The 211,637-nt window shown below is 40.6% G+C and overlaps 11 protein-coding genes and 1 non-coding gene across 14 annotated transcripts; 8 read left to right on the top strand and 4 right to left on the bottom strand.

Annotated features, from left to right (window-relative positions):
- Nucleotides 1–8,919: 8,919 nt before the first annotated feature.
- On the bottom strand, nucleotides 8,920–85,426 carry ahrra (aryl-hydrocarbon receptor repressor a). The gene is made up of 9 exons (XM_049565735.1): nucleotides 84,860–85,426; nucleotides 84,354–84,446; nucleotides 82,022–82,203; nucleotides 27,994–28,112; nucleotides 21,651–21,740; nucleotides 16,646–16,784; nucleotides 16,184–16,317; nucleotides 14,631–14,839; nucleotides 8,920–12,129 (listed from the first exon to the last, which is right to left on the bottom strand). Exons 2-9 carry the CDS (start codon nucleotides 84,413–84,415, stop codon nucleotides 10,986–10,988), a joined length of 2,079 nt encoding a protein of 692 aa, XP_049421692.1. The 5' UTR covers nucleotides 84,416–84,446; nucleotides 84,860–85,426; the 3' UTR covers nucleotides 8,920–10,985.
- A 9,594-nt stretch (nucleotides 85,427–95,020) lies between these two features.
- On the bottom strand, nucleotides 95,021–105,554 carry LOC125881929 (ankyrin repeat and SAM domain-containing protein 6-like). The gene is given in 19 exon segments (XM_049565392.1): nucleotides 95,021–96,316; nucleotides 96,437–96,533; nucleotides 96,849–96,965; nucleotides 97,193–97,260; nucleotides 97,810–98,002; nucleotides 98,117–98,337; nucleotides 98,420–98,582; nucleotides 98,668–98,862; nucleotides 99,134–99,183; nucleotides 99,612–99,849; nucleotides 100,074–100,225; nucleotides 100,829–100,935; nucleotides 101,721–101,925; nucleotides 102,063–102,107; nucleotides 103,143–103,293; nucleotides 103,549–103,747; nucleotides 103,891–104,109; nucleotides 104,931–105,278; nucleotides 105,280–105,554. Coding segments are annotated over 19 exon segments (2,901 nt in total). The 5' UTR covers nucleotides 105,363–105,554; the 3' UTR covers nucleotides 95,021–96,266.
- Nucleotides 105,555–107,038: 1,484 nt separating this feature from the next.
- rps20 (ribosomal protein S20) lies at nucleotides 107,039–109,812 on the top strand. Its single transcript, XM_049565726.1, has 4 exons — nucleotides 107,039–107,197; nucleotides 108,273–108,372; nucleotides 108,556–108,629; nucleotides 109,592–109,812. Exons 1-4 carry the CDS (start codon nucleotides 107,195–107,197, stop codon nucleotides 109,772–109,774), a joined length of 360 nt encoding a protein of 119 aa, XP_049421683.1. The 5' UTR covers nucleotides 107,039–107,194; the 3' UTR covers nucleotides 109,775–109,812.
- On the top strand, nucleotides 108,418–108,486 carry LOC125882310 (small nucleolar RNA U54). The gene has a single exon (XR_007448327.1). It is a non-coding gene; the product is annotated as a small nucleolar RNA U54 (small nucleolar RNA).
- A 1,602-nt stretch (nucleotides 109,813–111,414) lies between the features above and the next one.
- Nucleotides 111,415–120,780, top strand: zgc:56231 (uncharacterized protein LOC406257 homolog). The gene is made up of 18 exons (XM_049565077.1): nucleotides 111,415–111,783; nucleotides 111,970–112,065; nucleotides 112,153–112,272; nucleotides 112,405–112,543; nucleotides 112,625–112,809; nucleotides 112,919–113,012; nucleotides 113,253–113,429; nucleotides 113,550–113,661; nucleotides 113,754–113,816; nucleotides 114,790–114,936; nucleotides 115,027–115,192; nucleotides 115,279–115,458; nucleotides 116,265–116,404; nucleotides 116,566–116,731; nucleotides 119,730–119,850; nucleotides 120,052–120,122; nucleotides 120,221–120,340; nucleotides 120,459–120,780. The coding sequence occupies exons 1-18, from the start codon at nucleotides 111,676–111,678 to the stop codon at nucleotides 120,693–120,695; spliced, it is 2,442 nt and encodes an 813-aa protein (XP_049421034.1). The 5' UTR covers nucleotides 111,415–111,675; the 3' UTR covers nucleotides 120,696–120,780.
- Nucleotides 120,781–121,749: 969 nt separating this feature from the next.
- On the top strand, nucleotides 121,750–125,451 carry LOC125881826 (regulator of G protein signaling 9 binding protein). The gene is made up of 3 exons (XM_049565195.1): nucleotides 121,750–121,914; nucleotides 122,909–123,215; nucleotides 125,040–125,451. The coding sequence occupies exons 1-3, from the start codon at nucleotides 121,819–121,821 to the stop codon at nucleotides 125,414–125,416; spliced, it is 780 nt and encodes a 259-aa protein (XP_049421152.1). The 5' UTR covers nucleotides 121,750–121,818; the 3' UTR covers nucleotides 125,417–125,451.
- A 1,700-nt stretch (nucleotides 125,452–127,151) lies between these two features.
- Nucleotides 127,152–133,365, top strand: mcur1 (mitochondrial calcium uniporter regulator 1). Its single transcript, XM_049565014.1, has 9 exons — nucleotides 127,152–127,496; nucleotides 129,864–129,977; nucleotides 130,088–130,191; nucleotides 130,919–131,020; nucleotides 131,349–131,390; nucleotides 131,552–131,623; nucleotides 131,872–131,925; nucleotides 132,244–132,358; nucleotides 132,716–133,365. The coding sequence occupies exons 1-9, from the start codon at nucleotides 127,247–127,249 to the stop codon at nucleotides 132,769–132,771; spliced, it is 909 nt and encodes a 302-aa protein (XP_049420971.1). The 5' UTR covers nucleotides 127,152–127,246; the 3' UTR covers nucleotides 132,772–133,365.
- Nucleotides 133,366–133,602: 237 nt separating this feature from the next.
- Nucleotides 133,603–139,436, top strand: dph2 (diphthamide biosynthesis 2). The gene is made up of 7 exons (XM_049565336.1): nucleotides 133,603–133,713; nucleotides 134,144–134,320; nucleotides 136,973–137,085; nucleotides 137,316–137,536; nucleotides 137,685–138,368; nucleotides 138,917–139,096; nucleotides 139,298–139,436. Exons 2-7 carry the CDS (start codon nucleotides 134,171–134,173, stop codon nucleotides 139,423–139,425), a joined length of 1,476 nt encoding a protein of 491 aa, XP_049421293.1. The 5' UTR covers nucleotides 133,603–133,713; nucleotides 134,144–134,170; the 3' UTR covers nucleotides 139,426–139,436.
- Nucleotides 139,437–139,655: 219 nt separating this feature from the next.
- ncf2 (neutrophil cytosolic factor 2) lies at nucleotides 139,656–146,589 on the bottom strand. The gene is made up of 15 exons (XM_049565335.1): nucleotides 146,380–146,589; nucleotides 146,058–146,140; nucleotides 145,760–145,868; nucleotides 145,130–145,264; nucleotides 144,447–144,554; nucleotides 144,229–144,288; nucleotides 143,133–143,176; nucleotides 142,618–142,759; nucleotides 142,397–142,462; nucleotides 141,334–141,394; nucleotides 141,108–141,151; nucleotides 140,806–140,954; nucleotides 140,602–140,713; nucleotides 140,012–140,129; nucleotides 139,656–139,910 (listed from the first exon to the last, which is right to left on the bottom strand). Exons 1-15 carry the CDS (start codon nucleotides 146,551–146,553, stop codon nucleotides 139,819–139,821), a joined length of 1,497 nt encoding a protein of 498 aa, XP_049421292.1. The 5' UTR covers nucleotides 146,554–146,589; the 3' UTR covers nucleotides 139,656–139,818.
- Nucleotides 146,590–148,505: 1,916 nt separating this feature from the next.
- On the top strand, nucleotides 148,506–160,193 carry garem (GRB2 associated, regulator of MAPK1). 2 transcript variants are annotated; one of them, XM_049565214.1, is made up of 6 exons: nucleotides 148,506–148,873; nucleotides 150,983–151,123; nucleotides 151,802–151,932; nucleotides 152,322–153,521; nucleotides 154,416–154,570; nucleotides 155,026–160,193. In XM_049565214.1, exons 1-6 carry the CDS (start codon nucleotides 148,738–148,740, stop codon nucleotides 155,876–155,878), a joined length of 2,616 nt encoding a protein of 871 aa, XP_049421171.1. In that variant the 5' UTR covers nucleotides 148,506–148,737; the 3' UTR covers nucleotides 155,879–160,193. The 2 variants fall into 2 exon arrangements, with proteins under 2 accessions (XP_049421171.1, XP_049421169.1); XM_049565212.1 differs by having other exon boundaries at nucleotides 155,023–160,193.
- Nucleotides 160,194–162,816: 2,623 nt separating this feature from the next.
- On the top strand, nucleotides 162,817–166,707 carry LOC125881765 (uncharacterized). The gene is made up of 2 exons (XM_049565079.1): nucleotides 162,817–162,955; nucleotides 164,310–166,707. The coding sequence occupies exon 2, from the start codon at nucleotides 164,312–164,314 to the stop codon at nucleotides 165,959–165,961; it is 1,650 nt and encodes a 549-aa protein (XP_049421036.1). The 5' UTR covers nucleotides 162,817–162,955; nucleotides 164,310–164,311; the 3' UTR covers nucleotides 165,962–166,707.
- Nucleotides 166,708–167,022: 315 nt separating this feature from the next.
- prkdc (protein kinase, DNA-activated, catalytic subunit) lies at nucleotides 167,023–208,577 on the bottom strand. Of its 2 annotated transcripts, XM_049565032.1 has the most exons (86): nucleotides 208,269–208,577; nucleotides 207,150–207,226; nucleotides 206,967–207,071; nucleotides 206,525–206,599; nucleotides 206,249–206,357; nucleotides 206,049–206,161; nucleotides 205,607–205,706; nucleotides 205,428–205,483; nucleotides 205,179–205,209; nucleotides 204,945–205,102; nucleotides 202,786–202,932; nucleotides 202,381–202,545; nucleotides 202,109–202,277; nucleotides 201,551–201,600; nucleotides 199,671–199,781; nucleotides 199,241–199,390; nucleotides 198,875–198,984; nucleotides 198,565–198,724; nucleotides 198,142–198,228; nucleotides 197,917–198,036; nucleotides 197,354–197,513; nucleotides 197,116–197,225; nucleotides 196,678–196,765; nucleotides 196,354–196,517; nucleotides 196,069–196,221; nucleotides 195,720–195,827; nucleotides 195,325–195,551; nucleotides 195,109–195,203; nucleotides 194,781–194,883; nucleotides 194,422–194,555; nucleotides 194,088–194,318; nucleotides 193,540–193,766; nucleotides 193,251–193,459; nucleotides 193,003–193,135; nucleotides 192,278–192,436; nucleotides 191,915–192,118; nucleotides 191,588–191,776; nucleotides 191,285–191,389; nucleotides 191,022–191,189; nucleotides 190,730–190,857; nucleotides 189,691–189,898; nucleotides 189,309–189,487; nucleotides 189,032–189,200; nucleotides 188,789–188,854; nucleotides 188,640–188,703; nucleotides 187,441–187,589; nucleotides 187,115–187,255; nucleotides 186,831–186,950; nucleotides 186,563–186,706; nucleotides 186,186–186,337; nucleotides 185,684–185,815; nucleotides 184,900–185,008; nucleotides 184,538–184,662; nucleotides 184,215–184,364; nucleotides 183,693–183,866; nucleotides 183,306–183,404; nucleotides 182,990–183,200; nucleotides 182,705–182,879; nucleotides 182,381–182,581; nucleotides 181,729–181,844; nucleotides 181,428–181,559; nucleotides 181,152–181,331; nucleotides 180,494–180,702; nucleotides 179,987–180,125; nucleotides 179,667–179,855; nucleotides 178,991–179,215; nucleotides 178,662–178,770; nucleotides 178,386–178,488; nucleotides 178,137–178,299; nucleotides 177,874–178,048; nucleotides 176,169–176,362; nucleotides 175,843–176,026; nucleotides 174,682–174,842; nucleotides 173,872–174,083; nucleotides 173,687–173,774; nucleotides 173,452–173,595; nucleotides 173,145–173,352; nucleotides 171,736–171,803; nucleotides 171,105–171,325; nucleotides 169,787–169,879; nucleotides 169,589–169,669; nucleotides 169,342–169,413; nucleotides 169,046–169,247; nucleotides 168,736–168,924; nucleotides 168,406–168,545; nucleotides 167,023–167,669 (listed from the first exon to the last, which is right to left on the bottom strand). In XM_049565032.1, the coding sequence occupies exons 1-86, from the start codon at nucleotides 208,429–208,431 to the stop codon at nucleotides 167,465–167,467; spliced, it is 12,321 nt and encodes a 4,106-aa protein (XP_049420989.1). In that variant the 5' UTR covers nucleotides 208,432–208,577; the 3' UTR covers nucleotides 167,023–167,464. The 2 variants fall into 2 exon arrangements, with proteins under 2 accessions (XP_049420989.1, XP_049420988.1); XM_049565031.1 differs by having other exon boundaries at nucleotides 206,967–207,226.
- Nucleotides 208,578–211,637: the final 3,060 nt, after the last annotated feature.

Raw genomic sequence — 211,637 nt, 5'->3', positions numbered from 1 at the left:
ATAAATAAAAATAAAAAAGATGGTTAAAAGTAATTGATAACTAACTATAAAAGTACTTGAGAAATGACTGAAACAGCTTAGTCATAGAGTTATGAATTTTCAGAACAAAGCCCAGAGTAAATGGTTGAAACATCCAGCTTTAATGTGATTATTTAATAACATCCAGTTTAAAATAATTTTAAATGAATCTGGAACATGATGGTTGGTTTGAAGGGCTACTTGAGTTTATCTGACAGAGCTGTGGCGATAGATCAGAAAAAAAGTTTGGAAACCATTGCTCAAGAAGCATCGACAGAGGTAAAGAAAGCAAAGCAAGGTGCTGTTCATTGTTCATTAGCTTGTAGTAAGGAAGCAAGAAGTGGCGGGGTTGTGTTATGGGTGGGGGATTGCGTGACTGTCTTCCATATGCTTAGCAGGGTGTGTGTATATGTGCATGCTAATGTGCATGCATAAGTGTATGTACATGCGTGTCTGTGGTATACCCTCAAGGATTCTCCTCATTGTCACCGGGGGATATGAGAAGAGGAGATGCGGATATTGTTGTGTCTATGTATGCATTGGTGCATCTGCCTATATGACTGTGTATTAGTGTGTGTGAGAGAGTGGGTGTGACCAATTAGGGCAAATGGTGTGCGGAACAGCAAAGAGTGGGGTATGAACGGTCACGCAACCTTGCATGGTATAGGATTATAGGTCTTGGTCTGCACACACACACACACACACACACACACACACACGTACACGCACACGCACTTTCTCCCCCTCACAGATACAGCTGTCAACAAGCATCAAACACTTTGCTTACTACAGTTGCCCTAAGCGCTCACTCCTCTCTCCTGATTGGATGTGCTCTTTTCATTGTTTTCACCCCTTTCCCAGGCTAACTTCTCTTTTCTCACCTCTACGTTTTGTCTCTCCACCTCTCTGTCTCCTTCTTTGTCATTCTCACCCCTTCCTCTCTCTGTACAGAACATGTGTCATATGGCGTGATGGCGTGATGGAAGATTGCGTGCATGCTGACGAATATTAAACATTTAAAGTCAGCCTCATCCCCCTCCCCTCCCCCTCATTGTCACATCATCAGTCATGAAACTACAGTGAGACAAAAACAAAGTACTCCTTTGGGGGAAAGTGTGAGAGAGATACTACACACTGTTTCGCATGAGTTAACCGTTACTCACTTATGAACAGAACTCTGTGTGTATATGTAAGAGACACAATTGCATATGTAATTCATATTATAGAGCTTGATCCCTGTAAGGCCGCAGAAACACACCAGGCTTCTTCCTGTAAAAAAAACAGCAGCTGCTTTACAAAAAAGTTCTTGTTAAGAGTGTTTTCAAGGTATTAAACTGTCTGTGGATCATTCATTGCTTATTACTGTGTGAATCAGAATGAGTTATGAGCATCATTTAGCTTTCTCTATTCCTCTTGTACTATATTTCCCCAATCCTTGCCAGCTCCCAAGTAATGAATGCCATTAATTTTCTGGTAGTTATCCCTAACCTGCTACTACCAGCCCTGCATGCAAAGGGAAATACTTAGAAACTCCCTGTTAAGATGAAATACATATTCAGTCTCTGTTTACAAGAAGGCCCAAAAAACAGAACGCAGTAGTTCATCTCCTGCACCTGGACGAGGAAGTAGGATTTTGTTTGGATTGTGCATGTTTTAAGCCAAGAGGAAGAGAACAGTTCTTCTGTACTGTACTGTACTGTACTGCCTCTACCTGGGTGTACAAAACACCAATGCTGACACGCATGAGGCCATTGTAAAACTTGTTGCATTGTGAATCAACAAAATACAGTTCACAAAGAGGCACCATAACGGAAATGAACATTTATAGAAAGTGTAGTGTAGTTTAAAATGGAGAAATACTAGCTTTAACAATGATATATTGATTTACACTTAAATACCCTGACACATACAGTACATTAGACCAACTGGACATCCATTATTAATAATGTGCACATGACTGACTTCTGTGGTTTTTGATGCAGGATGATGTGAGCCTTCAGCTATTGTATCAACTCTAATGTTGTTGTAAATTTTAACCACAGGAGTTCTATTCTATACATATATATATATTTATATGTTTTAACTCTTTATTGACAACACGTTTCAAGTGGAAAATGCGTTAAAATGACATGAAATTAACTTTTTGAGATATCTTTTTCTCAGGTTTAGTTTGTTCTGTTCATTCCATTTATATTATGTGATAACTCGAGTCAAGAAGCCTGAGGCCCCGATCACACAAAAAGCATTTCAGCAGCTGGAGGTGCCTTTTTATAATTGTTTCTAATGAGAATGAAGCTTTTTGCTTGCTGTTTTTTCGTGGTGATGCGCCTCACGTTTCTGCACTCCAGGCGCCTGGTGTTTTTGGCAGAGCGCTCTGAACTCCTTACACTGAAAAATAACTCAGACCGCCCCACGTCATCTGTCTTTTAGTCATCTTTTTTCCCATTGTCCAATCAGATGATTTGAGAGGCAGGCCTTCTGTGGTGGTCACGACAACAAGTTTACAGTTAGTGAACAATGGTGGAGAGACTGGTGGTAGCAGTTGCTGGATACCCAGAGCTGTACGGCCTGACAATAGACAGCAGGTTGTCAAACTGCCCCAGAGTCATCCTAAAATATGCCTGGAAACATCATCATCAAGGCAAAGCTCCTGGACCAACTGGTGGTACTTCCCGTGATCCACTCTCTTTTGTAGGGTCTCATGTACCCACACAGATCTGCGTATCCCTGCGCCCAACAAACTATTTGCTGACAGCCTCTCACCCTCAACCAGAGCTACAGCAAGTACCCTTTGCCTGTTCATTTTAGGAACTAGATAATAGTAGATTAATTACATGGGAAGGTTAGGGTAAGGAAGTGTAGGGTAACAACAATGAAAAGGCGCAACAACATTTCTTTTTTTTTTTTGCTGGTGAAATTTAATCGAATAAAAAGGCCTCACCTATGGTCATGAGCTCTGGGTAATGACCAAAAAAAATTAGATCGTGGATACAAGCAGCCAAAATTAGTTTCCTCCATGGGGTGACTGGGCTCAGCCTTAGAGATAGGGGGAGGAGCTCGGACATCCGGAGGGAGCTCGGAGTAGAGCCGCTGCTCCTTCATGTCGAAAGGGGTCAGTTGAGGTGGTTCAGGCATCTGATTAAAATGCCCCCTGGGTGCCTCTCGTTAGAGGTATTCCAGGTATGTTCCACTGGTAGGAGGTCCCAGGGCAGACCCAGAACACACTGGAGGGATAATATATCTCATCTGGCCTGGGAACGCCTTAGGGTCCCCAAGGAGGAGCTGGAAAGTGTCACTGGGGAGAAGGATGTCTGGGGTACTTTGCTTAGCCTGCTGTCCCCGCAACACGGCTTTGGATAAGCGGCTGAAAATAAATGAATAAATGGATATGCCAAATGAGTGTGAGCACGAGCATGTTCTATACATGTATGTTTCTCCTGGAACCAGTGGCACCCCCAGAAATTTTTCACAGAGAAGGCCAGATGGGGACCTGAAGTGGCACACCAAAATTAAAAGCCATAACTGAATTGTACGAGTTTGATTATGCTACTGAATTTTAAAGGTTGGTTGAAAACTACAGCCAGCATTCACGTGCCGATGACTGTTCCATCGGCATGTGAATGGTCACTCAGTAGCAGGTGACGTGTGTGTAAATGGGTGAAGTGACTCATAGTGTAAAAAGACTACAAAAGCACTTTACAAGTGCAGACCATTTATAGTGTGTATATCTGATTATCTGATGCTCACAGATAAATATGGGGAGAGGCAGCAATTGTATCAGGGGGCACTACTTCCAGGAGCTTACATTTTTAATTACACAGTGGACATTTTTTATATAATATCGTTAAAGATGTGAAGATCATAACAGGATTTCCTGTCATTTCATTCGTATCCTGTTCGCAAACAAATGTAAGATGTGGCTATCTGGTACTTACTCACTATACAAGCATGCAAATGCACACATTTGTACACATGCACACACTCACAATCATCCCAATAAGTAAAATGCCCACACTAACTGATCCTTGTGTATCCTGTAATTCCCTATAAGCTATTCTCTGACTGCGGTGAAACAAACACAAGCTTCTGCGAGGGATTAGAGAGAGGAATGACGATAGCTGTGGAATCAGCGGGAGACGTTTATACGAGACGAGTACAATTATACAAAATCTAAATTCTGTTTTCTTGTCAGGAACTGTTTGGCAGGAGGAAAATGGCAAGTGAAACGTGCTAAAGTGTTCAAGCAAGACTCTGAGGTACAAACTCCACTGGCACTATGTTCTTCTAATGTCTATAGAGGTCAGAGGTCAACTCAAGATACATGGCTGGGTTAACTTCTCTCATTTCCAGTCATGCGTATCATCGTCTTTCTTTGGCTCTACTTGGCAAAGCGCCCAAGCAATGTAATGACAATAATATTATATTACTGTTGCTATTTATACTGGACCTGGGAGTGAATTGTAATAAATCAAAGAGCAATTATTTAATGTGTGTGTTTCTCAGTGTTACAGTTGCATTAAAGCACTGAGTCCCAGGGTGTCACATAACCTGCGGTTTTCAGTATGGCCATGATGCCAAATAGTTCTGCACAATACAGCACCACTCCTCCAGTAGCTACTCCCATGGTGTGATTTCAGTTAATTTTCTTGTTTTAACACATAGTTTCCATGTTCCAGTCTCGTAATTGTTAGTCGCCCACAATTTGCTCTGTTCCTAAACCTATATTTTGTGCCCTATTATCTGCAACCACATGACTCTAGAAGTTTCCTTTGACCTAATTTACATATAATATGAGCAAATTAGATGGCTTTCTGATGGCCAGCTCGACTTTAGAAATGGAAAATATTTGTATATCAAGCTGAAATGGTATAGAAGAAGAAGAAGATACACTTTATTAATCCCTGAGGGGAAACTCAATTTTTTTCACTCTGTTGTCATATACACACAGGCTCAGACACAGGCACAGACTTTCCATGTTCACATAGGATGTGCAGGGTACCCTGGGTGAATTGGTTGTTGGCGTTCTGGGACACCGTGTCAAGTTCTGCCTGTTACATGCATTGTCTTCTTCCAAAAGACACTTCCATTTTCACAGGAAATTTAAAGTTTACATACAGTCTCTTCCAAAATAAACGCACTACGTCTGTACCACACTGTGAACTGACACCTTTTTTTCTTCAACAACAAACACGCATGGGACACAAACACTGCTCTCTCGGGTGAAAGTTGGTGTTTGTTGGACACATCACCACCCCTCCCGCTCGCTCCAGTTGGACTTTTGCAGCCTTAACTTTTGTCCTTCTCCCACCACGTTTCCCCCTGACACTGCGGGGCACCATTAAACTATAACAGCAACTGGCCACGTATCATGCCGATGTTAAAGGAAGCCTTTTTTCATTGGTTTCTGATGCTGCAAGTCACTGCCCAAGCGCTGGATTTCAACAACTTTGGAGTGAGACCGGGCTCCAAATACACACTCATGCACAAACAGGACCTACATGCATTAAATGAAGAGATGTCAGAGCGAGGGGGCTGTCTTGGACAGGCGGCCCAAGCAGGAGGCGGTGCGGTGCCTTGCTCAAGGGAACCTTGGCAGCGCCCAGGAGGTGAACTGGCACCTCTCCAGCTACCAGTCCACACTCCATGTTGTCTCAAGTCCCCATCTGGATGGGGACTTGAGACCTCCAGTTCCCAACCCAAGTCCCTAACAACTGAGCTACTGCCGCCCCAATAAACTGATCTATTCACTGTTAAGGTCTTTAACACCTCCACAAAGGGCGAAAAGTCATTTGTAAGTGAGGCTGCATAGACTTATTATTCATCACTGTGTCAAAAAATTACCATTCTGGACTCTTTATTTGGCCTCTAATATAATCTAGCAATGTTTCATGATCAAAAAGCTGATTCTCTCTCTTATAATACAACATTCAAACAAGGGAACCAGAAAAATGCTGCACACTATTCCACTGATTACAGTGAATTTGAAGTGGCTTCTCTGTTCAGAGGGAGGAATACTGGATAAAGAACATAGTGAATGTTCAAGGACTATTTTAAGGCCGATGTGCCAAGTGAATACAATTAACTACCTAGTAGGATAGAGTCTGGCTCTACTGGGAATCTGAAGACCAGGGCTTAACCATAGCTTTAAGGTTACATCTCTGTCTCTCCTTGTTCCCTGCTTCTGTTCTTGCCCTATACCTCTCCGTGGATGCCAACATTCCCCCTGGCTCTAACCCTTGTCCTAGACAGTGGTGAGAGACTGGTGTTGAGTTTCCCAGATCGTGTGAAGGAGCTGTCATGCCAACTTTACAGCACATTAATCATACAGGCAATGTGGCTAGAGATACTCTGTATCCTGTTCTGCTGAGTATTTATTATTAATAGAGACACAAATCTGAAGGATGAGACCACATTTGGTGTACGTGAAAAATTCAGAAGCTACTAAAGAGACAAGGACGTTAACTGAAGAGTAGAATATGGCAATTTTTCATTTTGGAAAGTGTTCATGAGAGCAGGAAACCATTAGATAAGCACAGTGACCGTGTTGTTCTCTACTTTGTACTTTCATATTATTTAATTTTAGCTCTACGATACTGATTTGACATTGCTAAAAAAAAAAAACTTAGCTCTGGTGTAAGTATATTTATCCTGTGACAAAGCCCTTTGCACATTGTACCAAGCTTTTGCAGAGGACTGCAACAGTTGTTTTGGTCAGGTGGTTTGTACAATTCTTTCACAAAGTTACACTCTACATGGTGCTGTTTGCTTTCACTCACCTATGGCAAATAGGAATGATTAACACAAATTCTTGTCATTTACAGCTGTATAATATTCATATTCTTTTGAGCGGTGGACCCTTACAGACTAAAGGAATATAAATTACTCACCGGGTAATCAATGAATGAACACATATTCTGACTCTGACAGCTTCACAGGGACAGAGACACCACTTGTTTTTTACTCATGCCGGTAAATCTGAATTAATAACGGTTTTCTCTGGTGCTCATAGTTTCAGTAAAATTAACTGAACCCAGCTAACAATGTGTAGCATCTCCATATTGACAAAAGTTTAAACATTTATACTTATATCCGCGATCTAAGCACCTAACTAATGTTAGCTCAAGTGGGTAATCGACAGTCCGGTTTTATACATCCGAAAGAACCTCTATAAAAATGAACTGCTTGGTAGCTGGGTGTCTAATTGAGGCAGGCATTTATTTGTCAAGATATGTTGCTACACCTGGCCAGTAAAAGAGACCGGGTGTTTAATTGGGAACAGGCTTTTAATTTATTTTTTGTACTTAACTAGTAAATAAGATGTCAAAGCACATAAAAAGGCCAGGGGAGGAGCCCCTAATTATTTATTTATATATATATATATATATATATATATATATATATATATATATATATATGTATATTAATGTTTGCTTATTAACTGGCCCATGGCTTCCCATCATTTTGCAAAAGTGGCCCCTGAGCAAACCATGCTGAGTATCCCTGCTTTAGGGTGTCAACCAAAATAACCCAGTAGTAAGTAGTATTGAAACTCCTCCACTCAGATGATACCTGCATTCGATCTTTTTTATACTGAAATCTAGAAAGTAATTACTGTTTTTATGATTTTGCCCACAGCCAACAAGTGTTCTTAGATTTGTTGCGACATGTGATTGGTCCACTATTGCAGCAACTTCAACCCATACAGTCTGTGATGTGGTGAAGTCGAGCACGGCATTTTTGATGGAGTTGGCAGGCCAGTGTTGTGCGATGTCACCAAAATGTTTTAAAGTGGCTATACTACACTCCTGTGACATCTTACAGATTTTTTTTTTCAACTCAATGGTTTCATTTACATGACGGATTTTAAAAGAAGTACAAAAAAAGGTATCAAATCAAATACTCTATTGGTATCGATTTCACTTTAAGGGTGTAAATGCTGGTACTAGTATCATCATTTTTTAAACGATAGCTAGCCCTATTACCAGTGGTGGAAGACTTGAGTCACATGACTTGACTTGAGTCGGACTGGAGTTGCAATTTGAGGACTTGAGACTTTTTTGACTAACTTAGATAAAAGACTCGACTTGACTTTGACTACGTATTCATGACTTGGGACTTGACTTGGACGTGAAACAGATGACACAGAGGGACTTTACTTTTTAGAAATCAAATATTTGTTGTGATTTGTTTTTGAAACATGATCTAGTGTCTCACTTATAAACACTGTGTACACACAAAACAAGGCTTGAAAAAGGTGTATACCATTTGTGATGTATAAAAACAGACTTGATGTAGAAAATACTGAGTGCTTTTGGCAAACACCATTTTTGGCTTTGGTCCATATGTATATTTTAAGTATGAATGCTATGCATTGTTTTTTAAATGAGACCCCTGATGATTTCTAGAGGAACAAGCAAAAACCTGGCAACTTATAAAGATGCTGCAGACCAACAGAGGCCAGCCAAGAGGCAGCTATCATGGAGAGGACTCATCCAAAAATAATAAAATTTGGATTCAAGCATTATGTTGTCAATGATGGCAGTAAGAAAAGAACAGTGGTGGGAAAGATCTGTAGCCCAAAAATCAGTGACACAACCACTACAACACATTCATCAGTCACTATAAGTCCCACAGAGAAAGGTACAGGAATGTGTCCTTTTAGCTAATTTATTAGTTTATTGGCTCATTTAATGACTTGACTTGTGATTTGGCACCTGCTTCAGATTTGAAGGTTGAGATTCGTGACCTGCACATGTGTAACTTACTCCCACATCTGCCTGTTACTTGTCCAACAAGCTGGCAGTATTTTGTTGCCATGTTTATTATCTGCCTAATGCCAAAAGAACAACACTTCACCCAGTGTTTCCATATAAAGAAAAGTCTTTTAATAGATAAGTCCCGTTTGCAAAAACACGTAGAAACATTGGAAGACACTGCATATGTACACTGTGTTCGCTACCTTGCAGCTACCTCCTCCATGAGACAAGTATGACATTTATCAAAAAGATCGCAAGAAAAAAAAAGCCATATTTATTTACCTTAGTGAAACAGAAAAGCCTTCAAAACTGTAGTTTTTTTTTTTAAATTATACACTTTTGCCTCTTACAATAAATACCAATCATCAAACATTTATTGAAATGAACACACACAAAGAGAAAAAGACAAATTCAAAACAGTGACACCATGTACAGTTGTGCGTGTCGACTCAAAAACTCGTCTGGGTAGGCTGAACTTCGACTGAACTACTCCCAGTAGTGCAATTTAGAAACTACAACAGTAGCTTCACAGAACTGAGACTCTGACATTGAATCAATTTGGTGCTTTTAATTTATTTGTGCAAAAATATTGATTGTGAAGACAACGTCTGATGTTTTCGGACTCAAAAGACAACATGAAAAGTGTATATTCATTTCAAAGGAAATGTGTCTTATCTGCAGTGAGATATTCTGCTTTTAGTTTGAAATGTTAATCAAAACTGTACAACATTAGCTTTGACATAAAATCACATAAATAATTTTTATGTTCGACAGGTGTTGCATGACTTAAAATGATAAAATTATTGTGTGCATTTAAAGAAGAATCAACACTGAACCTTTTAACAACAGACTGCCTTCTTTTCCTTCAATTTAAACAAACACTTCTACCTTGTCCAAGCAAACCTTCAATTGATAATTAATATAGTCGTTCAACTGGCGCAGACCATCTTTCTTAGGTCCATGTTCATCTTAGGTCCTGTTATTTAAGGGCAATTCTAGTGTGATCATTCATCTGTTACACAAGGAGGTCAAGGAGCACATGCTTGAACCACAGGTGGTGGCTGAGTGTTTGTTATCCTACATCCTGTGCCCCCTCATGTATGCCTTTATATGATTTATCAGTTACTAGTTTAGGTTGTTTTTTTTTTTTTAAATGATGTAATGAAAATATTTAAAGCTTTGGCCAATAGTTTTACATGTTTTGGTCCAGTAACTTCAAGTTGCATAATTTTTCCAAAGAATTCTGCATTTGCAAGAACTTTTTAACTGTCCAAGCATTGCATTGTATGCTATGCTCTTGGAATATCAAATTCACAACACAGATTTTGAGTAAACAAAGCTGTTTTGAAAAAGATCATATGAATTTGGTTGTGCCAAGCATTAAAAATGCTCAGTATTTGATATCAGAGTCCTTGAATGCAGGAATGAGGAGTGTTTTCTAAACAGACCCTGGTTGCAAAAGCATTTTCATGCAACATATATGTAACTGTGACCAAACATTATTTTTACTGCAACTGATTAAGTTTCAAGTCTTGGGAGTTGATTTTAACACAAGTCTAAAATGCATAGAAACTAGTAGATTTCATTCACACATCACTGGGGGCAGTAATGAAATAGGTAGGTGTTTTATAGTTAAAGCACTAAAACATGCAAAACTACCATCAAGGCAGATTATCCTTTAAGTTTTTATGACCACCTTGGAAGTGTGCTCTCATAATCAGCCATCTCCATTGATAAAACCAGCAGTAGGTCTAAATCATCTCTTGTGTACAACGTAAAAACAAAAAAGTCTCTTTTTACAACAAAATCTTTGTTCCTCCCACAAAAGCCAGGTGTACACAACACATAAAACAAAATGAAATGGTGTTTCTAGACATCATTTGTCTCATTGTCACTGAATTCAAAAGTGCTAGGAACCAACTACAAAATGTATTTCTTAAAAACAAAAATCATCTATCCATAAACTGGATTCAAAGTATTTACGTTTGATTGTCACAACACTAACACTAGAACCTGAGCCTTATTTATGACATCTTCATCAAACAGAAGAAGTCTTTTACATGTTGACATCCTGGGAATCCTTTTGTAATGCTGGTGCATGTGGCGCAATGCAAAGTACTTTAAAGCACACTGATTGCTTGAGTGTGTGTATGTGTTTGTGTCTGTGTCAGTGTGTGAAATTATCTGATGACGTTTTTGCACCAATCACTCTTATGGCATATAAATGTAGGGACTAGATTTGTGGTGCCCTGTGCTCATGACACATGGCATAATGTTCCTTGGACCAACCATCATGGACTGGTTTATGTCGTGAGCGCTCTCAGACCATGGTGGGGAGTCCATGGGCTCCTGCTTGATCGAATGGACCAGGCCGTGACCTTTGAACTCGTAAGTGCCGTGCTTGTTGTAGTCCGGGTGCATGTAGGCCTTGTGTGGGTCCTGTGGGTAGATGTGTGAGTCCATGAGGTTGACTGATTGGTTGCTGCATAGAGAGTCTGAGTGAGAGAGTCTCTGAGGACTAAACTGGCTGTTGTCATTGTTATTGCCCAAGTCTTTGTCACATTTTAACAGCCGTCCGGTTGTGTTCCCGCTGTTGTTGACTGCATAGTTCTGATAGTTGCCGTTGTTGTACGGTGGGCTGATTCCTGCTTTCCCTCGTTGACAGGGCGAGTACTGCGGATCATAATAATCTGCCTCTGATTTGAGATGGAGGCTTGAGCTCTGGTCATATACCCCGTTACCATAGCGACGTTCGATGGCCTCTGGGTCACGGCAAGCCCAGGGTCGCCCATAGGCATCGCAGCCATTCTCAGAGTCCGAGTCGTGCTCTACCTTGATTGGCATCTCGGACATCAGGTGGCCTTCATAGCACTCCCCATAGCCGTTCTCATTCTTCACCAGGTCCACGCAGTATGCATCTGGGTCTGTGGGAATCTGGACGTTTCCGTAGAGTTTAGAGACAAAAACCTCAGCTCCTCTGCTGCTCTGGCAGCTGGGGGAAAGGCGGTATGGCTTCCCGTACTGGCCGGCCTTGTTCATACGGTTAGAGGTGATGTAGCCAACACCCTGGCCCGTTCTGAGGGGGCCTGAGTTTGGCCGCAGAGGCCAACCACCGCCCAGGCCTGGGCTGACACCTTTATGGGAAGCCATGGTGGATTTGCAGAAGTTGAGGGGCTCCTCCTGGTTGTAGTAACCCTCAGGGCGGTACTTGAGGTTGTCTTTGGAGAGGGGGGTCCAGGGAGTGTGGTGACCCCGCTGGGTAGCGCCAGGAGTGGGACAGGACAGGAGGAGAGGGTCTGCAATGTCACCCATTCCCCCACTGAAGGAGTGCCTCCGGAGGTGCTCCCCTCGCTCACTGTGAGGGAGAGGGATGGCATGGAAAGTGGGGCAGGGAGGAGAGGAGGATCAAGAAGAGGAGAATGAGATCATTAGTCACAAAACAAAAAGTCAAATAAATCAGTGTAGATTATACAAAGTTTCTGTAGTCCTTGAGGACATTGAAGAAGAGGTGGTCTCTTGAAATTTCATTGGTCCGCCTAGATATCCATATGGGAATATCTACAAACAATGTTTTTTCTACTGATTGATGAATGACTCAAAGCCCAAATATCTTGGTTTGGTTCACTTTAGTTCATGAGGGAATCATTCCAAAAGTGACTCATCTTTTCCAAAATCTGTCTCATCTGAAAACTGAGAACAGAGTCAACATCCATAACCCAAAGATCCAAAGATCAATGATGGCCCACACTTCAAGATTACAGACAGAACAGTGCTGTTTATCTTCATTCACGCTTAGAGTATTCAGTGATCAAGACCCCAAAACATATTAGATTTCTAACTATAAAGTATATATGCTGATAAATATGAAAGTGGAGGCTGTCAATAAGACTAACATGAAACCACAGTGTACTTTGCACACTTACACATACAAATACAATATGGATTGAGTTAAATTTCACCGACGGAGTTCAATTCAGTGGCTTTCTATTACACGTGGGCATATTTCATCGTTGTTAGTGATGAGAAATCCATCACTGGTGTCAGCTAATTTTGGCCATTTTTCATGCTTTCATTATTTTAGAAGAAGGTCGATGTAGCAAATCCATATTCTTCAGAAATGTGACTGAACTTTTTGCTGAGCTCATCAAGATGATCTTATTTCTCATTATGAAAAAATTCCATTTCAACCTCCTGGTTAAAATGACAAATGTTGCTCAACACCCAAAATGCCCATTTGTGTAACATTTACTCCTATGTTACGCTAAATTTGCCAACAACATGTTATTTCGCATGCCTCATAGGTGTACAAGAAAATTACTGATGGATTGGAGTACATGGAGTCCGCGTTTAACAACAGCAAGACTATATGAAAACATCTTTTCACAAACTCTCACACAGCTCGCACAGTTTAATCCAAGTCTCATTTATCCAGTCCTATGATCAGTACTTCCCAAAAAACCCTACTATTTAAAACACTTCAACATAAAAATTCTGATGCACAGACAATTAGCAGGCTGGAACAAGTGTGTGCGTTTAAACTCTCCTTGTGCATTCCATTGAAATCCTGCCTCCAGGGTCATTCATTGGCCAGGAATTCTGCTGTCACTCTCCCACGCCTGTCACTTCCAAATTTTGTCAGTTTTTGGATTCCTTATTCATTGTGGAAGCATAGAGAAACACTTCACAAAGTCAAGGTAACATGTTGGTCAGTAACTGATGTATAAACGATCCTTTTGGGGTTGTAGTATTCCCTTAAAACATGTTTTTTTTACTTCTCTTGTTTCACCAGTTTTGCTTCTCTCTGCTTCCTCAAATGACTCATTAAACACTGACCCCACTGTGTTATGTGAGAAGATGCTTTTCATATTAGCTAACCTGAAGTAATTTTCCTTGTGCCATGTGTATATATTATATAAATATATATTCTCATACTGGAGACTCAGCCCTATAAGCTTCATGGCCTCCCAACCAGCCAACATGCTGTCCTCTTATAAGTAATTGGCATTTTTCTACAGGAACCTGGATGATGCTGAGAGGGAATGAACAGCAGAGGGGGTGGTAGGGCTCTGCTCCCTGACTACAGCTCAACACTTGGCCTCTCAGCCTCCCGAAGTTGTTAATGATGCATGAAGCACAGAGGGCCTTATCCAAGCTGAGGCATGTATTTGCTCCTAATTGGCCACAGGTAAGGCGTCCAGCACTTGTTTGGTTTGGTGTCAGAGTCCGCTGGGTGAGGACAGGGCTTATGTTTGTGTTGGTAACTGGGCCCCAGGGTAAATGCTTGGGTGTTCATGAAACTGTTGCTGGGTAATAAGCTGCTATCTCTGGGAAATAAACTAAAAAATGATTAAACAGATCAGGAGCGTTGATGCACATGCAGGTTTTCATCACTCTGACTCTGTTTTGAATATGTTTTTGCGTCACCCTGTCTCACCGAGCTTAGGCAAGGCAGTGACTAAGTATGTTTTTACATGATAACTCTTACAAATTACGAGGGGAACTCTGTGCTGACCGGTGACAATGTGCATCATAACTAAACTGATGATGTAGTGACTGTGGCCTTTCAAGGTTTAAAATTTTGACCTTTACTTCTAGCTCCCCCATCAGGCAAATCTGGCAATCTTTAGAGGATATAACAAGCTGCCAAAATGCATCAAACCTCAAGTTTGAACCAGTGGTGTCTGAGGCATCAAGTTTGTGTTAAAAAGCTTGACCTTTAATTACAGTATAGCACCCCAATTAAAACGAGTGGATACAGTGTGAACAGTGTGAATATACATCACCCCTCCAACTCCAACTTTAGTTAAAGTTGCAAGCATTTTGCTCATGTATGATGGTGTGATGATGGTCTCTTACCCATGCTCCAGTGCAGAGATAATCCCTCCACCTCCTCCCTTGGTCTTCCCTCGCATTAACATGTTCTTCATTTTCATCTCTGTGATGGAGGGCAGTAGGAGGGGGACACCTATGCAGAACAGAGCCAGCTGGGGAGGCATCGGAGCCCCGGAGGCTGACTTCTTTTTCTGACCGTGGAGGAACTTCAACCGACCCTGAAACTGCATAGTCTGTGGCAGAAGAGAAAAAGAATTTACAGGTTTGAACATATCCAATGGTTTATATGTATATATCCAGTGCTCTTTGAAAAGTCTGGCATGTTTTTTTCTCTGCATGTCTACACAGATTAATATAGAACAGAATTAGCAGTAATATTTTTTCATGTCCCTTGAAAGTTATAATATCACATTGCATGCATTAGTATTCAAACCGTACTAAGAGTCTACAGGTAGCAGTCCTTTGAGACTGCGGATGCACAGTGGTGCTTTGAGCTAAATGCTAACATCAGTATGCTAACAAACTTGCATGCCGCGTTCCAGTGAGGTCGTGTTTAACGTGTTCATGAAAAGAGACCATATGAACTCCCTGCCCCTCCATTGTGGTGTGTAGGATCTTGCAATTGTACATTTTCTGAGAGTCCTGAGTTCACAGGTTTGTCTTCAGGAATACCCATGTCGTAAATATAAACTCACAAGTTTCACCTGAACACAGCAACAGTTACAATGCTTACATGCTGATATTTAGCAGGTAATTTGAGGTAGATACCAGGTGCACTATCTTAGTTTAGCCTGTTAGCATGTTAACATTTGCTAATTAGCACTAAAAACAAAGGACAGTTGATGGTGTTGGGAATTTTATTAGTATTGAGGTTTTTTTTCTGTCTGGACCAGCAGGTGGCTAAGCAGCAGGTTCAATAAAGCTAATTAAATTTTATTCCTTTAATGGGGAAGGATGAATTTCTGGCCTTTTTACTGCTCGCAGAATGATTACTCTGCATTACTTCACAATTATTGTGTCGTTACTGCAATTACGTTGACTGGTCAGGAAAGCATCTCACCAGTATTTGCTCACTACTTGGCTACAAGTGCTTCCAGTATAAAACTGCCATCTAGAATTTCTGTTGTGCAGCCAACCTCGGTGCAACCAGAGCGGACTTGGTGACAGTAAACTCCAGTGACCCTGATGAAATGGTCCAAACCCATACTCTTATTGCTCTGTCATCAGGGCCTCTAGCTTTTCCACTGCTGTTCTCCAAACCACTCCAGTCACAGCCATGAGGGATGAACCAAGCTCCTATTCTGCCGCTGTGTCCAGGCACCCAATTACCTCATAATGCCTTGCAGTACAACTATAAATAACGGTACGCACTACAATTAAAAATAAAGTGTTGCTGTACCAAAGGGGTCGTAACACTTTTATAGGCCTGGGTCTTCTCCCAGAGAGTGGGCAACAATTACTCCATGTTTAATTTTCACTGCATATTCTCAAACACTTTTCTGTTTGCATAAACTTTAATGCATTTGAAACTTAAGTTACTGTGCAGTTCAGCCGGCAGTTTGGTTCAGACCACTCACCAAGAATCCAGAGGTGCTGTCCAAGAGGCATCGGACTCTGGCAATGAAACATCTGTTGAGAAAGCAGGAGAGCTCAGGAGAAATTCCCCCTGCTTCCGGAGAATGGAACAGGCTGCTCACTACAAAGTCCTCACCTGAAATGTAAGAAAGATGAATGAGCGGAAAAATGTATTTAATTTTTTGTGTGGCAAACCTACCATGTGCCTCAGTTATGCAAAATGGGTAAAAGAACATGTAGAGCAATCAATAAAACATAAAATATAGGTGCATTTCCTTGTGAGGATTTCTGGCAACGTGTCAGTCGCTATACTGATGACATAGTCTAGATGTGCCTCAAAAGTGACCACCAGAACTTCACAATCAAATTGTAATTAAAATATTCAATATGATGTCACCATATGCACATTTTAGCAGAACATTATGCCCATGGGAACTTTCATCCCCTCTCAGTAAGCTACCCACCAGTCCCTGCAGCTAGCTGGTGGTCCTGGTGTGTCGGCGTCCCCTGTGGAGGACACATGGCCCAGTGGAGCTGGCGTCTGAACTCCTGACGGTCGTCTATGTGGATGTAGTCGAACACATTCTGGTGCATCACGTCAGTCTGTGTGGAAAATTCAGTTGAGTTTAGTATGTTTGTCAAGGAAATCTGTAAGTTTGTATTGTCATGACTGTCAGAGACATTTCTAGTTTAAGACTTTTTTTGTTTTCAATATCATCTCCTGAAAGTCTTAGGGCCCTGAAACACCAAGCCAATGGTTGGCTGTCGGTGAGTGTCTGTCGCCTCAGTTTTGGCGGTAAGTCCTGCACAGTTAGAACTAGTTGGTCCTTGATGGCTTTTTTTCTGCCAAATCAGTGTGTTGAATAGGCGTGGGAGACAATGGTGCCTGTTGTTGAAAGAAATCACATTGATTGGCAGTTCAGCTCAGTGCACAAGAACAGGGAAGTAAGGAAAGCAAAAAACCTTCTAAAGCCAAGAGGGAGCGAGATCAAGACAAACTTGTTATATGAGGTAAGATCATGTTTGTAGCCATTGAGCTCATTAGCAGAAATGTTTCATAGTTGTGTTATTGTTTGCTGCAGCCCAGTAAATATGCTTTGTTCTTTTAACATCCGGTTTTGTTGTTAATATGCTAACTGGCTAACTAGTGTCTTGAATCCGTCCAGTTGGTCTTCTGGTTTCCCTTTTTTAATGACAAATACATGCTGGTGTGGGGAGTTATTTCCTCTCACGCAGGTGCAGAATGTGCGTGCTAGTTGGCTGTTGGTTGTAGTCTTTGCAGTGTGTTCAAGTGCGACTTTTTGGCACAGGCGACGTGAAGTGACGCATCAGTTGACCTTCGTTGCCACTGGTGTGTCTGTGCTTTTAAGGAACATGAGATTGCGTGTTCACAGCATTGTCCGCAGACTGACTTTGGACCGCTGTGTTTGCTGCCATCCTTGCAGCTGGTAGCTGCAGTTTTGAGGGGGGGGGATTCCTGTTGCTGCTCTGATACACTCAGTCTGCCTCAGGATTCCCAGGAAGCATGCTAACTTGCCCCATCACACACACAAGGAAAGTACTGTACTTACAGACTCATACCCGCACACTTGTATGTGCACATATTCACATGCAGGAGCATTTTACTCAGTACAGTAACAGTCTAAGGGCAGCTGTAGGGCCAGTGAGGGCAGCTGTGTTTGTCAAACATCGCGTGACACCAGCTCCCGAACAGCAGTCCAGCCCAGCTTGCCCTCCCCATCCACACACACACACACATACACAGAGTGAGTCGGGTTCCAGCCCACTCTCGTCATGCCTCTCTCTCTTTTCCAGCAATAGCTTTGCTTTCTGTCATTCCATGACAGATTCCTCACTAAAATGTTCAACCTTCTCCTCTTCCCTCACTCCCTCCTCCCTGTGCTCTCTCCATAATTTCCACACTGGTGGCACGCGAGGGTTTTTGATCGCCTGCCTCTGAAAACACAATCTGTTCCCACCGTCTTCGGCGGGCGCTTCGTCCTGTGGTTTGGTTCCCTACCGGCAGTCAGGCAGACAGACGGATCGAGTGACTATTGTTTATGTTTCTCGTAAAAAACGCAGAGAGGAAAAGAAGAGGGGAAAAAAATGGAGAATAAGTGATATTTTCGCTGACCTTCAAAGGCTAACTGCCCCAGTAACAAATGGGATCAAAGGCCAGTGGAGGTTTTCTGCTCTTCTCCGGGGCTTTCTTGTGGTGCTACTTAGTGAAGCCTTCTCCTTTCTTTTTTTCCTGTGGTATATTAGGGATAAGTGTCCTTCTGACTACAATTGTGGGCTCAAAATTATGTGACATGTTGTCAAGGCCTTAGAGGCAAACTATGTGACTTAAAAACAACCAATAGCTCCTTTGCAAGAACTGAACATGTGGGAAAAGCTAAGAAAATGTTTTGGTGACAGTCCCTGAATACAACATGATGATCTGTGAGTCAGAAAGATTTTCATCTTTTTATATACTACAAGAACAGACTGTTGACTGTCAACAACACATTCAGTCTATGAGGTTTCTTATATAGTATGTTTTCAAAGTCAGCTGCATTTTGATCCTTTGTTCTCAGCATTGACAACATTGAGCAGAGATTTGATTTACAGGGTTCCTACAGATCAAGGCACGTTACATTTAAGACTTTTTAATGCCACTCAGAGTGAAATTTATGACCAATTTTACAATAACCAAAATTGAAGAGAAAGAAAAACACAAACCAACATAAATAACTTAGGGTTGAGAGAATTTCGCCGAAATGAACAGAGCTGGTAAAAATACCTGACATTTGTTGGTGGGTTTTCTTGGCGATACTGTACTCAGCATGTGGGATTCCACCGCCTTAATTCCAGTCGTATTGAGTTTTAGAGCCTCTTTGCATACAATGTCTCACTATGACTTATATGTTCTGAATACTAAAATGACCCATTGTAGTTATATTGGCAATAATAGGTGAATTTGATTGTTTGTTGGTTCACTACTTTGGTACTGGATGGATAGACATGAATTTTCTACAGAAATGCATAGTCCTCCGAGGATTAATCTTGCAGACTGGCGATCCCCTGATTTTTCTTCTGGCACCATCATCAGCCCAAAATATCACTTTGTCCGGTACTTTGAGTAATGACCATACCAGACGCATGACATTCCCATCAGCCTCAGCTGCTCCTTGATTTTAACATTCTCCTGTTTGTTTACAAAGCCCTTAATGGTCTGGCCCCATCCTACACTGCAGCCCTCCTAACCCCTTATTCTACCCCCAGGTCCCTCAGGTCAGCTGACCAGGGGCTCCTGGCTGTCCCATGCTCCAGATTCAAGCTCAGAGATGATCATGTCTTTGCTGTGTCTGCCCCCAAACTGTAGAACAGCATCTCCCTCCCAATCAGATCTGTCCCCTTCTATTGACTCTTTTAAGTCCAGGCTCTAAACCTACTTTTATTCATTAGTGTTTGAGTCCCCATGATGTGGCTTTCTCTGGTGCGTGCTCGTGTGTGTTGTGTCTCTGAATGTTTGAGCTGTGTGCCTGACAGTTATGTTGCCTCTTGTGCGTGGGTTTTTAGCGTCTTATTCCTTTTGTACAGCACCATGGTCAGTGTGAGTTGTTTTTAAATGTGCTCTGTGAATAAATTTGAGTTGAGCTGCACCTTATATTTAGTGCTATTAGCAAATGTCTGCATGCTAACATGCTAAACTAAGTTGGTAAACATTGGAAACATTATATCTTTTTTATCCTCATCAAGTTAGCATCGTCCCTGGGAGTATTTTAGCATGCTGTCGTTAGCATTCAGCTCAGAGCCTGTGTGCAGTCGTAGCCAGGGACTCTTACGCATATCTAGATATACCAAACAGGCTTCTCTCTCTGTTTGCATATTCACATTTTATGCACCTTACAGTTTTTATTTCTTTTGTTTGTCACTACTGATTCCGATATCACCCTGCACACACGCACACGCACTCATGTGCATACAGACACACTCTGTGGCAGGATGTTTCAGACCGCTTTGGTTTTCATGTCGATTTCATGGCACTGGGTTACTGCCCCTGTCTGCTTGTAAGCCAAGTGGGAGCGCTGTAGCAGAAAAATTTCTACCCCAAAGTGTCAGTGTGCTGTGTGTATGCGGGTGTATGTGTGTGCATGTGTGTGTGTGTGTGTGTGTGTGTGTGTGTGTGTGTGTGTGTAAGCAGACATGAGGGCAAAGGAGGGATTTTAACAGTGAAAAGCACTTTATTCATGGTTTTGAAGGAGGGAGATGATTTCAGCATCGCAGGACAGGCATGCCCGTGTTGATATCATCCATAATTAATGACTGGCTGGGTATAACCGCCGGAGAGGAAGGAAGCTAAACCGTTGGTGACTTATCAGTGCCGGCACACACACAGACACAGACACACACACACACACACATCCACAGAGTGTATTTCAGGGTGAAACAGAGGTCTTCACCTTCCTGTGGCCTCTTAGCTGTGACTTAGTGGGTTCACTCTGCCCTCTAGATAGAGTTATCAAGCAGACTGAAAGAGAGTCTTTTACGCCGGCTCATTAGCCCAAGGATGAAAAGGAAAGAAAGTAGAAAGGGATGGATGAAAGAAAACAGATTGGCTGAGGGGGGAAAGGGGAAATGCTGAACTTGTTGAATAATAGCAGAGACCTCTGACACTTGTTGAGTGCAAACTCTGAGAAGAGCCATGTAAGAGGCTACCAGGGTGGATTTATCAGCTTATCAACAGGAGCTGCTCACCTCCAGCATGATGGAAATGGTAACATCTGTTTGTTTACACGTTTCTTTCATAATTGATCCAAGCTGTTAGATACAAAGTTCAACATTTTGGTAAATTGGCTTATTTGCTTTCTTGCTGAGCATTAGATGAGAAAATCTGTACCACTTTCACATCTCTTCTGTAAACAGGCTGTTCTCATCCACTGTTTGTACGCATACCTACAACAAGTAATGCAATATAATTCATATATAACCCACATAATCATGTGCCAGGAATTCATGTATAACCCATGTACTCGGGAAGGCTGTGAACACTTAATCAATCCACTGCAGGGGTTTTAAATGGAAGAATTATAAAGACCGAAAGTCTGTGTAAAGAGGAAGGTTTGGGTGAAGAATGGGTCAAACAACACAGGACGTTGCCCAGGGAGACCTGTGATTGGAACCACGTGAAACCAAGTGAACTTCCAGATATTTTAAGCTACGTTGTCACCGTGTTTCTTTTCTTGAAACCAACCCACATAAGTTTGGCAGGAGTCCATTGGAGGATTGACAGTTTGTCAGAAACATGATAAGTTGGGCCAGTGATGGGAAAGAGGGAGGAACAAACAACTCCTTTTTCCACAGAAATGTTGCATATTGTGGCTTGGAAGATGACACTGCCTACTAGTCTGGATGTAGTAGAGTATTACATACAGAAAACTATTATACAGCATGTTGCTTATAGTACTGTTGAGATGTTTAGCTCACCTGATGAAATCCCAGATAGTCCACTATGGTTGAAGAGGCATAAAAGACCATCCCATCACTGCTCACCACCAAGGCAAAGCCTGTAAGAGACTACACACACACACACACACAGAAATAAGCAATGACTCAGCGCAACTCATGCAGCAAATAAACTCAAGTGCAACAAATACATAATTGAGAAACACAAACAACTGTATTTAATCGGTGCCATCTTTGCAAAGCTAACTTTAGATGTCATGATTGGAGCGATACAGTCAAACGGTTTTATTTACAACCAAACTGTGGTTACAGTCATTACTGTACATTCAGTTTTTCTAAGCAAAACGCAGCCAGAATCAGACTCTAGCCAGACTTTTTATAGCACAACATTCAATTTATATCATTCTTTCCATAATTCTTCTCAGAACAGCAAATAACAGTAAAAATGGAACAAAAGATCGGATAATACTGGACACTGGAGAAGGAATGAAAGACAGATGGTTATGGAACTGAGTGGGCCAAATAAAACTTGCTGATTTGTAAAGCAAAATATTGCTTTTGAAAGACTCTTTAGAACATTCTCTGGTGGTATTTAGATTCATGGTATTTTTAAAGCAGTTTGCTTGAGGGTGACATACACGCCAATTAGCTCCCCTTTAAAATTATGTATTTCATAAGTTAGAAACTTTGATAATTGAGTCTGTTTGACTGGTTACACGCTGTGATTTGTGATACCAAACACGTTGATTAAAAGCAGAAAAACTCCAGACACAAACACAGTCTTGTTCCTGCTTTCCCTCTTTACACACACCCTTGTGCACACATGGGGGAATAATGTGTTTGGCCGGCACAGCTTACAGAAACAAGTGTTGATTAAAAAGAAAATTTAAATAAATACATAACTGGCTTCAGTCAGATGAGGAGGGATGGACAGATGGAGATGGAAGCAAGACTGTGAGAGAAAAAACGAAAACAAGGGAAGGAGACGTGGAGAAGTCTTTCAGTGTGTGCCTGTGTGTATGTGCACAGCTGTGATAGCGTGACAACTGCAAGGCTACTTGACTTGCGTGACTGCTGCTGCCAGAGTCTGTCATCTCTATTTTACTGCGAGACTGTGCAGGTCTTCCCTTGTGAGTGTGTGTGTGTGAGTGTGTGTGTGTGTGTGTATTCTACATATCCCTCTGGCCTCTAAATTCTCACTCACCTTCTCCTAACATTGATCTGATTGCCTTAGCAAGCAGTGTAACGCTCTGCTCACTGCACATGCTCCATCCCAACCCCATAACAGACTCTGATACCTGTCTGTGAATAGAGCAATTTGTCCCTGAGGTATTTGAGTCATGTTCTGACGAAGCAACGCTGCGACAGAAAAATATCTGGACTATGATATAACAGTAATGTGGAGAACATATATGACGGAGAGGGAAGCAGAGATGGGAGGATGACTCAGGTTCTTGGTGGTGTAGATGCAGATGTTGTTTGACAAGTTCAACTGGCACATGTTCATGACATCCAGGGGGAGACCGACCCCCCGCAGACTCAAACACACAAACGCAGACTTGCAGTGCTCTACAGCAAACACTCAAAAATAAATGATGCTACTGTACCACATTGGTGCGATCTAACACATACACAAATACATCACTTTTTTAACCCTTACCAGCACTTACTTAGCAGGATTTGGCTATCAAAGATGTGTGTGTGTGTTTGAAACGAGAGTAGGGTGATGTGGGATCAAGTCCCTCCAAGAGGTTGTGCTGTCACAATTGCAAGCAGTCCTCAGGAATTCTGCATGACCTTGCAGTTTTGTCCAGTCACCAAACTTTTCCACATATGACCAATCATCGAGGTTTTCCATGAGTCACCAGACATTGTGGTGGAACACAAACATCTTTCTACAGCAAAACACACCCGGAGAAGGGCGGATACAAACGGACAAGGCGAGGGATGCACAATAATATTGGCATCTCAGTCATATCAGCCGATATTGGCTTTAAAATGATCAGAATCAGCTAACATGCTTTTTCTTATTGTGCACAACAGCAACAGTCCCCAAAAAACCCTGGGAAATCCTGGAGGGACTGTGTAGTTTCCAATATACTTCAAGGTATATATACTTCAAGGTATACTGTGCAGGAATTATTGGTTACTGTTTGTAAACAGTATCGCCAGCCAAAGTAAAAGCAACCCCAGATTCACCCTGTGGAACGTTTTGCCTCCATTTACATGCATTCTTTTCTGCGCTGTGTGCTGATTTTCGTAGCTTCCTCTTGGATGCATGCACAGCAAAATAAGAAGAATATAAGAAAACACAGGCAGAAGGCAGACAAATACAACCCCACTCACTTCTTGTGGGTCGTAAGTGATGATTGAGAGGCATCACTTCTGCATGACTTTATACATTGTTTTTATAAAAACCCTGCATATTATATCTTTAATATATTGGTCACTCGGGGCTGTATAAACATCTGGTAACAGCATGTCAAGGCCAAATGGAATATATTTATGAAAACAGTGCATTTGGAGCGCCTTGGTAGCGGAGTAGCGCATGCCACATTACCGCACCGTTCTGGGTTTGATTCCAGCCATGGGACCTTTGTTGTGTGTCATACCCCTCTCTCTCCCCCTGTTTCCAGTTTACTCTGTCATCTGTCAATAAAGACAAAAATGCCAGAGAAAAGAAAACTGCTTTTTGTCCAAATCCAACACGTCAACGTTGAAAATATGAGAATGTCTGGTTCTAAGACCAAGAATTTGACTATCTTGGATCTTTACTGTATCGAAACCATGTGTCTAGGCAGAGATAAGGTGTTAAGGCAGTGAGACTTTTTGCTCAGCAATGAAATCTGAAATGAAAAGCTGTAATATTTCTTGTCCAACTAAGGTATCTTATTTAATTATTTCATACATAGTATAGAGTACCAAAAATGTATGTCCAGTACAGAGCTCGTCTTCAATGAGCAGTTGAATAATGTAAGGTTCTTGTGTGCAAAGCTCTTATTAATGACTCAGTGATCTAGGGTTGGAAAACCGGTCCAAACAATGGACATGAAAACAGCCTGAATACACATGAATGTGATGTTGCCTTTGGGAGGTCCAGCACAGCGATAAAAAGGCCAACATTTACATGTTGGGTTCATTTAGGTTTTTTTAGCCAGTTCACCTTTCTCCATTCCTCTTCCAAGTCATTGAAATGCCACAGTAAATTTCTGCAACCCATTTTCTTTTTAAGGGACTTTGACATTTTTACCCTTCTGGAACAAATAGGCCTTAGACTTGGGACCTGAGAGAGTATGTGCGGGAAAAAACACTATACTTTGTGGGTTGATTACTGTAATTGGCTTCCCAATGTGGAATGCTTGGCAAATATACCATAGATGAATACAGTGCAATTATTTTTCACATGTCCTCAACTATTATGGGAACACCCATCATTTGCTTCGGAATAGGACAGCCAATTTACAATGCATTTCACAGATACAGAGCTGGAGAAAAAACAGCAGAATGACAAAACAGCTATAGCGATTGTTATTCTATTTTCTTTATAAAAACAACCAAACTAAAGACCAGAGAAAAATATTTATATCTCTAGTATAAAATAAAGAAAAAGAGAGAAAGAAATATTGTATTAATACCGCATGCGGTTTTTGTGTTTTTCCTCCATTCACATTTCCCTCAGTTCCTTGCATACTAAAGCATTTAGGTAATGGAAACAGGCACCTGCTGCTGGCCTGCGCCGCCACATATCTGCAACTACGACGCCCCCGGCTCCCATAACCGCCCCTGGGAGACTAAAAGCTTTGACTTACAAATCTTAAGAGGTGCTTTGCACGCAGAGCCCAAAATAAAATATTGGTTCACTGGATTTGGAAGCAAAGGAGAGGAGGGGAAGAGGTGGGAGGTGGTGGTGGTGGGGCAGCCTTGTCTCATTGTTTCAACAGAGTTTCTTTGGTTTGCCTTCTGTCTAGCTGTCAGAGTGAGATGAAAGCAGTGATGATGAGGTCATGACAAACATGGAGACCTTCTGCCATCAGGAGCACACCCACAACCTATACACACACACACACACACACACACACACACACACACACACTAAGGTTAGAATAATATAGGATTGTGTTATACTAAATGATGATTTGTGATGTTGGATATCAGCCAATGAGTAAAACCACAGTCACACATAAGAAACAAATTACAGCTGGATGTGTGGTGCTAGGGATGGCAATGTCTCCACCACTTTGGCCCAGGAATATCTCAGCTACACTACATCAGGTCACTCTGCTATGACCAAATACCTGCAAAACTATTGACTTAAGCCTCAGCTGTACTTTGTGTAAAGTGCTAACAAGCATATGTTAACATGCTAACATGCTAAACTAAGATGGTCAATATGGTAAACAACAATAACAACATCATCATGTTGTCATTTCCCTTTTTCATCTAAATGCAGCGCAAATTCTAATACAAATTAATTATCGTTTTGGGCCCCTAGGAACAACACACGGCTTTGGAGACAAATCCACATAGTGGCCAAAACATGGAATTACAATTTCTGGATCCATCATGTGATGCCACTAGGCCCAAAAAGACTTTTTCTCATAGACGTCTGTAAATCAGAGTAACATTTTTTTAAACGTCACGACCCCAATTAAATTTATCTATCAGAATTTGATCCATTCAGTCCGATTACAAAAGTCTAGAAGAGCCTTACTATTAAATAATTTTATTCCCATTCAAGTCAGTGGAGGGTGAAACCAGAAGATGCAGGCTTGGCCAGCGAAGTGTCTGGTGTGCTTGCTCAGTGGGCCCACCAGTGTGGAAGATCTGGGTTATTTTATACCCAGGAAGACAAACTTTTCTGGCATAAGAACTCAACTTTTTTGGCTATTTTTCTTGTTTTCCAAACACTACCTTTTCCACTTAAGCCAAGAAAAAAACCACTTTTTATAACATTTCAACTTTGTCTTAAAATTGCTGGCGTTTCTGCTGAGTTTTTCTTTTAAAAAATCAAAAATGTGCATAAAAAACAGGTGGATGGAAACACACTAACTGTCGTTGTGAGCATGTTAGTAAGCCCATATTGTAAATACAATATATAAAATATAGAATAAATGGTCTCCAAAAATCTATATTAGTCAACCCTTGTATACACAGACACACAAAATGCATCAACAAATACACAAACATGCACAAGCTTGTAAAATTTACCTGTCAGACAACAACATATACCTATCCACATGTACTGCACCTCACACATAAAAGGACATGAAATCCCACCAAACACACACAAACACACACGCACAAACACATCCGTCTCTTCTCTCTCTTGGGAGCCCATCACCATAACAACTAATGCACAGTTTGCTGTGAGGCCCTGCTGCAGGTTGAGTCACGCAACGGGAGGCAGCACATCACTACGGTCAATCTATCCTTTTGTTTACCGCCCCATTGAGACAACCTAACACGTTAACAGAAGCATCACTGCATCGGCTCCGCTGTGTGTGTGTATGTGTTAGTGAGTGCCCACAGTTGTTGGACGATGATCAGTGTCATTTGTTGTCCGACCATTAGGATATTGAGTGTGTAGCAATGATCTGATACGAAAGTAATTCCCTCGTAGCGTGCTGCTATATGTGTGACATTCTGTCTGCTCTGATGCCTCCAACAGAAACATTTGCCTTTCTAGGAAATGTTTTCACAAGTTTTACATAACATTTATTCAAGCCACATACATCTGGGTGTCCTAATATTATATCAGAAAGACAAGAAATCAAGAGTCGTAGCCTGAAATATATGCACGTTATTATTCTGTGGTTAAAATCTGATTAAAGGTCTGAGGTCAACTGACAAAAAACAACTCTCCCCTTTGTTCTGATTGCTGTTGACAGGCTTGGTGTGTTCTTCTCACTCTCTTCTGCTCACTTTCACACACGACCACATGCATTCAGACAGAGATGCACTCATACAGACACAAACACACACACACACACACTTGACTGGCTGCTCAAGCTGCCAGCGTGTGTGAGTCCCCACCTCCTTCATCAGCTCTGACACTCCCATCTCACCCTGATGTCACGCAACACCACAGCTCTGCAAAGGAGGTCAGGGCAAAGGGCGAAGGGCACACACGCACACATACACACGACCCCCCACTCCCTCTTCCCAATTCACACAAAAACGGTCTCCTGAGTGGCATGTATGTGAGCTCATGTGCGTTTTATCAATGGCACAACCAAAAGACAAAACTATATGACCGTAGCACAATAAAAAATTATATCATTCATCCATCCATACTCGTACACGTGAATCTGTCTGTTCACTGAATTATTCCACACATACAAACAACAGACGTGTTCTTTCTTACTTCCAGGAGGAGGCTGCTTTCATTGACGGTGGTGCCCATTGGAAGGCTCTCTTTCCTGGGTTCAGGGTTAGAGGATGCTGTGCTGATGTTGTGCTTCCTGGAGGGCTTCTCATGGCTCGCTATGACAAAAGAAAAAGACGAAAGGGTAAATTGGCTGGTTCACCACAAACAAAAGAAAAAATCATACATAATTAATTAATATATTTATTAACCTTATACAAGCAGGGATATGTGCTCACGTGCTACATTCAAGGTCTGGAAAGTAAAATCGAGCACACATATAGAGCCCTGTCAACTCACGAGAAGTTGATAACGATTAAATTTGCTTGCCAGTTCTCCCACCTCTATCATATGGCAGTGAGAGAGGCTCAGACATGTGGCCGACACATTCACTGTATCAGTCTCCTTTTGCACCGCACTAACACCAGGTATTAGTCAGTGTGGTGGGGCCATCTAACAAGGCAAAACAGTGGAGGATTTCATGACTTTACAGGATTCTTCTCACACGATAGAGCCACACGCACATGCAAAGCTCACTGGTACACACAGAGTGAGGTAGGTAACACAGCTTTCAGTTAAATTGAACGTGAAACAAGGGTCTGCAATGTTATTCATTGTTTAATTCTGTGAAGACTAGCTTGCTGAAATGAGAAGGCTGGGAAAGATTTCTAGTTTTGGCACTGCTGTTCTCTCACTGAGCATGACCTCTGACCTCTTTGTGTGGGGGGGGGGGGTCTGAAGAGTCCTTAAGGGTCCAAAGCTGAATAGAGAGAACTAATATTTGCTGTATTTCAGTCCAATAAAAATGAACTCAACTGGACAATGTAAAGAATTCTAATCTTAGTTTTCAGTGTACTGTCATCCATAACACTGCCAGTCTGTCTCTTCATCACTCCCCTGCTCCTTTGTGTCATCTAATATTCAATCAAGTGGAAATATCTGCCAAAGTTATAAAAATATCATCAGAAAGTCACACTCCATCAGCCACATATGCCATGCTCTCCCTGCCACACAGTAGAGTAGGGCCTACGTACTACCATGCCAGAGTGTGTATACATGCAATTAGCCTACACGACTGTGGCGTGCAGAACTGTCACATGTGCATTGGTGACGTGTGTGTTGCGTGTTGGAGGCATGTTTGCGTGTTTCTCTTATGGGTGTGCTGTCAGGGGGCATGTGGCTCACTCCAAGAGATCAGCCCTTCGCTCCGTCACTCATTGTAGCAGGCACAGATTAGTCACGCAACACACGCACACACACAGACACACACACAACCATAGCCTCATTACAAAAACTATCTCAGTATATATGTATGTATTTTTCGATGCTATAGTCCCCACCCCCACTGAATAACCCCATTACGGTTTTCGTTCCTCCCCCTTTAACCTTCTACTATCTCTTGTCCTCTGTCCGTCCCTCCCCCATCATCAGCCCTTCTTCTACCCTCCTCCTCTTCTTCATCTCTCCACCCTTTCTTTGTTCAACTCAGCATCGCAGGCGATCGACAACCGATTTCGTGACGCTGGAAGAGTTCCTCTTCTTTTAATTCCACTCTAAAGCACGCAAAGCTAATGCAGCCATATTTTTTTAATCCATACATTTTGTCTGGATCTACTTTTTCATGTTTCAGCATTTACCCCCTCCCCCAGCTCCAACAGCAGTTTTATTCAAGCTATGAGTGAAAATAAAGGCCGCAATGTGTGCCTCCCTCCGCTGCTGAAAATCAGGCTAAGCGCTGATGACTGCAGTGACAGGCAGCTCAGTAAACTCATAAATGCCAGTAATAATGTTAAGTATTTTGTCACCACCTCCGCTAGGTGCAAACACACACAAACAAACAGACTCAGACAGCCACACACACACACACAAAACCATTCTCTTCAATCACCGCAATATCATCCAACCAGTGGAAACTGGTGCAGAGGGAAATGAATCTAATAAGCCTCTTTATTTTCCTCCTTCAACGCCTCATGTATTTTTGTTTTCTCTCTTACGGCAGCTTTTGGAGAGGATGCGGCGTCAGGAAAGACAAACATACGGGATGATTAATTATCGGCACAGGCACTTCCTCTGCCAACAATGCCGGCTTTATTCATCACCGCTCGTGTCTTCGAGTTTGCTTTTCTTTGCCTCTATTTTCTCCCTCTCTGGTCTATAAAGGAAAACAGAGTAGGTAATGGTGAGGCGTTTATGTGCTCTGTGTGAGGACGGGGTGTTAAGTAAAAAGTGACAAGTAGCGGGATGTAGAAGCTGCCAAAGGGTGAGGCTGAAAGTGTCTAGCTCCTTAAGTCAGCCAGGTCTGTCTTTCCACTTCCACTGAGTACACAAAATGTTCGGACCACCCGCCAAATATCAAGCTACAGTACAGTATGATTCAATTTACACAATTTCAGTCACAATTGTCTCAGGATCTTCGATTGGCTCAGAGGACACCTCGGATGAGAGACTGTGAAGCGTATAATGACATCAGATTAGTTTGAGTTGTTCAAATGAAAATATAATCTGATATTACAAAAGGGACTGTGATGAAAGAGATACTAGAAGCAAAAAAAGATCTGTAAAGACTGCTTGTAAGATTTGATATGGTTTAGCAGTGATTGCCTTAGATTGCTGTGTGCCAAAAGAATGACCTCTGTAGCTACTGTTAGGGTGAAAAAGCAGCAAAATGTGTCCCTCATCAACCAAACTTTCAGAGACAAGAAATGAGCACATGAGAGAAAAACAACGTGCGTAAGTGTATGTATGTGTGAGTTTAGGACACAGTCGATCACCAGTCAGGTATTCATTTCTGCAGCCTCTAGGGGGTGAGGTGAGTTTGGCCATGTAGCATATGGATGTGTACAGCACAGTCTGGGTGTGTCCTGTACTCAACACCATCTCCTTCAAAGCCACTTCCTCCCACACTACCAATAACACCCGAAAAGGAGAAATATGAAGAGAAAACAGAGAAGAGAAAGAAGAAACCTTCACGAGGAGAGAGAGAGACAGAGATGTCCCTGTGGATAGTGTCACTGACATGCTTTTATTCAAGGGATAATGGAGATAAAACACAAAGAAATGTCTCACAAAATGATGAGAAACGCAGAGATGAATATTTCAACAGAGTCATGTACATTAGAGCACTAGATTCAAAGATGGCATGGCATGACAATATGTTGGAGAGCACTGCTGAGGAGTGTTGCATGACCTGAAGCACTTTATAAATCGTGAGTACACGAGTAGCATGCGTTTTGAGCTGAATGGTGGGTAATACTCCAGGTCCATTCTTTTAGCTCATGCTCCTCTGCAGCGAGGAGCAGGTAAGCGTTCATACATGGCTGCTCATAGACACAACACCAGCTGCTGCACAGCTTTAACCTGGGACCAACCCGCCCGCGTGCATGCTACTCCAAATCCAATCAAACAGGTGGTTTTTTTCACTATATCAACACATTTCATCACTTTATACTCTGCCAGTCATTTATAGCTGAAATTAAATTAAAGTCTATTTGAGGACATAAATTTATAATTCTAATAAGTAATAAGCAGTGGTGGAAGGTGGATTTTACACACAAGTCATAGACTAAACTACCCAACAGTATATAAAACAGTTAAATTCTACTTACACATGCATTTGTCATAATAAGCCAATACTGTAACACAGTGGCGTAAAGAAGTTATGATGGGCCCCATTGCATGCTACTATGACAGGCCCCAATAACAGGCCCTGTAATTGTTCTTACAGATGTTGCTCTGTTTTATATTTCTGTATATGTTATATTGCTGTATATTTGTGTGTCATTCTTTTATTTGTACAACACTTTGGTCAGCTGCAGTTGTTTTTAAATGTGCTATATAAATAAACTTGATTTGATTTATAGCCAAGGTGGCAATCTGAATCACTCAGAAGGGCCCGCTCCCTCCATGGGCCCCTTCACCCCAGGGGCTCCAGTGCAACTGCACTGCCTGCACTGTGTATATTTACGCCCCTGCTATAACATATACATAAACTTACAGTACAAGGGGCAATTTTCTGCATTATGACTCTTTGTACTTTTGATACTTTAAGTACATTTTGCTTACGATAATTCCATAGTGACACTGTAATTAAAGGACTACACTCTCACATTAAAACAGGAATGCTTCACCCACAAAATTATCATTTGTATATGAGTTACTGATTGCGTGTTACCTTGAATTCATGAAGAAAATGTCTTATTTATCCGGACGTATCTTCAGTACTTTCCAAACACATGCATTTTCAATAAAACCGTACAATTTAAAACATGCCAGTACAAATAGTACAAGTAAAATCCATGTGTTTGGAAAGTACTGAGCATTCAACTAGGTACAACTAGGTACAACTTGGATTATACTGCAAGAATTATGTGACTTAGTTTTGCTTTGTTAAAAGATGTCCCTCTTCACTTAAATTCATGAAGAATGTTCACCTTTTTTGGATTCTTTGTTCGCTGTGGAAGCGTGCAAGAAAAAACATTTTCTACACAAATTCAAGGTAAGATTCACTGAGTAACTGATGTATGCATTTTATGGGTAAAGAATACCTTTAATGGAGTATTTTCAAAGACTGTACTCACCCAGGATAGAATCTGTTTGACTTGATGCCCTCTGAAAGCAATAAGGTCTTTGAATTACTTCAAATACACAGGATAACTCCTTTTTTTATGGGTATAATTATTACACAATTATTCCATGTGCAATATTCACAAACATACTATGTGTAGTTTTGACCTATTACACTAATTTATTATTTATTATTTATTTGTGCGTAGACTGATGGTTGAATGGACAGAGAATGTGTCAGCACCTTACAGGAGCAGCACCCCCATTTCGTTATGTAATTAATAATACAATAACAATAAAAGACATTCTGATTCTGGCTCTTTATATTGCTACTTATACCTAAGCAAGTGATCTTAATACTATCTCCACCACTGGTAAGAAGTAATTTGTCCAAACTTAGGAGTAATATATGTTTGTTTTCATGTTTTGGTTGATGTTTTTCAAATGTCTCAAAAATATGACACTTAAACACATCCGTGCTCTTGATCTGTGTTCAGGCTCTCTGTCTCTCTGATTCCAGCAGCGTGGGTGCCATCTTTTGGCAGCTGATCCTCTGTTGTGTGTTTAGCTTGTAAAGAGGAGCTCTGGACCTGAACATGCGAGCGCTGTGCAGCGCAACAGTCCCTCCCCTCCCACAAGGCTTGCGTGAGTAGAGAAAACTGTGTGTGTGTGCATATGTGTGTGTTGAGGTTGGGTTGGCTTACAGCCACTTCCTTTGCCTATTCCCGCCCCCTTCCCTCAGCGCTCTTCTTCTCTCTCTGTCTCTCTCTCTGTCTCTCTCTCTCCGCAGGCACAGGAAATCCACAGCAGAGAGAGCAACACCAACACAGAGAGAGAGAGGGAGAGAGAGAAGCTGGCTGATCAAGGGCTGGTTGTCACGCGAGCGAGCCGTCTGTCAATCTCCCCCCCTTCCTCCTGACAGGGTGCTGGCGGCTGGCCAAGGCCTTGCGTGCAAGCCGGCAAGCCACATTAGCCCATAAAGAATTTCATAATAGCAACAGCTGTTAAATATTGATGACTGCTGGCAAGCGCTCAATGGTGCTCCGCAAAAAGGTTAAGCCTGCACTGTAATGGAAGCTAATACTTCATTATGCCACAGATCAAATGTCCGGATCTCACCCTGTCCAAATCCAACCCTTCAACTTTTTTTCTTGTTTTTGCAATGTGGCAAAGAGAAGGAAAAAAAGATTGACTGAAAGAAAGTTTTTGGCATTTTCATATTTTTCAGAAGACAGGGAGCTTTTTCCACTTCTTTCATACTGTTCCAGTTGATGGATACACAGAGTACGCATTAAACTACAATGATTCGATCTTCAATCATCCTCTGATATTAACATTAGATTGAGGTCTATAGTCTTTCCAATATTGTTTTGGATGACAATGTTTTCCACTGTGAAATATAGGATTATATTTGAAGGGATAGACTCAGGATTTAGAGCAATGCTCTTTGTGTGTTAACAAAACAACATCTACAGAAAGTAGTTTTCTTGGAGGCAGGGCAGGAATCACAAATATTCATCTTTCAGAGGAGATTATAACGTGAGTGAATGATTTTTGAGGGGAATGTGGAGCTGTGAGGGGAAGTCTATCTCTGAAGAGAAGAGAAAAAAAAATCGATTCCTGGACAGGAAATAAACAATAGCCTTGGTTGTGCGCCTAGATACTGAAGTGAAGGGGAAGTGATATTATGACAAAGCAAATGGGATCACACAGATTGGAGGTTAGGATGTAAACGCAATTGTTTCCACTTCTCTGTTTTGGTTGGCAAGCAGGCGTACTAATCACCATGTTGTACAGGAGTGATACGTCTCCACACATGAGCCCGTGGGCAAAACAGACTTGTATGGCAACCGCTCTGCAGCGTGTATACTGCTACTGTATGTGGCTTGACTACATGGCGTATCATAAAAGTGGCGCCATGCACTCTCCACATACACACACACTGGAGGACTATTATAGCGCTCATAATATGAAAGTCATTTAATTGCTTCTATAAATAGAGAACATGACTGATTGCGGCGCACATGTTTTATGTGAGCACCATGTTTGTCGGCTGAGAAAATTGGTTTTTCGGATGAACCCGTTAAAAGAGCGACACACACGTGGAGCCGGCTAAGAGGCTGTCTAAACACTCCTAAATTTGCCTTGTCAAGCCTTGGGAAAATTAACCACAACATAAGGCCAACGTGGTGCAATATTTATACAGACAATTAGAGAAACTAACAGAATGCAAATGGATGGAGGCCCAAGGAGAATGTGCTTCAGCATGAAATGATGTGCTCTCTGCTTACACACACACACACACACACGCACAGGCTGCATTCAGGCATGTGTTGCGTGAGATGAGCCAGTTATGCAGGAAAGCTTTTAATTTGACTGTACCCAAATGAATGCAACAGTGTATTTCCTAATTGAAGACAACAAGACGCTGCAGTTTTCCTGGCGTTGCCGGGGATCTGACATGTTCCACCAGCACAAATGCTGACCCCGGCCCTCTCAGCGGGGGTGAAGTCAGGATACAAACTCCCTCATGAGTCACATATATCTCAGCAATAATCCAGCCTGGAGGCAGAATGACAACACATGTGTGCACACATGTACAGTTCGCAGTTGCAGAAACAAACATACCTAGTGGAAGTATATTTGGTGGGAGTCGAGGGGAAACTTCATTGTTAGGCCTGTTCTCTCTGCAGCTTGTCTCCTTTGCTTCTATATTTATCTCAGACTTCCTCCAATAGGCTCATTCAGATAGAGACATCATTCATTTCCTTTAGAGGGACGTCAGACATATTTGACTTATGTAGGAAAAGGGTAGACTTTCTACCCCGCTCAAGCACAAAACAATCGGGGTTTAGTACAAGTAAGTGACTTCATTCTGATCAGTCAAGTGTAAAATTTTTTAGCAAGAACTGCTGAATTTCTAATGCAAAAATTTCAGTGCAACATCTGAGATACACTGCATCACTGTGAGAGACATCAGCTCCTGCCTGCATGTATGTGTCTGCGTGGTTACTCTATAAATAGCTTTCTCTTGGATTCCTGTTTTGATGAGGATGGCTGTGGCTTGTTGCTCTCTCAAGGAGCTGGCGGTTAATAAAAGTTGCATTCAGGAACCCCACCTGGCCACAATAAAGCGCAAGCCGTCTATTTCTGCACTCGCACAATCTCCATTTTCACAAGCAGTCTGAGAGATTCAAGGGCACGAAATTAACGTACAGCGTGTCCTTCTTAAGCTGTAAAGTTTATGTGCAGCATTTGCCAGTTGCTGTAAAGCCCATCTCACTGATTTGGAGTTTAATTAGAGATAAATTTGAAAGGAAAACCTCTCGTGCTTTATAAACAAACAAGAAGCTTGGAAACAGATGTGCCATGAGAGGTGAATTTGAGTTTTAAATTAGTTAAATATGATTGGAATTGCAGGGGGAAAAAGGGGGAGAGGAGGAATGAAAGACTGAAAAGGCATAAATTATTTTTTGGTTTCTCATAAATGGAGTTATTTAGGACCAGGCTTTGGTCCAAAAAAGTAAATTCAGTAGAATAAATGTACCGCAGAGCACAGCACCGTTGGCTCACAATGTATAGAATAAACAGTCATAAAGTGTTTATTATATAGCTCGCTCATTTCACTCAGACGTCCTGCACTATTCACCACCACGGCTGAGTTTTTCTCTTCAAAAGGCACCAGTGCTTTGAGCCTCCTGCTTATTCATACTGAAAAAGGAAATTCTTAACAGCAACTCAGGGGATAATTATTAGTTTTCTACCCCTGTATTTTCGTCTCACTGCATTCCTGCATGTGAGGAGGGCAAAACAAAGATGGAGAGGAGAGTGGAGGTTATGGTCTGCAGCACCTCCACTTTAGCTGCTTCCTTGTATTGCATGCCAACTGGTGTCACTCACATTATTCAAAATAACAGGGAGAAAGAAGCACAACAAGCCTAAGATTATCCCTCTTCTATTTTCCTTCCTGCTGGGCAGTCAGAGGCAATCATCGCTTGTTTTGTGGTCAAAACAGAACGTTCAACAGGTTTTCTGGGAAAGAACCACACCTTTCACGATAAAGTTGATTCCACCTATGATCCTGTTAGCCTTTTTTTTTTTTCAAAATCTATGCAGCCTCTCCATAACGAGAGGGTAATCTGTTAAAAAGATTATGGTGTCGTTTCGGCCCATTGAGGCAAATAATAATGGGCAGATGGTCCCTCAGGCTGAATCCATATGGGAGTGAAACTACACTAATGCTGCTGCAGCACGCGATGCTAAACGAATGCTAACCGCGGAGTACTTTACGACATCAACAAGTTGGGTTCATTGGCTGAGCTCTGACTCAAGAAGGCATTGTTTAGTGGGGGAAATGTGAGTACAAAGTGGCTGACATGATGTGCTAATGAGAAAAACTGCACCGAAGGAAGAAAGAAAAGAGTGTACAAGTACTTTTGGAGTACTTTGCTGAGACTTTGCTGGGGCAAAATGTCCCTGTCCTGTGAAAACCATGCATCTCCTGAACATCAACTTTTCATGAGCTAAGATAACACAGCTTTGTGACAATGCATTTTAGCTAATCCAATGGGGTTTGGATTTTTTATTTAGCCTGACAAGTAACAGAATTTTCTCAGCCCATAAAGCAACAACAACAACAAAAAAAAAAATCTAAATTACCAAATATGGCAATACACGGTTTTCTTTCAACAGAAAAGTGAAAGAAAACAAAAAAAAAGAAAACAAGTGAAATAATGTATTAAAATAACATATATTTGTGTACAATATCCCCTTTGCAGAATTCACACCATAACACCGCATGCACACACATGCACACACACGCAGAAAGGCCCACCAATGTGTAATTAAATTGGTGTGAGGTGGTTAATGTGTCCAAGGTTGAGGAGGATCAAGTGATAGTCATGATGCTGATCATGCCTTATGCATGAAGGCCATTAACCTGTCAGGCAGTTGACACTATCAGAGGTGTTACGTATCACCTGTACAGTGTGTGTGTGTCTGTGTGTGACAAAGACCAATCTGTGACGCAGGTCATCTGGAGCAATAGCATAATGCAGTATTTAGGGTCTCTCTCCCTCTCAACATGCAAGCAGCCGCAGTTCAACGGGAAGTTGTTGCCCCACCGCAGACCTTCATCATGGGGAAATTAAGAATTCCAATATGTTATTTTCATGGCCTGGGAAAGAAGTTCAGTAAACATCTGTGAACATGAGCTTGTTAAAGATACTGTGTATCACAGCAAGGAAAGAGATAACAAGAAACTGGCTTCAAAAATCATGCTCCTAGATAGACAAGAGGAGAGACACGGTTCAGCAAATATATCAGATGGAGTACTTAACTTATAAAGTGAGGGGGAATCTGAAACTGTTTGAGAAAAGATGGTCTGGTGGTCAAATCAGTATCATATGGTCATATGGGAATAGATTAATGAATGCTGGAATGTTGTTTCTTTGTATCAGGTCTGACAGTAATTGAGGGGAGCACTTTTTTTTGTATTTGTACTTCATGTATTTATCTTCCCATATTGTTTTTTTTTTTGTTTGTTTATATTCTTAGCCTTATGTTCCTGTACAGGAAGGTTAAAATACTAAAAGAAGAAAAGCTGATCATGAACCATGAAATATAGTAGGCAGAACCTTGAGTATGAAATGGAATCAAAAATATTTTTCTATGACTCCAAAATTACGATGACATACTTTAAAATTCAAACCTGTACCCTAACTGTTGTTGTTATCTTTCTTTATTAATCAATAGTTTGTTATTCTGATGTATCACCCACTTATTCATGTAATTTCTCACTTAAAAAATAAATAAATAAATGTCATCAGTACACAAGCTTTGTAATGAGAATGATACATGAAATGATATGATGAATCCAGATAAGTCTCAAGGTTGTGATGTCATCAGGTGTAAAGTCTGGGGCTGCTCCATAGACAGTGAATGGGAGCCTGATTTTGTGGACCTACATACTGTTTGTTTTTCTATTTTATTCAGTTGCAGTGTTCTCAGTTCTGACACAGAAAATGTACCCATTTACTCAGAATATTCCCCTGGGTGCTCTCTGTGTCATCGTAGTTCCCAATTCATCGTCAGTTGAGCAGCTCCAGACCTTATACTGTACTCTATGACATCGCAAACTTGAGTTTTAGCACTCCAACTTTTAGTTTTATGAGACTAATATTTTCTTAGACCATAGGAATAACATTCATGAAAAACAAAAATGGGCGAGTTCCCCTTTAAAAACATCTTTTTCATTAAAAAAAATCTAAGCTAAACACAAACCCTGTTTGCGGTGTGAGGCCTCACAGTTTCAGCCTGATTTGATCTTACTTCGCATCACCTGTCAGCTTCACTTTAACGCGAGTGACCCACCTCCTGCGTTTCTCACCAACAATATCACACAACAATTTGGCCTCTGACAGAGCTAATTCATTAAGCGACACGCTAACCCAACAGTAATCTGATTATCCCTCACCTAACACCTCGTCCCTGTGTTGTGGGGTATTAGAGCAGCAGGCAAACACTAGAGGCTCGCAGAAACATGATGTTGTCTGTGAAATCAAGTTTGTAATACAAACCATCTTTAGAAAATAGGCAAAAATGATGTGAAAGTGAGAACAGATTCTGAACCATCTTAATAAGTGTGTGAGTTTTGATACTCTGTGTATAAGTGTTGAACACTGACACACAGTATTAGCTCCTGGCAGCTTTAATCCAACCACAATAGTATCAGCTTTCCAAAAACCTGAGTATTTGCTCAAGGTGTGAGGTCTGGGAGTTGAAAATAATGAGTGAGGTGAGTACAGGGAGATATCCTTTGTCAGGTCTGGACATATCGTGACTGTCCACTTCACATTCTCCCATCTGTGCCCCTTGCATGTCATCACAACACTCTAATCCAAGCCTGTTTATACTAACAGTGTTTGCTCCGATCACTTCATTTGGCTCAGGGAGGGAGGACATACACCCCCAGTGCTATCACCCAGCAGGCGATACGTGCGTTTGTGTATATGTGTGTGTGTGAGGGAAGGATATAGGGAGGGGGCGGAGGGCTTGATGGGGAGTGATGGTGGGATCACGCAAGCTTGCTAAAAGAGGCAAAGTCAGGAGAGAGTCACGCATGGTAGGGCTTTGCTGTGGATGCCACTCAGTCGCCACTGTACTTCCTGGCATCTGGTGTTGCCGTGATGCTAGGAGTGTATATATGTATGTGTGTGTTATGTTTAATTCCCAACCAACTGAAGAGATTTTCAGAGTGTAAACAAACACCGACTTGTCTGCCCTCTCCAAACAGGCTGTCGCTCTGAATAGGAAGACTATTTTTCTCACTCTACATGCAAAGCTGCCAACTGCGGCGCACTCCGTCATGTTCCCTCTCGAGGGAATATTGAAGACACTGCTCAGCCTGGAAAACAGTTGTTAAATTACTTCTGAGGCTCTGCAGGAGCTTTGTCCAGTCTGAGAGGATAACCCCAATGATGCCATAGTGATTTCATCAGGGTTATCTAAGCTTAAGCTTGATGACTACAATTCTATAACAAAAAGCTGGCGTTACAAACTGGATGTATGGATTTGGACTGATGCGGTCCTACAGCATGGATGTATAAAGAGAACTGGATACAACGTTTCAGGCAAGGCCCATTCATTCCAATAAAAGTTGCTTGGTGGCTCATGAAGCCAAAAAAGTTTGACTTCCTGGATATAAAACTAATCATATCTAGTACAACATTGGGCCCATAGAGCAAGCACACTAGACGATGCTAACGCTGCAAACAGTGCTAACTGGAAAGGGAGTATGGAGGGACTGGAGAGTTGGCGCCATGCTTTTGTCCCAATCCATGTTTGTGGCATGGCGTTATCAGCAGAAACCGCTGTATGAGCACGTGCAGAGTGGCGGTGAATAGCTAGCCAAAGAACAGAGAAGCTCTGATTACAATGCACACAGACATAGCGTGACTTCATTCCCGGCTCAGGACGCCATTACTCAACTATATCTCTACATAGCAAATAGTTGTTTGCTGCTATAGGCTATTTATGGTCTGAATGTTGTATAGAGCTCCTTTAACTTTGTCTCTCCAGAGTGCCTGAAGTATCCCTTTAATCAAAAAGGTTAGTTTTTGTGGTTTTGTGAGTCTATATTTGTGTCAATGGGTAGGTTGGCCTTTATTTTTTGCCGTTTGTGTGTGAGCGTGCTTATGACACAGTAATTGTTTGTGTGTTTCACCCTGGTGATGATCTCATCAACATGTGCTTAAGTCCTCTTGTCCCCTAAGACGAGACTCTGCTTCTCACGGAAGCAAAGTTGGCAGCAGTGGTCAGCGAGTGTATGTGTGTGTGCTTATGTGTGTTTTTAGATCAAAGAAACAGAGGGCTTGTTTTGGACAACTAGGCAGAGTACAGTAGTGCACAGCAGGGTCAGCAGACAGAATCGAGTGTCTCCTGCCACTGACCCAAAAGCTTCTGTGTCCCTGAATCAAACAAACAGACGCAAAAACTGACCTGTGAGTTTCGCTGCTTTGAACTTACCATATGGCTTTAAGTCTAAAATGAATTCACTAGGACATGCATCTTAGCCAAATTAGCAGAAAACAGTTTAGGTTTGAGAATTTCACATGGATAGCTGGGATAGAACTGATCTATAGATCTCTTAGATGTTAAAACATGCCTTCATGCTTCTGTACTTCTGTACTTCTGCAGATGGTGAGGAGCAACCCTGCAACGCTGAGGCAAGGGATAAATGTGGAAAAAGTTTCAGGGGAAATATCGTAGGGTAATTTGATTTATGTAAATAGTAGGTATCATCCAGTCATTATATAATTTGATTTGTTAGGATTTATGTTACTTATAAAGACAGCTGCTTACAAAAAATCCTGGATGAAATGCAAGATGAGATCATGTGCATCTGATATTTGTTTTCAAGCTGGAGATAGAAATATAATCAAACAGAAGTGCATGCATGTATCTGTCAGCTCTTCAAAACCAACAATGGTTAGGGCACAGAGTGCTGACATGATTTCTGCAAGTTTTGCACTTCAAAATATTCCGTTTACAAAGCAAAGAAGTCCAAAGGTCGAGGTTCAGAGAGGCTAAAGGAGAGATTCTTACAAATGCCGCATGCATCCGAAGCTAATGGGCGGCACGCTTCTCAAACTACCCTTGCAATTATCGTCTCCGCACTAATGATCCTCACATTACACCGTGTGTCAGTAAACCACCATTTGGGCTCAGCAGCATATAAACTTCTACTTTGGCTCTTTGGTGTTGCCCTACAGCTGAGACCTGCGGGCAACACCGCTGGACCAGAGCCCATGCCCGCCTTTCTAAACCTCCAGTTCTGGCTATTTTTCCATGCTGTCACTTAATTTGAAGGGATACTGTGCATGTAAGAAATTCTCTCTTACATCCTGGGCTGACAACTACATCTTGTTTACTATATAAATATATATATATATATAGTAAACATAAACGTAAAGTAGCTTTACAACATGTGTGCCTAACAAAGTGGCATCTACTGCACATTTGCAAATGTATTTTACTTATCTATTTTATTCTCTGACCTTACACCAACCAAATTTCAATCGTCACCTAATCAAATCGAACTGCAGCACTGAGTGAGATATGAGTATGCGGCTTTTATAAGTCTTGTGGTTTCAAACCCAGACTCAGAAACATAAGTAGCTGCTTTGTCCATTGACAGCTCCAAAGTCAACTTCAGCACCACGGCTCAGTTTAACTGAACATTTAACTCAGCTCACATCTTCATAAATCACACATTACAACCCTCCATTCTTGCTGAGACAAATCCTTAAATAAATGGAAGATTTCAACTGATTTGAGGACTGATAGTATTTTTTTCCTTCATACATACAGCATGTGATTTCCAGGCAGAGGAACTGAGACACCTCAAACCAAACGTGTCTGAGGTAGAAGTGCAGAACATGTGTTTCTAACGCAGTTTATGTGGAGCTGCATTGCACTGTGCTGTATGTCACTACGCAGGCCTGTCCTCCTGTATTTTCTGCTTGCCGCTGAAGTCTGATTTATGAGCAGGGCCACATAAATTCCTCTGCAATAGCTTCAGGATGTCTCCAGAATAACAGTAATATCTCTGATTTGGGAAAGTATTAGCAGCTCAAAACACTGCTGTGTCACTGTGACCAACTCACGCAAGGCAAAGCATGCCTCTTTTTCTCTGCATTGCATAAGGATGTCGTAAACTGTGGCTTGTTTTCAGTTCTTTTAGTCATCAGTTTTGTTGTGTACTCTGATGGGATGACTTTCCAGCTGGATAGACAAGAGAATAACCAGTATTTGGTTGATATATCAATTCTTAAATTTGTGATTAACACATAACTTGAATTACTTTAATAATGCATATAACTTAAGAGGGATTTTTATAGATCTCAAGTGAGACTTTTAGTGTCCTGTGATCATAATGCTGAGCACAGGACACAGAGACAGAAAAAGTAAGTGAGAGTTACAGTTTGGAGAAATTGTCACACATCGTTCCAGATCCTGATTTACATACAGTTACGAATGCACACACACACACACACATACACACACACACCCAAAAGACAATACAAACATGAGCACACTTACAATTTAGTCATTTAGGGATGTGGTATCTTGCTCAAGGATACTTTAACAGGACACACAGCTGCTGCTGCTGCTGGGTTTGGACCGTCCATTCGTGGGCCAGTCTCCCATTACATGTACTCAGCATACACACACACACACACACACACACACACACACACACACACACACAAAATAAACACACCAAATACCCACATCCTCCTCACCCGACAACAGTGCTGCAACTGTTTCTCATGTGACAGAAGGGGGGTGAGCTGTTGAGCCAAGGGAGTGGCGGGGAATAGCGTGCGAAGACCTAATACAATGTTTCAACCCCAGATGGGTCACATCAGTAGCCCGCAATCAACAAATTTGGCCCTGCCAAGTTTACACGCTTTACATGTCAAAAGGGACGGCACGGGGGAAAAGAGAGAAACCTGTTTCTTCTTCTCCCCTGCCATGCTTCTTTTTATCGCTTGCCACAGCTTATAATTATTAATTATTGTGACTGTTTTTTCCATTGTGGAAGAGAAGAGAAGAGAAGAGAAGAGTGGTGAGGAGAAGGGATGAGATGATCGGAGAAAAGAGGGGAAGAAAAGATAGGAGAAAAGAAGAAAAGATAGGAGAAAAGAAAAGAAGAGAGGAAGGTATAGGAGCAAGAAGATGAGAGAATGGAATAAAGAAGAGAAGAGACGATAGGAGACAAGAAGAGAAGAGAGGAGGGGACAAGCAGAGAAGAAGAGATAGGAGACAAGAAGAGGAGATAGGGGACAAGAAGAGAAGAGGAGATTGGAGACAATAAGAGATGAGAAGAGAAGAGAAGAGAAGAGAAGAGAAGAGAAGAGAAGAGAAGAGAAGGATGTTAAGGACTTCAGGGGCAGGAACCTAATAGAATGAATGCAGAAAATAACAGAGCTGGTTCTTGACATCAGGCCATTTCATGGAAACTTAGTAGGAACAGGTTAACTGCAAAAGATGTTAGGGGGTCACCCTCAAGCTTTGTCTACCCTCCCAATCCACATTTCAGTACAGCGGGAAAAGCTCTGTGGTCAGCCGATCCATTTCCTCACTGACACCAGTGATTATTACCAGCACCACAGAGCCATTTAGGGCTGGCAAAACACCTTTGTCTCTGTCCAAAGCAGTTAGGATGAGCCGAGAGGACACCTGGTGTGCAATTTTAGACGGAGAGCTCTCTAATGCCATCACAGTAGGGGTGTGTAAATGAGGCCGATGGTATCACTGTCTCCGGAGAAATAAAGCTGGTGATAACAAACGTTTCAGCATCCTGCACCAAATTATCAGTGACAAATCACACAGATGCATGCTTGCATTTGCACAAACACACACAGTACTGGCATACCATCGTATAAGAGATATCTGTCACACACACACACACACACACACACACACACACACACACACACACACACACACACACACACACACACACACACACACACACACAGCGCTTTACCGTTCTCTTCCCATGACAGTGTGTGGTCTTGTCATTCAGGCTTTGTTTCCACTGTGGCCTCTCATCTTTAAATAGCCTGCTATAATCTGTCCATTCAAGCACAGACGAATCTGGCTTCAGACCGAATTTTATAGTGCACTATGCATTTTGAAACCAGAGCAGACTGGAAGATCTGAGCCCAGATATGCTGCAGGGTTACACACGTGATGATGGAAGCTCAACATTTGTGGAAAAGGAACTAACTAGTGTGAAAAGTGAATTTATACAGCACACTGCTCCCTGGAAGATCAACTGCAAATGAATGAATGATGCTAAAACGCTGATGTCGGAATGATAAACAACAAGTGCCTGGCAGCTTTCCGCTTAGTTTTGTGTGTTCTTGCACCGAACAAAAAGCTTTTAATTGATGTTCCTCGGGGATAATGACTTGACAAACTGTTTGGGCGTGGGCTAATAATCATCATGAACTTGTTTATAGAAGAACACTTGAGGGTGGCTCTATATGGTGTCTCGCATTTCAAGCACCAATTCCCATGCTATTGTCTAAAAGTCTGACTAACAAAGAAGAGGTGGGTGGAAAAAAGGAATGGAATCCTTTGCACAATGAAAAAAGAAATGCAGAAAGGGAGGAAAAGATAAAAAGAAGCCAGGGTGGGAACTGTCATAAAATGAACAGAGAATGAGATTCAAAGTCTTTTTCCCACCGGACAATAAAACATGAAAAAGTATGTGTTAGAAGGAAGGAGAAATCCTTTGTGGCTCCGCTGTACTGTGAAGGAGAGTCTGAGAGAGCTCCAGATGTGTCTCAAACATGCTTCAAGTTTCATTGTGATACTTAGTGGGTCTTAGTGAAGCGGACCCGGGGCTTGTATTAAACCCACCGAGTCTGGCCCGTGTTCACGCAGGGCCAGATGGTTAGCACATGAGAGATGGATAGCAACTGCTTTGACCTTAATTGTACAGTTATCTTTAACATAATTGTACATGCCATCCACCAAATTACGCAGTAGTTTTGATTTATTCCTTAGCTTCCAACAAGATGATGAACCCTGTTGCACTGCACCACCATCACTGTCTGGGGTGATCTATCTGAAATGCTTTGGGCCACGTTAGAGTCATCATTACTGCATATTTAAAAGCGATAATTACATGGAATTTATGCTATTTGTGTAAGTGGCAACCTGCAGGGCTGAAAAATGAAGTCAACACGGAAGTGCCAAAACCTGCAGTTCTTTGAATGGCCACTTGAGGCTGACTCCAGAACCCAGTCAATCCCCATAGACCCCCATGTTAAAATGCCCAACTTTACAACAGAAATAAGCATCTTTGCAGCCTGGTGCAAAGAAACAGTTTTGGTCTTTGTAGTTAATTTCAATATTCATGACAACTGTGCAGGGTGGTGAATTCTTATATAACTCACCCATTTACATTTTTATTAAGGCTTAAAGTTGAGTGACTGTGAGGCGTCACTATAGTCTACAGTCACCAAAAACAAACCATTTGTAAAACTCCAGGGCATAGATTTTTATAAACTCTGTTTTTATTGTTGTGTGGACAGGAGGACTTTTCAGCTTGTAATGGCAGTGTGTGGCATTATATCTTCTCTGAGTCACAGACGAGGCAACATTTTGCACAATGATGGATGCAAGCCAAAATAGTGCTGGTTTTAACCTTGCTAGCAGGACTTTTTACATGTTAACACATAAATGTACAGTTAAGGCCTTTGCACACTGCATTCGTTTTTCATCTGAAGTTATCGCACGTCTATAAATAAGTACGAGCTCAAGTTGTGTTAATCACGTTTGAACACTGAATCCGAAACTTCTAGTCTATCATTAAGATTTTTGGAACAGGTTCGATTTTCTGCATTTTTCGCACCTGTCAGAAGCTTTTAGAGACGTTTGACTAAGAATCTGTGAAAAAAATCTGGAGGCGGGACACAGCCATGACAAGACAGAGGAACGGGTTCCACAGTATTTCATGACTGAGGAACCTCTATTCAACAGGTCAGATAGTAATATTGGGGTGGATGATGATGAAGAGAAGGAGGATGTAGAACGCACACAGAATGTGGAGGACAGAATGGAGGACAGCTCTGCCCCTTCACGCAGCTGCTGTGCTAAATGCAAGACATGGGGAGAAAGAGAGAGAGTGGTGACAGATACATAAGTTCAGTGGAGAGAAGCAAAAGAGGAAATGTCTCTTTTTATTTTGTCTCGTTTTGCAAATTTACGCAATGCATAGAACAAAAATATTATCAGCCTCACTGTTTCCTCACGTTACCTTTTTTTCCGGGTGACAGATTTAAAAAACGCATAGAAAGGGAATCGGAATGTGCTACGGGGTTCAATGTTACAGCTAGCCTTCCAGTATTAGCTTTTTTCAGGCTTCTGATTGGCCATTGTTGCGTGTCTTAAGGGCTCTATCGCTGCCTATTGGTTTGACATACTCTTGACAGCGCTTCAACTGTGTTTTGCTTTTTTCATTTTTTTTACAACAGTGCTGGTGTGGACAGGGAATAACTCTGTTCTCAAAAATACCTGTGTCTGTGTGGACTACGCCTCATTCTGCACTTGTTTTCGGGTTACCTGTAGGTATAAATGCTCTTTAAAAAGAAAATCTAAAGCAGCTGTTGAGTGTATTTACCTACTATATGACTGTGTTGTTTAGGTGAGTGAGGTGCCTGAGTATTTGAGGAAAGAAAACAACAGTTCCAGCAAATGCAAAGGATATTGTAACACCTCCCTCATTTCAACACTTCCTCCGATGTGAAAGTCAGCGCCTGACATCACCTCTCCTTTCCTGTCTCTCTCTCTTCTTCCCCTTGCTCGACAGTCACAGCTTCTCCCATTCTAAACATTTACGGTCATTGTGCCAAAATATAGAAATACGCCTCCTATTACTTGTCATGAATCACAGAGGCACTGGAGAGGTCAAGTCAGCAAGGAGAGCAGTGGAAAGGAAGGGAAAATGTTAATCACTTCTGATATTAATCATCAAAATAATCCCAGAAATTCGTATGTAAATACTGAACTATAAATTCTGAATTTAAAAAACCCCCAATTCAAATACATTTTTCTCCATCACTTCAAACTGTGGTGACAATGTACGTCATGTAAAGACAGAAACTATAGTTGCTGATAATGCTAAAGAATTTCAATCATGGTTTTGGATTCAAATGAAAGACAGAAAATCCCAGCACAATTAAGACTATATTTTTCTGCTGTTCTGGAAACTAATTTATTTAGATTTATATCTAGCTAATTTTCATCTCACATGCCAAACACTGCTATAGCCTAGCTAACATGCCATAGTCGGCTTTTTTGTATCTCAAATTCATATTTACTTGAATCCAAGCCAGACAAGCTGGTTGATATGCTGCCAACTGGAACATTAACTGTTGTGCCTTTGGCTTCTTTCATGTAGTCATTTTTTTCCCTTTTACTCTTACTTAAATCACAAATGAGCTGGGAGTAAATTTTTAATCTGGCACATAATCACACAGCTTCATGGGCTCCAGTGTTTTTATGAGGTGCAGAAGAAAAGACTGTGACAAAGGAAAGGAAAAGCAGGGAAGGTTCTTCTGATCGCCCATTCCAGGTGCAGATTTGTGTGTGCATTTCTGTGGAGCGACTGTGTTTGTGTGTGATCTCATCTGATCAGTGTCAGGTATGACAGCTCTGCATCCTGAAGGTGTTTGGGAAAGTGTGTGTGCACGTGTGTGTGTGTGTGTGTGTGTGTGCATGTGCAGCATGAGAGTTGCACTGCATGTGCAACTGCACAACATCAGTGTTTTGTAACCAAGCGGTGTGTGTGTATGAGGGCCATCTTTATGAGTGACTCCACCTGATCAGTGTTAACTATGTCAGCTCTATATATCCTGAAGGTGTGTGTTTGTGTGTGTGTGTGTGTGTGTGTGTGTGGGAGGGAGAGAGCTGGGATTCCCTAAAGCGTGTTCAGTAAATCCTCAACCGGCACGGATTCCCAGGCATCGCGTGCAGCAGGGTGGGACTCCCGAGTTAAACCACACCTCCACACACATACATACACACACATATACTCACACACATATACAGTAGACAACAGCTCCTAACAGAGGCCAGTGTAATGTTAGGTGCAAGGCTTAAGCTGGTGTCGTGGGAGGGTTAATGGATTTCAACCATTTATTCACCTGTCATCCCCATTAAATCCATAGCTGGTCCTTCCGTGACCAAATGAGACCTCTTATCTCTATAACAGCCCTCATCTGGTTAACCTCAACCCCGCTTTCTCTCCACGCTGTGTGTCAGTGGAAATGCATATCCCCTGTATGCTCGCAGCAGCACTCCCAGAAACACAGAATGATACTTACCTCATGTAAAAAGGAAAACAATGATCCAATATACCTTTGGATTAATCCTCAGTGTGTTTGTGATTTTGTCGTTGCTGTAACACCTTAAGACAAATGTGGTTTTGAAGTTAAGGAGCAGGTTTTGGCTGATGAGTCTCACATGTTGAGGAGGTTTTGGTTTGCAGTGTGGGTGGTCAGTCCACAAAAGATCAGAGCGCTGACAAGAAAAACCAGTTGAACTGTTGTGTGTGTGTGTGTGTGTGTGTGTGTGTGTGTGTGTGTGTGTCTGGTTGTGGTGGTGGATGTGTGTTCGAGGGAGGGCGCAGGGTGAGAGTGCAGCCTATTATGGTCGACTGTACCCAAAACATGTCATTGCTGAGAAATGGTAGGCTCTCCACCTCCAAACTATTTTCAGTTTCATTTTGAACATTATTATTATCATGCTGTAAAATTGCAAATAAACAACGTCTGCTTCCTTTTTGGATTGTTGAAATACTTACAGGTGAAGCTGGATTTTAAATTTGGAGGAAAATCTAAATCCCAGTCAATTTTTGGGAGGACTGGCCCTGTGCAGCTACATGGGTAGATTAAAGAGCATAAAGGCGACTGACCGTATAGAAGAACCATCTTTTTATCAGGGGCAATGAAATTCTATAAGCTCCAGCTTTACTGGGAGAGAGAACTGATCAACAACTTGTTCTGCTTCTGGGACATAGAGTACAACTGCAAAGTTAGCTCACATTTTGCTTTGCTCATTGTGGTCTGGCAAGTTTCAGCACAACCATTATATCATGCAGTGCACAATAGAAAGTTGACAGTAATTTTTTTTACATTCCCACATCTAGAAGAACTCATCTCATACCAAACTAGACAAATGCACCGCTTGCCGGGCCGTCACTGCTCTTTGCTTCAGGTCGTAAATCTCAACAAACATGGCAGCTGCTCTGGAAACAAGCCTTTAAATGTCAACATATTTCTTCTGCCATGTCTGAAATTTGCGGTTGAGCATTTTTATTTTGGGATGGGTCAGTCGGATCAACTCCGGCCAGCCCTCTGAGAAATATTATGGCTGATCTGTGGTGTATAACACCTGAACAAGAGCTTCAGAACTGACGCTGATTTCAGCCCTGACGTCTTTTTTCCTTCCGTGTTAAAGTACACAATGAAACAGACTGTAAATTTATGTGAAAACCTTTAGAATAAAATCCCATCTGCTGTAAGGCAGCTGTGTTACAAACCAGAGATCTTGCAACCTGGCATTCTGTACTCTCATACAATAACAATACTGTAACAAACATCTCCATAATGTGGATGTATTATAAGGTGGACATAGGCCCAATCCCATTTGATATTTTACCCCAACCTCTAGTTTTTGAGTGGTACCTTGCCCCTCAGAACAGAGTTACAAGGGGTAGTGGTTAAAAACTTCCTCTATGAAATGAGAAAACCCTTCAAGACGCTGATACGTCATTGGTATGCTGGTGCTTACATAAATGCACACAACAAGTGTTGCCAGACTGTTGCAAGCTTCTGCTGTGCTGATTTCTCTTGCATGGGCTACAGACATCCTTTGCGGTTGTCAGGACACTTGTGAATCATTGACAACTTAATTTTCACTCTAATAAACAAGTCATCAAATAGCAAAGAACACAGTTTCATTACCAGGCAACTAGCAGTGCTCTGCAGGCTAACGTTACCAACCTGTGCTCCTACCCCGCCAGTCTGCACTGATATTAGAGGAGCGGTAACAAATGCAGCAACTTCACTGCTGGACTTAAGTTAAACTTCAGGCGTCATATCCCATCAAAGGGAGGGAATGCGACATGAAAATATATCAAAATGCAGGACGGTCATACACCGTTATTGAACAGGACAGGTTAGGAATCAACGCATGGCTGCTGCGGCAAGGACATTGTATTTGTACATGGGATGCCTGCTCTACCCACCAAGCAACTGGGCACCCCTTGAAACGACATTAAACTAAGATAGTATGATGGTTATTGTAATTTTGTAATCTTTATTAGCAAAGAAAACACATTTGTAGGTTTCTTTTGTTGTTATATACATGTTACATAGCCTACATTTTGTGTATGATTTCTCTTAACACTTGGTTTGGTATACAGTTGTTTTTCTCTGCAGTTCACAGCCAAAGAGGAACATCTCAGAACTGTTTCGTTTATCAGTGTGACTCATTTAACCTGCCTCACTTTAGTGTGTGCATACGAGTGTACAGTGCATATGCACTAATGTGTGTCCATGTGTGCAGCCTTGATGCGTAAACCTGACACCATTACAGCATGTGATGCACACCACCTGTGCAAACAGCACTACAAAGACTTCCCTGTTTTCATGGACTGGCCCTTTAATTAGCCTTTAATTGGGCCACAGCTCCCACAGTTAGGACAGTGAGACACAACCAGACAGCTGTGGAACGAAAAGGAGCAGAGACCGGAGATTAAGTGTGTGAATGGCTGGAAAATTCTTTTTGCCTACATCATCAACCGGTTGGTAATCAGTCATTTTCAAAGGTGTGATCGGTACTTATAACAACTGTATGCCTTATCACGCAGAGTCTTCTAATAAAAAAGGATGTTTACATGAAGATAAATAAGGTTAAGCTGTTAGGTAAGGTGGCTGTCAGCACACACACACACACACACACACACACACACACACACACACACACCTCAAAACCCCAAAATACTTCATGATTTACAAACCACATCTGAGAAGTTATGCAATGTTCAAACATGTGGCCAGCACTGAAAACAAACCATGGCACGCAACAGCAGCAAGGTCATTTTATACACTGGAGAGTCTTAGTGCTCCGCTCTCTCCCTCTTCTCTTTCCGAATCTCTCTCAACCTGCTCTCTCTCGCTCTCTTATTCCCAAAGGAGCACTTGTGAAGCTCACAGAGAAAGCGGTCAGACATTATTAGCTCAGCAACATGCCACTGAGTTTTTCCTGACATAAGTTAAGGCCTTAAATAGACTTAACACTGCAGCAGGGACACGCGATGTCTTCTAATGTCAGAGCTATTGATGAAAATAGGAGTGATCCGCAAGCAAGTCGGAATAAATGGCAAAGGGAACTGAAAATGACAATGCAACAAAATTAAATGGCACCAATCTTGATGATGAGGTGATGATCCACGACAACTAAACGAAAGCGTGTACTTGATGGTAGATAAGAAACATGTGACGGCATCTCTGAGGTATTGCATGCTGTGTAATTTTCATGTAATCGTTACCACACTGGAGTGGCAGTGAAGCAGACAGAGAGTTGTCTTGCAGATTTTACCAAACACCTCACTATCATCAACCAATGGTATTTCACAAAGAGACAACAATCTCGTCATCCAAAGATGCCAAAATTCAGCTTATTTAGGCACCTAGCTGATGCAAAAAGCTGTTTTTAGTTAAACTGTTCATGATTTGATTATAATAACCTAAGGAATCCAGTATCATTGTGCAATTCAGATTTTATAGGCTTGAATTTGGCAGGAATGATCACACTTAAATACCCAGAAGATGGTAGCCAGGAGAAATCAGATGTGAAGTTTGGTCCTAATTAGGGATGTGAAGGGTTGATGTAGTGTTTATCCACCTCTCTGGCTTGATATGAATATTTATTGGGTAAAATATAAAAATCACTGAATGGAGGTCATATGGAAATGCTTTAAAATTCCTATAAAGTACAGAAAGAATAAAAAATGAAGCAGATATGACCATATTCCACACATGATGGAGAAAAAAGAAGTGTGAAGACAGTTTAAAAAGCCAAGATTCCACAACTTGTTTCCCACATCCTGCTCTGTCTTTTTAGGCAGATGCAAGCTGCATTTGATGGGACATTTGAGAACTGGTTCAACAGGTGATGTGAATTTTCTTAACAAGAGGAGAGTCAGCAGTAGTAAATCAAATGAAAGCAACATATGTGGATCCATTGTTCCTGTTTCGTTTGTGTGTGTGTATTGCACATGTCTGTATATGTAGTCAGCATCCTGTGGAGAAGCAGAGGGAAACCATACCATTGTGTTAGTGTGTGTCGACACCTCCTTCCTACCCCCTGGCTCACCAACACTTCAACTGAAACGGACGTACAACAATAGAAAGTGGATTTTTCTTTTGAATCCCTGTACTACCTTTTGAAGGTCTATGCTTTGAAATACTAATAGATCTGTATCACTGCCTAAACATAAATACATACATAAACATATGAATATCTTTTTAACAGCTGTTGGGGTTTAAAATAACATTTCTCTAAAACTATAAATACGATATCATTATCCTCCCATTCCTTCTGTGATAGAACGGGACATTTCTTCCTCTTTCTTTAAATTTTTTTTTATCATTTTAAAAAACATAGGGAAAAAATACATGAGGTTTTAAGAATTTTCTTTACACTCTTAGTTGTACAATTTTTGTTTCTCGCAAGTGATTCAGCTGTAAAACCTGCGCATGTTGCAACTGGGAGTGCATACAAAGCAGCTGGCAAGCGGGCAGAGAAGTCTAGCCAATGGATAAATGGTAGAAATAGTTAGCGAAAAATACCTAATAAATGTTTTAAACAGTTAGCTAAAAGTAATAGATAAATAGTAGAGATAGTTTGCTAAAAATAGCTAATACATGTTTTAAACAGTTAGCTAAAAGTAACATATAAATAGTAGAGATAGTTAGCTAAAAATAGCTAATAAATGTTTTAAACAGCTAAAAGTAATAAATAAATAAATAGTAGAGATAGCGAAAAATAGCTAATAAATGGTTTAAATAGTTAGTTAAAGGGGTTAGATAAATGTTAGTTATATTAAGCTAAAAATAGCTAATAAATGTTTTAAACAGTTAGCTAAAAGTAATAAATAAATAGTAGAGATAGTTAGTGAAAAATAGCTAATAAATGGTTTAAATAGTTAGTTAAAGGGGTTAGATAAATGTTAGATATATTAAGCGAAAAATAGCTAATAAATCTTTTAAAAAGTTAGCTAAAAGTAACAAAATAGTGGAGATAGTTAGCTAAAATAGCTAATAAATGGTTTAAATAGTTAGGTAAAGGGGTTAGATAAATGTTAGACATATTTAGCTAAATATAGCTAATAAATCTTTTTTTTAAAATTAGCTAAAAGTAGCCTAACAAATAAATAGTAGAGATAGTTAGCAAAAAATAGCTAATACATGGTTTAAATAGCTGGCTAAAAGTAATAGTTAAATCGTAGAGATAACGTTAGTTAGCTAAAAATAGCTAAATGTTTTAAACAGTTAGCTAAAAGTAACAGAGAAATAGCAGAGATAGAGAAAAATAGCTAATAAATCTTTTAAATAGTTAGTTAAACGGGTTAGATAAATGTTAGTCATAGTTAGCTAATAAGTGGTTTAAACAGTTAAAAGTAATGGATAAATAGTTGAAATAGTAAGCTTAAAGTAATAAATGGTCGAAATACCTAATGGTCTCAATAGTTGGCTAAAAGTAATGGATAAATGTTGTAATGGAGTGATGGTTTAAAGGTCCCATATTGTGAAAAGTCAGATTTCCATGTCTTTTTAAAAATAAAGAAGGTGTAGGTACTATATAAACACTGTGAAAGTGTCAAAGTAAAACAGGAAGTAAAAATTTAGCTGTTGCCTGGTAAAGTAATTCCAGTGAAACAGCCTTTAAAAAACTCAGAGTGTTGCAGACGAGGATGATTCAGTGTATCCAGGCAGTAAGTATGAGAAAAGAAATGTGTAAGGCATGTTAAGTGTTCTAGTTGAAACCCAAAATATGTACCTGAACGTGAACCTGAATAGTTAGGTAAAAGTAAAAGGACTAAATTGCAGAAATAGCTGGACATAATGGAGAATGGTTGAAATAGTTAGCCAAAAGAAATAAAAGTTTAAATAGTTTGCTTAAAGTAATGAATAAATGGTTAAAATAACTTAAACATTAAATAAATAATTAAACAACAAAATAATCAATAGTGTGAAATAACATCCAGTTTAAAATCAGTTAAACACATTTCTAAGTAAAGTGTAGATAAAAGGGTACTTGAGATCATCAAACAGGGCAAAAAAGGATTTAGAGTGACTAATTTCGATGGTATTACTAATACTATTTATTGTTTATATTTTTAATGTGAGACTTGTTTTCTGTTGAAATCTGGATTATTTTACACCATGTTTTATTTTAGCATCCGGTCTCTGACGCTGCGGCAGTTTCACAACAACTTTGGACCCATATGCTGGGATCAAAAGCCAGGTGTTCCTAATGTTGAATGGTGGATATTTTTCTTTGGAACGAAATTTGTCTCATGTGACTCTCTCTCTGTGTATTTTCCTGCACAATCCAAGTAGAAAATCTACACAAGGTGAAACTCTATCAGGTCTGGCCACCAGATCCACTTACTGTCGTGCAAGAAATGGAACACAGGAATCCTCTTTGGAAAAGCATGAGTGGGGTATCGAACATCTTCTAGTATGCCCCAGGACAAGAGAGAAACACTTCTATATACATTACGAATGACACACCATTAAATTCACATTTACCCACATTCCAACTGGATGCAACAGCTGTGTGAAGAATGAATTACTATGTGTAGTACTAGCACGGGTGATGGAGAGATGGAGGGGAGGATACACATATGGAGGGGGAGATGGATTGGCACGAGTTGCTTGTAATGTATTGCTTCCACAGGATGCCCTGCACGCTCAAAAGAAACCATAATTGGCCTTGATCACGCTCAGCCATTGAGACATACAGTAAAAGTGACTGGCAGTGTGGAGAGAGGGAGAGAAAGAGAGGGGAAGGGAAGTGAGAGGAGGGGGAGATGCTAAGGCAGTGTGACAGGGTGATTTTGCAGAAGAGGATGAACTGTAAATATTGACCCTGGAGAGGAGGGCAATATGTATGTGCAAGATGCGTGTGTGATATTGTTTCCCTGCTGGTACAGAGAAATGATATCACGATAACAAACACGCACACAAACACACACACAGTTCAAGTTCTTCACTGGCCTGGAAAATGCTGCAGCTATGAAGCTGCTTGAGACCAGATAAACATCACGCTGGTTTTAAATTGTCAGTGTTTACAGTTTCAGAACAGATTTTAAGATTTTCCTGAGAACTTATTAAATGTGGAAAATTCTCCTGAAACGTTACAGTGCAATTTCTTTTTCTCTCATCATATATTGTTTCCAATCCAAATGCTGCTTGGTAATACAGGCCTCCGAGCTGTACATTATTTATAAAAACGCAGCAGTCTACCCGAAAGAACTGCTCAGCCCCAAATCTCCCAAACTCCACAACCTCAAATCTGATGACCTCTTGACCCATTGACTAATCCTCATGTTGTAGCAGATGGGGCCTTCAGTCCAGCTATCCCCAAGCTTTGGAATGCACTTCCCCACCATCTACCAGAACTACAAACTGTTGGGTCTTTTAAAAGAGGCCTCAAAACCTTTTAGTGAAGGCATTCGTTTTAGTCCTGGGCAATTTTTAACCCATTTGTGCCCAAAGACTATATTTAGCATGTAAGTAAAAAAATGCCACAACATTTGCTCTGATGGGTCTTAAGTCTTTAGATCTGGCACGCACATACTTTGGGGAGGTATCTCACAGTACAACTTCAATTTTTTTTAGTTCACATGAAAAATTAGACTTTTATAAGTGATCAAAGTCAGGCTTTTTGAAAATGAGGGAAAATGCTACACTGTCTTTATTAAATATTAAATGTTTTCCATATTACATTTTTTGCACCTTGTTTACAAGTGCATAACTTTGATATTCAACTTGTTAGAACTTCATAGATATCAAGTACATCATTGTGCTCCTTGTAGTTTCTGAGATATGGACATTTTGTTTATTCTTTGGGCACATGATGGGACTGATGAGACTGATTTTCAGAAACTGTAAAAAATGTGTTCAGATTTGTGTTTGGACAAGCCCAGAGAGCACTTCCTCCAAAGGAAATTCAAATTTCGGTTGTGGGTATAAATGGTTTCATACTGTCTTCCTGCTTAGTCATATTGTGCCTTTACATGTGTTACTGCTGCTCTCTATTTTAGTTTTTCAATTGTGTCACTTTGCCTTTTGATGCAAGGTATGATAAAAGTAAAATTACTATTATCATTATTACTACCAGTATGTTAGCTGTAACAACTTAATTTAAGCAGTGAGCTATTATTGGTTATTACTTTTTTACTCACAGCTGCCCAGGATTTAACAAGCGCTAAGCTACTTTTCACCAACTCTCACCTCATTACAGAGCACTTTCTACTGTAAGAAGGGTTCATAAACAGGGTTTCCAATTTTCTTAACAGATTCTGGGAGACAGTTTTCACTCTAAACAGTATGTGTAAATGTGCATATGTGTTTTTAAAATTGTTAATTTAGTCATCACTGTCCATTTGGGTGGCTCTATTGAGAACTGAAAAATAAAGGCCCTAACTTTATATTGCAGCCTCTCTTTCACACTCAACAAACTTTATAACGCTAACAAAGAAACCTGCTACGTAACAGAAAGTCTGTGCTTTCACACAGTCCGGCTCTGCTCTTATAATTAAACTTTCCTTGGTGTAAGACTGGTATGTGGAGCCACAGAGTGTGGGACAGAGCGTAAAAGCGTGCATCTCACGCCAAAAGCGTGAGAGCTGGCAACCCCGCTCATAACAAAGATCACAATTGTCATGACACAGACTCGTTCACCCTTCCTCTTGCTTCTCTCCCTCTTCCTCCATCTCTCTCCCGGCCCTTGTCCTGGTATGCCCTCCCTCCCCTCCGTCATGCCGCTGTCCCTGTTGAGCGACTCATGCATGGATACAATGTGCTCCACTGTGCTCTTTGAAGGCTAGCATTACTGTTCACACGCAATCTGTGCTGAACACCGATATGTTTCTCCCCCTTACTCTCTTTTCATTTTTTTCCTCTCCTCCATCTTTTATCCCTTCATTTTTCTTACCCCTGTCTCAAGACAGAGCTGGTAAACCTTCAGAAATATTTACAACTGTACAGCAAATTCCTACTTTTACTCAAGTATGTAAGAAATCAATCCATCCTGTAATTGTCAGTTGCTTAATGTTACAAATAAATTAGTTTGCAGTTATATTTACAGACATTTTTCCTGAAATCTTTGTTAACAAAATGTGCAGTATCTGCTGTTAGAGACAAAATGACCAGCTTACATGTTTCTTTGATTACACAGTACAGGTTTACAGCCTCTCTTGCTCACTGAGCAATGAGCAAAAACAGTCACTGGTCTCACCACAATCACATTATGGAAACTAACCTGATGTTCTTCCTCTAATTATTTCAAACGTTCCGGAAACAAAAAAATTACGTCACTCTGTATTTAGGAGAAAAACAAAACTCGAAAAGTTAATGAGCTTGATATAGGTTGAACCACAGTGACAGTATGTTACAGCAATTATATGCAGATTAATTTGTAGAAAAATGCTGACGCAAACATATGTAATTCAACAGTATGCTCTAAGTCCTTTCTACAGGATCTTCTCCAATTGTTTCCATGTGGTCGGCCTCAGGAATCTCTCCTGCATATTCAGAGCATGCCACTGCCACAGTAGGAATATGATACCTGACTGTCTTTCTTCATCTCTCTCAAATGTTTCTCCCTCTGAGTCTCAGTGACAAAAATATCCCCTCACTCTCTTCTTTTATTTCACTTTTTGTATCACTTCTGTTCAAGCACACTGTCCGCTCCCCTGTGTGAACTGGCCTTTAGTGCCGATCCCTCACGGCTCTGTTAAATTGCTTTAAGTACAGTACAAAGAAACTGTCACCACAGTATGGAGCAGACCAGAGGGCATATGTGTGAGAGTTAGCCTATGTGTGTATGCAGTTAATACCTTAAGGAATAAGTGTATGTGGCAGCTCTCAAGTGTCATCCACTGATAGTGTAGCGTAGGCAGTAAATGAACTCATTTCTGCAGGGCTGGTCTCTCTCCTTCTCTTCCTCTCCTCTCTCTCTTGCTCGCTTCCTTCATTTCTCTTTCATTCACTCACTCTCTCACTCTCTCTCTCTCTCTCCGCTCGCTTCGACAGATCGTTTTCATAACCACTTTTCTGAGGTCACAGCCTCGTCTGCAGTAGTCACGCAACCCTTCGCCTGCTCAGTCAGCTTTACATGCGCACACACACACACACACACACACACACACACACACACACTATATGTACACATGCGCGCACACACACACACACACACACACACACACACACACACACACACACACACACTACTACAGCAATACTACACTACACAAATGCCTTTCTTAAAGAGACAGTGTGCGGCTCTCTCCCAGCAGCCACAACATGTTACAGACTCCGCATTTAAAGGGTCAGCATGTCTATTTTTGGCTCTCTGTGCTCAAAGCATTCCTCCGCTGCTGGCAACACACATGCAACCTGTGGCTGAGTGGAGTGGAAATGCAATACGGGGCTGAAGCTGATCTTTAAATTAAACCTCAGACTGTTTGAAATTGTTACATTTTAACCATGTTTTGGGGTATTTACTGAGCAAAAAACATACACATTGACTTAATTACAGCGGTGATATGTCTGTTCTGGTCACGTTCTGCTTCAGGGCAATTCATAATAACGATCTCTTTCTGTGGTTGGTGCATACTTAGAAAGTAATTGCTTTTCTTAACCTCATTAACCACATGTAAATGAATGATGGCAGCTGCTAGTGCAGGTGTCAGCTCCTCAGAAACAATTTCTCTTTGTCCCTGATGGTCCCTCCATGTGTAGGATTTGTGTGTGTGTGTGTGTGTGTGTGTGTGTGTGTGTGTGTGTGTGTGTGTGTGTGTGTGTGTGTGTGTGTGTGTGTGTGTGGTCCATGTGGAATTCTTTCAGGGGACAGAACAACAAAACTTCACACTGTCCTGTCCATCTGTGTCTCTCATCCTCTCTGTCCTCTTGTTCTGTCTTGTTGCCTCTCCCAACACCTTTCTATCCTCTCATCACCTTTCCACCACCAGGATAGCCCAAGGGGGAATATACAGTAACTGGGGATGACAGGGGACTAGAGAAAAAGACAGTTCGCAGAGAGAAAGTGAGCGCCAGTGGTTTGAGCGGCTTTAGAAAGACAGCGAAACAAAGGGATCATTCACATCGCTGGCCCTCTAAAATACTTGCAGATTCCTACAAAAGTCTGGTTTGTTGAACGTCTCTTATATATGAAGGATGTGTCTGAGACCTGACACCAAAATTAATTGACAGGGATGTTGAAAGGGTGTTCACCAAAATAACATCACATCCTTTTTTGCACCTCTACTTGTTAAAACATATTTATGGTCTCAGTACACTCTTTTAACTAAATAGAGGCGTCTCCTGAAATACTCATTAAGATGGCACTTGTTTCTTCTTTCCATTGCTTAGTTTTGTTTTCTTCTTGCTCAGCCAAACCGCCTTACGTCAGCTGCATTTGTATATACATTTAGCATCTTTCATTACCTATGGTTTCTTGGGAACATATGTTGAGGTGATTAGCAAGACACAAATGGGCAGTGGTAGACTTTTAATCTATTACTCTGCTGCTAATTGATCTTCCGCTAAGCACCGCCCATCCCCCCCCCGGTTACTGTTGCTAAGCTTCTAAGCTTTCTGTTCTTGCACGGCACATGCGGTTTACAATAGCGGCCTTAGCTTTGCCGGAAAGACTCAACAATGTTCATTTGTTGCAGTGTAAATGCACGCATGTACTGTTAATATGTATGAACACACACAACCCTTGTTGGTTTCAAATATTATTACCTGCATTCTAGCTGTATAATCAAAGTTGACACTTTGACACTTACTCTACACAGAGTGGACAATAATTCTTTACAAGCCGAAATGAGATTTTCCAGCTCATCAAATCTCAGTTTGTGTTTTTTGTCATGACATCACCAGAAGGGGAGGGGGGAGGCCACAAAACAGCCTCAATATGGCCTGGAAATTGACTGAGAATTTGGCCGGGGAAAGGTTGCATGAGAAGGAGAAGGACTTGAAGTAGCAGGGAGGAGAGGCTTGCCAAGAGTAAAGGCTCAGGCCTGAAGGCTTTTGGCAGGTGTTTTGACTCTGCTATCCATCCAGCTGCTGACTAAAAACATGGGAGGTGTTACAAGAAAATCTATCAGCTGCACAGACAGGCTGTAATCTCTGTAATCCTCTGTCCTTGTGCTAATGTCTAAGAATTCTGCAAATGTTGATGTCTGACTTGTCGATAAATAGTTAACAATCAAACATATGCAATCTTTCAACAAAATGACTATGATCATTTTTCTGGAAAACATGAATCATAGTTAATTGTCTCCCACAGCAGCCTCGGCCTCATCAGTGATCATATGGCTCTGCCAATTAGGTCAAGTCAGAGTTTTCTACATGAATTGGCCCATCTGACATTTTAACAAAGATGCACATCCAAGGATGGATGGATGGAGAATTGGTATTGTGATGGCCCAATGAATTATGCAATAGGGTTTCTCTCCTTCTATTTTATGCCTCCTTTCTGCCTTTTTGCAACCCCCATCCACCTCTGCAGAACATGGTGCTGCGTTAAAATCATTCATGGCACCATCTCTCGTGACATGTTGACCTCATTGCAATAGTCCTCTTGTTTTGCAGCGGCAATGCTCATTTACATTCAATGATCATGTCTAAGTCGTGGTCAAGGGAAAAGTGAGAATGGGAGTGGGATGTCATAAAGCGAACAGGTGTGGGAAGTAAAGCGAGAAAAGTAAGAATTAGCAGCCTCAGTTGCTATTGTGAAAACAATGAAAAGTGAGTGAGTGTGTGAGAGAGAGTGGGCGGCAGGCTGAAGCCACCCCAGTAGGCAGTCAGGTTGAGGTTGTCCAGGCCTGCAGGCCAAGGCGGGGTGGCACCACAAGAGAGGAAGGATTAAATGGAAGATCAACAAGATCAGAAATGACATAGAAGCATAGAAAAAAATGCAGCTGCCTTGACATCGGAATACAATGACGATGAAAGTGATAGATCAAGAAAAACATATACCTCTGCAATGTAGTGCAGTCTGCTTCATCATTTCATTATTTATCATTATCAGTTTAAAACTCACCCTGCTGAGTTTGTAACTTCATTTTTTGTAGTCAGAGATAACCCTTTTGTTTCAGCCAACACTAAAGACAAAGGCTTAAAATATGAACAGATGGTATGGATGATCTGTTAGCCTTTAAAGAGATCCAACAGCACATCAGCTCAAGCAAGAAACACTGACAGACACAGGACAATCAGCATGCGCTGCTTCTGTGTGTGCATGAGAGCGGGTATTTATAAAACCATCACCGCATTATCATGCCCGAGACATGTGAGCGGGTGCGGCATCTTCATCCTTAACTAGTTTAGGACATATTGAGGTCATTTTCCCCGGGTTTACACAACATTGCGTGAGAAGGGAAGGGTATCCGGTGGATCCAATTGCCCTCTGTGAGGGCGGCAGCGCCTCCATGAATGTGGCCTTTGAGTGGCGAGAGGCCAGTAGACATGCAGACAGCCTGTACTTACTGTATCTGGGAAATGGGCCTGATGCGACTTCAAACAGCCACAATGATGTTATTATGGTCGCCCCCCCTCCTCCTCCCCAGCCTCTCTCTCCTTTCTGAGAACTTGTTGCTCATGAGTCACAAGGAAGGAGTCTCCAGCGATCTGTTGTTTACCCTCATATTACTCATGGTAGAACTTGGACGAATCACAGCCTCAATTTCAGTTTTAAAAAAGCTGTTTTTTGTTATTACCCCCTCTGAGAGAGAATGAGGTTTAATTATCCAAAAGTTATCATTTATCTCTATTTATCCTTCACAACATTCATTTTATTAAGCAAAAGGATGGCAAGAACACTGGAAATCATACAGTAATTGTGGGGATTTCTGAGGATAGACCACACGACAATTATCCATCTTTAAAGGTAAAAGAGGGTTATTCTGTGGGGTGTAATGACTCTTCCAATAGAGTTTTAAGCAATGGACTAATATAACTTTTGAAGTGATAACCCCACACTGACTTTGCTCCTAACTTTAGGCAAACAAGCATTTCACACTCCTTCATTCTAAACTGGGTTATCCATATCTTTAAGCCAAGATTTGCTGTTTTTCCCCTGAAAATCAAATACGGCCTCCCAGCAAACATTTGACAATATGCAAGAGGTAGAAAAGTTCAACATCATCCCAAGCAAACGCAAAGTTTTTACAATATGATGCTATAGCACAGTGAAAAATAAAAGTGAAAGCAGCTTATTTGAACTTGTATCAGACAGATATCGGAGTCGTGGTTTCACAAAATGACGCAGGTGGCAGCTATGGACGACGAGTGGATGTGACTCCGTTTTGATTTTGGTGCTATATTTACACAGGCTTTCAACATCGGTGCAGGCTGTCATATCAACATCTTTTCAGTGTCAGGATGTTTGCTGGGCCGGGCTAACTTTTGACAGTGAGAAACTGGGTTAGACTTCAGAATGACAATTTTATCACATTTAATTTGTCAAGTCACCCTGAAAAATTCTGAATAACATCCACTTTGTTTTGTGAATTTTAGTTTCTGTAAAGCAAACAGAGGTTATGATACTTATTTCTTTTCCACATTAACACTATCACAATTAAAGTGCATTTAAAGGGGACCTATTTTGCTCATTTTCAGGTTCATACTTGTATGTTGGGGTTTCTACTGGATCTCACTGGACATGTTACAGCAGGAATATGATCCCGAAATCAGGGAGAAATTAACGACGCCAGCAACCAAGTAAACATGTTTGCCTGACGTTAGAATGTAGCCTCATGTAGCAGTGTAGGTTATGTAATGTAACATGCCTGAAGCAGATGATGATATAAAGAAATCTGTCACAATCTGATGTCAGCTTGTCTCAAAAATAGAGAAAAAACAAAAATGTTGCAAACAGAGAATTCAGAACAGATGAAACCTGAGGTTTTTGCTCACAGGGATTACTTTTACATATGTTTACCTCATTATTTCACATTTAATTAAAACATCTGACATTGTAATTACACAAACACACACACACACACACACACACACACACACACACATATATATATATATATATATATATATGGAAATCTTGTTTGTTTTCAGGAAATAAAGGTTTATAAGAATTAGTCACAAAATGACTGGTTAACTGACTTTGTTTTTGTGGTAACTTGCAGTTTAAGGGCTTAAGATGTGAAAGCTTCATATTCCAAGGTGTACAGTCAATATATAAACATGCCGAGACGCCCCTCATTTCCCTCTTTAATCTCCCTGTTCTCGGGCTAATTGTTATCCCGAACTGTGAAAAGCTCTTGCATGTGTTAATCTGGAGACACAGCCAGCCAAAGTGTTGAGATCCATTACAGGTCAAGAAATGCCGCGTTGGAAATAAAATATGATTGAAAAATTATGGGAGTGGCGTATGAAAAATAAACATGGGTGGAAGCCACTTCTAGCTCTATATTTGACAGATGACACTGTATGAAAACAAGGATTAGACTGTCAATGCTCTGACTGGATAAATGTGGGTATATGTGTGTGTGTGTGTGTGTGTGTGTGTGTGTGTGTGTGTGTGTGTGTGTGTGTATGTGTATGTGTATGTGTATGTGCGTGTGTGATGCATATTTAAAACATTTGCAATTTGATGATGAAAACAAACCCTGGCACATTAGCATGGAGAATTTCCCTGCTCCGCACGCAAACCTAGAGCAGGGGAGGGCCCGAGTGTGTGTGTTGCTGTGGGTGAAGCCGGCAGCTGTTTAAATTCAGTCTAACAGTGCTCTCTCTGCAACATGCCAATTTAAACACGATCCTCAGGGACAGAAACAGAGTCTGACACTTCTCTCCACCACCTCTGTCATTTTCTCTAGTTCTTTTCTTTCTCTCTTTCTCCTTGTTGTTCTTCATGTTGTTGCAAATATCCGCTGTGTTGCCTCTGAGCTGACTTTAAATCTGAATTCAAAACTCACCACAGTGTCTCTAACTGTGGCCTGTGTTGTACTCAGGCTGCACTTATCTCGCTGCATTAGCCGTGATGAGCTCCTGCACCTGATATGATGATCTGACTTGATCCCATTGCTCTCTGTCATGTACCATCTTTAAGAGGTCGTGTCATTGTGACTGATGAATAAGTCATCAGATCAGCGCTGTGCTTGTCCCTGAAAGGTCCAGAGGCCTGGTGCCTGTAGCTCCATTTCTAATGAGGTCACAGACACAAAAGGAACCTGCGTGACAGACAACAGATCTGCCGTGATCCTTGCAGATAGAATAAAAGACATGGACATTTGTGGAGATAAAAAGGTCATATTAAACTAGAAAAGGCCAACTTTACTGAAGAAAATGAACATGAGCTTGCTGCTGAAATTAGGCAATTGAAATGTTATATTTGAAATAAGGAGTTAAAGTACAAATACTAACATAAGTTGAAATGGAACTGCTGAAACATGTTGAAGTGTGCAGATTAAGTGTAAGCACTAAATGAAGTTGAGTATTAAATTTAGGCGTAAGCGTTGAGTGAAGTTCAAGTTTTAGTCAAAGGGGAGTGCTGAAAGGAGTCGAAGACTTCGTTAAAGTTCAAGCACTGAAAGGCGCTGAAATGTCAGCTCATGTGTAGGGAGCAAATTGAGCTGGAGGTGTCAGTCAAAGTTGAAGGCTAAAATGAGATAAGTGCCATCTCAAGCATATAAAATTAAAGATGTCAGTTGAAATGTAGTCTAAAGTGTAGGCACTACACAAGAAGTGGAAGTGTAGAGGATAAATTTACTGTAGTCTGATGTATCAGATAAAGTGAAAGCAAAAGAGAATAGTGCCAGCAAAGGTCGCCCCAATTGTTTTGGCTCTGGAGCTTCAGTAGTAATAAATCGTGAACATTGGAAGTTCCGAATCTGAGACAACGCCTGAAAACAGAAGTGCAGAAACAGGATTCTAGCTCAAACAAATTTAAGAATCGAGATTTATATTTATGGCTTACATCCGACACCAAGCTGTCATAATGGTTCCAACAAACTCATACTGACATTAAAATGGCTCGACTCTAAACCTGTTAATGACTGTTAGCTGTGTGATGCCAACAGTTAGCCCATCCTATGACCAACAGTCCCTGGCACCAAGCAGAGCTCTCATACAAAATAGAGAGCGCAGAACAAGGACAGGCTGAACAAATATGTATGCAGTGCAATTAAATAAGATTTTAAAAAAATGTTGATATTAGGTTTTGGGTTTTATTTGGGTTTAGTCCTCATGCCAGCTCAATTGTATTAATAGAAATATGATGTCAGTAAAGTGTCAGCAGAGGTGTGAGCACTGAAAGCAGTTGCAGTAAATCTGCAAATGATCTGAGACCTGCAAGGGTTAAAGGTGGCAGTCAAAGTGTAAGTACTGACAGGAGTTTAAATGTCAGTACAGAGGAGAAAGAGGTGGATGCAGTCGAAATGTCAGTTGACATGTTAAGTGGTGAAAGCAGCTGAATCGCCAATTGAAGAGTAAGAGATGAAACAGAGGGGATGTGTGTCTAAGATTCAGTTAGGGCTGCAGCAGGCAAAAGAATTTTTGTTTCATTTGATCAAATTAGGTAACCTCCGAGTATATAACTGACAGTTACAATAAAATGCACCAGTTTGCTTCATCACATATGTACTATTTTTTACAAAAGGCTACTACATTGCACTTCCTGTTTTAAAAATGTTACTCAAATATTTGTTTTGAATGTGACAGTAGATTCCTAAAGTGCATCATATGAAATACTTTAATGTGTGTATGTGTGTGTGTGCTGGGTTTATTTCACCACTAGTGTCTTACATCCAAAGAAGACTGACACAATAACCACAGCTCATCTCAAGAAAGGACTGCAACATAACTTTTAAAAATAGCATTCTTCTCCTCCTCTATTATTGACTCACTACATCTTTTACTCTTTTCTCTTTTTTTCAGTTGACACTACAGTTTAAGCCACTCAGAAAGCCTCAGAGAGCTTTCACCATGAATTCCCCCAGTGGGCCTTTAGTGCTCGTGATGTTAGTGAAAACCTCCAGTGGGAGGTCAGCGATCCAGCTTGCAGACACACACACTAAAAAATGGAAAGGCTCATCTTCTAGTAAATTTATATCAGGAAAACTTTGCTGGTTTCAAGTTTTCAAGCAGAATTAACAATTTCAACTCACTTATAAATAAAGCAAACACTTATAAAATGAATGTCTTGAGTCAACAGCATCTTGGCATATGCCCTTTTTACACTGCCTCTTCAAGGCCGGAATTTCACGCCATGATGCTGCTTTACCGTTCTATATAAAAGGTACAATAAAAGGTACAATGGGGGGACAGAGTTGTCTTGCCTTTATGACAGCAGAGTTAGTAACAGCACCGAAAAGATGTCTATATCAAAGGGACTGCCGACAGGACAGAACCCATGTGACGTTTTGAAGGTGTATTTTGCATGTGTCCCACAGCTGGGAAATTTAAAACGCAGCTGATAGCAGTTAGCAGCTAACTTAAGAAGAACAGGACCAAAAATGTCAAAAAATTTGGGAAAAAATGAGGTCCAGGAGCATCTTACCCTCCAAGCAGCGGACAGTAAATGATTGTTACAACCATGTTAATGCCATTGTTATTGTTTATAAAGTGCTGCTGATGCGTATGTTAAATGTCACATTAGAGACCGATGCTGTTGTGTTAAACGTCCTGCCCATAATACCTTATTTGCTTCTGCAATGCTGACCTGCTGACTAAAATAACACAGTGGAGAGACATAACTCCATCATTGTTTGGTGCTGTATAAAAACACAAAGGCGGCATCAAGAAGTGACTTTGTAGCTGCCCTGTAGCTCAATCTCTGTGTGTTTGTAAGCACGTGTGTTATTGTGCGAAATCATCATTTCCCACTGGAGTTTTTCTCATTTGTTTTATCAGTGTGATAAAATTTCAAGTGATGCTGATGCATGAGGGGATACAAAATGAAACCCTTACCCTGCCCATCATTTTTTGCAGTGCACACATGAATACACACACACACACACACACACACACACACACACACAACTGCACACATCTCAAACAAATCCCAGTGAGCATTAGGGCTCCGTCGCGGCTCTGTTTACTGTCGAACACTTAAGATATATACCTTCCTTTCTCCTGGCTAACAAATATTGCCTGGGGGGCTGAACGGCTGAGCCAAGCACAAGTCACGCAACTGCCTCTCTCCCTCTCAGTCACCCTGTTACACACACACATTCACACACTTTGCCATCCTGACTCACTGGATACCTGGCTGCCTGGGTGAGACATTTGCCCCCGCAGAGCTGTTCCTCTTTAACAATGTGCCTGGACGCTGTCAAGTCAGAGACCATCCTGCTGCTGTTAACTGATGTTTGGCTTCACCTTGTCTTTCTTTTTTGCAGCACCTAAGTGTGTGTGTGTGTGTGTGTGTGTGTGTGTCTGTGATAAGGAAAGATTGTCTATACCCTCTCTCCCACTTGCCATACCCTCCACTTACAAATCTCTCTCTCCACCCTAAAAATATTTTGTCAGGCTCACTCATTCGATCATAATTCGGCAGAGAGCAGCAGTTCAAACAGAGTTCAGATTGCTCTGGGTGAGTGCAGCGAAGGCCTGCCAGCCAATAAAAAAATGCACAAACTGTTTTAAACATCCTCTTGCATCACATTCTCTAGTTATCTTTAATTAGCCCTTACTACAGCTCTTTCTTACTGAAATACATGTTCTGCGATGTACAACATACACAGCAATATATATCTTGGTTCAGTATCAGTTAAATTTGTATGGTGAATTTACAACACAGTCTGTCTGAGATTGAAAAAAAGAACCCATTCCCCCGCAAAGCTGCTCCAAATAACCCTAACTTCATTTGACATGATCTGAGGGACTATTTTTACTCAGGCGAGTTACGTTCTGCTGTTTTCCCATATCAAATGCTGATGAAAGGGGACCTCATCTGGCTGACGGTAGTTAGCGTATTGAGCTGTATCGGGTCAGATGCCACCTTTGGTTAGTGATCTTTCCAACCACATGGAAACATATCGATTTACATTAGGCAACAACAGCAGGGACCGGGCCTGGCCACTGTTGCACACTGAAGCATGCTTCAATTAAGATAAATGGAGGTGACAGACAAATCAAATGGTCTGGTGTACAGTGAGCCTCGGCAGCCAGTGCACAGACACAACTTGATGACATGAAGTACATGTGGAATTCATGCCACGCGAGTCTTCAGAGAATAAACACAATCCTGATTGCATTAGTAATATTGCTTATAAAAGGCCCACGCTTCAGTTCCTTTGTATTCATTCCTTCACTTGACTAAGTGTTAGTATTTAAACATACACTGAAAGTATGCAGGTAAAAAGGATGCATTCAGGTGATGCTGCAGAATTTGTTTCATACACAACAGAACAATAACATAGATTGTTAAACTGAGTCGTCACTTTCTTGTGATTTTTCCCTTTTGCTCCGATGGTTTGTCTTGGTGTGATGCTGCTCGGTATTGTGCCAGAGCAGCAGTGTCGCTGAGTTCATTCATCAGCCGCTGTGAATAGCCTCTCCATTCGCTCGGTTTAGCCATCAACAGATCGCATTACTGACACCAGTGAGCTTTTTATGCGGGTGGCCATGTTAAATTGGTTGTGCTGTAGCTAATAGGCCACGGGTGTGCACTCGGGAGGCAACAGGGGACTGAATCTATGTCATCAATCAGTTCATTGTGGGCTGTCTCTAAAGCATGCAAACAGAATAACTCAGGGACACAGACAGGCTCGACAATAACAAAATCTGATTCTTGGATTCAACTACTGATTTGGTTAATTCTGCAATGCTGAATTCCAATCAAGGCCACATGTAGGGCTTTTTCTTTGGTCATGCACATTCCAGCACTGCTGCAAAATGGATTCAGTTTTTAAATTCAGTGATCTCATAATAAACAGTCGCAAAACTTTTTCATAAACTCAAAAAGCTGATTCTGAGCAGAATTGCCCGCATGCCACAACAAATAAAAAAATGACTGTTCCGAGGCTTAATGAGTTATCAAATGGGCTTTCAACATGTGGCTTTGGGCGGTGCTGAATCTGTAAACCATATTCCATGTCTGCATGGAGATCAACAAAGTCTATTTGTTTGTTGTGTGGGGGGATGAATATAAATTGGCAATATGAAATTAGTTAATCTAAGCCAAAAGGGGTGTAGTTGGGGTTAAGCATGCTACAGTGGCATGCTTGTAAAAATAGCACAGCTACACTGCAAACCAAAAGCAGAACAAATGTTTGTAATAAGAAATACGTCTGCCAATAACATCACCATTCAATAACTGTAGATTAACTACAGTTTGCACACCCTCTGAACCTTAAATTTACTTGACTTCAGAGCAGCATGTGAGATTTCTAATTGAATGCCATGATATTATAAACTATGTAAAACAACAGCTGGGATTTGTCAGCGTGTTTGCAGCACCACTGCATGCTTAAAGTGCTTCCATAATATAATTATCAACTCAAACTCCAGGGGCTTCGGTGCGCTTGTTGCTTCCCTCCTTGTCCCTCTGAGCTTCCTTTGCTCAGGCAGAGCAGCGCGCTAGGCGGTAGCTGTGGCAGTAATTACACAAGACAGCTTCCAACAATAGTGTTGGGCCAACAAAGGCTTCTGCTCCCTCTGCATGAGTCCTGGCTGTCTATTCACACTCACTCAAACTCAAACACACACTCTACCCGTCTGTTCACACACACACACTTGCACACAAACACACCTCCCTCGCTGAGCGGCCGCCACTAGCTGTTACAGTTAGCGTCTAATGGGGCCCCCCTCAGCACTGATTTGAGTAATTCACTTATGGCCTTTTGTGATCCCAGGGGGCTCTGTTGCCCCCCCTTCCTCCCTCGGCCGACAGAGCCCAACTCCACTCAAGCGAGTTCAGTGTCTGAGGCACGAGAGGCCAGGAAGGGACAAAGACAGTGTCATGCCTTTGATTCAAGCAACTAATGAGTTAGCTGTGAGGATCCTAAATGCATAAGGCGGCTTTTCCATTCATGCTTCTCGACACATACAAGGGATTAGCGTGGCTGTCCTGTCGCGCTAGTTAACAGCTATTGTGTGGCTGATTACAGCAGAGGGGGCAAACACACATGCAAGAGGGTGGGAGAGTGAGACGACATGCAACTAATGTGCAATTTAGCATGGAACCTTTGGGTGGGTAGTATATATATACAGCATATATAGCATTTTAATTGAAATATACTATATAAAGCAACTAGTGTGATTTTTCTTGTGGTGATAGTGCAACAAAAATGATCTCATCCCACTTTAAGGAGCTGTTATCCCACCTTAAATAATTTCATTAGAGTGACTTTGACAATGATCTCAATATAATTTAAGAGGTGGTTCCTCTTGGGGAGTCTTGGGGAAACATTTATGCACACTGAAAACCAGTGGGTCAGTTTTCACTCACTGTTTTTTGGGTGCATAAATAAAGTCAAAATTTACCCACACATTTGGTTGTTATGGCAGAGACGCTATACTGGGTTAACTTTACACAGGACCCATGAGTAGAAAACCATTGGGTCCCAATCAAACCCAAGATGATGGTTGGTCCAAACTGTGCTATATTTTTGCTTGGGTAAATAATCCTGATGACAGAATGACAGAAACTGTGTGAATCTGACCCATTATCTTGTGTTTGATTGGTGTGACACATGGGTCACATGTGACACATTTTCTACCCTTGCATCCTTGGTGTGGTTAACTCCAATACTGCTTTATTGACCCAACCATTTTTAGTATAAAAGTGGTCAAATTTAAACATGTTAAAATGTTCCATAGAGAATTTTATTAAACTTAAATAAAAAAAAAATCATTAAAAGGATATGACTTTAGTGTATAAACCTATGTCTGTCTAACCCCATTCACAACAAATGGACAGGGTTTTAGCATGCCAAAATAAAGGAAAGGAATGATAAGACCCTGAGCACTGGTATTAGGTTAGTCATAACAGCGAGAACACATTAACATTTACACTAGAAATGTATTAAGCGGCCATACATCTACATTTGTATATAGAACTCGTCGCACGGAATTACAGACATCGCATGTGTAGGAAAGAGGAAGGAGAAAAGCCTGAGCACTGGCATTTAGCCTGATCACGCACTCTTCATGAAGCACATGGAGATGAGGGGTGATTTTCTTTCACAGAGGTCAGTGAAACAAACAGAAGGGCAGAACCCCATAGAGAGGGAGAAAGGGAATAAAGGGGTGAGGGGGGAAATGTTATCACGGTCATGGTCAAAGAAAAAAGAATAAGAAAGAAGGACAAAAAATTCATAAAAGACATAGATGGAAATGGGGTGACAGGATGTGAACCCCCATCTGATGATGATAATCACACATACGAGCAAATTTTCTCTGCTTCAACAGCATTCATGCACACACAGTTTGGGATGTTGTGATCCATTATCTCCCTGGATGCTCTTAATCAATACACATCACTAGGTCTTATAAGGGTTTACTGATGTGTGTTGATCACTAAAACTGATGTGAATCAGGATGAGAAGCTACATCAGATGATCTAATGAACTGTCAAAAGAAATCGTGAGAATATGACCTGCTGGCAGTTGTGCTGGTTACTCAGGGAAAAAAATGCCGCTTTGGTCCTCTTTAAGAAAACATGCCATTCATAGCATCACCTTTTATAACTCATAATGTAAGTGTTGTAATGGAACAGATCCGGGTGAACTGGAGATGTCGTGCCACCAACACCAGAATAGCGCTGGCCAGTCTGCTCATATCTGTCTTCAGGCCTGTTATGACATATGACATTTAACTGATATGATGGGCTGATGGGTTGAAGTCCTCGGATCCTTTGGGCTTTGAAGCATTGCGTGCTGGAGGACTGAAATGTGCAATCGCCCTATGCAGCTAAGGCATCAAGAAATCAGCATGCAAGCATTGATTCACAGCTCGTCAAGTTGATACTAATTACCCAAGAAGTTTAACTGATTCCCGCTGATTTCTATCTCCTAATCCCTGTAAGACCGTGATTGGGTCAAACAACAGAGGCGAATGAAAAGGTCAAAGGGTTGGACCTTGAGTGAGTTTGAGTGTTCACTTCAAAAAAGGGATAGACAGATGTAACAAATGGGTTAATGAGCTGTGCACTCAGTCCATAGACACAACCTGAGAGCCCATGATATTAGTGCCACAGGTCAACCTGAATAGGTCCCTTGAAAGAACCAAAATTAGGCTATTTGGATTCTAATAAAATAGTTAGTAAATATCTACAATCGTATGAGAATCATTATTTCTTCATTTCAAACTTTTTGGGGCAAAATAAATATGAGGGGCAGTTCTGCGTAATTGCAAGAACATGGGGATAAGTGTGAACTCTACATTCAACAAGTGCCTTTTGGAGAGTGGGTGTTAACTCTGCCCTCTGTCCAAATATGCAATGCACACAAATATTTAAACAGTGGATCTTAGATTTACAGTGAGGGACCTGTCAAAAGTATTTACCAACTCTCCACCCATGCTGGGATAGGCTATAGGCCATTATAACACTGAGCAGGCAGCCTACACACTATCAGTGAGTAAAGAAAATTAAACATATAGTTTCAAATTTTGGGAAATAAACAGAGAGTTCGATGAGAAAATTGCAACAACTCTTGTATCTGTTCAGTAAATACACTGCAGCCAAGTTGCTTAGCTTAGCAAAAAGACTGAAAACAGAGTAGCTCCGAAAGTAACACCTTTAAAGCTCACTCATTAACATGTTATATCTCAGTGGTGTAGTGGGTAGCACTGACACCTCACAGCAAGAGGGATCCTGGTTCAAACCCGGGGTGGGGGATTTGATCCCCAGGATGGGGGAGCCCCTCTGTACAGAGTATGCACGTTCCCCTCGTGTCAGTGTGGGTGCTTTAAATGAGCTGTATACAATATTTAGAATATTAATAAAACAACAAACCACTATTTGCTATGTAAAGATATAGCAGAGTAAAGGCATCCTTAGCGGAGAAAGTTCTCTCTGTGTATAATGTAATGCAAGCTGCTTGTTGTCCTGTGTTCGTATCCCACTGGCTAGCTAATCGCCACCACTTTGCACTGCTGTTACTGTTGATATCCGGACAAAGCCCACCCTTCAGTTTCCCTTGATTAACACCAGTCGCTCTGTCAGCACTGTTGCCATTATTAGCCCTGTTCATGCTGTTAGCATCGTTAGCTGCTAGCTGCCAGCTCAGCCACCTCCATGTTGAGAGCCATGTGCAGGCAACCTTCTAAATCATAGATACGCTCTGATTATTGTATAGAGCTCCTCTAAAAAGCAAAAAAAGGTGACTGGCTGAACTATTAGTTCAGGGTAATAACATGAACAGATATTGTGCTGGAATGGACTTTAGGAGTGTAATTTGAACAAGCTGCCAATACTATCTCCCCGCAACATTTAAGAATGTGAAGCGGCTGTAGTATATGATTCTCAAATTTCGAGAAGACATTTTATTTCAAACTCTGAAAACAGCAGTGAATTGACCACATGTTGACCTTTCTAATGCTAAACCTTTTCACTTCATTTAGAGTTCACGCAGCCTGCTGATTTGTCTTGGCCTCTGCCCTACAGTCTTGTCTGCCATTGGGTTGCAGAATATGGGGAAGGAAAAAGTGTGGGGTCATTGAGAGTTTAGTAAACACAAAATCCATCTACAATGTGACCTGATACATATTTTCACCCCTGAGCAAAGACTCCATTCAGAAACTGCTATCATGTTGCAATACTTCCTTCTTAGGGTAAGCAAATTGTCTGCACTTGTACTGACGCGATTTGATACAGATTTGACATGAAACAGATTAACCCCAGCAGTCTGGCACAGGGGGCTTACAACTGGGAAATTCTCTTAAAATGTGTAGATGAGAGACTAAGGATCTAGACTGATTGTTTTGCCTTGTTCCATCCTTCCTCTATTGCATGATACTTGGTTAGTTACAAAACTGTCTCCTGTCTGCTTGCTGACGTCACAAGTGTCGTATGCCTGCCGTGAGTCTGTGGGCTCTGTGGCCTTTCTCTTCCTCTTTTATAATAGCTCACCCAGCAGTTAGAGGCAGACAACACATACTGAAACTGACTGACACACGTTTGGAGATTAGCAACACAGACGCGCAGTGCAGATCTAAACACTGTTGTATGGACTTTGCGTAGTAGTGAGGCGATCGGCATGTCACGTTACCAAACCTGGCACAGATAGGCATACTTGCACTTGATCTCTCATCACATTTTGTGAGTGTCTATGTTTGTGTGTTCCCATACCCTGTCAACGCTGTGACTGGACTGACAGCTATGAGGGAAGGTGGGGCTTTAATTGAGGGCTTCCAGACACACACATTTATAAATACACCTTGCTGCAATGTGGATACGTTTACACCACAGGCATTTATATTTGGGCATGAAATTTGTTTTGGTGGTAACTTTAGGGGCTGTTATGATGTATTGCAAGACATTGATGATTTTCAGGGCGGATCATTTACTGAGAGCTAAGCAATACAGCACTGAAGACATATAGATGGTTTCCAGGCTGTTGGTGTCTCATGGAGGTCAATGTGCAGGTCTATTCTGAGATGCAAAAAGAGAAAAAAAATGCATAAGCTATGCAGGAGAGTGTACAAATGAAGGTCAGAAGCCAAAGTGTGTTGAATAATATGTGTGTATGTATTATTCTGCAATGGATAAATGGGAAGAATGTTAGATATAGTACATGCAATATTACAGTGGAAGGCACAGACTTCTCCAACCCAACTGACAGCAGTGACATATATAGCTCACTTCTGTTGAAAAGCCACTGCAAGATGATATCAAACAGAAAGCGTTAAATAATCTGCCTCAGCTTCTGCTCAGTTAACCATAGATGTGTGGTATAGAACTACAAGTGGTAAAACTGATAGTATACAGATGCCAAAAGCCAAACAGGACACAGGGGTTGTTGCATGCTGATCTAAAATGAGATACAGTCATTTCACTTCTCTGTATTGTAGTTTTACAATACAATGTTATAACATCATAAATAATATCATGAAACAAGCAACAATAAGGCAGTAAGTTACATTTACTGGCAAATACAGACAACTTATTTAAAGGAGGTTCCTGTAAGAGGTAGCAATTTGGTGATTTTAATCATCTGAGGAGTTAACTGAAACTTGATGTTGGTCATACCATTTCCCCAGAATCACAGACAACAAAAAACACCCTCTTTAAACTCATCTGAAACCCATCATTCAACTTCAGATTTCCTCTGCTCTCTAATTGGAACAGAACATGAAACATGGAAGAACAGGATAAAATGCAAATTATGCAAAAAAACCCCCACAAAGCAGTGTGGTTTGAAGGTCCGCAAAAGCATTTTCCTGTGAGTCAATACTGTGGGTGGAGAAGCTAGTGTGCTGGACGAAAGGTAGGATACACTCCTTGTGTATGTGATCCCAAGAATGACGATGAGGACAGAGCGAGATACGGGCAATGAGATATACATATGGATTAGTGCAAGTGCTACTGCTTTTTTTCCCCCAAGGGTGTGATGGGGAATCTGATCACAGTGCCATGAGGGTCAAGACCTGATATGGTGACAGACGCCGTCAAAATAAGAGTCTATCACACCTCATTGCACACACATGGAGTGAAAATAGCCACCACTGCACGTAACAGTAATGCACACATCCAACACTCTTACATTTAACACATTGTACTAGCTGTCAGGGTTTAATGTCAATGTAATGCCACGCTCTGTTCCAAAAATACGAGTGCAGTTCTTTCTCAGGGGTACTTCAACAGTAGTTGTCCAGGAGAGTGTGATTGCCAACTGAAACTTTTCCAGCTATTCTGGGGATTTGAACCGCCAATCGTCTGGTCACAAGCTCACATGCTTTACAATTACCTTTTCTCAAAGAATACTTGTTTGAAAATGTTCTGCTTCGTCAGAGAGTGTGAGAGGGAATGAAGCTGGATGTGACCACACAGTCTGTTCTCATTCCCAGGGCGCCAATACAGCAGCTTGGTCAGAGCTGTCGACATCTGATTCCGACACACAAGGCAGCCTTTAGTGTCTGAATGTGACGTACTGGGCTTTCCAATAATTCTGTGGCAATGACGTAGCATAAAGAGCGAGAAAGAACAAGTTGGGTGAGAGCGAGGGGTGGTTGATGGCTCAAATAAACACAGGACTCTCACCCAGGAGACCGGTGTTCATGTCCTATGTGAAACACTAAGTTAAATGTCATATAAGTCATGTACATCACATTAGTCAGACAACATAAAGTAGTTTTGGTGATAAAACCTACATTTCCCGTAAACACTGAAATTTATTACGAAAAGACAATAGGCATCTATCTAACGAAAACTGACATGGCGTCCCTGAGTGTCAAACCCCAGGAACAGCACCAGGCTTTGATGCCAATTTGACATAATGGACAAACTGTGTAACTACAACTTCCAAGACCATCACATGATGCCATTGGGCCCAAAAAGACTTTTTCCCATTGAAAGAAATGTCTGTAAATCAGTGGATAATTTTTTTGAGTGTCACAACCCCTGAAAAAAGATCCAACAACATTTCAGTAGTGTAGAAGAGCTATACGATTAAACAGGAAGTTAGCCATTCTGCCAACTAAAGTTTCTGGTGCAGTGGTTCCCTACTGGTGGGTTGCAGCCCAAAAGTAGGTCAAAGGTCCATTCTGAGTGACCTTCAAACGTGTTAAGTTTGTAAAAAAACACACTTCATTTTAGAGTACAGTGAATTTCCGGCACAGGGCTCATATTTTGAAGTGCTGTTCCATGCTATAGAGTGAGTGATTAACGGACAGCTACTTGACAGAGACGACAAACTAGCGCAACAACATGGCCAAAAGCAAGTATGCAACTTAACGCAACTTTAATAGGCATGAACAGGGCCTCTCCCCAAATGCTTTATCCTTTTATCCTCTTTATAAATCCATGCTGGGTGTCCAAAATTGATGCTAGAGTACCTAGAGCATCATAGTTTTAGGCGTAAGGACCATGACCATGCTGCCATATTTGATGCCAGCAGCAAACTTAAATGCATTAGCATGAATTATACCAAATAATATCAAGCCTATAGCAATGCAACACACCTTATAAACAGGTGGGAAGAGGGACAGCTGCCCTGTATTACAGTATGTGGTTTCTAGGTTCTCTGCCTTGTAACTGCCATGTGATTCTCATCTCCAGCCCTGCTGACTTCTGCTTGCTCTGTTATAGCCTGTTTTAATTTATTTTAGTCCAGTGACACAGGATAAAAGAGGAGGAACAAAAGGAAAGGTGATTCGATTCACACTCTGAATTTGCATCAGTTGCTTTACAAAACATCCTGTTTGCTTTTATGTCCCTGAAATAAACAAAAACAGCCCCCTGTCAGCATCTCAGTAATAATACCAAATAATTTTCCCTTGAAGATGTGCCTTTAGTTACCTGATCCCCTCTGAATGTATGGTCATTACCTGATTAAATGTTTGAAACAAAGCAAAATTCTAATTTCAGATAATGAGACAAAAAGCAGTGAAATACAATCGCACAAATCGGACTCCAAAAAAACACGTACACACCGGAGGAGAATTAAAAGCAATCGGGCAGAAAGACAAAGGAGGAGGGATAGTTAATCCTTAGGGTAAATATTTAACAAGCTCAGCAATTACAGTGAGGGCAGAGCCCTAACATTGAAGAGAAGGGAATTATAGCCTGCTGACTGTCAACACACACACACACACACACACACAAACACATTCACATGGACCTACTCGCTTGGGCATCTGCCTAAAAATGCTGAAAATATAGATATCCTGACCTAAAATAAAAATGAAAAAAAAAAAACAAAAAAAAAACATGGGACAAAGAGTTCCACACAGCCTGTAGGCTATGAACTGATGACTTAAAAATATTATTATTATTTTATTTCTTATTTTTCAGAGGGGCCCCTCTGGACTTGTGGCCCATTTTTGCTGGCTCGGCATGCTTAACCTGTGCCATGGTATACTGAGGTATGATTGTATGTACTTCCACTGTGCTCTTTCAACTGAGAGATAACTGGGATAGCAGCATCACTGAAACAAGTGAAGAGACAAATGTTTGTCCAGAGGGACTGTCCATCTAAAAATGAAATCAGTTTTTCAGTTTAACTTCATAATAGTCTGAATGTGGACATCTAGAAATGGTTATCAGCTGAGAGGACTATGAGATTTGGAATATGAACATATTTTTGTACATCCAATTATATTTATGTGTCAGGCATCCTTGTGAAAGATGTGTTTTTCTTATTATCTTATATCTTATATCTTATATCTTATTTTCTTATATTTTGTCATGTAATAGCACACAGAGTCATCCCAGGTCATATATCTCACTGTGCCCCTGAGCACATCGCAGCTGAAGTGAATCCCTGTCTAATGTCGCACACACACACACACACACACACACACACACACACACACTATGCCTTAGGGTATATTTGCATAAAGTACATAGGTACATACTGTTCACTTTGTTCCACCCTTTAGCAGTCACGCAACAAGAGACAACCAGTAGAATCTCAGTGTGTTTCCAAAACCACCTGCCACACGATTTTCTTCTTCTCCTCCTGTATCTCTATCCCCTCAACTGTTTTATAATGGAGTAAATTAACAGTAAATCTGTTTTAAAACAACAAAACAAAGTGCAGTCGACAAATACCGTACCCATCTAATCACAACCAAATGAAGTGGACACCAGTCATGACTAAGTGGCAACTTCACACAGTCCCCCCAGTGGACAAAAAGGAGAACTGTATCAGTATGAGTAGAAGAGTATTCTTTCCTCCTCCTCTATAGGACAGTTTATAAATGCAAATGACACTTAAGGTTGCAGGTTTCGTGGTTTCCTAGCATGTGTCTAGTGAATGACTCGGTGATTAAAGGAGAGGAGAAAAAAAAGATGATTATGACTTTTGTTCCAAACCACAGGAAGGATGTGGACATATACTTGTTGCTCGTCATCTTAAATTTATCTGGAGGAGCCATGGCCACACTCCATGTTTAAATATCAGTGGAAAAAACTGGAACTGTGACTTGGTGAGTTGACCAAAGAGAGGGAGGGCAGAGATTGCAGATGTATACAGAACCAAATCCCTCATGTTCCACTCTGATTAATCTCATTAGCGTAGCATCAAAAGCCAGCTAAGCTGGTCACAACTGCCACTGATGACAAGGCATCCAGCAGAGGTAGAGCAAACAAATAGAGGCTTTGGCATTAATGCATGTTTAAAGAGCTCATAACACCTGATGAATGCCACCTGTACTGTTGATATTAGTGCCTGAAAACTGACTGTAACTTTGGAAGGTGAGCACAGAAAGCTATTAACACTCTGACAACACATGAGCAACAACCCCACTCACTTTCAACACACCTTTCAACACTTTTAGCAGGTTTACACACATGACTGAGTCCTCTCTATTTTCCAAGAAGATTGGGCCATTTACAGCTCTCACTCGGCACCGACACTCCTCAGCATCACCCATCGTTGAGGCAGCGGTTGCGGTCTTTATCTCTGCGTGATCCCTTATCCGGGAAAGGCACCTTTGATAAGTCCAATTAGCACCTGTACTGCAACTTTGCGTGATGACTAAGCTACATGAGCATTCACGGTAAAACAAGTAAGTGTGTTGTGTAAAGTTGCATGACTCCGGCCAACAGGATGCCAGTTGTTGGGTGCCATGCCAAAACCAAGGCAGCAGATGATGGAGATTAAGGGTACTGCGAGGATCAGAAGAGCAGAAGGTGAAAGAGGAGAGGCACATGTGTCGAGGAGGGGATGGCCGCAAAACTTTCAGCTGGTCGGAACCGTACAAATCCCTCGCCAACGTCTCCAAGAAAACAGATTTCGATGAGGGCTTTCTTTCAGCCCCCAGGACTAGTGATCCTCACAGGACCTCTCCTCTGCTTCCTCTCCACAGCTCTCTTCTTTCCTTCATCCTCCCTCTTACTTTATTACAAGCATTTTCTTTGAGAATACAAAAAGGAGATGCTTATTCTTCCTTTCATTATAAAAAAAACACTACCTCTTGTCTTGGAGCTGTTGCATCCAGCTGTGCCAACAGCCTCTGAGTTGATAAGGTAGCAACCGAGGCTACCAGCAATGAAATACATGCTGAGCAGCCCATGAATATTTGAAACGGATTGTGGAGCAACACAAGGAGAGGAAGGGAGGCATTCAGTGGATGGCGGGAGGGTGGGAAAACAAGAGTGTGCCTCAATATACGTTTTAATTACATGTGACTACATGACACCGAGGGGCCATAGGGATTTGGGGTGAGTGAATAGATACACATGCCTCATATTGACACTGATGCTATCAGAGACGCCTTCTTAAAATCATCATAAATAATTCTCACTAACTAAACAAAACTTCAATTATAAAACAAACCCCAAAAGAAAGGTGGCAACACAGGGGAGTTAGACAAAATAAGAAACACATTCTCTGTTATATCGCTTAATGGGGCACGACCACAAAAAATAGTGACGGAAAAAACAAGTGTTTCCTTTAAGACAATGTGTCCAGACAACACAGAAGAGTACAACTCCTATAATGTAAACTGTGCTGTTAACTCTTTGCCAATTGCTCGACTGGATAGTATCTCTTGTCTCAGTTCATGTCACGAAGCCTCTGGGATTTCTACCCATTCAACACATGTGTTTGACTAATATTATTAAGGGGTACACAAGATTTTTTTTCAGCTTTTAAGAGGCAATATTTTTTAAATGATATATAAAATTTTTAACAAGACAATTTTTTAAAATATTGCAGAATAGTTTTCATGTTTCTTCTCCACAGAAAACAGGATATTATTATTTCTGTGGCTATTAAGAATAAAAATAAACATTACAACTGCTATTAATAATATAGATATTTACATTACATCTTATCTTAGAATCAATTCACATTTGTTAGTTGGTCAGTTTTATAATAAATGCGTATCAGAGGTGGACAACTTTGACCTATATGCCAGTTATCAACGCCGTCTACTCAGACAAAAACACCCACACTCATAAATTAGATACCCCCTCCACCTGCCACTAAAATCAATTTTCAACCTACCTTGGAAGAAACTCTTGACACGGAGGTAGGAAACTGCAAGCCGCAGCACGGACAGCTTGTCCAGCTTGGAGATGACATCCGGGGGGAACGGCAGCAGGCTGGCCAGCCGGTCCAGCTCAGCATTCAGCCTGTCTCTGTGCCGCTTGGACGGGTTGGTTTTCTCATTGGCAGAGGACGGCTTCCTGATGATGAGACAGATAGAGGGGGCGAGAGATAGACGGGGTTAAATGGGTATTGGGACGTGTGTCAGGCATTCAGCTGTAAAATAAGAGCAGTTTCTGCTAAAGGGTCTCGACTAAATCGTGTGTTTTAGTTGGGACATACTTGACTACGCCGAGAAAGTACTCAACAGGCAGTAAGTGACAGCAGCACACGGAGAAGTTGTCAGAGCCTCGCTACTGTTAATGGCAAAGTTAGTTTGAATCTCATCCACACAACATGACACAAGCTTTTTAATAAAGCGTACACTCGCCAACCCCTCATGATTTTGGTCTTAAAGATGTTAAAAGATGCTATTAATTATTATTTATATAATTTTCTAAATTCTAAACTCTGGTTAAGATCTTGTATTAAATGTATCTTACACAAAAACTCATATCAAGTCAGTCTCTGGGGAAAATGTGGAGCTTATATGATTCTCTAATTTTTTTGGATCAGTGTGAAAAATTAAAGGGTGCAATTGTTATGAATTTATTTTTTAGATAGGTCAATTCTGCTTAATATTTGTTCCTCTGTATAATAATTACACTCATGTTTTGTCTCTCGCTAGTTAAAAGTATGGCAAGAAAGTAAAACATATGACCAAATAAACCACACTCTGCACAAGTCCCTCTTTCTTTAAACTATGTTTTTTTTTTTACTCAGCCTTCCACAATACACAATGTACCACAATGACTTGGCTTTCCTCCAATGACGAGTCTCTTTATTTAGCAGTTCGATATGTTTCTTCGCAAGACAAAACAAATGAGTTTTGTTTCTCTCCCTGCAGAACCTCTCTGTACACTGACATGAAACCTGTAGGTTTACATTTAAGTGATGTATCCGTATTTACCTAAATCCACTGTGTCTGTTCTTCTCTTCTCAGAAACTCGTGATATTAATGTTATTGGTCACATTGCACTGTACTTCTCAGTGCCGCAGAGCACGTAAAATGCTCCTCGGGCACAGTTATTTGTGTATTTTAGTATGGGGTACCACAGCGTTACCAGCTGAACTAAACATGATCCGCATATGTAATGGTCAGCTCCTATTTCCACAGCTGAGAGTTTTCTGTTCATCTCCACAGAGACAAATACTTTTACATGAAAGCTTTGACTTTGACTTACTCTGATTAATGAATAATCACATGTTCTCCACTAGCTACTATTGGTACAAAAAACATCTGAACGTCACAAGATTATTCAGATAATCTCAAGTTTACTTCCCTCCTGAGCGCAACAATATTTATGAGTAACTAAAGGAAACAAAACAACATCATTATTTCAAATATTAAACAAAGAAAATCAATGGATGACTGGAGGCACTGAATTATAATTCAAAGCCCTGAAATATCCAGCGTCATAACTAGCAGAGTAGAATTTCAAAAGTATATTTCCATCCACTGCACAAACCGTATAGATTTGATGTGGCAAAGACTTCCTTTCAGATCAGCAGCAAAGGCGGTGCAAAACATGAAAACTTTATAAATGCCACAGGCCTTGTTAAATTACCACTTCCCTCTTCAAAATCTTACATAAGCTACAATTCACTATTCATGACATCAGCTGACAAGATGGCCCAAAAAACAACTGTCCTCAACACTGAAAACCACAGACACCTAAATTACTGTCAGCCAGGCACACGCTTTAACTCCTGTGCCTGCGGGTAATGACATGTACATGCAAAGTTAGAATAAAAAATGCTAAATGTCACTCCACTGCCAATTATTAGGGATCAAGAGGGAGGAAATACAGACATATATCAAACCTTAAGAGGCTTATAATCAAATATCTACTTTATATTAAGTGCTATACTCTTAATAGTATGATTATTAGACTGCTGGTTATGTGATTATGACATGTTATTTAGTGCTACAATTATATTAAAACTGGCAGTCTATACCAACTGGAGCTTATACCGTTACTTTCACACCTTCATGGTGCTGCCGCTCTCTAACTTCCTGTGATTCATTATAATTTAACTACTCCTTAATGTGACAGACCATATGTCTGAGAGTGAAGTTTCCCTTGCATGTTGGCACAGTAGGAGAGAAAAAAAAAGCATCAACATGTGCAACCATTTCTGAGCAAGCATTGATTTAACAAATGTCACAGATTGATTATCACTCCTTAACTGTTTCTGCACGGGCTTCCTCCTCTTTCTGCCCGCATACATGCAGTCTCCCGGAGGGATCATGATATTGCGCTCCGTGGAGGTAACAGGTGCGCTGCGGATGAGACAGAAAAGACGTTAACTTAAATATGGCTGGAGAGCGAAACTTAACACATGCAAGACAGTGGGCATAAAAACATGTTCAGACCGGTTGTTGCACATTATGTCATTAAAAGCTACTATTATAGTGAAATGCAGCAAATCCCTGCATCCCCAAATTAAAGCAAAATAGCTATAATTAAACTGTAGTTAAAATTTAAACAATAAAGTCTGTGTGAATTAGCAGAATATTAAGATTCATTGCACTTGAAAGCTTAATAGCCCACTAACAGTTGCCAGTAGTTACAAAATAACACACTGGTGCAACTTATCTAATCAATATTTACAAAAGCACAAGATCCATAAAAACAAACAATAAAATGATCTTTTGAAATGTAAAATCACGCAAAATTAAAAATAAGCACTGACCCAAAATCCCTGTGGGTATGAGTTAATTCCAGTATAGTGATGGTTGTGGAGTCACATTCACTCAAAGTGCAGAAAAGAGATGCGTCTCCCTGGGTGCACCGACTCGGTTATGCCAAATGATAAATCCAACGGAAATAAAATAAATCGGAGAGGTCCTGTATGAGCTCCGAGCTGATGTTTTCATCAGCTTTGCACTGCTCGGGGCAGATGTTGGCTGATGCTTTATACCCAATTGAGTCGCCTTCACTTCCTCGCGTTTCAGGTGGCGGATTCCTCTGAATGACATGTCGAGCTCTTCGCACGCAACTCTCTGCCTCACAAACAGAGCGCCAGCGCACACACATGCACATACACACACAGGGCTTAGTCTATGCCGCGTTCAGGTGCTGTCTGTTAATGTGAATTTCTACCTTTCAATCCTTTTTATATGGCTTTTAAATATATTTGAGACGAGTGCTTTTGAGTGGGAGCGTGACAACGAATAATACATGACTGTTTTTCTCATTAATTTCTGCAACCTTTGATTGGTAGGCTTCTCAGCAACATTAAGGAGATGCATATGTAGTATTTTCTCTTTACTCCGTCGCTGCAGCGTCTGTTTGCTTGCTAAAATAATATTTAAAACGCTACCAACAACAACATTATTAGAGTGTCATCTGTTTTCAATTATATATAGCCTATATTTTGATTTAACAACATTTAGTGCATGAGTTTGCATATTTACGAGGAGCACTTGAAAGCCGCTGTAGCCCAACCCGACCCGAGCCCGCAGCCGCGCGCAGCACACACACATTTTCTGAGCAGCGTGAGGGGAGGGATCACACGCGAAGGGCAGCAGAAGCACAAATCTCCAGATTCACACCGAGGCTATCCGCGGTCGACGGAGCTCACGGACCGGAGGGCTTTTTTTTTTTTTTTTTGCTACCGCGGCCCTCTAAAGAGAAACGCACATCTAACAACGAAACCCTGCCGCACGTGAATAATGTAAAACAGCGCTGGACGGGACCTCTTCTAACCGATAATGAATTCAACGGACGTAGTTTTCAGAATGAAGTTGTATCTGTGGGACAGGTTTGGGTGCAGCGCCGAGCTCGGTAAAGCGACCAAATTTCCGCCGGAAGTTAGATTATTACGCCTTCAAAACAAAAGCTTTACTGTGTCACGGATCTAACAGCCTTCACAATGTAGAGTCTCTGGAGTAAAAGTGTGACACCACTGTGAGCGCGAGAGGAATTATTTTGTAGTAATATGTGATTTAGTGTGTTGGCGGGCTAGCTAAACGTTGTCCTTGTTATCTGTATTTCTAACAAGTCTCAACGGTTCACAGTTTAATTTGGAATTTTGTAACCGGAAGTGCTCTTGCAATCTGGTTGGCTTGGAGTGTAGGATAAAGAGGCGTCTTGTAGACTTGTTATAATGAGTTAGCACACATCGTCAGCCATACTGAAATCACTATTGTGAATTTACATAGAAATATTTTATTGTTTTATCGATTTAAACTGCAACAAAAGCATTAGCAACCTAATTAATTGAATTCAACTGAAAAGCTTCAGTTGTGATGTACTGAATGTCGAGGCTCTGTTTGTTTTACTAACGTCATATCTTTATGTTTAAATTTGTTTATTACTCTAAAAGTCTCATATTTGTTTTTAATATTGCCTGCAAATGAATAGGCCTTAATGAAAAAGGAACAAAGAATACAGACTGTTTACTACTGCTCTGTTATCAGCAGCAGCTTGTGTCATGCCAAGGCTGGATCCTTTTATCACACTCACATGACTATACACTTAAGATGTATGTTCCTGTAAATAAAGAATGAATGTCAAATCAGATGCGTTTGAAATATGTGTTATAGATGAAAAATAAAGAACCTTGAATAACCACTACATACGTTTTTCTGTGTATTTTACCGTATGTTTGTAAAGGAATTATTTGTATCACTTGATTTTTAAATGTTCATTTTTGTTTCCAATGGTTGCTTGTGAAACATTAAACTAATAAAAGCATGCCATTGTAATATGTTGTGTCTTGTCATTGAAACAAACAAGAATAGTCTGAGAATAAAAGCACAGTATGTAGTTTGCATGACTGTCTGCTGCACTGCACCCTAGTGTACAAATTTATGCACTACAAACAGTCAAGTGACACCACTTTAGTACTCACTGCTTATTGTGTATTTATGCAGAGTAACTCATGCAAGTTTATGACTGAGATACACTTTTCATCTTTAAATAAAGATGAAATAGTAGAGGAAAATCCCCTTGGTGATTTTGTGCCACATGTGATCACACATACAATTGCAGAAATAGGAGAATACTCTTGAGGGCGTTGTTGGCAGGGTTGATTGTTCATATGTATATTTTTGTTTTTGTACTTTCTTGCCTGATTGCCCAACAAAATTAATCAACATTGATGGCATAATAAGTAAAAATACATTGCGGCTGTTATAGCATTTCTTTAGAATAGAGCAAATGGAAAATAAAAAAGTAATTATACCCATGATAATACTATACAGATAATATGACTGGCTGCATATGAAATTTGACTGCACTGTCAATTTCACATCAAAGAATTGCAATTCCATCTCCTATACATTAAGTAAATACAGTGCCTAAATGACTAAACATAGTCTTTCTGTCATTGCATTTATCACACACTCTGTGTATCTGTAAAAGCTAAATACTTATTGAGACATTTTACGGTGACATGGCCAAGATGTGGAGCTGTGGTCCGGTTCCACCTAAGATCATTTCTAAATATCATGGCACTGTTTCAAAGTATCCAACAGGGGTGATGTTTTATTTGTTGTGACAGGTGGAGCAGGGGATCTGAAGAGGTCCTAAGGTCGTGTTAACACTGTCAGTGGCTGCCATTAAAGCTACGGGGAGCTTTAGTATCAATGCAAATCCACTGGCAACACTATCCAAGCTGCCTTCCAGATTAGCTCAGGCTTAAAGCTGTGCTAGCGCGGCTGGGACAGACCTTTGCACGCGACCGTGTGTGTGAGTGAGTGCATGTCTGTGTCCGCTGCGTGTGTGTGCTCACAACAAGGGTGTGTGTGTGTGGTTTAATACACATTTCAGAATAATGACCACAGAGCCAAATAGGACTTACTGAAAGCCATCTGCCAGCTGGAAGTGTGGCTTTCATTGATTAAGATGTCTGTTAGCATCACCGTGGGACTTCAGGAGCCGTGCGGAGCTGTGACATGACAAGTCTGATTCTAATGGACATTCATAATTGATGGGATGGTCAATATAGGGAGACAACTTAAAACACAATTAATACATAGTACAGCCAACAATTCCAACCATGCATGCAAATAAGTGGATGTGCGTCAGTAATCTTTGGGGAAAACCTTTTGAGAAAATATGATGAAATTTACATTATTGGTCTAAATTTTGCCTGTCTCTAACAATGGGTGGGACTGACAGAGGCGATGACCTCACCCATGGATGACCCTGATCTCAGAATGCAGGAGGAGAGTTCAAAGTCTGGCAAACACTGCTGCAAAGCAGGAATGGTGTTGTCAGGATTTGCGGAGCCAGAGTATAATCCATGACAGCAGAGAATTGTTAATGGACATGACCAGCTCAAGAGGTCCTCTTAGGTCAAACAGGGCACATGTTCTGACCCTCACTGTGCATACATGTACAAATACACACGTAACATCATACAAAAAAGTGAAGTTTCAAATCTCTTTCACAGATGCAGTAAGAAACAACCACACACTGACCTTTAAGTGTTTTAAAACCAAAAGGATTGAAGGTTTTCTGGGGACAAGGAATAGATCTCCTTTGATCTTGTAAGACTATGAAATTTAAATCCGGGACACAATTAGACAACAAACTTTAAAGTCACAGAATGAAATGCCAGAGATGCACAAAATCACTTGACAAAGCATAACTATTACAAAATGTAGAAATGCACAACTTATTGACAGGGACGTAACTTAGGCGTCAGAACTCAGAATAGATCTTGTGATTGATTTAAGGGTTACACAACTGTGACATCTGGGCAAGACAACTGCCAAGCAGCAGACTGCAGCAGGCCACTGTTCAAGACCAACAAAAGAGGGTGTTTTTTAACGACAGTTCAGGACATGTCTATCTGTGCTTGTTGCAACAAAAGCAGGTGTTTTTTCGCTACAGGTATGGATATGTCCAGCCATGTTTGTAGCAACAAAAGCATTTTTTTTTAACCACAGTTCAGGGGATATCCAGCCGTGTTTGTAGTGACAAATATGGGTCTATTTAATGACCCTCGGAGACACGTCTGGCCATGTTTGTTGTGACAAATCTGGCATTTTTTAACCACTGTTCAGGGGATATCCAGCTGTGTTTGTAGTGATAGATATGGGTCTATTTAATGTCGTTTGGGACCCGTCCAGCCATGTTTGTAGCAACAAAAGCGGGTCTTTTTAACCACCATTTGGGACATGTCCAGCAGTATTTCTAGTTACAAAAGCAAGTGTTTTTTAACCACAGTTGGAGAAATGTCCAGCTGTGTTTGTAGCAACAGAAGTGGGTCTTTTTTAATGACAGTTCAGGATGTGTCCTGTTGTTTTTGTAGCGACAAAAGCAGGTGTTTTTTTAACAACAACTCGGGACATGTCCAACCGTGTTTGTAGTGACAAAAGTGGGTGTTTTTTTTTTGTTAACGACAGTTCAGGGTATATCCAGTCGTGTTTGTTGCCACAAAAGCGGGTCTTTTTTTAACCACCATTTGGGACATGTCCAGCAGTGTTTCTAGATACAAAAGCAAGTGTTTTTTAACCACAGTTTGAGAAATATCCAGCTGTGACATTTTGGGGCATATCTAGCTGTGTTTGTAGGGACAAAAGCATGTTTTTTTAACCACAGTTTGAGACATGTCCAGCCATGTTTGTAGCAACAGAAGCAGGTGTTTATTAACCAACATTTGGGAGCATGTCCAGCCATGTTTTCAGCACATAGGCGGATGTCAGTTCGAGAAATGTCCAGCAATGTTGGTAGTGACCAAACCAGTGCTTTTAAGGCCAGACTTTTTGTTTTCCAAGCCATAACCAAGTGGTTTTTGTGTCTAAGCCGAACCACATGTTATCCATAATACTGTCATAACATAAAACTGAAAACTGACATGCAAAGAAATGTTCAATTTCAACATATCCTCTACATATGAAATATAAGTACAATGCCAACATTTATGGAGTATAATCAACGACAGCAGAGCATTTTTAATGGACATGTTGTTATGTCAACATTATTTTTTCATCCCATTCAACATCCCATTCACAGTTTGAACAAATAAGTGTTTTGCTGGTTTCACACAACAAGGAAATATTACCCATTAGAGCCATATCCTACAAACTACACTTCCAATTCATGTTTTCCTGTCACATGTCTGCCAGTCCCCACATCTAGAGCTGTGTCAATCGGTTTGAGGGGGGAAATTCTGTTATGGGACACTGTGGGGATAATCTTTTGTTGACATTTGGATTTGCGTTTTTCAGAGGTCATTTTATGGTCAAAACAAGGGTCAGATGGAGGTTGTGTTCCTGCTATGCTCTCTATAATCTGCTCCATCCTGTGTCTGTGGATCCATTTCTATCTGTATGTGATTGTGAAGTACACAGAATAAGAGACGGGGGGGACAGAGAGACTGTGAAAGATCCACAGCCTTGTATTACACCCAGGATGCTGGGAAATCCTTCGCGCAAATGAGTCACTTTTGCAAGGATGAATGTTGACAGTGGAATGCTAACGTGAAGTCAGGCAGCAACTGTTTGTTTGGACAAACAATGCACGAGGCAATGATAGTTGTGCACACAGCTTAGTGGATGTAGTTGGGCTCTGATTAACAACTGTTACTTGTACAGAATGATGGATGTGTAAAAGTGCTGACAGCTCTCTGGTGAAGGAGAGCGCAAAGTGGGCAAGAGAAGTAAAGTGAGAGAAAAAGAACTCAGCACAGAAAGAAAGTGTAAAATATGAGATCCTGCTCAGAGTGAAAGCTTCAGAGGGCTAAATCCTGCAATCCCTGTTCCCCACTAAATCACAGTGTCTGAGAGACCATCACAGGACACACACACACACACACACACACACACACACACACACACACACACACACACATACACACTGTAGTAAAGCCATTGCCCTAGGTGATGCACATCTGAAAACCACACCAGTGTGTACAGCCAGAGGCCAATGGCCACAAAGTGAAATTCATGGTAATGGCACCCAAGCTTTTAGAGAAGACTCCAAATGCTGGGAAAATCCTCCATATCTGGCAAGTTACGCAGAATGTGTCATCGCCAGCAGAGAGTAAGTCACTTGCCTCACATTTCCCCCCAGTCCCACACGTCTCCACGCACACACCTGCTGGAGCACAGCACTATAACAGCTCATTAAGTTTGGTTCTTAATCGTAACATCTTGTATTTCTTTTAACAGGTGAAATACAATGGGGGGAGTTTATTGGTTTCCAAGGAAAATCAATAATGGGAGTGAATTTCCTGACTGCTGTGGAGTGATTTACCATATTCTACCTTGTACTAGGATAATGTCACTTGTTCCAGTGCTTTTAAAAACAGATGAAATGGATTTAAATTTGGCAAGTGACATTTCAAGAGTTTGCGGGACATTTGCATTAGTGGATGTTGCGAAATGTTCCTTAAGATTTGTCAGTATTGACAAAACGATATATTTTCTCATGATTATTACATTAAGACTAAATGCTCCTTGGGACATGCTCATCAAACCACCAAAGTTTGGTTTTGTTTTAGTCTGTCCTCAGTGTGTCTGTTAAGGAGAACAGTATGTACTGCTATAGGAAAGCACAGGGGATGAAGATCGGAAAACTGGCACTTAGTGAAAATTTATCTCTTCTGGGGATCTTAACGTAGTGTGCAACTCCGACAGACTCAGGTTCCTTCAGTCAGCCCGTTTTACCACAGGCAGGAGACCACTTTTAGCCGATGCAGCAGACATCTTAGCTAAGGCTGTCTGGATCTTACCAGTGGCAGTAGAGCTAGTTAAAAATACATTCAGTTTAAAATAAATTAATTTACTCATTACAGACTACATCACTGATTTAATGACCTCTATGCACCCATGATCTATTCCTTGACTACTGTATTGACAGCTAAAAACAATATTATTAAATGTTATTCAATCCAATCAAAACCGTATGTGGATGAAATCAATTGGGAGGAAATTGAATGAGTCACTCCATTTGCTGCCCACATGCCACAGTGATGTTAATATATTCCAAATGTATTTTTCTCTCCTTCAGTTTCTTACAGCTCACATGTGACTGTACATCTGAACACTCAATCTGCCACAGCCCTGGAGAGGACAGCTTTCCTACACTGAGTGATGCTTTTCATTAAACTCTACAGGAACCCTGTCGCCTGCCTGTCGGGCCAGTCTATATCCAGGTCATCAATAACCATTTCAGCAACACCAGTGTGTTGCTATTTGGTCATGTTTGGGGATGGTCTATGTTTCTGAACTTTAGTGACATGGTAACAGTAGCTTCTAAAAACAAAAATGTGGACAGCGGTGTAAGTGTTGAACGTGTATCTCTCTAAACACATGCACACACACACAGAAACCTGTTGTTACTTCACTTTTTGTGACATCATAAAGTTTGGAAGTTGTTATATAACACGGATATACAACAGATTCAGGAGGAAACATCATCTGTCCAGTGTTAAACTACTGCAATACAAAATATTTGCATATCTATAGATTCTGGAGAAGTTTTGACAATTCATAGTTGAGTTATTCAATCATTATACTATAGCTAGTTAGTTAGTACAAATTATTATTCAAATCAGAGTAGTTTTAAGGGCCTTAAACATGTCTTAAGGGGATCTTGAAGTCATTGAAAACCTCTTATGAGCCCCCACACAAGACTTTTACACCTCCTTGGCTGCTTAATGTGACTTGAACTGCTACGCCCATGGAAGTTTTAAAGGTATACTATGCAGGATTTTCCTAAAAAAAAAAAACCAACCAAAATGTATAGACTCAAAAGTAATCTCTCTAAATCATCAAGTATGGCCCACTAAAAGTGTTTGTCAGTGTATTCATCTGCAGAGACTGTTCTCTGCCTGGATTTTCTTATCTTCTTCTCATTGTGCTATGGTTGGGATGCTCCAGGGCACAGCGGGCAGGTGAGGTCGGGACTTTATAAAAAGGTAGCGACCAGGTGCCAGACCATATGCAGCACGCATCCAAGAGGAAGCTACAAAAATCAAAGAATTAAAGCACGGAAAAAAACACGCAACTGCAAAAAACCAGAGTTAATCTGGGGTTGGCTTTCACTTTCACTTGCGACATTTTCTACAAACAATGTCTGACAATTCCTGCATAGTATACCTTTAAACTGAGCCTGTGTATCATTTGCTGTGCTCTGGCCACTGTGGCTTCAAGCGAAAATTATGGCATAATGGTAAAAGCTAAAAAGTAGTGTTCCAGTGGCACGAGTGGCAAGAGTTCTCAAGTTGGCAAACTGACTCAGTAATGGCAGTTATACAGTGAAATCTATCCGAAGTTTGTATAGCTAACATTAGCCACCATAAACTCCAGGTCACACCAGGGGACTCCCTAAAAACTCGCAGGTGGAGCCTTACATCCTGCGCGTGCACACACAGCGTTGTGTGCCTGATGTGTGCTCTCATCGGTTTGTGTTTGGCTGTCTCGTCACTTTTTGGATAGGGTAGCAAAACCATAAGCTGTGTATTAACCTTATATTTGCCTTAACCCCAAGAGGAGTCCTCAGGCCTCGGGTCCTCGGGCAGCGGTCTTTTATATGTTCCAGAGGCCCGGCTGAAAACTATAGGAGACACAGCGTTTGCTGTCAGGGCCCCAAGGCTTGGGAACATTCTGCCTGAGGAAATCAGGTCGGCCAAGTCAGTGATCTCTTTTAAGTCCCTTCTTAAAACTTTTTTTTATAGGAGAGCCTTTCCTGATTTCACTTGAGCTTAAAGTTCATTTTGACTGTCTTTTATTTCCTCTGTTATATATTGAAGTCTTTTTATCAGTTCTTTTAAAAGTTTTTTTTTTGTCTTGTCTGCTTTATTCATTGTCATGTAAAGCACTTTGTAACTCTGATTATTTCTATTATTGTCATTATATATTATCAGATCTCAAGACTAACTGTAACTTCAAACAGATGATTTTCTGTTGTGATCACTGATTTACAAAGATACATTTAGATTTTTGCTCCTTGTACTGCAGGCACGGCTGCAGCTTTTTAAATGACTTTTACCTGACTGCTGATAAATTCTCAAATTGATCATCATAATATTATACTGAAAAATATTTACAACTAAATAGTGCTAAAATATGTTGATATTTAGATGGAATAAATTATGTCCAACAACAAAAATTGACTCAGGTGGAGGAGGTCTGTATTCTGATATCAACGTAGTCATATATGTGAGACCAAATATAAAAATTATAGGAAAATATGCGTAGTATATTCTGCATGCCTTCACAACTGACATGCATTAAATAAACTGATCACATACTGATCTGTATATTATTCAGTCTAGTTTTCCTAATTTCCCAAGCTTTTAGAAATAAAACTAGCCCATACTTTACCAGTCAGTCCAACTTCTCATTTTCATCAAACCAAAACAATTCAGAATATCGGAACTGCTCTCTTACAAAGGTGCACACAGGTTATATTATATGAAGTATGAACGTGCACTCACGGGTTGAGACAGTCACAGAGCTCGCTGAAGTGTGCACTGCCACGTCCTGCAAAACCACACCCATTCAGATGGAGATTTTAGGGAGTCCCGTCATACCAGGGCAGGTAAGGCTGAAGAAGCAAAAGCCCTGACTGTGCTCTAATGAGTCAGGTTGAGATTTACTTCTGATGAATTCAACTTTGCATTTATAAGAGAACATACAGTTCCTTCATTGATTAGTTACATTGCCCCGCTTTATGCCACTAAAGAGACCACAATCAAGGAGCCAAACACACACTACACAGAACAGTACATCACAGCTGGACAGTACCACTCTGTTAATTTATTGCATTAATAGAAGTTCGCTGCCATCTTGTGGGAGGAAGATGGTTCCACATCAGATTAGATTTGGTTTGCATATAGGCAAAGCTGAACCTGAAACCTGGTTTCCAACGATTAAACCCCAGCACCACTTAGGAGAGTTTATATTCAGTTTATTTCATTTGCCAGCATTTAATTTTGGACACACATTTAATTTCTGTTGAGTGACTCAGTTCATCATCCCGATTCTTTTTTAAGCATCCAGTATGTTTATTCATCTTTCCCAGACACAGTGCATGACTAGACAGGATATGACAGCAGTGTCATCTCATATTTAACTGACCCATCTGAACACTGTTACAGCCCATCCCTTGGATTTAAGACATGGACTATAAGTACCTGATATTTAGGAATGATATAGCATTCAGTCTTTCTGCATGCAGACTGACTGTTTAATGGTGCGGCCAGATGCAAAAACACAGAACAGGCTCAGTGGAAACTGTTGCTCAAAGTACCTCTTCTAATCTAAATTTATGCTGCTCATAAAAAGCTCCCAAAATGTTTTTGCCAATGTCCTCTCATCTCGAGTCCAGTAAGATCTTAAACCGTAAATAAAAAATATAATTATTGCATACGTTTTATTACGTTTACACTGTGGCCCATAAACAGAAGACATAAAAACACTTGTAAGAGCAGTCCAAGACACTGGATGACTAAAAAAATCGCTCGGCTACCATCCCTCTTTCTCTCTCCATATTCTTTCCTCATCAGTGCACCTTTTCAGTCATTTCCACTGCTTTAAAGTCTCAATCATAGTATTACTGGATAACACCTGTTTTATTATTGTATTCTTTTTAATATACACATAATCTCTTTCTTCTTTTCGCCTCACGTCCCTTGCCTTTTTTTTAACAATACATGTGCTGTATCTCTCACATTTGTTTGGATAAAATAATCTCTCTTGGCTCAAGCTCGCTCTCCCTCTGCTGTGTATTTGATCTTCTAGTCTTTCAGAACTCTCTCTGTGTAACCCATGTGCTGCGTTAACAGCAGATGTGGCAACTGTATCACTGTGGAAAAAAAAATACCATTTGCCACGCATCATGTGCTTTGTCAAAAAGCAGCAGGGCACTGGACTCAGCCAGCCCCGTCACACCTCCCCTGCTTTAGGATCCATAAGAGAAATACTTTAGTGCAGTTTGGTCCTGGAGGGTCCTACAAAGGCAGTTTATCAGGGTCAGGTTTTGCTGCAGCGTCCTCTTGCAGTAACACCGCTAGTGGTCTGGGACACCGGCGTCCAGAAGGCTCCATATTATTCATGCCCTTGCTAGAGGTTACCAGCATTTTACTCTTATTCTAAGTACCTTTGGTGTACTTCCTGGCAGGCATCAGGGCTGCTGGGTTACCTTTTGTTGGAGGAACGAACCTGGTGTCTCATCCAACCCGTTGGTGCTGAGGAAAGAAAAACAGATGAAGAGGTAGAGAGACAGATTATGATTGTGTCTTTGCGTGTACTAGTGTTCCAATTTCTCCCCCTGAGTCCATAGCTCAACTTTCATCTTTGACACTCACAGCGTGGTTCACCAGGTTGTCTTGGGTTACTGGCGCTGCTACCAAAGGAAGACTGGAAGTTATGGATGGTCTCTTGAAGGATCTGCCTCTCTCGGCCCTGTTGACAACCAACGATGGTCATTATAAACCAGTTATTTTCATGCAAAGATGATGCTCTTGATATTCTTCCACATATTACGTCACTCTGGTATCCACTTTAAGTTTTTCCCAATTTCCATCCGAGTTCAAAGTAATTCTACCTATCTCTGCTGGCTCACGCTGTTAAGAGTTTATTATGATATACTGTTGGGTTATACTGTGGAAAACTGAAAGTGGAAAAAAATACATAACCTAAGCCCAGAGAGCCCTGGAAACACACCACTGGAAGCAAAGTTTCCGCAGAGATGCAAAATATATGTTCGATCAAATGCACCTTTCCAGCATTGAGCTCTGATATGGCCGCCAAGATCTGTTGTCTGGGTCCGTCCGTTTTAATGCCCAGCTCCTTCAGGTCTCCATCTGTTAGAGTCAAGAACGCCTCCATGTCCACCTGGAAGAAGAGTAAAACTGATCAAAACACTGTATGAAACAGGTGCAATAAATTAAACATGTACCTAGAACTGCATAGTCCATGTAGTCCTCTCAGGTGCTGTGGTTTAGTGATGCATCATGTTGAGAGCTCATGATTCAAAACTTATTGAAACAAAGGTAAAAACGGACTTCATATTTGAAAGAAAAATGTTTTTGAATTCCCCTTTGACATAAAAGATAGAATACCTCTTGCTCCTCAAATATGGGCTGGTATTTCTCCAGGGACAGTTTCTTTAATATACCAGACAGCTCATCTGTAAAAGACAAAAACAACATATAGTATGATCTAAGGAAATGTGATCATACTTTGCACTTCTGCGTCAAATCAATGCCGTACATATGGCGTAGGCTCTGCTTTGACACAGAGACTACGCTGTGACTCACGCCGTAGCCTACACTGTAGCCTGATGTGCACCTTCCCTACCGCCTGTCTATTTTTTTAGGCTGAAACCATTTCCCTCAGTGGAAACAAAGTTTTTATTTACTTTAATTTCACAGATAAGAAACAATAAAGTGTGAAGACGATAAAGCCCCAATAAAAAAAGCATTTTAAGTCTTTAAGTGTAATTTATCCTGGCTTCATATGAGTAGAGGAAATCTCAGTTTGTTGCTAGGCTACGTTATACAATGTAAAATGCCATAGGCTTGTGCTAATAACATTAGCATGTTGTATTCGTGTCCAGCACAAGACAAGTGCTTTGTATGTGAATGCTGCGAGTTACAGTGAAGCCGATTTGTGTACTTGCTGTGGCAACGATTGTGTCATACAAAACAATGATTCAATTAATTCAACATGGTATCACCTTCATCAGTTATAGTTCCACTACTGGAGCCACCGCTGCTCTTGGAGCGTGGATGGGAAGAGGCTGAGGACAGTGAGTCTCCCGGCCCAGTGGGAGGTTTTGGCGTCGGGGAAGGAGACGGAGTCAGAGTGGGCGACGTGCTCTTGGAGGTGGAGGAATTCCCCGACTGAGGTCTCTTCTTCAGCTCCATCTTCTACAAAGGAATGTGTGGAGAGTAGCACCAGTTAACTGACATGACAGGAGGCACATCCTTAAGTTTGGCTTTTTTTACAAACTAATGTGACAGGTGGGAAGATGAAACACAGACCCTTCTGGAGTGAATGTCGGAAGCCACCAAGCTCGGGTGGGAGTGGATGTCAGGAAGGCTGATATCAGGCAGCGGCAGGCTGGGTGCTGAGGGTGGCAGTGAGGGTTGGCTCTGTGTCTGGCTGTGCTGTTTGTCTGGAGCCTGAGCCTTCACATCTATCAGGCCTGCTGCTCGCTTCCTTTGGGCCGCTATCTGGGAGAGAACGCTGTCTGCACTGCCCCCTGGTGGAAAAAAGAGGAGGGAGTTTATAATCCTGTTGCTAATTCTGACATTGTGTCAGAGTATGTCTGTGTTTATGCGAACCTGAGCGGTTGTGAGAGTCCCGGTTGATCCCTGCCACTCCATTGGAGCCTCCTGAGGAGTGGGGGGAGTGGTAGTGACCAGAGTTTGAAGGAGAGGAGGAGGAGGGCCCCTTGGGGATGCTGGGAAACTTTATGGACCTGCTAACCACACGACTGATAGATGTCTAATAAAAGGAGAGCAAAGGGTGTATAAATACTGGCAGATGGCACCCACCCTTAAACAAAAATTTCTCACTCACAAACACTCACAATATCTGAGTTTCCACTACTGTTCAGTTTCCTCTGGGGTGGCATGGGCAGGCGGGGCACTTCGCTCTTTCCCTCCCTAAGGAGCCGTGAACGGTCTGAGTTCCACGGTTCGAAGTTGGACGGAGGCAGGAAGGGAGGGATCACTGCTTTGAGCTTGTCATTGGGCAATCGGGTCAAAGGCGCACCACTTCTGAGCTGGAGGAGATGGACAACATATAATTACAACACTCATACTAATAACAAAAATCTTATTTATACAAGGTTTCTTAAACTGTTACAAAGTGCAAACCCCAAACCTTTAATAAATTATAACATATGTACACAAATATAAAAGATTATTACACAAACATAAATACGCAAGCACGTTAACTTTCTAACATTCCTTTCCAAAGGAAATTTATCCTAAACACAATACTGCCTGAGCTTGAAGAAATGTACAATGAAGGATCAAATCAAACACTCCTACCATTGTGGTGATAAGAAAGTCCTCCTTTTCTGAGGATGTCCTGCAAAGACCTGCAAAAGAAAAAAATAAGTCACATTTACACATTCCTCCTGATGACATACAACTGCTGTATGACATCTAACTAGAATGGAAGGAATCTCTGTCTGTCTGTATGGACTGCTTTCGCACAGGAGGCCAAGCAATCGGCCTGTTACAAACAGATTTTAAACGGGATTCAAGGATCAACATGTATATAATGCAGCGTTAGGCTCAGAACACAAGCGTTTGAACAATATTAACAATCAAAAGCAGCAGCTTCCCCTGGAGCCACAAAAACTTTTCCTCACACATGCAGTATCACTCCCCAAAACCTGCAAACCTACTTTGATGTGTTAAATCAGTGGAGCTCCCTTTAAGCTAAACATCTGTTGTGCTACCGACTACAGTAAGTGTGCTCTAAAAATGAAGAGGAGTAATTCATGAAATCAATGTGTCCCACCAGCATCTTTGCTCTTGACTGCCCAGGCAGTGCTGACGTCGTTCCCTCCCAGGGCAGGAGTTGGTGCCAGTGGCCCATTAGATACAGCGGCAGGCTTCCTATTCGCCTTCATTGTGGCGTCCAGTGAAGTTTCAGCATCGTCTGGAAATGGAGCCAGGCGGTTGGATGAAAGGCCGTGCCTCAGGGTGTGAGTCAACTTAAGTCGACGGAAACGATTGGACATCCGACTCCACCAGGACTGGAAAAGTGTGTTAAACATGCGAGCGTCATGGAGTAGAGTAATGGTGGTGGCTTATTTGTTTTCCCTTAAAATGTTTACATCATTCAGCCCATATTATTGCATTCTAATGATGTATATAAATAACTGACCAGCGCAATATGGTTCGGCTTTTTATTCATACTTACAGCATGTCTTGATATATCATTTAACAGAGTATTACAGTAACAGGACTTCTCCTTTACCTTCAGGCCTCCCTTGTCATCAGGAGGCACGGGGACGTTGTTGAGAGACTGTCGGCTCTTGGAGCGAGTCATTGAGGCTCTGCCACGGTGTTTGGACTTGTCCTTATCTACTTGCATACACACTGATGCTAACAGACGCACCAACTCAGTGTCTGTGAAAATCAGAGTAGACACAGAGAAACTAAATAAGGATTCACTGAGTAAGAGAATGAACAAACATTGTGTAAACGTCCTAGCATGGACTGCGTCAACTGCCACTGTCCATCTGCTGTTAAGGCATAAATGGCTGCGTAGTCATAACTTGATTAGAATATGAATCCAGCTTTCCCGCTGTCTTCTTTGAAGAATTATAATGTCAGCAGACATCTTTTAAAACATTGAACAAACGCTGTAGCACAAATTGGTTGTACAAAACAATTTGCTCATGTTTTTCAGTTGTCATACTGAAAACTGCGATGTGACAATTCAAGGTCACGTTATCTTATTCTAATTTTCTTGTACAACAGCTGAGGGCAGGGGGTGTGGGTGGGAGATAGTGAGCGAGATGTCTTCTTTATCTGTGAATTTGTAGTGTATGTTTGTTATGTAATGTAGTTTTATCGCTACATCTCAAGGGTCTATCCTTTCAATAAATGAAAATTCCAACAAATTGAAGATATCTTTTTTATCTTACAGTTCAGTAAGAAGGAACTGTTTGTTTTGTTGAGCACACTTTTCTAAAGGGCTATAAAAGAGAGTGATGATAGTGGGAGTACCTGGGTCGTTCAGCAACATCACCAAATCAAAGGCTGTGTATCCATTCTTAGCTCGCAGGTTGACGTCAGCCCCTTGACTCAACAGGTACTTGACAATGTCTTTATTACTACAAGAAGGAGGAGAAAGACAGGGAACAAAAGAAAGAGGACTGATGACCATGTCAGCACTTAGTTAACCCTTTTCCGCCAACATGAAACTGGTTCTGCTGCGGTTCCTGTAAATAACTTTGAAATGCTCAGTGCAGTGTTTTGTGGGTAAAAACAAACAACAAAGGTCCACAGGTAATTAATGTAATTTGCGATTTTGATACTTCTCCTGTTTGTTTCTGTTGTGCAGGGTAACACCCTTTAGCTGATCACAAATTCTTTATTACAGTGGTTCCATGCAAGACAGGTGGACACGTGGCTGGTGTGCTAGATCATTGGTTCCCAACTTGTGAGTCAAGGTCCATTCTGAGTGGACTGCAAGTGACTGGCAAACGTGTCAAGATTGTAAAAAACACACTTTATATTTAAGAACAGTGAATTTTCGGCACAGAGCTTTTATTCTGAAGTGCCATTTCCTGCTGTGGTTTGAGTGACCAACTGACAGCTACTCAACGGAGACAGCAACTAGCTCGACAGTATGGTCAAAGACAAGTATGACGCTGAATGTATTAAACTGTGTGGACCATTAACTAATGACTAAGGAGAAATCTGTACCCTGCAGCTGGACCAGTTGGGAACCACTGTGCTAGACAGCACCACAATCTCTGAATCCTGAAAAGAACCGGTTCAAGAACCAGAGCTAATTTGGTGGAAAGAGGGAGTAACAGTGTATGTGCCTTACATTATGAAATGACTTTGTATCCCCACCTAAGTTTACCATAATGAACCAGCAGCTTCTTCTTACCCATGATAGGTGGCCTGCATTAAAGCGGTCCACCCATGGACACCATCTTGTTTGTCTATGTCGGCATTCTTCTCCACCATCAGCTGCACCACTTCTAACTGACCGCTCACTGCTGCCATCATGAGAGGTGATGCTCCCTCCTGATTAGATGAATTCACCTGAGTAGGATCTTCCTCCAAGATCTCTTTGACGAGCTGGGAATTTCCTGGGTGAACATACAAACATAGATGTAGACATATAATAGACAATTGTTAAATTCAAACACCTGTTAATCTTGTGACCCAAACACAGTTTACTTGTAGTTTTGTTACAACACATCTTTAAGTATTCAATTTAACTCACCCAGCTTGAGGGCACTGAACACATCTGGTCTTCTTCTCTCGTCGTCTGTGAGGAAAAAAGCAAGACTGAGAACAGAAGAGAGTTCTGATACGCTCTGAAACAACAGTCCAACTTGGCCGGACTCCACATAGCTCAACATCATCTGTTAGTGTGTGGTGGTGGTGGTGGTGGTGGGTGGGCGGGGGGGGTATATAAATAAATACTAATCATTGCAGAGTTCACCACTCACACAAATAAAAATGTACTTAAATACAGAAAAAGAAATAAGTAACAAGTCAAACTAGACATCCATAAGAAGTATTTACGGACTGTGACTGTGATCTGAATAGGTTATGTGTCAAACAATAAAACCACCAGTGAGCTCTGATCAAGGGTCTAGGTTTGGTTTCGGAAGCGGAGGGGACACAATGAAGTAAGAAAACATACTTTAACTGTATTTTTTCACATCTAGCAAATATCTAAGTTTGATATAATGAGGTAGGTAGGTTATTTTGTATTTGCATATTTTGCCTACCACAGTACAAAGAGCTCTGAGTAGTGTCTGCCTTTATTCCCATCAGGTATGGCTGTGCAGGAAAACTGGGCTAAAACCTGAACTACTGGTCAGAGAGGCGCTAATAAACATCAAAGAGTCTGAGAGCTGCCACTGTCGTTTTCGCTCTCACATCAGTGTTAATGGCAGTGCAAGACAGCAACACAAACAGATACAGAAATAGGTTGTCATTTCTGCCAGCAGGGTAAAGACAGATTAGCACTGCTTTTAAAACTATTAAAAAAAAAAAAAAAAAAAAAAATTTAAGAAGCTGATTCTTCACTGCAACAAAACTTAACAAGAATTTAACACATTCCCACACCAGAAGTTAATTAAATATGTTCTTGGGGGAGAAACTGATGATTAAAAAGCAGCTTAGCATGTCAGACCAGATTATTCCCATTACAAATGATTGTTAAACCATATTTTATGTTATCATTTATATATTATTTCATCCTTGGACTTATTAAGAAGTTGTTTCTGTAGAGTGTGCTTTGGCAGTACTGTACTTCATCATTATGAATTTGAAACAGAGAAAGGGGTCTTACCTGTCTGGGGTCGGACGGTGGTGATGGAGTCCAGATAGGCCTTGATGTCTCTCTGTTTGAGCTGCATGGCTAGTTCAAAGGCCGTCTTGGACAGGACATTGACTCGGTCTGGGTCAGCTCCACGCTCCACCAGCTGCTGAGCCACAGCCACCTTCAAAACACACAAACTTAATTCGTCGGCTGCCCCGGTAACTTAAAACAATAGTCTGTTTTTCTACCAGTTATAGCTCTGTATGTATTTGTGCTGCAACGTTGTTTAAAATAAACTCACATGTGTCAAGGTGTGAATACTTTTAAAGTGGCACATTATAAAATACCATACCCAAATTAAACAAACAGCATCCACAGTGTGTTAGCTGTCCGTGTTGCTTATCTATCTAACCACCCATCCATCCATTGAACCCACCTTCCCACTGAGGGTGGCCACCATCAGTGGTCCCCAGCCAGTGGTCTTCTGGGAAAAGTTGACATCAGAGCCCCATTCTAGCAGCAGGCGCACCGTGGCCTCATGGCCATGCTGAGATGCCACCATCAGGGCTATGATATCCATGAATTCTCTCCCGCCGCCTCCTCCAGGACAACCTTCACCTCCAAAACCAGCCGCACTGTGGAAAAAGAGGGAGCCACACCAGTTTCCCAGACAAGGATTAAGGACAGTCAAAGACTAAAGATGTTATTCAAAGAAAATCCAGATTGAGTTTTGTTTTATTCTAGTAGGCTTAACGCCTGTCTAAAAAAGAGCCCAAACCTGCAGCTGTTGTTGTTGTTGCCGTTTGAGACTGACTCTGCAGCAAGAGCCAGATGATCATAATCATCAACATAGGCCCCACTCTCCAGGAGTAGCTTGACTACATGAGTGTGTCCCCCACGGGCTGCCATAGTCAGAACACTTGCACCCAGTCTGTTCCGTCCATTAATCTCTGCCCCATTCTCCAACAGGATGTGAGCAACAGTCAGGTGACCAAACCTGGAGGGGAAATTAGAGACATAAAGAATGATATAGAACGTAGGACTTATGGGATTTATTTTTTCCCCAGTTTAACAGCTCATTCAACGTGTTACGAATACATTAGAGTACTCTTAACAAAGCTGGACCAGCTCTGGGGGGGGGCAACCAGCCCCAGACTCGTGACCTGCCTTGCCAGAAATGCTGTTGATCACTTTGGAAGCAAAGACATGATGTTTGAATTACAATCAGTGTTAGTAGGGTTTTTTTTTTAGAATTATAAGTAGATACAACTTGTGAAATCCAAGTCAAAAGTAAAGGCCCTCTTGTTCTCCCTCTAGTTCATCTCAGTCCCAGGTTCTTTACTATATGGCATGCCCTGCTTGTGCACTTAGTAGTAGTAGTAGTAGTAGTAGTAGTGGTAGTGAAAACCAATGCCAATTTGACATTAGATACAAAGACACTAAAATGTTGAAGTTGCACTCCAGTAATAATGTCTCAAAAGCCATTTGTCAAACTTACAAACATACTTTTGCTTTAAAAAGCAAAATATACTGTATATACGTTTGTAATAGTATCACGATGTCCACTGTCAGTGTGTTATGGTAGAAAATGGTGGTGGGGAAACCAGAAAATCCAACTTTTATTTTTCACTAAAATTTGTGTAACTATTGGACGAATTGAAGAGAGGCTCTTGACAATTCCTACACTGTGATATGAAGTACTTCACCATCACCGTCATGAACTGACAAATAAATCACCAGATGTTATCATGGAGTTTGGTGTGTCCCTCTCTTGGTGCATTAGAACACCGTGCAATGAGCTCCAGCCCGCAGCCCCACCTAGCAGCCTGCATCAGCGGGGTCCAGCCGTAGTTGTTGCGGCTATCCACCGAGGCCCCCTTTCGTAACAAAAACCGGACCAGGTTCTCATGACCGCTGGCCGACGCAAACTGCAGGGCGGTGTTCCCCTCCTCGTCCGTACAGTCCACCGGTACCAGAGACAACATGTCCGCGGTACTACACTCCGACCCCGCTTCTGAGCGCAGCCTGCTGTGCCGCCCGGACTCTTTCGGGGCTCCGGGCTCCAGGATCCCCCGGGCGGTTTCATAGTCCCCCTCGTCGCAGGCACGGAAAAGCAGAAGCGAATTAGCGGGGACACCGAAATTCATCTCCTCATTTACTCCGTCTCCATTCAGCTCCAGATAGTTTCATCGACAGTAACGGTACAACTTTTCCTCTGTCACTTGGCGGCGGCCTGTGATTGGAAATCATGACGCACAGCAAAATAAAGTTTAGTCTCTTAGTCAACAACTACTCTTCTTCTTCCCAGACACTACACCCAGAGAGTTATCTTTTACCATCATTACACTTTCGTAATATCTTTACGGGTTTCGACAAAACAACTTTCTGGCAACCAGCCGGCACTGCCCCGGTTCCGTTACTTGTTTAGAAACTTCACCAGCATCAAGACATCTACAACACAACACCTGACATCCGCTTTTATCTTTCAAAATAAAAGCCTAATTATCTATGCTGAAATTATCGGTTATTCGCTCAACAGCTAATCAGACCTATCGGATGATGGGAGTACTTATTTACTGCTTTTATATTTTTCCAGTCCGTATTTCGAATATTAATCCTAATTATTGTTGCGTTTCATATGTGTATTAACAATTATGTTATCGTACTTGTTTTATTTTGAAAATAATTATCGGATGTAGCAGTATCTTGCTGTATTTCTTTTAACACCACACTGCTGGCTGGAGGGGGTAGTTGTCAAGTATTGAGTGACGCTTTACTGTCCTCTGGTGGTCACATTGAGGAACTACATATCTGAATTCTTCATCTCTATCAAAATTGATTAAATTAAATTAATACTATATTGCTTCTCTTACAATTGTCAAATGTGCTGCTAATGTTTGCAAACTCGTTATACTTTTATATATAATTCTATACTTATACATTATTTTGTAATTATATTAGTTAGACCTTAATGTTGACTATGTTTTATCGCTTACATTCGGGTACTCTTGAAATATCATTACGTGTCTTTTTAATATTATGCACCATTTGAGGATGACACATTTGCACTTTCGTTATGCTTGCATAAAGACAATAAAGTTCTTGAATCTGGTATTAAAAATCATGCTTGCACGTTATAAGTGTCATATATGAAATTATCTAATGATATGAAACTCTATACCATCTTGTTTAATCAGCGCTTTTTTTGTTTTGTTCTGTTTTATTTTTCCGTAATAGTATAGCACATGGTATGACAAAGCAGTGTTAATTCAGCAATGAGAATCACTGTTTTTTTTTTTAGTAGAAACATAATAATAGTAATATTTAAACAAAGTTTAATTGAGACACAGATTTAAAAAAGAGTGCCACTTATTATAGAACTTATCTGCTTTAACTCTGGTTGAACATTGAACCTTCTCTAGCGTTAGAAAGGACATGATGTCACTAAACCATAGAGTGCTGGTGGCAGCTTCAGAAGACTTCCAATGAGGATTGTTTCATTAATTTGAATGCATTTCAACAGTAAATGCAACATTATCTATTTTATTTGTTTAATTGCTGTTGTCGGATGTCTTAGGGTCGTAATTTGTGTGTGGCCATTTTTGATTTAATTTAATTTAATTTTATTTTATTTTATTTTTGTCTATGGTCTGCCATTGCACCAGTGGAGTGAAGTGGCAACTACGCTACAGCTCCACTTTTTCCATTGGCCAGCAGAAATACAATATTCATTTATATTTGCTATAATTTCTTTCAAAGAAAAGATATTTAAGTGTGTCAGTATAAAATTCTGGTGAAGAGTGGCAGTTCCAAAGAGATGAGCCTGCCCCTCAGTGGTCGCAGTTAACAACTACAACGCTGCATTAAATCCAACAGTCCAGCCACTAGATGCCGCTGTTGGTTATAAGTTATCTTAAAACACCCACGAAGAAGAACAGAAACCCGGATGAACAGTACATATTCAGGAAACGGCCCTCTGCTCACCCTTTTCCTCAGGAGCTAACCACGTTGGTGGCACCCGTTCCTGGCTCACCGCTGTTCGCTTGAATTTCTTCCGAATAAGTCGGTCAGGAATAATCAAAATGGTATGTGTTGTGTAAACACAACTCTTTTTTCTCATTTGCGAAATCCATTTTGTAGTTATTTTGTAATTTCATAGCTTAAGCTGGACACCGAAATTATTCGGAGTCCGTAGGCTAATGTTAGCTCCGACTGCTTATGTCGCTATACTTGCATGTCCCGCCAAGAATCGTTCACAAAATGGACTCTTTAATAATAATGAATGTATACATGAAGTAATAAGCCCATCAGTACACGAAATACCACATTCCCCAACTCGTTATGATAAACTTTATTAATCGGCATACTTACAAGTGAAACAGCAGCATTTGTTTGCTCTTGTTCCTACGAACTTGTCTTGCATAAAGTCCCCTAACGTGAGTTATTTGTAGAAGTTCAGACGGACGCGAATTTTGAATGACTTTGGAAGTTTATGGAATGTCAGGATAATTTCCTCTCAGACAGTAGTTGTCGTAATTTGCTATATTTTGAAGACGAGCACCGGGACAACGATCGTCAGTTGTCCAACATTAGCTGACGTTAGCCAGCTTACGCGCCATTTATTTGACTTCTTTGATAAATTAAGTGGAGAAATTAACTTGGGAATATATCCATATATAAATGTAGACAGTGTTAGATATGCTGAAGCACTTATTTTTGATAGAGCGTAGTTTGTCAATATTAGGCGCCCCACGTGCTAGTTAGCTGGTGCTGCGTTTACGCGCTGCATGTAAATATCCACTATCAGTGTGTGTTTTAAAGCCCTAAACTATTTGGGGGGAAAACCTATCTTCAGTTTTCAAATCTGAACGATTGGCACCAATTCCCAAAATTTAATAGTCATTGTGGTTTTACCTCTCTAAATTTCAGATAATGTTCAGTAACTGAATCTTATATGTCCAGTTTTTTTTAATGAAACTGTACATAGATGTAGGTGATGTAGGCCAATACAAAAGACAGTACTTACGCCACCAACTCTGCTGGACCCACCAATATGTCGTCCTTGCAAACGTCTGCTGCAGTCCCATGTTATCTAAAATCCTATGAACATTATCAGTGTCAGATTTAGTGCTTCTATAACTTTTGTCTCTACACATGCAGGCTTTCAAGGACACTGGCAAGGCACCCGTTGAGACTGAGGTCGCCATTCACCGCATCCGCATCACCCTCACCAGCCGCAATGTCAAATCTCTGGAGAAAGGTAACTAAACTCACAACAGGCCATGTATGGAGTGGAACATTGACTTGAGCTATGAGGATACAAATTCCATCTGACAAACAGTGAAGACTGGAAATACGCTATTCTGAGCCATGGCTTTAAAAGTATTATGAAGTGATTGCCTGTTGCTTTTGTTTTTAAAGATTTGTTTTTTATCATCCTCAGTCTGCGCAGACTTGATCCGTGGGGCTAAGGAGAAGAACCTGAAGGTGAAGGGACCTGTCCGCATGCCTACCAAGGTACTGAAGTACATGACGGCATTTTTTTTCCCTTTACCCCATTGGTATAAGACATGGATTTACTGTTGTAATGTACATTGGTGAGTGTCATCTGCCATGTGTTGGTGTCTGAGGATAGGGACAGACGGGCACTCATTATGCACGCCAATTTTAATATTTAAGTGGACTTTACTGACATTTTTCTTACTCAAACAAAACCAAAAAATCTAATTCTGGTGTGTTCAAAGACTTTTGAACAAAGCCAGCGTGGACATTCACAAAATGTTTAACACAGATTAAACTTAGTATGACTTATTTTATGTGTCTGCCATGTTTCTTACAAATGATTAACCTAACTTTTGTACCTGCTTCTCCCTCCATTTGTTCTACCAACTTAAATTCGATGCTATTTATAAATGGCAACAAATCAGATGTAGCAATCAGGCTTTGTTAGTATAACAAAAGTCAAAAGATTTATTTAAAGTAAAGTCAAAGCATATGCACACTTCTCTCCTTGTAAAACCTCAATTTCTTTTCAGAGCTTTGCCAGGCTGTATAGGAGTCACTAAACAGTCACTTCAGTCACTGAAATTTCTCTGCACTGCACTGTGTTCTGTAAAATGGTAACATGTCACCTTTCTGATGCAAGTCATAAATGCTGATCAAAGTTATCAAGCTAGAATGGTGGTGTGAATTTCAACATTTCTGACAGTGTGGCAGTGTTTTTATTGACCTTTCTCAAAGTTAAAGAAAGGAGAACTGTGACCTGTGAGTACAAAGCCGAACAGACACGCTTGAATTTGGCTCTTCATTCAGGCTATAATAGAAGTGAATGTGAGAATGAGCAAATACTACACCCTAACTTCTATACTGCACAGGGATGGTATGAATACAGTGAATTTAGAACTCCTACTTTTTTAGATGTGGTATTCTGGATTCTTATTATTTCAGTCAAGCTAAAATCATCTTTCTGCCCCCTCCAGACTCTGCGCATCACCACCAGAAAGACCCCCTGTGGTGAAGGATCCAAAACCTGGGATCGCTTCCAGATGAGGATCCACAAGCGTCTAATTGATCTGCACAGCCCATCTGAAATCGTCAAGCAGATCACCTCCATCAGCATCGAACCAGGTGTTGAGGTTGAAGTTACCATCGCAGACGCATAAACAGTGCAGATGATTCAATAAAGAAATGAATAAGGAAACTGATGTGGTGTTATTGGATGGGCTCTGAATGTCTGAAGCACAGAACATTTTTACACTGTAAAGGGAGTCGAGGAAATATCTTTTACAAATGACATACTAAAGTATGGGTTTTAATGAAGTGACAAAGATGCTACTGATCCAAACATCTTTTTCAATCACCGTTCAACATGACCCCTTGATAATTAAGCCTATAGAAAGATGAAAAGGCGTTTTCTGGGCAAAGTTAGTTCACCCAGTATTTGAGAATATATCCTGGCTGTAAGATTCATAACTAACATGTTCAACTTATGATAAATGGATAAGCAAATGCTAGTTAAGTCGGTGACTTAGTTCATTGATTTATACCAGAGACAAGTCCTTTTACTGGGAACAGCTTAATACTTGGATCTACAGTACTATTTCCAGACAGTCACAAAGTAGAGATGTTAGTGGACATCTGACAAACACAATCTCTATAGTCTTTGAATGCAGACTGCGGAGCTAAGGAAAAGTACATTACAAAAGTACATTTGTATAACGCTTTTAGAGTCTTCAGACCACTCAAAGCGCTTTTTACATTACGAGTCACATTCATACACTGATGGCTGAGGCTACTAAACAAGGTGCCACCTGCTACTCCAATGGGAGCAATCGGGTTCAGCATCTTGCTAAAGGATACTTCGACATGCAGACTGGATGAGCTGGGATTCAAACTGCTATTATTCCGATCAGTGAATGACCTGCACTACCTCCTGAGCCACAGCCGCCTGACTAGACTATTCTGAAGCTTTTCCAAAACCAGTTTACGTTTGTCTCTGTAAAATAAGTGCCCCAAACACAGCCTTACTTGCACACTTTGCTCTAACCCAAGAGGAAAGGACACATTTAATTTTGTTTGCATTTCTGTCACTCTTAATCAAACACACTGAATTAACTGACATTAAAAAGTCAGTTACAGTCACAGTGTCCCCAAGCGACAATTACAAGATAATAGTGAATGCTGAAGTAATATCACCACAAGTCAGGAAACTGAGGTAGTAATGTCAGTTTGAAAGCCATACCTCGCTGTAGCCACCATAAGGTGACATGTAAGACTGAAGCAGCAAAACACCAGCGGTCTCATTTGTAAAATACTGCATAGGATCCATACTAAAAACTGTACGTACATATAAAAGCCAATAATGGCGTCCGCCAATCAATATTCAACAGTCTACAATCAGGCTCCCACCTCGCCATCTGCTTCGCCAATATCCTGTCTACAAAATGTTAGCAGAGGTCAAAGTTTCTCCCATCAAATCTGTCTTTATAGATCACAACTTTTGCATGGGAGGTGGCGTACGCATCTTTCAGGCCTCCTTTTGTGTGTATGTCATGTCTAAAAATGAGACCTCTGATTTTATGGACTCAAACAAGGGTGCATTTTATTGCTTATACATTTAACTAAGAGGAAGGATGTGCTGTATCTATTTTTCTAGGGGTATATTAATTAATAAAACTAAGGTCTTCATTTCCTTTTTTGTAGAAAACAAATCTTTGGTCAATACTGCAGAGACTGATTCTCAGATTATCCTTTGACATATCACTATTAAGCTTCACTTAGTAAAGCCTGAGTCCTCTAAGCTGGGTGGCTGTTCCTGTTGATCTGCTTGACTTCACACCTGCTTTTAATCACAGCCGATTACAAGCTCCTTCTTGATTTGCAGTGGAGGAACATTAGCAGACCTACATGTGGATGAAATAAGTAATTTTTAAAGACAGAATTTCTTGTGAATTGTAATTCAAATAGTCAGGAGCTGTTAAGCCTTCATTTGTTCAGAGTATCGATTTTCTTAGTGTGTCTTGTGAATTAGCACACGAGTTTGTAGACATTTTGGAGTTGCCTCATGATGAGTACAGTTATCGATCTGACCAGTGAAGACAGCATCAATATGGAGCCTGTTGACATGGACTTGACATGTAATGGTCCTCGGGGCAGTAGCTCAACCCAGCAGGTAATGTTTTATTCCCTTTTTATTTTCAACAAACAGTAACAAAGTTCAGATTCTCTTTCATTTGGTACTCCCAAAATAGATTAATTGTGTCATGATTTTTAGTAATCTGGCAAAGGATACCTGTGCAGATTATCTTGAGCAAAATCTGCACTGAGGTTTAGTCTAATTGTCTTCTGTGTTTTTTAGACTGAACAAGCAGGTGGTGCAGAGCAGCAGACCATGAGAGTTTACCTCAGAGTCAGGCCCTTCTCTAAAGAAGAGCTCTCCGACAATGAGGATCAGGTACAGTACTGGATATGAAAGGTGTCATTCAGTAGCTAATAATAATCTTGACAATAAATGTGACCAGTGTTTTTTTTCCCCCCTCAGGACTGTGTAGTGATTGAAAACAGTCAGATGGTGACACTGAATGCACCAAAGGGTTCTGCCACCATGAAGAGCAGTGAGAAGGGCGTCGGCATGTCATTCCACAAATTCTCCTTCTCACAGGTCTGCTACATTTGAAATAAGTCGTATATGCTTAAACATGTAAGAAGTCCTGGTACACATTCATTCCTAAAACATTTTGAGCTTAGTGGCATTTTAGACAGGCACCAACCACTCTTTCTGTTGGCTTTTTAGATTTTCGGACCAGAAAAGACACAGTCTGAGCTGTTTGAGGACACTGTCAAAAGCCAAATGTCTGATTTCCTGGATGGGAAGAATGCGCTGATATTCAGCTACGGTGTAACCAATGCTGGGAAAACTTACACAATCCAAGGTAAAGATGGACAAACATTTGAATAAGCATTAGTCAGCGTCATTCTTCTGCAAGTCTTAAATATGTCGTGACATGTTTAAGGAACTCCAAAAGAGCCAGGAATACTTCCTCAAGTGCTGGACGCCACCTTCCACTACATCGGAGGCCGTCAGTATGAGGGGATGGACCTGAAACCCTACCTCAGGAACGATGCACAGTGTCTTGATCCTGACCAAGTCAAGCAGGAGAGAAGCATTAAAGCTGCCATTATTGCTTCAGTCAAAGAGGCGAGAGAATTCTATCCAATTTGAGAAGTTTCCTCAGGCTTTTCCAGAAAATATTGCTAAGAGTTTTAAATTAATACCATAACATGCATGTGTCTTTGCTCCCATGTAGGAGTTCGATCCCCTCAGAGCCAGTGGAGGTTCAGAGTCCCTGTCCTGTTCCACTGGCGGCCTCTCATCCTCCTCTTTGTCCTACGATCAAACCGGTAACCCTCACTGATTCTACACATTGAACACACATCATCTTGCATCTTAAAAGCAGTTTATGCTTGCAGTAATCCCTAGTGTGCGCTCATTTAGGGAAGTGATAAACTGTCACTGCAGGATTTCAGGCAAGAGGAGTGAGTGACCTGTAATGATGTCATTATACCTGATACCACTTCTTGCTCAGATGTTTCTGTTTCATTCTTTGGCTTTCACTGGCCTCTCCGTATTCTCCTTTTTAGTGTTGGCAAGCAACCCAACAGAAGCAGGCAGCAGCCAGTTTGCATTATGGGTGGCATTCTTTGAAATCTACAATGAGTGTGTGTATGATCTGCTTCAACCTTCGCTGTGCTCCAAGTCCAAGAAACGTGCTGCTCTGCGAGTGTGTGACGACGGTGCTGGAAATGCTTATGTCAAAGGTGTGAGTGTAACTTCATCATGTCTTCCTAAGCTGGTAGAAACATACCAGCAAAAGCCTTTATGTCGCTTAAAAGCTTAAAATTGATTTAAAGAACAAGGTGCGTTTTAAATAATTTCAGATCTCAGGTGGATTAACATCCAGACCCTGGGTGAGGCCTCTAAGCTACTGCAGTTCGGAAACAAAAACAGAAGTGCTGCAGCCACAAAGATGAACCAGTCATCGAGCAGAAGGTAAATGTTTCATTTCATCACATTCTTTACTTGGTGTCATTTTCTGTTTCCAAAATTCACTCCAGCTTCTGCTTCTTTTTTTTTTTTAACAGCCACAGTATATTCACTATGAAGTTACTGAAGATCGATGGCAGTACAGTTAAAAGGATCTCAGAGTAAGTATCATTAAATTATGATCTAAAAACACGAAAGAACTGAATTCATAATGTATCATATCTTTGTCTTTTGAACCTGTTGTTGCTGCTGAGTCAGTTTGACATCCTGGATATATCCTTCAAACACAGACTGTAGACCCCTCTGTCTGCTTCTCTCTGGAATCACTTTCATTTTTCAAAAAATATGATAATATTTCTTCAGGGAGTGCAGTTAGTTACAGTGTGGGCTCCATGCTTACTCTGGCAACTTGTTGGATCATCACTTATGGGAGACAGTGTCCAACAAAGTTAGAAAATGGTCCCTAACTGACACTGCTCCCAGCAAAATCTGTAGATTATTTTGAGTAACCTGGTCATGATCTCTGGAAAGAGACACTGCTGCCATCTTGTTCCATATTTTAAAGAGAGGGCATACACCTCTACAGTTCATATCTCCAACACTCAGCAATGCACACCAAAACAATTTAGATTAATAAATCACACAACAGGTAAAAGGGAAAATATGTATTTTTGATTTAGGGGTGAACTGCCCCTTTTTTTCAATCAAAAATGTAACCAAACACAAAGACAAGCAACATTTGCCAGTGAAAATATAAACTTGAGAGTATCAGCTAATCTTAAATCATGTCAATGTGTGTGCATTAGAGAAGCACATCTACAACTCCTTGTTTAAATGTCCAGGTGTGTATTTGTGCATCACTGCGAAATGCTTGAAGATGGTGCCAATATGGTGCATAATGCAGTCGTGATGATAATAACAAATGTAATTCATGCAGCATCTCTCTAACCAAGAACGGAGCTCAAAGGGTGTTCATTAGCAACTGAAAAGGAAAGCATAAATTTTAAGTTGAAAAATGCAAAGAGGAGGCCCTTACTGCTCAGAAGTTTGTGCTTGAATAACCACTCTGATAGCATCATGAAAGATGCTGTGATACAGAAAATAACTGATTCTAAATTGATTTGTGCTTCTCAGGTTTTCTCTGTGTGACCTGGCTGGCTCAGAACGATGCAACAAAACCAAGACGTTTGGAGAGAGGCTGAAGGAGGCAGGGAACATAAACAACTCCCTGCTCATTCTGGGGAAGTGCATCACTGCCCTTCGCAACAATCAGACTGACCGGTACAGTTTCTTCCAAATGTGTCAGGTGTTGATTTAAAAGGAGAGCAAGTTTGCATTGTTGAAGTCTTTTTTGTCTGTGTTGTTTGTCAGAATGAAGAGCAGCTACATTCCTTTCAGAGAGAGTAAGCTCACCAAGCTCTTTCAGGCTTTTTTCTGTGGCAAAGGACGAGCGTCGATGATTGTGAACATTAACCAGTGTGCTTCCACCTATGACGAGACTCTCCACGTTATGAAATTCTCTGCTGTTGCAAAGCAGGTTAGTCTGAATACATAATGGGGTGAGAGGCAGCGTGACAATCAGCTGCGTCTCAAACACCACTAATCTTACCGTGCTGTTTGTAGGTTGTGCAGGTGATCCCAGATAAGCCTCTGGAATCTCTGGCTCCTTGTTTGGTCGGCCATGATGGCAAACCTTTGTTGAGGAATGGGGTGATTGACAGCCAGGCCCTGGAGAGCTACCTGTCTGAGGAGGAGCTGCTTGATGAGGAAGATGAGGGAGACATGACTTTGCTGCCACAGAATGTACAACTACTGCTCCGTATCACATTCAAACACGGTTTTAATACATGGCCAACAATGTTGTTAGACAATATGTGGTAAAAATTTAGGATGTGACGTCAAAATTGGGACTGTGTCTAATGCCAACGTTAATCTGATGTAGAATACTGATGACAAATGATGTTAATATTTTGTTTATGTTGTGCTGTTAAAGTTAAATCCAACATTTTCCAAACATCCCAACATCATCTTGAAGTAGAATAACGACATTTGGTTGTGAGGTGTGGAGCCCAAAACCCAACGCCTGCAAAACATCATAATGTTAACGCTCTAATGCCATTAGACATTTAAAATATCGTAAACTAAGTTTCAGTCCAACCAAAATCTAACGTCTCTCCAACATAGAAGTCCCGATGCCAGCTTCATCTAGCTCCATTTTCAGGTCAAAATTTTAATTTGACCAAATACACAAAACTAACATTGCATCTGCACCAACTGTACTTCATGTGTAGCGATCATTAGCAAACATTAGTGAGCTAACACCCCATACTAAGATGGTGAATGTAATATTACCTGCTTGATATCAGCATGTTGGCATTGTCATTGTGAACATGTTGACATTCATTTTTTAGCATTCAGCATAGTTACGCTTAAATACAACCTCATGCTCACAGGGCTCTAGACTCCATTTATTCACTTATTCAGATTTGATAAGTGGTAGTTTTTACTAATCAAATACAATAGTTAACTTATTAACTATTTAAATATTTAACCTTCAGTCATTACAAGATACACTGTGTGGATCTCCAGTAAATGTTCTACTCTTCTAGGAGCTTGTGAGTATGATTGAAAACCTACGAACAAAACTCCTGGCTGAGCGACGAAGAAACCTGGTTCAGGAAATGGAGATCCGGAAGGAAATGGGAGATGCCATGTTACAGCAGCTCATGGAGAGTGAAGAACTCCGCAGGTAGGTTACTTTTCCTTGTCATCTGCAGAGGAAGGCTGGTAATGAATCTCTGGTATTGTATGCCAACAGATCAGCAGTCATTTCAGCAACATTCTGCTTACGTAATCTCTTGTTAAAGATGTAACCAGACTTGTTGGATGAGGTTTGCTTTAAATGTTTAGTCGACAGATAGAAGAGCTGAAGGAGAGCTACCAAGAGAAGCTGGAGAACACTTTTGAGATGTACAAGGATGCTATCAAAGAGCATGCCTACCAGAGTGCTATGAACAATCTGGAAGATGACTACGTACCTCTGGATGAGTTCATTGCCGAACAGGAGAAAGTGGAGGTATGTCATTAAATCAGCTGTTACCAGGTCAAGAAAAACTCGCCCACCTAACATTTTCAAGTGGTGTTATTGTTGGTACCCGAGGGCCCCTGGGCTAAGTTGTGCAAAAGGCATATCTCATTGTGGCAGTTTTGCCTCTTTTTTTGTTGTTGCTTTATGTTTCTCTGCAGTTCTCAGGCATCTTTTTGTGCTTTTGTATCTCTTTGAGGTAGTTTTGTGTCTTTTTTGGTCATTAAATGTTTCTTTATAGTCATTTGGTGGTTGTTTTGCCCATTTTTGTTGTTATTTTGTATCTCTTTGCAGTTGCTTTGCATCTCCTTAAAGGGATAGTGCACCCAAATTGAAAATTCAGCCATTATCTACTCACCCATATGCCGGCGGAGGCCCTGGTGAAGTTTTAGAGTCCTCACATCCCTTGGGGAGATCGGCGGGCAGAGCGGCTAGCATCCAAGCACACAAAATTGAAACCACAAATTATCTCCAACATGCTCATCCGTAGTGATCCAAGTGTCCTGAAGCTGCAACATAAAAAGTTGTTTCAAAAAACGTCATTTGAACTCTGTTTTTAGCCTCACTGTAGCCTGTAGCTCTGACTGCTTCTCTGTGCTCCGCGCTCACGTGTGCGCGCTCAGGGTGATCGGTGATCTCTGAAGAGCAGCAGTCTCGTTAGTACTGATGTCCAGATTCTCAAGTGCAGGCATCGCCAATTCCCAGTCTGAGCAGCAAAGACTTTCCTCATCCGTTGGCATTGCTTTGCATTTGAAACAACTACACCACCAGGTTTCCAGTGCTTGACTCCGGTATTCTGCGGCTGGCTGAGGGTTAGGCTCATGAGCTGCGGCGGCTGCTTCGTCCAGGAGCCTGAGTTCCGCGTCCATGTACTCGGGCTCAAACAAATATGGCTCAACAAAGAAATGCTGTTCCTCCTCAATTTCAAAGTCTTCAGACATGTTGGGCTGTCCTTTGCTAAAAGACCGTAGTGCAAATTATCTTTTAGCTCCGTGGTTACCGTTGTCTCTCCCTGCGGTGCACGTGTCACGTGATGTAAACATGGGTGAGCAAAGTTCATGCTTCGCTGGTCTCGCGCAAGCGTGCACATGGAGCACAGAGAAGCAGTCAGAGCTACAGGCTACAGTGAGGCTAAAAACAGAGTTCATATGACGTTTTTGACGTTGACGTTTTTTGTTGCAGCTTCAGGACACTTGGATCACCACGGATGAGCATGTTGGAGATATTTTGTGGCTTCAATTTTGTGTTCTTGGACGTTAGTCTGGGGCGCCGTCAGCCATTAGTTGTGCTAGCCGCTCCCCCCGCCAATCTCCGCAAGGGATGTGAGGACACTAAAACTTCACCAGAGCATTCCTCAGCATGAGGGTGAGTAGATAATGGCTGGATTGTCATTTTTGGGTGCACTATCCCTTTAAGGCCATTTTGAGTCCCTTCCTGGTTTGCACCTGTTAATTTGAGTGACATTTTGCAGGTGAAGCCCAGGGTGTCCCTGACATTTTGGGCCCCTGGGCCAGTGCCCGGCAGACCCATTTAGTAATTCATCTATGTTAGTGTCACTGTCACAAAAACAACCAGATTTTGTTTTCCTCAGAGCCTAACAACTACCACAGTTTCCACACAGTTTCAGCTTCCCTTGTTTTGCCATCTGCCATTTCTGCTACTGGGGATAGTTACTGCAAATAACTTATATTGATACTCTTTGGTCACTGAGTATACGTACCAGAAGAAAAAACAAAAAGGCTTCCTTCCTGCACTTCCTTTGTGCCATAAATCAAGCCTTCATTTCAGTTGCAATCAGAATCAAACACTGAAAGCGATGCTCATATTTAACTAATCTAAAAACCCAGATGGTGTTATTACTCTAAAGCCTTTACACTGTACAATCAACATTTACTTAAAGGAACAGTGTGTAAGATGTAGTGGCATCTAGTAGTAGGGATTGCAGATTGCAACCAGCTGAAACTTCTCTAGGTTAGAATTCCTTCAGTGTTCATTGTTTAGGAGGTTTGTACTTGGAGCCGAGTTATTCCCAGAGGTCTCTTCCTCTCTAAAACAAATGGACCAGGTGATTTAAACCAGTAAAAACACTGAATAAGCAGTTTCATGTTAAAAAGAAATCGTTTTTCTGTTGCTCATGCCACGGTGGGGCCCTGTCTAGAGCCAGTGTTTGGCTTGTCCATACTGGGCTACTGTAGAAATGGGTGATTATACACTAAACAAAAACATATGTATTGTACAATATTCCATGTCTACCAATACATTCCTCTAAATCAGGGGTCTGCAACCTTTGCCATTAAAAGAGTCATTTTTGACCAAAAATAATTTGAAAAAATCTGTGTGGAGCCGCAATACATGTTTGAGCCTTATAATCAAGGTAAATAGCCTATTAAGTCTAAATTAGCGTATACTTATGGTCTAAATAAGCATTTGTTAATATGTTTTACCACAAGGTGGCCACTGTGCAGGGCACTATTAATAATTATCTGGTACTTAAATTTTGCAGAGCTGGCACTGAGAGCAAACAAATCTGTCCACGCACTACTACATTCTCTATTTTATTCAATTTACTTTTTTGGATTTGGCATCCATAGCTAACCAGCCACTGCTATCGAGGTTCAGCAACATTTGGATTCATAGAATGAATTTCCATAGACTTCTTTTCTCAAAGGCTCAAGGAGCCACTGGACAGGGGCTAAAGAGCCACATGTGGCTCCGGAGCCACAGGTTGCCTACCCCTGCCCTAAATCCTAGACACTGGACCTATTAATAATGAGTTAAAGCACAAAACTTGTCCGTTTCAATTCTAAGTTAACAGAAATGTTATGCAGTCATACACTGTTCAAACTTCCATAGCTTTATTCAGTTGTTAAATTGCAAATAGTCACAATGGCTTCATAGTAATCAGGTTTTGTCTCGTTATGCCATCAGAAATCTCAGATTTTTGGGTCATCAATGAAACCTTACATGTTGTCTCTCACCAACTGTGTAGGTCCTGAAACGTAAAGTGTCAGAGTTGGAGACCTTAAAGTCAAGTATCAGAGGAGTGTGTGCAGCTCCAGCGGTGGACCAGTCGTGCCAGACTCAGCCATCTAAAGGGACCGAAGCAGCAGGTTAGCATACGGTCGATTCATACATATAGCTTAGCATCTTCTTTTGGCAGGAACAGCCCTTGGGGATCAATGAGTGGTTCTGTATTTATTTATTTATTTATTTATGATATAAATACGCTGTCTGTCTTTTACTGAGCTCTCCAAAGCAAATTCCCAACCATTTTTGTTGTAAGGGCATTAAATACCACTTTTTTTCCACAGGGGATGATCGATTGAAATGGCTTTACAAAGAAAAATGTGCCATCGAGAGGATGTGTGAGGATAAACAACAGGTAACAAGGAGAACATTTTTGTCATGTATCTCAATTAAATATCGTCCCAGTCTAGTCATGTGATCACTTGCTGATTTTTTTACATTTGTTTGGTTCAGCTGATTTTGTCCTTGGAGAAAAGGCTGATGGAGCTTAATAAAACACTTCAGCAGTTCAGAGATGACTTCCTGGAAAAGTCGGCTGAGTTGGAGACTCTGCAGAAGAAGACTGATGATCAGGTGAGGGGATTCAAAGTCGGGGTACATAAGTGGGCGGCACATAAATAATGAAAAACAACCTCAAATGGCACAAATAAAACAATCGTTTGAATGTCTGTTCTTTTTTGTTCCCATTAAGACAAAATCTATGGAGGCCATCCTGCGGCAGAATGTTGAGAAGGACAGGGAGATTGCTGACAAGGACAGGGAGATTTCCTCGCTAAAGACAGAACTTGCCAAGCTCTCCCAGAAGTCTCCTGTGCAGCCCAAAACCAAGCGAGGCCTGCTTGCCAACATCAGGGAGGCGGTGACGTCTCCACGGAAGGGAGCAACCAGCCGAACGCTCAGGAAAACACTTAGGAATGTACACCACTAAAAAGCCAAGCCAAGAGATTTTTAAAACGTATGGACAGTTTTAGGGTACAGGGGAAAAGAAACGGCAAGAGTGTTTCATTATTTTATTCAGGTCGAATATGTTTCTTTATATATTTGTTTGTTTTAATAAAATTAAATTGCTCAAACTTATCAGCATTAATTCCATTTATCTGCTCTTTGACATCATCACTTCCTCCAGTTATTGTGACTTCTACTCAAAGCACCACTGGTATGATGTCATGTCATGACCACAGCATACGCATGTGTGGTTTCATTTCTTATAATGTGCATTTCCACATAGAAACCGTGTTATACATGCATACATACACCGCTATAGAAACATCACGCCAGAGAGTTCATGCTTTGAACACACTGAGACATATCAACCTGGTTAAATGAGGCCATCCATTACCTACAGCCCGAGGGACGGTAAACCATAAAGGATGCTGACAGGACAAAGAACCCATGTACAATTTAAAATTCTTAAGTGCATCACTATTTCATTTGCTTATTTGTCCCTTTATCAGCAAAATCTGTTCATTCTTCCGCAATACAATATAAGACAAGTAATATTTCCTTCATGCTTATAAAGCATCTGTTTTGTAGCATTTTTACCTTTACAGTTGAGTAAATGAGGTATATCGTGTGTGGTGTGTGTGTGATGTAATAGAACACAGCCTCCTCTCAGTTAGTGAAAGGGCCATTGTAGTGGAGACAGCCAGCTGCTCTTCTCTCTCTCTGGTCTCAGTGATAGTTAATGAGATTAGCTGTTCGTCTTGACCTGCGTCAGTGCAAAGGGGTCAATCACAGGATTAGCACCTTACTTAAGACTTCTATCAATTTATTACCCTTTTCCCCCCAGACTTTCCCACTTCTGGCTCTCTGCGGGACATTTCTCAGCCTCCAAAGCATGCTTAGCACCTGTAATTGCAATTTCTTCATTGGAGTGGAATATTGCAGCGCATCATGCGGCTCTGGGACTGAGTCCATCTCAACCATCGGCCATTGAATGAAGCATCTTCCAGGGGAGGAAGAGGAGCAGGGGCAGCCAGAGAAGTGAAGGGCAGCTGGGCTGAAATCTTGCCTGCTGTGGCAGAGTCTGAGACTCTGGACAAGTCATCCTCATGCCACTTGTAAATAACAAAGTCGGCGATGATTGCACAGTTGGCACAGATAAGGCTTTGGTTGATGGAAAGGCTCAGGTGGATTCTTTGATAAAGGTAAGCTGCTGTGTGTGTTAACAGTTTTTATTGATGGTGTGACCGACATACAGAATGTAGTGGTGCAATTCTGCTGTACTGTAGTTAAACTTTGTTGTTGATTTTACAGTTGAATAAGCAGATGCAGGTTGCCATGTAATACATTTTTAAAAAATGTAATGTCATAAAACACCTTTGAGATTGATTTAAGCATTCTTACACAGTAATTTTCTCAGCAAATGTTTGTTACTTGTGAATTGTTTACAAAATGAAAGTTAAATATTGAATTAAAGTGTTACAAAAAGTTGAATATATATTGCATCAGCAATAATTACATCATTTTTTAACCCTTTTTAACCCTTGTGTTAATATTTCACAGACTAAACATACACAAGACATCTAAGCATCCTGTTTTTCTCCCCCGTGGCTAAAAAAGCACTCTCACTGAAAAGAATTTCTTGGTCCACTGCATCTTTGTAACTGGTCCAGTATCTGTGTTAGATAATGCCATGGCCATGCCTGGCATTTTGGCTGATGGGAAGCAGTTTTAACTATAGTTTACTATAAAAATGTAGCTGTAAATCTCTTTTAATTAATTTATATGATGTCATATGTTTTGCACAGTGACACAGTGGTAGTTTACAATCACATTTTGCTCAATACTGACTTAGTATTTGTTTGATATGCAGGTTTAAGTCATGTACTAACAACATATGGAAAGTTCTAAATGTCAATTAATACATACAGTACACAAGTAATATAAACAATATAGCATATGTTGTTGTCATTGTCGTGCTCCCTTCTCATCTACCCATGCTCTGTGCGGACAAGGTTGCTTTGGCTTATCTAGAAATAGATCAATGGTAATGGGATTAATTGTAATATTTTTCATTGAAACCACACCTGCTAATCCTCCAGGACTAAGCTTACGTCTATTAATAAAACATTTTTTACTCAAGGCTTGCAGTTACAATATTAGTTGATTAAATCTTTTTTATTTCTTTTCCCCATACAGGTGGTGGCATGTTATCGGCACTTGGCCTCATGTGTTGGTGGGTGCACAGACAGCTTGCAGCTCCGGGATGAGCTGCGACAAACACGAGAGAAGGCCCAAACGTTGGCCATGGCCATCTGTAGTCATCTCACCTCACATCTCCGAAACAAGAGCCTGCCTGAGGAGCAGCGCAAGGAGATGGAGCTCCTCTGGGTGGCCTTCTCCTCCAGCTTAGAGCTCCTACATGTTGATATGTGTAAAGTTTTCAACATAGGGGACATCGTCTCTCTGGCTAACACTAATACCCTGGTGCAAACTGGCCTACAAGGTAAATTATAGCCCTGCCTCTCTTTTTGTTAATGCAAATAGTAGAGGTAGATAAGTCAAGGGAAGCACATCAGGTAAATAATTAAAATGAAATCTTAGTTGAGCATCCAGTATGAAAACTTTATAGGTAATTACAACACATATTATAGTAATCCACAATATAGTTCTTTATAGTAACTCTTTTCGTGATTCATTGAGATGATAATGAGTGGCAACAAGATTATTTGTGTATCTTGCAGTGATATCCCCCCATGCACTGTAATATTTGGGGGGAAACACATACATGTAAGTAGCTGATACAAACCTCTTGAATATGTATTTGATTCTACATAAATGTGTGAACAGTCTGATATGAAAGTGTTCATCTAACATCATAATTATGCAATTCTTATATTGATTTCATGGGTGCTTTTTGAGCAGGCATTAGACTTTCCATAGAAAAACAATTAGTAACAATAGGTCAGATTTTGTCAACATATGGTTATATACACTTTGATAAATACACCTAGCTACAACTGATGCAGACTAATAACAGTCATGCAATAAATCCTACCTTTATGAAGATTATAATGTTCCAATTTTTCTTGAGACTATTTTAAAGGGATGAGTATGGTCATTTTTGAGGATGTGCTTTGTGGTGTTGTTGGACTATATTGCATTATACACTGATCTCTATTATTCAACCTCATTGATATGAATGATAGAAAATGGTAGAAACACGTGAACATCTTCATGAAGATATGATTTATAAATCCATTCGCCAAAAAAAGAAATAGGTTGATTGTATGTTTCTGCAAACCATGAATTTGTTACATTTGCATATTATTATGTACAGTAGCAGGTACGTTTCAACAACACTGTGGTTAATGTGCGGCTAGGTTTAGGCACAAAAAACATTTAATTATGGTTAGGAAAAGATCATGTTTTAGCTTGACATACCAGGTTTTGGGGGCACAATTCCCACTGTAAAAGCAGTGGTGTCTCTGTTGAAAAAACAACCACTTTTCATGCCACAATCCCTATTGGTAACACAGGGACGTGCTGCTGCATAACACCTATGTTTAGTGCCTAAAAAGCCAGTGGAAGCACAGGGACGTGCTGCTGTGTAACACCCACAGTTGGCGCCTTAATACCTGCTGGAGACACAGCAACCTGTTGCTAGATAACACCTACATTTTGTGTCTAAAAAGCCCCTGGAAACATAGTGACGTGTTGCTATTAAACACCTATACGTGGTGCCTAAAAAGCTACAGGAAGCAAAGGGACATGTTGCACCCATGTTTGATGCCTAAAAATCAGCTGGAAACATAGCAACATGTCACTACATTACACCCACATTTGGTGTCCAAAAAGCTGCTAGAAACACAACGATTGGTCACTACAAAATACCCATCCTTGGGGCCTAAAAAGCTACTGGAAACATAGGGACATGTCACTGCATAACATCCATGTTTGATGCCTAAAAAGCCACAGAAAAAACAACAATGACTAGCTAAATCACAAGTGATTTTGCCGTTTGTTGTCTGGAAGAGTGGCCTGCAGTGGTCTACAGCTTGACAGGTGTCTTGCTCAGGTGACATGCCATTCACAATCACCTCCACCTCCCAATGACAAAGCCAGTTCATACACCACGTCAGATGTAACCTATTCGTGATTTGCATAAATGTACACTGCCAACAAATGTTCTTCCTTTGACTGGACTGGATTAATTACAGGACTGTTATATTAGGTTGCATTGTTTTTTTACAGCATCAAAACCAGTCCAATCATGTTTGACTGACTGAAAAGTGAAACTATTTCACCACTTTTAATTTTGGTGATGCAGGAGGAGGCACTGAAGTTGCAGCCCGGGCACTCAGTCTACCAGACCTGAACCAAGCTCAGAGCCCAAACCTCCCTGATGGGCTGGAGAGCCAGGAGCGCTGCACCATGGAGCAGGAGATCAGCCATATTAACCACATGATCGATGACATGGAGATGAAAGTCAACGTGTTGCGCTGGATGGTGGAGCCCCATGGGCCACAGTATGCAGAGCCGCTCAGCAGCACCGACAGCGCCTCTCTGGGTCTGCTCTCAGTGGACGAGGAGCAGCCTGGACATCAGCCTCTTTGCCAGCGCAGTCAAATCTTTGTGCTCTTATTGCTGTTTGCTGTTGTTTTGGTGGGAGCCACTTTATCTGTCTGTGTTTTCTTTTTCTCGTGAGCAAAAACCTTAATACACTCAACTTATTTTTTTCTTTATAGCCTCAGTAAGGCTCCAGTAAAACTACAGTAGTTTTATCTTTACACACTATTTCCATAAGAGTTACATTTTGTAATTGCAGCTATGTTATCTACTATATGCATAGATAATTTGGATAAAGATACACTGACATGAATCTGAATGCAAACCAGTTTGCCATTTACTGCAGTGAATCCAAAGCTGCCATATACTTTAAACTATCTTTGTTGAACAAAGTGACAGTAAAGAAAAACATGGTTGCCAGTTTGAACTGGTTTAAAATAAAAATAATGATTACATTATAGGGAAGGTGGATGGTTTTACTTATCAAACTGTAAAAAGATTATATTTTAAAAGATTATTTTCCTTTTGTTCCTAAACAGTATATTATCCTTTCCTTAAAAAGTCAGAGAGGCACTTGTCATGTTTTATTCCTTGTTGCCATGAGAAGATATAGGTGATGATGCATTGTAGTTCATAACAGAATATTTGATTCCAATGACTGAAGCTATTTTGATTCAGTGTTATTTAACATGTATATAATCCATGCTGTAGAGGACTGACAGTGTATACAATGTAGTTATGCGTTATAAAAGTATCAACTTTGATATGACGCTGTGTTGTTTTCCATTCATTTTTATTGAGTAGCAACTGGGTAATGCAACAAATTGTTGTATGCAAAGCAATGGGAAATGTACAGAATTCATAAGCCATCAAACTACTTATTCTACTTTTGTCTTTAAACTTTCAAACAGGTAACAATCTTTTGAAAGTCTGTGAGGCTTATATGGCTTTTGAGACACTGTATAACTTTATTACGCCTTGTTATGATCAAACAAAACTAATGGTGAGATGACAAAATCTTTTGTGATGTTGAGAAAAAACAACCCGAAAAGAATGAGGAAATACAAACTTACATTTTTTCTTTATATTATTCTATCAATATAGACTGAACAATCTAAACACAACCATTTTGTTTTTGCTCCCAGTTTTCAAAAGTTTAAGTCAGAGATCTAAGAATTTTCTATGCACTAAATGGATATATTTCGCTCAAATTTTGGACGCAAATGTTTATTGTGACCATCCCAAGGCACACCTGTGTAGTTATAATGCTGTTTAATTGGGATCTTGATAGGTCAAGGATTATCTTGGAAATGTAGAAGTACTCACTAGCAGAACAACCACCACTCCACCCAGTTTGGTCTTGGCAAGGTGCTGGAAACATCATCAACATAAGTCCAAACTGGCAGCCACAAGCTCTGATGAAGGTCTAATAGACTGAAAGCTCAATGATAAATTGAAACACTGCATAGATGTGGAAATCTTCTCTACCAACAAATCTGTGACTGAAAATAGAGAGAAATATCTTCCATTGAGTCCATAAAAACTTAAATCTTTAATTTAAACCTGAAATAATGGAAGCATACACAAAATTGTTGTGTTTAAATTTAGTTCAGTGTATTTGGGCGGCCATTTTGAACATATTTGAATAGCCTACATACAGAAGAAGAAGAAGAAGTAGAAAAAGAAAAAGCATTTACATTAAATAAGATTTAAAAAATGCTCCAGTTTTATTTGGAAATAGTTCGATGTCTTTAAACCGGTGTGACTTCTGCTGCCACCCTACAATGAAGGTGAGGTTTGTGACATGTGAGCTTTAATTTGAAGAGTCTAACCGGAAGTGTGGGAGTTTCCTGTCATTCTGTGCCTCATTGTTTCTAACTGGGGGAAAAGTTGCAGTGCAGACAGAGATATGTTCAGGACTTTGACAGACAGAAGGTCATCTCTGCTGCTGGAACATAAGTCTCAACAATGGTCCTGAAACAGTGTCAATCGCGACTCAAACGTTTTGGTGCTAACCACCCAGAAAAGTGGTACGACCTTTCTTTACATCAAGACAAAGTTAGCAGTTATGTGCCAACGACCATTTCCCCAGCTGTCAACACATCTCCGTGTGTCCGCTGCATCATCACATCACCCTTTGGAAACTATGAGCGGAGAGGAAGAGGAGCTGGACTGAAGACAATGCACCTGTCTGCGGTTACACACATATGCACGAGAGGTAACAATAACGTTTACCACGGTGTCTTAAACCCGCTTAGGAGCTGTAATAGCCACAGTTAGAGCTTTAATTCAGTACATAATTAAGTGACACAAACTAAAGTTAATTATTTTCTTGTGTAGACAGCTACGTGCCCTTTTAATACCTCCATGCAACACTTTTTAATGGATGCTCGTCAGACATTGTCACAGCTATCATAAACCGTTAATGTCCACACGCGATTTGATTTATCCCTTTATGGAGTGTCAAAATAAAAGTCCTCTTCCGGTCTGCTTTTGTGGAGTAAAATGTTAAGATAAACCTATGGCAGGGGTCAGCAACCTTTAATTTAAAAAGAGCCATTATAGGTCTAATTTTTAAAAATCTATCTGGAGCTACAATACATATTTGTGCCTTATAGTACAGGTGACACAGGCTAAGTAGGTTTCACCACAAATTTGTTACCCTCCAGTGGGCTATTCATGATTATTTGTAACGTTTAACTTTGCAGTGTTGGCTATGAAAGCAAACAAATCTGTCCAAGCACTATTAAATTCTTGATTTTCCTCTGAGTTTTTTTCTTACTTGGATTTGTAATCAATAACCAGCCTGGCTAGGGAGACTCAAAACTAGCCCTGCTATTGAGATTCCCCCAAATCTAGGAAAAGGCACCAGGCTGTAATATGATGCACATTTCAGTTGATGAATGTTTGAAGAAAGATATCTGCACATCCAACTGTGTCAGATGCAGGTGTGTTTGAAAATATCACTTGAGTCCAATTCATAATACACGGCATAAGAGTACACACTGTTGAAAGCTGCAAGGGAGATGTGTTCATTCATTAGATCAATGTTTTTTGTAAATAATCTTGTAAAGGGACTTTATTGTGTAAGGGGCCTGAGGTTTCTCCTATGTTTTTCTTGTTCCCTGGTTCTTTTGTTTGTGGGATATGTGACACATGGTGCACAGGTTGTTGTCAATTATTGAGTAACACACCCACAGCTGATTAATTTCTCCACACTGTGCACACCTGTGAAAAGGGTGGAGCAGTTTCTATTTAAACTCAGTGTTGTCATTAATGGTGTTAAACACTCTTGCCTTTCTAGCTACAACAATAATAAATGAAAATGAAAATGTTAAAAATAATTGTTACTCATTTCCGTATTTTTTTTTTTTTTTTTTTTTTGTCAAAGCCACATAGAGCCGCTGAAGAACAGCCAAAGAGCCGCATGTGGCTCCAGGGCCACAGGTTGCCTACCCCTGACCTATGGGCCTACTTGCAACGCTACCAGAGATGAAATAAATACATTAATAGTAACTGTCCAAGGCACCAACTTCTACAGTGACAAATCTTTACAACTAACTCAGTGTTACATATTTCTAAAGCCGACCCTGAAGCGAAATCTGCAGTGTTATCAATAGAAACCTCTGCCCACATCCCACTCTGTATTTACATAATATACCCCATGGCCTCCATTTTTCCTAGTGTGTCACCACCACAGTGTTATTGTTGTGTTATTATGTGTAAATGTTTCATCAGTTAACTATCTATAGATTGTTTAGCTGACAGTTGTGAATTTGGTTCAGACTGCTCTTACCCGTCACTTACCCAATAGTCTGAGATTTTCACAGTACGTTAACTGTCTCAGAAAATATTGCGGTTTTACGGTAGCATGGTATCACAGAATTCATATTATTGTCAGTCAGAATGACCCTTAAAGGAATAAAAACAGGGGTTATTGTTGGTTGAATAAACATTTTATTACCATAATTGAAACTTAAAACCATTTTGTTAATGGAAATATGTGTAAAAAGTCTCCCATTTGGAAATAACTAAAGGTGAAATTCAACATCCAGTTACATTTTTTTTCAATATCATAGTGTGGTGACTGTCGTAAACCAAAAATTTAACAAGTACTCCAGTCCATTAAATTAAACTGTCCAGAAGAAGTTTCTCTTTTGGGTGACGTTCCCATTTAATGCAAAAAATATAAATCCAAAAGAAAAGGGTTACATACCAAATTATGTTGCTGGGTTGAAAACAAAATGCTGGCATACGGTAAGAACCGCATGCTTCCACCACCGCTCTGCTCTGACTGCTGATAATCAACAAACCCTTTAACACCTGTGAATGTGAAGCTGCCAATTACCTGTGTGATTAACTTAAAATAGTATCAGAGTGAGACCTCCCTCCTCTAGTGGTAAAAAACAAACTAAACACATACACATAAACAATTAAACTATGAAATGGCTCCTACACATAGATAAGTAAATAGTGTATATTGCAAAAACACATGAAGGGAAAAGTAATATATTCTCAACTCCAGTGTCCAGCTAATGCTTAATTTCTTTGATAATCACTTCCATGTTTTTACCATTGATTTCAGAGCTGAGTTCCTCCATCAAAACCTTCCAGTATTTGAAACCCAACGTACCAAAGTCTGAAGGCAGGAGGCTGCTTTTTGATACACATGCGGTGGTGCGACTCTTTGAGGAAAATGGTTTGGCTTCTTCTCTTACTTCAATAAATTATTTAATTAATTAAAATATTACACAGCTTTGTTAAATACAAACCGTTGACTTTCCTCATAAATGCACTTTTCATAAACAGGCTTTACGACTCAGCAAGCTGAGGTGATGGTTAATGTACTGGTGAGGACGACCAGCTCTAACATGGAGGTCATCTATAACGACATGGTAACCAAAGTGCAGCAGGTAAGGAGGAGGTGTGTTTGATGTGCGTTTACTGTAAATACAGAAGAAAGCACTGCGTCCGTGTGTTTGTTTCTCAAAGGCTGCGCCTCTAGTCCTGTAAATGTCACTGAAACAAGAGCCTTGTGCTCGTCTTCCACAGCACATTTATTACAAAAACACACAGTTAACTAAGCAGCGTAATATGTGCATGGTCATGTCCAAGTGCAAATAGTAGAAACAGCCCCTCAGAAACTTCCTGAAAAACTCAAACATTCACATTGTTTTGTGGACATATCAATAGCAGCAAATTAAAATAATAAACAATAATATGATGATGTATGTGATTGTGATGTAGTATTATTTGTGAATCTAAGGAATCTGGAGTATGAGAAGAATTATACCGCATTTATCTTTTTTTAATTCACTTTTATACTTTTTTAGTTACAAAAATAGAGAAAAAAAAGATAAAGAATAAACAATTTAGCACAGATTTGAGTGTACAGATGTTGTTGTTTGTTTTTTCATTTATTTGAGTGCCTTATTAGTTAAAAAACAACCAAACCAGTTTGTAGGACCAAAGTCTCTAGAAAGAAACTCCCACGCTGTCAGGATTCATGCAGGATATGTGTAGGATGTCTGGTTCTTCTCATATTCTTCTCAAAGGGGTCTTTTTTGTGTCCTGATGAATAATTGTCTTTGCAGTACTGAGTTTTTCTTTCTAACTTTTGGATTGTGTGATTTTTGGCAGGAGATCATGTTGCAGCAGGTGATGTCTCAAATAGCAGCTGTAAAGAAGGACATGATAATCCTCGAGAAGAGCGAGTTCACTACGTTACTGGCAGAAAATGAGGTAAGTGTGGTCATCAGCAGACTTGAGCTGTTTCCTAAAAGTTATTTAAATTATTAAACATCAAACATGAGAAACCCACACCCTCAAAGGTACAAGGAGGCTGAACAAAACCACAACATCTAGTTAAAATGCAACACAAAAACACAGTTATAATACATGAACGTACAATTTTCAATATTGGTATTGTCAAAATTCTATCAAAAGTATCAGTATAGAATTTTAAAAGTTTGTTATCGCCTATCCCTTGTATTCATGTCCTTGTGCTTCTGTCTCCTCTGATTTGGATTAATATGACTTAAGATGTCCAATATTCTAACATTTCCCCCAGAAACTGAAGATCCAGTTATTGCAGCTCAAGGTCCAACTGGCTGTAAGTGCTCATTCTAATGTAGTCAAATCACCTTATTTCCAGGTTTCATGGTAGTTTTTATTAAGAAGCATTTCATCATCTTTTTATCCATTCAAGATGTTTTATCAACCAGTAGTTTTGCTGTTATTTATTTAATGTGTACCTGAATTGCTGCCCTGCAGGATGTCATGAATAAAGTGCGCTCAGACACTATTATCGACATGAATTTGGAGAAAAGTCGTGTAAAGGAATTGGTAAGTGTTGGAGAACAAGTGTATGAAGATCAGTTGAGTGAATGTCTAATTTTCTTTTTTTTTTCATCCTGACCTAGCCATATATTATATACACTCACTGGCCACTTTATTAGGTACATCTGTTCAGCTGCCTGTCAACACGAATAGCTAATCAGCCAATCACATGGCAGCAACTCATTGTGTCAAACATTTCTGAATCCTACACCTTATATTTCTCCTCTGAACAAAATACTATGTATCATTTTCAGAAAGTGGAGCACGAGAAGATGCTTCTAGAAACACGAACTGAAATTATGGAAATGGTTTGTATACGTGCATTACACCTACATTACATGCTTACTGTCTGATTGCATCTATTTTTAATTCATGATAATCTACATGTACACAATGTACAATCACAAGTCAGACAGTGTTACAGTAGAAAGTGTCAGGCACAGCTATGACAACAGTTCTTTTCGACGAGCCTGTACAGTACTGTTCCTTACATTATTTCTTTGTTAACGTACGAATAGAAGCAAAAACACCAATAGTAAAGCTCTAATAAAAGCTTCTGAAGTGTCAGTGATACATGTCTGCTGGGGCTTTTATTTAATGCTTCCGTCTAATTGCCTTTTTTACAGACTGCAGAGCAAGATCGTCATTTAACTCAAACCAACATGAAAATAGACACTGAAGTGGCTGGTCTGAAAACCATGTTAGAGTCTCATAAACTGGATACTATAAAATACCTTGCAGGTAAGACATTGTGCATTGTTATGTAGCATCAGCAGTCATGGCTTGAGGATTTGGGCTGCCAAGTAAATACTTTTGAATACTTTGCATTTATTCTAGTCTTTATTCTAGTGGGGAAGAAACCATTTTTAAAGTGGGTCAATATGGGTCCAGCTGGAGCAATTTAAACATTAAAGTAGAACAGTACATTAAAGTGCTAATTTTGAGAGCTCCTGTTTAAACTAAGTGAAAGTAAACTGAATTTTTAACCTTTCAAAAGTAGTTATCAAACATTGTGCAGAGTAAAAATGAAGTAAGTGAGCTATCACTGTTACTAAGTGACGCAAAAAGACTAATGATTGAACTGTTTTTGTCTTTCAGGTTCAGTGTTCACCTGTCTCACTGTGGTCTTGGGTTTTTATCGTATTTGGATGTGAGCAGGACTATGATTTTCATACAACCTCTGGTGACACTTGAAACTTTCAGTGCATCCTCTCAATCAGCAGTCTGAGAACAATTCTCTTTCATTTTCAGAAAGTTTATCGGTGCAGCCTTATTCTTTTCTCAGAAGTAGGAGTTAGGAAAGAAAGGCTCTGCCACCAGATCACTGGTGAAAGTTTTTTAGATAATAAAATTTTGATTCTGAAATTCCTTTTTTTAGCTGCCTTTGATTATAGTTGATAAATATACTTATTAAAGGTTTTGTACAGTCTAATTGTATTCAAAGGGAATTTGCTGTTTCCTAAAGATATTCAAAAAATGTGTAGACAATTAAATACTGAACTGTTATTGAAATCGAAATGAAACGTTTAAATTGACAAACGTTTGTATTTATTTTTTTTATGTGTATATTAAGCTGTAGATATTGGAGAGAAATCAGTGTAAGGGTGGGTCAGTGTGACTCTTAACCATTTCACTATTATTACAGATATTTAACCTGTGTCTGTCTCTCTATAATATTATAACATGATTGATTAATGTATATTATTTGAATAAATTGAATTGTCAATAAATGTAAACGTGCCTACAAATGAAGTGTTTAGTTTATTTTTCGTTAATCATTTAGTGTATGAATAAAGTATTTTTATTTTCTTTATTTTGGCTAGCATCGTTTTTTTCTACTCAGTTTCATGCAGATCTACTTTGAGAATGTGGTGGACTTGTATTACTGTTCTATTTCTAAATTGTTTAATAAAGTTCTAAAATTTGTCTTGACATAATTAATACCAGGAAACTAAACCGCTTTTATTTTGAAAACACGTTTGAACCGGAAGTGCTTGTGGAACTGAAGTAACGTTGACTTTGGTCTGTCGACACGTGTAACTCAGCTGTTAAATAAAGCGTTTATCCGTCAACAACTACCCACATGACACTGAACTGTAAGTCTGCATGTATGTGCTATAAATGTAGGTTATAAATTACAGTTTGTAGTGATGTAATTTTAAATGCAGACCAGCTAACGGCTAAGCTAGCAGGCAGATTTAAGGTAACGTCAGGTAACTTCAGGGATGGTTAAAGTACGTTTGTGACAGTGAGTGTCGTTATCGTGTAAGAAAACATTATTACGTCCAGTTGACAGTGCGTGAAGTGGTTGTCTATATTGTTAAGCTTAATTCCTAAACATAACAATACTGCCAGCAGTCTGAGATTGTTAAGGAAAATATACTCGATATAAATTAAATCAGTTCAGTACTTTTTAACTTAAGAATAAACCATTAGGTATTTCAGAAGTTGTGGTTCTGCTTTCAACAGTTTGGCTGCTTTATCATTAACAGATATTTTAAACTTTGGTCTGTCGCATGTTTGCAGGCACTGCTGCGCGTTACCGATGAAACAATGTCTGACGCATTTAGCAGCAGCTCGGAAACCGTAATACAGCGTGTGGTGGAGGCTGCTGTGAAGACTAACACTCCTCTGGATAAACTTGAAGAGCTGTATCAGATTAAGAAGACTTGCGCCTTCATCAGTGAGCATCAGTTTGAAAAGGTGAGGATACAGTTTTTACCTTTAATCGTGTAAATAGTTAAGTTTGTATGCACACTCAATGGCCACTTTATTAGGTACACATTGCCAGTACCAGGTTGGACCCCCTTTTTAATTCTTGGTGTCATAGATTCAACAAGGTGCTGGAAACACTCCTCAGAGATTTTGGTCCGTATTGACATGATAGCATCACACAGTTGCTGCAGATTTGTCTGCTGCACATCCATGATATGAATCTCCCGTTCCACCACATCCCAAAGGTGCTCTTTTGGACTGAGATCTGGTGACTGTGGAGGCCACTGGAGTACAGTGAACTCATTGTCATGTTCAAGAAACCAGTTTGAGATGATTTGAACTTTGTGACATGGTGCGTTATCCTGCTGGAAGTAGCCATCAGAAGATGGGTACACTGTGGTCATAAAGGGATGGACACGGCCAGCAACAATACTCAGGTAGGCTGTGGTGTTTAAACCATGCTCAGTTGGTACTAAGAAAATCTCCCCACACCATTACACCACCAGCAGCAGCCTGAACCGTTGATACAAGGCAGGATGGATCCATGCTTTCATGTTGTTTACAGCAAATTCTGACCCTACCATCTGAATGTCACAGCAGAAATCCAGACTCATCAGACCAGGCAACGTTTTTCCAATCTTCTATTGTCCAGTTTTGGTGAACCTGTGTGAACTGTAGCCTCAGTTTCCTGTTGTTCGCTGACAGGAGTGGCACCTGGTGTGGTCTTCTGCTGCTGTAGCCCATTTGCTTCAAGGTTGGACATGTTGTTGGTTCAGAGATGGTCTTCTGCAGACCTTGGTTGGAACCAGTGCTTATTTGAGTTCCTGTTGCCTTTGTATCATCTTGAACCAGTCTGGCCATTCTCCTCTGACCTCTGGCATCAACAAGGCATTTTCACCCAGAGAACTGCCGCTCACTGGATATTTTCTCTTTTTGGGACCATCCTCTGTAAACCCTAGAGAGGGTTGTGTGTGAAAATCCCAGTAAATACTCAGACCAGCCTGTTTGGCACCAACAACCATGCCACGTTCAAAGTCACTTAAATCACCTTTCTTCCTCATTCTGATGCTCGGTTTGAACTTCAGCAGGTCGTCTTGACCATGTCTACATGCCTAAATGTATTGAGTTGGTGCCATGTGATTGGCTGATTAGCTATTTCAGTTAACAAGAAGTTGAACAGGTGTACCTAATAAAGTAGCCATTAAAGAAGCAACAGACAGCATCTTTGCCTATCTATATCATTATGAAAATAATGTGGGTTGCACATGGTAGTATACACAGTAAAATCAGACTATCAGTGTTTACATAGGTTACTTAATGGCTTTGCAATCTTTGCAATAATCTTCTGCCACCGGGGACGAATTTTCGTGGAAAAAATCTGCTTTACGGCAGGAAATGCATCATGTATTGCCAAACTGGTCGGTCAGCCAATCAGGGACTGGAGCTGGTCCTTATGAGGAGTTGGTCGGGGTATGAGATAGTTGAATCAGGAGCGCAATGGCAGACGGACAAAGTCTGGAGATAAGTGAAAAACGGCCTCCCAAAAGAAAACGAGCTCCTCTGAGCGCCTCTGAGGAGGCGAGAGTGATAAAAGAAGAGGAAAAACGAGTAAACCTCAGTCAGGCGTTCAAGAGATGGAGGGAGCTACATGACCAAAGAGTCTTTAACACCGGTGTCCAGCTAGCTTTCTTTCTAATGTATCACTAAGTAACACGGCTAAATGTTAGCTAGCCGAGAGAGGACTGTACTGTACTGGCTGCTAGTTCATTCCTAGCTAGCCAGCATCGCAAATCACTGTGACCAGGGACCAGGTAGCGAGTATTGGTCGGCTGACATCCTCGTTGCCATTCTACGGCAGCCCTCGGACAGTGATTACCCCCGCCCTGCCTCTCCGACCGGGAGAAGTGGAGTAAAATCCTCTCCTCCGCTCCCGGTTGAGTGGTGAACGCCTCTCCTCTGTCAATACACTCTGCCAGTTGTAACATTTGAATGTTTTAGTAGTAAGCCATGTTCTAAGCGGGATAATGTATAGTGAGCCGGTGACAGTTGAAAAATAACTCCCCTGCGCGTCGGGGTTCCATTCCCCTGTCGGGAGTTATTTTTCAACAGTCATCGGCTCACTATACATTATCCCTTACGTGTCTACTGTTGTTTAAACTGATACTGTGCATATTGGTTTCATTTACTGTGAGCTGTTTGTACTGGTGCTGTGCATTCTGGTATAATTATTTGCATTACTATTTGTTTTTTTTCTTCAGGTAAATCTGATAATTGTTGCTCGGTCTCTTTACTCATTTATTTAGTATCGTGTCCACACACCTTCTCATTCTACATATACATAGAGGTATACTGGTGGCTTTACAGCCTACATTTTATTGATTATCTCTGATCCCCACGATCAATTTGGTCTTTGCGACAGTGCGAGCAACACTGCTGACGCTAGGTGGCGCCAAGCTAAAAAAAAAACCAAATCCTATCTGTTGCCTCTTTAAGTGTATGTATACAAAAGAATGGAAGGACAGCACATTTCTTGTTAAAAAGCTATTCGATCAGTTGTTCAGTCAAGCAAGTTCAGTGAAATGATATGCAGGAATGCTAGATACACCTACACAGTTTGTCTAAAATGGGTAATGTTCACAGGTTGCTCTGCAGTTTCCTGATGAGCTGCTGGTGGATTCAGTTGCAGTAGCAGCAGAGATTGAGAGAAACAGCAATGCAAAGCCATACATTTTGGGAGATACATCCTACGGCAGGTAACATCAGATTCATTTGAGAACACACACATTTTATAGGCACCTTACACTAGATACAAAGCAATGTTCTGCTGGGAGGGTCCTAGCATTCATGTGGATTCCACTTGACACACACCACCCAACCAAACACTGTTGCAGACCAAGTACTAGTATTTTTTCACAATATAAGATCTAAGTTAAATGCTCTAAGTGTTGTTATTTTTGTGTACATGTTGAATTTTCTTGAGCAGTTGCTGTGTGGACGAGGTAGCTGCGGAACATGTTGGAGCCGACTGCATTGTGCACTATGGCAGTGCCTGCCTCAGCCCATCTAAAAGGCTGCCCTTGATGTACGTCTTTGAGAAAAGACCGGTGGATCTTGAGAAGTGTACTTCTGCCTTCAGAGAACTCTACCCCGACACACAGAGTCACATCATCGTCCTCTATGATGTCAATTATGTTCATGCAATAAGTAAGTATTCTTCAAGCCCTACTGTGTGCTCTTTTATCTGATGCACAAAAGAGGGAATATATGTGTTTATGTCATTATATTGGGTAGATATTCAGTTTTGTAAATGATTTCTGGTGTGACTGAATACAACTTTTTTTTTTCTTTTTAGGTGATCTTCTGACTCTCCTTTCGCCAGAGTATCCAAACCTTGTCGTCTCAGAACTTGTTGTCGAAGGGGAGCAGTGTTTCAGTCATGATTGGATTAAAGGAAAACACGATGACGCCACAGAGCAAGACAACAGCCAGGTTATTTGTCAGTTTGGCCGGAAGTTCTCCCTGAAGAGCGGTTTAAGCATCACAGATTACAGTGTGTTCTACGTCGGCCAAGAGGGAGCGACGCTGAGGAACTTCATGATGACTTGGAATCGCTGCTCATTTTGCTCTTTTGACCCCATTAAAATGACCGGGAGGACTGAGTCAGTCAGTATCAACCGTGCACTGATGAAGCGATATTACGCTATAGAAAGGGCCAAGGATGCCAGTGTGGTCGGCATCCTGGTCGGCACGCTTGGGGTGGCGGACTACCTCAGCATCATCCAGCAGTTGAAGGAAACCATCAAAGCAGCTGGCAAGAAGAGCTACATGTTTGCCATGGGGAAGCTGAACGTACCCAAACTAGCAAACTTTCTTGAAATTGACATTTTTGTGTTAATTGCATGTCCTGAGAACTCACTGCTGGACTCCAGTGAGTTCTACAAACCTGTAGTAACACCGTTTGAGATGGAGGTGGCCTGCAATAAGAAGAGGGAGTGGTCGGAGGAATATGTCACAGACTTTCGACACCTTCTGCCAGGTCAGATTGTGATTTATTCACATCAGAAAACTTTTTTTTATGTTAAGGGACTGCATAGAAATTATAACAGGATTAAATGTTATATACATTTTTCAAAAAAAAAATGTTGGATGTCACGTAAAGGTGGCCAATGTTATAGTTCAAATTCAGCCTTTTTCATGTAGGCTTTATTCCAAAATAGACATGGCTAGTTTATGTTCTCCAGAGATTTTAAAGTTTAAAAGTGAGTATTATCATTCTGTTAATTGTTATTAATCTATACATTTTATATAAGGGCTTGGCAAAATTGAGAAAATCAAATACTGCAGTATTTTTTGATGAAGTATATCGAAAGTGTGCTTCATTAAAATCAAAGACTAGAAATATTGAAAAGTGAAATATAAGGTTCAGCTCCATCGCCTCCATAATTTGCGTACAGTCCCTAATATGAATATAGTTCTCTGTCTTCATTAGACACACAAGTTTCTTCCATTATATTTTTAAACATCATTAGGCTATTGAGGTCTTGCTTCGTCTGATTCATTCTTTTTCTCTCAACCTTTCACCAGGTCGACAGAGTCACGTGCCTCTATCTGATCAGCCGGAGGAGGACGATGAGACCGACGTGTCTTTAATCACAGGAGCTCTGCGGAGCAAGAATCTGTTGAACAGTGAGCCGGCAGTGTCCTCATTTGGCTCTTCGGTGGTCCTCAGGAACCAGACGCTGACTGTAGCCACCAACTCAGCCGGTATGAGACAGTCAGAAAATCTGCTGCACATAAGACACTGATTGCTTTCATTTCCGTACACACATATGTTTACTGAAGACTTCCACACACATGCAATAATTGTTACACCTTGTGCATACAGAAACAGAAATGTTTACTTGTTACAGTCTTGCACAAACACACTTATATATTACAACACACATTTATGCTTTCTCCTTACAGCATCTTTTCTGTCAGAACGAAGCTGGCGTGGCTTAGAGCAGAAGTTGGGGGAGACACCTGTGGTGAAGGCAGTACAGGGCAGGAGAGGCATAGCTATTGCCTACGAAGAGGAAGGAACGTCTTCATGATAATTTACCAGTAACTGACAAAGTCAACAGATTATTTAATCATGTCTGCTGGTGTTATTTGTATGATGACTTTAATTTGTGAGAGCTGTAATAATGGTATGTTTTCATAAAATCAGTATCAGATATTTATATACCTTATATCACTATGACTACTTTTAATTATCACGTCACTTACTGAGTCACAGAATGTATCCTATGATTTTGTCCAAACATTACAAGTTGACACACATGTCTAAAGGGTTTTGTCATTATTGTGAAAAGATGTTATAAACTGCATTCATATGTAGACCCTGCTTAATTGAATTTAGTTGCTGGAGGTACCTGACCATGTCTCAGCTTTGACTAGTTAATGGTTTTACTAGCTTCAGTATTTTCTGTTAACATTTATTTAAATTACTGGCCGTTGACAGGAACTTCTTCCACAAAGGATGCAGGAAATATACCAGTGTTCCCATTGCACAGCCCTTCGAACCAATCCTGGTTAACTAGAGAAAAATATACATATAAATTAGGATCATATTTCTCAGACAAATCACAGTATTTTTAAATATTTGGGATCTATATGGCCAAAAGAGTGGAGTCTCACCTCTAGAGAGGAGTGTGATTTTATCGCCTTCGTGAAAACTGAGATCCTCAGGATTCGACGACTCATAGGAATGAATTGCCACCAAGTGAATCTCACTTTTTTGATTTCCATCAGTTTGCTAAAAAAAAAAAAAGGCACAGAAATATTCATTTTCTACTCCATTTCATGATAACTCGAGCTGGAAAATAGTGTTCTTGGTTTGCTTTGGCTTTATGGTTCATGGTATAACTTTTACATATTGAATCCAGGACGACATGGAGTACTAAAATGTGGCATAAAGCACTCATATAATAAATTATTATATAAAAATCTATTTAAAATAAAAGAAAAAATCCACTCAAGTTCTTTAACATTTCCGAACTATCATGATCAATCATGAAATAATAGTAATGGAGAGTTTCAATATTCTCAGTGCTGCTTTTCCAACCTTACAAAAATTTAATTCTAAGGAAACTCTTGAACACATTTTAGCAGGAACATCCTAAAAGTAATAACCATCCCAACACCCTTATTAGGAAACTGCAGTATCAGCCAGAATAACTGTATTTTGTGAGGCTAGCATGTTCAACAATCAATCAGTACTAACTTACCTCTGTGGCCTTACACCACAAGGTGATGCGCCTGCTGCTGGCACGACTCCACACATTTTCCATTTCTGTGCTGGCATCGATTACACTTTCCTCTGTTACCTCGGAGGTTAAACTAAATCAAACAAAAGGATTGAAATTTATACTACATCCGTAATCAATCCTAATTGATTAAACTGATAGATTTTTGTTGAATGTGCAGTGTACCTCAAGGTGATTGCAGCAGGGGGGACCTTCAGTTTTTTACTGACTGTCTCAATCAGTACAGCATAGGGAGACTCAGGTGGTACTGACACAGCAAAGTTGAACGTGAAACGGAGTTTGACAATATATGAGTTGTCCGTAGGTCCTTCATCCTGGTGATGAAAAGACACATTGATTGACTTCAATCATCACAGACATGTAGAAGTCAGTCCACCTTAAAACACTTAATATTTAACATGTTTTTTGTGGTTTACACATGTATCATATTCATGGGCAGGACTGGACAAGGATTTGCCTCGGCATACCTTTTTTCGTGTCTCTCCACTGCTGTTACCAACAGGAGTAAGACCTTAAACAGAGAATGGGGAAAAGTTTTGTTGTTGGTCAAATTGTTTTTGCACACGTTTCTTTTGTGTTACAATCTTTGTTATGACAAATGGGTTGAGCTGGTAAAATGCAATGGTATTAAGCACCAATCAGAGAACAGTGCCTGTTGTAATAAATTTTGCTTAAACTGTCAGAAATATCTACCTGGTTTCCTCTTAGGTCTGGTCGGAGGTTCTCGGGTTGGAGGCTGAGATACTCGCTGTCTCTGATTAAAGCCATTCAAAACATGGAAAAAAAATGGATATATATTTAATTACAACGTACTAAAGAACTTGAGCAGATACAATTCATCAACTGCCATTTCAGTAACCTGCAGAATATGCTTAGAAAACAAGACTACCGATGAAGTGTTTAAAGGGACAAAAATCAAGAATACATATTTTTCCTCTCGCCTGTAGTGGTTTTTATCAATCTAAATTGTTATGGCGTGAGTGTTGGAGATATCGGCCATAAAGCCTTTTCTTGAATATAATGGAACTAGATGGCGCTCAGCTTGTGGTGCTCAAAGTGCCCAAAAATACATTTGAAAAACTCCACAGCAATGTCTCTTTCCATTAATCATGATTTGGTGACTTAAGATAATCCACAGACCTTGTTGTGAGCGGTTTCATGTAGGAACAGTTTTCTTACATTGAACTACACCTGGCAACTGTATCACCATGCAGAAGGAAGCGTGCATCTCCTCATGGACGAGAGGTCCATGCTCATGACAGCGTGAGATGTAAACATTAATGGCGTCCCCCTAAACTGAGCTCTAATGTTAGGTAGCTGAGTGGTGCTAGGTGAGCTTGCAGTAGATGCACGCTTACTCCTGTGTGGTGAGTCGCTTGGCACGTGTAGTTCAGTATCAAGAAAATAGTTCCTACATGAAACTGCTCACATGAAGGTCATGGATTACCTTGAGTAACCAGGTCATGACTTCTTGAAAGAGACAGTGCTGTTGAATTAAGACCAAAAAAAAGGGCGCTTTGAGCACCACAAGCCGACTGTCATCTAGGTCCTTTATATAGAAGAGAAGGCAGACATTTTTACAGCACTCAGCAACTCACACCAAAACAATCTCGACTGATAAATAACACTGCAGGTAAGATAAAGAAATAAATATTTTTAATTTTGTGTGTGTTAAAGTATTAACATTGTCATAGCATTATTACAAATCTGATATAACATCAACAAAGCGAGATAAGAAATAAAGTCCATGCTTTACCTCATTCTTTTTAGAAGCCAAGGAGATCTCCAAACGCTCCAGGTAGTTGTAAGGAACAAGTCCCCTCTGTAAGTCACATGATAATGATGAATACTTCCAACTGACAGGAACATTATGTGAATAATTCACATTTCATATTAAGAAACACAACTGCCAAGGTCATGAGAGATGCACACTAGCACAGAGGCTGCAGATGTACAGTTTGTATGCAGTGGTCTTACTCTTTCATTGAAGATCACAGATGCCCAGTTGTCGGCACCCTTCTGCAGTACAAATACGATATTGCCTGGCACCACAGCCAACTCGTCACTGGTCTCAGGAACAAACTCAAACAGGACAGTGTGGGGTTCTCCTTCTAGAGCCCTGTGAAAACAGGAGACATCCACATGGATCAAAAGACCTGCTGGCACACGATTATTCCCGCTCTTGTATTGTTCATATTTACACAGTGATTCAACAGTTTCCTCTTACAAAAGTGTCACACTTTATAGATTTGCTTGATGCTTTTCTTATTTTCTATTTCCTGGCTACGTTAAGAGATTATTTTTCCATTTTACACATCCACTTTGAACAGTGTGAAATCCATCATCTATCACAAAGTCATACCAAATATCAAGGTAATCATTTTCCTGCAATAAGTCTAATAAATCATATTTTCAGATACTGTAACTACAACTAAGTAAAATGTGTTTTTAGAGAGCATCAGGTTTCTATGATTTTAAAGTGACTGTTGTACCTGAGGACCTCTGGTTCTTTTGGACGAGTTGGACCATCTTCAACCTGCAAGATGTAAACAGAAAAAAAAAGCATCCAGTCAGTAGAGCTGGACGTGATATCACACAAAATGTAGCAGTCGTTTCTGACACGATCAAAGTGTAGTATTACAAGAGCTCTTTGTTAGATTAGTGTCACTAATGCCTGTACATAACACAGCTTATCAGAGTTTATTTGCATCATGGTCACCAATACAATCTTAATTTGATATTATCTTAATAATAATTCTTAATATCAAACCTGTTGTAATAAATCTTGGAGTCTTGTTCAAAAAGCTCATCACAAAGCTCATGCAATCATGTTTTCATCATAGAAATATTCCTAAAATAGGATCCATTTTAACTTTTAAAAACAGAGACAATTTTACACGCCTTCATCTCATCACACCTGGATCACTGCAACAGCCTCTTTTCTCACCTCTCTCTACCAAGACATGTGATCACATCACTACAGGTTTAGCCTCTTTATACTGGCTCCCAGTATGTCCTAAAATAGATTTTAAGATTTTACTGATCACTTTTAAGGTTCTTTGTGGTCTCTGTCCCAGCCATATCTCTGACCTCCTAGTACTGTTCACAACAGGACGTACTTTGAGGTCCTCGGACAGAGGTGTTTTGTCTGTTCTAGACGTCTGGCTGAAAACTAAAGAGGACAGAGTGTTTGCTGTCAGGGCCCCGAGGCTCTGGAGCAATCTGCCTGAGGACATCAGGTCGGCTGAGTCAGTGATTGCTTTTAAGTCCCTTCTTAAAACATACTTTTATTAGAGAGGCTCTCCTGATTTTACTTGAGTTTTAAGTTCATTTAAATGTTTTTTTTTATTTCCTCAGTTTTTATATACCAAAGTATTTTTATCAGTTATTTTAGAAGTTGTTGTTTTCATGTCTTTTTTGTTTTAATAATTGACATGTAAAGCACTTTGTAACTGTTTTGAAAAGCGCTTTATATATAAAGATTATTATCTTCCATATGATATGCTTTTGATATAATGTAACACACTGAATTCTTTGTCATCAGACTGTGTGTGTTTTTTCATTGCCAAAGAAGAGCCCATGTGTCACCTGTGGCTGCAATGGGGCAAATCCGGAGAAGGCATCCTGAGGAATGACGGAGGCAATAACCTGAAGATATCAGAAAGAAAAAAATGTAGGTTCTCTATCACAAATAATTATAGTAAAAAGTGACAGACAATTACAGTGAAGTAGATGAGCTGTACTCAGGTAATGTTTATGGGGTTTATATCACATATGCAAAGGTACGTCATTGTATAAAGTCTTACCGTTGCTTTGCCCAGGTAGTCCTTCTTCTCCAGCTCAGCAACATAGTGCTTATTTGGTCTAAACAGCACTTTTGATGGGAACTCCACTGGTTTGAAAAGTTTCTGTCTCTGTTGGTGAAATTGCATTGCAAGGGTTATTAATAATATTTTTGACACATAATTCTGACATGACAGAAAACTAAATTAGTTGCTAAATCTGTTATGCTATAATTGACCTTTCATTGATTAGACTAACATTTATGTATATTTTCTTGCAAATAGCTGATACAGGGCTTTTATTAATTAGTCATTGGCAAGTCAGTGTGAAGGGAGAGGAGAGGAGATATCTGCACATCAATGCAGCTGGGCTAGAAAGCCACAAAAAGGTCCCCATGCCGAGATCGATGCAATTATAGTCCATCTATTTAAGACATCTGAGAGTGAGTAAAAACAGCAGCAAACATTTCAGTCCTTGACTATCACGAGTCAAGTTTTAACTCACTCTTAATCATTTTTTTGCATTTTGAGCACCTTTTTTGAGCACAGATGTCTTAAATAGATCTCAGCCTGTGGACCTTTTTGTGGCTTTCTAGCCCAGTTACATTGGTGTGCGGGTATCTCCTCTGCCGTCCTCTCGTTTGTCTGTTGTACCGCCGGCAGCTTACATCCCAAGATTTTGTCATTGTGACTACATGTTAACTGACCAGGGCAGAGTCCAGAGCTTTGTCAATGAGATTGAGCTTGGCGTCTGTCTTGTAGTCGAGAGCCTTCACAAGTTTTTCATGGGCTTTTTCCCAGTTACCCAACTGAGCCTCAGACAGAGCCACGTTGAGGAGAACCTGTGGCAGGAAACATTTATGTTGCATTAGAAGGTCTTTATTATTTTAATATATCAGGCATTTTAAATCCATCATGCAGACCACAGAATTGAGAATAATGCCTGATTTTTTCTTTTTACCCCTGGAAAGGAGTGAGAAAGGGGGAAATTTGAAAGTACTTTTTAGACATAAAGCAGTGGAAAGGTTAAAATAAAGGGGTAAAATATAAAATCTGAGAGGCGGACACATGTACAGTAATTGTAAAATGTAAGAAATGTGTATGGGTAATGGGAAATATGGACTGTGGGAGGAAGCTGGAGTAACCAGAGAAAACCCACGCTGACACAGGAGACTGTGCAAACGCCACACAGAAGGGTTACCCTATCCTGCAGGTAACACCTCCCCACCTATATATGTGTATACAATTTACATCTCTAAACTGTCTGACAGAAGTAGACAGAATTATATAAGGAGTAACAAGAACATAAAAACGTTTGGAGGCTTTAAAAGACTTACCTCACATGCATATAATTTGTATCTGAGACCAAGTGCTTTGTAATCTATCAGCTGGTTGCCTCTTAGAGCTTTGAAGGCATACTGGAAATCAGCTAAACTCTCCTCATACCTTTGAAATACAGATAAACCAGTTATTGACTTTTGCATGTAACAAACCACAAACATTTTAAAAGTAAGAGCAGTGACAAGGAATCAGATGTCATGACAATAAATGCATTCGTGTGTGACAGTTATTTAAATCACAATGTTAAATATGAAAAGTGAATGTGGACATTTTATTGAGATGAATGTGTCTTGCCTCTCCTTTTTGTAAAATGTCATTCCTCTCTGAAAGAAGGCAACAGCCAAATGCTCATCTTTGCCTATGCTGCAATCAAACGCCTGAGAAACAATCAAGAAAACACAGTAACTTCCTCTAGAAGAAAAGAGAAATGGTGAGCACTACTTCTTCTTTCACAGTGACATGCACTTTCAGAATGCAAATCATCACCACATTTCAGCTCGGCTTAATCAGCTGCATCCAAACAAGATTGTACTTTTCGAGGAATATTACAAAATAAATACCACAGATTTTTTTGTCATGTTTTAGCTTGCATTTTGCCACCAAAGATCTGACGTACCTTTTCAGCAGCATCCAGGTCTTTGGTAAGAAGATGGAGACAGCCAATGTTAAAAAATATTTTGGAGTTTTTTTCTTGGATAGCCACAAAAATCCTGAGTGCCTCTGGCAAATCCTGTCTGTCAACACAAGTTACAGCCTCGTCCCACTGGCGCAGAGTGTCCACAAAAGACATGGTGTCTGGTTGGGAGTGCACCGAGCTACAGACCAAATTAAGGAAGCTCTACTGATTTGTACCAGCTAGATCAGGAAGTGTGATGACACTGTCAGTGTTGGTAATTTGCACACCAGGTTTGAAGGGCCAATGGCTGTTCTTTCTTCGCACCAAATGTGATTCTCTGGCATTTATGTAGCAGGCCTAATTCAGCACATGTGTCAGTTACTTTCCCATATCACTTTCATTCCTTGAATGTAACAGGTTCTACATTACAGTATATACAGGGTGCATTATTCATTTCCTCAGAGAGAATCGTGCAGTCCTTTTAAAGTCTGTTTTTTAAAACAGATGCAGAGAGATGATTATAAGTCATTATAAGTACACAGACAGAGATAAGCAAGTGGAAATTGGTGTTTTATTTTATTTTATCATGATTTACAAGCCTTTACAAGCCATCAGAATCATCAGGTGGAGGCCAAACAGAAAAGGACAACAAAAATCTGACATAAATTAAAGTACAAATAAAAATGCGAATGACTTGTGACAAAAGGTTCACTCGATGATTTTAAAGATAATACATACATTTATTGTTTTGATGGCTTTTTTGTTTTCTGAAGAAGAATCATTGGCAAATATTGATCAATTTCCTTCATAAATACAAAGAATTTAGGGATTTTTTTTGGTAAATTTTTATTTGTGAATGTGAAATTTGGCAAAAAGTAAAATTAGATTAATAAAGAAACATGCAATGATACCTTTTTCACAGTAATCATAGCGCCCAAATAAAGTATTTCTTTAGTAAATACTTAAGTCTGAGAGACCATTGTCAACTATGAATTTAGTAATACCTTTATATCTTTACAATTTACACCCGTCACTGTTAAACTTTTTAAGAAATGCAGCACTGGCTCAATGGATCAGTTTAAAGCAAACTCCTTTTTACCTTATTTGTTAGCAGGGACTTTTGCGGTAAGGACTAAAATTCCCTCCTGTCAATATTACTAAACAAAATTACTCCAATAAAATGTCGCAGGAACAGGAACCATGTTGTCCTCAAACAAAACTCTTATTCTGGAATTCAAAAAACAATTTTAAACTGTAGGCCATCAGGCTGATAAATAAAAACATATGAAATAATTTTGGTCTTCAGGTGCAATCCACTTCTTTTTAGTGCAAAAGTCAATTTATTAAATGCAATCCACTATTTATTTTACCTGCACACTGTACATTGACAATAAAGTCGTATGCTGTAAAGCCCTGTGAGGCAAATTGTGATTTGTGATATTGGGCTCTATAAATAAAATTGATTGATTGATTGATTGATTGATTGATTGATTGATTAAAGTCTGTCCATTCCATTCTATTGTATTAATTCAATTAATTCAATTACAAATTCTACACATTGGAGATTGAATTGGATCAGTGGGTGACAATGTTAAAGATATAGAGTGGTTGACATTCCTCAATAAAATGTACATACTAGAGGAGATAGTGTCAAAAACTACAGAAAATTATTTTGGGGTCGTTGCATATTGTATCTGGCGAGAAATTCTTTATCGTTACAGTAATCCTTCATTGACTCACTAGCTAAATACCACTGTTAAAATCACTTATGATAGAATTAATGGTTTGTTGTTATATGAAATACTGTAATTATGGTATTTATTTTGCCTTATCTTTGAGTTCTCGGCATCAGTGACACACTTAGCAATAGAAAACTACAACTTCCGGTTTATACATAGCCGATTAACAGCCAATGATCTCACATTTGGAAATACTCTACAGTCAAGCTCACAATATTTTATAATCCAAAGAAATAAACAGGAGAAGAAATAAAGAGAAACAACGCGACTTCACTAAGAGAGCATGAAAAGTGTTTGGTGTTGTTCACCCTTTCGTGTACCTGATGTAAAGTAATGCTCTTATTTTGAAAGGAAAAACGTACTTCCGTTATTCATCTGACTAACTGTAGTTGCCCTGATGCAGCCGTCGCTAGCTAAACAAACATGGCTCTGCTACATTATGAGACATCGGAGCTTAATGATACGTAGGCAAATGAAAAGGGAAATATGCGACCATTAATAAGAGACGTGCCAAACACAAAGCTGTAGATGGAGAGCTGATGTATTATTCGGTTGGTTAGCTCAGTGCAGCCGTTTGTGACCGTGTTTATACATTGCTAGCTAGCTAACCAGTTGGCTAATGCAAGCTAGCAAAATGGACCTTGGAACAATGTTGTACAACAATTTAAAAGATGTTACATGGAGCACGACGTCTTTGCCATTAGATCAACTTGTCAGTGCTTATAGGTTGCCTCAAATTGCCAAGCTGGATAACGGTTAGTAACTTGCTGTCACTACTAAGTTTTTTTTTGCCAGCTGTGTTGCTAGTTAGCAGCTAAAGGTAAAGTGGACAAGCTGTTTGCAAGACACATTTTTGTTGTTGATTTTGTCAGCTTATACTATTAATTATCAAAAAAACTGACTACTTAACATAATAAGTTGGAATAATTTAATTATTGAAAGCTGCGACTCTGTCTTGAAGCTCTTTGTGTGTGTCCTGAAGAGCTCACCAAATAACTACGTTTGCTAAGTTAGTGTTTGTTTGTATACTGCTGCAGTCACTCCGTATCCACGTAAGTGAGGACAGGAAGTTAGTGTCAACACATCTGTCATTATAGCAAATTAGCCATAGTATTTAATGTTAGGGAGAATTTATTGAGACATCAGAAGACTGGATTGTGCAATACAGTAACTCCTTGAAAATGTGTGCATATGAAAAAGTAGGGATGCACAGTATTGGATTTATTGCCGATATCCGATATGCTGATATATAACAACTAATGTAACCGATAACCATCTATATATCCACTTTTTCCCTACCTAATTGTAGTGATCATTAAGTCTCTTCTGTGGTGGAATTAACATGATATTATGCATGCATAATCTCAGCGTGATGGCCCACCAGCAGATTGAGACATGAAATATAATACTTTTTAATGTATGTGCAAAATAAAAAAAGCATGTTGGCTGATTCTGATAGTTTATTTTAAAGCCAATATTGGCTAATACCGATGATGTGCAGATATTATCTTGCATCCCTATTAAAAAGGCACATGTGCAGCATGATGCTCTTTTTAGAAAGACAATAAGGACAGATACAAATGATAATTGTAGCAGGAAAAGTAAACTTTATTGTTTAATCAAGGCTGAAAAATTATCCTCTGCCTTATTCTCAATACAATGAAAGCAAAACAATACAAGAAGATACAATAAATTTACAGAAAGTTAAATGTAGAATCAAACTACAGATGACTGCATTGTGTAAGGAAATTTACCTCCACAATCGTTGCAGCTCTAGTACACAGCTGTACTAGTGTTGCAACGGCATGAGATTTTCACAGTACGATAACTGTTCACAGCATTACGGTATTACAGAATTATTATCAGTCAGTATGACCCTTAAAGGAATGAAACAGAAGGGTTACTTTTGGTTGAACAAATGTTTTAGTACGATAATTGAAACTCAAAAGTATTTTGTTGATGGAAGTATGTGTAAAAAATCTCCCCTTTGAAAATAAACTAAAGGGGAGATTCTCTGTCCAGTTGCTTTTTGAAAAAATCATAGCAAAGCGTACACGGAACGATAACCGTCAACTTTTATATCTCGGTATACCTTGAAACCAGTATTTCGCTGCAACCCTATTGTGCACTAATATAATTATATCTACCGTAGTAGCACTTACAAATGAAGCCATTAGGAAATCAGCAATAATTATTATTTTATTACATATCTTCTCATCTTTAGTCACCCTCCACTAAGCCTCCTGCAGAATTGTGGTGGTGTATTGTGCTTTTAAATGCTAGTGCTTGCTTTTTAGAGAGGTATGGATTGAGGTATTTGTTATTGCCCTTGGAGGATAGTGACTAAAGTGTGCTGAGTAATCCAATGCCTTGGCTTCAGTGGAGCAGTCTGTGAGGCTCACAAGTGCAATAAAAAACAGAACCGCAGTCATGGCATTTCTCAGGATACTTCAAGATCATCATTAAACATTTGTCTCAAATTAATTTTGCTGCAATGACTCACATTCTGAACACCAGTGTGTCTTATACAACTAGTGCCAAAATGGAGTGGCTCGATGTTATACAACTTTAATAGAATTAAAGACATCTGTGTATCTGAGCTCTCATACTTAATATTTCAACGTCAGCCTGGTATTGTATGTTTTTCATTTTGACCATCATGACCGAACAGTGACATGTTGTTTCATGTGTTACATGATAGTCGTAGAAAGGGGCAGTCAGTGCATTAGAAGTTAATCTGAAACTTTCTGAGATTTAGTGTACATTTGTTTGTTTGTTTTTTTGTTTTTTTTGTCAACACCTTGTAATATTACAATATTTTCTGGATTGTTATGTATAATCTGTTGTTGTTTTCATTCCTGCAGGTCAGCTGGTTGAAGGGCTCAGAGACAATGACTACCTCTTGATTCATTCCTGCCGTCAGTGGACAACAATTACTGCTCACAGTCTGGAGGAGGGACATTATGTCATTGGGCCAAAAATAGAGATCCCAGTTCACTATGAAGGTGAGCTACATCTGCATGGATGCTCGATGCTCCTGAATTTGCTTGACATGCACACTAATACTCTCCTGTTATTACTTATATAACAGTATTCTGAATTTCATATGGGTCATGTAAACAACATATTTAGATATTCAGTTAGGCCTATTTGGATATTAGCGTTTTCCAATTAAGATGTGGGATGTTTTGGTATTATTCAGGTTTTAATATTCTTTAAACATGTACACAGTGCATTTAAAATATGTGTCTCCGTTGTCAGCTCTGTGTGTTGTCATGGATACATTGTGCACAAACCAAGTCCTCAACAGTTTGCATGTAAAAGGGAGTATTGGTGGAATATTAATTTTCATTAGCCATGTAAACAGCCTTCTACAAATATTGTCTTTTTTGAAACAAGGGCAAAACCTGGAATATTTTGTGCATGTAAACATAGTCAGTGTATTTTGATAATGTATCTTTGTACACATCAAAACCGTAAAAATCAGTTGCTTAATCTGATAACATGCGGTTCAAAGTGGGGGGGCTCCACGAATGGTTTTTCGAATCTTTGATATCTGTGCTGCAGCCCTAAAAAAATCAGAGTGGATTTTTAGTGTAGTGTTAAAAATTGATACTTGCAGTGAAAAGTACAATCCATGCTTGTCCCCCTCAGCTGCATTCAGATGTCTTTCCCTACTTCAGGTCAGTTTAAGCTACTGGAGCAGGACAGAGATGTCAAGGAGCCTGTGCAGTACTTCAACAGCGTGGAGGAGGTGGCCAAAGCATTCCCTGAAAGAGTCTATGTCATGGAAGAAATCACTTTCAATGTTAAGGTACATCTGATTTGGTGAAGAGATGCTTATATTGTTGTCATTGTTCCTGGATTCTGTAGTGTAAATTGAAATATATATATATATATATATATATATATATATATATATATATATACATATATATATATTCTGGACTATCAATACCATGTTATTAACTTCTCTAGACCTTCCAACTCTTGACAACAGGGGTAAGATTTTCCGTTGGGACTATAAATCTTCCTGTTACGATTTAAAAGACAGGCATATTTAAGTGAATTTGTTACTGCCCCATTATTAATTTGCTAACTTAATTATTACTGACAGGGTTTTAACTTAAAAATCAAAATCACAATGTGGAAATGCTCTTCTTAATTTTCAAAGTACTTAGGCCATTTGTCATCTTTTCACAGATGGCTTCAGGGGAATGTAATGAAGATACCGAAGTTTACAACATTACATTAAACACCGGTGATGAACTGACATTAATGGGCCAAGCTGAGATCCTCTATGCCAAGACCTCCAAAGAAAAATCAAGATTCAACACAATTTTTAAGAAGATTGGGAAGCTAAACTCCATCAGCAAGATTGGCCGAGGCAAGATGCCATGCTTGATCTGCATGAACCATCGCACCAATGAGAGCATCAGCCTGCCTTTCCAGTGCAAAGGCAGGTTCAGCACTTGTAGTCCACTGGAGCTTCAGATGCAGGACGGCGAGCACAACATCAGGAACATTGTGGAGAAAACCCGACTACCTGTCAATGTCACAGTACCCAGCAGTCCCCCCCGCAACCAGCATGACCTCCACCTCATCCGAGAGGGTCATCGCTACAAACTGGTCAACATTCAAACAAAGACAGTGGTTGTGTGCTGCATTCTGCGAAGCAACAAAATTATCCCCATCCACTTCCCCTTTCATATGGCCATGCCTAGATTTATTATTCCAGAAGAGCTGCTCCAAGGAGAATTGTGGCTAGACACTATGGTACATCGTTGGTTCTCCTTCTGCCAGGACCAGTTCGACATAGACGACTATTCTCGTGCTGTCCGGGACGTGCGGACAGACTGGAACGACGATGGTAAGAGCCCTAAGAAAAGCAGTGGGAATGGCACTTGCGGTGGAAGCAGCGGAGGCAGCAGCTCCAACGGTTGTCCCAACCACATGCAGATTCCCAGCTCTTTAACTTACGCCCGGGATGAACTCACCCAGTCCTTCCACCGACTATCTGTGTGTGTGTACGGCAGCAACCTGCACGGCAACAGTGAGGTCAATTTGCAGGGCTGTATGACACTATGTGGAGATTGGGCTCTTCTGCCCTCTGATTGCATCCCTTCAGACTCAGGAGAAAATGAACACTTTTACCCTGAACTGATGGAGAGCACAAACCAACAATCATCCCTCAACAAGTCGGACGTTCCCTATGAGGAGCTGTGGTTGGATCACTTGAGAAGTCAGATCCCAAAACCTTCTATAAGTGAGGGAATTCGAGGCATCAACAATGGCTGTGGTACAACAGCAGCCCTGTCATACCCAGTCACTTGTCCTCTTGGTGCAACACCCAGCTCAGATGTGTCTCTTACTCCACCACCGGTTCCACCCAAGTCTGAAGCTGTGAGTATAATCTGTCATACTTGAAGTTGTAATCCTTAAGATATCAGTCTTGGTTGGTTTTGTAACACGTGTGGTTGTTGTTGTAATGGGAAGTGCAGTTTAATACTAGAGCCTCTTCTTCAGCAATACAACAGAGACAACTGTTGAGAGTGTAGTTCAGACAAAACAAAACTGGGTTGCAGTCATGGCAGCTGGAACGTTGTGCAGCTACGGCAGGTAGATTGATCCTCCCACCGGATCCCTTACAGTCAAGATGGCGGCAAAGATGACAAGACGGTCAACTTACTCATCTTGTATCATGCTCAACTTTAGTGGATTACAACATATCGCATATGAAATGAATGTGCAGATGCTCCACTTCAAAATCAGACAAACTCTTTTATGGATGTCAGTTTTTGAGCCATGCTGATGGCCAAAATGGTTCCTGATACAGAAACTAAAACGCTTGTTTTTAGCTTAGCCAATTTCCAGAGAACTTGCGGCCCTTATCCACCAGTTAAGAAGAGTTAAGAGCCAGTAGTTAATGATGGTATAAAGCAGTCAATGAAACATGTTTTTCAGTAATCGTTAATCACCCTAATCAGAAGAGATCCTTGAGCATACAGTCATAAAACAAAATACGATGCTGATTGTTCCAGTAGTACGGCTGTTATGAGGCTGTTGCGCACATTTTTTTTCTTTAATTCCCTTGTGCTGCCATTTCCAATAAAAACTACTATACAGAGAAAATTACTGAATGTAAATACTTTAATGGATTTTGCAGATAAAATGCAGACCATAAAGAGGAAAAAAATGGGGGTTATTTAATGAAAGTCCTAAGGACATCTTTAGTTTTACAAAAAAAAGAATGTTGATTTTGCTGTCTGTTTCAAAGTCAGTTCATTTCCTTTATAGGTGAAGGAAGAATGCCGTCTTTTGAATGCCCCACCAATCCCTCCACGAAGTTTGAAACAGATGCCATCAGTGCCCATCTTGTCCAAGCCACGGCAGCAAGAGACTCGGTCTCCAAGTCCGACCCTCTCCTATTATTCTTCTGGTCTCCACAACATGTAAGAGCTGGACCCATTCTGTAGTGCATATCTGACACAATATACATCTAATTAAAAAGAAGAAATCAAGAAAGAAAAAAATCAAGAGACAAAAGTGATGCTGTATAAAATCAGACAATCCACTTATACATTTTTAGTTTAAGGGTAATTTCTGCTGATATTATATAGTTCTAGAGAACCATTTTGTCAAAGTATTTTTTCCTATTTTGTTCAATTCCACAAAATTCTTTCACTTATTAAGATGTGTCGATTAAATATTTGATGGTCTGTCATGACACATTTAATTGCAGATCAGTCAGCACACAGAAGTTTTTCCTTAACCCAAATTCTTTCCTTACAACAGCTGGAAAATGTCAAGTTTTTGTTAGAAATGTTGAATGATTAAATCATATGATGAGGTCTACACGAGGTTTGCCCTTATAGCACAAATTAATTTTATGTTTTTCCAACAGTAGTGGAGCATCTGAGCAAGAGGCAGCCGATCCACAAGAGCAAAGCCACGTGTGCTACCCCTGTAACTGGGGTAAATCCAACAGCACTGAGCCAAATGCTTCGTTGCCCAGTGGTAGCCTGCCATCAGACGGGGTGTCCTCCAGGTTGTCTTGGCCAAATAACTTCAGCGGAGGAGAATCGCACAGCATGGATGAATTTCTACCAGCCAGCTGTCGAAGTTACTACAGTTACCCCAGAAAAAGATCCCCGAGCACCCAAAAAACCTGCACATCCAGTCTTGTTGACTTCGATAGCCGAGAGCACGCATGCAGCAGTAAGGACTTCAGGTTGGAGAAAGCTTCTCTGAATCACTTCTGCACCAAATCTTCAAGTTACAATTCAGAAATGTACAGAGACAAGCCGATAGAAGAATCTAACACTAAGCAGAGCCTCTCTTGCCCCATCTTACCACCGCGAACACCAAAATCAAATGCCACAAAGAAGTGCACAGATTTACTGTCAGGATCAGTCTGTGACAGTGAGCAGGAAACTTGCTCACTTACTTCACACGAGCAGGGCACAAAAGAGATATTTTCCATCTCAAACTCATTAACTCCTGACTGTGCAGCGGTTTCTGCCACTGCACAGTGGCAGCCCCCGTCCAGTCTGGCTGGTCTCTCTATTGAGGAGGTGTCCAAATCTCTAAGGTTTATCGGCCTGCCAGATGACATTGTTTCTCTTTTTGTGTCTGAGAAGATCGATGGGAATTTACTCCTGCAGCTCACCGAGGAGATTTTGTCAGAGGACTTCAAGCTAAGCAAACTGCAGGTAAAGAAACTCATGCAGTTCATAAACGGATGGAGACCCAAGATATAAGTAACAGTATATGACACTAAATCCTGTTATAAAGCAGAGATTCATGCCTTCAGTATATATGCTATGCACACCAAGCCACAAAGAGTTTCTTTTTTGTATCATATGAATTTCTTTCTTTGTTACTATATTGTGGGGAAGATAGTAGGGGAAAGTTTCCCAGGACATTTTAAGTCTGTGACTGCTATTTACTAACAGATTGGCATCATTTGGCACTTTCATGAAGACATTTTCATGTCAGCTATTTAGTACTTTTCCACCCACAGCCTACTAGTGTTCATGCCGTTACACAAATCCTAATTCAAGCCAACAAATGTAAAGGAAAAACACTGATGAGGTAAAATGTAACGAAGAGATTTGCTTAATGCGGACAATGCATTATTCTGATTCTGCTATTTCCAGGATTTTTAAAAGAGCACAAAAAACAGAGGATGTACTACGGTATATGTTTGGATGTTCGGATTTTGTAGTGGATGCACAATTAGAAATTTGGCTGAATTCAGTAACCAAAAAACTTTTGCATCCCAAGCTTGAATCACATAGTTATGCTGTTTGTCAAATACAATGTTTTCACAAGCTCTGGGAAGTGATAGAGAATGTTTTTACAAGTGCATTTCCTAACATGAATCAGGATAGTTTATTTAATTCTTTACTGTCAAATGAAGTCAAGACCTGCCTTCTGCTGACAGATACCAAGAAAAAGTTGTGTTCTTTTAAAAATCTGTCCCTTCGAGCTCTTCTTAAGCTGTAAGTTTGGTCTGCATCAGTGAAAATTCACTACTTTTTCAAATGACAAGAAATAGTCAATGATGAAAACCTCATCTTTTAACCTGTGGTATCATACTGATGTGCAAGACTGTCCAACCCCTAAAACTACCCCATATGTCGTTTGTACAAGAAGCTTATTATGACCCATGTTTATGTTTATTGTTAAGTGACCTTGAGTGGCCATATTATGATGGGAGCAAAGAAATAAGCAGGCGACATAATTTATAGAGTGACGAAGTCTGTGTAGGGAGGACGTCAGGGTGGATCAAAACAAAGGACTTTTGCTGTTTTCTGAATCACACACTCTTTTTACTTAAAATTTCATGCTATGGACTGTGATGGATATATAAGCAAGAGAGTCAAAGTTCAAGGCGTAGTGTTATGATTAAGTATTATGTACCAATTGTATGCACATTCCATGCAACAGTATAGGGCTGCCCCCTGAAAGTCGGAGATTCAAATCATCAGTTGGAGATCCCTCAGTTGATTGAGATTGCTAAATGTATTGCATGAATGTCAGCTACACTGACTGTCTCGCTGAACCCGTCCAAACTTGAAAACTTTATATCGAAAAAGGAACGAATACTCAAATATTTGTTTTGAGCAGCAAAATCTGATTCAACTGACATAATTCTGGGTCGAGCACAGCCCTACAGCAGTGTTCACTCTGTAAGGGCAGCTGCATTACGTACTGACAGACAAAGAAAAAGTGTGCAATTCAAAACGCAGCCGTAGACCCAGAGACCACTGTTAGTGCCCCATGTGAAACCCAAAGAAAGTGTTGTTATTTCCAGTCAATGTTTGAGTTACTTAAGCCACATACTTAACTTAACCCAAATTACGATCTGCAAACATAAGGGGTGCTAATTTAGAAAGCGCTCCTGCGAGTCATTTTAGGGACCCTACACATGCTGTGTCTTTAATCGCTTGGAAAATCAGGAGGTCGGGTGCTGGGCGCTAATCCTGTGTTTACTCTTTGCCAACTTTCAAAGGCGCAGAGGCAGGTTGTGTATGAGGTTGCTAAGCGACCATAACCAGCACTGTATCATAGCCTACTTACCAGAAATCCTGAGTGCAGAGCTGATCTTCTTCCATGCGCTGTTTTGTAAGTGTGTATTGGGCCAAAAATATTGTCAGTTGGACAGAGGTGAATCTCTGGTAGCCCTGCACTACCATGATCAACTTCTCCATATTTATCACAGACAAGGGAAAAATATCTGCCAGCTGTGATTGCTTGGTCTTTATCACATAACATGCGGTGCGTACTGCTGTGTTCCAAAAGTTGAACAGTGTTCATCTCAGGGCACAGCCCTAAAAAATAGGCACTGGGGCCACTCTGGCGTCGCTCTGGCGTTTAGTTATGCCTGCCGCATGTCTTCATCGGAAACAATGAATTTGAGTCTGCAAAAAACACGGCATGTGTATGGCCCCTTTGGAGGTTAGGAACAAACAACCTCTGTGGTTGTATGGTTTGGAGGACTTGTTGGGATGGACAGTTCCTTAGAAAATGAATTGGAAAAGCGAGGCAAGGGACATGATGTGATTTGATTTTACAGCTCTAAATAGATAAAATCTAAAATCCTTTAAGTTTCAGAGTCTGGTAAGTTGGATAAAACCAAAAACACCAGCTTTCAGTGTAATGAAGAAGTAGCAGTCTACACATCAGTCTGACATCAGGTTTTAGAGTGTTGGTTTCCTGTCCAGTTTAAGAAGATGAAGTGTTGCATGCATTCAAACCAACTGCGCTTTGTTGTCCAATCAGAAATTGCATCTGAATTTCTTGGTGTGATATTCTACTTTATGGAACTATGCTAGTAAGAGTGAGCCAAATGAATGATTGTGATAGTCTTTCTCAGATTTGTCAAGTCTTCCTTATTTCTGTTTGATGCATTTTTAATCTGAATTCAAGTGTAACGCATCTACTTGCTTTAACTTAAACATCTATGCTAAAAAAAATAACTTAAGGTCATTTATGGCAGAGAAAGATGAGTGATGTCCTTACTCTAAAACTAACATGAAAATAACCAACAGAGCTAATGGATCACGACACATAAAATACAAATTAAGCATCATGCACTTTGGTAGATTTCAGCCTAATTAATTGCAGTTAAGGTCGTTAAATATAAACCTATAAAAGAAGAGTGTCTATGTAGAGAGTGAATGCACTACATGCTTTTTCAAAACTAAAACGGTACTTCTCCTTTGTTCTCATTGTATGTATTATAAGTGTCCTAACGCTAGAAACAAGAAGAAGATAGCTTTTCTGCGCCTTAACCCAGAGACCTTAAAGTATATAATATTTCACTTTGGCTTACCATTTTCATTAAATCACTCTTTTCTCTTGAGAATATACTCTAACATAAATGTCTCAACATGAACATCAGGGAATAATGTCATGTGTGTATTTCCCTTGAAACTGAAAATGATCTGCTAAAATGAAATATTGGTTTCTATTGGTACCAAACTTTATTTTCTATAGCCTTGAATCAGAGTTGACTTATTTATGCAGTATTTAACATAATGCAAATTATGCAGGACAGTTATTGTCAGACTGTTGGTTTGGCTGATATGTAAAGGTGCCTCAGCCTTTCTGCAGCCCCAGGTCTGATCTGTTGGCCAACAGCTGTTGTTTTTTCCCCCCTGACACTTTTTGCAGTGGGTTGTTACATATTTTACTTGATATTTTAATTTTTTATGTAAGTGCAAATTTAATGTGATTTTTTTTTTAAAGATTACTAATGTTGAAATTATTTTTATTGAGAAAAAAAGCTTATGTTCAAAACATTTTTAATACTTTTTTTTTTTTTTTAAATTCTGTACAACTTCTGTTCTGTAAGTCATGAATTAAAATAACACTTGGTCACGAGGAGAGAAAAAAACTGCAAGCCTCAGTCACACTACGTGGATGGTGACCAAAAAAATAATGTTAATAAGCCATATGTTCAGGTAATTTTCCAGATTTATTTGTAACTTTGTCACAGTATCCACATGTCTTTGGCGTGTGACCCTTGACGCTGTTATTTTATGTTGGTTAATGTCCTATGCAACAGCCATGGTGATCCAAAGAGACCATGGGAAGGAACAACTAAACAACTGAGTGACAATAAAAAGCAATGTGTTATGCATAGTGAAACGACCACAGTGTTAATTTCAGGGGAATTAAAATCATGCATGCCAAATAAATTCTTCTCAGTCAGTCATTTTACTTGAGTAATCCTGATGCGAACCGTGGATAAGTGACCCAGTCCCATTAATACACTGTCATCAAGCAGCTAATACTGAAGGGTATTCCATCCATGATAATGCTTATCAACTCTGGACCAAGGGCGTCATGAATTACCACCATCATTGTGCAAAAAAAGAAGAGGAAATGACTGTGACACTGGGTTTGATTTCACTTGCAACAGTATTGGTCAACATTGCTGATATTTTCAGTTATGGATGGTTATCTTTCAGTTGAACTTTTGTTTCCCTATATTGATTGTATCATCTATTAAAAATGGATTAACTAATGTGTGTGGCTGTTTTTTAGTCGAGTAGAAGCTCAGCCCTGTTCTCATGTGAAATAAGGAATTCGTTCAAGATTGCACATTCAATCAGTTGCTCAACAATGTCGTAGAAAACCTGGATGATGAAAGAGGTCTGTACTTAAGCAACATACAGTAGGTGATGAAAATGATAAGAGCGCTAGTGTAAGTCAGTCTCTTTTTATAATATTTGTATTATTGTAATTTAAAGTAAAGGTATGTAATGCTTTACTAATATAATTATAAACTCAAAAAACAGCTAATAAGGTAATTTCATTGTAGATAGAAGTATAGGTAATTGAAGGACCTCTTAAGTCAAACAGAGGATCTGTACTGTCTTGGCAGATTCAGGGGACTTGGTGTACAAGAAGTCTGGCAGATATTTCAACTGTGTTACTAGGTTTTACAGCTGCAATAATTAGCTGATTATCAGTTAGTCTACACCAGTGGTTTCCAAATTTTATGTACCCAAGGCACATCAAAGGGCAAGCCAAAATCTCAAGGCACACCTGTATTTATATCTGTACACAACAGCTTCCATAACGTGTGTTCTCATCCCTCACACTGGCTGCCAGTCAGGGTTTTTGATGTGTTGCACAGTAATAATTCCTATGCACAAGCAGTGACAAGTATGTCTCCTGTGAGGGTTTTTTTTAAATTAAATTAAATTACATTTATTCGCTTGAGTTTGCCTCTTTATTAGGAAATGGGTGCACACAACATATTGATGCAGTCAATTAAAAATTCATAACTTTTTGTAAAAATTTGACAATCTGCTGCTTCTCTTTGTCTTAACACTATGGGTTTTTACACTCTTGGCAAGACAAAACAAGACTGACGATATCTCCCAGGGCTCCAAGAAATTTCGATGGGGATTTCTCACCATTTACTAATATTTTATAGGCCTAAGAACTAATAATAAAATAGATAATAATTGACAGATCCCTTGATTATGAAAATAAGGATTAGTTGGAGCCCTACTAGATTTACTTCTAAGCTGTAATTTATTTGTCATCTGTCGAGAGATTAGTTGATTTAATACAGCTGCATTCCAAAAGACCCTAAAGATATTAGGCAAGACAAATGTATTTAAGTAGCACATTTTATCCCCAAAGGCAGATTAAAGTGCCTTACAGATTAGTCAAGCATGCCTCAAAGGGCTGTAATTTAAATTTAAATTTTTATCTATAAAGCCCAATATCACAAATCACAATTTGCTTCAGAGGCTTTACAGCACACAACATCCCTCTGTCCTTGGATCCTCACAGCAGGTCAGGATAAACTCTCAAAAACAACAACAACAAAAACCTGTAAGGGGGGCAAAAAATGGTAGAAACTTCAGGAAGAGCAACTGAGGAGGGATCTGTCTTCCAGGATAGACAGATATGCAATAGATGTAATGTGTACAGAACAGATAAATTATTGGGTTTTAGGACCAAATTGCAGATCGATCTGAAGCATTTCAGGAACCTGCAAGTGCTTCATCAGTTCTGCTTTTGTGATGTCTTACATCAGACAACATCTCTCAATCCAAAGGTAACACCTCTTCTGCTTTTTGTGGTTGAACTTGTATAACCTGTTTATACTTGAAGCCTTAATTATAATGACATTAAAAAGCTCTTTCGTTCCAGTTGGCTGACAGTAATACTTGAATATCACATGTGAGGACATGCATCAAGTATTAACTTAACCAAAAAATATGGAAAAACAAATGCGTACAGACGTTCTGACTTTTTATTAAGCAGAGAGTAAGTGACCTATAATGGTTTCAGTTTAATTCAAAGCAGTTTATTTATTATATCTGTTCAGAGATATTACACTCAGTACCAAGGGAGAACCTACACACACTTTTCTCTCTCACACACTTACTCCACTGTTGAACTGTCTCTCTTATGTGCATGAACGCACATACAAACAGCACTGGCAACTTCCATATACTGTGATGCTGTGCATAGCATCAATAGCTGCAACCATGTATGCACATGCATCCATCATTGCCACGCCTCCTTTTGGCAAACATACATACACACACACGCACAACCAACCAACCAACCAAACATTTAATTTCATCACTAACATTTTTTCTATGCTGGTGATTTTTCATTTCTACTTTTATTAGTCCTTTCAATATCAAATTTACTTTTTGATGTCATTTTACTTGACATTAATTTATGTAGCATTTTCACCTCAAGTTTTCAGTTTTTCAAACAAACCCTAAACCAAAATCTGATTTTTACAAACATTTAGCTGCTGAACTGAACCATAAGACACCCTTTATAACTAATGGTTGAATGCATCCTGTTGGCCTGCTGCATTATTACATAATCCTTTTATAGTTAAGGGATGTCATCTAATCCTGTCAAATAATTAGACATAATTATTTGGAGTGCTGCAGCTAATAAAGTAGGTGTTTCTTAGATTTTAAAACAAACACAATTTCATTATTTCCTCTTGTTGTAACTGACCAAACAGGATGCTCTCAGGTCACCTATGTCCCTCCTTTTGGTACACTCCATACGGTAAAGCCGCCCCTCCAAGTCTATCAGACCAAAAATGGATAAAAATTAGCCTGGCTATCAAGTAGGTGGGCCTGGTCAGCTTTTTAAAAAGCAGGTCAGATTATTATTAATACAGATCTGAAACATTCTCCGAGACTACTTTGAGCTCTCGACTCTCCAACCAAATTCTACTCACTGACCGTTCCAAGGGTCAAACGCTGCACCAACGAACCAGCCTCCTGAGCATCCATTCCACGGGCAGATCAGCTCCCCGAGCCTCCTTCCAGGTCTGCTGTTAATATATTTCATGTATACTGTTTTAATGTTGAGTGTTAGGATTTGATGTCCACAGGTGAGGCTACTCATCAATAAATATGACTATATATATATATATATATATATATATATACACATACATACATACATACACACACACACACACATATATATATATATATATATATATATATACACACACACACACACACATATATATATGCCACTTTGTATTAATCAGTTGGACAGCATCCAATCAAATTGCAGGAGAGAACCATGAAGAACTAACATGACATCATTGAGCACCAGTTGGAAAATGTTACTAAAGATAGTTTTGTTCTGGTACAAAAACTGTGTGGTGGTCAACAAAAAACAAACTGCAGTATGCAAAACATGCACATGTTCATAATTACTTGAAATCTTCCAACTTCATTTGACATAAAGTTGCATAAAGAGCGGTAAGTTGATGATAACACAAACATGATAATGCATAGCTAATGTTAGCTTAACTTTTTAACAAGCTTGTTTTAACAAATAAATGCAAATGTTAAAAAGTATTCAAAATTTGGTTACACTTTGCTTGAAGGTATCTACATAAGAGTGACATGACACAGTCATGAACCTGTCATGAACATTATGTGCATGTCAAACTTTTATGACTGCTGTCATTAAGTGTCATTTGGTTTTTGTAATGACAAGTTGACATTAATCAAAGTGACATTACCAGAAGATGTCTTTGTCATGACAAGTTGACATTAAATTTGATTGGGATGTCCTTATTATGACAACTTGGCATTAACCAGGATGACAAATGCACCTCTTTTTGTGATAATGACAAGCTGACATAATGATTGATACAAAGACATCTTCTTGTAATGTCATCCTGGTTAATGCCAAGTTGTCATAATAAGGACATCCCAAAACAAACAAATTTAATGTCAACTTGTCATGACAAAGACAACTTCTGGTAATGTCACTTTGATTAATGTCAACTTGTCATAATCAAGACAACCCAAACAATGTCAACTTGTCATTACAAAAACAGAATGACACTTAATGACAGCAGTCATAATTGTTTCTGACATGTAAATAATGTTTATGACAAGTTCATGACAGTGTCATGTCACCCTTATGTAGATACCTTCAAGTAAAGTGTTACCCAAGATTTTTTTTTTTTAGTAACAGGCATCACTTTGATTAAGAGAGCAACATGACTTGTTTGGGACTAGTTACTCAAAGTTTAGGACTTGTGACTTGTCAGTCTTGACTTGGGAATTGAGGCTTACTTGTAACTTGCAAAACAATGACTTGGTCCCGCCTCTGATAGTCACTGAATCATGAGTATCATATTGTGTGTGTTGTCAGTCATGAGGAGTTCAGACCTGCTGTTCCTGCTGTTGATGTCCTCCTGCCTTCCTGTCTTGAGCGCTCCACCAGGTGATTCCACGGACTCTTCTCTTGACGAGGAACAACCGAACCAACAATCCAAAAAAGAACAAGCCAAAGAAGTGTTTAAAAAGTTTGGAAATTTGTTTAAGCAAAACTATAAGGGGGTTGGACAGGTACTTGTTAACAGTATAGAGCCATTGCCAGTAGTTGGGCCACCCCTTGCTGCAGCGATCAAAACCTTTCTGCTACTAATACCAGAGGCAGACAAACTGAATGCTATCAAATCTGAACTTCAAGGTCTTCATTTTAAACTGGAAACCTTTCGTGCAGAATTAAAATGGGACGCCTGGGCAGCTGGTGCCTACCAAATTCCAATCAACAACATAGAGAAAGCCTGGATTAAATACATTGAGTTAGTGAGTAGTTATAAAACTACTAACACAGAAAAGGAGGCTCTCAAACAGAAGTTTGTCACATTTTACAGCCAGTATGCAGACAGCACTTTGGTCTTACACCAGTTCTTGACAGCTAACCATGCATCTATAACACAAAACCTTGGAGACCTGCTGGCTGATAGATTAAGATGTCATGAAAAAGATATCAAAGTCCAGTTTTTGTATCTGAATGAACTTATGTGTAAAGGCAACATGCTCAATGAGGAGTACTATGAATTCACAGGCACAAACACCAATGCCAGGGTTAATGCTCTCCACAAGATTGCATCCCAGTCTGCCTCAGCTTTGACGACATCACACCAGCGCTGCTTATCTGATAGTGCTGCGTACATAGAAAGGGACATCTTTGAGCGCATTGATGACACAAAAAAACATGGAGAAATAGAGCGACATATCAGGGAATTTTTGGCCGAAACTTATGACAGGTATGACTGGATGGTTGTTGCATTTATGACCCACAACTCAAAGCATGACCTATTAATACTAAACAGACATGTTGTGTCAGGATTTACGAAGGTAGAGAGAGGAACAGTTACAGTGGCTGTAGCCAAACAGGTTAAAGGCGGTTACACCAAGACTGCCGCTATTAAAAAAGCCATTACAAAGTGCTTACCTCAGAGCTTTAAAAATTGTTTAAATGTAGCAGAGAAACTACAAAAATGTCAGGAAACCATTTATGGAAAACGCTTGTCCCAGACATACACAGCAGTGCATGCCTTTAAAAAGGAAAGAAAAACACTTGAAGATGATGAGGACTCTGTTACCCCAGTAAGCTCATCTCTGACCAACCACCTCTTTACCAGGGACTGTGGGAAACTTTTGGGGAAGTTTACCATCTTTATTAAAAGTGATGAAGAGCTAGGGAGCAGAGAAGAACTCTGCTCTGAAGTAAACTGTGGACAAAATGGCAAGTGTGTTGTAGTGCAAGGAACCTTCATAGCAATTTGTGAGTGCCAATACCCATACTATGGTGAGCGCTGTGAAATGAGACTGGAGAGTTGTAAGAGAAGCCTCCAGCAGGGACTAGTAAGCAGAACCCAAAGCCCAAACCTTAGATCTCAGCAGAGCACCCCACGCCGTTCTTCTAATCATGGGTCTCGGCAGAGCATCATAAATGGCTTTGCTGACCGTCTAAGCAGGAAACCGAAAGGAGCTCTGCAACTGGAATATTGAGCAATAGCTCTCCACAGCGCATACTGCAGGGCTCTGGACAGTCGTTTTGTGGTTCTCATTTTGTAGATGAAACCACTGAATTTTTCTAAAGTCTTCTGTCTCCTAAAACATTAAGATTTAGAGTCTATAGTCATGCTAGCAGCTCTGCTATTCTGTACTTGGGCACAGCAATGCTTTGAGTTAAATGGTAACATCAGCATGCTAACATGTTTAATGACAATGACAACATGCTGACGTTGTCATGACTACCATGATCATCGTTGTAGAAAACTAACAAAGAAAAGGTTTAGATGAAATGATAATATAAAAATACACATTTGTTCTAACGACATGTGAAAAGTTCGATTACATTCAATTCTAAAAATGTAACAGTGATTTATGCTCTTTATTGATGTGATGACTCGCTTACAACTTTGTGTGACCTATGCTGATGTAATCACCCACTGTCCAGAATAATCTTGCATGGATTTGAAAAAAAGAAGTTGAGATTCTTTTGAGCTTTGAGCCTTAAATTGCTGGCTAATAAAATTTGTTTTCAATGTAAATGTTGTTTTACTTGTTTGAAAAAAAATGCTCTTAAAATAAAGTTTCAAGTTTTTGCTGTAATGAAGAAATAATGGAAATGGATATGCCTAACTGGCATGCTGTACATGTACATACTGCACAATTTGATAAACAAATGCTATTGTTTGTGCTAATGTTCGTATTGAGTGAGGACAGACAGCAGAATGTAATAGTCTCATTTGTAACAGACACAATGCTTGAGATATAACCACAATATAGTTCAGTGACATTTATGCTACAATAACAGACATTATTTACTACCTGTGCAACCTGGTCAGGCTGCAGCTGATGGGAATGTCATTATTTTAGCAAGTATTTAGCGATAACTTTTACCAATTTAAATTTTGACCTGTTGTATACCTTGCTGTATTCCTTTAAGTCAAGTTGTATTTAAATTCATATCCTATAAAATCCTATATTTGTTCAAGTTTCCAATATGAATCAGTTGCAAATAGATGACCAAAGTGATCATATATTCTGTACTTCACACTCTCAAACACTGTTAACATTTTATTTTTATTTTTTTAAACTGAAGACACAAGACATTTATAAATGATGGTAATGATGTGTTCTCTTCAGATACAATTGAAGTGCGAGGAATAGCCAACAATATGGTGTCTGTGCCCGTATTGTCTGATTTAAAACAAGAATCTTACAAGACAGATTTCTTGATTTTAAGTAAAGTTTGAGATAAAATGCTGATCCTGCCATACAAAATTTGTGATGATACATGAAAATGATTTTTCACAGCTACAAAAGGGGAGACAGGGATCTTTTCATCAGATCACTAAACAATACAAACAGTTTGACAAATTTTCTTTCCTACACATTTCTTAACATTCTAAACATCTGTAACACCCATGGCTGTTCACCTATGACCACATTTGTTCCCAAGTTATTATCAGTATATTCCACAAATCAATGAAATCATCAGATCGATCAGAACCATGGTTCCCAGCCTGCCCAAACTCTGCCAAGCACATTTGGGTCCATGGCTTGGTCAAGCAGACAGTCCACCTGCTTTTCCACCGGCAAGCCTGCAGCTGGAAGCTTCGCACGAATGTTGTGCTCTTCGGTCCCTGAGGCCACAGACTGCATCCCTGGGAAGGCAGCGTCCTTCTCAAAGCCCAGCTTCAGTTCCTCACTAAGAAAAACAAACCAACATCTAATTACACACTGAGTATTAATCGTCAAGTCATTTTTTTAAGTCACCAACACAAACATGATATGTTGCACACACACTCCCTCATCCATCAAGACCACACTCTCCTGAGTGACAGTGTGGGCAGGCGAGACGTGTGTTTTTGTATCCTCAGTGCTCCAGACCGTGACCCCTTTGTCACATGGAACAGCAGTGCGCCTTGCAAATCACTTGTGCACTTCCAGCCTGAGACCAGTGTTTTCACTTCGATTTATTTTTCATTGTAAAAATTCTTTATTTAACTAAAATGAACAATGACAGCAATATAGTCCACGATGAGCAGCGCTAAAATCAACCTGCGTAGTTGTCCCTCCATTGTGACATTAGAGAGTGTCACATTTATCTTGCAAGTATACTCTACTTCCTGGATTTTTCCCACATGGAAATTCTGACCAATCAAGAGCAGCTTTCTCACACAAGGCATTTGATCTGGTCCGCTTGTAAATGCTGCCGTGAGAACGCGAACCAACTCTTGGCAATTATACAACTTTGGAACAAAATTAGTCCCTGATTCAGACCAAAGCAAGACACACCCTTAGACAGTTAAAGCAGTATTTACATTATAACTGATCTCATCAATTCAAGCTTATGCAGTGGCTCATCTTAATTAACAAACCTTCAGTGTGACATTACCGACATCCTAATTATTGGTGTGCCATGTTATGATTTGATGATGTACCTGGTTATAGCAGCTGGATTTGCTCCTTCTAGTTTTCTCCTGGCAAAGTTCACCTTCTGTAGGGGATACCAGTTGATTTCTTTGGTGTTCACGCTGTCGGTCCATGTGCCTCCTTTCTTCAGCTGTTTCAGCTCAAAGTTCTGTGTGATAGCAGAGGGAAATGTGATTTGTACTGCGGTCTATTCACTCTTTTCTGTATGCTGTCACACAGATTCACACCATTTAACACAAGTTCCCTTTTGTGCTGACATCACTGTCATATCTGTATTTCACAGACAGTGCAGAAATTCAATGCTTGATGGGATCTTTGTAGCAGGTGTGACTGGTTACCTTCCAGTCCAGCGAGGGCTCCTTGACGAACACATCCATCGTGTTCAGCAAAAGGTCGGGCTCAGCCCTGTAAGCTCGGAGAGAGTGGACCATGGTGCTCTGGATCAAACCTGACTCCTTCAAGGGTTGCATTAGATTCACAAACTGTTGGGTCAGCCGGAAAGGCATGAGCTCGGGCACAGGAAGGAACTGTGAGGAAATACAATATAGTACAGTTGGGCACAATCACACAAAAGCACCATATGGTCGAACTAGCTATCTACTGTTCTGCATTTTAACTTCTGCCCTCAGTGAAATGAGGATGACAAACCTGTGTGGCTGAACCAAATGCATGACCAAAGTCTATGCCAATCATGCCTCCTGTTTCCATGTTGATCATAAAGTTGGAGAGATGGCGGTCTCCAATACCTAGAATCCAGTGGCTGACACACAGCAGGGCATGAGAGCTGATGAAGTGGGAGCGCAGGGAGAGAAATGCCTCAGGACTGTTGCACATCTTCAGAAAAGCTCTCCTAGAAATTGAAAAATGAAATGAAATGAAAGAAATTGTTTAAAAGCAGGTGTTAACCCTCATGAGCAGTTTTATTATAGAGAGATTCAACTTACTTGAGGAGATCACTGGGCACGTACTGCAACACTTTCAAGAAGTTGTTGACAGTCTCGGAGCGCTTCGCTTTCCTGACAAAAGAGAAATATGCTGAAGCTCATATTTAATAAAACAATGACCGTTTTTCCTCCTACAGCATCCCCTAATGTTAGAAACGGTTGGTTTCAGATTATAAATGCTGTGAATAGTAAATTACAATCAACAAAATTCAGCTGAGGAACAAAAGCGAACATTCAGCAGACTTACTTGTAAGCCCCACTGTATAGCACAATACCACTTGACTTTGGAGAAATGGTTTGGAGCCATTTATTGTAGTCTTCAACACACCTTTAGGAAATCAAAATCCCAGTTTATAGTTAACATTTTAATAGGCCTGAAGGTGTCATTTCAACTTCATCACTGGAATGACACTTAAGTTATTAGAGTGAAATGTGTATACTGTACCTCCCTGCCCTTCGCTGTTCCTCATCAGTCATTGTGCTTTGCAGGAAGTCTTTCAGAGTACAGGTGTTCTCCATCCATTCAATGAGACCAATTCTGTAAAGGCAATGAAAATTGTAAATTAAGTTTCTTGGCTGTTTTTATTTTGCACAAGAGGAGTGTCAGCAAGTGGTGCCAATGATCAGCTCCTGTCACAGAAAAATAATTCAAAGAACAATAACGTACGATATATATCGGACTGATAAATTATCTTCCGATAATGGGACATTTTTATAATTATGCATCATTACGATAATTAAAATTATAGCCGATACAAGCCAGACTGCTTTCATTGACTTAACAAGGGCAGCATCTACCCACGAAGCAGGTAATTAACAGTTAGCAGTATCAGCTGAAAAAAAAATCCATATTGGTGCATTCCTAAAACAATAACATTATGATTATAAAATAAAATAATTTTGTTATATCAAGTTTGATTGCTTACTTGCTGGATTCCACTGTCAAAGACAATAGTTTGATCTACTTCAACCATCAATCTGTGTAATCAGGATATGCATTAAGTTTAAAGGGATAGTGCACCCAAAAATGAGAATTCAGCCATTATCTACTCACCCATATGCTGAGGAAGGCTCAGGTGAAGTTTTAGAGTCCTCACATCACTTGCGGAGATCCAAGTCGAGAGGGGGTAGCAGCACAACTCCACCTAATGGAGGCTGACGGCGCCCCAGATTCAAACGTCCAAAAACACATAATTTAAACCACAAAATATCTCCATGCTGCTCGTCCGTAGTTATCCAAGTGTCCTGAAGCTCCTGAAGCTCTAATGGCCTCTCTGTGCACTGCGCTCACGTGTGCGCACTTGCGCACGAAACCAGCGAAAGCATGTGAACACACATGAACGCGGTGCCTATGTCTCAAGGTCTGGGCAAGCGCGCGCACGTGAACACGGTGTACAGAGAGGCAGTTAGAGCTACAGGCTGCAATGAGGCTAAAAACAGAGTTCAAATGATGTTTTTCCAAACAACTTTTTATGTTGGGGCTTCAGGACACTTAGATAACTATGGACGAGCAGTATGGAGATATTTTCAATTAAGTGTTTTTGGACGTTTGAATCTGGGGCGCCGTAAGCCTCCATTAGGTGGAGTTGTGCTGCTACCCACTCTCCCCTGGGATCTCCGCAAGGGATGTGAGGACTCTAAAACTTCACCTGAGCCTCCCTCGGCATATGGGTGAGTAGATAATGGGTGAATTTTCATTTTTGGGGTGCACTATCCCTTTAAAAGGAAGGACAGAGTGATAGATGGGCAGACCAGCCCAGTACCTTGTGGTTATTGGAATGACTTGATAGGTGCGCAGCTGCATGCCTCTATGTGTGCAGGTGGCGTCATGACTCAGCAGAATGTTCATCACGGCAAAAAGCTGCTCAATGCGTTGGTCCTGGCGGAGGTCCTCTCCACCCTTCACCAAGAAGGGGTGGTCACGTTCATCGTCACCACGGATGATGAGACGTTTGGGGCGACGGATAGAGGACATCACTTTTACCTGCAGGGCATGAATCCACACTAATATACTGACCGACTTCAAGATCAGCTGACATCAGCTCATGACAGACTTCTTTATATGTTCATGCGCTCCAGGCACGCTACTGCAAGCACTGACATAACGAAGCTACACTGCTACATGAAGCTACATGCTAACGTCAGGTAAGCATATTATCCTGAATGCCCATGTTGTTCATATCTCCCCAATTTAAGATTGGTTGGATATGCCCTTTTTTCACAGTGGAAAGTTTTGCTACTGTCTGTTACAGAAATGCTGACCACTCAGAGCAGCCTGGGCTTTCTCAGGGGAGCATCTTAAAGAGACAGGCCCTAAAACAGAGCGAAGGGAAAATGAGCATAATAGGTTCCCTTTAAAATATTATTCAACAGTAAAAGACAATAGAAGCATACCCTTTCATCAAAGCCTGTTATCTTTGCATGATACTCTGGCAAAGGTTTAGATCTGCCATCATATTGTCCTGCAAGGAGAGGAAGGAAAACATCTTCATCAGTGAGTAGAATTTAAAAGAATATTTTACTTTTGAAATTGGAAAAAAAATATGTTCTCTAAACCCCACCAACCTTTTTTGTCAGGAGTACCCCAGAACTGTCAGATGAATTTAATACCCCTCCATCAACACCACCATTTATGGATTACTTTAAACTATTTCAACTTTTTATTTATTTTCTTTACACAGGGTCTACTGTGGCCTCTACATGATTTGTCAAAACTAGAATATACAACATTTACAGAGATCAAATCATCTGACTTTAAAGGGATAGTGCACCCAAAAAATTCAGCCATTATCTACTCACCCATATGCCGATGGAGGCCCTGGTGAAGTTTTAGAGTCCTCACATCCCTTGCGGAGATCAGCGGGGGGAGCGGCCAGCACGCCTAATGGCATACAGCGCCCCAGACTAACGTCCAAGAACACAAAATTGAATCCACAAAGTATCTCCATACTGCTCATCCGTAGTGATCCAAGTGTGCTGCAGCCGCGACATAAAAAGTTGTTTCGAAAAACGTCATATGAACTCTGTTTTTAGCCTCACTGTAGCCTGTAGCTCTGACTGCTTCTCTGTGCTCCGCGTTCACGTGTGCGCGCTCAGGGTGATCGGTGATCTCTGAAGAGCAGCAGTCTCGTCAGTACTGATGTCCAGATTCTCAAGTGCAGGCATCGCCAATTCCCAGTCTGAGCAGCATAGACTTTCCTCATCCGTTGGCATTGCTTTGCATTTGAAACAACTACACCACCAGGTTTCCAGTGCTCAACTCCGGTATTCTGCGGCTGGCTGACGGCTCATGAGCTGCGGCGGCTGCTTCGTCCAGTAGCCTGAGTTCCGTCCGTGTACTCCGGCTCAAACAAATATGGCTCAACAAAGAAATGCTGTTCCTCCTCAATTTCAAAGTCTTCAGACATGTTGGGCTGTCCTTTGCTAAAAGACCGTAGTGCAAATTATCTTTTAGCTACTGTGGTTACGTTGTCTCTCCCTGCGGTGCACGTGTCACGTGATGTAAACACGGGTGAGCAAAGTTCATGCTTTTGCTGGTCTCGTGCAGGCTCGCACACGTGAGCGCGGAGCACAGAGAAGCAGTCAGAGCTATAGGCTACAGTGAGGCTAAAAACAGAGTTCATATGATTTTTTTTCTAAACAACTTTTTATGTCGGGGCTGCAGCACACTTGGATCACTACGGATGAGCAGTATGGAGATACTTTGTGGGCCTCCATCGGCATATGGGTGAGTAGATAATGGCTGAATTTTCATTTCTGGGTGCACTATCCCTTTAATAGTGTGAGTTTTCAGCTGCACTGACCTGGGATCTCCAGCTCATTGCTGAGCGCATCTGCTTTAAATCCACTCAGCCAGGGCGAGTATTCCTTCAGGTTCCCGGGTTCCTTCTGAAATCCACGCATGGATGCTGCAAGCTCATCCACCTGCCGCACAAAGCTTTTGTCTTTCCTCTTCTCAAACAGCTTGCTGCCTTTAGATCCCAGCAGTTTCTCCACTTCTTTAGAAAATTTCTTAAAAAACAAAAAAGAAAATAGATTGAAAATTGCATTTTTGTAGAATATACATGCTTTTAGTGCAAAAGCTTAAAAAGATCAAAGCAAACTACAAACTTTGATGAATTTGGTGCGAAACATTCCATGACTGCCCGTGCTACGATCCCCGAGTGAAGAGTACATCTCGTCAAACATGTTGCTCATCTGCTTCTTGTCAAAGCTCGGTTTTTCCAGTTCGTTTTTCACACTATCCCACCAATCCTTTGAAGACCAAATGGCAATAATCAATAACAAGTGGGTAGCAGCTTGGTTAATTTATGGTTGAACTTGCAACGTTGCAAGGTTTCATTACCTTAAAAAGCATCTCAGGGTTTGTGAGCTGCTGCAGCGCATCAACAAAGTTCTTCACAGGTCCTCCCTTATCCAGCATGCTCCTGAGCCTGTAGACACACACACACACAGTATTGATAAGCAGACGTTTTTATATACTATTGTCTTTTTTTCTCTTTCATTGAAACAAAACATTAGGCACTTTACCTGCTGACATATTCCTGCTGCTGGTGGCCTGTAGCTGAGTCCTCAAACTGGTAACTCTCACTGCTGATCATAAGGGCATAAACCAGCGCTTGAGGGTAACTCTCCGCAATTTGTTCAATGCAGTGCTGCACAGCCACAGCTTCCGGCTTGTCCAACAGGGCGACCATTTGACTGATCCAACCAATGAGCATCCAGCAGGGAATTGACATCATCTGGGCATGGAAAGATATCACTGTCAGCATTTACAACAAAAGCCCATGTACACTACAGGATACTGCAACAAATCGCAGCCTCCTCAGCACAGGTCTGAAGTAGTGTTGAATTTCCGTAATTTAAAAATGTTGGTCTCAAACATCAGTCTACAGCCTGGCAGATGTTTCGGCAGGTGACATATCATCCACCATATCCTGATGACAAAGTCTGCTCAAATACTACATCACTTTAGAGCTCTGGTACGATATGAAATGTGCAAATGTAACATATCCGTGGTTTGTTGAAATGTACAACGCCAAGATTTTCTTGTAGCAACTGGGCTGTAATACTCCCAGATTCCCTGTCTAGACTTTTCTAACCCAGGGATAACTCAGCTAGTAAAGCTTTCTAAAACCGTCGCTGGAGACCATCACAAAACAAAGACCTGCTATAAATTAAAAGACAATTATAATTTGGATGACACTTTGATAAACAAATCTTTATGTAATAACATTACACCAGCCAAGGAAAGGGGTTAAAATCTTTTGCTAATGCAAAGTGGGAAAAACTGTGTTTCTGTTTCCTCCTCCACCTCACCCCTGGACTGAACATACTAACCTCTTTCTTCATGAGGTCCAGTGTCTCAGAGGGGTACAACTCAATGATCTGCAGCAGACGTGGGAATTTGAGGCGAGCTTCCTCTGAATTCATCTTCAGTGCTTTCAACAAGCTCTCCACTACATGAACAGGCAGCACCATCAGGTCTGGGAATTGGCTTTCTGTAACAAACAACACAAAAAGGTAGGAAATGACCGGCTGATGCAGGGAGTGCACTTATCAGATTCTTACCCAAAAATAACACTATACTGTTTATAGTGAGTTCTGCCTTTGATATCTCTGGTCATATGAGGTCATTATGATCTGTGTGGTGAAGTACCTTTATTTATCAGGTATTTATCTGATCCAAAACCAGACATTTCGTATAATTTTATCTATAAACACTGGCTGAATTAAAGCACCAGAAAAACTGCGACAATACAATATATGTCTCAATATAACCTTAAATATTCTGTCATAAAATTCTCAAAGCCATTCAGGGCATTATTTATCCTATGATGTTGCCAACCCCTTATTTTTTAATAAGATTGTTTTACGGCATTTTCACTTTGATTAGATGAGTGGCAGAGGTGAGCATCAGGAGACACAGTGAGAGCGAAGGATAAAGGTCCTCAGCCAAACTTGAGCTGGAGACATCAAGTTAGATCCCGTGCATTAATACTGAGCGCCCTCTAAAGGCAGAGCACCATTATTTCAGTGTAAAAGGTGTTTAAAATAAAAATCCCCAGATTGCATTCTCCAGTAAACAGTGTTGCTCTCAAAATGTAATTTATTACATATTACTAGTTACCTTCATTTGAAAAGTAAAAAGTTACTTTTCAATATTACTCTCTGTTTGGTGTAATAACTTACTTTTTACACTACTGCTTGTATTAATAATAGTGTGATGATATGGAATAATTAGATAGCCTTGACCTTTTAAAATAAATGAGCAGCCTTGGACACAGGGATGGTCAGGCAGAGGAGCAAAGTCTGATAAATATGAGATATGGATCAATATTTGTGGACCAATGATATGAAACACAATAAAAAAATATGTTATATAAGTTAGCACAACAAACGGACAGCTACAGCAGCACTAGAGAGAGAGTTATGCAAAAGAATGGAAACACAGCCAAAATAATGGTTCAACAAAGACACACGATGAGTCCTATTACTCACCGGTATCACTCTGCTCCTCCTCTCGCAGTCGTTTGTCACAGAAGTTAGCCAAAGCCATGTATGTCTCAGTGATGCTGCTGCTTTCCACACAGTCCTGAGAATACGACTGAAGCTCCTCGTCAGCCTTTCTGGTGGCATCACACAGCAGCTTCAGTGCTTTTAACTGCAGCCCCATTTCCACTTTCTGCAAGGTAAAACAGTTTTTAGCAAATAAGTGCCTTCACCTCTCTCATTTACACTGATTCTTTGTACATGCTGTTGTCATACCGTACAATATATGTGTTAAATATGTTTGAAAATAATACTAAAGAATATAAGTGGAGTACCGTTGGATTTTCATTGGGCCAAGCAGCTCCAGAGAGCTTTGCGGCCTTCTCTGCTTTCCCAGCATCAATAGTTCCCAGGACCGAGGGGCTCTTGCCTACAGCTGTGGCCAGGATGTGGAAAGACGTACCCTGGAGTATCTTTTGGTATCTGAATACTTTAGCTGTGGCACTCTGACAGTCAGCCTGAAGGTCCTCTGCAGAGAGATAAGAGCTGACATGAAACATCTCAACAGGAAACAAGAGCAGCTGAAGTCACATCTCACATGTCATTTCAGATACACCTACTGGCCACAGTGACTCATAACTGGATCAGTTATTAATAGGTAGATATTTTTTAATCACTTTTTTGCGATGACCTTATATTTAAAATGTGTGTTTTTCCTTTAAACATAACACAACTCATATAACTCTGACCAATCCATTTAAAAAGCTTCAAAAAAGTGTGCAATCCTGCTTGAAAACATGATGTACATACTTGGTATATCACCCAGCCCTAATGTGTTTAATCATTATAATGTTTTAAACTCCGATGCTTAAGTGCCAAAAGGCTTAAAGGTACACTGGAGATTTTTTTTTGACTACTAGAGGCACTTTAGAGCAGTGTTTTTGCTCGTGAATCCCTGAATTATTCACATTGTGCATAGAATTTGCCACAGGTTTCACACTATTCTGCTGATCGACACCAACACACATAGCAATGTATCAACAGAAGCAACGAAGAAGAAGATTTTTAGCAAGCTAACATAAATGTGAATCCAACATGTGTGTTAGACCTCAAGTATACACAATGTGTTTTAGGACGCATTCACGCTGGCGCTATTTGGTCCACTTTAAACGAACCCTGGTCCACTTCTATGGATAGTTTAGTTTGTTTGGAGTGGTGTGAATGCTCATTCGAACACTGGTGCGGACCAAACAAGCGAACCCTGGTCCGCTTGAAAACTAAGGGTCTTGGTTCACTTGCAAGTGAACCCTGGTGTGGTTCACTTACAGTGGGAAATGCGAACAGACTATCCAGCAGACCAAAGAGAGGAAATGAACTAAAGAGAGGAAGTGATGTAGAGCGCAGTGCATTTTGGGTAGAAAGAAAAAGCCAACAGCACAAACAGGGAGAGGCAGTTTTTAAATTGTTTAGCGAGAGGATCACGGCATGCTGATTTAATCGGCCGACGGATCAGTATCGCATCAAGGTTAAAAAAAAAAAAAAAAAGCGCCTTTAGTCACTAACACTGACTGAACAGGGCACTAGGGGTGGGAATCACCTGAGCATCCACGAGACGATATTATCACAATACGTAAGTCACAATACAATATTATTGGGATTTTAAATATGTTGTGATATGCTGAGTATTGTGGTAAAATATGTTGCCATATATTGCAATTTATTACCTTTTTTCAACTGTAAATGATGTCCCCAAAGGAAAACTTTGTCAACATCTGTTTTTCCTATTAAGATAAAAGTTTTCCCCCTTTTAAAGATTATTTTTTTTGGCTTTATTAGATAGGACAGTCTAGGCGTGAAGGGGGGATGACATGCAGCAAGGAGTCACAGGCTGGGAGTGAACCCATAGCTGCTGCAGCAAGGACATCACCTTCGTATGTGGGACGCCTGCTCTACCCACTAAGCCACCAGGCGCCAGGCTCTCTATCATTTTCAGTTGTTTAATCCCCAAAATCAAGTACAGGAGTTGTTTTCCCTGCTTACCCAGGAGTGGGATAATCTTCAGCATGGCACTGATTTGCTCCACAGGACCCTGCACGTGGCTGCGTTTATGGCTGTAGCGGCTGAAACTGTGGACCCAGCGCAGCAGCCAGCCTCTGTTTGTTTTGGCTTCTTTGTGAAGTTCCTTCAGCAGCTTGGTGGCCACGGGAAAGTTATTCTGAAAACAACATACGTGTCCTGAGGTGAGTTTGCGGTAAACACGTGACAGCACAAAAACAAAGTAGCATTCACAGTTGTTTCTTCACCTGCTTCCACGCGCTGTTGGCCATCTGTAGCTTCATGCTGAACTTGCAGTTATTTACTATTGTGTCAACGTCACCTGCTGCATCTTCTGAATCTTCCACCTCCATAGCGTCACTGGGAGCGTGGCCTCTCAGCTTTTCCCTGATCTTGTCCAAGAAGAAACATCTGAAACACAGAGATTAAATTTGACACTCTGAGCTGTTAATTTAAAGAATTTGTAAGCAAAATATTACTTTTAAAACCTTTCTTACCGAGACGTAATGATATCATCCCATAAATTCACTGGATCCGCTTTAGCATCAGGATACCGCTCAGTCCATAATCTGATGAGCCGCTTCAGGGAGCTCACAGACACTAATGAAACAAACTTAAAGTTACTATATTTTCAGAGCGGGAAAAAATACTGTTTGCAGAGAAATAATTCTGTAATTCTAACAAAAAAAGGGAGCTGGGAATAACCCATTAACTCTTCATTCGATTATGATATTCACTGTTGTTTGAGTTTTAAAGACAATATCTCCACTCACCGTCTCCTTTAATGAAGAGCAGGAAGTCCTGGATTTCAGTCAAGGCCTGCACTGACTGCAGGATGGTCAGCCGACTTTGAGTCAACAGCGTATCCACACTGGAGTAATTCTAGAGGAGGCAGAGACATTGAGTTCATGCATGAGTCCAAATGCATTTCTGCATATTCTCTGCCAATTCATCACATATTTCTTTGCAGACTGTTTAAATTCTATCTACATCTTATTTCACAATATACTGTACAGTACATACATGTACTTTCTGCTTTAAGAAATGACTTAATAATGATCTCTGTCATTCTAAAACTCTGAGGTGACTTGTAACAGCAGACCTGCATAAAGAGCTGCATGGCGTAGTTGGTGTAGTATTTTGCACGGTCATAGTCCTCCTGCAGGATGTAGAGCAAGCTGAGCTCTTGGCTGTAACGATTTTCCAGCAGCTTTTTGCGCTCCTCCACCTTCATGGCTTTGTCGATGAAGCTGAGAAGAGTTTGGTCCGTCTCACCCAGCTGCAGCTGTTTCAACATGCTGCGAATCATGTGTGGCAGGTACATTTCCTGACACAAACGAAAAAGATTCAAATGAGAAAAGCTTTACAACTCTGGTGCATAGACTTGATACCTACAAACTGACATGATTTTAAGAATCCAGAGATTGTATGTTACATGTGAATCGTGCATTGCGTTATGACTAAAATGACATCTTTATTTCCAGTGCTTTTATCATGCTCTAATATGCTACAGTATTATATTTTTCTGTCAAATCTAAACTTCAATCACCATCACAGACAGTATTGTATTACTAAAGATGACTGAAAAGTCTGGGAGGGGAATTTGCATGCTATGGAGGGCTGAGATTAATTCATGTAGGTTTTCATTCCAAGCCATCACTGCACATTGATCAAGAGATGAAAGACGCCATTCTGCGTTGAATCAAAACCTGCAGTTTGTCAGCTCTTCCTGGCACATGACTGAGAATTCCTTAACTGTGAAAGGTCAGATCTAGTACCTGGTAGAGCGGATCCGACCACATCTTCTCAAGATTGGGAGGGGAGTTTTCATCTATGTTCACAGTGGCGCAGTACTGGAGAGACTTCCACTCCGTCAGATGACCGTAGGCCTCCATTGCAGCTATGTCCCAGAAGTCCTTCTCAGACTCAGTCGGCTCCTCATCACTCCACTGCTCAGTGTTCAGCGCCTGCCGGTATAGAAGAGAGTGTGCAATTTTTAGACTACAGTGCAACACATACAGCCAGCAATCTGATAAAACTGCACCAATCCGTGTGCACTGACATGCTACTTAATCGATATGCTAGATTCAGTGTATACCTCATTGTAAAGCTTCACTGCTTCTGCAAAGTCAGTGTTGGCTTCAGCTTGAAGTGCGGCACAGGTAATCGACTTGGTCCCAACTTTACCGCTAAAGATGCCGCGTACAACGTCATAATCCTCCAAAGATCTGTAAAGCCTGGAGAACAGAGGAAACAAAGAGCAAACTTAGTGCTACACCGAACAAAAGCAACAGAAACCATACAAAGGTGACTGATCTGTACATGCAATGCAGCTCCTGACAAAATGTGACAGAGGTAAGGTACATAAATGTAGTAATGAAACTGTCTCCAATGGAAGATGGAATTAAAAGATGAACTGGTGTTAAAACAGCATCATTACATCAAAGAAATTAACTATGCCCTGTCTATCTAAGGAGAAAACAACTGCACCTTAACTCATAGTCTTATCACAATTTTGTCCTCATTAAGTAGACATGTTGTAGTGTTACTCAGCTACAAGCCAACACTGACAGAATCCATATCAATGTAAACAACACTGCAATACCTTGCAAGGTGGATCCATTTATTGGTGTCTGGGGGGATTTCTTTGCGTCCTCTTGACCGCTTGGCAGGAGGCTCATTCTGGCCACCTCCTTGCAACAAGCCCTCTTCCAGCAGCAGGATGCCCGACGGCTGCTGGAGACTCATCAGGCAAGTGGAGCTGATGGCTCCTGGATCAAGCTGCTGCAGCTCCTTATTCTTGTGACACATGTCCTAACAACACAACCAGCAGTGTTAACTCAGATCATCAGCTTTCAGCCTTAAAGTTTATAGTTTTGAGATGTGACTTTATCAATCACGCTCTAAGATAACAAGGCGTCAACAGCATATTGGAGCACTGCATGGCAAAGTTAATTTCTGGCTACTTGATTTGCTAACAGCATGATTTCACTACAGTTGGACTAAAAATCTGTCTTGCATTCTTACAGGTGTGTAAGACTCATGGTGTGTTTTTCAAAAATATTATAGGGAATAGAGAATTATGGAGGAGACAAATTGGAATATTAATATAAGATCCTTCTCAAATAAATTCAGTGTTTGACTTTGGATGTAAATGCAGTGAGTATAATTAATACAGGTATTACTTTCATTCTGAATGCCATCACATTTTTATTCAGATTAAAGACTTTCCGAGCAGAGTTTCAAGTTTCTGAAGGTCATACCTGCACACATGCTATAAATGGAGGGAAGCAGAGCGTGCTCTTGCTCAGGAATGTGTTCATGTTGCACCGCAGCTCCTCTTTAATCCTCCCGCTCTCCCCTCTTGGTTTGTGTGTTTCCATTTCTTGGAGGATTCCAGCAAACAGGGAGCTGAACAGCTGTTTGGCTAAAATTGGATCTCTCTAAATGAAAATATATAGAAAAGTTTTTTGCGGGGGTACATGTATTGTCTGTATGCATTCACATTAAAAGGACATGGAGCGTAGTGTCAGTCTCACCTGCGCGAGTGCTTGAAGGGGGGCAATGAGGCTGCTGTGTGGAATCTGGATGTCTGGAAAGTCTCCCACTCTGTAGTTACGATAGAGAGTCACCTGAGCCTCTTTACGCAGCCTTTGATCAGCTTTTTCTTCCTGTGGGACACCCAACAGAACCACCGATGGTTAGAGACACTACCACTTTAGAGAATTTAGAGACAGTGATCAGTCTCAAAACCTTTTTGTGCTGCTATCCAGCGTTTTGGAAATAAACTGCAGAATCAATGTGTATCAGCATATTTGTTGCAGCATAATGTTGTTGCACCTTTTTCTGTCTTTGTTGTTGGATCTCTTTCTGTGCATAATTCAAGCTGACTTTCTCCTGATCCTTGAGGAATCTGCGTCTCAATCTTAGGATGTTATTACGCTGCTCATTTTCTGCTGTTGATACACAATCACAAAATACAGACACATTAACAGAATTACAACAACGCAGAAATACTAAAACTAAAACCAAAGCAGGTGAAGTAAATAAATAAATAAATAATACATCTTAATCGGTTCAAGCTTTTTGGGGCTGTAGCTTACCATAATTTTTATCTCAGTTTCCCAGCAAAACGAGCATGTTGACGTACACCTTTTACAGTTAAAAAGTGGACACACAACAGCTCAGAATAATCACTTTTTAAATGTTAAGCCCATTAACTATTTGGACACAACAGACTAGCGGATCAAGTTCACTTTTGGTGCTATAATCATGTAATCTATTATTATTCTCAATATGCAACCCTGCATCTCAGATAACGCTAGAAGGCGGGCTTTCATAGAAAGATGTAAAGGGACTTTGACGACCAATCCGCCCTTGTTCAGATAGCAAACTAGTTATAACCGCAGAAACCTTCACCCAATATTTCTCTTTCGGAACATACCTATATGACATATTTAACCAGGTGGGTATTTCCTTCTCAGAGACTAACCTCTAGTGCGCCTATCCACTTCATCGGTTGATGCAGTGAGGCGCCTTAGGCCAAAGCCTTCTCCTACTGGTCTCCTCGCCGTTTGCCTCTCTGCTTTCTTATCAAAAGCCAGTAATGAGGAGAGAGACTCAGAGCCAAGTGTGTACTCTGCTAGTGTATCCACACTGCTGCCCGTCAGCCAGTTATATGCTGTACGTCGACCTGGGGGAAAAAAACATCAAAGGTAAATTACCTGAAAATTTTCTGACTGCAAAACTGCAGGTACAGCTCACGCTTCTATAGTTACTACTGCTTCAACAACAGGATATGGAATTAAAGATGCACCTGCTGTTTGTGTTTGGCTGAACTCTAATGAAGTCTGAGTGGCTCGGAGTTTCCCCTTCATGCTTCCAGACTGTGTCGCCGCCACGCTCTCTGGGCCTTGAGAGCTTTGGGTTTCAACAAACATGGGAGTCATCACTGTGCTCCTGAAGCGCCAGTTGGAATCAATCACATAGTCCTAGAGAGTGGAGTCATTTTATTTATACATCAGCCTCACTGATAACAAACAAATAAAAACTCACTCAAGCCTGCTCACTTTTAATGGACCCAGAGAGAAGTACAACTGACCTGGAAGGTACACTCTGACAGTGGATACTCAAAAATGTTTCGTTTGAAGTCAGGACTCTGACTGGTCATTTCCAGCAGCAGATTGGTAGCCAAGCTTAAGAAACACTTTTCTATTTGACAGGAATACAAAGAACGAAGCACTGTCAACATTCGCTCCAGGGTCGCTGCAGGAAGGCGCTTCTCCTGACTCCAGAAGTTGCGAACATAAAGCCTGAACACAGAATAGACAATTTTTTTTCAGTCAGATCACACTTTCCTGCATAATTTAAGAAAGGATGAAATAAATAAAAGCAAGTGAGAAATGGTGGGTACGTACTGAAGGCCTTGGTTTTCTTCAGACAGTCCCTGAAGCAGTGCTTCTTTGGCTGCGTTCAAAACCTCTAATGAGGTGTTGTCTTCCATGCTCTCTGCATCACTGGAACAATAAAAAACACAGTATATCATTAATATCAGATGAATAACAAGTTTACCTGTCCCTACACATGCATAATGCAGTCCAGTGGCCATAAAAACTATGCTGAAGAATGTGTACTGTTTGCTAGTCTAGCTATTCAGACTTTATTTTGCCCCACATTGACTGCTAGTTACAATTACGCAGTCACCTTCCTTGGGTCAGATCAGAAACAGTGATAGGTGATGGCATTTACCAAGACACACAAGTGTGAAATTGTTTGAGAGCAGAAGCCTAAAGGGCTCACAGTACCTGTAGTTGTCCTGAATCCACATGAGGATGTCATACATCCTCTCTCTGCACACCGGTGATGGATGGGACACAAACGCTGTTACAGCTCCCAGGAACTCCTGAAGCTCAACTGGAGACAGGTGGGCAAGAATCTTGTGGATGATATCCAGACACACTCTTTGCCTTGCTTCATCCCTGCAGGAACAGAAGAGCAATATGCAGAGACATGGTTGTAACACAAATATAAAGCATATGCAAATGTGTCACTCGTCTGCGTAAGTGACATCACCGCTTTAAACAATCTGCAGCTATCTGCTTGTATGTGAAAAAACATGTCAGGAGATATAATGCCAGATCTTTGGAGAACAAACTACAATGCAGTGTACAGGCTGGCAGGTTAAGTCAGTGTTTTCAGTGATGGTATCATCTGTTTGCGCATTGTTGCGTCACACAACAATTCATAAATGTCTCTTTTTTGTTGAGATCTCTGAACCAAAGACAATAAAGATCCAGATCATGGAGAAGAGTATGGTTAGTACTTACCTGTGGCTCATCATCTGAACAAAGCCTGTGGTCTTCAGATGCAGAAAGATGTCTGGGATGACATCGGCACGACTCAGCACGCACTCCAAACAGTTAGTCTTTAAGATGCCGTGCAGCTTTGGCAGGAGGGAGAACACGTGGTTGACAAACCTGAAGCATTTTAAATAAAGATGTAGTTACAATAACACATAAGACAGGTTAGCAAATTACTTAATTTCCATGCCTAGGATCAGATAAAGGGCAATTTACACACAGTAAATTTCAATTTAGATTTATATTACAGGAGACAGCATAAATAAAACGAAGCAGAACTAGAGACTCACCCATCCATAAACGGAGGGAAGTGTTTTGACACTTTGTTCAAGCAAATAATGAACTTGTCATCCATGTCTTTTTTCTTCAGATTAGTGATCTTACTCGCAGCGAGACTGAGAAGTTCTTGACGATGCTGAGAATAATGAAAGTTTGCATGTGATATATGTCACAAGTTTAAAAAGGAAAAACAAGAGTATCCCTGATAACAGATAACATTTGAAGTGCTCCTATCATCAAGACTTAATCTAAGCATTAAATTATGAAAATAAATTCTCTTTTCCATGTGTGATCTTTCTTGCTAAGGTGCTCTGAGCTCTCCTCAGACATTAACATGAATGAAGTGTAACTGTAATTTAACCAGTTCCCATACATTGTCCTCAGTCATACTCTTCAGGACAAGGCCGATAATTTCAGCAGCAGCTGCGTAGACGTCTTTGTACCTTACGAAGGAAACGTTGTTGGTGAGAGACTGCATGTACCTGGAAAAAAAAAAACACAACATAGAAATTATTAAAAACACTTTCCAAGATGGCAGCATGTGAGCTACAACACACGCTGAGGCGGAATCCAAATGTGCGGACTTCACCGCGCTTGCAGACTCGCGGACTTTGCAGGCATGTTCCTGGGATCTTCTTTTGTAACTTATAGGCCTACCCAATTTATTCAGTCATAGCTTGGTCCTTATTTGAATGTCTGCTGTCTGTATGTTTCACAGAAATTAATTTTGTTCACTCAAAAACAACCCTACACGTGTGACATATATCTTGTTATCTGCAGGGACAGATGAGCAGACAGAATATGACAGCAGTTACAATGATTGTAATTGTCGCTTAAACATGCCCATGGCAACAAGTAAAACAGTCTCGAGGGCTGTCTCTCAGCAGCTTGCGGTCTCTGCCCTAGCAGACTTTACATGATGAAGGGGAACCCGTCACACTACAGTCCACAAGGGCTCAGTCTGCAAGTCCAGAGGGTGGACATTTGGTGCAGCCTGAATATACTGCTCTCCACTTCTCTTCCTGACCTCTGAACTTATAGCTTGCAACTTAAAAATAACATTTGTATGAGCAAATTGAGTTATGGTGTCAAACAGTAAAGCTGTCAGGTGACACGTTGCACAGCGTGTTGCCATTTGGCTACAGCATATACTTTACCCGTCATATTCAATTCCACATGAGGCATCGTAAGCAGGGAGGTTGTTGGCCAGGATGATTCCCAGCAGCTGAAGTCCAACAGAGTTGTCTTTGCTATTTGGGTCGGTGCCACGGAACCGGTCATATATCAGACTATAAGAAAAGAGATGAAGGTAAGGATCAGTTAAATCCCATTTTACTTTTAAAATACAGAAAAACTATCTGGTGTGCCATCAGATCTATTGCAATTTTCAGCTGAACAATCATTATTAAGTGGTAGAGGTAGTGTTTCTTTCATGCACACACATGTCACACACTTACAGTTAAGAGGCTGAATTCTATTCAGTGCACCCCTAGCTCTAGTTTCAACTACAGCCCATTTTGCTCGATGTAAAGCTTTAAACCTTCAGGGATCATGCAGCATGTGTAAAGAGTGTCTGAGTCCTGAACTGCCTATTTACCACTGAGCTACAGGCTTGTGTCAGAGCATATCAATTATTCAGTGAGAGTGTGCGAGTAGTACCTGTAAGGCACATGCAGACAGTCTTTCCAGCACTCTACCAGAGTGCGAATGATCTCCAGGTTGTGGCGGAAAACTGGCCTCTTGGAGTGGAAGCTGTGCTTCATCAGGAACTCCAACAACCGGTTTGCGAGCACTTCATCTCTGGGGTTACCCTGGGTCAAAAGAATTCTGTTACTAATGTTGATAGTTATTTTATATGATAATAAAATACAACAACAGCTACATGACAACTTTTTTTAATTTTACGTAATTCTTATACCCCTGAATGTGGCGATATGTTGGAATTTTTACTTTAAACTGTTGCTATACACACAGACCATGACAAACATATATGAATGATTTATGTTTCCTGTCATTAAAATGTAAATATTAACAACCTTGGGGCTGGCCAGGCTCGTCCAAGAGAGCACTATGACGACAATATCCACCACCATGAAATGGATCCCGTCTCCTCCGTTGTTTCCAGACACAACGATCTGCAGGAGCGGCCCCAGCCAGTGCTTGGCATATGGTCGAAACACCTGGAAAGATCAACAGCAAAGACTAAATCCTTGAAGCAGAGTATGAGGTATCACCTACGAGCAGATATGGTATAATCAAATTTATTTTCAAAGACAGTAACTGAATGAATCGAGGGGCATTTACCTCCTCTGTGTTGATGATCAGCTTTGAGATGAAGAGTCTAATATTCAGAGGTGTTGCTGGATTTGCTAGTTTTGCGTGTAGGAATTTCATCCATGGAGGAAGCTCACTCGGCATGTTTCCCTGTTTCATTAACAGAGATAAGAGAATTTTAATGACACCCTGGATGTAAACATATTTCATGTAACGTCATCTGTTTCTGTCTCCAGTGTCACTTAAACCTGTTCAGAGTAAATATAATGGATCCAAAGTCAAAAACTGCTGTAGTCTTCCTCAGTGCCATTCACCTGTTCAATTTTGGGGGTAATGTTGTTCCTTTGCATATGTCCGATGAGAGCAGTCATGGTCGCCATGCATTCATGCTGATTTAGCTCATCCATTTCTAGATCCACCATTGCATCCTGGGAGGGATCTGCCTCTTCTGTCTCCTGAATCCACAAACATACATACAAACTTAAGTATCACCAAAAAAAAAACAAAAAACAAAAAAAAAAAACCAGATTGTAATGTTCTGTTTTGAAACTGCAAAGCACCTGTCAGTCACAGCGCTACACATACATACATTTAGTTTCCACCAAGGATCAGAGTATTTAAGGTAAAGAAAAAGACTGACTCTTTTTGCAACAGTGCGTCTGCGTCCTTCAGGGTTTTGGGAGCTGAGCGAAAAGCTTTGGACTCCAGTGGAGAAATCAAACTGACTCATCTCTTCACTCAGGCTGCTGTCGGCCATGTAAGACTGGGAGGACAGATACACTGGAGCTTCTGTGAAAAAATAATAATAATAAAAAAATCATACAGTAAATCTCATGAACAAACATCAACTTCAAAAACCTATCACTTTTCATGTCTAATAATTAAGCCTTAACACTGCATGGTTCGGTGTGGACACAGAGCAGGCAGCAAGGTAAAAATCATTTAAATGCCCTGTGACAAAATTGACCAAATTCCATTAGTTTAAAGTTTAAGTTTACTAACAATTCTGGTTATATTAATGTTGAAAATGTATTGAAATTTAAACTGTTACAGTTTCATGTTTTTTTTGATACTTCCTAACTCGCTTTCTTCCCTTTTTAGCCTCACACATTTAAAAAAAAAATCAGAATATTTGTGTATACGTGTTTTAAGAATAACTTTTTTTATATTCAAATCAACATTTTGCAATATATATAATTTTATATTTTTCAGAATCTAAAAAAGAGCATTTAAAAGGGTAATTTTACTCCATAAAAATTTAAATAAGCTATTGTATAAATTCATAAGTTAAACATTTTGAGAAATATGCCTTTTTCTCTTTTTTTTTCGGAGGAGAGTTTTTAAGTTGTCCTTTCACTTCCTGAAACTATGAACAAAATAAGCTCGTCTTGTGTGAGACATACGCACAGACATTTAACAAGGTGTTTGCCCTGGAGATAAGGCATCACTGAATCCTCATCTACATGAGTGAATACAGCATCGATTAGTGACCACATCAGTTTATTCACCAATACCAAGTGTGTAGCCTTGATTGTGTTGCAGGACGTTCATGAAGTCTCTCCCAGTCTGACTAAGACTATGAACAATGGATATCGTCGGCGCAACATAGATACACAGATGAAGAAAATATTGAGTGGTTGGCGAGATTTCTTTTGTTTGTTTCTATGATTTCAACACAGATTTGTTGTTCACAATGTAGCATTATCAGGAAGAAAATAGGGTGTGACCTCTTGGACCTATTAATCGTGAATTTTCTGAGTCCTTTTGGATTTTTATTTGTCAGAGACGCAGGATGTGTACCTAGAAACATCACTGAACATCGATGGTGGCAGTATTTACCTCCATTCTCCTCGCTCACTTCTTTTCGTATCATCACGTATTTCTTCTTTCTCTCAAGCGGCACCTACAGAAGTGAAAGAATAAATGAATATACATACAATATAGTGTTAAACAAACAGGTATGTTTAAAAAAGACCAAGAAAACATACCTCAATTTCTATTGGAAAGTTGTAGGTCCTTTCAGTGTCGATGATATTTTCCAGGATGAACTGATACTGGACAAGAAAAGAAAACCACAATCAGTGAAGAACTTGAGTCCTCCAATCACTCATTCACTCTCCTCCCATCAGATAAGACCACATTAAAAAACGTGAAGTGAGTTGTGTAATTAACTGTAGTGCATCACTCCAAAATGAGGTGAGTTCATTATAACTATAGGAGCCAGTCTGTACCTTCTCTGGTTTTTCACTGAAGAGGAAGCCTTGGTAGAATTTGGGCTCATTGAAACTGCAGCTGATGACAGCGATGGCACAGTTGTACGCAGCACAGTGATATTGTCTCCTGAGTTCAAGGAGCTGAGTTTCGCCGGACATGTTCTCAGTGAATGCTTCAAAACATGACCTAATCAAAAATTTAAAAATCAGTATTCGTTACTTCATGGAAAATAGGGACGTGTTAAATTTTACTGTCATGTCACTTCTTGAATTTGGAAGTATTGTGGAGTCCTACTTGATCAAGGTCTTGGACAACTCATTCCCCTCTGGTTTATCAGAGCGACAGTAGGCTTGATTGATGCGGGAATCCTTGGAATAAACCTCTTCTTTGGGAAGCCGAGAGTACAGGAGCTCCATCAGCTTGTAGCAGCCGTTCTTCTTCATCAACTGGATCTCAAATTCGGTTTCATTTGACTGAAATTGATAGATGAATAAGCCTTAAATTGATTTCCAGTGTGCTCCTGAGACCTCAATAATATACCACTAGCTTTTGTATGTGCCAAGTGTTTGATTAAAAGCTGAAATTTTCAGATTAACAACAAATAAACAAGGTGTCATCACAATTACCAAGAAAGTAAACAATTACATCACAAATAAAGCAAAGTTAAGAAGCAAACCTTTGTGAAGCGACTGAGCAGTAAAACAATTATGTCTGAGACGTTTGCCACAAAGAAGTCATTCAGGGCCTTGGTGTTACAGTGAGAGGCAAGAGGCAGGAGAACCCTCTCTGTCATGGCCTGCAGCATGGAGCTCATCGGCACATCACCCTGTTGGATCACCTTGTATACTGTACACAGCAGCTGTAGCTGCCGCTCACCGCTTGACCTAGTCAGACATCAACAAACACAGGAAAGACACAAAATAAGGTACTCCTGTGATGCAATATAATGAGGTCTCTTTTCAGTAGGGCTGCAACTATTAATCTGCCCCTTTTTTTAAATAATTGATTAGTTTTGTCAATAAACTGTCAAACAACAGTGAAACATTTCTGCAGTCCAAGGTGAAGCCCTCAAATATCTTGTTTCGGTCCAAGAATCCAAAACTATTCAGGTTATTATCATGTACGACAAAAAAAAGCATAAAATTCTCACATTTAAGAAACATGAAACCAGCAAATGTTTGGCTTCTTTTCTGCTTAAAAAATAATTAAACATTTCTTCCCTTATCAAAAGAGTTGCCAATCAGGGCTACATGATATGCAAACAACAGGATTTTAGTGGGAAGAGTAATTTTTGCATTTTGTTTTCTCTGACAATTGACTTTTGATTGCTTTTTGCTGAGGTCTGTACCAAACAAATGTGCTCCCTTACATCTGGAATATGATTTGTAGGCTGGGGCATCTCTGTTGCACCACAGTTTTTCGTTTGTAATTGTATGTTGTAGCACATTTTTACCTTTATCGTAAAACTGCAGTGTCTCTGATTTGGGTACTGCACTTGGCAACATTGCAGTTTCGGTAATCATTTCATCAACTGTAGAGCCCTATTGCTAATTCATTTTTCGTTGATTGATTAATCAACAATTTGTTGCTGCTCTACTTTCAAGTCACTAATGTGTATCATCACTCATACAGGTTCACTGAACCGAAACTGTTCTGTTGTTTCCATCGGTCATTGTGAAAAGCTGGTACTCTCTGGTATTCTTTACTTTACTAACCGCTTTGCAATTCTTTGGAAACAGGTTTGGAAGGACTCCTCCATGATGTGTTTTCTGTCTCGACACAGAATCCCTGCCATCAGTCTGAGCAGGAGTGGGCTCTGAGAAAGCTCCAGGGCGTCAAGCAACTAAAGACAGAAAGAACCGTATGTTTAGTTCAACAAAACCTCCGAAGTACCACTTGCAAATAAAATCTGGTTAAAACAAAAAGAGACACTTGTTCTAAGAAAATCTATCAAATTAATTCCGCCCTCAATTTTTGTTGTCCTCCTTAACCTCCAAAACACTTTACCTTTCGGATACAGTCCATGTAGTTGTTGCGGTGTAATGAGCCCTTTGCAAACTCATCGGACTGCATGGGGAAGTGGGACGCCACCAGGGCATCGAGGGCTCTCTGCAGCTCAGCCAGTGGCTCCTCTGGGAGGGTGGTGAAGAAGGGCAACACCAGCAGGGCCTGACTCTGAAGAGTTGGTACAATCCAACAAAATAAAAATAAAAATACATAGATCTGTTAACTTTATTACGTAACTCAAACAGATATACCCTTTCCATTACCTTGAGATTCAGAGGCAGATTCATGTCAACCAGCAGCATAGTGAAAGTGGAAAACACTGGTCTGAAGGCTTCATGGTTTATATTGGAGCAGACAGAGGAGTCAATCTGAAGAGAGAGGGAAAAAGTGTTCATAAAATTAGAGTACGATAGAAAAAACAATAAGTAAATGTGGCCTAGATGCATAAATAATGACGATTATTATCACTCAGGGTTGTTAACGTATTCACACACCTCACAGTAATAGTTCCTATTTAATGAGATGAAGGTTGTTTTTCTATAACAGTAACTTCAGCTTCATAATACCTGCAGGAGCTTGGAGAGCAGCAGAAGAGTGGCAGTTTTGCTCTCTGGAGTTGAGGAGTGTCCTTCCCACCACGACTGCAGACTAATCCACCTTCTCAGCACCTCCTCGACTAGCTGTTTTCCCTGAGTCTTCCTCACTGAGCGCTCTCTGAAGCTGTGGTCCAGCATGCCGTTCAGCAACAAGCTCACCTGATGAAAAATTTAACAACAGGAAAAACACATCACAAACAGTAAAACAATTAGATTTATTTACAGGTGCATGGCTACGATGCAAAAACATTTCTACAAGAAACATTTTCTGAAACTATGTTAAAAAAAGAGGGTTACCATGCTGGGATTTAGAGAGGAAGCTTTCATGAGGCGTGGTACTGTGCTGTCCAGACTTCTCAGCAGCTCAGTGTTGATGGTCGTCTGGAAGAGGCTGTAGAAGTACTCGCCGTGCGAGAAGCTCAGGAAGTTATGGCTATGACCTCCAGATATAGGCACAGAAAGCATGATGGTGTTCAATAACAAGTCCACCAGCTGCTCACTCTGCAGAAACACAGTAATATACAACAAGCTGTGAAATACTTGGTAAAGACATAGACAAGAAAAACTTCTGTCATATTCATCCAAAATTTGTTTTGACTGTAGGTAGTTTAATTTTCATCTGGTTTTAGCAAATCTAATCCAGAAAGCGGCAGCACTGACCTGTTGGCTTAGAGAAAAGGCAAGCTGAAGAAGGCCATCTGCTAGCCTCTTGGTGTTTACGTCCAAGGATGGAAGTGCCTTTCTGTCCCCACCAGGTGCTATACCCTTATACACCGTCATCAGAAGTCGGGATCCAAGGGATATGGAATAGGTGGCATCCTTTAATGTGACACAGAACAAAAACACATATCAATCTGTAGGTGCTACTTTATCGGAGAAACAACAACAAGCACTGTAAAGGCCACGACACATCAAGCCAACCGTCGCCCTAGTTTTGGTGGTGTGCCGTTGTGTATTGTTGGCACTAGTTGCACCATGTCAGCTGATTTTCAACCAATTCAGCATGTTGAATTAGCATCAGGGACGGCAGAGTTATGGAGTTATTTCCTCTCATGATGTCGCAGAATGTACATGCTAGGTGGCCATTGACTGCAGTGTGTTAATGTGCAAATTGTTGGCCAAGGCACAGGAGACGTAAGGCGACGTAAAAGTTCGTTGATGTTGGTTTGGTGTGTCTGGGCCTAATGAAAAAATCCACTCTCTTACACCACAGTTATCAGTGCATTAAGCAAAATGCTTTACTTCAGATAAGTTTCAGTATGTTTTAAGTGTTTAATGATAATGAAAACTTCCATGGCAGATCTGGACAACTCAAAATTGTTGCTGATATTGTAAAGTTTATTGTAGGTAAATGACCACATTTGAGTATGTCCAAGGCGAATTACCTGGCTGAGCAGAATGGAGCTGAGGAAGTCGGCTTTGTGGATCTGCTTACAGGAAGACAGAACCATTTCCATCTGCTCATGGTGGAGCACGGTGCTGGAATGGTAGAGGTCCACAGCACACAACTCCTCTACACTAGAGAGATCATTGAGAAATTAAGAAAGAAATTTAAAAAAAAAAATTGCATGTTGCTCATCTTGTTTTATAATGGGGAACTCTATATGAGAGTACTCAGAGATGATTAACGGACCTTTTACGGGAGATTTTTGTCCGTAAACTGCTTTCAAGACGAGTGCGGTAAGGCGAGGTCAGCAGCGCTTTTAGTAAAGGAACACACACTTCTGGTAGGTTCTTCATTACCTCCACATCTGCCATGTTGAAACCTACAGCAGACGGCTCACACACCACCAGTGCGGTCAGCTCAAAAAAACTGGAGACAAAAATGTCTTGTTCCAGAAGCTGTGAAGAAATTAAGGAAATAGTGAGCAAAGAAAAAAAAGTGGACTTTGTTAATATCAGTGTTGTAAACTCAGTGATACCTTCCAAAACTCCTGGTCTCCTTTGACAAGAATCATGCTGGCAAACTCCAGCAGGCGGACAATGATGGTGCACTTGCTGTAGTTGTACTGGTCCACCTCTCCCGGGCTGAAGTGAGATGTCTTCTTGCTGACAGGGAAACAGCTCTCTGCTGTTGCCAGATCACGAGTTGCCAGCTCAGTCAAAAAGAAACGCATCGCTCTCAGAAAGCTTGATTTCTCTTTGGAGCCTTGAAGGAAGAAAAAAAAAAGAACGTATTTATTGTGATCACTGTGGGGAAAACACTTTTTATCATCTGATAAAGTCACCTGGACAAGGAAAGAATGTAGAAACAATTTCCCCCTTTATCTGTGATTAAAACGACATTTATTGTGTACAGTATACATGTGTGAATCCTGAGCAGATGTTGACAGGCAGAGGCGTTTCTGAGCAGACGGCATCATCATGATGGAGCTCTTCTTTGCAAAAATGACTGGTCCATTGTACATTTTTCCAGTATCCCATTGTAAGAAATGGGTAGTAAAAAACTGCTTGCACAAATAAGACTTACTGAGCATGTGATGAGGCTTGATTATGTGTAAGTGGATGAAGGTGTTGTAGCAATCCAGGGCAGCCAGCAGGAGGTCCATCCACTGCAGGGTGGCTCTGACGCTGAAAGGACCCATCAGGTCCCTGAGAGTGGGCTGCTGGAGGAGACCTCCGCCCTCAAATCGTGAGATCAGGAAACCCATGCCATGATCCTTCAGCATGCCATCTACCCACTGTGGTGGCGACTTCTTTCCTAGGTTCATTCACACACATCAAAGAATTTATGCACACGTATGACTAACATAAATTAAACATGCATTACTGTTGTGCTGTTTCAGCTCGGTAGGAGTGCTCACCTGGGAGGAGAGGTATGAACTCGTAGAGGAGTTCCATGCATTTGTGGCGACACTCAGTCTGAGGTCGGCCACATTGTTCCAGAAGCCATAAAACCACATCAGAGAGACACAGCTTTCCATCTGGTGGAAAACCCCTGCGTGAAGACAGAGAGGAAAAAAAAATTAAAATGGGAAATGTGACATTTATTTATGCATATAAATCATGTCATGGTAACATAAACATCATTGCAATTACAGCAACAAGCCTTTGTACAGAAAATGAGTGCAGATATACTCAAGTTAGATTCACTAAGCAAAGGTGTGGAAAGCATCACAGATTGACTACATGGAAATCAGTTGGAATTCTGCAGAGTACTGACCTTGGGATGCGTGTCTTCGCATTGTGCTGATTGAGACTGGGGGCCTTCTGTTTGATGATTCTTTTCAGGTGATCAATGGCACTGCAACACTGCTGCAATGTGCCTGCAGATGGAAGAGAGGCAAGAACAGCTTCAGACCTCTTTGAAAGTCAAATTATAATCTTCCTTTAATGTGCAACAGTGGTTTAACACAACATTAATGCTTTAAAAAAATAGTAAATGTAATGAAAGCTGTCTAAATACAATTACAAACAAGCGACTTATGACGAGAAGATATTGATAATGATATAAAAAGTGTGTTATTTCTACAAAGCTGAGGAAGAATTACCCAAAGATCGCTCATCTGAATGTGCAAGAGCCAGGCTTTCCACAAATATGACGAGAACTTCAAAGATAAACTGCTCCACTAAGGACTTCTCCTCCCTGCAGAGACAGGCAACGTCATTGATTAAATTCAGTACAAACTGTCCAACATGTTGGCTACATAAAACCACCCTGGGGCTCAACAGAGATGAAACAGAAGTGTAAAAACAGAGAGTCATACCTGAATTGTCTGTAGATACTATTGAATGCTAAGGCTGCACCAAGTCTTTTGAACCCACCGGGGTGGAGAGCCAAGCTGTAGATACGCTTAAACAAGGACTTCATGTTAGTGGGGCTCTTCTCTTGCTGCTTGGGGGTGGTCTGTTTGATTGACCATTTGACAAACTCCTCAATGCAGCGGCCACAGAAGTCTCTGAGAGTGCTGTCCATTGGGTCAACAACACCGTCCTAGAGAGAAAAAAAAAAAAAATCAGGCCTTTACCTTAAATGGAAGAAAGGACAGAAAGTGTCCTCTGAACCACTTGAGAGAGGGGTTGAGTAACATTTACTAATGCATAATCTCAAGTCTTGTTTGAATATAGCCCATGAAGCCCTTAATAGAATATCAACACTTACCATAATGGCCTCCAGAACAGCTACTGTATCTTGGCTCTCGAACTTCTTGTTGTTCGTGAACCAATGAATCAGCTGCATAACCAGTGGTTCAAACAGCTGTCTGGTCACCTGGTAAAGAAATGAAAATTCATAAAAAATACTGTAGACATCATCACATACTGTCCATCAGGGGCGTAAACTCAAATGCTGTATCTGTGGAACTTCCTGATAATCTTTAATATCTTTTAAAGGATAATTAATAAAACGTGTCTCTCCCTGCCTGGAATATAATCTTTCCAATTTCTTTGATATTCAAGGACTTTTCATGGGAATTGTTCTTGGGGTGATTATCTCGTTGGAGTGTACATACCTGATCCACATCACAGGCCAGACGCAGAAGCACAGGAAACAGCCTCTTGTGCAGCTTGTACATGGGCGGCAATTTGTTGTCCCCTTCAACCATCTGAGCACTTTTCCCAACCATGTAGACCACCAAGCTGTGGAGAAGCTCACAAGCTGCGACCTGCACCACAAGAGAAACTGCATTAGAATAATCTTTTGTTGCTAGTGGTTGATATCGTCATCATATCTAAGCTTGCATCAGATTAATTTTGTGAACAGATGGTGGAAACACTTTGATGTTGGGAGGACATACTTTGGTTTGTCTGTCACTTGTGGACAGAGCCAGTTCGCTGATGTGTGGCAGAAATGGGTCGAGGTAGATGACCGGCTTCATATCGGCGAATGGCACGGCAAAACTGAGCCTTTTCTCAGAATCCCAGGCCACAAATTTCTTCATTGTTTCCTCCGATGAGACCACTAAATGTGCAAACAGAGGCCAATGATCAACAAAAACAGCAAATATCTCTATTTGCAGTCATGTGACAAGTGTTTTCACACCCTCACGCAGGAGCATGGCCCAAATAAACAACATGTCAGCGTAAACTAGAACGAGACGGTCGGTTCAGGAAATTCTCACCAGTCACAAGGTTCCTGTTCAACTTTCCTCCCAGGTGACCGAGCAGCTTCACCACCCTGAGCCTCACCGTGACAAGAGGAGCATCTTCCTGCATTCACACAGAAGTAATCAGTTCCACTACAGTGTCTTTAGAAAGGAGCAGTTGCACTCTGTCACTTTGAGTACTGCACAATCATTGGTAGTTCACTGGCACTTGTCCTGAAGTAATTCAGCCTTAATAAGAGATTAAAATAGAAGTTAAACTACTCATGCAGGAGCCCTAGTTATTTTGGGGATCTATGAAATCCTGCACACACCAGACATGGCATGTTTGCCTTTTTCCATATTCGTATTGTTGTACTAATACAATCAACATGCAACATGGGAACCTTGAGGATATCACACAAAAAGCAAAAATAAAAATACTGAATGATGTCTTCCCACTTTCCCATCCAGTACCATGTTGAGCTGCTTTGATTGTTTCAAGAGCCGTGTCATCACTCGGCTGTATCCTCTGTCACTTCTTGAAGACGAAGAAGACATCACCTCCCAGTTGCTGTCATCTTTGTCTGGAGTCAAAAAAAAAATCAGAATTAGACTTTCTGTTCACTTGGCTGATATCTCCTCAAAAAGGAAATCATCTAAAATTGAACCAAACAGATTTGCCTGACCTCCCCTGAGACTACTATGGGCTTACTGTCGTTGGCAGCAGTTTTCAGGTATCCATCCAGCAGGGGAAGGATGTTGGTATAGCAGTGCTGCATGGTCTCCAGAGGAATGTGGGAAGACCAGTCCTCGAGGGCATCTAGGGCTATGTTGGCCAAAGGAACATGGCTCAGACCCAACTTCAGAGCCGCCTAGACACACAAACACACACACAATGCATGACTTAGCGTAGGAGACTAGTAGCAATGGCAAAAACTGTCTGTCTGATGAATCTCAAAGCCCTGTTAGATGAATTTAATCATTACTTAATGCTAACAAAACTATTCAACCATTACTTTCAGTACTTTACAACTCTTTGTCCATTACATTTACCTATTTCAACCATGCATCCTTTACTTTCAGCTAATGGTTTCTCTTTGCTTCTCTGCTCACGTGCTGATATTTTTTCATAAACTCTTAGTACATGTCATGAGCAACCCTAGAGTTTTTCCAGGTGCCTCCTGGCAGCGACAGACGTAGCTGCTGTGTTTTGAGCTGCATTCATTCATCATTCATGTTCACAAAAACACAACGAAACAAATTAAAGGATCAAACCTCAAGAGCTGGACAGTATGCCTTGATATCCAGAGCTACGATGTTGTGGTGCAGCGAGAGGACAAATGTCAGGCAAGATGCCAGCAGCTCATCTTTGTACTGCTTCATTCTCACACACACCTGGTGGGAAACCACACATCACTCATATGTCCTGCGTATAAAGTTCTTCAGTGATGCTCAATTTTAATTATAACATTCCCAGGAAATATTGTAAAGAGAAGTTACCTCTTTTCCAAACTTAGAGAAGAGTGCAAAACAAGCACTTTTCACTGTGTCACTCTGTGGGGATGTGGAGCCTCTCAGGCCAACACCCTGTTCAGAATCAGAGGAAAAATAGTAGTTATTCACATTGAATACATACAAGTTATTATCTTTTTGTTTACCTGGCCACTTTCCCATAGCCTGGATACAGTATTTCTTTTATGAAGTGTTACATTAAGTGCTCTAAATATGCCACATAAAAGATGAGAACCCAATAAAGGGCATTTAATTAGTAAGACCAGCTGGAAAACACAATTTGATATACCTGCAACATCATCTACTGGTTGAGTTCTGACCTGAACAGGTGATGCTTCAAATGTCATGACATGGCAAAAACAAGGAATAGGAAAAGAAAAAAAAGAAGATTTGAACTAGTGGAAATATTACCTGGTAGTACTTGATTCTCTTGGCGATTTTCATGGTGACGGAAAGCAGCTTATAAAAGCCACTGACAAGTGGATTTCGTATGGAGTGGAGGATAAGGTCATGGCTTAAGGGATACATCCAGGACTGAAAATACTCCACATGTTTCTTCAGCAACAACTCACTGCAAGAAAAGGAGAAAAGTGTTAAGCTGAGACGGACATTGTAAATGCTGAAATGACCTATAAATGTGGCAGAATACCCAGTATGTTCAATTTAAGTATTATGACAAATAGGGAGTCTGCAGGTTTCACTTAGGTATTGTCTCCAATACCTGCAGAAGTCAACCAAGTTGATAAAGGCAGTGAAATCTTTGATCTTGTTGGGCAACAAATGAGCTGTTGGGTCAGAGGAGGGGAGGACATGGGCTGCATCATCTGGAGCCTGACAGAAAAGGAGACAAGTGCCACGAATTAGGGCTCAACAGATAGATAAACTGAATCATGATTAAACTGATACAGCAAATAACAGGGAGACAAATGTTTTTACAGTTTCATGCCATCCAAAAGAATGTTGTTATTCACGGTAATACAGCTAGGAAAAGGTGTATATAATAGCCGATCCAACTGTGCACCTGTCAACAACCTTTTATGGACGTAAATGAAGCATATCAAAGTGGGACCTGAGCGTGAGACCTCACCTCTTCTCCCGTTGTCACTTTCTGCACAGACAAGTCCAATTTTTCCACAATTCGGAGGACTGATTTCACCAACTCGTCGTAAAGCAGACGGCTCAAAGGTATAAGAGCAGCGTTCTGACTCTCAAAAGCTCCATCCAAAAATCCTGAATCCTGCAGAGGATGACACAAATGTAACAAGGACATGAAATAAAATGTGATGCCTACTGAAAGGACTTACAATACATGGAGACATTTTCGGCCCACGAATAGATGAAACAACATCCCCTGCAGCATAATCAGCAGAGTGGAGGAGACAGTCTACAGTATGTAATTATACAATGTACCTGTATGAGCCACTTAAGCATATATTTATAATTGGCAAAAATGTCTGTGTTGATATGACATATCATATAGGTTCAAAACAATGATTAAAAAAGGAACATAGCTGTACCTTCAGCAGATCACAGTCCAAAAGGCTTTGAAACAAGGCGAGATAATTCTGACTCGATGGAACTTTCCACTTTCCAACACGGATTTGGGAAGACTCAGGGTTGTCTTTGTCCTGAGACAAGGACAGATATTTTCTTTATCAGCAGAGTGAAAAAACAAGACTTTCTGAATCAAGGAAAATTAATTTGACGGCAATAAAACATTCAGCTGAGTGATATATATACATACAGTACAGGCCAAAAGTTTGGACACACCTTCTCATTCAATGCGTTTTCTTTATTTTCATGACTATTTACATTGTAGATTCTCACTGAAGGCATCAAAACTATGAATGAACACATGTGGAGTTAAGTACTTAAAAAAAAAAGGTGAAATAACTGAAAACATGTTTTATATTCTAGTTTCTTCAAAATAGCCACCCTTTGCTCTGATTACTGCTTTGCACACTCTTGGCATTCTCTCCATGAGCTTCAAGAGGTAGTCACCTGAAATGGTTTCCACTTCACAGGTGTGCCTTATCAGGGTTAATTAGTGGAATTTCTTGCTTTATCAATGGGGTTGGGACCATCAGTTGTGTTGTGCAGAAGTCAGGTTAATACACAGCCGACAGCCCTATTGGACAACTGTTAAAATTCATATTATGGCAAGAACCAATCAGCTAACTAAAGAAAAACGAGTGGCCATCATTACTTTAAGAAATGAAGATCAGTCAGTCCGGAAAATTGCAAAAACTTTAAATGTGTCCCCAAGTGGAGTCGCAAAAACCATCAAGCGCTACAACGAAACTGGCACACATGAGGACCGACCCAGGAAAGGAAGACCAAGAGTCACCTCTGCTTCTGAGGATAAGTTCATCTGAGTCACCAGCCTCAGAAATCGCAAGTTAACAGCAGCTCAGATCAAAGACCAGATGAATGCCACACAGAGTTCTAGCAGCAGACCCATCTCTAGAACAACTGTTAAGAGGAGACTGCGCAAATCAGGCCTTCATGGTCAAATAGCTGCTAGGAAACCACTGCTAAGGAGAGGCAACAAGCAGAAGAGATTTGTTTGGGCCAAGAAACACAAGGAATGGACATTAGACCAGTGGAAATCTGTGCTTTGGTCTGATGAGTCCAAATTTGAGATCTTTGGTTCCAACCACCGTGTCTTTGTGAGACGCAGAAAAGGTGAACGGATGGATTCCACATGCCTGGTTCCCACTGTGAAGCATGGAGGAGGAGGTGTGATGGTGTGGGGGACGTTTTGCTGGTGACACTGTTGGGGATTTATTCAAAATTGAAGGCACACTGAACCAGCATGGCTACCACAGCATCCTGCAGCGACATGCCATCCCATCCGGTTTGCGTTTAGTTGGACGATCATTTATTTTTCAACAGGACAATGACCCCAAACACACCTCCGGGCTGTGTAAGGGCTATTTGACCAAGAAGGAGAGTGATGGAGTGCTGCGGCAGATGACCTGGCCTCCACAGTCACCGGACCTGAACCCAATCGAGATGGTTTGGGGTGAGCTGGACCGCAGAGTGAAGGCAAAGGGGCCAACAAGTGCTAAACACCTCTGGGAACTCCTTCAAGACTGTTGGAAAACCATTTCAGGTGACTACCTCTTGAAGCTCATGGAGAGAATGCCAAGAGTGTGCAAAGCAGTAATCAGAGCAAAGGGTGGCTATTTTGAAGAAACTAGAATATAAAACATGTTTTCAGTTATTTCACCTTTTTTTGTTAAGTACATAACTCCACATGTGTTCATTCATAGTTTTGATGCCTTCAGTGAGAATATACAATGTAAATAGTCATGAAAATAAAGAAAACGCATTGAATGAGAAGGCGTGTCCAAACTTTTGGCCTGTACTGTATGTCTGAAAGCATGCACCTGACCTCAGAAAGCATGATGGGTTTTGAGCAGACACGAATCAAGCCCTGGTGCACTGAAACATAAACAAAAGTGAATGTATATCAGATGTCACGTCGCAGATAACAGTCATACAAAAGCAGCAAGTGGTTAAATTCAGATTTTGATAAAAAGGTCTATTTTTACTGTATTTAAGGGCCGCTTCACCACTATTACAGTCTCAAAAGGCTTTACAGCAATGAGAGTCAATCCTTTATCATCAATTGAGCTCATGCATGTTTAATAAATTGCAACTGATTTTGTGTATTTGGTTGTTTCTTAGTAAATAAGATAGATAGGGAGACAAAAATGCATGCAACACGTGGAGGCACGAGCGCATACTGCATACATCTGTGCTGTCTTCTATCCTCTGGTTTCTTAACCAAATCAATTCTTAAACAATGAAAACATTCAAAAGTAAACTGAGTGATAATAAAACCCTTCTCATGTCCACACACATCTTACCAGGTGCTGCTAAAAACAGCAGTGTCTCATTAAAAATATCACGATGGCCTGTAGGTACAATGTGCTTGTGACTGACGTACCCACAGAGCTAATGAAACTCCACAGGACGGGTCCTTTAGAGGCCACGGCCACCAGCACCTTAAGGATGGACCTGCAACAAGCAGTCTGCATTCTCTCACTGTACTGAGGGAAGCTGTCAATCTGCACCACAAGGAGACGCTCCAGTAGCGGTGTATACACCTCTGGGATCTGAGACCATGATCACAAAGCAGAAATTATTCGTGTTTTGATTTAGGGTACTGTTGTTATTTACCATTTGGTCAAAGTGAATGACATTGACTGAGTCTGTTACCTTGTCCAGGTGAATCAGGACACTGGCTATAGAGTCCAGGAAGCTGGGCAGCTGGTAGAAGCTGTCCTCCTCTCCATCAGACTCAGTCAGATACATCTGCTTACAGCGCTGAATCAGCTCCGTGTACATCAAGTCCACATCTTGTGGGCAAACTTTCTTGCATGGCTACAGGAAAGAAAACAAGATTTTCATTTCACTGTTTTGTATTAGGAAGTGTAGATTGTGCCTGAACAACAGAAAGTGAGACATTAAATTAGCAACAAGTAAGTGATGGAAAGATGAAACGCACAACTCAAGCAGCAAACATGTGAATCTGAGGTGCATTAGTTTAAAATAACTTTAAATAACTAACAAATTAAAATAACTTCACAGCTGTAATTTAAGCAAAAAAGACAACGAACATACGGCAGCAAAGAATCCATATCCTCGTATGGCAATGGACAGCTCCTTATGTGTTGAGTCCATGGTCTTTATGATGCCGCAGAACTTCTGCATGAAGAACTTCAACTTGCTTTTGTGCTCGTCGATATTATCTGCCACCAGCATTGCAACCTGAAAATGGTAAAAAAGTTAATGTGAAGCAGTGGTGTTGGAATCATTTTGGGAATATGTTGGCGTTTAAAGCAACTACAAAGGGGAGGGTTTTAAACAAGCTATGAAATGGTATCAATTAATTAATTAATGATGCCTATTCATGACCTACATAAGCAAATGAGACCATCGGTAAGAGAATAAGCTATTTGTATATGACTATTCTTTATGCCTGTCACCAGGTACCATTCACCACTAAATCAGACGGAGACCGGAAGAGCCTATGTTAACATTTTCACTGGCAAAGCAGAGAGTCGTGCATTAGCCAATTAAAAGGAAGCAGGACGAGTTTGCTTGCTTTCAATTTACTGGTCCATCTATGTCCCAACCCTCCCCTATGGCCATGAGCTCTGGGTAGTGACCGAAAGAATGAGATTGGACTCAGCCTAAAGCCTAGTTCACATAACACGATTTTCACCCCAATTTTGACATTGCAGAGGATCTTGAGAGCTACCTTGGGTCGGAGGTGAGTTGGCAGATAGTCTGCCACGACGAGTCCTCATGTGTGAACAAGCCACGAGCAAGTCGCCCCCTCGTCTGTGACTGGGACTGGATATCTGGCATGCTAGAAAACTGGAGAAGTCTGACACAACTGACAAAGAGCATCAGCCAGTGAGAGGCGGGATACATCCCACATCAGCACGCAGGAGGATGGAAGAAATGTGAGGAGGACAAGCTGCAGGGTTGCCAGGTCCGCTTATTAGCTGCGACTTTGGGCTTGTTTCTAAAGTAGAGTTGCTTATTTGGGCTTGCTCTCTAAATGTCACCTCTCTCTGTATACATCTGTCTAATAAGTTATTTAAACGCTTCTTTTGGGCTTGTTTCCATAGCCCTGGTTGCTTGTTTCTCTCCCAACACTGACAAGCTGGCAAGCAACAACAACAATGGCGGCGTCCACAGGATCACGGGTACGCGTTGTGTTTGGACCCAGGCCCTGGAGGCAGATATGATTCAACACTGGAAAGAATATCCATGCCTTTAAGCCTCCAAGTTTGGTGACGCCACAGCGTTATCTGAGGCTCTGTCGGTGGGGGCTCAGTGGAGAAATCTTGTGGTGTGCACACACAGGTCGTAACACAGTTGGCAAGACCCCCACTGACAGAAACACACACGTTTCCAGGTATGAACACTCAAAAGATTACGATAGTCTCCACGACACAAAACCAGGGTGAAAATCGTGTAATGTGAACTAGGCTTAAGAGATAGGGTGAGGAGCATGGACACCCAGAGGGAGCTCGGAGTAGAGCTGCTGCTCCTTGTGTCAAAAGGGGTCAGTTGAGGTGGTTCAGGCATCTGATCGGGATGTCTCCTGGGCACCTAGAGGTGTTCTGGGCACGTCCCACTGGTAGAAGGCCCCTGGGCAGACCCAGAACACTCTGGAGGGATAATATATCTCATCTGGCCTGGGAACGCCTTGGCCTTGATTCAAAGTGATCCTGAATCAGCCCAACTTCCTCCCAGACAGACATGAAGTATGTCTATTTTAGTTATGAAATACATTGCGAGACATGGTTTTACTTCATTATGAATTTACGTTGGTTGCTGAAACGAAGTTTACTTTGATTCACCATCATTATATCACAGTTATGAATCTAACACAGCAGCAAATAGATGCGTTACCTCATAGCTATGCATCCTGCAAATCGCTGTGTTTAAAAAAAAAAAGTATTAAAAATAACCCGTCTTTCTTTCACTCGCTTCCAAAACAAATGCACGCGATCACTCCATCACGAGGCTGTATGCTCATGGAGAAACTATTCCTTTGTTCACAGGGGACACCAAAATCGACACAGAATGAAAGCTCCTTGTAGTTGCTTTAAATTCATTTGGCATCATGACAAACAACCCGGGGCTGAGCCATTGATGACAAAGGGTGTATCAAAAGCAGGTCTATTTTAAGCGTAGCGCCAGCCTGTCAGTCTGGTTGTCTATGTCTTTACTGTGCCCACGTGTTAAAGCCTTGAAGAGTTTACCTGTTTGAGGAAGGCCTCAAGCGCATAGTAACTTGTCTTCTTCATCTCAGCATTGATGTGTCCACAGAGTTTGGACATGACCTCAAATAAAGCCCTGTAGTGGTCCATCAGGCAGCTGCTGAACTGGGACGCATGCCTGGCAAATAATCTGAGCCCAGCTGTTTAAGAGTCAAAAGACAAATTAGTTTTCAAGGAGCTTTACCTTCATGTTGCTATGGAAATGGCAGGCCTTACCAAATGTGACAGCATAGCGGGTCATTTCCATCTACAACAACAATGAGAACACGTCATGTTAAATAGTATCACATTTAATGTAAAAGGCAATTACAGAACAGTTCAGCATGCCATGAACAAATATTAGGGTCAACATAACATATGCTACACAATCAGAGTACTGAACAGTCTGGATGACCACCCACGGTCTCAGTTTCAGGGTATTTCATCTGCAAAGGATTACATGATAGCTGAGACAATAATATTTACCTGTGGGCTGATTGCCTTCAGGGCATACTGAAAAATGTCCTTAGATGTTGCTGGGTCTGCAAGTCAGAGACACACACTAATCATACATCTATCATGCACTTGTCGTAGTAACAGCATTGAAAATGCTTCGTTGTCCATGTGAAATAAATGGATATTGCAAAAAATATGGGCACGCACACCTTCTTGCATTGTTTTTGTGAAGTTGACCATCAAAGCAGTGATTCCTCTCAAACATCCTGCTACAACAAAAAGTTTTGGTTCCTTTGTTGAAGATGTCATCTAAAGCAAAAAGATAAAAGACACAACTGAACACACACACAACCAGCTGTGCTGTCACAGAATCAAAAAACAAACTTACTGAAAAGCACAGTAAGTCAGTAAGTAATAGTAAGTCATCAGTGATGTGGATATAATGATTAAACAGCTAGAACATTACTGTAATGCAGTGTTTTAAAGAAGGAAAAGACAACACTTATGATATTATGATATCCAAAATCTAAGACGATATCTAATTTAAGATCGCAATATTAATATAATATCGAGATATTGCCCAGCCCTATAATGAATCACAATTTCCTCCTCCTTTTTTCCATGTCAATGCCATGTCATCTATTAACACACCTGTTCTTTCAGCTCCCCTAGATAAGCTTTGTAGAGTTTGTCAGAGTTGTTGACCATCTCACTGGGGTGAACCTCTGCAAGAACTCCCAGCAGCTCATAGATTTTGCCAAGCACTGTTACAAAAGGTGAAAAGAAAACGTTTGTGAAATTTACCATGAAGTCATTCTCATCTTGGTGTAAGGCATCAAAGGAAGACTCACCAGAATCTGGTAGTTTGCTCTTCTGACAGAGCTCGCTGTAGTATCTGTTGAAGATTTCAGAGATTCGAAGGTCTGCAACGACACTGGAGGATTTTGTTGTTTGGAGAACCTGAGGAGAGATATTATAAGTCAGTGTTCGCAAATACATCAAACAGACTCTCCCAAGATTGTATGAATAAGAACTACTGTCAAAGTGGGTTTCTTCTTTTGGTCTGAATGCAGTTTACACTGAGCACACTAGGCTAGAAAACACACTAGATGCCAAGAGAAACCAACCTTAATAAGGAGATCCAGCACTGGAGTCCTACACTTGGCTACCTTTTCCTTCGTATACACAGCCATGCATGTGTCCTGCACAAAGAAAAAATCGACACATCATACATTTGTGAAAATACATGTATACATACAAAGTTTGTTTTGTGTTTGTACTGATTAATGTCTGATACGAATTGGTAGACTTAGAGGCTACTTTTGTCAGTATCAGCAGACATTGAATTACGTTACTTTAAATCTATGGGCGCATCATAACTTGTCATGATCTTTCCTTTGTACTGCTGTCACAGCAAATACTACCTTCCCTCTTTAAAGTCTGTGTCATCATGCACATGCACACACATAAAAAGCTGATGAAGCCATAGCTGAGGAATAAAACTTTTACATTTGGCACTTTAAAAAAACAAAGACGAACATTTAATCTGGTTATAAATGGGGAGCTTACTCTTATGTCAACAGCGTAAGTTGTCTCCCAGCCTTTGACTCTTGGTGAGACCCTGTCCAAGAACTTCTCCAAAAAACCCAAGATCTCAACTCGAGTGTCCCGAAACTGCAAAACAGACCTTTCTGTTAACATGAGAACTTCATAAAGAACATCAGTGTTCGTTAGATGTTCCTTGATACCAACCTCATCTGATCCCAGGGACTTCCTGAGGAAGATGAGCAGTCCATAGTCTTTTGAGAACAGTAAGGATGTCTGTAAAGCTTCAAGATGAAGATGCAAAGATGGAAACAGAGGGAAATGTCAACACGTTTTTGCATGCCACTTACAGGATGTGCATTGCAAATGTAATCACGTAATTCTGCACATTGAGAGCGCTACCCTTTGCTACAGCCTCCTAAAACTTAACACCAACTTACTTATAACTTTACATAATTAACTGATCAGTTATATGGACCTACAATTATGATCTAAATACTGGAAAGAGCATGATCTAAGTCCTGTGCAGTAGGGATGTGCCATCTCATCTTGTTCACGGTATAATTTTTTTATGATATGAAAAATTCACATCATGATACCCACAATATTTCAACTTCTGTGCAGGGCTGCAGGGCAACACAGGGATTTGGAAGAGTCAGGTTTTGAGCTTACATGAACAGGGAGGGACTCTGTAGTTGTTTCCACCACCCTGCTGCCTGTATGCTGAGAGTGGAGCCCAGGAAGATGATGACCAGGGTCATAGGTCGTACATGTGATAATATGAGCATATGCTATGTGTTGCATGTGGTATGAACTAAAGAGGGAGTCCCCTGAGGAAAAAAGGTGCCATGGAGGTAATCTGTGATCTGAACAACACCCTGCAGACTTCTGAACCCTCTGCTGCAAACCAATTGCAGCCTTTTAATCATATGTTAATGACTACTTTAATAGGGAAGACCTCCACTGGAATTTTGGTAGTAGCCTTGCAAGCTTTGGTTATTGCCAAAAGACCACTTGGTTTTTATATTGTGTTCTGACCTCACGTTACCGCCCACCACAGTGAGTTTTGGCGGAAGACCCTGCAATAGGGATGTGCAACAGGCAAACCTAAACTTCTAAATTAAATATGACATAAGAATGCATGCCGATTTAATGAGTACCTTCCAAAAATCCCTGTAACACCATTTCCAACACGGTGTTTACCTCTCATCAAAAACAGAAGCATGTTTACCATTAAACTGCCAGATTGTTAATGGAGTTTGGCGCGGATTCAACGCGTTCCTATAAGACATGGAGATGACTATCTGCTGGACTTCCCAGTCTTACCAAGTTCATTCTCGGTTGGTGTTAGCATGCACTCCTGTCCCAGGTCACCGACAATATCGTGACATTTCAGGGCTGCACCTCGGGTGTCTTCGTCCGAAAGTGACTCATGAAGTTTGAGAAGAAGCCCCTGGATGCCTCCAGCAGCGCTGCCGTCGGACGACATGACTGCAGCACGAGTCTAACCTAACATTAGCATCACAATAGCCACTTCACTTTCACTTAGAAGTACACAATCAGAGAAAAACTACACTTAATGTAGCTTAACAACACTATCAGACATGCCACGGCAAAGCCATTCAATCTCAAACAGTCTCGCGCATCAGGAAGCACCTGGATGAGATTGTTTGCTTCAAAATAAAAGCTCCTAAGATGAAGGTCCCGTGGATTCAAGTGACAAAGAGCATTTTCTAGTGACCACGTTGGCAGTGCATCTACTATATATACTCACGAGTATATAATGATAAGGTTTTAATGTCCTCTGTTTTGGGTGTGTGATTATATTACTGTCTACATACTTTGAAAGTTTTATTTTGAAATGATCACCGGAAAAGGTAACACGAAATGGTGTCTGCCACTTTATGTATTGTTTGATAACGACGTGCAAATCATAGAGTCAATAACTTATTAATACAAAGAATTTGTAGCATGTAGTGGGAGTGCGACAACAACAACAACAACAACAACAACAACAACAATACTACCACTACTACGAGCCTACAACAGCTACTACTAATAATACTAGTGTAATAATAGTATTTACAACTATTCTTTGTTCATATTATTCATATTTATTATATTTCTGTTTTTATAAATGCATATATTGTGTTATATATTGTAGTATAAAGCACTTTTGCTTTTTGTTTTTTACATAATTATTATTTCTATCTCTATTTTCTTATAATTCATGCATATACAGTACAACAGTAACTGCAACGTGTCACACTTTCCCTCCGGGGATCAATAAAGTATTTCTGATCAACACTATAATTAAAACAGAATAAAATTAACAAGAAGATGCATAAGTAATAATGGCATAAGCAGTATTAATATCTATAATATTCCCACCGAATAATGTGTTGTTGTAGAATCTAATTGTGAACACTGACAGGGTAACAATGAAAATTATTATTTTATAATCACCTGTTAGTTTGTTTCTGATAAGGCTGCTTCTGTATTGTAAACATATTCACCAGAATTGTTAAATGTCATGTCTGCATTGATGCTAACTTGATGAATTCAATCTTTTGCAGTTCCTCATTTAAACCACTGGGGGGCACTGTACGCTCATGACGGACACAGATAGCCAAGTGCTAGTGCCCTACTCCATAGGCAGAGCTAGCAAGCCTACCTGAAAGCAGGCCCGCACATAGAGATGGCTGGGCTCCTCAAAAGGTGAATTGGCCCTCCCCAAATCTTTTTTACTCCTATCAGAAATTGCGCATGCTCTCTTCTAGTTTACATGAGTAAATATGTCAGGTCATGTGGCTAGCCCACATGACACACCATTTTCAGGACAGGGGGTGCTGCAGGATGATGTTTCTTTTGCAGGCAGACATGGGACTTAGCATCGCCCTGGTTCCCTCATCAAAAAAATAAAAAAATTAAAACTAAATTTAAAAAATAGCAGGCATAAGCAGGTGCTGTGCTAGCAGCCCGCCTCTCACTTACCAAATAGCATCAGAACACTGATTTGAGCTGTGAATTGCTTTATTCAGTGTTGTTGTTTTTTTTTTTTGTTTGTTTGTTTTTGCAGTTTTAATCACCTGGTCCATGTGTTTAGGAGAGATAGGTCCTCTGCGGATTGTTCTGCTCCCGGTAAAAAAAACTCCTGAACAATGAACACTGACCAATGGATCCTGACCAGGAGAAGTCTCAGTTGGTTGAAATCTGCAATCCTCACCTAGATGCCATTAAATCCTCCTAAATCATAAGCACCTGACCTTCAAGTAAGTATATCAAGTCAAAAAAGTAGAAAAGACAGGAGAAATAATACCATTTAGACTAACACTAGCTAAACAATATATATCCACATATCATAGCCATATACACCAAGCACAGCTATGTCTTGTTAATTGCATGTATGAGCGTCTTGCCTTATTTGAATGCACTACTTTAATTTCACCAGCAGATGTCAATCATGTACACTGTGTTATCTGGACCCTCCAGTACTAGATTTATTTTCAGTTCAACTGGATAAAAGCCTCAAGGATTAAAGATCCAAAACCCCCTTTTTTAAACCATACACAGTTTAGGCATATTCACATATAGCATATATAAGCCTATAGGTGATTAAGTGAGTTCTGTTGCTGTAAGACAGATCACTTTTTGAGGAGGGAGAGCTGTGTGTCTTCCTTATGTGAATATGTCAAAAAGTTTTCTGCTCCACAGAAACATATTGAAGGCAGCAGAGCGGTGCAAACTGAGGCTGCAACACAACCTTGCAATTCAAGCAGGCCTCTATATAAACTGCAGGGATTTACAACTGAGATATATTCTGCCTCTGCAGAAATGGACCAATATATCTCTGAGTCTGCGAGGTGAAGCAAATGCTGATCAGGCTACTTAATGCCTCTTAATAGGCTCTTATCAGGTGTGATTCACGATGAGGTATTCAATATGTTTCACAGATTTCAAGTTGGTGGAATGAATTCAAGTCCATCAGAATAATACCGGAAGTGAAGAGATTTTGCCTTCAGACTAAAAGTTATCAACACTGAATTGGCAAAATCTGTTTACATACATTAGGTGTAGACTTGTCCCCCTCAATGTGCATATAATAAAAACATGACAGCAGATTTTTATTTTGACAGAATTTAAGATACTTACACCATAAAAAATTATGCAGAAAACGCACAAATTGGTGCATAACAATTAATGGAAATCAGGAAATTAAGTGTTTGATGCTTAAAATTGTGTTATCCCCAATGTTGAAACAAAACTCACGCCTTTGTATGGGCAACATTTTTAACAACTTTACACATTTAAAATTGCAGGGCACTTTGTTTGTTTCACATTAGTTGTATAGTGATTTTATCAGTTAAATTTCGAGCTATGAAGCATTGTATGAAAGGAATAAGAAGAAGAAGAAGAAGAAGAAATATTTCATTTATCCCTGAAGGTAAATTCATTGTCAGGCCCGAAATATACACACATGAACAAACAGGACCTATACATACATTAAAGGAGAGGTGTCAGAGCAAGGAGGCTGCCCATGGACGGGCACCCCTAGCAATTGGGGGTTCGGAGCCCTGCTCAAAGGCACCTCAGCAGTGCCCAGGAGGCAAACTGGCACCTCTTCAGCTACCAATCCATACTCCACACTTGGTCCATACAGGGACTTGAGCTGGGGACCCTCCAGTTCCCAACCCA

This window comes from Epinephelus fuscoguttatus, linkage group LG21, assembly GCF_011397635.1.
Source record: "Epinephelus fuscoguttatus linkage group LG21, E.fuscoguttatus.final_Chr_v1".
In the NCBI taxonomy this organism is placed as follows: Eukaryota; Metazoa; Chordata; class Actinopteri; order Perciformes; family Serranidae; genus Epinephelus; species Epinephelus fuscoguttatus.
The sequence above is the reverse complement of the archived record's forward strand: the minus strand, read 5'-3'. Positions and strand labels throughout refer to the sequence as shown.

What these genes read in the sequence shown, in the direction of transcription:
- ncf2 (XM_049565335.1), bottom strand. Translation starts at nt 146,553, where the DNA reads ATGTCTTTTGTGGACACTCTGCGCCAGTGGGACGAGGCTGTAACTTGT. An exon ending in GTGGAGAGACACGAAAAAAG is followed by an intron (nt 140,955 to 141,107) that starts GTATGCCGAGGC and finishes TTTCATCACCAG; the next exon opens with GATGAAGGACCTACGGACAA. An exon ending in CCTGCTGCAATCACCTTGAG is followed by an intron (nt 140,714 to 140,805) that starts GTACACTGCACA and finishes TGTTTGATTTAG; the next exon opens with TTTAACCTCCGAGGTAACAG.
- rps20 (XM_049565726.1), top strand. An exon ending in TGTCAAATCTCTGGAGAAAG is followed by an intron (nt 108,373 to 108,555) that starts GTAACTAAACTC and finishes TATCATCCTCAG; the next exon opens with TCTGCGCAGACTTGATCCGT. An exon ending in CTGTCCGCATGCCTACCAAG is followed by an intron (nt 108,630 to 109,591) that starts GTACTGAAGTAC and finishes TGCCCCCTCCAG; the next exon opens with ACTCTGCGCATCACCACCAG.
- garem (XM_049565212.1), top strand. Translation starts at nt 148,738, where the DNA reads ATGCAAGCTAGCAAAATGGACCTTGGAACAATGTTGTACAACAATTTA. An exon ending in TTCCACCCAAGTCTGAAGCT is followed by an intron (nt 153,522 to 154,415) that starts GTGAGTATAATC and finishes TTTCCTTTATAG; the next exon opens with GTGAAGGAAGAATGCCGTCT. An exon ending in TCTTCTGGTCTCCACAACAT is followed by an intron (nt 154,571 to 155,022) that starts GTAAGAGCTGGA and finishes TTTTTCCAACAG; the next exon opens with TAGTGGAGCATCTGAGCAAG.
- dph2 (XM_049565336.1), top strand. Translation starts at nt 134,171, where the DNA reads ATGTCTGACGCATTTAGCAGCAGCTCGGAAACCGTAATACAGCGTGTG. An exon ending in GTGAGCATCAGTTTGAAAAG is followed by an intron (nt 134,321 to 136,972) that starts GTGAGGATACAG and finishes TAATGTTCACAG; the next exon opens with GTTGCTCTGCAGTTTCCTGA. An exon ending in GGAGATACATCCTACGGCAG is followed by an intron (nt 137,086 to 137,315) that starts GTAACATCAGAT and finishes TTTCTTGAGCAG; the next exon opens with TTGCTGTGTGGACGAGGTAG.
- mcur1 (XM_049565014.1), top strand. Translation starts at nt 127,247, where the DNA reads ATGGTCCTGAAACAGTGTCAATCGCGACTCAAACGTTTTGGTGCTAAC. An exon ending in TACACACATATGCACGAGAG is followed by an intron (nt 127,497 to 129,863) that starts GTAACAATAACG and finishes CATTGATTTCAG; the next exon opens with AGCTGAGTTCCTCCATCAAA. An exon ending in TGGTAACCAAAGTGCAGCAG is followed by an intron (nt 130,192 to 130,918) that starts GTAAGGAGGAGG and finishes GATTTTTGGCAG; the next exon opens with GAGATCATGTTGCAGCAGGT.
- ahrra (XM_049565735.1), bottom strand. Translation starts at nt 84,415, where the DNA reads ATGATCCCTCCGGGAGACTGCATGTATGCGGGCAGAAAGAGGAGGAAG. An exon ending in ACTATCTGGGATTTCATCAG is followed by an intron (nt 16,785 to 21,650) that starts GTGAGCTAAACA and finishes TTTTCCACACAG; the next exon opens with ACTGACGTGATGCACCAGAA. An exon ending in ACAGCACCTCTGGATTCTTG is followed by an intron (nt 14,840 to 16,183) that starts GTGAGTGGTCTG and finishes CTTCTGCCACAG; the next exon opens with ACTATGCAGTTTCAGGGTCG.
- LOC125881765 (XM_049565079.1), top strand. Translation starts at nt 164,312, where the DNA reads ATGAGGAGTTCAGACCTGCTGTTCCTGCTGTTGATGTCCTCCTGCCTT.
- prkdc (XM_049565031.1), bottom strand. Translation starts at nt 208,431, where the DNA reads ATGTCGTCCGACGGCAGCGCTGCTGGAGGCATCCAGGGGCTTCTTCTC. An exon ending in ACAAAAATCTCCCGTAAAAG is followed by an intron (nt 193,136 to 193,250) that starts GTCCGTTAATCA and finishes TGATCTCTCTAG; the next exon opens with TGTAGAGGAGTTGTGTGCTG. An exon ending in CATTTATAGCATGTGTGCAG is followed by an intron (nt 180,703 to 181,151) that starts GTATGACCTTCA and finishes TTGTGTTGTTAG; the next exon opens with GACATGTGTCACAAGAATAA.
- zgc:56231 (XM_049565077.1), top strand. Translation starts at nt 111,676, where the DNA reads ATGATGAGTACAGTTATCGATCTGACCAGTGAAGACAGCATCAATATG. An exon ending in AACCAGTCATCGAGCAGAAG is followed by an intron (nt 113,662 to 113,753) that starts GTAAATGTTTCA and finishes TTTTTTTAACAG; the next exon opens with CCACAGTATATTCACTATGA. An exon ending in TAAAGGGACCGAAGCAGCAG is followed by an intron (nt 119,851 to 120,051) that starts GTTAGCATACGG and finishes TTTTTTCCACAG; the next exon opens with GGGATGATCGATTGAAATGG.
- LOC125881826 (XM_049565195.1), top strand. Translation starts at nt 121,819, where the DNA reads ATGCCACTTGTAAATAACAAAGTCGGCGATGATTGCACAGTTGGCACA. An exon ending in AGGTGGATTCTTTGATAAAG is followed by an intron (nt 121,915 to 122,908) that starts GTAAGCTGCTGT and finishes TTCCCCATACAG; the next exon opens with GTGGTGGCATGTTATCGGCA. An exon ending in GGTGCAAACTGGCCTACAAG is followed by an intron (nt 123,216 to 125,039) that starts GTAAATTATAGC and finishes TTGGTGATGCAG; the next exon opens with GAGGAGGCACTGAAGTTGCA.